We start from the raw sequence: 288,358 nt of genomic DNA on the forward strand, positions 1-288,358 counted from the left end.
TATTGATTAGAAGCAGACGCCACATCCAACCGCAGCATGCTGTCTGCACCTTTCACACTGTTGTAGAGAGCAATTAGTCATAACACATATAGGCTAATCAGTATTCATGAATCTTGCTGCATTTCCTTCGTTCATGATTAATAAACGTGTCAAATCGTGCCACCTCACACCTTATTTTTGTCCCAGAATTAGAATTTGAAGAATTTGTCCAATGAATGTGTTCACTTAAAAAAACAAAAAACAAAAATCAATCTAAATATTAACAAATAATAACTCTGTTTATCACGGTTTTACATGTTGCTCTGCATCTTGTTGTACTTTCATTCAGCATTTGTATGGGTGCTTGTTTTGTGATACCAAAGAAATGACGACTTCACTTATTACCTAAACAAATAAACAGTAATGATTTATCTTCTGTCATGTGGGAGATGACGATGAAAAGCTGACTGATGAAGGCAATGAATTAGTATCCTCAGAACTACAGACAGTGAGTGGATAAAACACACATTCTGTGATAAGAACTGAACTTCAAAACGCACATCGTAGATTACTCTGATCTTATCATAACCAACGTAGGACTGTAACCTTGTACACAATTCCGTAGCTTCTGACGTGTGTTCTCAACGTGGATAGGTGCTTGGCTGCACCTATATGATTAGCCTGCTTCTCACACGCTCACTGGCTAAATGGGCTGCAGAGGAGGAGCTGCTCTCAGTGTCCCAAGAAGAAACTTCCCTGTCACTAGTACTGTTTGATGTGAACAACGTGGAGCGCAGCTCATACAAGACAGAGCATCGTTGGCAAATCAAAAGCAACAGAGTGAACTACTTTCTCCTGTGGAATCTGCGCCTTTTCAGCCAGACATCTCCGGAATATAAAGTTTTAATTACATGCGTAAAATGGAAATTAGGAAAATTTGGATTTGCGCATTGTCGGAGAACTTGAGGAATGAACCGAAATGGAAAAGGTTACCACATCCGAACTGAGAGGAGGACATTTGCTTCGTTTAAAAGAGTGAAAGAAATAGCTGCAGGTATGAACGGCACGGTAACAACCGGCGGGTTTCAGCCGCCCACTATCCCGGTCATAATGTTCATATTCGGGGTAGCGGGAAATGTCATCGCCATAGTGGTTCTCCGAATATCAAGAAAGGAGCAGAAGGAGACGACTTTTTACACACTAGTGTGCGGTCTCGCAGTGACGGACCTCCTGGGCTCCCTGCTGGCCAGCCCCGTCACCATCGCCACCTACATGAAGGGCTCGTGGCCTGGGGGAGAGCCACTGTGCCAGTACTCTGGATTCATCCTCCTCTTCTTCTTCTTGGTCCAGCTCAGCATCGTATTTGCCATGTCAGTTGAAAGATACTTGGCCATAAACCATGCATATTTCTACAATGAGTACGTCAACCAAAGACTCGCTGCGCTGACTCTTTTGGCCATTTACATTTCCAACATTGTGTTTTGCGCGCTGCCCAGCATGGGGCTCGGACAGGTGAAGCTTCAGTACCCGGAGACCTGGTGCTTCATCGACTGGCAGAATAACGACACAACAGTCGCCACATTTAACTTGATGTATGCAGGTGTGAACTCGTTTATTGTGCTCGCCACAGTCATATGCAACGTGATGGTGTGCGGAGCTCTGATCCTGATGCACAAGCGCTTCATTCGCCGCACGTCTCTGGGCACGGACCAGAGGCGCATCGCGGATCTCAGGCGCAGACGGAGTTTCGGACGTTTGGCTGGAGCAGAGATCCAAATGGTCATCTTGCTCATAGCTACCTCTGCTGTGGTTCTCATCTGCTCCATACCTTTAGTGGTGAGTATTGGCAACAATAAACCTAACAGTCAGTCCAGTGCCTGTTTTGCACTGGGTGTTGCGCAATACCCCGGTCACCTGGTCGTAAAACTGTTACTATCAGAGGATAGAGTAGTTCTAACTACTAATTAAGTTTTCAGACTTTGTATCGATACGAATACATACAAATTAGAATACAATAGAATACAACAGAATGCAGTAGCAAATTGAAATGGAACCTCGTTAAAATTATCAGGAAGAGACGGTTGCGCGCCCTTACACCACATGCACTGTTTCACTTCATGAAGTAAATGAGAGACAGAGACTGAGAGGGAAGGCAGGTAATGATATGCCACCTGTGTGTGTGTGCATACATCCTCTCTTCCAGCCACGGCACTGGTGTTTTAGATCTTTCTAGTCTCGTTGATGTAGTGAGACTGTGCTGACTAATTAGTATGACATCACTTCAGCAGATTACAGGATCATCATGTGCACAGATAGTTTTAAAATAGCACAGTGGAGCTAATAGGAAACATAACACATAGGACTAACTGTATTGCATAAATTGATGGGTGTCTAATCTTATAAACTATTTGCAAACATCTTCTGACAACCTGGCTCTTTTGAGCTCTCATTACTAGTTTATTCATTGGAAGCAAGGTTCACTGGAGACTGTAGAGAGATTTCTCTGTGCTTGCTCATCCATCCCCATAGGAGAGACAATATACTGCAGAATGAAAAGCAGAAATTCTCGGATCTATGTGGCCAAAGTCAGTAATCCAAGAACCTCACTCCCATATTCCAGGAAAATATCCACCATCACCCACTGTGACCTCTCTGTCATCTCCCCTTTCGTGACTTCAAATTACTCTTCTTCTACTTACTCTACTTTGTGAGAAGACTGCTGTTGATTAGACCCTTGGGAAACCCAACAGCCAAAGGCCACCTTGTGATGGATGATTTTTAGGAGATGTAATACTGTTTTTGTTGGCCTCTTGCCATTGCCTCTGTGCTGTGGTTGCACAAAAGTTACAGTGCGGCCTAGTGTCTATTTAGATTTGAGCATTCCATGCCAACTATGTTTGAATAGGTAAAAAAACTGTAGATTTTACTGCTCTTATAATTCAAACGTAGTCAATACAAGTTCATGAACTCATATATGATCAATTGATAATTGAGAATTGTTGTTTTCTCTCCTTTGCTTTCAGTTGAGGATCTTTGTGAACCAGTTATACAGAAGCCAGGTAGCTGAGCCTATAGAGAGGAACCCAGACCTGCTGGCCATCCGCATGGCCTCTGTCAACCCCATCCTGGACCCGTGGATCTACATCCTGCTCAGAAAGACAGTGGTCCTTAAGCTGATGGAGAAAATCAAGTGTCTATTCTGCAAAATGGGTGGTCGAGGGCAAGGAAGCAGGGGGCAGTTTCGCTGTGCTGACGGTCGCCTCTCCTCCTCCATCGTGTCCCGGGACTCCCCGTCACTGGTCTCACGTGAGCTGAGGGAAATTGTGAGCACGTCACAGACTTTCCTGTACCAATCTGAGGGAAGCGACGGGAGGCTCGGATCATTCCAAGCAGGGGGAGCGGGCGGCTCCAGTCCACCAGCTGTAGAGAGATCTCTGCTGCAGGACCCCCAGGACGCAGAGGGCCCTCGGAGGGAGAACTCACGGGGCGTTTTAGAGGCCACAGCACCAGGCAGGACATGTGGCAGGGATCAAGCTTCACCACTGAAAGGGGTTCCACTGGGTCCCAAGGACCAGATTCTACATGTAACCTTCACAGATGAGACTGTGAACATACAGGAGAAATGCATTTAATAGATGGACTATACAAGACTGTGAGGAATCACATGAGAAAGCGTGAACTTCCATATTGAACTCATCAGAGAAGCGTTTGGACTGTCTCAGGACAGAAGATAGGACATGAGAACCCTGCAAAGACTTGATAATAGCAGGAGAGGGTCTGGAGACTGAAGAATTCATCAAGTTTGTAGATATCTAATCTGTGTGCCATAGTAGACTGCTGAAAAAATGACATTTGACAGATGTATTAGTGAACTAAATATCCATTATCAATGTATTACTCCTCAGTCATAGCCTGCCACAAAAACCACCATCACTAAACACACCGCAGTAGAATTACACTCAAATTTAGATGTTACGTTTATTTGCAATTATATCAACAAAAACAGAAAACAACATGACATTTTTGGAAGAGATCTTTTGTTGCACTTTTTGAATCATAAAACCACTGCAAGGCTGTTAGTAATGTTTGTGTTGTAGCATTTTGACTGTAAAGAGTTGATGTTAAAATGTGAACTGTGTCCACCATAATGTTAATTTATTTTAAGAATGAAAATACCTTTTATTGTCTTCTCTGTGAGAAGGTCCAGATAGTTTCTATCCATTTCAAATTGGTACAAGATGAATATGTTCATTGGTACTTTTCAACATTTGCAAACAATTTGATCATACTGGTGGAGTTAGCCGCTCTACCAAACTGCCTGAGGTTTAACAACAAAGCTACAACAATATCATCCCTTAAATTGCATTTAATAATGAAAGGCAGCTATACTGTGACTTATAAGATATTTCTCACAATACAGACACTGAACGACGTTAAGAGGCCTCAAAAAGCAATCTGTTATTATAAGTACAGGTTCATTTTCCAATTTAGCAAATTTACACAATTACCCCTTTAGGATCAATAAGCTGACCTTAATTTAATTCCCACTGCCTCTTGTCTAATCAGATTTTATTGGGAACCTTAAGATGGGGATTGAAAATTGAAGATACTCGTTTAAAGAATTAAATTAAATTTAGGGGTACATCATGAATGTTTTGCCTTTTCTTCTTGAAATGGATCTCATGGTTCAACATGGCATTATGAAAATGTTGCTGAAGATACAAATATGAAACTCGTTCATATTTCCGTGTTAAAGTCTGTCAACAACCAGTATCAGTACGTTTGTTACCGCTAAAACGTCTAGTGTTTTGTGAACAATCTTTGTGTTGTACCAAAATCATGAATAAAAATTCAAATAAAAGTGAGCCAATATTCACATTAAGCACATGTTTCTCTTCTTGAAACTGAGAGGCACAGCATTGCTAACCAGTCATGGCACAAACCTTGTTACAACCACTTTGCACAATCCAACACTGATTTAGAAAACATTAGAGATTACAGAGATTAAAAGAATAGTAATCTCATTTAAACCTGTTTGTGTTTAGACATCATATTCAGTTAAATATGCATGGTGAATATAATTTGTACAGTGTGCTATAAAAGGAAGAGGAGGGATATATCAGGAGTATGAGAGCATTTGCGCTCGGTCAGCGAGTGCGGGTGCTGCACTGTCTTGGGTCAGCAAAACCTATTTAACCTGAACGAGGCCGTTCTGAACGACCACCTGGGTGAGGCTTCGCTGCAGATGGAATATCGATCAGTCCAGAACAAAACCGCTTTGATGCTGGGAATGAAAATCAATACTGATTACTCGAGGTAAATGGATGGAAGTGAACTTATCATCAATCATAACAACTTAACTTGTTTGAGAGTAATATGCACAGAAATGATCTAAGATTTTTGGAATGCTTTTCATGAAATCTTTGCTAATTACCAGGAAAATAAATAACAAGCAGAGACAAAGGCATTAAGAAGTAACAGATATTGTGTCCAATTCATCTCAAACAAATTTTTATTTCCTAGTATTATCAAGGAAAATATTACTAAATGACAGTGAATGGGCGTATAATTCATACAATGTGGCATGCGGTAGTTGCAGTTTCCTTGTAAAAACAGATGTAGATCCTCAGATACCTGAAACAGAACCTAAGTGAAATTCAGGCATTCAGGCATTAAGTGCTCTGCAATAACAATTGCTCAGCCAACATGTCACTCTCAGTGCCATTTTGCTGCTGAGAAAAGACGGCACACTTTTGTCCTCCTCATCTCCGCCACTGTCTCTGCTAGTGCTGATGGCTAAAACACATTTCAGTTCAGATGGCATGGCACTGCTCACAGGGCTACAGATTTCTCTTGTAGCCAATCGTTTCTTCAAATCTAATCATTTCCAGCAACACGATGTGCCTGATGTCCAAAGCCTACTGTGCCAAAAACCCTTTCTCTGAGAGATCTCCCACTAAAGAGGGTCGTGACCTCAGACGAAGAGATCTGTTGCAGCTGTCCTCCTGGGGGACCAGCAGGAGTGAATGACTAAACAGTCGTGATACGGTTTTAATAGAGGGCAAAGAAAAAATGACTCGACTTGGAAACTTGTCTCCTCTTTCACCACCTCCGCAGCTAACGCCAACATTACACTATATCTGATAGCCTGTTTTAGCCATATGAACCGCTTCCACCAGCAGCCTGGGAAAACAATTGGTTATTAGATGCCACTCAAAAATCAATGAGTGTTCAAGCTGCTGCCTGTCAGCGTAGCCATGGAGTTAAGAGCATAGGGCTTTTAGCACAGGGAATCCAGAACAAGATGGATATAAAATAATAACTATATTTGTATTGTGCTTGTCTTAGTTACAAACATTTTAATAATCAGCTATAATAAAGGAAAAACTTGTAATGCTGGCTACATTAAGGCCTGTAGCTTAATAAAGATCTTTCTGCAAAATTCACCATCTTTTGTCTCTTTTGTCTGTAATCTAGATTTTGTAAGAGTTAACAGAACGTCAGATCTGCGACACTGCTTCTGTAGTGAGTTCAAAGCTCTGTAATATAAGCTGGGGTCAAGCCATTTATTGCTTATGAAAGTCTAAATTCAACTCTAAGCTAATGTAAGGTAGCTAAAATGGGAGATCTATGATCTCTCATCAGTTTTACTGCTGCATTCTGAAACAGGAAAAACAAAAAAAGAACCTTGCAGTCAAAGCAAAAATACAGTTACAATCATCATTTTGAGATGAAATGATACCAGAAAAAATACATAGAAATTACTTTATTTTGGAGATATGTATCAATTTTAGAAATAAAATCTAAATTTGACCAATCACATTGCTTGACCATTGTATAATATTCATTATGAACTCTACTCTGAAGGTGTAAGAAATAAAATTAATATTGTGCTTTTTTATATGGATAGTACACTCTGTTCTTGCTTTCCTTTGTCCTGGAAAGTGGAGTGTCTTTTGTCCTGCTTACTATAATGATGTAATCAGTGCTTGAATGCATGCATGATCACTATATATGGTTATGTGTGGTTTTGAGTGATTCTATAGGTGGACATGCAGTTAAAAGTCTGAACTAGTGGGTTGGTTTTGAGCCAAGTAGGTTTGGCTATGGGCCAAGATTTATAGTTTTGTTTACTTTAACCTATATAAGTGGATCCTGAACTCCGTTCTTTGTCACTTCTTTGTTGCTTGTTTGGAACACTGAACTGAACCATGCATGTCTGAATAAAGAATCCACAGAAGACTTTTGAACCTTGCTTAGTCATTTTGACCCACAACGGGTGAAGTAAATTTTTGCATTTACAGTTTGGCGACGAGGATGGGATGGACACAGCACTGAGCGACGCCTGGGGCTAGACTGAGGGTCAACTGCCGGCAGGAGTCTCTAGGAGACTCAGGGATAGTTCCGCTCCAGCAAAGGAGGTCTGGATCCCGCCCAAAGTCAGGCACGGGTGGCGTTCAGTGGGTCGTCCATCCGTTTAAAGAGAGCAAGTGGTGAGTTTCTGTGAATTTTTTTTCTCTTCCTCAGGGAGGGAGTAAAACATTTTTCCTCAGGGAGGTATTCTCATAGTTGCAACAAGTAAGAGAAAAGAAAAAACCTAGGTAGTTAATGGGGGCGTAAAATTTTAGCTCAGGGAGGATAGTTAGGCCTCAGGGAGGTTGCCGTTATTAGATAAGGAAGATTGTCAGGGACAAAGCCCAGGGGGTAGAAAGAGAAATAGCCCAGGGGGTAGAAAGGGATCCTAAGTGAAAAAAGAAAAGAAAAAAAAGGAGGAAAAAAAAAGTTTTTAAGGGGAGATATTGTTTGTGATATACTGTGAGTGGATGGGAATGAAGCGGTGATATCAGTGTCCTGTGGGTATTTATCCACACAAAGGGTACGTTGCTCTGAACGAAAGTGTCGTACAAACTACCTGGCTGATATCATGGTTCATTTCATTGGCATTGTGTGAATGAAGTTGTGAATGAGTGATGGGTGTGTAATAGAGTAGGGTGAAGTGGTTGTCAAGGTACCGAAATTAATAGTGTATGTTGGAATAATAATAGTAATAATAATAATGATATATGTTTATCATAGCGGGTATAGAGGAGTCATCGCCTATAAAATATAGAAAATAGATACTTATTGTGATATTTAGTGTAAAATACTTTTGACATAGTTATTTGTCAAGGGGGATTTTATTGTGTGGTCCGAGTGGTAAAAAGAAAGAAAAAAAAAAAAGAAAGTGAGTAAGGTTGCAGAGCAGAGAGAGCAAAGAGGGGAGGTAGCTTGTCGGTGCTGGACACCAGCATCATAAATTGTGTCTAGGGAAGAGGCCACACTGGCCTTCTAAAAACAAAAGAAAGCAACCACAACTGAGAGCGAGATGGAAAACACACTAGGAAAAGTAGAACTACTTTCAGACCCACTTGCAGGTCCTGTAAAAGTGATAGAAGAAAAATGGGGAAAAAGCGTGGTTGAGGATGTTCCGTTTTGGCACTACGTTACTGAAGGTGTTTTTCCCATAAGAGGCACTCTGAGCGTAAACTGTTTAACTAGATGTAGGGTTATGCTAGAAGAAAAAGAAGAGCAGGAAAAGATTGAAGAAATTGAGTGAGGAGAGTAAAAAGAAGGTAAATTGGAATGCGTTCCAAAAGTGGGAGCGAGAAGCAGAAGCTAAAGCAGTAAAGTTCATAGCTAATGTTATGCTTTCAAAAGGGACAGAAGAGATGACTAAGAGAGAAGAAGAAAGGGTTAGTAGAAGGGAAAAGAAGAAGAAAAGTAGGGACAGAGAGAGGGACCTGCTTCCCCCCTATGCTCTTTCTCGCACAACTCCACCATCAGGAATGTGTGACGACGAGAGTGATGATGAGGAAGATGACAACAAGGGGGCGGTCCTAAAGATGGCAGCTTCAGCCCCTCCTACATCTCAGGCTCCACCTCAACCATCTAATGTTTATCCATCACTACAAACTGTGGGAGGGTCTGAGCTCAAGGAGAAGGAGGCTTCATTGGGGTTTTTAACTCCTCCTTCAAATGTAGGTTTTGCCTCTGGTACTTCTGTTTCTCACTGCCCACAGACTCGTAGCATGGCAGCGAACCTACAGACAGAGACAGTGAACCAGATGCCTATGATGATGTATCCAAATCCACAATCAGATAACAGTCAAGGCCTCTGGCAATCGCATGTCCTGGTCCACAGGCCATGGCAACCTGATGAGCTGAAGGAAGTTTCCAAAGATCTGCTGGATCCCCACAAAACCGGAGGTGAGAAAAGGGAGGTTGCAATGAAACAGTTGTTGATAATGTATAATCCTACGTTGGCAGAGGTGGAAGCAGTATGTCGCAGGTGTTTTCTGTTAAGATGGCCGAACATCAAGCCAGCCAGCTGGGACACAATCTACGATCCAGGCTACCAGAAATACAGAGACCAGGTGGATGAGCTCTACTTTGCTGTGAAAACCGCGTTTTCCCTGCGTACCAGTTGGCCTGAAATCTACAGGACCAAGCAGAATGATGGTGAGTCTGCCATTGATTATCGTGCTAGAATGGAATCTGTGTTTGCTGCCCATTCTGGTGTTGACCAGGATAATGATGCCTACAACAACCTGCTGAAGACTGCGTTGATACAAGGCCTCCATCCAACTCTGAAGAATCAGACCATGACTACGTGCATCGCCTGGGAAACCAAACCCCTCAGCGAAGTCTGGGCTTATGTCCTCCATGCGGAAAGGAACCAGACTGACATCGAGCAAAGACACAGTAAGAAGATCCAATCTGCACAGTTAATGTTTTATCAACAGACGGGAACTTGGGGCAATGAAATGCGCAGAGGACGAGGAAGAGGACGAGGACGTGGAGGAAGAGACTATGGAAGAGGGCCACCCACACAGTTTTACAACCAGCAACGTCTAAGGTGTTTCAACTGTGGGGGGTATGGTCATATGGCTCGTGATTGTTCATCAGATCACAGGTCTGGCATACAAAGACGTGAGAATGCACCTGATGGATCCTGGCCACATGCAACCCTCAAGCCTGTCTGTGAATGCTCCAGGATTCCAGCCAGCTAACCCATAGGAGATAGCGGGGACAGGTCAGATAGGTGAACAGGATAGTTCAGATGGATAGGCAGACACTGACCCTATTATAACTCAAGGTCAGTATACTAAATTAGACCCAAGGAAACAGAAAGCAGCTAAAGTAAGTTTGAAAGTAGGAAATGTAGTGGTGCCCTTTTTTTTTTTTGGGTTGATTCTGGTGCTGATGTTTCCGTTGTGCAGTCCAAATTACTCCCAAATGCGCCCAAAATCAACAAAATTTCTTAAAACAGTTGGCTCATTAGGAGTCCCGGTGTTAGAACCGATTTCTGAACCACTTTCTGTCACTTATGGTGATTACTTAGGAGATCATCCTTTCTTGTTGACAGATTTTTGTCCAGTGAATTTGTTAGGGCGTGATCTCATGTGTGCTTTGGGAATAAATATGTACTGCAGTCCGGAAGGTATCATTCTTTCTTCTAAGATGCTAGGTATTTTTACTATGACAACATATGAGGGTTATTTTTAGGATCTCAAGAGCATGTAGATGAGGATGTTCTTCTTCACCAAGAACCAGACACCACCTCTTTTGTTCATATGCCTTTAACAACTGAAGAAGAAAATATGATTTCCATGATTCCGCCTATACTATGGGCTACTAGCGGTTTTGATTTTGGTTGTAGGAAACTGCAACACCTGTAGTGGTAAAACCTAAATCCTCTTTCAGACCATGTAAGAGGCAATATCCCCTCAGCCTAGAGGCTGTGGAGGGAATTGCTCCTGATATTGAGTCACTGAAAAAACAAGGTGCCATCGTGGAGCGTCCTCATTCTCTTTGTAATACCCCTCTTCTGCCCATTAGGAAGCCTAATGGTGGTTGGAGACCTGTTCAGGATTTGAGAGCTGTAAATGACGCTGTGCAACATCCAGCGCCCACAGTACCAAATGTGGTAACTTTAATGTCTCAGGTCCCATCTAATTCTTGTTGGTTTACTGTGATTGATTTGGCTAATGCTTTTTTCAGCATTCCTGTGCATCTTAACTTCCAGTTCTGGTTTGCTTTCACTTTCAATGGTAAACGCTACACATGGACTCGTATGCCTCAGGGTTTCTCAAGCAGCCCCACTTTGTTTGCTTTGGCTGTAGCTGAGAACCTCTCAGGTTGGGAGGTTCCTTGTGGTAGTACATTGATACAGCATGTGGATGATTTGTTGTTGTGTTCCATTTCTGAGCAGGCCTGCAAAACAGACACTGTCTCCATTCTCTGTTACTTAGCAGAGAACGGACACAAGGTCTCAAAACCAAAATCCAGCTGGTTTTACAGTCCGTACGTTATCTAGGACATATAGTCACACCTGAAGGTCGTAAACTCGGTCCCGAATGCGTTACAGCAATTTTGGAGGTACCAAAACCTCAAATAAAACAGCAAATTATGTTGTTTTGGGGTCTTGTAGGCTACTGCCGCCCATGGATACGTGACTATGCAGAGATATCTCAACCACTGTATGACATCGTGCACAGTGGTAAACATTTGGCCATGACTGACTTCCTGACTTGGACTACTGAAGCTGACAAAGCATTTACTAACTTGAAATTAGCTCTTTCTAATTTTCCCTGTTTAGGACTCCCTGACCATAGTAAACCCTTTAATCTGTTTGTCTCTGAACGAGATGGGTTTATGTCAGCTGTTTTGACTCAGTCCCATGGTGACAAGCAACGCCTTGTTGGTTATTTTTCTAAACATCTGTCTACAACTGAGAGAGCAATGGTCTCGTGCCTAAGGTCTGTTGCTGCAGCTACTGAAGCTGTCCTTGCAACTGCTGACCTTGTTGCTATGTGTCCCTTAACTGTACATGTTCCATATGCTGTTCATTCTCTCATCCTTTAGGCTAAGACTGCTTACCTGACTCCTGCGAAGATGCTGCATTGGGAGAATGTTCTACTTATTATGTCTTATGTTACTTTGAAGTGTTGTACTGTCCTTAACCCTTCCATACTTCTTCCTACAGCAGAGGAAAGTGAACCCCACTGCTGTTTGCAAGTGGTTGACATTGCTACCAAACTTTGTGATGCCTTGTTTAACATACCACTGACTAACCCTGACTTTGTTTTCTTTGTAGAGGGTTCAACAGGACATCTTTCTGCGCAAGCAGCAGAACTCTTTGCCTTAACTCGTGCTTTTATTCTAGGTGCTGGAGAAGATATCATGGTCTATGCAGACTCTCAGTATGCTTTCAATGTGTCATAATTTTCATGCTGTTTGTAATTGTCAGGCTCATACAAGTGGTGTTGATCCAGTTTCATAGGGAAATGCTGTTGCTGATGCTGCAGCTAAAGCTGCTGTTCTTTTTCCCTGTCTCTCCCATTTTGCAAAATGCATCTGTCTTCTAGGATGATAGTGACAACGACGAAGCAGCTCTTAGATGAACGAGGGGAAACCACTCTGCATCGAATGTGCTAGTAAACCTCTCCAGAGTGGTAGCCCTCTACTGAGTGTAAAGCTCATGGGTTGAAGACGAGGGTTTTTTTTATTCCTTTTTTGTTTTCCTTTATTTTGGGTTTTTATTCGTGTTGATTGAAGCTTGTTTGTAACTCTTAGAAGAGATGTTTTCCTCACTGTTTAAGTGAAGTATACATAGAGTAGGATGTATCTGGTGTTATTTTATTTTAATCTTAGTTGTCACCTTGTGACAAAAGGGAGGAATGTAAGAAATAAAATTAATATTGTGCTTTTTTATATGGATAGTACACTCTGTTCTTGCTTTCCTTTGTCCTGGAAAGTGGAGTGTCTTTTGTCCTGCTTACTATAATGATGTAATCAGTGCTTGAATGCATGCATGATCACTATATATGGTTATGTGTGGTTTTGAGTGATTCTATAGGTGGACATGCAGTTAAAAGTCTGAACTAGTGGGTTGGTTTTGAGCCAAGTAGGTTTGGCTATGGGCCAAGATTTATAGTTTTGTTTACTTTAACCTATATAAGTGGATCCTGAACTCCGTTCTTTGTCACTTCTTTGTTGCTTGTTTGGAACACTGAACTGAACCATGCATGTCTGAATAAAGAATCCACAGAAGACTTTTGAACCTTGCTTAGTCATTTTGACCCACAACGGGTGAAGTAAATTTTTGCATTTACAAAGGAAACTTCAGACTGTACACAGTGTTGTTGCCACTGTAGAATGATGATTGGTATTTAGTGATGCTGATGCAGCCAACGTCACCATTGTACTCACAATCATGGCTGTTTATGACCTATCTAATGATTTTGAGCTGAAAAATCAAGATAGCATTCATGCCAATGGAGGCTGTTTTTATCAAATACCTTTGATATAATGATGTGACAGTAATGTTTACACTTTACATATTACACAGACATCTTATCAGGACGGCCACTGTCAGGACACTTTTAGGGTTTTTGCCATTCAAAATTAAATCTTCGTACTTGCACTATAGCTGGTTTCCCTGGAAATCAGATGAAATGAGATGAGATAAACTTCATCACAGATTTCACACACTGAATTACTCTCAGAGGGAAATGACTTGTCCACCAAGCTCAGAGACTCTGAGAAATATCTTATCTGATCTGTCTAACATCTGGAATGACTAACATCACTCCTGTCCCACAATCAACATGAGATTCACTGTGAATCTCATAGTGAATATGTCCATTTCATGTGAATCATTCACATGAAATGAAAATGTTACTTCACTATAGCAAGGAGGATAAACCTTTGTAATGACCTGGCAGCAGAGGTTTTCAAATCCCTATGAGCCAGCAAGCTAATGTTAAGGTAGTAAACCTTACTGTCTTAACATTGCCTTAAGTTGTCAATTAATGAATATGAGAAGGAGGTCAGGTATTATCCCTTAATGAATGGACAGCCTCCAGCGAATCGTATTGTCTCAGGCCATGGTTAATGTTTTAATACCTCACCTTTCTTCTGACTCTTTCATAGCCTTTTCTAAACAGATTGTTATGAAGTACATTTTGTTCAGTCTTGCATCATTATGCAACTGAAAAGGTTTTTATCTTTACTGGCTATATCATGAGTAGGCTACAATTTGCTCTAGAGCAAGGAGTTTCCAGGAGACTTCCTCCGGTCATCTGCTCTTGAGCATGTGCTTTTGATGACTGACATATTCCAAACAGGTCAGGATATCCTCTTAAGCAGAAAAATGAACCGGTGTTGTCTGTTTATGTGACCTCTTAAGGGTGCTGACTGATCACATAATATGGACAGATCCGGTCTTTAGCCTTATTCACACAGAGCTAGCATAATGTTGGGACATCCAGAGCCCCTGTTACAGAAATCCAATTATTTCTATATTTATACTCTCATATAAAGCCAAAGAGCACCAACTGCTTGAGCAGTGAAGCTGTGAAAAATTACTATTTTTTTTTATCTCCTGTTCCACTAACACCAAAGTTGATATTAAAACAGATAGTATGTTTGATGCAGTATTTGAACTGGCCCACCCTCTGGACTCCCGCCACTCAGCGGATCTGAATCAATTACGATCCAGTGCTGTTCTGCATGTTAGCATTTATTCTTTAGATTCATTCGAATTCATTCGCTTTTTAACCGGCAAACTACCTACTGTATTTTTAAGATCATATTTAAAGGCCCTGATAACACTAATCCCATGCAACTGTACATTACAGTAATTTTGGGCAGAAAAATTGTCTGTGCAGTGTATATTTGCTTTGCCTCTCTCTTAATGAAAAATTGCCGCAGGTTGCAGACTGTAGCTCGACTGTCAAAGCAATTTGATGTGCAGAAAAATGTTTTGAAATGATATATCATTTTGTATTTGCTTAAGGCATTTGGTGTTTTGGATTTTTCCGAGGTGCCACTTGACAAATCAGCCACTAAGAACGTTAGAACATGTTTAATTTCTACACCATAATGGTCAAATCTGGGTGTGCCAGGTTCAATCTCAGGACAACAGGTAAAAACTAACAGGTACAAGATAACCATGGGACTCAAAAAGTCTGGAGGGAAAAATAAATTGTACAAAACACAAAGAATCTTGAAATGGATACATATTTTTCTTCACCTTTATTTATCCAGGGAAGATGAGCATACATGCCCTTATTTAGCAACATCCTGCTTCACATTTACACAGTTACACAACATTCATACAGATTCATACAGGCGGATACTCAATTCTGATTGGCCGGAGGATTCATTCATTTAAATTACACTGTAACCAAAGAGCTTCAACACAAACGTTTGATCACTATTCTGAATTAATGAGCTAGCAAGGTTTGACCGTTTCATTTAAGCCAAAACCTGGCATACAGTCCTTTACTTGGTCTTCACGCTGGCTTCCGAATAAGCAAGTTTTTAAGCACGGCTCACAAAAACAGCAGCTTCAGAAATGAGATCATTCAGCCCTGAAATTACAATGTAACCAGGAGTGACGACTCGTCCTCTGAGCCCAGTTCAAACTCCCCGTGCCTTGACGAGCTGCTCCTTTGACGAGGACGCCGTGTCCACTGACCCCTCCTCTTCGATCAGCACGTTTCTGATATTCCCATCGGCATCTACGACAACAGCCGTCCTCTTCAGCTCCTCGTAGCGCGTCTGTCGCTCGGCCACGGCCACGCAGGCGTCCAGCACCTCGTCGGACTCAAAGTCATAGTCCCGCTCCAGCTCGGGGGCGCGCAGTATCAGTTTTTGGGTCTCCTCCTCCTGCCGACTCTTCTCCTGGGCGGCCCACTGCTGCTGCTGCAACCTCCCTGCCCACGCCAAGTCCTCCTGCCACAGGGTTCGCTCCGAGGGGCACAGGTGGATCGCAACCTGGAAGGACCTCACCGCCTGCAGGCACGGCACACACACAGGATTCAAATGTTGATTCATTTATGACACACGATACATGAATTGATATAAAGAATGTAAAGCTATGAAAAAGTTTGTTATAGTTCCCAGGAAATCTCTACATTGAAATTTACCATATACTGACCTATGTTTCATCTGATTTTTATTGTTCTCCTGTGTGTGTTTTTTATTATTACAATACATGAGAACAACACAAAAGAGTCACAATTCTCTGGCAGGGCAAACCAAATGTTCCATGCTTCTCTTAGAAATCACTCAACCCTCTTATGAATGTTTAAATCACAGAGACAACTGTTGCTGTAGCTGTAATAGTTAAGAGGGTCATAAAAGAATCTGAGCACTCACTCAAACTGTAAGTGAGGAGAAGTTTATAACAGTATTCTCTTAACGGTTATAGCCCAAAGTTTGTGTATTCTCTGTAATTCTCACAGATGAATAGTATGACGCTGACACTGGTGCAGCTGAATGAGCTGCTGGGTCATGTCAACAAGCCTAACCTTATTCATGCCTCATTACAAGAGGATTTACCGTTTCATTAAGAAGACTTCAACGTCATTCAGCTGACTATGCATCTGTAGATCGAGTTTTACATTATTAGCTCACGGAATAGAAATACAATTTTCCTCCTCCGATCGGTAATGGGACCACATGTCAATCCTGAGCCATGACAATTTTCTGCCAGGGAAATTGTGAAATGAATCCTCCCTTAAGTGTTGCTCATAGTGACTGATGAGTTCATAAATCACCACTGATAGCGACCGAAAGGAGCTGCATGCTGTTAAAAATAGATGTCTGAAATCTCTCGAGCAAATTCCAAACTTTAGTGACTGAAAAATAAGTTCCTTGTAATGGGAGATGAATGTTCAAATGGTAAAGGAGCCGATCGATAAGTGATCACAAAGAGATATGTGAGCAGTTGACTTTACCTCCAAGGGTCAAGTCACAAAATAATCCAATTGGCCTTGGCTGGACTTTCAACACTAATTTTGATCAATACAGCCATGACATGACTGTTAGGCCTAGTCAATGAAATAACCATAATAGTGACGAAGGAGCCTCCAATGAAGACAAAACCTCGGGAAGCCTTGAAATAAACAAACCAACCACAAAGAACCTTGCAATTTCTCTAGATTGCAATTTCTCTAAAGACTCTAGATGCAGATGAGAGGATAAGTCCCTAATCTTTCTTTCACACTCTAATGGCATTGAGGAAAGCTTAGCTTCTCAGGAGTTGCACCTGTCCTCTGTGATGCAGTGAGCCACTCCTCATATGAAAAACCAGTCAAATGTCAGCCCAAGCCCTCTGGCCAGTCTGCAGCTGAAACCAGGCCAGGGAAGTGTCACGCATCAAACATGGAAGCATTTCATGAACAGTAAAAAGGAGCTGTGGTCATTTCCTTCCTCTTCTTCTACAATGGCTTTAACAGAGATAAGATTTTTACTACACTGCAAAAATGTCAATCTTAACAAGTCATTTAGTCTATTATCAAGTCTTAAGATGTGGTAAAATCAAGTGGAAAAAATCAGCCAATGGTGCAAGATAACATCACTTGTTTACAATTCAGTTTTCCATATTTTGAGATATTTCTTGTGAAAATATCTTGAAATAAAGTGAATCACACCACTGGTATCAGCGTCACAAAGTGTTTCTTCTTAAACATTTATGCAGTGTATCAACCATTAAAAGCCTCATTAAACGCAGCCAAAAATTTTAATGGTTGTTTCTATGTGAAAAACTGAGCCTTCCCATATGCTGTTTCTCTCTTTTATCACTTTCCATAAAACTCTTAATGGACACCTCACATCAAGCCAACATTCCTTTCAACTCGATGTGCGATGTGACCGGTTTTCCCAAACTGTAGCATAAATAAACAAAACCGAATGGGCACCAATTCATCCTTTTGAAAGCAATCCTTCAACAGACAAAAATGTCCCCTCAGGCTGATGCCTGCTTCTCTAAGAACATTGTGTGTAAAAATAATGAACAGATTTATTAATAATGATCGAGCCCTCATGCTGCAATGCTGTCAATGGCAGTTTCAAGTATTCTCACAACATTTAACAAGTGAGAAAAAACAAAAGAAATAAGTGACAAACAATAAAATAACAAGCTATGTGTCTGCTATATATTATTTAGGTACTTTCCACATCTCCCTAGAGTGAGGGAGCGAAGGGGAAATTAAAGAAGGGAGGGAAAAGAATACACACACTTATAAAAGAGAAAATGGGGAATCACTGCACTCACATTTGCACAAACAGGCTCTACTCAAACATGTTGATGCACACAGAGTACTGAGACTCGACTGAACAAGCCTTGCTAAAAATAGATGTGCATTTTTTTTCTTCCTTCCCCAATGCCTTCATTATATATGGAGGTGTGTCTATATTTGGCTTAGCTTTAGCTCAAGTAACTTTCAACACTTCCCATTGTTGTTTTGGGTAGGACAGCTCTCTAGCTCCGGGACATCTACACACAGTGCCATTAGCCATCGGGTTTCTGAGTTCAACCCTTTCTGCTCTGCTCTAAATGGGTGAGCAGTGTAGCTATGATCAGCAGGTTTCATACACGCACACGTCCTGGCCTGTTCTGGGGCACTTTAAGCAATCCGCCTTGCCCCGGGCCCCTGGGCGTGCTTTGAAAGAGGCACTTCATCTCAGAGGCAGGGAATCGGCAAAAAAGTCATAGATGAATAAGTTTCCATAGAAATGATTGACGCATCTTAATGGGTTTCAGGACAAAAAAACAATAACACCTTGCCACCTTACTGGTTTATAATCCACCACGGAAACAGGCAGAGTTCATTACAACTGCAAACACCTGAAAGAAGATGTGAACATCATGAGCGACTCGCTGTGCGACATGCCATCAACAGTCACGTAACATTACTGAGTCTCTGTTGGGACAGTCTGTTCAGGCGGTAGCAACCAAACTCACCAGGTCCACCTCTCCCAGGTTTAGCTGGGCACGGCCCAGAGTCTGCCAGCCCTCCCACCAGAGGGGGCGGAGCTTCACTGCCATCTCTGCTGCCTTCACAGCCGGGAACACTTCCTGGAGGGTGGTCAGCACCTGTAGGTCCGACACAGCACAAGGGGTAAAGGCTCTTTGTGTGTGCGTGTGTGTGTGTGTGTGTGTGTGTGTGACTGTATGTGCTCATGGTGAGTATGGAGTTACTTTCAAAAAGGACAAAAAAATGGGATTCCCAACATCAACCTTTTATGTGCACAATAAAGTATCACTATATCATATTTTGTAAGGACATTGAGATGCAGCTTCTGTAGCTGACCCTGACCTCTGACCTCCCTGGAAGGACACAAGCAAGAAGACATATTTTTCCTTACAGGAACAACAGAGTATCACAAGAAGACTTCTCCAGGTCAACTGCAGAAAATAATGATGGATAGCCTCACCAAGAAAACCCTCTCCAATCATTTCCCGCATCGTGCACATAACATATAATGTACTGTAAACCCCTTACACAAATCAAATTGGAAGATAGATCTCATAAAAAATAAGACGGCAAGATAAGATGACACTTTATCGATCCTTATGGGGAAATTAGGTCATTGTAAGGCCATAAAGGTTGTGAAGGGTCAAAATGGTAAATTCCTGGAACATTTTCTGAAAAAATTGGTGAATGTATTTGTACATGACAAATATATGATATTTCAGTTAACTAGCAAATAGCAGCCTAAAGCAAAGTATGTTTGAATAGTTTCTAACTTAACACCTTCTACGAGCTAGTTTTAGGTTGTAGCTTGATTTAGCATGCTGAGGAGTGTTAATTCACGTATTTTCATTCATTTTTATTGTAAAACGTTTTTTTTTTAAAAAGGACTAGTTTAATCAAAGTGCTTAGATAACTATTCATCTCTCTGTACACGGCGTGCATTAGTGCTTTTTACTAGCTTTTTGTTGTTCAATGAAAGAATCCCATGTAAAGAGTCAATTCTTTTAAAGTTCAACTCATAACTACATTGTGATTTTTAATTTCTATTAGAAGGGTTTGCATTTATGTCTGCTTATGATAAGGCAAAAGGTTCATGTTTCTGTCTGCATTTGACATGGTAAATACAGCCTGTGCAAATAACACCCACAATTTCCCTTTTATTCCCGTTAATTCCCAGGAATTTGTTTCTTCACATTTCCCTGACACATGTACACTTATCACCAGAGAGACCACCAAATACAAAAAGACCCTAGACTGTTCCGTGTCAGTGTCAAGGACACTTCAACAAGCAGCATCCTGGTAGAAGCTTTATCATGGCCTTGACAAGTACAGAGTATCTGTTTGTTTCAAATTGAAAGGATATTCAAAGACAAATGTCCCATATCACAACAGAAACGGGATAAGAAATGTATTATGAAACAGCTGGAGATCAATTTCTGAGAAAATGATGCCATGATACTTAAAAGTTGAACACGTAACTTTTCTTAGGGTAAATCTACAGCATCTCCAATGATCTCCTTGAGCTTGACATCATTCATATGGCTAGTAAGAGGTGATGAAAGCTTTGCAAATGGAGCTAATTTCTTCCAGAGCAGAGTGCAGTCTACACCCACTAACAGACAGACAGACAGGCAGGCAGGGGGCTGGGCGCATCACGCACAAGCTGATTGAGTTAAATAGGAAGAAAGTGATGACAGGAAGTAAACAGCCAATGTCAGCCTCGCCGTCCTCGTCATCTGGCCCAGTGATGGGAATCTGATGAGACCCGCCCCACTCCAGCCTAATGTATGTGAGTAGCATCCAACACTAGAGATCTGACTGACGACAGACAACAGGTGAGGCAGGCTATTCATGTGTAATGAAACACATTAGAACATAATCTAATAAGTAAAGAGGAAATGTAGTTTTGAACAGCCTACAAACAGAAGTCTGTGTTTCTGTCATTCTTCTAACTGAGTCAAGACATTGGGCAGTTGCAAAAATGAAGCGGCAGTGTTGATTTTCCAGGCCTGGTCCTATAATGATTTCCTTCTCCAATATCCTATAATGGATAATATCAGGCAGAAAAATGTCACGTGCGTGTTACGGCTATAAGGAGAGACTTAATTGTGCAACAGATAGTGAATGAATGAGAGACAATGTGGATCAGAGGGCTATCTAGCTGCCTCTCAATCTCCTACTTTTCCCAGCTGAAAATGGGATTATCCATGTTCTCAATGACGCCTGTGTTAGAGAAAACGGTAGAGGAGAGAATAGAAGGCAAGAAAGAGACAAGACAGACAGATATGGTAATACAAAGAGGAAGTGAAAGGAACAGACTAAGAGAAAGAGACAGACAGAGGGAAAGGAAGCAGAACAAATCCAAAGCTCCTAACTTGATGGGAACATGCCGAAGAGTTTCAGTGGAGTCAGCACCGCGCTACCTCACTTAAACACATACCGATGTGGCAGCTGGTAGAGGGTCTTGGTGACCATGATGGCCGACACAAAATCTCACACACACACACACACACACACACACACACACACACAGCACCCAAGGAGCAGGGATGGGTAGAGGTGCATAAATACACAGTATGGCCACAAAAAAAATGCTAATGTTCATTAACTTTCCCCGTCAGAAGACAGGAATGCAATGTCTATTCTTCACTTAGTTTCAGTGAAGAGTTTATCTTGAAATCTCCATCTGTAAACATTCTGCTCTCAAAACAAGTCGCCACAAGTGACTGATCTATGCTGGCGATGCTTTCCAGGGCACATCCTGAATACGCAAAACCCCTGACACATATATTCCCAGACCCAGACGCAAAACTATACACCCAAACTCTGACGGCAGCTTTTCGATTCTATCTGTAGGCATTTTTTTGACACACTGTACCAGGAAAAAGGAGAAACATGAGACACTATGTTCCAGTCATATGGTTAGAGGCAATTTTAACCATATTACGCCAGAACTGGGAGCTAAAGGAAGAGAAGAGGAGGAGTAGAGAGGATAAATAGTACAGTATTGTTCTGTAATGTACCTGAGACTTCATCTCGTACAGTAGCGGGTCGTCCGGAGTCAGCTGAATGGCCTCGTCCCACTTCTTGACGGCCTCCCAGTGCCTACAGAAAACACACACACACACACACACACATACACATACAGTACATAAACTGCGGTCCAGATGATAGATGAAGAATATGCTGGCAGCATTAACAAATCTGATTGTTGAGTTTTTTTTGTTTATGTGATCATGGGGCTCGTCTGCTTGCAACAGGTGTATTGTTCAGAGGGGGAGCTACAGGTGATAATAAATAACCGAGCATTGGGATGATTTAGTGTTTATTATCTGTTGTCGCTAAACCACTGACCCCAAAACTGACATACTGATTAAAACAAGGCCTAGCTTTGACCTTGAATCAGGCCCAATTTTGTTGACACTGCATGGATAATAAAGAGCATAACTTGGATGGTGACATTCTACATTAGCACCAATGAATAGCCTCCTCACTTACCATAACCATTTTATTAGTCTTATTGTTGCATGCAAACACTGTGAAGTATGAACAACTCATAAAAAGAATTGCATCAAATCATGAAATCAAGCACTCCCTGTCTCATGGTCTCTGTCTTGAGATCAATATATGTGTTCAGTGGATATTATATAGCCCAACCATGGTAATGTGTATTTGCTTGTTATAGAGGGGTCACTGCTGCTGCATTCTTTTCCATTGAGAAAAAGAGTGCTAATACAAGGCAATCAAAATCTAGACTGGTCTTTGTTCTATTGGCTGATCTTTGGGTGAGAAAAGGGAGAATTGGCTCCCAACACAATTCGCTCCATGGGCTTCCTGAGGCTATAAAGCTGCAAGTGTGCTCTACAATCCTCTCCAGCTCTCTGTCAGAGTGGCCGCACATGTGCACACAGCAAGTGAGGGCTACAGTATGAGTTCATCCAAACACAAGCAGGTCCACTTAGATGAATACACAGGTTGGGCAATCAAACCCATTTAGTCATTTGGTCTGTGACTTGCCTGAGAGCTGTAGCGACGCACTGAGATTGGCTACCAACTCCCGTTGAGTCAAGCACAGAGGTAAATAAACAGGATTTTGCATATATTTGGGCAGGAGTCACATGTGAATCACGCTGCAACCTCACTTGAAACACTTGTCACCAGTGAAGGCCGCTGACCTATCATGCAAACCTTTGTTTTGGATGGTTGAATATTCTTTGGGTTTGTGCCCAACAGACATATATGGTTTTTTTTAAACACACTGCGAGCACACAGTTATGCTCTGTTTCACTCTAACAACCATCTCCTCCTCAAGTCAATATTGACTGAAGACTCATTTCAACTAACTGATCTAGTCAGAGAGCTTGGAAAGATTATCTGATGAATCTTGTCAATGTGCAATCAATGTGCTTGTCATGTGTACATCCTAGTTTTATGGAGACGGATATCCTGAAGAACTGTAGAGCAATTAAAGCCAGGGGATGAGATCATTAACCAATAACACCAACACTGATTAGTTGTAAAACTATGCTCTGATTAAAAATAGACCCAGGATCAAGCTAGAGCAAACTGTACACCGTCCTTCTTGGACAAACAGACAAGTGAGGAAATGGAACTGGGGTAGTGTGGAAATCTTAACAACGACAGGCGAGGCAAAAGGCACTTTTTTAAAGCATGTCAGGAAATTAAGCAATGTACCGCTTGAAGCCTACGAGCTAAAAAAAGGGACTCTCCCCCTTGACATCACAAATCTACTGATCAGTAAGAGAAGGGACAGACAGCGAGACAGACAGGCTGACAGGTTCACAGGCACACAGAAAGAAAGAAAGAAAGAAAGAAAGACAGAAAGAAAGAAAGAAAGAAAGAAAGAAAGAAAGAAAGAAAGACAGAAAGAAGAAAGAAAGAAAGAGTTCTAAAAATAGGAGGCTGCAATCACTTGTATGTCATACAGGCAACGGAAAAAAACAAAAAAAAAAAGGAAATGAAGATATGTGCATTGTGGTCTAGTGTTGAAAGGTGTCCATATTGTGGTAATACCATTTGACAGTGTTATGCATAAGAAGTCAACATCCCCAATACATAGTTATGGTAACAACACTAAACCAGAGTAGAGTGATAAGCTAAATCTAAAACCTAAACAAACATTTTGACCTTTAGAAGATATTGGATATTACAAATATTATCCAAATCTATGTGAACTTTAACGGCTGATGTTGAGCTATATATGAATTAGATTCAAGAGTCAACTCTCATTCAATGGTGAGCACTAAGTAGGGCACACTAATATATAGGCTACCTACATCTGCAATCTATGCAAACCTATAAATTAAGCATTCCGTTTTTTTTGCTGTGGAAATGTTCTCTTCAATGACAGGGGGTCATTCCTCCCAGTTAACATTCCTCTCTGCATGACAGTGATAGATAGTTTCATGGTTTAAAGGCGAGAAGAAGAAATACAGTAGCTGTGCCAAAAAGATTTGTGTATCTGTAAATAGTGCTTATAAAATTGTCCCATACATGGGGCACAATTTTAGACAGGGTGGGAAATGAACACCAGCCAAATGTTACCAAAATGTTGACTGTAGCTGGTGAGACCACGGGCCTATGGAAAAATAGTGCACAAAAATAAAACTGTGACTCCTAATCCTAATAATTGTACATAAGATAATGTCCACTGACATGAGGACAGAAATGCAATAAAACAGGCGAAACATTACGGGAAATCGTAGTCTACCCTCATAGGCCACCTACCCAAGCGATGTGACTCAAGGGGGGAATCGGTTCACAAAACAGGTAATGGAGGAGATCTTCAATTACATCAGGAGCATCTAAACCTTGGTAATGATAGACTGACATCAGAGGTCAATGTAGTTAGAGCAGAAAAAGCCCTGGCTGACATCCTCGTCCAGACACCATCTCAAACCCCCGACCAGCCATTACGGACCAGCAAGACATCATTTCCGCAGCAGAATCCACTTTCTACTCGCAAACACAATTACAGGCAGTTACTGAGGGCAACAACATTACATCTACTGGACTAGGGTTTTCACAAAGTGATTGTGATTTGGCTAAAAAGGTCAATTATCATGGAAGAAATATCAAATAACAGTTCCTGAATGAGGCCTATTTCATTTTCCCAGTGTCTATAGAAAACAAAAGTCATATACAGGCAACTGGATGGTTTGTTCTGCCAATGTCTCACCATGTGAGACTCAACAGGTTGCTGCGAGTCTTTTTTTATTTTTAAATGCAGCTACATAGGCTACCACTTAAAATCATTTTATTTTTATCATCATTCATTCATAATGTTGGCTCTGCAGATCACGGATGGGCCAGAATAGTCAACAACCGACTATTGACTCGGCTTATTGATTTTTTATTTTCCTTTCTTGACATGGACCTATAATTTATTTTGATTACCAAAGTATGTCATGTCAAGTACATTTCACACTTTGTTACTCGTGTTTTAATGTCTACTAATTTGATACAAGCCAATAAGGCATCAATCTATAATCCAAACATGCGCACAGTGGCAGGCAGCGCTGCATGCTATAGCCTATTTTTTTTTGTGATGACACCAAAGTTGCCTCATTCCATCAATTTAATAAAGGTTGTGGAAAGCTATTTTAAATATTCCGTATTAAATCATTCATGCATCATTCATGTAGAATTTGTCATCATGCAGAAATTGCAAACCAGGCCATGGCTGCAACAGAAGAGAGAGACTAGAAAGATCTTTTATATTTCCCTTTGTCCTTTTTCTCAATTAATTTAAGAAGAAATTGATAAGCATTCTGCCTCAAAAAACGCACATTTCATGCTTTTTCATTATTAAAAAAGCCTAGAGATTTATTCTTAAGCCTATCCACAGTTCAGCCTAATTTAAATATAGGCCTTTCTTCACACCGACTAGTCAACTAATCATTCGGACAACCGACCAACTAGTCGACCTAGAAAAAATTGACTTTTGCACATCCCTCCTGCATATGAGTATACTTCAGTAGGTCCTAAAGACTACACTGTCTAGCCTAGATAGGATGAAGAGATGTGCAGGTTGCTATAGCCATATCCTTTTTAGCATCTTCTGCCTGAAAGGCTTACAGTATACTGTAACTTCATTATGTTCTTGCATGATGTTTTCAAAATGTCTTTCCTTAATGTTAAATAAAGGTTGACTGGACTGAAGGCCAGCCCCTCTCAGGGTCACAAGACATAATTGTTTTTATGCCATTGACACTCACAGCCCATCTAATCTTGAGGTATAAAGCTCTTCAGCTTTTGAAACGCACCTGTACCAAAGGGCACAGGAATATGGAGTCAAACGTCTCCCCTTGCAGTTTCATGCAAAAGCAGTACAACACTCAGTTAAATACAAAGGGGGAAACTCAAGCTCAGATGGCTTTCAGTTGTTAATGTCTTTAAAATATCAGTTCAAATAATTCTGGATTTCTTGAACGTTTCTCTCCATAACCCAGTCAGTGCAGCGTTACAGACAGAGCTGTGTGTTCTGTACAATGACGCCCTCCTCTGGAGGATTTCTGATGGTACATGTGCCTGTTTATAGCCAAAGCCAAGCTCCTTTTACTCCATTCTAACAGTCTGTCACATAATTAACAAAAGCACGGGTATAAAAGTGATTAAGAGCCGGAAGAAGGAAGGAAGGAGAAAAAACGGTAAGGAGGATAACTAAATTTCCTTGTCTTTTTGGCTGTCTTTACCAAATCCTTTCTCAGGAGACGAACAGCAGAGGCTTCACTGTAGAACAGAATCATTCACAGGCTCCGGCAAACAGTAAATGTCTCTGGACAATGTGTCTGGGCAACAGGCAAAGGTGAAAGTAAGCCCTTTCTGTCCGGTGCAGCAGACCACCAAAACAACTGATACCAGCTTGCGGTACATAGAATAGCTAGGATTCAAGTTATAATGCTGACTGCTGTAAACCTGGCACTGATTGTAACAGAAAAGTCTTGAAAAGTGAATAACAGCTTAGGCATGGTAAACGTTTATTCACTAAAGGTAAAAACAATAGCTGAACCAATATTCAGCATCTCAGGATATCAGTTCAACTTGAATATTACAGCAAATATGTATCCATTATCAACAAAAACCCTATAAACACACACACGTTTTACATACAGAGTCAATACTGCCATACAGAATTACAGTATACCTCTGCTTACAGGCATTTAAAAACTAATTTCAAAGAGAGAGCAGTGACTGAGATTTGTATGTCTGTGTGTGTGTGTTATCTGTGTGCTGTGAGAATTAGGATTACAGCGCTAAAGCTGTCACGGCCTTGTGCACGCCGAGCACGGAAAACAGCCGACTTAAATGTCTTCCCTTACCTGCCTTGCTCGGCCAGTGCTGCCCCCTCTTCCTTCAGCCTCTTGCTCTTGGCCGCACAGTCTTCCAGCAGGACCTCCCGGCGCCGCTTGACCGCATGCACCCAGTCCACCTCATCTTCCTTACATGCTACAGCGTCAGCCTTGTCTGCCTCAGCCTCAAACTGCTGCACCGTTGACTTTGAAACCTTCTCACCGACTTTCCTCTTCCAACCAAATGAAGCCATCCTGTAGGGAGCAGAGGGGGGGGGGGGGGGGGGGGGGAGAGAGAGAGAGAGAGAGAGAGAGAGAGAGAGAGAGAGAGAGAGAGAGAGAGAGAGTGAGAGAGAGAGAGAGAGAGAGAGATCACTGACTGTACTCACAACAACTCTGGACAATCAGTGGTAAGAGACTTTTAATGTCAAATATCAGAAAAGGGACACATATAGACCCCTAAATGAGCATTTATTTTATTTGTTGCTTAGCATGCTATCCAACTACATTCTATTCGACACCCAGATATAGCCTATGCCAGTGGTTCTCAACATGAGGTCTGGGGACCACCAGGGGTACTTGAGGGGGTTCCAGGGGGTCCCCAGCAAATTGATGAATTGTTAAACTTCACCATTATTTCATTTACAAGAAGTTAACACAATTAGAGAATGTAGAAGAATGACTATTTTGATCACAGTCTTCACTGTTATCTATCTAGCTACAATACAGATAGTGATGGAATTCTGGACAAAATCATTTTGAACAATAAAAGTATTCTCAGATTTGGGTCCGAGAGACAAGATCTCATCAAATGGGGGCCTGTGGCCCTAATGTAGACTAAATTAGGGGTTCTTGATATAAAAAAGGTTGAGAATCACTGGCCTATGCAACTAACGTTATGTATCAACCTGGCCTGCTAGCTTTACAGCAAGGTACATTTTGATTATGGCTGCTTTATGTGTACCTGTCAAGTACACGAAATAACCTAAAAACTATAACGTAACATTAACCCCTTCCTGACTAACTTCTCGACATCTCAGCCTCAATCGGTACAGCACGAAAATGCACTTGATAATGATGCTGCCTTTCATGACAATATAAAGATGCGCTGTTAATTTAAAGCAAAGGGATCATCGACTGCATGGAAAGAAATCCACGCTGAGCTGTAATCAACACTGGGCAATCAGTGATGAGACTTTTATTGTCAATTATCAGAAAACTGCATGCAACTATCCAACTGCATGCTATCAGACACCCAGATAGATTCACCAGTCTGTAATTCTAGCTTTACGGCACGTAACAGTTTGATTATGCCTTCCTTATATGCGTAAGTTACCCCTGTCAGCACGAAATAACGTAACAACTAGTTATAACGTCTCTGCTAACGTTAGCTAACCCAGGATGCTAGCCTTTACGTAACGTTAAGCTCCTTGACACCTCAGACACAATCGGTAACGAAAAACATTGCACTTGATAATGACACAGCTACTTTTAATGGCGATGAAGAGGCGTTAATTTAAAGTAGTAAAACACGGTCAGACAGGCAGGTATACGCACAGTCTTCTGCAGCTGTCCGTGTTGTAGCAAAACAGACGCCAGTAGCCATTTGGTGACCTTTCACCTTTCTGACCCGGAAGCCGTGGAAATGTTGACATCGTCTCTTAAAGAAACACGCTTTTGAACTATTAAAAGTACTTGTATGAATCTCCACCCCTGGCTTTTCTTTCTTTCTTGTTCTTATCTTTTTGTGTGATGAGCATACTGTATGCTATTTGAAACCGAAAATTCACGCGTTTTTAAACAAATCAATCAATCAAACAAAAAACGAATAGACAAGTAAACGGATAGATATTATAGTCACCTTAAACTCTTCCTCAGTTAAATGACCCTATCTTTTTTGATGTGGCACAATGCGATCTCAATCAGAAGTTCTTATGGCAGCGTAGCACACTAAAGGTTTTTATCATTTGCTGCTGTTTTTACATTCAGCTCACATTTCATAATATTATTACATATATATGTTAACAATCACAATCGTTTTCCACATAATAAAAACAAAGCACAGGGGGGTCTATAGATATCCTATATATTAAATAAACTGACAAAAAAAGAAGAATCAAATGAAACAAAATTTAGATAAAATACCAAATAACAGTGTAATTTCTTAATCGATTTAGCAATATTTTTGTAAACACTGAACTGGGACCGTTCATACTCACTTAAATCCACTGGATGTCGCCACAGCTGGAGTCGACCAGGCTCCTCCTGCTCTACATCAAGTCTCAGTTCAATTTCCAGTAACATGTCAGCTCACAGGCTGTTACTGTTTGAATCCTAAATTAACACAAGTTTAACCTAAATTGTTCAATTCTTTCTATCACTTTGACGTTGCAGACAAAACTGACCTATAAATATCCGATCTAAGTTATTGCAAAACTAAATAATCAATACCTTAGGCTATATCTCCTTGCATTATAGTTTCAGATACTAAGAACTTCTAAATTCTTGAGTAATTTCGGTGTATAATTTCAAAGTATCCAATCCTGTCTAAGTTTCTTTACAAGTAAACAGAAGTAATGACCAGTGAATGTGTCCTTAGTGTCATTTCAAATTACTGTCCTTTATATTAAGTCAGTGATACATTTCAAGTTAAAGAGCCGTAAGTTCCCCTCATGGCTGTCACAATACCAGAAACAAACAGGATGGCTTTGCTGGAAGTGTGTGCAATTTAGCTGTTTATTAGGCAGTTGTGTATACAAATGATTTCAACACTGTCCATTGAGATTTACATTGGTCATCCTGGTAGGGTCCCTTTACACACCAAACAAAAATAGAACAAGATTTCTTTGAAGCAGTTCTGACAGATACGACATTATTTTCCTGCAAACAGTCCACTCTTGGGACTCACCACTCATAACACCATAAGCTGTCCAAACATCATGGTTTCACACACACATTTTTCCCCACAAAACCCATGATATACCCTATGACAAAATTTGAATCATTACTTGCATCTGCCCTTCAAAACTAAAAATGTTTAGTTCTACAAATATTTCAAAGACCATAGCGTATGTCTTTACCATGATCACTATAATATTTCATAGACTATATCTTAAAACTGAGACATATCGGTCAAATATCAATACATAAGATTTCAGTCCAAACCTGCCCCACACACACAGAGGACAGCAAGAGAAACAGGCATGGCCACAATTGACATTCTTCGCAATTTTTGTAAAAGATTCATAATTTCTGTGAAATATAAAAACACTTTTGGTCTCCACGATGTCAAAAATAATGAAAAAAAAACACAAAACAAATTTACATGAACAACAATATTGGCAACCTTGACTTCTGCAACTGCTGACACCTCATAATAATCACAAAAACTAAAAGTGTAATTCTGTTAATTTTTAGTCTCTCATAACACTGTGAGCTTCATGCCAACAGATATTTGTAATCCCAGTTTAGTCCTGAAACACCAGGACCCACAACACATCCTGATGCACTTTCACTCCCTCAGCAGTTTCTGAGCAACAGGATGAGACAAACCTCTGAGGATGAAGTTCTGCCAGTGCTGTGAGACCAGTTCACATTTACAGAACTGCACTGTTTTCTTATCGCCACTATTAAGAGATTTTAGTAGTTACTGAGGTCTAGGTTGCCAATATTATAGAGATCATTTTTCAAATTTCACAGTTGATAGTCATACAGATGTTTTGTTCTGTAATGTTGACAATCAGAATAATCAGTGTATGAAAATCTGTTTTTTTTACTTCACAGAAACTGAATCGACAAAATTGCAAGAGGTGCCAATAATTCTGACCACAACTGTGTTCAACTTTTACTGATATAAAAACTGATTAACAGTACTGATAATGATAAGGCAGCCAAATGACAGACACTACTTAAGACTTAAAAAAGACTCTGGACAGGTAATGGAGGGGGACACATCATATTCATTATTAAAAGACATATCTAACACTTCTTTAAGGTTGTTTCAGGTTTAGACAAATATGTAAACCTTTCTCCAAAGTCACCCCTCAGGGGAATGTACTGTATGGGCCATCAAAAAATAAACTTAGCATATCTAACAATGACAATATTTTGGATGTATTCACCTGCCAATACACATTGTCCATGCACTGCATGTAATTGCTACTAATCATATTCAAATTGAGCCCTGAGCCCTATACATTTGTTATGGATTGGCATTTACAAACTGGATGTAGGCAAAAGGCATGTCACTCGGTAATTATCCTTAATCTGAAAAACAAGAAATAAAGAAAATACTACAACAAAAACATAATAATCCACTTGTCATTTCAATATGAGACACTGAAAATTATATATATCTAAATTTTGACTGTCATGGCAAATACCTCTTGCTTAAGTGGAGAAAGTAGGCTATGTTTATCTGGAAAGACAATCAAGTGTATCAGAATAACTGTGATTGAAGGAAACAAAACTGTGATATTGATTTGAAAACCAGTAAAAAAAAAGAATATATCATCATCCAGCAATAGATCTTAATGCAAGAAAAAAAAAAAAAGGTCATAATTCCATTTCTGATATAACCTACAATCCCCCCACTTAAAGCACTGATAAATATATTCAATTCTTTACATATAAAAATGTAGGGGACAGACAAATTCAAACAGAAATCTTTACAACAAGGACAAAACCATGAAAATTTAGTCTTTGAAAAAAAGTCAATCAAATTCACAAAAAAGAAAACCAAACATAATTGTGACGAAGCACTCTTTTGTCCCTGACACGAGAGAAATACAGGGGTCATTGCACTTCTTCAGAGTCCAATGAGCTTGATTGGCATGACAACCCTCGTTATAGCCAGTGCAGCGCCCCGAGACACCTGCACCACTTCTCTGATCTCCACTGAGAGAAAAACAGAGCAGCAGGAAAGAAAAGAAAACTGTGCAAAAGTGCTCCCTGCATCCTATACCTTCGCCACCCAAGTAACCAAACCTCAACTCGTGGCTTCCTTCTCTGCAGGCAAAAACTTGCTTTTGTTCTCCGTACTGAAAAGCAGTGCTCACTGGCTACAGTACAGAAAATTCAGTGTAATCACTCAGGACTTATGTGTGTAGGTGGGATGTGGTCATTTGCTAATAAAATTGATCAGGAAAATGTAGAACCATCTCTTAAATGTTATTCTGTCATAACTATTAAGTAGCTTGTCATTCATCCTTCCCTATAACCCCTAACATCCCCTGCCAGCTTGATATACAACCCATCAGCTTAGGGGATTTCCAACCTGCATCAGTGCCATGGAACAATCAGTTCATCCTCAGTGGGGATGAATTGAGCCATGAATCAGTTGCATGCTTATTGCTATAAAGACACTCGGAGAGGAAAAAAAGGCTAGCGATTGTTTTGCGAGCTATCGTGCAAGTAGTTTAATAAGGTTTGCGCACATCTCAAAGAACTCTATGGTGTGGCTTCCTGGTCGGGGGTAAGACGCGCTGTCCCCGCCTCCCGTCGAGTCGACGGACGACGTCAGCGACGACGCTAAGGAGCCCTCTGCGGCCTTGGCGGGGTGCACCGGGGTCGACGCCGCCGGCGTGTCCCCCTTTCCCTCTCCCCCGTCTACATCGTTCTTAATGGTCGTGCGGTAGTTCCCCACTGACCCGGAGCGGTGAGGGGTAGCAGTCCCAGATTTAGTTTCCAACATTTCATCTGAAAAAACACACAAAGAAACAATGACTATGATTACTTTTTGATCAATGATGATGAGTGTAAGTTAAAAATAAGCTATTGATTTTGATGATATAGAATAGTTAATTCAGTCAGCCCTCCCAGAGCATAAATATAAGGACTGAGCATAAATCAACTTCATCTAAAGTCAAAATGTTGTCTCATACACTTTACATTGTATGTCTGTGTGAAGTTAATGACCCATCTTATCTCATATCTTCCTTTGAAGTACTGGTGAGCGGCCCTGTGCAAAAGCTCAACCCCGAGTCAATCATTTATGTATTCCCCACTGAAACAGAGCACTATAGCACAGAATCCAAGTAAATACCGCTAAGATACGGGGGGGCTGAATTCAGGGCTTGCCAGAATGTCTGGTAATGTTAATGGGTCACAAACTTTATACAAACATTGTGTGTGAGTGGTATGTGACCACGTAATGACCTTGGGTGAATTTTTTCCGGTCCTTGTGTTCAGTTGAAAGAGTCGGGGTGGGAGGCCGCCACGACTGCTGTTTGTTTTCAGTATCTTTCAACATGTAACTTTCACCTATTAAATAGTAAAAAAAAAAAAAAAAACCCTAACAGTGTATTTTCACTCTAAAGCTTTGATTCAGAGTTGGTCGACTCAATTCATGGGCATTAAGTTCTTCGGAGAAGACCGGAGGTATGCGGGGAAAGTTATTAGTTTTCAGAATTGGCTGCACATTGAGAAGCACATCCAAAATAACTGAAATCAACCATGCAACCCTGCGTTACCAAGTTTTTCTCATCTGAAATTTGGGGGGATTTTCAACGCACCGTGGGCATCCTTTTTAAAGAAGTACTTGTTTAATTTTAATACTGGCTAGTCTGCACTGCTCAACTGAAGAGTATGAGACAAGCATACTGTCAGTTTATACAGACTAATACAACAAAGACACTGATTAATAGCCAAACGATTTTTAGCACTTTATTTCTCACCATCAGATTCTACCTGTCCCTGCCTACTACTTATGCCTATCATGACTATTATCAATACAAATATTTGTAGAAATGAGTTTGTAATGGTAGATCTAACCCACAGTGCTTAATACAAAGGATAAGTCTGAGGTCGCACGGATTTGGAATTAAATCCCCGCTATGCAGAGCTAACTCATCACTGAATCATTTTAGGTTTAGTCACCTTTCCATGAAAAATGCTAATTTTGTGAGCATACAGCTACGGTGCTTATTGGCGGACTCTCAGGCACTTTTGTTCTGGCTCTAAAAAACATAATTCCAAAATATTGTATTAATTATTTGGCAACAATCAAATGGATTGCAGGTGGATAGCTATTCTGTATCACAGTGCCATCACTACAGTGCCTTGGTCATTCAGTGGCAAATGCAGGTCATTCAGTCATGGGTCACTTCAATTCCTCCATTCCTGTGCACTACCAAACTTTGTCATGGTGTACCGCACTTGACAAAATCATTTTTTCCCCCATTCACGTCTGTTCTATGGAAAGAGATTAGTGCCAGCAGACATTGTATTTAAATTGCATGAATTTGAATTTCTCATGCTCATATTGAATTTCTGAATTCAAAATTTGCTGAATAAATGAATTCATTAATTTAATTTGTATGGTACAATTTGAAATTGAATGCAATAGCTTGAGATTATTACTGAATTTAAATTTTAATGTAAAATGCAGTTTTCTTCCTTCAGATTCAACTTCCTGAAACACACACACTTTTTGAAGAGGCTGGCTAATTGGGCGATGTGAAGGTCCTACAGTGACTGACTCTGGCCAAAGTGGCTAACATTAAAAATTTGTGAGGACCTCTGAAAAAACACCAACTGCCCCAACATCCTTTTCACTATTCGTGTGCAAATACTTCATGTGTCAACTGAAAGAATCTATCTTTGTGAGGTTTTCAGATACATACCATGTTAGAAAATGGAAATCATGATGCAGAATCAAGTGTGGTTTAAACTTACCGTCTATGCTACGGAAGTCAAGGAGGTAGGTTCTGCTGTCCACCTGGTAGAGCTGCAGGCTCATCTTGGTTTGCATCCCGGTGATCGGGTTCTTCCTTCTCACACGCAAATAATATGGATTCACAACCTGGAAGAGTTAAGAAGGGTGAAGAAACTGAGACTATATAAAGCCATTGTATCTTTATAGGGATGTTCCCGAAGCCGAGGACCGTATTCAAAACACGAATAATGCATTTGACCCGAATATTTTTTTCATTATTATTCGGGTGAGATAGAGGTGGAGGGAGGGAGAGGGAGAGTGAGAGTGAGAGTGAGAGTGAGAGTGAGAGTGAGAGTGAGAGTGAGAGTGAGAGTGAGAGTGAGTGAGTGAGAGAGAGAGATCACTGACTGTACTCACAGAAATTAACTCTGGACAATCAGTGGTAAGAGACTTTTACTGTCAAATGTCAGAAAAGGGACACATATAGACCCCTAACTGAGCATGTTAGAGAGAGATATTATGGCTGTGCTTATAAAGCCTATGTTTATGGTTACATAACATCTAGGTTGCTGTTTTTATACTTAAATATTATTGATAAGTCATTGTAAAACCATGAGTTTAAAGCTTTAATATCTCAACAATAACAATGGCAATGATTACAAGGGGAGCAAAAAACATACGAATTTGGGGGATTTTTAACATTTCAGTCTAAACGGCAACCATTTCCGGTTTAAGCTCCGCCCACATCCGGATTTATCCGAATACAAATCCAAATAAATTGGTTGGCTGATGAATACAGATACAAACACAAATAGTAGCATCTCTGAACATCCCTAATAAATACAATGGCTATAGATTCAAGTCTTGAAAAAGCAGCCTTTGTCAGGGAAAAATGTTTAAATGAATTATCAGACAGAGTGTGATAACATCAAGAACAAACTTTTATCAACAGCTTGACAAACAAAAGAAACAAGTCATGTGACCGCCGAGAAGCACTTTTATGTTTTTGGGCAAGCGTTCAGCTCACAGGGACGATTAAGCACAGTGAGTTTTCTTGTTCTGTGTAGTCTAATCTAAATTACCAGGCTTTACTACTGTGTATCCCCAAACACTAAAATAGCTGCTTCATATCAGAGCCAGAGCAAAAACAGGAAACACAGCATTTCCTTGGAAACTGCCTTGCATTTTCTCACAAGATAATTAAAAAGTGTGAGTCAACTGGTATATTCTAACAACCTATGTTTTTTATCTAAAAATAAATCAAGATAGGTCTAAAGACAACATTCCATTCTAGGTCAAGTAGAACTATACCTGCGAGAAAAAAATGAAGGGAATGTTTTTGAGTTCACATTTAGTGAGTCGTCTCTTGCGTTTCAGCTCCCTTATTGTACAACAACTGTACAACAACTGTTTTGTTTAATCCCAAGTTCATCCTCTAGTCTTCAGTATCTGACACTTGCTGGCACTTTGTTTCTAAATGGGCTAGATGAGTATTACAGTAGCCCTGCTCAGGTAGGCTATAAAGCAAAGAAAAGTACAGCCCATTTCATTTTTAACTATCTGACCCCCTTTCATTTTCATCGCCTTTCACAACATGAGAAATACCAGCTTAGGCCTATCTGTTTTCTCCCTTATGCCCCACTTATGAACTTTCTCCTTACCTTCCACTCATAATCCAGCTGTTTCATGGCACGGCACACCTCCGACATGATATCATTGGGTCGACTCTGACTGCGGATACCCAGGTGCCACTTGGCCCTTCTGACACCCTGGTGCTTGGACTTCTGGGGGTTCAGTTCGTCCAGCGTATGGCGAGGCCTGGGAGGGGTCTCCGCCACGAGGAAGGGCACGCGCTCGGGGTGGGGCTTGAGAGTGCCGGACACAGCCGCTCCAGAGGTGGTCAGGTGCTGGTCGTCTAGAAAGGAGTCAGGAGGGCTGGAGGCCAGGTAGAAGTCCTTGGCCTCACTCATGATGCGACGGTTGTCAATGATGAGATGGTAGGCAACGGCTAACGGATCCTGGTGGTTGCGACTGTATAGGCAGGTCAGGACCTCCTCCTCAGTGCACTCAAACTTCTCACAGACCTCCTTCAGAGCCTCATCGTCAATCATGTTGTTGCTGTAGGAGGGATCCTCGGGGAACAGGTACTTGGGTAGGTCCTCTTTGAACCATTCGTCCTCTCTGTGGGAAGAGAAAATGCATACACCAAGCAAATAAAGACACAGCAAACCACAGATCATGAGTGCAACAGTTTAAATAGGACTATAGTTTTACATCAATGGTCGTCCATAAGAAGATAATGCACTGTACAACGTAGCCACAAAGGACTGAATGATTGTAGCAGTAGTTTGACTCGATCTCCTCAAGCTCACCGGATTTCTTTGATGGTGGCTCTTTTCATGGGGTCTACCTGCAGCATATGTTTAAGGAGACTTATTACTGAGGGGTTCAGATACTGCGGTGTGAAGAAGATCCCATCGCAGATCTTCTTAAAGAGCGTTGGCACATGGTCGTCGTCGAAGGGAAGCGTCCCGCACAACAAGGCATAGAGAATCACCCCACTGCTCCAGATATCCACCTCTGGGCCAGCATATAACCTGAGGAAAATGTTCATGGGGCACAGACAGTAAAGAGAAATGGTCCTATTAAATCAACGTTATGCTTGGTTTTGTTTATTATGCAATACGTTTCCCCATCACGATGGGAGAATGCTTACAACTGTAGACCCTGTATTAACTAATAATGAGGACAGAACATGTTACCTTCCTGAGATGACCTCAGGAGCAGCATAGTTTGGAGAACCACAGCTTGTTCGCAGGAACTCTCCATCTGACATCATGTTTGATAAACCTGCACAACATTTTACAGTGTTATATTATGCAACATACACCTAAGCTCTGTTCAGTTCAAACAACCATAGCTTTAACATTCTCATACAGCTTAAGAACCACTTTTGTTCACCAATGTAGATTTATGAATAATTAACCATTCAGACTCTAATAAATCTTTTAAAAAAGCTGGATTTTAGCTCATCTTTTTCTATTAATATCACCTGTGAAGAGTTCATAACTGCAACATTTGTCTGTAGCTAAACCACATGAAGAAGAGGAAGTGTGTGGGTTTGGGGCTAAGAAGATGACTTACCAAAGTCTGCAATCTTGGCATTCATCTGGGCATCAAGCAAGACATTCTCTGGCTTGAGGTCTCGGTGCACCACCATGTGTCTGTGGCAGTAGTCTACTGCTGAGATAATTTGCTGGAACAGCCGACGGCTCTCCTTCTCATCCAACTGTCAAAACAGAGATGGTCCATTTAGGTGTGATCTTCTCTGTGACTCAGTCAGCACATCAGAGCTGACTAAACAGGACTGAGTGTTGTGTTCTTCATATAATTTCAAAACTTTGCTGGTTTTATGCCATCAAAACTGTTCAAAGATGATCTGCATCATAGGTAGGCAGCAAAACTGAGAACATTATGCACTTCTATGTTCAAGTCCCCTCACATAATAAACTGAGAGGCATATGACACATATGACAGAAAGAGTGAAAGAAAGGTGGGACATAATCATACTAGGGCATATAAGACTCTTTCAGGCCAAAGTATCATATTGTATTACCTTTCCGTTTTTGCAGATGTAGTCAAAGAGCTCTCCTCCTGAGACATACTCCATCACCATGAAGATATCTGTAGGGGTGCTGATAACCTGATACCTGTAGGAATAACAATCACAAGGTTTACATCACGTAACCCATCAATAATCAGCTGAGATCACACTACTCAAATATAGAGGGTTATGACTCATGATTTGAACTAAGAAAAAAAGTGATCATCAAAGGGGTGATGTGTGATTTCATTTTCCTGTATTACATATCTAATAGCAAAGTATTATGGAAACATCAAAAGTGCATCTCCAACTCCCCTATTAGCAAAGGGACTCGAGGTGGGCACTACAAGATGGTGACCACTTGAGGCCATTCTACAAACATTTTGAAAAGCTCTATGGAAAAACCACATCACAGTTTTCCATCATAGATGCGTTTGGAGCAACCTAGCAACTTAGGCTGCTTCATAAGTCTAAGAATTATTGTACTAAGCACCAACATTATAAACCAGTTTGCTCAACAAGCAGCAAAGAAAAATCTACAAAGTGCTTTAGAGCATTTACGAGCAACGATAAATTCAATACCAGACCAAACACACATAAACAAACCCTGACACATGCTGCCCAGTGTTTCGAATACAATGATAATATTTGGGTGGCTCACCCAAGTAAATTAACAGCCAGCCAAATACATTTTGGTTTTGGATTCATTCCGAGTGCTGTGCTACATAAAGCTGATGGTTCTCACCAATGTAGTTTTCAAATAATCAAGATTTATGGCTGACCAAGTGCCAAAAGCATGTTAGTTAACTATAATGACCACAATTCATTGCACCTATGACACAACACATCTGTGCTGACGCAAACAGAATGGAGAGACAGCTTGAAACCCAGCCTCAGTAATCAGATGGAATTATAATAGTCAGCTAATGTTGCAATTCCATTCATTTATACTAGATTGAGAGAATTTAGCCTAGTGCCTGAAAAAAATATGTGTCACTGCGCACACCAAATAAAACTCCAATAACAAGTCGCCAATAACCCCCTCTCTCAATGCTGCCAAAGTAAACTGTCAACCTGTGGGAAACACTGCTGCCTGTGCTACAAGTCCAAGGCTCAACAGGACACTCTCGCACCCCAGAACCACCCTCTCTTCACCATCTACACCCACTCAGCACCCATTATACCTACGTTCTTCCACACTACATTGGCACCGCACCTAGACCTGAACATATACCACATTTCTCCCTATGATTGTCATACTCAACATCAAGCTGAACAACAAGCTAAAGGGACAGCTGACCCTGCTGGCTTGAAATGCCTCTCTCTCGGCAGCACAGAAACCGTATTGTACAAACAAACAGAGACTAATTGGACAATTAACCCCTGCAGGCTTGAAGCCGCTCACTGTACCAACAACTGCATGCTAAAATAATGTCTGACCCTGAAAATTTTCAGGACAACAATTCAAAAACACCACTGTATCAGAGCTTCACTAGAGGGAAGATGAATGAATGTGTAGAAGCAGCAAACGTTTCAGTCCTCACACCATCATCGATGCTTCTGTTTGCTGCTTTTTAACATGTGTTTGTGCACCCAAGCACTTTTTTGTTTTTGGCACTTGTGTCAAAAAGAAGAATTTTGCATTTATCTCAGCATTTGTACCGATTCATTGTGGCTTTTTTGTCTAAGGTAGTTGGAGCGCAGATTGCTCTACTTTTGATTCCTTAGAGACCAAACAGCCAACATTGTTACTTCCAACATTGTTGCTTCCTAGAAAAAGCAAATATCCTATACTTATAGATTCAAAGTATAGCCTACATTTACAGTAGTAAAAATAGATTGAATGTATACATTTACAGTAATAAAAAATATTTCTATTTAATAGTCATATATTTGACTAGTTAAGGGTGTTACAGGCCGGGATGAGTTTCTGATTAGATTGTACATCTTGACTCCATGAGTGACTCTTGACCTATACAGGTCTGTAGTTTGCACTGTGCACTGTGTCTTTTGGCCAACTAGAGTTTTCTGTCTCTTTCATCAGCTATTACTCATCAAATGTGGCATGCACCAGTGTAATTGCTTAAGAATGTCATATGGTCTAGTGGTCTAAAACATAGTTTGTTGGGGAGTGAAAACCACAGAATTTAAGACTTCATGTTATTTCTGTTGTCTAGAACAGTCAAATCATTAAGTGAACGTTCTCTCTCTCTCAAAGTCAGAAACCAGAGAACTATGGCTTAAAGCTAGGACGTAATTAGCATGTTGCATGCACCGACAATGAACAAAGCACTCTTAATTTTGTAGACCCAAATGTTTTACTTTTTATACCCAAATGATCTTTACTGTGCAGTATTGCTGTTTTGGAACCAAAAAAATGTCCCCTTATCCCCGGGCCGGCCTCCCATTCACTCTGACAGTCACCTTTACCAGAGACCTGATGGTACGTTTCCACAGGATCCGTCATTTCCACGCTTCCCATTCATTTTCTATGTAAGCAGCCGTGCAATGCATTCTGGTAGCGCTGCGGTGCGTTTCGAGAGGTGGGGCGCCTCAAATGTTTTCAGAAACACATTTCGGTGAACTATTTTCGTAATATAAGAGAAAGTTTGCAAACGAGCCGCCATGTTTTTCCAGTTTGAAATCCGGGGGCAGACGGCCCAGCGAGTGACAGCGTTCGTCCAATCAGGTGCAGCAAGGAAGCACGGCTATCACTTGCGTGAAATGATGCCCCTGTGAAAACACACCATGAGACTTGAACCTGTACTGTTATCAAGACGGAACGTCTGCTCCATAGAGAATGAATTGGGAAAAATACCATGTCTTTCTCTTTGGAGCAAACTAATTCATTCACAAGTTTTAGTTCTCCATTTTCTGGCTTTAGGCAAGACGTTCATGTCCATAAATAGACTGTCCTGGATAATATAATATTAATTCTTAAATCTAGAGGTTTCCACTTTAAGTCAAACTATGAGGATATTTTTACCTGGCTACTGTGGTTACAGTATATTCTGCCTTACAGCTTATCATGCTTTGAATAGACCGCCAGTGTGACAAAGTCCATATTCCAAAAATCTACAGATTCCTTAGTTTACATGAGTTATGGAAAACCCTCCTGACTTTATAGTTGGCCTTTAATTAAGTTTCACTGCCTGTCCATGCAAATATTATTTCACAATCCCATCAACACGTTTGCAAACCCCAGGAAAAGCATCTATCGGAGGAGGATGCTGACTTTACAGATCTCCACCACTGTCCTACCAGCAGCAGCAACCACTGGTGAAAGATCACTCACAGAAATACAGTCTCAGTATCACAGATACAGTATAGGCCTGGACTACAGAGAGATAACACCAGTGTCAAACTGCTATTTGTCCCCATCTCTCTCCATTTTTCATCCCATAGAGTTCGTTTTTAAATACAGTGCAACAATCTCTGCAGTGTAGCAACAGCTAATGCTGGAAGCATTTTTAAGATACATAACAACACAAACACACACATACACACACACACTGTAATGGTTTGACTAGTGTGTCGGGGATGCCAGTCAGTCCTTGAGCCTAACAAATTTAATCAGAAGTTAGGGTCAAACCACATAAAGGACAAATGTTCCATAATGAGATTTCTAATTGCATCCACCCTAATAACAACATATGTTCCAGAAACAAGTCATAGCCACATGAAATAATCCACACAACAATTGCCAGTAAGTGGCGTAACTGAATAATAATTGGTTCAGTGTAAAGTGTGTAATAAGGGGGTGTCCGCTGGTGAGTAATCAGCCCAAAAAAACAGAAACAATAAGTATTTACAAGTTCTCAAAGTTAAAGTTGATAACTTTAACTTAACTTTAACTTACTCAAACTGCGCTCAAAAACACAGGCTAAACCTAAGCCTCGCCACACTTTTTAGTGACTAAAAACATGTTAGAAGTGAGGAGAACGCTGTGTGTGTGTGTGTGTGTGTGTGTGTGTGCACGCGCGCGCTGTAGGGCTGTGTGTGTCTCGTCTCTTTCCTCCACTGACTCAGCTGAGCATTGTTCTCATGCAACGTCACTTAGGCTATACAATGATTTTGCTGTTTTGACTAATGGCTACCTTGCAAAAGCAAAATGTTATTTTCAAATTATATTATATCGATAAAAAAACTCAACATCGCTACTTGAAAAAGTCACATCAGCACCATCATCATGTGCCGATGTACGATGTCCGATGACATCGTACATCGGCACAACCCTAGTGTCTAGTATCTATTGAAGAAACAGAAAATAAAAACATCTCTACCATATGAAATTCCTTTGCTCTTCAGATAGTCAACAAAATGCACTTGCATTCTACAAAATATACAAAATCCAAAAATGTTCACGCCATCTCAACTACAAATAGGCTACTGCTAGGAATGGGAACAACAAGTGGCCAATCCAAGGAGTTTCTTTACGTAACACTACTCATGATTCCTTGCAAAAATCAAGTACATGGACCAAAGATAACTCCTCTTTATTCTTATCATGAAATTATTCAAACAATACAGAAAACTTTTATTATCAAAAGACATTGTACAATCTATTACCATCTTAATACACCATGAAAGTGCTTCCTCTACAGAAAGCAATGTATATAAAGCTTGCACATCCCAATTACTTTCAGCACTTTGGGGCACTATCCAGGGTGGAAAATTATTATGTGTCTGGTAGATTCCTAAATTATATACTTTTTAAAATGTTAAAGGCTAGTATGACAAAAAAACCTTATGCCACAACATATTATAGGATATAGTTCATGTATTTATTAGGTGATCAGGAGGAGCGCCTAATAAATAAGAGCCAGGCTCTGTGTGTGCATTTGTGTGGAATGCTTTTTGCCATGCGAGGTGCTCTCCCTGCATAAGGGAAATACAGTGTGCACTCATACACCAGGCAGTACGGTAGAAGCCCCCCCCCCCCAGCACCTAAAAAACACTCGTTCTGGCCTCCGGACAGACGAGCTGAACTGACGTAGTGGGCGGTCGGGTGAGGCTGCCCTATTTAATGTTTTCTTTGGTAACGAGATTCATATCACAACGATTTGTTTTGAAACTACATTGCTAAGCCCGGTGCCGGGAGTGGTCATGGGAAGGAAAAAAAAAGGACATAGCAGCCGTAACCAGAGGGCAGTACATGAGGGTAGCACATGAGGGTCACTGTGGGAGCATGTTTTGTGAAGGGTCTGCTAACTGGTGATTACGTCCCGTTTGGGTAAACTTTGTTCACTCGCCAGTCGCCTCAGTGGCTGGTGAGCCTAATAAAATGTACCCACATTTCACCCACATTTGGCGGATGACGTGAGTTAATTTCCCACCCTGGTTCTCTCACTCAACAGTGGCTATATAATGCCCTAGTAGTCAATCGGCGTCATCTGTGGGCCAGCAGAGAAGCACCTCATAGTCTAGCAGAGTCAATTCAGGCCTGCAGTTCAACAATGACTCACTCAAAATCCTAGTCACTTAACTGACATCAGAACATGCAGATGCTTGGCAGCAGTGCCATAAAAAAAGTTAAACCTGGACAGGCAGCAAGTTTGGATTGTTAGTGGCAATTTTCTCCTGTTGTATTGCAATCGCGCCAAACCACAACCTCAAAATCGAGGCATATACCGATATACCGAACCATGAGTTTTGTAAGCTATGTCGTAAATATAGATTTGTACTGAATTCAATAAGAGCTCACACTGCAAGGCATGCAGGAAGACAAAGAACAACATTTATGGGTATGACGTTAAATCTGTAAAGCACTTGTGTAACTCACAAAGAAAGGTCAACAGAGGGGATAAACAACAACAAACAAAAGGCAAAAAGAGCAAAGGACTGAAGGGAAAGGAGACTGGGTCAGGCAGATATTGTCCTAGATGGATGTACTCTAAAACACATCATTAAAGCCTTGAAATAGCTCAGTGGGTGGCACTAATATGGCAGCAGGGGGATTATGGAGCAGCGAGCAGGGTGTAATCTAGGACTTACAGTTTAATTATGTGAGGGTGCCTAAAAAGCTTGAGGTTCTGGATCTCCCTGCGGATCTTTCCTACCACGTCCAAACTGCGGATCTTCTGTCTGTTCAGGATCTTTACTGCCACTTGGTGCTTGGTCAGCTCATGTTGACCCACTGCAGGAAAAAGAGAGAATGAGAGCACATGAGGAACAGCAATTAGAACACAATACATATGACAGACAGTAGCCTACATATGAAAAAAGATGAAAATAAAAGAAAAACACCATAAACAGAGAAAATATAGCACAAGAAAAATGCAAAAGTATTGTCGTCGTCAGGATCTCAAAAAATGTCACCTTTCCAGGAACTAATAAAAACGTCTTGTTTAGGCTACAGCTTGAGGACAATGCATTTTTCACATCATCCAATGGCTTTTGAAAGGGTTTCATAAGCCCAAGAGGCTGGCCCGTATGTAACCTTCAATTAAAGTGGAAAACACCACAATTGGAGTTACAAGGTTTTCACACGCAAACAGCGATATGCAATAGCAGCAGCCTGGGTTAACTTATGTAAGCATGGTCCTTCTCAAACATTATATTGGCACAAACTACCATGAAATAGAGTGAGAAACTGTCACATTACATCTGGATGGTGTAAGAAGACAGGAAGCTTGCATGAGGGAGTTAGCAAATAGCTGGTATCACTTTAACAGTTGTGTCGGTAGTGGAGTATTAACCAAGTCTCCAGTAATCAAGATCATAATGAATCACTGAGTTAAACTCCAATGCAGTGTGGTCCTGTTCCCCTTCAACAAAGAAAATTAGTGTGGAGAGATGACTCACTGGTCATTAACCGATTATAATAGGGCTAGTGGTTATACCAACCAGGCTGGCTGGTTCACTTTATTCAGATATGTTGGACCTTATCGTGTGTGTCAAGGAGGTAGATGACACTGCAGGGTGAAAAGCAGCCTACAAATAAAGCTGTAAGGGGTAAATGAGGTAAAGTATGTCAATGGCTAGTAAGGATATGTCTGAAAAAATGTGCAGCTAGGAAGGTCTTATATATGCACATTGTGAAATCGCATTTTAGACCAATACATCTAGTTACAGGCATTGCAATACGTTGACACATTGGTCGTACCGCCCTCTGGACCAACTACACTGGGCCGGGCGTCTGTCCGGTTTGCCGAACTCACTCCCTGAACCCACAAAACACACACACCTAGCACCGTTAGTGTTTCTCTCAATCGATTACCAATGGATGGGCAAACACAACCCCATGGTGCGAAGGAGTGATAGGATCGAGACCAAACGCAGTTCCCCGATTCGTACCGCTCTTCCTTTTTTTTCTGTGGGAGTCCCACTTGATTTGTAAAATAAAGAGAGAAAGAGGAAACGACACGAATCGGGCTACGGTCTTGCTAATCAGCCAGCTAACATCAGTCCAGAGGCTTTACTTCCCGGTGGCTGTCTTGCCAAGTGACTTCTAGCTCGCTGGCTAGCGCACAACGCAACTAACATTAGACGAGTATAAATACAAACTATCTACGTAAAAGGTCTTGTAGTCGCTGTCGTCTGCAGCTATAGTTGCATCCAAAAATCATACCGTGCAACGTTAACGTTAGCCGCAAACTAACGCCAGTTAAGCTAGCTATAGCCGGGACAACAAGTGTGTTAACGTTACCTATCGTTGCGACAAGTTAGCTTTATGCTTAGCAGGCTATATTAGCAGCGAGGCTAAAAGCTCTCATTCCCACCATCTCGGAGTTGGCACTATGCACAATCACAAAGATCCCGATACATACCTTTAACCTTTCCAAACGTCCCCACTCCGAGTGTGTCTCCGAGAATGTAATGACCAATTTTAACTCTTCCTTCATGTTTCGTTTTGTCCGTCGCCATCTTCCCGCAGTGGCCTTGCTGTGAGGCTAGCTAGCTGCGGGTAGAGATGGACCTGACTCCGCTGTCTGCGACTCTACAGCTGCTCGGTAGAGAGTGGGAGGCGCCGGCTCCGGTCTAGAAGGGATCCGCGTTTCGTCAAATGTTACGTCCCATGCTGCCTTCAGGTGCTCTTAATAAACTCCTAAATCAGTTATTTATGTCGTAAATACGAATTGTTGCGCTTTTAACTACCCTTTGTCTGAAATAACAGGATGGATCCCGAAACAAAAGTAGATTTTGGCGACTGTTTCCTTTTATTTATTTATCAAGAGGCACATAACTACATTGAAGTGGAGAAAAAGTGCCTCAGGCATGTAATTGACGTTTTATTCATTTAATTAAAAACAAAAATGCATGGCAAAATATTTGAACATATAGTGGAAATGGAGATATACAACAGTATGGATTATTTACACAAAATGCTGAACAATATATTTATATTTTTATTTTATATATATTTTATATAGGCCAAATTTATATATATAACACTCCGTCTCATCTCGGCAACTCGGGTAATTGCGATTTGCCAGTAGTATTGACTACTTTGGTGGGTTAATGTGCGCTCAATTCGTACTACGATGTTTCCGACAGCACATGAAGGCAGCAGTATTGCCATTATATTTGCGGTCTGTTGCCAGGTTACACGGAGTTGTTTATCCACAGCAATGAGGCCTAGAGGGCGTCCAAAACTTTAGTTTATCAAATATTTATACAAATTTGACGAGTAAGCATACCACTGAAGCCTTGAAATAGATCAGTGGCCCTAATGTGGCAACAAGGGGATTGCAGAGAAGCTGGTAGCCTGTGATCTAGGATGGTCTATTTTATCAAGTTTAGCAATAGACTTACATTCCTCATTAGCTTTTTTAATTTTTTTTTATTCCTTATTCCTCACTGACCTGGAAAAATGTGAAACAACCATTGTTGGACCAGGAGCCCCTGCTATATGAGACAATACAAATTGTAGGCTATTAAATCGTGCTGCAATGAAATAATAAATAGAAACTCATCTTATTTCAATTCAATTTATCATCTGTAGTTCATCAAGTTCTCATTAAGGCCCTTTAGCAACACTACATTGTTTGATATGGATTTGAAGATGTATTATATTATTATTATTATTATTATTATTATTATTGTTATTATTATTATTATTATGTATTATAGTAAAGACCCAGCCTACGGTGGGAAAAACATTTCAGACACAGGTGAAGTTCAAGTTCTGTAGGTGCTACTTCAATACTTTTGCTGTATGAATTGACACAGCGCGCAAACCCCTCGCGAGACTTGACCTGTTTGCCAGATTGTGAATACCTTCTAGCCCTGACCGCTGACCGAGTTACATGGTTACAGGAGAAAAAAAAGAAAGAAAAAGAACACTTCCGAAGTAATGACATCTGTTTTCAAAATAAAAGCGTACCCCTTTCCTGTCTTCTCTCCTCTTGACTCTGCTTTACGGACATTTTTAAATTTCCCTGGAGTTACAGGATCAGTGTATGTAAAATGACTAGTTACTAGTTATAGGCTACTTAATTCCCACCTATGTGGTAACATCAAAAACAGAAAAAAAGTGTATATTTTTGTTTGTAATATGAAAATGAACATTGTTTTCTATTTCCCAATTCTGGAATTACTATTCAAAATTATCTAGGCATTATGATGCGAAAATCTGATGAGGTCTACATAATAGGCTACAGACAATAAAATGTGTTTATGGCCGAAACCGCGGTCACAAAATGTTTTGGTGGGCGTGGAGAGGGACAGCGAGACACAGTCAAAGCAGCAGCACAGTAAAAGACATATCAAAACAAAAGCTCTCTGAAAACACTGAACATCAGCAGCCTGCTCTCAGCATGCTTTGGGATACGCTGCTGGGTGACACCCCCATTTCCCCCCATGGGGATTAATAAAGTACATCTGTATCTGTAGGATATTTACCATTTCACTGTCTGTTGTTCTGTCAATGGCCACTAGGCGTCAGTGTTTAATCTAGTCCACTTCAGGCACCTGGTGATAAGTACTGTGTCCATAACTGTGTTCACTTTTCACACCTGCCAATAATTGTAATCAACATAATTTTGTCACTAATTTTTTTCCTTCTAGCCCATAAATTTTGGTCCCTGTGCCCTGATCACCCTGACAGACAGCAGACTATTTGCAAATAATATACAATTTGGCACTTTTTGCATAACATTATATATCACCAGACCTGAAGTTGCCTCACAGCAAGTAGGACCTGGGTTTTTCCGTGAATTAATGAATGAATCCAGGTTAGCAACTGAAGCTGTCGCAGGTCATGTAGCCTAATGTTGGTGTTTTTCACAATATGGGACCTTTAAGGACCAATGTTCCCTCTAAACTGTGTGGCCCTCCCTGAGACATTCTGACATCCTGCTCTAATCAGTGTCAGATCGATGTGAAAACCCAGACCAAATCCTCCTGGAAAGAAGAGGTACAGAAGTGACATCTTGTGGTTGCTTATAGATGTTGCAGAGAGACTTGTCCCTGGGCCAGTGTTGGCCCGGTTCGTTCTGCTTGTGAGTTGTGAATAACAGAATGAGCTGGTCAGGATGTGAAGAGCTGCTCCACTGACAGTGAATAGAAGGTTTGTGGACATCAGGTGATTTTATTTCCTGTTTCCAGTCAGCACTACTATGAGGCTCATTTATAAAGGTGGTGTAAAGGTTCAAAACCAACATGGGTCCAAAAAGTCAGTGTCCCATTCTTGTCACTGCAGCGTGGCGATCTCAGATCTTGCCACACGCCTACTCAACTGTCCCCATGGACAAAAAAAATAGAATAGAATAGAAAAAAAATGTTTTTCAAAACACATTTCCTGCAATTGTAGCCGTTTTGCTCTTTTGGCCATAAAAATCGGAAAATAAATAATTCACACAGCAACTCAAGTTAAATTATGCAAAATGCCGCCTGACCTTGAATCATGAATTAAAAGTAAAACTAAGATGAATAGCCTACCAACATTTCATGTATATAAGAGTGTAGAAAACGAATTGAGCAAGTAAAAATAAAAAGGAAAAAAAAAAGAAACATTCATCAGTTTTATTTTGTAGAGTTGTGGCTCAGAGTCCCGCCTCTTCCTGATAGTCGTTCAATAGTACAACTTGGACAAAGGGAATAGACACTTGTCCCTAACAAGTGGCCAAAACCACGGCTGAATTTTGAAGCCAATAAGGAAGTGGCGGCAGGCGGCAATTCCTCTAACGTCCACTAGATGCCGGCTCCAAAAAGACTCCAAACCTGGCCCAACTCCATGTAAGTCAATGGGACCACAACCCAACTTCTTGTTCAAAATATAAAGTCGGTATTTTTTTTCGACAAGAGGTTATGGTCTCAAATTTCACTTCTTCTAATGTGCCTCCGATTTTCAAAATAAACAAATCAAAACTCATGATGTTTTCGAATGCAAAATCCAAGCCACTGAACCTCCCATCTATCACCACTTTTCAGGGCTTTGAGATTGAGTCTGTATCTCAATACAAGTATCTAGGAATTGTAATTGATGATTCTCTCTCATTTAAGCCTCACATTCAGCAACTGGTGAAAAAACTGAAGTTGAAATTGGGTTTTTATTTTAGAAACAAGTCTTGCTTTTCCTTCGAGGCCAAAAGGAGACTTGTTGCTGCCACCTTTATGTCTGTGCTGGACTATGGCGATGTTATATACATGCATGCATCTTCGCAATGCCTACACACGCTGGATACTGTCTACCATGGAGCACTGAGATTTATTACAAATTTTAAAGCCCTTACTCACCATTGCTCTTTGTATGCTCGGGTTGGATGGTCTGCCTTGTCCACCCGCAGACTTAACCATTGGCACATCCTTATTTATAAGGCTATTCTTGGTCTGCTTCCATCTTACCTACGGATCTACATCCTTCAAAAAAGTATGGGAAGTTATTGTCTTCGCTCCCAGGACTTATTCCTACTAACTGTCCCTAAAGTCCGTACTGAACTGGGAAAAAGGGCGTTTAGGTATGCTGCTCCCTCTGCTTGGAATCAGTTGCAAAATTACCTGAATCTTCGGGAGCTGGTCTCACTGGATGCATTTAAAGTGTTTCTAAATGACTTGGAAGCAAACACATCTGGCTGTAGATGTTTTGAATGTTGATGAAATGTGTTCTTTGTTTTCATTCTAAATTGTTATATGTTTGTTTTATGTCTGCAACCGTGTAACTGTGCTGCTGCCTGTCTTGGCCAGGACACTCTTGAAAAAGAGATTTCAATGAGACTCCACTCCTGGTTAAATAAAGGTTCAATAAAAAATAAATAAAAAAATTGTGTCACTAACGGGATATAACGGTTATAAAACGGGGTTGTTTTTCTAGTGATGGACAGGTCGGCGATTATGGGCCGAAAGTAGGCGACGCTGCGGCTCTGCGGACAACCCAAAAAATGTCAAGATGGTGGCAATCATAAACTCAATCTTTTGGCTTCAAAGCGGCCCTTCTGAAACCCATGGGTGACGTCACAGTCACTACGTCCATCTTTTTTAGAGTCTATGGCCGCTAAGCACTATGCATGTAATACTGAGTTTCATATGCTGCCTTCAAATGGAACTTGTGAGCTCATGGTTACGACATGGGAAGTCGTGTACACGACTTGTGAACTCGGAGCTTTCAGAAAATTTCCACTTTCGAAGTCGTGAATACCACAGGAGGGGGGCGTTCATATAGACTCTTCTTGTGAACACGGTAAACACGACCCCATTTGAAGGCAGCAATAGATAAGAATGGTGATGACGCAGCAAAAAGGCCACGCCTGCAAAGTGCGGAACAAGTGAAACCCTATTCAGTTTCTATGAGCAAAACAGTAAATCAACATTTTCTGTAGTTGTTTTTTTCTGTGTGCTAATAATTTATGTGAAATGTATATGGTGTACATAATTTGACGTTAACTTTTCATGGTTGTCAAACAGCATTAAAATGTTTTTTCTTTAAGTCTCGAAATGCTAACATGACTCCTCTCTTTAACGGAAGTTTACTAGCTTGTTAACATTTTGTGATACCAGTATTTTTATGGTGTATGACACTAGACATGAGATTTTACATTGGAAATACTATGGTCATCCTTCCATTATTTTTTCCCCAAATAATTGGGCTTTAAATGCCTGTGTAAAAAAACGAGGATTGTAAATACATTTTTTGCAATTTTCTTCCTGCAACATACCTCCAGCTTACGGGCGTTGATAGGTGAAGTCTCTCCCTCTCCTCCTCCTCCTCCTTCTTAACACTGATCAAGTCAGTGCCATCAAAACTCCACATAAAGTCATTTCACACATATCATGATTATTCACATGGATCAACAGTGCGATGAGGCGAACAGAGCTCCTGCACGTCTACTAGTCTATGTCTACATGGGACAGCCTGTCTGTGGATAAACTGAAAGCATTCATTGCACAATATTGCGCTTCTGTATTTCCTTGGAATATCCAAACATATATCGACAGCTAGTCGTCAGAAACACTATTTTTCACACAAACCATGCCAAGGAGCCGCTTAAGAGAAATCCTGTGAGTACTTGCCGCTATTGCCGACGCAGAGCCAGACACGATATTTTTTGAGCTGCTGGAGTTGGATGGGACCACAGCAAATGATATCACAGAGACATTGTGAGTGTTTTGTGTCCTTTGCATGCGATGGAGCATCAGTAATGCTTGGCAGAAGAGCAGGGGTTGCTACACAGCTTTGTGCTAAATTCCCAGACCTGTTTGTATGGCACTGTTCAAATCATCGTCTAGAACTGGCAGTTGGGGATGTTCTCAAGGAGGTCACTGGACTTAATCATTTTAAGATTTTCTTTGATAAACTGTACACCTTATATCATGCCTCACCCAAAAACAAAGGAGAATTGGTTCAGTGTGCACAGAGTGTGGAGCAGCGTCTTCTTATTATAGGACGTGTTTTGTTAATCCGCTGGGTGGCTTCAAGTGAGAGAACTGTCAAAGTTGTTTGGAAAAACTACAGGTTCACTTTTCTAGTGCTGCCAGTGATGCTACCAGGGATTCAACAGAGAGAGCAAAATACAAGGGACTTCATGATGTTCTCACCTCTGTGCCCTTTGCTTTTAATCTTGGAGTTATGTATGATGCCCTAACAGAACTCAGTGATCTGTCAAGGATGCTCCAAAAGAGAGGCATGACGCTGCCTGAAGCAGACAAGCTGCTGGCTCGACAGATTTGTGTCTTTGAGTCCATGGTTTCAACACCTGGCCTCTACACACAAACTGTTCTTCAAGCTCAAACAAAGACGTCTTTTAAGAGTCTTTCAAGAATGTAGCCCTGCATGATAATCAAAAGATAGTGAAAATCAATCCAGGACAGTTCTTTCGCAGCATGGCTGAAAATTTGAAATGCAGGATGGCTCCAACAACTTCCTGTCAGCACACAAGAAAGCTCCTCACATAGAGGTGGCAACCAACTGATGACAGACATGAAGGTTCTTCAACCAGACACTTGGCCTGAGGGACAATTGGACATACAGCATGGTGATGCAGAGGTGCTTCGTTTGTGTGACACACTAAAAGTAGAGAGAAGAGAAAGTATCCAGGGATTTCGGGAATACAAGGAAGTAATGGCATCCCGGACACCAGCTGCCCTGGAGCCTCTACTTAAAGCTGTCCACAACATTGCTGTCTCTACCAGTGAATGTGAGCGAGCAGCATGAATGACATTCTTACTGTAAAAAGGAACTCCCTTGCTATAAGCAGACTGTCCAACCTGGTTTTCCCCAAATGCAATGGGCCACCATTAGAGCAGTTCAATCCACAAAGTTATGTAAGGTCATGGCTGGCGAAGGGAAGAAGATCTGCAGATGAAAAAGCATGCGAAGCGCCTCGCCAGTCGAGCACATCTGACCCCAAGACCTGCTGGAGCCTTTTTTTTTTAAGTAGGTTAACATCTTATTTCTGATGGATATCATCACTATTGTCTTATAATATTTAGTGCATGCAGAATATTTTTTTTCTGAGCAAGATTTAATATTTCTGTTTAGGCTACTTTTTTGTTTACCTCTTCTGTCTTTGGCAATGAGTATTTGGTCAACCTTGCTGATGTGTTTCATTATTCCAAAGTACAATAGGTGACAAGTGATGCTGAATTAATTTACCATTTAATGTGATATCCTCACTGAATACATCACCACATTCATAGCTAACTCTCATTTTTTGTCTCTATCTCTCCATCTATCTTTCAGCCTCTGCCTGACAAAGGAAAGGAGAGATGCTGATGTACAGCAGTCAAAGTATGTTGTTTAAATAAACGCATGTTTTGAACATCAGCAATATCTCCTAGTATCTTTAATTCACTGTAGAAATTCAAAATGTAATACTTAATGATTTGCTGATACCGGCCGATACACATGGCAACATGTGAATAAGGGGAGTACCGGCACTTATTTTTTTCCACTTCAAGCACTGGCACTGACCTATACCCTGAAGACAAGAAAGAAAACATCTTAGACATCCAAAAGTCAGTTTTGTTTCAGTATGCAGATTGATGCTTTTTCCTTGCGGACCTGTATATCTGAATATATTGGCATACTACTATGAGAAACAACCTGGAAAAAAGAAAATCATGGACCTGAAAATGTATAAGTGCAATAAAAAGAAAGTTTAAGTATGCATTGTATCATTATCATACTCTTTCAGTTTCGTGATAAAGGATTTTTGTAGCGAAAACATTTCAGCTATGACATTGGATCAAGGTTGCTGAAGGTCAAACACTTCCTTACAACTCAAAGAATGCATTTATTATCGTTGCCAAAAATTAACACGCAAATCCAACGGGCAATTTAATGTGTTACATTGGCCCCCCCACTATGTGGTTTCATCATTTCATGTTGTGGTGCGCCGGCCCTTTAAGAGCATGTGTGTTTTTTCCCCAAGCCATACTACAACACCCGGCTTGACAATAATAACGCAACGTATATACACAAAAAGCCAGTACAGTACCTGTTGGTTCAAATCTAAAACGATTTTGTCATTATCATTATGGCGGGACCGCGTTAGTTTCAAGCATAGAAGTATTTTACTATCGAGCCCTGTTGTAGCTAACATCACACGTTACTGTTTCAACACGTCCTCCATTTACCTTTTTACTTTGGCAAAGCCGATACCACTATGACAGAGTGGGAGGGAGAGGAACGGAGTGTGAACGTGACAATACCATAGGAGAAGACCAAGACTAGAAGAGAAGGGGGGGGGGGCAAATGGTTGGTTACACAGTTGTCTGTCAATCACCCAGTTTCATGTCGATTGGCTCGTCTGCTTCCTCAGACCCGAACAGCAGTTAAAAAAAACAAACGCCTTGGTATAGTTTTAAGTAATAACTTGTAACAGCATAATTTGATGTCAAAATGTGGAGCTGCTACGCTAAATGCGTTCATGTTGGCAGGTCTGCATGTTGAATGCTGGCCCTGATGATTGCTTTAATCTATTTTGGACTAATTAATCATTTTTTCTTAACACTAGAACATGGATGAGGCCACAGAGAAGACCACCATGGGGATCTTTGTAATCAAAGACGCTGCCAGCAATGAACCCAACAATGTGGGGATTGCCCTTGAGTGTGTGAAAGTGCTTCAGGATCTCGAGAACGAGGCCTTTGCATCTGCAATGTTGTTTGGGCTCATTTATGCTATGAGCATGAGGTATCCCACAAAGCTGCGCTATACATTTGAGGTGCTTCAAAAGATAAATATGGAATTGGATGGTTGCCTCTATTGACCGCTGTTGATTTCGGTTAGTTGAAGATGTGAAACAACATTTTTGCTTACCTACAAAAGCATTTGATGGATTCTTTGTTCATTTCACTGTTTGTCTAGGTGTTATTTTGTATTCATACTGTACTTGTGATTATTTAAACAAGTCCCCTTCCACTAACTCAACCCGCAAAGCCTACCCTTACCCTCAACAAGCTCCTGGGGAATTCAGCAGACTTAATAATCCCCCCTGCCCGACATCCAAGAGGCGGATCCACAACTGGGTCTAACCCAGGCCAAGGAAACCCCCGGCAAGCCACTGTCAAAATCCTTAATATGGCAATAAGTCCTCTCTCCTGGACTCTCAAGGTGGTCAAGGTAGAAATCGATGTTGTTGGCTGTTTATTAAAAAAAAAATATTTTACCCATTCATATATAGTCAAGGCTATCAAAACATGACAAGAATTTAGCTAATGTGTAACATAGTTTCAAAATGAAAATGCTTGAGGTATGGCTAAATTTAAATTTCCAGGAAATAGTGCACATCTCTTACAAGCTAAATAATGCACTTGTGCTATTTATTATTTGCAAGAATTTTCAAACTACTTTTTTGTTCTGGTTTTCCCTATAAATTCAAATCAATAACACAGATGTTAAGTGTATGAATGGATGTCATGTATTGCTCTTGTTGCTGCACTGAGGCTAGTGTTGAAGTAAAACCTTATTTATCTGTTTTAAAAGGGAGGATGTTCACACAATTTTTCATTCTTGCTCTTTACATGTGATTGTAGGTGTTTTTCTACAAAACGGTGGTATATTGGGGGCAGTCATACATTTAATTCATTCGTGTGTCATGGAAATTATTAAACATATTTCTTTTTGACAAATGTACCATTGCCTTATTGTTGAATAATCCTGACCATTTTCCCATGCCATTTGATGGATCTTGTTCACTGTCTCTTAAAATCACAATACAAATTTTCAGGGGAAAAGGGAGGTGGAACAATGGTGTTTGGCAAAAGTCTCTGCAGCCGAATTCTCTCTCTCTCAGGTGTGCACAGTTACTACTAATGAAGCATAACGCACTTCCGATAGCGCTGTCCAAGGTGCTGAAACATCACTCAGAATTAAACTGCAACAGGAGGTGTTGCATCACACTGACGCCCAAATACATTGCATTAAGTGGTAGGGCATTGTCTGTTGGGTCAATCTGGTTGATGTTGTCGTGGAGAACATAGTCCCTGTCCATGAAAGACAAAAGGAGGTCCTCACATTTCATACATCTTGTTCCTCAGGGTTGTGATCACCACCTTCTCACTTTGAAAATGCTCCTTAAGGCTTGTGAACTTCGGCAGAACCCAATCCAAAAAGTAGAAATACAGTCTCAGTGATTCATCGTTCAGCGCACTGAATATGTTTTCTGCTGCATTTAATCTCGCTTCCAGCCACAGGTCGGTGAGGAAAAGCCTCAGAGCACCCCACTGTGTGCGTATACGCTTGACAACTTGGTGGAGAGAGAGACAACGGGTCTGAGATGGCTTCAGAATTTTATGAGGCTCAACATGACAGAATTCCTGAAATTCTTTTAGCTGTGCCATACGCTTGGTGCTATTTCTGAAATACATATACATCCCTGGCTAAATCCTCACACCTTCGGGGAAGGTGCTTGCAGGCCACACTAGCGCAGAGATGCAATGAGTGACAGATGCATCGTTGCACCGCTATCCCCGGTAGGTCATTTTTCAGTTGACTTGAGACGGAGTTGTTTTTCACCATCATTGTGTTGCGCCCATCCGAGGCAAAGCCCACAATGTTCTTCAGTGGGACATTGGCGTCTGTGAAGGACTTTATCATTTCAGTATATAGCTCTCTGCTGAAGCACCTTCAGTGACAAATTCCCTGTTCTCACCAGATAAATACCTGAGCCAATTTCCAGAAATGGGTCTGGACTGATTAGGATCCATCATCAAAGAAACAAACAACAATTCACTGTTTTGACTGTGCCAATATGGTGCCAATTTCCATATGTTTAGTCCCCGTGGCATGGTTCTTAAGAACCATGATTTCAGACACCATCTGGACATTGCAACAGTGACAGAAGGCCTTTGTCTCATTCTCAGCAACAGGTTTCAGCCATCCCTTGAAAATGGGGTCTAACTTCCACGCGGCGGTTAAACCTGCGCTCAGTCATTTGTCTTAGGGCTAGCCGTGTCAGTGCTGCCATTCCCTTTCCGTTTTTTGGTACTTTCTCCTCCGTACTCATATTTACACTTAACTAACAGAATTTATTTGACCTCCATTTGCCCAGGGTTGCCAGATGTACGATAATTATCGTATTTGTATGATAATTTTAACCACTGTATGATATACGATCAATAATTCCAAAAAAGCCCAAATGTATAACGATATGACGATAATTTTGCCATTTCAGTAAACCCACAATTAAACCTTGTTTGTGATTTGTTTGAGATCAATGGTGAATTTGCTTCCCAGTGCTGGTTCAAGATTAGTGTATTCACCTGTACCTTATGTTAGAATGCAGCACCTGATACTGAATCTACTGTGAACCCACCAATCAGTGTAATTACTACACCCAATCACATCAGTGCCACTGTATGATCACAAGCAGCTCTGCAGCCAGTAAAGTGGAAAAAAAATCCTCGATTTTAGGCATGTGAACTTGGGCTACAGCTACACACCTGCTTGGGTGTAGCAGTTCAAACTACTTTGGCAAACAGCATTTTGATAGTTATTTTGATAGTTGAGCATTAAGATAGTTAAAAGTAACTATCGTTAGCCAATGGCTAACGTTACTGTATAGTCAAACACTGCCCCAGATTTTAACGCTACAGCTAACTAAAATAAGGTTTTATTGTCGCGTTAATGGTTAGAATCAAGTAATATATTGAGCACCTTACCTTGTTTTACTGCTATGTCCTCGTCCGGAAAAAAAGATTCTGCTCTTGCTTTGTTTGAAAGTTGAAAGTTCAAGACGGGGGACAGGGGGAGGAATCACACACCTGCATTGGTGAGGTGCTGGCCAAGGAGAACTTGCTGCACACATAGTTCCAATGCGATGTGCAAAACGATGTGGTAACAGGTCTATTCAATTAACTTATTTTGCATCGGAACTGTGCAGCAACTAGGCTACTAAGTCTGAAAGTTGACAAGTTCTCCGCTCTTTTTCTGATGGTGGTCAACCAATAATTGAATTAAACTTCAGAATTTATGTAAATTGTGAATATAGAGCAATTTATATAAAAGAATGTCATTATTGACCACCTATTGATTTTGGTATCCAAAGGCTAGTAATTAGGCTAGTAAGTAAGTTACTGTTGTTATGAAAAAAGTATCCTACCACATTTTTAACATATACAGTAATTTCCTGTAATTTATAAGAACATTACCATGATGCAGTGCATGTTACAGTTTTCTACTGTATAGTGGTTTTAAGGTATTTCACTGGGCATTCTGAAGTAATTAACCATAGCTTTTACAGCAAGGGTAAACAGTGTGTAAAGTATCTCCACAAGTAGCTCCATGAGAGCAAATGAATGGTTGTCAATTCCATGCTGTGTTTCCAGGAGGTGCTCTCCAAGGTGGAAGATGTCCTGGAAGCCCAGCTCTTCCTTAACAGCTAGGAGGACCCAGGTTGGATGACGCATTTTCCTCACAGAGTGCATGCTCATCATTCTCCTAATGGTCCTTGCTGTGGCCATGACCACAGCCACACATCCAGGAGATGGGACCACTAAGCCTCCTCTGTTCTTCTTCTTCAGAAGACAGCATGATTCATCATATTGTGGGGCCTCTTTCGTGGTTAAAGACTCTCTACAGGTGTTACACGAGAGAAGAGGACCCGCCTTCCTGACAACCCATCCAGTGATGTATGTGGCACAGCTCTTTATCACAGCCGAGGACTCAGTGGGTATCCCGGCGTTCTCAAAGCCGAAAAGGCTGTTGTCGGGCTGGAATGCATCAGGATCAGCGGCAGGGATTAGATGGATGATGTTACACATAACTGATCCCCATTCTCCAAGGGAGAGGCATCCCCTCCCACATAGCAAAATTAGTTTGGCCCAGAACTGGCTCACATATTTTGCTTTCTTCTGGCCCACTATACGCCTGGGCCTGAGTCCAGCTGCAAGAACTCAGCCACAGGTCGACCTTACAAGGGCCAGATGTGGTCCAACATGTCAAGCATGTTATGGGCCAGATCTGGGTCAGACCAATTTACCAGATAACCATAACTAGCCCCTCCCCCACTCTAAAACCACTCTAAACAATGTTTATTAATTTAATAAAACAATTCTAAATTACAATACAAGACAATGACTGCTTTTACAATCCAACTCAGTTTATTTGAAACCGCTACTGTAATTAATTGATAAACAGAAAAGGTTACATTTTCTGAAGTGCCTGTTTCAGCTTGAAACTTCGGTTAGATTAGGGAACACTAACTATTAACTATGGGTTTTTCCTCAATAGTTTAATAATTTCTCTCAATAGTATGTGATACTAGCATCTTATAAGCTACCCATACTAAGCAAAGCATTCATGTGCAACAACTTCCTTACTGCTATATGCACTAATTAGAAGGCTATTGAGGGAAAACTCATAGTTTATGGGGTATAGTTGTACTCATGAAAGTGCTAATTAGTGGTTTGTAATGACTAATAATGAACCAATACACTGCTAATATGCATGTTAATAAGAAACGTATTAATAGTCAATATGTGTTCCCTAATCTAAAGTGTTATCGAAACTTCTGAAATGGAAGTTGCCTTCCATTGCATTTCTTTTTAGTTATATAAATCCTTATATAATACACTTCAGTTGTATGTACACTTCAAAGTATACTTCCAAGAGTCTCATTCTTAGGTCTATTCCTATGAATTATTTTAACTTCAGTAACAACTCTGGCCTCATACTGAGATGCAGATGAAATTTCTAAAAGAAAAATAATAAAATCTACCACCATCAACTGGAAAATCCCATATTTGATATCGGCTTCAGTGAGGAATGGGCTTGGCTATAGTTTGGCTATAGTTTCCTATAGATACACCTGTATCTATAGGAAACACCTGTAATACACCTGTACACCTGTAATATTTCGAGATATTTTAGAGATAGATAGGAACTAGAATATAAAATTTATAGTAGGAGTTGCAGAAGTGGAAGTACTAGCAACAGTAGTAGTAGCATTAGTAGTTGTAGTAGTGCTAGTTCTCATGTTAGTAGTAGTACCAGTAGTCGTAGTATTAGCAGTGGTGGTTTTTGCAATTGTAAATAGTAATTGCAGTCGTAGTAGTCCCATGTCGTGGAAAATAGGATTTCCCTTGCCTCTGATTATAAGAGTTGGATGGGAGTTGGATGGGAGTTTTTGGTACATGACACCACAAACGGTTTTTAATGGACCTCAAGACATATAGTAAATCACTGTAAAGTGTAGAATCTGAAAAATTAAACCAAAATGTAATGAATAATTTTACACTATGTTCCACGTTGTAAATACTTCACTTACCATTTTTACTGGGTTTGCAGGGGCCATGGATTGGCATGATCTACAGAAAAACAGGAAGTTAGCTTTCTTTTCTCCTTGCATAGCTTTCTTACATTGCTGTTTAACATTTCAGGGCAAAATTTTAAAATTGTAACTTACAGGCACCAACTTTTGCTGCAGGTGTCTCATTTTGAATTAAAGTTGCTGAGCAACCCTGAGGCCTTTGCAGGGGCCATGGATTGGTGGTTTTGAGTTACCTGGGCAGCTTAACACATGAGAAATATTATGATCTCACAATTCTTAGATTGATGACTGATTATCATAACCAAGTAAAAATATGTTTTCTTTCCCCTAAAGAAGTGGTGCCCCAACAAGTGTAAATGAATGATCTTTTAAGTAGTCATGCTACACTAAAATAAAACGGCAGTTACAAAAATAAAAAGCTATACAGACACAGGGAGGAGCAACGTATAGGTCTAAATCATTTAGATTTTCACAATGGCAGAACTTTATTTCTGAAAATAGGCCTATTGTCAGCATTGGACTTGGCATGACTTCCAAAAGTGTCACTGACGAGAAAAGAAATGAAGAGATAATTATTGTGATACTGTAGCCTGTGATTGAAAGGGTCTGTAAAGGATTTCAAAACTCAAGGGTTTGGATTAGAATGCTAGGTCTGGTGGCCGGTCACTATCTTCATAACAGCACTAGTCACAATTCCTTGAATGAGTTGAATGTCCAGATTTGTAGATACAGTGCTTTCTCGTGATTTATTTACACTATGCAATATCTGCAATCTTCAGGACGTGCTGGCTAAAGTGAGATAAATCTTTCATACACTGATACCTATATCAACTCTGAAGCATGGGGGGGGGACCCCATGATTTCTTAAATCCTACCAACATTTTATGTCTTGCCTTCCTTCCACCAAGCTCCTCAGCCTCTGACTGAAGGTCTGATCACTGCTCTGCTTCTCGCACCTTCCGTCTCCCTTCCTCATAACTATCTGTTCAAAACATACCGTATTTCCTCTAATATTGGCCCGGGCCTTTATTTACCTCAACTGCAGAGGTTACCAGGCCTTTATTGGAAGCAGGCTTATATTAGAGACAGGCCTTTATTTCTAATTCCCTCTGTTTGATAAGTATATTTGCTCATATTTTAGTACGAAGCCTCCTTGTTTTCTGATCTGCTTCTGTTGGGGTACGTTAGGTAGACGTTTTTTTGTTACTGCAATGCATTACGATAATTACGGTAATCGACGACGGCATGCTCCAGAGACTTCCGCCGGCCGAGCCATCTTGTGGCACTTGTACGTTACTACAAACTACAGTTACATTATATAACAGGCACCAGGAGTTTACCGGTATCCACCGTTGTTTGCATGTAAGCTGAAGCTAACTGAAGCTAACTGAAGCTAAAGTAGAATCTATACAATTATATCATATCACCGTTTATTTCGATGCATATGTGCGAGCTCAGTCCACCTGACAGCCCTCTATTCTGTTGGCGGAGAGAGAGACACAGACAAGCATGGAGGTTTCGGCGCACCGAGGGCTTACTGCCGACGCTTCCCGGAGTTTCCCGGGGGCACGGTTCTGGCCAGTGCTGATAGCTGGGCGCCGATTTGTTCCCGGTGATTCGGCCAAGATTTCGGCGGGGGGTCCCGACGCCGATGCGTCACCGGGTGTCCGGGGCTTGGATCGGGAGGATCAATGCAGGCCGGAGACGGACACGGTCCAGCCATATACTAGGTTTTGACCTAGTCTTGTTTCCTTTGTTTTTTTCCCCGGCCTGTATTTGGGGCCGGCCTTTATTTGTTCGTGTCGACCACGGCCCCGGCCATTATCGGAGACCCGGCTTTTAATTGACTACCAGCCACTATTAGAGGAAATACGCAATGACATGCAGGCCTACAACGAGTTTCAAAATTGAAGCATCGCATTAGTTCAAGCAGGACACGTTTGCGCAAAGGAGCGAGAGTCCGAACTCTCTTCGAGCTGACGGCCGTGCATAATATCCAGCCGCTTCAAGCCTGGAAACCAGTCTTTTCCTGCCAGCGTCAACGGCCATTAGACTCCGGCACGGACCAGGGCATTCCCATGGGATTTCATGCAAGTAATGGCATCACATCGCAGATAAGCTGAGTATTTGCACTGGATATTTGCTCTTATCATGGGCAAGCATGCATCATTATGGCTGGCTGGCTGAGCTCCAATTTCGATTCAGTGTATTTAAGCATGATGCTGACATGCTGCTGGTTAGCTGGGCTTGTAAGCTTGTAATTGGTTGTTGCTTTACATGGGTCAAAGATAATTAAATGCAGCTCATTTTAGTGAGAAGCAATTTTGTTTTGGGGGATTTATCCACAAAGAATTTCTCGCTAATATTCAACTGGAATATTGATATTGTGTCAGCTCAAAGCCATGAGTGCATATAGCCTAATTTATACATATTGCTGTTGTCAATTAATTGCATATGTATGGAAGCCCATTCCCGCCACTCAATAAAATAAAAAACGACTGAATTTTTACTCTTTATTTCTCAGAATTCTGACTTTATATCTCAGAATTCTGACTTTATATCTCACAATTCTGACTTTTTATCTCACAATTCTGACTTTATTTCTTAGAATTCTAACTTTGTATCTCGGAATTCTGACTTTATTTCTCAGAATTGGTTTTTTTTCGCGCCAAAAAAAAGTCAGAATTCCAAGATAAAAAGTCAGAATTCTGAGATATAAAGTCAGAATTCTGAGATATAAAGTCAGAATTGAGTCGTTTTTTATTTTATTGAGTGGCGAGAATGGGCTTCCATACATATGACATAAGAGATGCTGCATATGGTGGTTGACTGGGTTCACTTACACTGAGTCTGTTATATATTTCCCTTGTTTCTAGACTTTGCAGCTTGCATATTTCGCCTATGTTTCAATAACTATATTCATGGGAAATTGCACTGGATCAACCATATAGGTTCATGTAATTGTAGAATGACCTTTTACAGGATGCATGCTTGTATCTCTTCTCTGTAAGTCTGACTGACATCTTAGCAGAGGTCAGCAACAGGCTGTTGCTTCACATGGATTACTCACATTATGGCAAAATACCTGATTTGGTATCACTGATTGGGGTGTGGCCAGAGGTTTCAGGCCCATGTGATTTAGTATTGATTTATTTGTTAATGGAGAGCACTACAAAGTTCTATGAAGTGGTTAACACTGTCAATCACAGGCTGCAGTATCATAATACAATGCCTCTCATGTGGAAGATTGTAGGTTCAAATCCAGACTTGTCTGTCTCTTTGTATTTCTGCTTTGCCCTTTGTATTTTCTGCTTTGCGTATATGCACTCTCTATAAGCAAGGACACAAGTTTGATTCCCATACCAGGTCCTTTCTGTGTGGAGTTTGCATGTTCTCCCCATGTTTGTGTGGGTTTCCTCCGGGTACTCCGGTTTCCTCCCACAGTCCAAAGACATGCAGATCAGGGTGATTGGACACTCTAAATTGCCCATAGATCTAAATGCTGGGATAACCTCCAGCACCCTTTAAAGGACTACACTGAGTGTGTGGGACCATTATCAATATGTCAATATTAACCAATATCTGTCAAAATCGCTATCATCCTTTAACCCTGAAAAGGAATAAATGTAAAAGAAAATGAATGAATGAATGAGCTCTCCCTTCAAAAATACTAGCCTGGTAAGACCATCCTGATCACGTGACCTCACATTCTGTTTCGCTCCATGGATCAGTCTGGACTTCTAGCCGCCCACATCGATTTCCTGAAATTATAATGTAACCGGGCCAATCAGGGACTGTGTCGTAGTTGATGACGTAACCGGGCCAATCAGGGACTACGTCGTAGTTGATGACATGAAATACAGGCCGCCGCTGGCAAAACAGTAATGGCGTCTCCCGCAGCAACGAGCGGTAACGTTAACGTTAGTAGAGTAAACACAGCCATAAGTGCAGTTATTGCAGAAATAGACTCAATAACAACAATTAAACAAGAACAAGAGTATGCACTAGCGGAGTTTCTCGGCAGAAAAGACGTTTTCGCCGTTCTTCCGACTGGATTTGAATTTGGATTCGCTGATTGGCTGAAGGAGTTTGTCTGTCAAGGCAAGTACTCCCGGCCACTGAAATCGATGTGGGCGGCTGGAAGTCCAGACTGATCCGTGGAGCGAAACACAATGTGAGGTCACGTGATCAGGATGGTCTTACCAGGCAAATACACCCATTCATTCAAAAAAACAAATTCAGAGTTGCACTGTTGTCAGTATTATATGTTTTCACAGGAGAATGTATTCACTTCTACACTGCTAGTTTTACTTACAGAGGTGTACTGTTTCATTCAAACAGCACACAAAGAGACACACACACACACACACACACACACACACCTCTGACATTAAGCCAAAGACAGTTAACTTCTAAAGGTTTGTTCTCTTCTATTCTCTTTGAGTCTGGCTCCTAGTTTTAGGCGACTTATCAATTGATTGCTTCAGCGGCAACACTTAGAAGCATAAATTCATAATCAGAAGCCAAATGCAAATCACCAATCTATGCATCTTAGTTTTGCAAGGATCTCAGTTCAAATCAAACAGATCATCAATATTTTTAGACCTGCAGCAGCAAGTAGTAATAGGATACATCAAAGAAAAATAGGATTTAAAAAAACAATAGAGCAAGTGGGATCTATATATATGTCAATGGACAATTCCAACACTCAAACATAAAGAAATGTATGAATAAAAATGTGCAAGAAGTATGGATTCCAGCATTATCAGGATGTGAAAAATGGCATCAGTAGTATCAGACCTTACTGCAACAGAAAGACGTTAAACATTTTGAGAAAGGTGAATAACAAACAACTCACCAACTCACCTATCTACAGAAAAAGTGACATTAAGGCACATGAGAACATATTTTGTACATTAATACTGAAGACGTATAAACAGTGCAAGCAATACCGTATAAATATAAAGCATATGTTGGTATAGACAGTGCAGACTGCCTCAGTTTCTCCTAGTTGGCACAAGAGAGACTAAACCATTACTACTACTGCTACTGTTACTACTAAAGGCCCTGTGTTGCACCTTGGGGCGCTGGGGCGGAGGCTGAAGGTGTGCTGTAGCTGCAGTGGGGATGACAGGTATGTGGAAGCAGCAGTAGTGTAGAGTGTAGAAGAAGCAGAGCGTCAGGTATAACATGTTACTGAGCACGCCACATTCAAACGGCTGAGGAACAAGTCAGCCGTCATGCAGCCAGTGGACCACATGAAGATGACCTCAGAGAATGAGAGGCCCAAGAGGATTTCTGGGGACCCAACATGAGAAATATTATCACAGTGCCACTGTACTACCATGGTATAATGTACCATGGTAATGATAATGTACCATCATGGTAATGATAAAAAAAACATGCATATTTCAGGAAAAAACAAAAAACTGCTGGCAAGATTATTACACAGACTTTGCAATACCAGTGACACAATGTTATCCTGTCCAAGGTGAAAACATTGGAGTATTCTGTTGACTGGTTTATTCATGGCAACCATGGCAACAGGGATACAAATAAAGTTGACTTGACTGGCTTGACTTTGTGTGAACAGCTTAACCCAAATATGACCTTAACTGGAATATGGCCAGTTGGGTTACTCTGTGCATGTAAATGTATGTAGCCCCTGTCTCCAGCAGCTCAACAATCAAAACACAGTTTTAATGCTGCATCATCCCACTTGTGTGAGTGGTTGTCAGAGGATAAATTGTCTCAACTCATTTGCTTTTATATACTCAATTAACACACTAAAAAACTAAGGCTTGTTGTATGTTGAATTACACGTCATTTGCTGCTTTTACTTTTTTGTACCACTAGATGTCCTTGTATCTCAAAATGTAGAATATTTCAAGGAATATATTTTGTTTTCACCTGAGGTTTGGAAATGGGGCTCCACTATACGTGTGATATTTTCTGTAGTTTTCTGTACTTGAAAAGTTCTTGACTTTTTGGCTGAAACTTGTTGATTTTTGGTAAGCCTCCACAATACTACATCTCCATGTAGTATAGTGATCTACTGCTGCTGATCTTAATGAGGAGATGAGTCTCAAGGTGGAACAGGACTTATGCCTTTCACCCACCTGTTAACCAAGGCCTATGGCCTCTAGTTAACTCTCTCATCCCCGGCAATTATTGCTATTATTATTTTCTGTTCTTGTTTTATTTGTTTTGTCTGCCTCACTGTGTAAAGCGTCCTTGGGTCTCTTGAAAGGTGCTATATAAATCTAAGTTATTATTATTATTTATTATTATTATAACCAGTCAGATATTTAATTAGCAATGAGCTTTAGACACCTCTGACACACTTCTGACCTCCTGACTTTGGGTGACCAGTAGATGGCGACGTCTCTACAAGAGGCAGCTTATGGAAAGGCTGATGCACGCACACAAAGGCCACTGCTAAACAGATAAGCCCTAGGATGCACTGCAGTGGCTCATTCATTATGTCTATCTCAGCCAGGGGCCATTATCCAATACAGAATGCTATAGCCATCTGGAGTACTAGCCTTGGATTAGCAAAAAGTGCCTGATCAAGATAAAGAAACTGTGTATATCCTGAATCCACTGGGCACAACTGAACCCTAATTATCCCACACCACAGCGGTGCTGATGGTGGCTGTTTTAAGAGGAACTGATCAAGGATGAAAGATGCTGTGTAATTAAAAATGATGAGCAATTCACAGTATAAGAACTACTGCTTCCCTGCATACACACATGCCCCTTCAGTTGTTTTTCTAATTATGTTGAAGCTCATCAGCCTGTGTTAAGTTTGAATCACACAAACATACACAGAAGAAGAAAAGAGATATAAATAGAGTGAGATGGGAATGTGAGGGGGATGCTATGAGAAGCCTGAATGAGATGAGACCTGCTTTCAACTCACACAGCTGATATTTGAGATCTGTTTGAAATGTTCAGTCTGTTCCTCTAGGCTCCAGTCTGCACATAAGTGATTGAACACAAGCGTTTTAGCATCTTTGAACAGTGTTAGACATTGCATCAGTACGGCTTGTGCTAAAGATTTATCTGTTGGAGTCAGATATAAGACAAAGGGCAGGCTATACAATTAATTTGATCTTGATAAGTGTTTCGAAGGATGTCAGAGAGGTTGGATAAAAGGAAAACAGTGGGGAAAATAGACCTAACAAAGGCCCCAGGGTCAGGGTCCTCATCATAAGCTGGATGGGTTTTACAGGATCCCAGCGCTGCCTCTGAGAAACTCCCAGCTCCATATTTCTTCCACTGCATCTGCACAAGCCTCTGACAGTTTGTTGCATGGAAGAGTGATTATCATTTTAATTACAGAGGTGCTTATTATAATCCTGCTGGATCCGCTTGTTAGTGTGCTTGTTAAAGTATTGCTTACTACACTATTCCATACCCAAGCAGAGTTTCTCTCCTCTTCCCCACTGCAATGTGATATGAAGGGCAGTAAAGTAAAACATTCAAAACCGTATAAGGGATTTAACAGCTATTTGTTTTTTAGCAGAACGTGTTAGTGCTCAATAGCATAACTGTTGTCCTGTGAAAACCATGTAACTCCAGTTTTGGTGATTTTCATGTTTTCACTTCAGTTGAAGAATTACATGCTCCTCAGGGGGTTGAGAAAATTGGGCTTATGAAACCAAAAGAAAATCCACAGGATAAAGTTAAATATGCATTGTGATCAAGCTAAAACACGTTAGTTTTTTTTCTTAGTTCCTGAAAAGTTCCTTGACATTTTGGAGATGCAGGGTTTTCACCTGACGATGACATGCAGATGGCTGCATGTACACTAAGCAGTTTACATTTTCCAGTATGAAGTTAATGAGAAAACGCTAACAGGGAATGCAGACACTAATACACTGAAACCAACCAACTCAACTACTTCTCACAGTCAAAGAAAAGCCACAAACCTTTTATCTCTGTGCATGTGAAGGAACGGGCAACTGAGATGAGCATGCAGAGGTAAGACTGAGATTTGTTTGATTGCTAAATTGACCATGCATAGGTTTACATTGGCCCTGATTTAACTGAATCTGTTTTTGTTTAGCAGCTTTGTACCATTCCATTGATCAGTGCTGATGACAGGCTGTGGTCCAGTGTGATCTTTCACATGTATTCTCTTCAATGAAAATCTCCCTACTGTACTGGCCGAGACTGTGGAACTCTCTACGAGCCGAGGCCGTTCACACTTCATTGCACAAGACAGGGTGCCTGTGTTAAACGGCATTGCAGCATCTATGACTAAATTTCACTCAAGAAATTATTTAATCTCCTGTTATATCAAAAACTATGGGTGGAGTTAGAGTTTACTAGAGGACATTACCACAATAAACTATTCAAAAATAAAGAGGCCCGGTGTAAGAAGAACTTTATTTCCTTTGGTGTTTGCAAAACAATGTGCATCGTAATGATGGCTAAATAACACTAAAAGACCTCAAATCTTTATCAAACTAGCAACAAAATAACAAAATGGTTTAAAACATGTTAAGTGAATTAAAATACCATTTCATACTCCATATAGTGTGTGAGTTACAGGAAAAATTTAATTAAAGACAAACTCTGAGGCACAAATCACAGAATTCACAGGACAATGAACCCAGTTTGATAGAGGTGGATGGATGGATGGAGAAACAAATTACGGGGGAGAAAAGATGCAACTAAGACAGAGAAATTAAAGACAGACAATAAGAATAACAAGACAAACATAGGGTAACCTTAACAGTCAAATCACCAAATCAACAGTTAAGAGTTTGTGACATAAACAAGATGGTAAGACAAGGGGAAAAAATATCAACCACTTTTTTTTAAAAAACAACTCACCATTTGTCAACTCCACTTATTCAGAATATTGGGGACGAAACACCATATTAACATGATTCAACAAACACCATTAAAACTATCTTACCAAATACCAAAGAATATTATTTCATGTTAACTTGGAAATAGTAAAGTAAAAGGATTGCTTAAACTGAACACTTGTGTGCACTCCCTCCTTTCCCAATCAGTGAGTGTTTTTAGTTCTACAGTATCTGCATGTTTAGGCACTTGGAAAGAATATGATTGTATGTAGTATTATGTGAGTTTGAAATGCTCTTAAAAGATTTTTCATTTATCTGTGCGTCTTAAAATCACACTCCTTCCAAAATTATGTGCTGAACCCTACAGATTTAAAACTGCTTACTGTTGATCGACAAGCCACATACTGATACTGAGAGTCCCACCAACAACATGATCTCTCATTCTAATTAAATATTTCCACTCCAGGGTGGGCATATAACACGCATTACAGTGTCCTCATCTACAAAAAATGCCTTTCAGATCATGACAAATGAGGTGGTCACGATGACCTGCTTACTGATCCGAGATCAGTACTACTGCGCAGAGGGGCTGATGACTATGGACCCAGAGGAATTGGGGCAGGCCTTAAATCTCTGGCACCTGATCTAAAGTGAGACATCGACCAAGCTTAGCCTGGCAGGAGTCCTTGTGAGACAACTGAGTACAGTGTAAAAAATATACTGGAAAAACTGTGCTTTCTTTTTCTTGTGCTTCTCCAAAAGCATGCCACTCTCACACCATTAAAATGAAAGCGTCCCAAAAGCAAAATAAGGGCGACAGCGAGCGGCAGTGTGAAAAATAAGCTGTGAAGGATTTTGAGTTTCTCTCTAGCAGGTCAAAGCAGATAACAGTTTTCCCTTAAAACATAACCATGAAACCCTCACTACAAAATTCAATTCATCAAGCCGGTTACACGTACAACTACCAATGCTACATTTCAATTATGGAAAAAAACAAGATGAACAATATCATTCACAGTCAAACATCACTTAAGTGTGTTGTGGGCACGGTCTTCCAAACAACAGACTACACCTTGCACACACAGTCAGTAAATCACGAAATCACATCCTCGATCACTGGTCCCACGCTAATACAACACTGCACATTTTAAGAGAACGGCTCAATTCCACAGTTATCGCAAAGGTTACGAGTGTGAAGACTAAGTAAAAATATGCAGCTTCTCATTGTAGTCATCATCAATATAAATATATACATGTACTTGTCATAAAAAAAGCTAATCTGCCTCAACATTTGTCTTTTCACAGCAAATATATATATATAGTTAAACGAGTCTTCCTCCTCTTCCACACACCACAGAGGAGGCTGTATTTCTCAGACACCTATGGTTCTCTTGGTGTCCTGACGTTAGACACTTGGTAAGGCTATGTACACACGTCCCCCTGATGAGGGCTACGGCCCGGAAGCGAGGGCCCACCGATGGTCCCTATGCCCCAACAGTAGTCTGGAGGCTGACATCTGGGCTTATGGCAGGCTAGCAATGTCCCGCTTTGGAGGGGGCCCATCCGGCTTACAGCTGGACCCATTGGCCTTGTCCTCAAACATCAGCACTCTGGGGAGAGAGAGAAATAATGCAATATTACAAAAAGTTTATTGGCAATTCTCTTAAAATAAAGATATCAGTTCCAAAAATCCTGTATTTGCTGGGTCCCATTGAATAATACACAAAAGATGATCATGTAATTGAGAAAATCTGTTACAAGGAGAGTAAGAATCTAAATGATGGCACTGCAACGTTAGAAAATGTCTTCAGAATTAGCCTCTATCAGGGCAGTAGCTAATCTAAGTTTGTTGCCATCTCCATTCAGTGTCCAACAACAACAGGCATCCATAGAGGCTGAAGCGTTAACAAGGGGCTTATGGGTCCTGACTGGATACTGCTGCAGAGTGACAGAGAGAGGGATAAGGGATTTGGGCAGATGAAAGGGGGAGGGGCATGAAATAGATAGGAAAAAAGTAGATTAGGAAAACTGAACGTTGGGATAGCGTAAAAGAGAGTAGGGAATAAAAGACGGAGGAAAGTGTAAAGCCGTGAAAGGATGTGTGAGTGAGGAAGGATAAGCAGCTACTGAGAGATGCAGAGTGCCGGAGCTGCAGTCGGGGTATGAACTGGCCGCGCAGCGAGTGAAAGAACGAAGGAAAAACACAAAGGGACTGAGGGAGAATAGCGGTGTAGGTTGCACAGAGTAGAGTAAGGGATCGGACAAGAGCTATTCAGAGCGAATGCCCGTCTTTAATTTCCTTTTTTGGAAAACCTCTGCAAAGCTCCCCTAAGCCCATAAGGAGCACTGATCCCATGGATGAAACCGGCGCTCGGCAACTCAAACTCTGGCACATGTCTCCCTGGCAACCACTCCCATTCCCTGCCTACTCACACTACTGCTACTCCCTCTAGTACCCAACGCTGGAGCTCGTCAGCCGGTTCACCTCTGACAGCAATCAGCCGTACCATAGCTGACTCAGTTCAATCAATTCAATAGAAAAAGCTGAATAGACCTGGTTGTTAATTGACTTAATCTTGTTGCTCTGTGCATATTGGAATGCCTCTTCCTATATCTGCACAAAGGTAAGCACTGACTGATTCAAAATGCACACACACACATGTACATTATTTTGGACTACAAAAAACATACATTTGTGATTTCATCTATCATTCCTCAATTCTGATCAAATAATTTAATTAGATGGTTGTGGAAAAACTACAACAGAATGTTGACAAGTGGAAGACAATCATCAGCTAAGGTAGCCATCAGCACAAATGACTTGCCCTACATCTAACTTGTATCCTTACTCCATCTATGCTGAATGTAAACTATTCTGTAGGATGAAGTTTTTTAAGATCTGCGAGACCTAACTGTCAGATTAAAAGCGCAGTGAAACTGCTGTGACTGTATGTGTGTTCATGTGACTGTGTATTGGCCTAATAAGTGTGTTTAGTCAGTACAGGCGCTAAAATGGCAAACTAAAAAGGCCAGAGCTTGGCCTTTCACAGACCAAGCCCAGTTGTGGGACTGACCCAAATTATTTTCCTCTAATTGCTACTAAATCAATTGTTCCTCTGCCAAACAATCTGAATAACCCTGCTCCAGAGCTGGTCTGTACCCCCACCCTCTCTCTCTCTCCCATCTCTTCTCTCTCCCCACAGTAAACCGACAGAACACAAGAGATGTGTTGTAGACCTTTGCAGCCTCGTTATAAGGCGATGCATACATTAAAAGCTGCAGTGAGAATAGGCTAGGGAAAAGAAACAGTATCAAGCCTATATAAGTTACTCTAAAAAGGGTCATTTTTTCTGTTTTTAAACCTGTTTTTTTTCTTTTGCTTCTGTGGGAGATTCTTTTGTCACTGAAGCAAAAGAAAAGTGTGGTTAAGGTTATATCAGTTTGTGTCAACAGTCAATGCAAGGGCGTCGACATAATATTTCAATGAAAGAAACATTCCTTTCCTTATTTGAAAAGTGACTAATTCTATAACCATCTGTAGAGTGGGATTTTTTAAATTTATTTATTTTTTTAAAAAGGGAACAAGCTCTTCCATCAAGGTACTAATGAAAAATCTATCTCAGTCACCATTCCTTAGCTACAACAAGGCACATAATTCACCCAGATTAGATTTTCAGTTTCTGTTTAGATTAGAGAATCTTTACAGGGATACTGAAACAAAAACAAAATAAGAACACCGATGAACCCCTCTCCTCAGGCAGCATAGGCTAATGAGAATTACACACATCAGGTTCTTCTGGAATATGGTGACTGTTACTAGAATGCAAGCTATCAAGAAAAAAGGGGACGAGCGAGTCAGAGGGGAAGAGACAGATTAAGGAATATGAGAGATGGAATAATGGTTGAGGGGCAAAGGAGAAAAAGTTGGCGTTTTCTCCGCTGATTAGTGTATTTGGGATTATGAGGAGATTTGTCTAGCAAAGGGTCCAGTCAGCATAGTCCAGCAGAGCTGACATGCTACAACCAAAACACTGAGCACTGGCCAGCCCTATGGCTTCTACAGCCCGGCCCGGCCCTGGCTGCTTTAAAGGGCTTACACAGCTAACACACTAGCCTATTTCAAAACAGCAGACAGCAAAAATGTGTGCCTCTTTCCTCCAAGGACATCTGAATAAAGGTCGTAAAATATATATTTAGATTTATTTATTTTTTTATTTTTTTCGTGCGAAAGAGGAATTCCTTTAACAGAATCTGATGAGTTTTGGTCTTTTCACCATTCCTAAGTGATCGTCTGTGGTTAAATAATCAGCCTATTATCTTAATTAAGCACATGATCCCAACTAAGGATAAGGATGGGTCTGACTAAGGATAGGCTATATAAATGGGTTTTGTTGCCATGGTGACTAAAGGCTAAGGCTGCATATGGGTAGTGGTGACATCAGCGCTGGTCATCCCAGAACCCCTGCTGATGGATAACACAACTGGCTGACGCAGCACAAGGTGGATTCATATTCTCCCTCTCAAGCATGTGAGCACACACACACACACACACACACACACAGCTGAATACAAGGATAATGATGGAGTTCACTCTTACATGCACACGTATAAACAAAAGATGTCACACAAGCAATGACGCAGCAGATGTGTGACAGGTACAAAGTCAGCAATAAATAAAAATAAACACCCATATTACCCCCCCCCCCCCCCCCCCCCACACACACACGGAGGTTCACTTACAGTTTGAACACCGCTGAGCGCTTGCCCAGCATCATCTTGACAAAGTTCCGATAGTTGATGGTACCGCTGTTGTCGCTGTCCACCTCCGCGATCATCTTCTTCAGCTCCAAGTGAGTCTTGGGAACCCCCAGCTTCTCCATCATCCGCTTCAGACCCATGATATCTGACACAACGTATGACAATTACATCCATGCTCAGACCCGGGAATATGAATCATTACAAATAACCATTTCTTCTTCAGTGGAAAACACACAACGCAGACTGTTTTAATGTCAGAATAAAATATAAAAGACCAATTTTGCAGCTGACATGTGAATTGAAAACAACTGTAGATTTCTCAGAATATGAGTCTGCATAACTGGGCTGATTTCTTATCAGGCACTGCAACTTTATTAAGACTTTAAGTTAAGTTTAGATAATATAATTTAAGACACACTGCATCTGTTGTCTGATTTCCTCACTGCTGTTCGCCTCACATCTGCTTAAGGACCATGGAGCATTCACACTGCTGTAGAACATGGTCTCACCTTACATATGGGACACAACAGTGACACTCGAGCCTGTTCAGACCCTCTGCTCACACTAATCTGACAACACGCACAGTTTTAATTACCGTTCTCTCATATCGGTACTACACACACACACACACACAGGTCAACTGTTGTTTTGGCTGGGGTGTTGTTGTGCAGCTGGTGTTTCAGTGCTGGCTATTACTCACCAATCTCTCCTTGGTCATTCAGGTCAAACTCAGCGTATTTATCTGCAAAACAAACACACACAAGACACTGTCAGCATACTAAACAGTAGCAATTTATTATGAACTCGCCCTCCACATCCCTTCATACAATTTTTTCCGTCAACACCAAACCCCAGAGCTTGTATCTCATGTGTCAGCAAACTGTTAACACATACTGTATGGTGATCTCACCCTCACACACACACACACACACACTCAGACAGCTGACCTGGCAAGAGGAAACACACAAACAGCTGATAATGACAGGTGTGTGTGTGTGTGTGTGTGTGTGTCAGAGGAAAGCAGGCAATGAGCAGCTAAAGAGAGAGAATGGAGGGTAGGAGCCGGGGGGGGTGGGGTGGGTGGGGGAGAGTGTGAAAGATCAAACACAGCAATCAAGAAGAGGGGCAACAAAGACACTTGAGTTGGCGATTGTGATGCTCACTTATTTTTTTTTCCCCATCGGCACCTGGTCCGTTTCATAATCAAATCTGAACCCACTAAGCCTGGTGTCATGCAGACAATGCAATAATACTTGCCAAACCAAATCTGCAATTATTAAAACCAGTCAAATGGATACAAGCAATATTGCAAAGTTTCTTGTTGTCATATTTATTGGAATTTACAAAAAACTATACTTTGACAGTGTGTGTACCCTTGACCTATACTGTATAGCTTGATAATTTCAAGCTTATTTTTGATTCTTAGGTGTTAAATATTCAGCTCATTGAGGAGGAAGTTGGTATGACTTTTCTATGTGATCTGTTGTATAGTTTTTGAGATATTGAAGTTTTATTGTGAATTTCTGCCGTCGTTCACTTGAATGGAGGAACATAGTGAGCAGGGTAGCAGCAGGTGTTGGCATTAGCTCACAAATGTCTGCCGTAAACACTGATACTCACAGCTCTCTCCACCTCTCTGTCCGTCTACATCCCTCACCCACATGCCAGACTGTCGCTTCTTGCCTGGACTGATGGATGCGTGTCGACGTGTCCAAGTTGCAAAGACAAAGACAACTGTCGTCTCTACCGGTGATTTGGATTTTGTGTAACAAGTCGGCATTAGCTGTTATTATTAAAGTGATGCACCTAATGCATATTTGTTTTACCCTCTTCTGCTCATTCCTTTTGTTTTGAACTGTTCATCCATTGAACCAAAGTTATCCATGGAATGATTTTGCAGTGACCTCAACTTGACGTAGACAGATGGGCTTTTAAACACTAATTTTTCAAAATGCTCGCTCTTTGAGGAAGCATGCCCCCTAGCTATAATAGGTCTTTGGGTTTTTGTCACCTTTTTGACCCCTGAAATACAACACAATACACACAATACACACACACACAGAGTTGCTTTGTCAGCAAGCACACTCAGATTTTCTTCAGAAAATGTTTTTTCTGATTAGGTACATTTTCGCCAACCTTCTAGTTTTTGTTATGATGAATTACTTAAGTAAATTTAATTTGGAAAAACAATTAGCTCTTTTACTCTTTTGGGATTGAGACTAAATGTAATCTTTTTCAGAGTTAAATTTTACTAAATTGACTTTGTAATTTTTAGTGTATTAGTATTTTTTTGTGTGTCTGTGTTGTTATTTAATAAAAGTTTGATACATGTAACCACTCAGCCAAGACACACAAATGAAGTTGACTGTGAAGGTGCGCAAACCTAAACATTTAGCCCAATGCTCCAGCAATCAAACTTCACACATATTTGCAAGGGTTCCAAAGTGTGTCAGACCGCATTTGGTCGTGCTCTATAATGTTGCTGTGTCGCCAGATTGGCAATCTTGTAGTGATGGGACGATATATCGTAGTACGATAATTCACGATGTAAAATCATGACGATGTACATCGTGGCATATAACGATTTGCATCGGACGTACAGTTCACCCTGCGAGCTACATTGTCTGCCGCTTACTGTAATCTCTGCCTCTGCCCCTCCTTCTCCACCCATTACACAGTTTGACCAGCAGAGGGTGCAAACACTTTGCAATGCAAAACCGCTAAGCCAAGTGGCAGAGACGGCAGATAAGGAAGAGGATATTTGAGTAGAGCTGGGCCGGTGAGACGAGTGGCAGCGTTCTTTCACAGGAGCTCTACAGCGACCGCGGTGTTAGCTTCCAAACAGACCCTGATTCTCCGCAAGTGTTAACGTGAACGCTAAATAAGGATCGCATGGTTACATGCTCCACAGTACAGTAATCAATATAAAAGTTTCTGACATGCGCAAAATAGCCTACAGAATCATGGGCTTATGTTTTTAAAAGATGGACCTGCGTCGGACGTTTGGCACCGTTATTGCTTTACTGTTGTGCTTTCTGTTGAAGCAACAGCTTTATCAGAACATACGACTCCAAAAGTGTCAGAAAAAGATGTTTTGTTTTGCACCGCAATGATTGGGTGCACTGGCCCGGTTAGGCGGAGTCAGCACTTGATATTGTGACGACCCCACCCACTCTCTCTACTGGCCCTGCCTTCCTTGTATTTTTCCTTGTTCAGGAGGGGAGCTGGTGGACAGAGCTGGGTGGATCGTTAGCTGGATTTGCTGCACCTGGCTACGGGCTGACAGGACTTGAAAGGGCTTCTTCTTCTGGCAGTTGCTCTCTGCCTCCCCCCCATGAAGATGCCCTGGTTTTTGCTTGGTTCTGTCTTTTGATTTCCACACCACTCAACACCACACTTTCCACTCATCCATGCACCCCACTTCACCACTGATGCTGCTGAACTACACATCCCACTCTTTAGATGGTTGTGTCTAGTTATATTCTTTATAATAAATTGATTTGGGCATTCTGAAGCTGTGCTTGGTCTCCCTCATTGTTACCTCCTTGAGCCAGGATGTAACAATAAAAAAACCCTGAGCGCCCCGGGGTTAATATCAAGAAAAACATTGCTAAAAAGATTTACGGTTTTATCAAATAAATAATGGCAATGTTGTACAATCATACTTTGTATTCATCAAACTGTTATCACATCGAATCGTGGCTGAATCGTGAACCCCACATTGTGAATCGAATCGTGAGATTACCACATTGTCCCATCCCTACAATATTGCAAATAGTAATATCCCAGGCATCCGTGTGTGTTTGGCCCATGGGCTTGGATTCACAAATGGCCGCTTGCAGCTCTATTTTATTTGTCATCTTGAACTATCCAAAGTGTGTAAAGCCGTGGGTTGCAGGCTGATTGTCATTCTGTCACCAGAGCAACCCAAACACTTAAAAATGACATTGTCATTTAAGGCAGTGGTATCGTATGTAATATATCAGCCTGCTGGATTATCTTGAAGAGATGAGGCTATAATTTATAAGCTGCAAATAGGCTTTAAACAGCCATTCATAATTGTATCTAGTAACAACAGACAATGAAGCAGCTTGTCCAGCAGATTAGATGTATCTTGTCTTGTCAAGCTAACCTTACAAGCGGCAGAGAGCTTTGCATCTGAACAGTAACTGGACTTGGCAGCATTCATTTTCAGCAGTTGTATGCCATTCTGTTTCAGTGAAAAAAGGCACAGTCTCAACATGGTACTTGAGTGGCTTCTGAAGTGGCTGCTGAAGTGAAGAACCTGTGGCAGACATTTTCCCCTCTTCCCCAAATTTTACCACTCTCCTCTCTCTAGAAGATCACTTCAGTTAGTCACATTACGCTCGCTATTCCTCTCTCACAATGGAGCCTCTGTGTGTGTATTGGGAGGGAGGAAGAGAGGGGCTTTCGCTATGGAACTGTGTAACTGTGTGAACCCATGGGGGGTGGGAGGGGACAATGCTGACCCTGTTCGTAAACTCTGAGGAGTGGGCCTCCACACACACACGCGCACACACACGCGCACACACACACACACACACACACACACACACACACACACACACACACACACACAGGCAGCATATCTTGAGTGGGCCACTTGTCGCGGAGCTGCCTGCTGATCATCTAAAGTCACTGAAAATGGCTTAACACAGCAACACTGATGTCTTCTACCCTTCTCTCTGACCTACATTCCTTTATTAACTGATGCCCCAAAGTGCCATCGACTTAACAGCCCCCAAGCCAATTTTTCGTTTGGCTCTCTCACTTTCACAAGGAGCTCAGGGACAGAGATTCACAAAAGCACATAATCTGTGTTGGTTCTCAGTCTCCGCAGTCCATGGTCAGGAGTTAACTCTGACACATATCTGCAAGAAGGAAAATGAACACCACTCATTAGCCATTTGATGGTAAGTTTATCTACTCCACTATCCACTATGGCAGCTATCATTTGGAGGAGCTTTCCTGTTCTAAAACACAATCTGACTGATAACATAGTTTAATTGCATGATGAATTCCATGACTTCCCCTGCCACTATGGCCAGTGGACAAAAAAAGGGTAATTTTCCATCCTATTTGCAAGACACTGACCCTAAGGGTAGATGAGAGCTTTAGTTCAGGTTTCTGTCATTCATTTTTAAAACAACAACTTGACTTCTGTTCTCAATCCTATGTGTCTTGACAACTAAAACAGGCACTACTTGGCCTGTGTAACTTCTTATCCGCTCCATCTTATTTTTTTAAGATATGAGAACTCAATGAAGCTTTGAATTTTGAGCCGCTTGATTCATTTTTCTTTTTGTAACGACTAAATAATCGTCAGATTGGTTAATTGAAAAAATAGATGCCAGATTAATCATTTACCAAAATATCTGTTGCAGCCCGAATTTAAACATTGAAGTATGGCTCATCATTTTTTTGGTCCTCAGTAGTATTGATGTGATTTGTTTGGGAGAGTTTCGATACTGACCTCTAGGTCACTGGGACAACATGGAGCCTAGGGAAAGAAGAAAGCAGCTATCCTCTCAGGGCCTGACTATTGGGTCCCCTTTCTGTTTATATACCGCTGCTCCATTTCCTCTAGCAAGCAAGGACTGTAAGTAGGACACGGGAACTATGTTCCTCATTTCAAGACTTATGCCTCCTATTAAAATAAACATAGAGTTACTTTACTCTGCCTGGCAAATCACATACTCAAATATCCACAGAAATCCACAGAAACGACAAAGAAAAGAAATACTTCACACCCTGTACACACATGGTATGCAATAATATCAGAGGAATGGGGAAGAGTTCTTTGGTAAGTCATGCCATTATATTCCCTCAATCAGCTCCTGGTAGCTGTGTTTTTCTATTCCCTGAAACCACAAGTTCTCCCAAAGTTCTGCATTGTAACAACAAGCAGAGGAACGCCCCAGCACATTCCTCCAAGGCCACGGAGGACTTGGCCTTGCAAACCACTTAGGAATCAGAGCAGTCTGTCTTTCTCTCCCACACACAAAAAGAGAAAAACAAACTGCTGTAAACTTGTGTGTGTGTGTGTGCAGATTGCCAACTCACAAACAAATATTCAGTGTTGAAAGTAAAAAAAAGAAAAAAAGAAAAAGAAAACACAACACTCCCACAAATAGACACAACCACATACTGGTGGACATATGGTTGAGTATTGACTGTAGCGAGCTGCAGAGCTTCACTAACAACACACGACACCTGTGGATTTCCCTGATATGAGGGAGGACACTGATACATCTGAGAGGAGGATACTTCCTTACTTTTGAAAGCTTCCAGTTTTTCAGGCAGGTCGTCTTCGTCCCTGTATTTCTGGTCTTCCATGTACTCCTGGGAAGGAGGGAGAAGGGGAGAGAGTGAACAAACCTGAGGGCCTGAAACCCCTTTAACTAATAGATTACTCTGGCAGGAGGGGTCAAAGTGTTTGACCCCTGTGTTTGTTTCCTCATTCTTGATGATGAAAGAATTTGCTGACAGATTCGAGTATTGTTGTGTGCCTAAGCCTCAAATACAGCTGCTAGCAGCAATGAACAGGCTACGGCAGCATGGCAAAGAATGCACCGAGTTCCCTGATTGCCCCGCGCAGCATAGTGTGTTTGTTATTGTCACAACAAAACAGAACTTCAAATGGCTGTATTTTCTTCAAATCTCATGTCATTCTAATCTGCAGTTCATGAGCCAAAAGTTTTTTCAAAAAATCCAAAATGGAGGCCAAAATGTATGGTAGACATTAAGGGTCCTAGAGGCAAAAATGTTCAGCGTGTCCAGATAAATATCTGTACCATGTTTCACATCTCTATGACTAACGCCAAGGTAGGGCGGGGCCTCACCCCTTGTTCACACCAAAAGCATAACTGATGAGTTGGGGGATTTAAGCGCACATGTTGCAGCTTGGCTGTTTAGACCAGAAGCTACGCACTGTCCAGCAGCATCGGGGTACCCCATGAAAACAGGCTGTACTTACACTGACCCCCAACAGCAGAGGCAACAACATCCCAAGCCTCATCTGTTTTAATGTTGTCTTTGTAAAAACAATGCTGATGGCTCACTGTACTTTTCCACTTCAGGGATTCACTTTATATTGTCCATCTTCTTCATTTCCTCCACAGACTCTCGCATCAAAGTTTATTTGTTTAGGATCTTTCTCAGCCAGTGTCGTGACTTGTGACTGGGCAATCTTTGGGCAAGCCTACACATCTCTCTGTCTCTCTCTATTTAAATAGTTACATAAATAAACTATAAATTTATGGGACTGGGAGTAAACTGGGTGCTCTGGTTTACTGCCACAATTCCCCATGACATGAAAGTCAGGTGAATTGCCGACTCTAAAATTGCCTATAGGTGTGAATGTGAGCGTGAGTGTGTCTGTCTGTGTTTGTGTGTGTGTGTGTGTGTGTGTGTGTGTGTGTGTGTGTGTGTGTGTTAGCCCTGTGATGGACTGGACCTTCCAGAGTGTTTCCCTGCCTTCCGCCTAATAGCCTACATGCTGGGAGCGGCTCCAGCCCCCCGTGACCCTCAATAGAAATAAGTAGGTCTGGAAAATGAAAGAATGAATAAATAAATAAACCAAAACATCTGCTCTTATTTATTATTGTGACAATTCAATAACAGACCCAATTCTCAAACGGCAAGTGGCAATTCAAAAGCAGATAAGGTCATCATCCTACAATGACTGTTTCAAATTTACATCAGTGCACATGGATTAATCAATAATAACAATAGTAACGACATAGGTAGGTTGATCAATTATATATGTGCTTCTGTGGTGATACGACACAAATATGACCATCTACAGTGTATTTTCACTGTGCATTTCTGTGAAATCCGCATGCTGCAGGCAGAGAAAACAGATTAGATGTCATAACTGTCGCTGCAGGTCAGTGTGGCTCCGCTCCGAGGCCGGTGTGTTCACTCCCGTGAATAAAGATGGGTGCCGAAAGGAAGCGGGCTACGCTATACGCAGTCAATACGCGTCTGTTCCGCATCTGGTCTGAACAGGGCCTTAGACTTTGAGGGCTTACTACAGCTCCCCCTATGGGCCAATCAGTACAGTTCTTTGTGTCCAGGTTATGAGTCACCAGGACAATGTGGCAGAAAAAAAGAAAACAATCTATGCCTGAGTTATTGGACTGAATACATAATAATAATATAACAATAGCAATCCCTAGAAATGTAATAGATCACCAGCGCTGACGCTGTGGTAACCTAAAAAGGACATTAATCTCACACTATTCTGACAGAGGATTCAAAAACTCCAACTTCAGGATGATGAATCACAATCTTGAAATGTCCCTCCTCCCTGACTGTCAGTTCTTATGGCTCTGTTCATAAAGTGGAACACCTCACCAGGGTGGAGGGAAGACAGTGGAAAAACGCCTGAAGAGATGTAGGCTACTCCAATGAAATTATAATGGAGCAATCTGCCATGTGGGAGTCATAACTTCAATCTCAGGGGAAAGGAGAGAGAGAATAATGTATGTTCAGATGAGAGTGCATATGAGTTAAATGAGGCTGTTCTCAGCGTTGGCCTGTATGTGTCTGTGAAGCTTGTAATTAAGGATGAACATGATAAACGCCACTACTGGATGTTTGTCAAGGACGCCTGACTCAGCTGAGTCACTACCGCAACCTCCACACAAAGGAATGTCCTTTATCAAACATACTGTATCTTACAGTCTCTCGCCTTTCTCAACACTCAAGTATGCTTGAACAAATGCAGCTCTATTATTACTATGCAGGAAATCTGTCTGTCAGCATCTACAAACAAGGTCTCATCACACAGAGGTCAAACACAGTGTATACTTCATCTAATTGGAGATTCAAATTACTTTACTGTTTATCTGCTAAAGAAAGTAATTTTCACTGATTAAAAAACAACCCAATCCTGTCAAGTTCAATGGGTAAAACATGGCGCAAACACTGCCAGGATTAGGGGTTAGACTCCCACAGGACCCGCCCATGAAAAATGTATGCACTCATGTTAATGTAAGGCTCTTTGCATAAAAGCATCTTCCACATGCCATGGGGTTGTGTTGGTTATGTCACTGAATAGAAACTCTGCGTCTAGTGACATTGCACCTGCCATTACACCTATCTGCTTGAGAAGCCTTTTCTCTTTTCATTTCTCTAATGCCAAGTAAAGGATGTCAAAAAAAAAAAACTGCATAGCTGCATAAATGTCATCTCCATTTAGGGAACAGTGAGTACTTGCAACAGTGCACAAAAATGTCACTGGTGCTCCCGGCCGCCCTCTTGCCGCGACCTGATTATCTCCTCGCGGTATTCATGTGGCCGGAGCTGAGAGAGAGCTGATGACAGGCAGGCAGGCAGGCAGCCACCAGGACAGAGAGGACACAGGAATCTAGTTCATCTGTGGGAGCTACTACAGAGGGCAGCTAACGGTATGAGGCGCGCTACCCCAGCCCAGAAAGACAAAGAGCTCATTCAGACGTTACCGCCTCCCAGTCCCAGACACCTGTTTCCCGTCGAGACACAAGGGGATAACGGGACTAACAGAGGTACGTGGCCCCATCGCTACCGCCGAGCGGCTGCAGTCTGGGGAATACGTGCACGGAAAATACAGGAGGTTCACAGAAACGGCGTGGTTGCACATGCATTTAAGGAATGGGCAACAACGACCGATCGATGCGGTCGGGTCAGCCGGGAGTAGTCCCTCGGGCCACAGATGTGACAGCATGCAGCCACTCAACAAGTGCCACACAATTGCAGGTGGAAAGCCATAAAATGTGGGTCTATCAGTTGCATCACACGAAAATGCGATCCGTTGTATTACACTAGGGGAATTAATTATTCACGGCACAAGCAAGACACGTTCAGTTTCCCATATAGTTAACCTAAATCCCGCTGCCTTGTATCATCAATGTCACCACACTCTCAAAGACAGGGCCAATGCCAAGCCAAGTGCATGTGTGCTCATTAAATTCAAATGCCCGTGAGATACTATATCAAATGACAAAACAGGCGTACCTTGTTAATTTCTTCCAATTTTTCCCTTTGCTGGGCCTTTAATAGTCCAAAGGCTTTCCCTCCTGCAGAAAGAAAATCAGGTTATTCCAATAATATCATCATCATCAGTGTGGCCGGGCTTAGCTTGTGCGCTAGCCGGCCTACTGATGCTCCATTGTAAAGACTCTAAGCTTTAGCTAGCGACCGTTTACCGGGAGGCTGGCGTTACGCCGCTAGCGTGCCACAGAAAAAGCAAAATGCCCAGAAAAGACTCAGACCCGCCCGGCATTTTATACATACCTTGAGCAGTCATCGCGAATTCTGCCTGTGATCTAGAGATCCACAAAGTGAGAAATCTCCGGGGCGACTGGCTTCCGTGGCTGCCGGTCAAGGCGGTTGGTCCTCTTCTCTGAAGGGGGCTGGGCTCGGGGCTGAGCGGGATGAGCGAGCCGGCGCCGGCGTCAAGCCAGCCACAGGTAAGCGTAAGATTTCCCGTCACAACTTTCGAAATAAAACCCATTATCGCCCCTTTCACTTGACACCATCTCCTGACATTAAAATGTGTGTTTGCTCCTATCCGATTACAACGATCACCCAGGTTCCCCCAGTGTTGCAGTGTTATTTTAGTAATACAAAGAAGCAAAGTGGAAACAACAAAAAATCTGTCTCTCAGGAAGGCTTTCATATAGGCCTGTGCAAATGCACAAAGACATATGCCAAAAACACATAAAGAAACAACTAAACACAAAACATTGCAAAAAAGCCTATTTTAACCCGTATCTGTGCCACAACTGCTCCAAAAGGCTACAGATTAGAAGGTCCAGTAGCCTACTAGGCTAAGCGTTAAGTCATCCACCTGTTTTTTTCCAAAGTGAATTTTATGCTTTTATTTTGAAGGCAACATCGCCCAGGTTCCGGTATTATTCTGGTTCTCTCTGAGTGGCTTAACACAGCTCAGGCTGGCAGTAGAGCAGGCACCATCCTCATCAGTAAACGTGCTCATGGAGTAAACTAGGATGCTTCCAGCTCTCGCTTACCATCAAGTGGCGTATGAGAAAATTGCATGTACATGCATGTGTATGTGTAATAGACCTACCTCAAAAAGTAATTAGCAATAAATTACAAGCTTTTTTCAACATATTACAATACATTTCAAAACATTAGTGGCAAGAAAGCCAGATCTTATTTTCATATTTCAGATAATGAAAAATAGGGCAGACCCATCCCAAACAAAATGTCCACACAAGCAATTATTTTGCTCAATTATGGTTGAATTAATGTCCATTCTTAGAACAATTAACAATTTTAATTTTGGGGATAAAACTGTTAATAATAATAGATTTGAAAGTTAAAAAAAACAACAAAAAACAACATATGTATTTATATACAGTATAGTATACAAATGTCAGCATTTTGGAAAATTCAAATTCAAGGAGTTCTCTAGATCAAATGTCACCCTAAACAGAAAATCACACTTAGTATTTTTATAGGAAAAAAAACAATCTGCACACCTAAGTAGCCATTGTCGCATGTACTAAAAGGTGAAAGTATCATTTGGGAGCAAAAATATGAGCTCCGACTACAGCAACTGCAATGCACTACACTGTGAATTAATTCCCAATCTTTGGATTGGCCATCATCAATGTATACAAAAACAAAACACTTCAACCTTAATATATAAAGCCCCAAATGACTTACACACAGGTGGAAACAATTGGACAAACAAGGTGGCAGTGGCCCTACAAGAATAAGGAAAATCTGTATAATTCAAAGAAAAACTAATATTGTAAAAACAAACAAGCAAATAAATAATGAACACACTTACACACACACACACACACACACACACTCACACACACACACACACACACACACACACACACACACACACACACACACACACACACACACACACACAAATACACTCATTATAGCAACCACAGTACTGCAATACCAGCAAATGGCACAAGAAAACAGAGCACACAGAGCCCATACATTTATGACATGTTCAAAAATGTCCAAAATGCTTAACATTGTTGTAATATGGGCTATTCTTTATTTCTCTATTTGTAACTTTTACTTTTTCAGTGCCATTCAGCACCCATTGCACGCTTGACCGTCCTGGAAGGGGGATCTCTCTCCTTGAGGCCCTTCCCAAGGCTTCTTCCATTTTTTATCCCTAATAAGGATTTTGTGGGAATTCTAATTTGTTTTTCTTGAAGGTCTAAGGTTGGGGGGTGGGGGTGGGGGGGGGGGGGGGGGGGGGGGGGTGTCGTTTTCATTTATTTTTCATAATGTGGGCATTCTGAAGCCCTTTGAGACTGTAACTGTAATTAAGGGCTATACAAATAAACACTACTTGACTTGACTGGTAGTCACTATTACAGTATGAAATTTTAGCTTATATGTAGGCCTAAACATTTTGGAGGAACACAACTGTTTATTAGTAATCAGGAGAGATTACTATGGGTATGATGATTCAGGAAACATATTGGACCCGAAACAAACACATCACCACTATCACATAATAACAGCAATAACTAGCATCAGCTACAAGCAAGTTCAGAAACATTTTCAGTTGAATACTAAAAGAAGACAGAATTTACCTAAAACAAGTTGGTGTCAAGACAAATGCTTTATCCCCTTTTGTCTTTAATGTCGACTTTGGAACAGTCGAAAGAGCTTCATCAGGAGATCTCAGACTATGCTTCTGTACATAGGGAATAAAAAGCTGAGGCCAATCCCCTTAAAGCCAGAGCTGTAATTAGTAAATTCTTAAAATTAATTTTAATACCCAAAAAGAAGCATGACATTTTTTTTTTTTTTTAATGAAATAAAGCATGCCTGTCTTTAGAAAATAGAACAAGTATTGTAGGATCCACATTCATTCATTTGTTTTTGAAGACATTTTGTATTTGTTTGCTGCTCCTTCTACTTTGAAGCCAGTGGATTCAGTATGTAACCGGATGACTCATTTTATGGTCTTCATTTACAGTCCTACATTTACATCCTAAATAATTCAAATTGATATCTTCTTAACAAAAAACAAACAACAAATAAATTAACATTGTGATGAGCAAATGTAGAACCCATAGGCTCATATATTTTCGTCAAAACTTAAATTATTATATATCACAACAAAGGAAGCTTATTCTGTGATGACGTTTTTCCTTGGAGGGATCACAGTCAAAAAGGCTAATGGCAGAGCAATCAAAGCAGCTCCGATGTGGTGTGTTTGTATAAAGACTTGATGTAAAACATGACATAATGTCAATATTTGGAAGGTTATGAAGACAAGACAGATTGAATACAATCGAAACAGAGTTTAATAAATACAAGTCCACATAATGATCTTGAAGACAGCTGATGCCTTTGCTAATGGGTCTGATAGCCTTTTGTGTATCTTGGGAAGGATATGATTGGGCGAACTGGATTTAAACAATTAAAGAAATTATATAAGGTAAGCACACACTGTATTTTTGACAGCCATTTTCTTGTAGGATCTGGTATCACCAACTATCTTAGTAGTTTAACATTAGCTAACTTTAACAAAAAATGCATCAGTAACATCATGTTCTATACCAGTCTGCAAAAAGTTTCAAGAGGCTTTAGTGCTCATGGGATAAAGGGAACTTCTATGCAAAGGGGGTTGCAACAGTGTCATCTGAGTCAGCAGAAAGTGTGTTCATTAATGTATCAGCTTGGGACTTAAAAGGTTTTGCCTGCCACAGTTCTTTGCGAGACAGGTTCAATAACTGGCAGGATCCACATGCCCATCATTGTCGTGTTAAGATCCTCTGAAATCCCCAGGTCAACAAGGGCGGCAATGAACATCTAGTGGTTCAAAATGTCAAAGGTAACAGAGGATGAGGGCTGAGGAGAAAGAAAGAAAGAAAGAAAGCTCTAGCAGTGTGGAGTTCTTCAGTGACAGCAGAGTGCAGTTTCAGTGGAATGACCCGCTTTCAAGTCAGACTTATTGGGGTCCAACAGGCTATTGTGTGAGAAATAATGAGAAAGTCGGTTTTAGGCAGCACATTCAAGTGTTTGGAAAGAAATGGAAAGAGCAATCCTGGTCTACAATTTGTCTGTTGTTAGGTTTGGGACCATCAACCGTGATGGTCTGAAAGGGGGGATGGGACGGGGCTGAGAGGGCAGGTGGCAGGTCTGACGGTGGAAACGAGTTTGAGGCACCTGTGGAGAGACACACGTTAAGCCAGAATCAGTGGAAATAAAGGAGGAGTTTGAGAGTGAATTAGGGGGAGAGCTAGAGGCTAGTTGGGAGAAGGCGCCTCGAACGGTGCCAGTCTTCTTTTTAAAGTACGTGGCAAAGTCCTCGGTGGACGGAGGGGAGGGAGGAGTGGTTGCAGGGGGACTGAGGAGAGAGGAGAGGAGAGAGAAAAATTTCAACAAAATGTAGAAACTGATAGGAAGGTGTCTGATGGAGAACATAAGCAGAGAATGGAAGGGGAGAGGGATATGAGATTTGTCGGTTTGTGACAGTGTGAGGTGAGACAACACAAGGGCTGGTAGAGAGGGGAATGGAGACGGATACGAAGTGATGGCCTGAACTAGACTTTGCCAATTTAGATCAGACAATTTCAACTGAATCATTACAGATAAAAGAAAATACAGAACAATTCTTAGCAAAAACACTGTGAATTCATTCCTAATCTTTTGGTAATTATACCATAATCAGATCATACATAAACAAGCCACACCAACCACACATATCAAGTCTCAGTGACCCACAGGCAGATGGAAACAATTTGCAACAAAGACAACCATTTAAGCCAACCACATTTAGTGTTACTTTGATATTGAGAGACAAGCACACCACATGAGGGCAGCATTGACTCACACTGCTATTTGCCTCTCTGACGGTGGTGGCAATATATTTGGAAGGCAAGAACACAAGTAAATCTGTCACAAAAATTTTAAGGCTAGAAAAAATAACTCAAAAGTAATTCCAACAATATGGTCAATTAAATAATAAAGACAATAGCAATAACAAAATTATAATGGGCAATAAGAATCAGTGTTTCTCTGGAAATGATTTAGATGCTGATGTGTTGTTATAATTTACAGTGACATATGCATGTGTAGGGGGTGGTACTGGGATGCCAGAACTTGATGAGCTCCCTAGACGTGTTGTGAGCCTAGTCAATGAAGTTAAATGTCAAATGTGGGATGTACCCACTTGATAAACCCAATGACACCCAACCCTGTTTCCTCTTACATCCAAGCTAAGTCTCTAGGCACTCCTATATAGAATAAGAGATTGTTAAATATTGCTGCTGTCATATGGAAACCTCATAACTCCAATTTTGGTGATTTTCATGTTTTAACTTCAATTGAAGGATTATATGCTCCTCTATGGTTGAGAAAATTCGACCACAGGAAACCCTTTCAAACCATTGACCAAAGTCAAAAGTGCATGGCGGTCAAGTTAGAAACAAGCCTGTTTTTCCTGAGAAGTTGACATTTTGGAGATACATAGTTTTCATACAACAGCAGCAATATATGGAAAAGATTGAACAGAGAAATAAGAAATACTTTCAAACAGCCTTTACCCCATTGAAGTAACCTGTTGTAAAGCTGAGCATTGTAAACATTAGTTGCAACTTTAAGGGCCTATATAATGTTCATTTATGTTTTACAAACCACTTATTAACCATTTACTAAGTGCAATCATCAGTTGTACCTTTATAATAGCAGCCCATAATGCTTATTTATATTTATTGATCATTTACAAATACTTTTAAAGTGGGTTAACCCCAACTTTAGCCAGGGCTAGCTGGCCCTGGTCAGGAGCAGGTTAAGACCCGACTTTTCAGGGTTATACACAGTGTGCAGTGTGAAAAGGGGCCAAAATAACCTGGTGTCTATTCTTACCCTAGGGCTAAGCTAGAATGTGTAATGTGAGAAGCAATTAACTATGGCAATCAAAAATCATTGATTTCATTTCTTAACAGATGCAATACAATAAACAGAATATGATGTTACTATCCCTTGTGCCATAATCCAAGGTGAGCATTCATATAGAGGCCCAATTCAGACAGCTGTTTAAGGAAAAATAAGCAAAACTAGGTAATTTTGTTCACCTATCCAAAGGCGTTTAGTTTAGGCGTAAGAGAACATTGACTAACACTGGTTCTCAATTTTGGTCCTGCTGGTTTTCTATTCTACCAGGTAGTTAACTGGACCCAGGAAGTACAAGTACAGCTGGAAGGCGGGTGACACAGAGGTGCAGCTATGTGGGGCCACGACCGGGCAAGCTGCAGATGTGCGCTTGATGAAGGAACTAGCTACTCCTTCTCACAGTAAGGAAGGTGTCCGCACCAACCATTGAACTGATGAGTGAATGGGCTTGATTTGAGTTGGTATGCTATCTGAAAGCCTTTTTTCCTATCTACAGAGACAGCCAAGGCAGGTGAGTATAAGGGAGCGAGGATGGAAGTGTTCCAGACCTAACCATACTCTGCAGGTGGAGGCTGTGGGCAACAACACTACCAGATTGGATGAGAGACTGATTTTATAAAAGAAGGGAGTGAATGATTCCCTCCCTTTTTGTCTCTCCTTATTCCTCAGCAGTGGGGCCCGTTCCAGATTGGCTAGCTGAGTGGGTGGGGTCGGCATCTAGTATGCAGTGGTATACATTCACTGTGTAAAGGTTAAAGGTCCCATATTATACAACACTGCTTTCCTTGCCCTTGATTTGTAGCCCTTAGTGGCATCACTCAGTGCTGACAATCTGCATTTGACTGCCCCAAGGTGAATAACCACTCCCTCTCACAGAGTCTCATTTTCTAGCTTTTCTAGCCAATCAGAGCAGTGGTTCATTAGCATAAGATCAACATGCACAGAAAACAGCCTGTTCTTTTCAATGGAGACTCTGAGAGGCTGGAACACACACTACAAAAGCTGGATTTAAGTGGGAGTTTTTATGCTATACACTCTACAGACATTTTTTAAAAAGGCCACAGGGAACTGTGTTGGTAAAAAAAAAAAAAGAGTAAAATATGGGACTTTTAAGAGCATGCCAGTATTAGTGTGGTGTTTCTAGTGAGCCTTATCCTGTTTATTCACCTTGTATGTATCTTTTCTTTACTTGCCTACTGTGTCCAGACAGCTGGAGTGAGTGACACATCAGGTCAGAGCAGAGTGGGAGGAGGGAAGGTCGAGGGGAGGTGCAATCTGTTCATTCTGGCACCTGGGTTTTAAATGTGTGTTGAAATAAATAAATCATATTTTTCCTAAGTACAGTTGTTGTGTATTGTGTGAGAACTAGTGGAGGCGTTGTGTAAACTAAACCCCACAATGACAAAATTCCAGTTGCTGATATATGGTGATATATGGTATGGATTCCACAGACATTTTCATTATTATTATTTGGGGATAAAATTGGTCTTAAATCTTGGTCTTTGTTTGAACTGGCATTAAAGAGGTCTTAGAAAGTTTTACATTTATCTTATAGAAACGTGTAGTCATCCTGATTATGGTCATAAATGCAAAGATTTTTTCAGTCATAATTGTCTTCATTCAGATTTTTCTCAAAATATCATGATAGTATTGAACTGTGAACCCAGTATTGTGTATCGAACTGAATGATCTCAATGTCTCATTACATCCCTAGTAGCCAATTGTTAATGTTTCTGGCTTTCTTTAATCTGGAAACAAAATGGAGGTGTTGCCTAGCCAGCAGATTCTTTGTAATGTTCCTAAGTACTTGACCGAGGGCATGCATGCTTTTGTATTTATTTTGACTTGTGTCATATAGCCAAAATTTCACATTTAGCTACATTAAGATTTAAACTAGATCCATTAGAAAAAACATTAACCAGTTCAACTGCATTGAGAATCTGATGTTTATCTTCTAACAGAGTACAATTGTTTTGGAAATAAAGATATCCCTTTCACATCTGCATTGTTTAATACGCAGTGATAATAATTCAAAAAATTGTGATGTCTATATTTAGAATAATAGAACTATTAATATCTATGTATATAATTTTAATTACATTGATAAAGGCACTCAAAATTTGAATAATCTAAGTGATTAGGCCAGATAATCATCATAAATAGAGTTGATGGGAGATCTATAGAGCTAGGAGATCTATAGGAGATCTAAAGCTATCTTTTATCAGAACAGAATACAGAAGGCAATGTAAAACTACACCAAACATAAGTCCTTGATTCTTCATTTCTCAGCGTAGCATAGCAACAAACCAGAGCATTGGCCCTGTTAGCTCTGTATATGTGTATATATATATATATATATATATATATATGTATATGAATAGATAAGAGGTTCATCCTCCCACCATATATTTAGACCTACTGAGAAGATTATTGGCTAGATTAAAGTGAAAATCTTACATAGTTTACCTTTAATCGCAAATTCTCTGAATTCAAATTTGACAAAAATTCCCATGTCTCTCCATGTTTACATCACTATTTGTATAGATATCATCTACTAAGTGTTGTATGTTGTAAATTTATCTTTTGAAAGCAAATTGTTGAATTACCAGCATCCAGGACATCCAGATGTTTGCAGGCATAGGGGTACTAGTGTGTGGTCTGACAGAGGAGCAGATTCATGAGAAACCTTTAAGTGTAACTAAGAAATGAAGGAGAGACTAAAGCTTGGACTAATCTTGATTCCAAAAATTCAGAATTATGTTTGCATTACTGCATTTAGAGAAAGAGAAAAAAGGCCATTTCTTTTAGTGTTATCCATAATACCCCTTACATTTAACAAGGTAACCTTTAAAAAGCTAAAAATAAATGATTGAAAAAGAAAAAAGACATAAGAGAAAAAGGAGCAGTGATAAATGAGTAATATAGAGGTAATCAGCAAGGGCTGTTACCTAGAGAAATTGGATGAATTTGTTAATCCATTTTCATAATCCAATAAGAAGTTTACAATTTTGAGATTATTACATCTTAATGGTTTTAGACCACTGTTACCATAAAAACTGTTACTTATGAGTCATTTTGTAACTGCAATTAGATGAAGGACATTATTTAGAAGCATTACTGCATCTAAATACTGCTATCGATGGCTGCTTGAATTGCTACCTTGCCTTCATTAGCACTGTATGTGAATCAAATAACATGCTAAGTGCTTTTCCCAACAATCACGTTTGCTAAAAATGTACCTGCAGTGTACTTTGTTTGGCCATGTTGCTGTCCCAGAGATTTCATGACAAAAGCAGCTGGTTTGATTGGTCAGATGAATGTTATTTCTCCTCCTCCCTCTGTCCTCCCCTCACTTGTCGGTTCTCCCTTCCACAAGTTCTGACAGAAAACTCTGCTCACAACCTGTTAGGGATCCAGTGTCCTGCTCAAGGACACTTCAGCAGGGTAGATGCTTTCTGTGGCAGGGGCTTGAACTGGGTCCTTCAACAGTCTATATAATCACTACATTCCAGTTCCAGTTTATTTAAAGTCTCAATACACTTAATATCAAGAATCCGAAGTGACTAAAACTTCACAATAAAATGTACATAGAATGAAATAACACCAATGAGGAAAGCAATCACACACAGCAATCAAACCTGGGAAATAAAATGTAATCATCTCTGGAATAAACTTGCATGGCCAGTTAGGGCTGGTTGTACAAGAGCGAGAAAAGATTGGTCTTGAGTCTGGATTTGAAGATTTCAATGGAGCCTGCCTTTGTAATTGTAGGGAGGCGTTTATTCCTCCCTATATTTAAGAAGGTATGGAGCACAGTAAGAAATGTTCTGCTGCCTGCTGATTACTCCTTGGCTCTTGGAAGAGTCAGATATCTGGCACACCGAGAGCGTAGGACACACACCGGTGCATATAGAACAATAAGGTCTGCTAAATAGACAATGCACACTCATGTAGAATTCTATTTTTAACAGTGCCAATCAGCTCTGGCTTCAATTGGGAGCCAATGTCAGGACAAACGTGTTATATGGTCACATTTTTTTGTTTCGTTTTTTGTGATCAATTGTTTTTATTTTAATTCCCTAACATAAAACAGGGATCAGCACGGCACGGTACATCCACCCATAATGTACATTATGTGTTGCTAGCCTCAAGAGAATACATACATATATACATATAAAATAACAATGCCAAATGAGGAGTCTGTAGGCAATCAAAAAAGTGAGTAGTGCTGATCTATGATCTGTGCGAGACTATAACGATGAATGACAGCAGCCACTCTCGCTTGTACAATGTATGTGGAGGCTTCCATCTACATGCAATCCCCACTTCTGTGATATGGAAAGCTCCATGGTTGAGCTGTTAAGTAGCAGCACTTGTGGTATAAGGGAATGGATTTGCCAACAATAGAGGAGAGTGTCTCGGAAATCATCTTCCAGAAATCCATCACCTGAGGACATTCATATGTAAAGAGGTTCCCGGCTTCTCATGAGAACAAAAGGAAAAATTGGAAGACTGAAGAATTTTCATCTGGAAAAGTCCCCGAGGGGAAAGATAAAATCTACCGTATGTGCAAACGTGTAATGGATAGTTTGATGATCCGGATTCCTTGAAGACAGAATGGCATTTGACCACACTGACTGCCAGTTGAAATCTATTGTAAATGAAGTGAACTAAACCATGAATACTGCTGGTATGGTGTGGGCCCATCCCTTGTTTAGTGAAGTTTGTTGCATGGGGTTACAGATGTACAGAGCAAAGAATACATGAGTGCTTGATTGAAAATGGAACATGCAAATAATATATGGAAATGTGGAAGGAAGAAGAAATTTGACAAGTAAAACCAAATAACAAACATCGGGGTTCACTATGAGGACAAGAGATGGGAATGACCTGGTTGCTATTGGGAAATGTTTGGAGCATACAGAGTTACAGTTATGCAGTTGTGCAGAGCAATTTTTTTCAGGTGAAGTGTTAGATGAATGTTGACAAACCATGTATTGACTAATCTGTTTTCCATGTAAGATGTCTTGTAGGTGAGATTGAGAGGTGCAGGTGTTGATAAGCAGTCTGTTATTCTTTTGGCAGAGATCCATAGCACTTATGCAAAAGATGGTGAAATAGAAGTGCAGTGTGCAATGTTAACATGAGTCTTTAATTTAAAACAAGAATATGTAAGCTAGTTGTATAGGGTAGTTGTATGTGAGTATGTGGCTAGTTATAGTTGATTGAGAAGCATTTGGAGTCACAATGCACTGGAAGGGAAAATGCAGGGTATATGTACAGATTTTGAGGATGACATGAGACACTGAAAATGTCAAATGATATAGATATAAGCATTCACTGCACATATCACAATGTTAGGTTGACACAAACAAGATCCATCATGTTGAAATTGCTTTAAATCGTATTTTATCAACGCACCGACGCTCTGGTTTGATGTAAGCAGCATAGGTGGAGCTAATCCGAATTCCAGAAATTACAACAGGGTTTCACACTACTACTTATAATAATACTTACAGTAATGTAGCCTAATAGGAATAGGAATTCCAGCAATAAGCATATGGAGTTGTGCAATTTTTCAGCATACCAGAGGCATAGCTGAGCCCCTTCACATTAGGGATAATTCTCAGACCAATCCCTTGGCCAAAAATTCTAAAACATTTATCAAACAAACAGAATATGAAAACATATGGAACATATGACTAGGATTCCTGGAAAAGTGGAGTCATTGTTCAACAGATGTTACCTGTGTGCCAAATAGGACAAAACATTTCCAGTCCATGCACTGATGCTATCATTGCACCTGGCTATCAATGCTAGCTTCAATCACATCCGCATACAGAAAGCAAGCGTTTCTGCTTGCCTACCGAATATGCAAACACAATAATCATTGCATGTAACATTACAATACACAACAACCGATCAATAGCCACTTTATGTGCGGTTGGGAAGGGACAGGAAAAACCATGAACATCCCCATATTGTAGCTCTGCTAACTAGCTACCATTAACACTAGCCACTTTTAATAACCATAACCACAGCAATGATATATTACGTTGCTGGCCATATACTAACAGTGATAGGTTACAGAAATACTTACTCAGTAGCAGTTACTTTTTAGCCCCGCGACAGCAGGGGCTCTATGGATGGTATTGTCAGTCCGTTCGTCGGTCGCTCGCTCGCTCTGTTCACCACTTCGGACCACGTTAGACTGCAGACTCTCAAGCAGGAGACCCGAGTTCGATTCCCGGCAGAGACATTTCTATAAAATTAAATGTCGCGGGGCTGTTAGACTCTGTATTGTTAACAGTACTAAATTAGGCTACATTACCAGCGTTATCATGCAATACTAATCCCATGTGGAAAGAACATAGCCCTCCGGACGGGATAAAATTCTTGTGGTGCTGAGGTAGAAATTACCAGTCACCAGACCGCCCCTGGTAATACTTAAGCCATCTGGAGAAGTATATCTGGCCACCCTAAACTAGCATGGTGATGACTTTAAAAGTTCACTTATTAGTGTAGTAAGACAGTATCTAGCTCTTTGTCATTAGAAAACCCTTTCGAGCTTTTCAAGCACAGAGGGTTGTGGTGCAATGTCGATGAGGGACGCAATTCCATCAAACATGGATTGTACCTTTAAGATAAGGGATTGTAGTATGGTGAGAGCCTTAAGTGTTCTGTTTCATGCTATAATCAGTTGGTATGTTAACATTGTTTATACAGAGAAAATAACATTTCAGCACTAAAAAATGGCTTGTATTTCAATGTTTCCTAAATTTCATTAATTATGAATAGCAGCCTTTTGATGGAACCAGATGCATTAGAAACCTAGTGAGTAAAATAATTAAAAGAAAACTGAATGAAACCTCTACACACATCATACACATAATACACAGTAGAGACTAACCAGGTTTCTATTGACCCAAGCAATGTAGACACCTTCAATTCAACACTAGCAAGCGTAAGATAAGTGCATAGCCATTAGATTTGTCAAATAAAACTTTAGTGCAAGTGTCATTGATTGCCTGGTGTTCAAAAGAAGATGAATGACTACAAATGTTATAAAATGTTTTATTGGTGTAAAGCACTAAAATCAAGGGGTAACTTTAAAACCAGCGTCTGGCACTGTACTGTTGTATAGGTGTGCTATTGCAATTGCTGAGATAGAAACAAACACAGGGTTTGCCAATAAGAAAGTACACAGAACTACCTTGTTACCAAGAGCATATTACAAAAATGTGTCATTTAAATTCTCAGACATCTCTGCCGCTCTCCCCCCCTCTCTTTCTTGCACACACACACACACACACACACACACACACACACACACACACACACACAGAGCTATGCATTGACACACAACGGATATAAGTTCACAATGGTGTTCGCAAAGACTCCCAGATTAGGAGTGTTGATTTAGTGGATCAAACCACTTGTCTATATGATAATATTCATTGTTAGAGACTAACTCTGATCCCAGATCACTAATTCTACTTTGAGAGCTTTAATGAATACAGAAAACTATATAATTTGCATAATTTTGCCAAAGCCATTTCATGAGCTCCTTCCATGGAATATTTATATTTTCTTTCGTTCACCAGGAGCCGGGCAGTGTAGCCAACAGTGACCAAAGACAACAGGGTTTGATAGTGAGAGACAGGGGAGAGAGAAAGAAAAACAGAGAAACCACAAAAAACAGAGGTAGGCGCTGTAAGAATCCCTAACAGAGGTTGTGTGCTGTTGAAGCCTGACCTGAACCCCATTGAGGCCAAAAGGACTAATTGTTAATTAAGCCAGGCTGATGAAAAAGAGCTCAAGTGTAAATGAATGTGTCACTCTGGAGAAGCACTCAGACACACCTTCTACCCCCACAAAGGAAAATCAGCATTATTTTAAACTTGACAGCGCACTCCAGCAGCTCAGAATGACTAGTTATTATTCACGGTTAAATTAAACTTCTGATGATGTTGGTCAAAAGAGAGAGGGGGATGAAATGAATGAAAAAAAAATCTCCAAGAGGGGGAAGGAAGAGGACATAGTCTGTGGGAGACAGAGGCTAAGTCTGTAGCGCCAGATGAAACTGTGTGTGCAAATGTGTGTGTGTGTGTGTACGAGGGTGGTGGAATAAATTGTACCTTGGGGCAAAAGGTGGACAGAGGAATAACACTGAGGAATTTGAAAGGACATCACTGTTTTTTTCTAGAGAGGACAGAAATAAAAGATAACCGCAGTCCCTGTTATTATCAGAATCTCCCCAGACCTTTTTGATGCTCAGCTGTTTTATCGGTGGCTTCATCCCCCACTCCCGCCTAGCCCTTGCCTGCCCCTGTGGCCTGGGGGCAGGACTGAGGCAGGTTCAAGGTGATGTCCCTCAGACTGTCCCTCTCCTCCCTGATCTCCTGTAAGTCCAGTTCAATGTGGGACAGTCGGCTCTGCTGCTCCTTGGCTGCCGAATGCAACGTCTGGATCTTCCAACCCAGCGCCGGGCTCTCCACGCTGCCACGGAGCATGCTCAGACGGCGCGCCGTCTCGTTCAGGATGTGGTCAAAACGCTCCAGTGGCACTTTCCCATCTGGTCCAGACATGCAAGAGAGAAGACAGATGGAGGAAGGAGAAACCTTGGACAGAGACTTCAGAAGTTTCCCTTTTTCCCGCAGGGGGTTGTCTCGCTAAGGGCTAGGCGCTATACTTTCGCAGATTTGTGAGGTTTAATTGGAAATCTTGTGCCATTTTTCTAAATCCCTGGTCGTGTATTTGGTCTTGCATTATTATCAACTACTACCCTTGATCTGTGAGCGCTAAGCTGTAAGGAGGGTAAGGACAAACGTTTGGCTTGCTGTGTTTGAGGTCACTTTACCTCAGTTGCAGGGGCGGAAATCACGGGGGGGACAGGGGGGTCCGGACCCCCCCTTCCTGGGACTAACAGAGAGTTGTCCCCCTCAATATATCATTGTAAACATAACTATATAATTTTAAATAATATAATAATATGCATTGAAAGCACTTGTGCTAATTATAGACGCAAAACAATGCGTTTTTAAGTTTCGAAAGATTGAGTCCCTCTCTCATATGCCTCACAGTGGTTTGGTCCACTGCCTACCTGCCTCCCCGAACCCCCACACACACACATTAGCCCTCGGTACGAGTGTGTGTGGAGGATCTCTGGAAGTGTGTCAGTGGTGGCAGACCTCCAGTAAGTAGCTGAGGTTAACTTAAAACAAAGGATGTGTCAGACATTTTTCTTTACTTCTACCACTCAATAGAATAAAACACATTCACAATTGTAATCAGACTACATTTTGTTCCGTTACCTCGCGGTTGAATCTTGTGCGTCAGCGTGTTGGTACGGAGCCGCGTCTCCTAATGCATGTGTGTGTATGGAGGCAGGAGGTCTGTCCACAATTAAAATCCTCATAACTCGCTGAATTTTCGACCGATTTTCAAGCGGTTTGGTTTGTTACAAATGCCAGACATGTATTTATGATACAGGATAGTTGGTTAAATTAAAATGCGGGATTTCATACCAAAATACTTTATCTTTTGTAGATGGTAACAGTAATATTTCTATAATATAATATTTAAGATTAACTTACCCTATGTAATTAGGTTCTAAGTATATTATTTTTTTCTTACTGCATGTAAAATGGCTGCCACTATGTAATTTTGTTCATAATTTTGGAAATAAATGAAGACTTAATTAATAAAAAAGACATAATTACAACAAACATTATGTTAAATATAAGTAAGTTTCTGGCAGGCTTCATAGCGTTCTGGACTTTTACACATTGACAGCAAAACATTAGAGATCTGCTTTTTCGGGAAAACTAAATCTAATTAGGCATATATTAGCTTTAGTTCAGTTAATGGGTGTTGCATCTCACCTACTACTGTAAATAACCTGCATGCTGTGTGTGTGTGTGTGTGTGTGTGTGTGTCTATTTGTCAGCCAGTCAGTTAAAATGGCAGAGAAAAGAAAAACAGACATCCGATCATTTTTCAGTGCACCGAAACGCCAAGTAGAAAGACCCCAGTAATATCAAAGGCAATTTGATAAAATCTTCATAAGAAAGGAATGAAGTGCTTATGGAAATGTTTCATAATGGACCTCTATATACATTTAATACAACAGTACTTTTGGCGGCACCTTTGGTGTCCCCTTCAGGAATTGCTCTTGAGAAATTTTTCTGTTTATTGTCCCCCCCAACAGTGAAATGAAATATCCGCCCTTGCTCAGTTGTTGTCAACTTAACAACTACTGAAACTGCTGCTCTGAGGGTTGGAAATGGCATAAACGAGTCAGGCAGATTAACCAGTGACAGAGACTTTCAATCTTTTGAAATCCAAAATCTCGCTCTTGAAAACAGGCATATGCCTCCGTATTATACAACTTATGAATCATAGATAGGTCATGATTTCAGTTCAGGTCAGTTGATGGTAGTTTTGTGTTCAAGATTTGATGCAACTTCCGATCTTTCTTTCTTGCTTGCTTTCTTTCTTTGTTTCTCTCTATCTACACACTCCTGTAGTCACACATTTCTTATTCTGCCATCCTTTTCCCCTGTGATGTGCTGCAGAATGTGTGTCGCCTGACCTGTTACTACCGTCATTTCTTTTTTAGGGTGTAAGGCTTGAATGTTTTGAGTCGGCACGTGACGCATGCAGTGCTGCTTTATTAAACAGAATGAGGCATACTAAGGCACTGCAGTCTATCTTTATGTTAATTTGGTCTAGAAACATCATTTTCTAAAGTTCCAATCACAACACACAACAATAGCCCCCGTCTTCAACGTCTTCGCAATTCTTACCTTCTAACCCTTAGTCTCTCTCTCATATCTACTCACAATATCATTGAAAGGCCAACTTCCAAAAAATATCTCTGTTTCTATCTCAGACTTCAGTCACAATACCAATCTTTTACCAACTCCAACATCCCTAACAACACAAAGACAAACAATATACACCAAGAACCACATTAACAAAAATAAGCAGACTAACATAAACCTGTTGCGGTCTGTGTACTGAATTCAGCACTTGTTCAGATTATGGTTCTCAAGTTCCACAAGAGAACTGAGATAGAATGACAGAACAGATATGAGCCCAACAACAGTATTATGGTCAACAAGGTTCATGTTGTGCTCAATGTGGATGGAACCTCACATCAGTGATTCACATAGTGGATCAGCCAATAACCTGATCACATTGATTTGGTCATTATGCTCTCCAGCATGGTGACATGTTAACCACAACATGCCCCTGCCGTCCTATTCACTTATGTAAATTGTACAATACATTATAAATAGTTCTGGACTCAAATGAATGCGTCAGATAATTATATCCAGTTGAATCATTTTAACCCACTTGTATTTGACCCAAGCTAACTCTGCTGGGCCCTGTTAACAGAAGACATCCCCGCTGTTCATGCTGAAACTCTACCACGGGGATAAAAAATCTGGGAAATATTTCCATGTTTAATGAGGCATTAAAAAGTGCAGAACTCTTTAGTGATCTGACATTTAGGTTCTAACGATACTGTATGAGTTTCAAAGACATAGAGGACTAAAAACTGACCGCAATGAAAATCCTCCAGAGGTAAGATGATTGTAAACTGTGACTTACCAATATTACCGATGAGCTCAGTCAGTGTAACAGAATAGGCCTCTAACTGGAGCTTGGCTGCTTCTATGTCCTCCTTCACATTGGTTAGGGACACCTCAGGCTGGGAATGACATAGATCCTTTCAGATTCCTATAGCCTATCAAGCTGCAATACAGCAAGTGGAGATATTGGAGTATTAGAACATGCACATGGCTGAGTTGTGTACCTCTGAGGTGATCTGGGAGTGGGCAGCGGCAGTCAGAGTCTTCTTCTCAGCCAGCTGCTGTAGAGCAGTGTCTATATGGGAGGTAAGCTGGGCAGATGCAGTCCTGGTGATTTTGGCCTGGGTCAGCATGGCCTTGGATTCCTGCACACAAAACATTTAGGAGACTGAGGAAAGATGCAAAGCAGCCGACTCTGGAGCTGCGCTAATTATCTACAGAGACACACAGACCTTCGCCACAGCATTTGCCGTGTGCTCTGCCTCCTTAGCGGTGGCGGTGGAGAGGCTGGAGTTCTCCAGAGCCGGTTTCAGCATCTTCTCCACCTGTTTCACCTTCTTCCTGACGTCAGCTAGAACCTTTTCCTCCAGGGGCTTCTCCTTCCTCACCGCAGCCTTGGTCTGGGCCTCCCGACGGGGCCACTCCCTCTGCATGTCTAAGGGGGTGCATGACGGGTAGTGAGATTTAGAGGAATTCAGTATAAACCGGGTCGTATTGTATTGCAAAATGTATGATTCAAATGGTTCATTTTCTAGTGCCTGATTTTGTATGAGGAATTTGTCTTCTGCCTATCCTGTTTAATTTTATTATCAGTTCTGTGAGAATTCTGGGAACACAAAATGACTTGACATTCTCTGCACGGATCATAAACAGTCAACATTTCCTTCATCAACTTGAACCTGTAAAAATTGTCAGAGCATTTCACTTCATTACATTTCCCACATCATCGCTGCGTTCAATACATGACAAGTAGGGCAAAACACTAAAACTGTGATGACACATTTATTAGAGTAACAGTTTTGTCAATTGCTGTTTGTTTTCACTGTGTCAGTATTTGACATTTCAATTTGACTGGAATAATTCAGTTGGATGTTCACCCAAAAAATCATAAAAAAAATAATGCAAGAGCGACAGAGAAGAGACAGACAGAGAGAGAGAGAGAGAGAGAGAGAGAAAGAGAGGCTCACCTTCTAGCTCTCTGTGCAGGGTGATGGCTTCTGACTCCACCTCTTTCACTGCCACCACGGATGACAGAGCCATGACCTTTGCCCCCTCAGCATGAGCTTTCAGCTTCAGAGAGACACAAGGGATGGAGAGGATAAAGATACAACATGACCTCAGGGGAACCAATACAAAGCATGCAACACAAAGGGGTCGAAGACTCTCATGCAGTGTAAACCGGTGTCACATGTAATGTGTATAGGAGCATCACCTGTCAGACAGTAAGATAGCACATGATCAGTTAAAAACATTTGCAATAAATTCTGGAAAAATCCAATAAATACTCAGCATTTCAAGTCATAAAACCAAATGCTGTAGTAAATGTAATCACCTCATAGATGCCATCCACCATCTCCAGGTTCTTGCTGGCAGTCTCTATAAGAGGATCCATTTCCTCTCTAATCTTGCTGATGAGATCCTCTTTGGTCTGGACATGCAGGACCAGCTCTTCTGTCTTGTTTAGCAGTCCCACACCCTGCTACACAGGAAGAGGAAATGGCATAAGACCCATATGCAAATTTGACACACATTCTATTTTTTCAGCCATTTCTAGAAAAGCTTCATAGTGTTTTGTGTGCCAACAGATGGTGTAGTGGTAAAGTCACCCTCCTTCTCTCCTGTGCCTACTCTGCGTCCCTCTCTGTTTTCCAAATGTTAAAGAAAATACTTGAAGGGGAGTTAACTGCCCAACCGTCTTAAAAAGAAAGATTGTATCTGTATATGAACCTATTTAAACAAGCTCAAATGCTTTATTACATGATACATGCAGTTATCACTGTCACATTAATTTGACTATATGATTTACTCATGTCTCTACAATGAACCATCATAATGCTTCAAATTCAATTTGCACCGTGCAGGAGCTGTCCACACTGACCTCTGTTGTGTGGTTAGTTTGACGTGATAGATTGAGCTCTGTTTGGTCGGGGTCTGGTGATGGGCTGGCATCTGTCAGAGCCAGCTGACGCAAGGATGATGTGATGTTGCCCAGGGCAACATCGAACCCAGCGGATTTCTCCTGCAGGACCAGCTGCTTGGCTACAGTATCATTCACCTGGGCTGTCAGGTTCTCCTTCTGCTGCTGCATTTCTGATAGTCTGATAGACAAGGGAAGAGAGAGGCCGAGAGACAGAGGGTATGTAATATATTTGTGATGGACATTATTGTCTATGGGGTTGTTGTTTTTAAAATGTGTGTAATGTGGGTGTGAACTGATATATGCCCTATCTTAGATGTGTTCATTTGTTTATTTAACATGCTTGATTTGATATCATCTTAAACTACGAAGGCTGGCAATATAAATTTGAGAACAAGACAACATGGCTTGTTATCAGTGAGTTCAACAAGCATCCAATCCCTAGTATCATCAATAGATCTCTTTCCATTGGCTTTGTTCCCTTAGCTTTCAAAACTGCTATTGTTAAACCACTACTTAAGAAATCCAATCTCAACTTGGAAAAACTTGGCAAATATAGGCCAATCTCTAACCTTCCCTTCATGTCCAAATTGCTGGAAAGGTCTATTGCTAATGAATTTATAGCTCATCTATCCAGTAATAATCCTTCTGATCAATTTGTCCGGTTTTATGTCTCATCATTGTACTGAAACTGCAATGACCAAGCCAAGGTGATAAATGATTTGTTGATTGCTGGACTCTGACTTAACATCAGTTTTGTTGCTACTTGATTTTAGTGCTGCCTTTGATACTGTAGACCACAATATTATCTTGGACCGTCTAGAGGATTATATTGGTATTCAGGGGTCAGCACTCTCCTGGTTCCATTCATATCTATCACATAGAGGAACTTGAACACATGACCTTAAATCTTGACGGCTATGTAATATCAAGCAAACTGTCAAAATCTTGATGTTGTTTTCAACCCTTCTCTATCTTTTGACTCTCACATTAAGAATATTGCCAAATTGCCATTCTTCCATCTTCGTAATATATAGCTATGTCCACCTCATTCTAACAATGACAGATGCTGAAATCTTGGTGCATGCTTTTGTATCATCCAGACTTCATTATTGCACTGTGCTCTTCTCCGGCTTGACTAACGCAGCCACTAGAGGTCTTCAGTTAGTCCAGAATGCAGAATCCTGACAAGATCAAGAAAATGTGATCATATAACCTCATTGGCCTCATTGCACTGGCTGCTGATACAAGCTAGAGCGACTTTAAGGTTCTCCTCCTAGCATATAAAGCTTTGAGTGCATGGTTAACACGCACTCATGGTTATATTACTTGTTTTGTCTTATTTATTTAATTTTTCTATCTTGTTTTAATCTATCTTTTTAACTTGTGTATTGTCTTAACCTTGCTTTTTGTTAATTCTTTGGATTGTAACGTGTGCTGAGACCCTTGTTGGTGATAATGCACTAAAAATAAAATAAAAAGAAATAAATAAACAATGAAATGAAATTGTAAAAAGAAAGCATGACAAATTCATGAATGGTGATAACCGCAGTGTCGTGGAGGCTAATGTGGCATTCATATAATCTCCACGAGCCTGCATACCCTGCTTTATAAATATCTATCTGCTTTGCTTCAATAGAGCACATGCACAAACATAACAATACATGTGTTTTAATTGTGTGCGCACAACAATCAAGTTCATGAGGCTCATGAGGTTCAGTTCATTTAACTTGTTTGGAAGAACACTGGAACACTGGAATAGAGTGCTCCTAATAGTTTTCAGTGCTTCATAACAGGCCTATTCTTGTCATCAGCAGCGGTCTTCGCTGACGCCTTATAATAAAGACTTATTGTAGAGGATCTCTCGTCTTCGGATAGTCGTCATCGCTACAAAACACCACTGACAATGTACCAGGACATGGGGAAATACATTTGGGAAATGCAATGCCCATCTGTGCATACACTGCTCAACTCACATCCTATAAACAGAAAATGCCACACACACACACACACACACACACACAAACCCAGACACACAGAGATTGATGTACAGCAGTCGTCCAAAGATTAACAGTATTCTCCTGAACCAAGTTGACTGCTGTTGGTAGGGGGTAATCAATTTTGGGTTCCTCGCTTCTTGCTCCCATCATGGCCACCGGAGGGCTTTTTGCATCACTCTGTCTAGCATTCAGGATAATCCTCACAGCAATCTCACGCTAGGAGATGCAGCAAGTGTGCAGCTAGTCCAAGAAAGCAATAGGCTTAGAGTGGAGGGAAGCTGTCCCCCTGTGGCTAAATGTCTTATTTCTATAACTCCAGTGTGCTGTAAAGGAGAAGACGTTGTGCTGTAATACAGGGATAGCTCTACTTTGGGAGAAATATATTGAGAAAGCACACAACAATTCAGAAACTCACGTAGCATGTTGGGATATTGCAATAAAGCATGCTTTATGTGAATGGAAAAAATCTGGATTGTTTGTGCAGGTGTGTGTGTGTGTGTGTGTGTGTGTGTGTGTGTGTGTTTGGGTCCTTCCTGCACTCACTGGTCCGTTAGGTTCCTGATGTACTCCTCTGTGGAGTTGTCCTGCAGTAGATCCATCAGGAGACTGAAGGTCTGCTTTGAGGCATTCACTGCCCTGCTGGCTATGGCCTCGATGCGGCCTGCCGTTTCTCTGTGACTAGAGAGAGAGAGAGAGAAAGGAGGACAAATTGAAAGAGGAAGAAAGATAAAGAGAGAGAAACACAGAATAACAGACCATTGCAGTTGCCGGAGGAGCGATGAAATGGATTTCAGCATTGATGACTTCCCCACACTGACTCTCTAGTCCAGACTTTTGTAACTACCACATAATAGCGCTGCATACTCTGAGCAGCCGAGGGCATCGATTCACTGTGGCCTAACCACTATGTGAGTGACAGGCTAAAAGAAGAAAGCCAGGAGAGGTGAACTTCCAGAGAGATTACTACGGTGGCCTTTGCTCATAATTGGCCACTTAAAGTCCATTGACCAGACTTACCTTTTCATTAGGACCTGTGAGTCATTGACCACAATGTTCCATTTGTTAGGTCCCGACACCACCTCAAAAGGAATGATCTATAAAAAAGTTACAGAGAGAAAAGAACACGCTGAACAAGTCTGAGAAGTGAAAGTGAATAGGATAAAATAATGAAAAAACAAGACCATGAGAGTAACAGCCCCCCAACATTTAATTATGTGGAAGCGTTCCTGCAGGGAATCGAACACGGGTCTCCCGATTGAGCGTCTGCAATCTAACTCCCTGTGGCGCACTTTCACCCACGTGACCAAAAGGGATTCCCAAGGGAGCTATCTCATGAGCTCCAAGACCTACATATTTGCTGAGTGGCTACACAAGGGCCACAATTCAAAAAGGTTCAAAGTAGAGGTCTGCATGAACTGTTTTTTTAATCATGCTCCCACTCACTCCCGCATTAAACGGACTGAAAAGTTTCATCCTGTGACGTCATGTTGTAATCTTCTAGCCATTGAGATATTAAATTATATTGAGTCGTAAATTACAGCGATTTTATTCATTTTGTTTCTTTTAGTCCCGTGTAATAGGTAAACAGATTAATATTGGTTTATATAGATTTCTTTCTGTTTATTGTCTATTCATTTTACAACCTACTTCAGGGGAAAGGGGAATTGGAACAATGGATTCAGTTTCAAAGTATGACTCGGCCCTTTGGAGAGAGAGGAGAGAGAGAGACTGATCCGCCTACTCACTATCCATTTGCTGGTGCTGAACTGAAGCGCAGTTAAGTGCCGCTTCTCGATGCTGTTCCTGGCCGTGGTGCTGAAACTTTTAAGTATGGATTCAACATCGCGCAGCTGATTCTCGGACCACTCGTTCCCGCCCACAGCACTAAGAATTAGTAACTGCAAATTTGGGTGGGGTCCCATGGGTCCTGCGTGATTCCTGCAGGAACGCAGGCCTCTAGTTCAAAGCAAGGGCACCTTGAAAATAGTCCCTCAAAACGTAAATCCCCTGAACTAGACAAATTCCTTATGGTCAGTTTAAGTTTTGTTGTGGTAAAAGCAGGTGTAAATGTTGAATGTTTCTTCAAGTGATATTTAATTGGAGAAAATGCAAATAAAAATGAGAAAATTGAATCAACAATTGACACACAAGCATTTTCTCTTCATTTTGGGGGGCTGCTCTGCTTATGAATGGGAAATTGCATTGCTCTTGCTCCAGGCTTACCCAAGTGATAAGGGCATTGGAGGTATGTCTGAGCATTCACACACACAAACGCACACACACACGCACACACACATGCACACAGAAAGAGAGAGCTATGCATTGGCAACACAAGCTCTCTCATTTCCCCCAAACCAAATAACATGGCAGCAGTATCCATAATAGATTCCAAGCCGCCGCGAGCGCTGTGGAGAGACGGTGAAAAGCCTGAGCGGTGGGTGCAGAACAAATCATTCATTTTAGCGTCCGTCAGACAAACTGTACGCTTTCTTTTGGAGGCATGAGCTTGCCACTCAGAAGGAAGGGGGGGGGGGGGGGGGGGGGATAAGAAATACTGTTTTGCTCTGGGGAATCTTTGTGGATCTATACCGAGGAGCTTGACTAAGACCCATCTAATCAGTATACAGCACCATCCCACAATGAGGACAACAAATCAATCATCTTTCACAGGATATCAGCCTGCTTGTGGTATGGCTGAACACTTATGATACGGCTATCAAGGGCATTTTATGCAATGAAGGATAGCATGACATGGACGCTGCCTATGTGATTAACAAAGCGCTGAAGATAAGGTATGTTTGATTTGCCTACCATGTTGTCCAGGTCCAGGGTTGCCTGCTTTAGTTGTTTCTGAGATGCTCTGATCATGAGCACAGAATCCGTGAAGGCTCGACACACACCCCGGCTCACTTCATTCCTCCTTGCCCCCTTCTCTCTCCCCTCTTCCTCTGTCATGCTGATGCCGCAGTTCAAAGCCGTCGTAATGCCGTGCAGCTGGGCCGAGAGCGTGCGGGTAGAAGCTTCAAGCACGGAAAACTGTTTTATGAAGGCCTCCCGTGCTTCTGCCAAAACAAAGAGCACAATGCAAATAAAAACCCAAAGATGCCACACTATGTCTTTCATGGGCTATTGCACCTGTAATGTCATTCGGATGTGCTTCCAACTCTTTGTAGCCGGTATGCTGCGTTTCAACACGGCTCTCGCTCACTGCGTGAATTTTGACTTAACGCAGCTTTCATCCAGCCTTGTTCATCTGTTGGTGGACGGATCCAATCCATTCTGAATCATGCCCAGATGTTAACACTGCGGTTTTGTCACAGTCTGACATTGTGTCCTATGCTGCTTCGATTCTAACCAGCTGCATAGCCACTTCTAACCTGAGCACCACAAGTAGAATATGTATCTTCTCACCTTCTTTATTGTTTCAAAGGGGTTATTACTTTGCTTGTCGATGGGTTTTTGTGCGATGCAAAATGAGAGAGAACAGGTGTGTGTGTGTGTGTGTGTGTGTGTGTGTGAGAGAGAGTAATTAGAAAGGACAGAGAAGAAAAGGGAGAGAGGCACAAAGATAGAGAGAGTGTTCATGTAAATGTCCCAGTGTGTGTGCTGTTTTGCATCAGTGTGCCCACACAGTGAGCCTGTCCCTCCCACGCTGTCGTTAAATCATTATTGGACCACCCAGTGTCTTGAAGACCAGGGCTGTTAACTGAAAAATCTGTGTGTGTGTGTGTGTGTGTCCATGCATGTGGGTATTGGGAGGGGGACTGTTGGACAACTGTTATGCTGATTGCAACTATAATCATAATAAACCAGGGATTAGAGATGCACCGCCTGTCATATAAATAGGGATTAAGTTGGTCACACAGCGCCTTGTTCTATATTGTTATGATTTGTCTCCATTTGGCCTGTGCAGCTGAGCCTGTAAGCCCTTTCCCCTCCTAAGATAATGAGAATATATCAGCATTGTGTTAAAGTAATTGGGAGAGGTTTGTATTGTTGCCTGCTTCCTGATTTAATCGCTTTGTTGTGTTGTATCTGTAACAGCGTCAAGCTGAAGAGACATAAATAGCATTAGCCCATTTGTGGAATGCTAGGGGCGGTTCAGTGTCAACTGTCCTAGCCATATTCGCCAGTCTTGTATGTAATGATATGGCATCCTGTCATCTCACAGCATGAACAATGCCAAAATATGACAAAATGGGTACAATGACACATAACTGATGTGCCATAACATGTCATAAAGCAAAGGCAGCTGGATGTCTTTTTAGATGTCTTGACCACATAGGAAACATGAAAACATTGACAGATCTGATTGGCCAAGTGGAATGATCTGTCTTTTTGGTGATGTTACCTTGGAAGGCCAGGAAGTCCTCCAGAGCGTTGGGTAGGGTGTCCTCCCCCTGGTGCTGAGACGCATGATGTCTGTCCATGTGATACTTCAGCAGGTGATGCTGCCGCCCAAATCTACCTCGGCAATCAAACTGGGCCAGGAGCTTCTCCAAATCCTGCAGGCGAGCCCTCAGCTTCCCTGCCTGTAATAGCACCGGGATTTGGCACGGACAGTCTCAATGAGAATACGAATTTTGTAAGATCCCACTGTGACCAAAACACAGGATTGAACAACAAACAACACCAGAAAATATCTATCCATCCAGATCTGTATTTATCTTTTCAGACACAGGGATTGAGAAAGGACTCTCGTTCTTGGCGTTGTGAAGCACCATAACATGAAAATGTAGTATTGCGACAAAAGCAATGAATAAATGAATAAATGAATCAACGACAGGATTAGGATAGAATACAGTTTACATACCCACATCCACTTACACTTTTCTCTGCACAGCATGTGGCTAAAGAACATTTCATTAGATAATTAGAGTAGATTTCTTAGAGCATATAAGTGCCTGTCTTAAAAGGGAATGATGCTGTCACTCACTGGCACATATTTGTTGTCCCTTGCATTTAAATGGTCCTACTTTTAAATGAGCCTGTAATTTCTCTGTGATTATGCCACTTTACAAACCAGGAGGCCTGCTCCACATTGGTCCTGTGTAATGATTATCAGGTTTGTCCTGCTGTTAGCAGAGATACCTGTAATTGTTGAGGGCATTGTGTTTAGATGGTAGGCAACTAAGGTGTAACTACTCCCCTCCACTACCTAATGCCACATGCACTAAACCTACACACACACGCCCATCTTCAGTCGCGTCATTTTGCCACTCAGCAACAAAAACAATACCTGGCAAAAATACATTCTCTTCTCCTTTACTTTATGCAATTCTTTTTTCCCCATTTTCCAGTTTCCTTTTAATATCTTTCTTGATCATTGATCACACCTGTTTTTATTTTTCAACCTTTCTCTCTCTCTCTCTCTCTCTAATTGTTAGTCTTCCTCCTTTCTGTGTGTGAGCCAGAGGAAAATGTGAATAGCAGAAAGCTACTAAGAAAGAGAGTAGGAGAGAGAAAGGAGGGGGTGACTGGGTACAGTGAGAGTAATTGCAGGTGTTCGGAGCAGACAACGCTTGGGGTGTTCACTGAATCGCTAACACTGTGGAAATCACAGCATGCAGTCGCACAGCTACAAGCTGGTCCAGAGAGAACACACAACCACTTTAGCTGGAACAAGAATATGTACAGAGAGTGGAAAAGCACCTCAGTGGTACTGGATTGGCCTCGGAGAGCAAAACCAAGGACAGAGACCTTAGCATATGGACGTGGACTGATACTAATCTCGAGGGACAGAGAGGAGCTGCACAGGACATCATTAGGGCAAATGTCTGTTTCTGTTTCACTACACATCCACTATTTACTTGCGATGTAGAATTACAAAGGAGCCATATGGCTATCATGACAGTCTACAAAGGCGAGATGAGCTGGGGGACTGTGCTATTTTGAGAACAAATTGCATCACGTAATGGCTGGTGCCAAGACATGATGCATGCTTGATGCACGTGTTTGTGCAAGCATTTAAGAATACATGCAGCACACACATGTAAATAAGCATTCAGTACCTCTCCTTTTCTCCATCTCTTGTGCTCTCCCTCTCTCCCCCTCACACAAACACACACACACACACACACACACACACAAACTCACCTGCTCCTTGACAAGCCCATAGCAAACTGGACACTCCTCACATTGGTGTGTGGCTCTGTTGTGGTAGTAGTTCAACTCACACTTGTCACACTTGTAACCCATGAAGCCGTGGCGACAGTGGCAGGTACCGTTACCATGACACTGCATGGAAATGGAGCCCATAGGGTCACAGTTACAGGCTGGGAGGGGATAGGAGACAACAGGATGGTTGGGAGAACAGCGGAGAACCAGGCACAGACATTAAAAGAGAGTTAGAAGTTCTTCTGTATATGAGCGGTATTACAGGATTACGGTATATGGTGCAGTTGTGGTGCCTTAAGTACACCCCAGTACCTCTGCAGCCTCGTGAGGAGAATCCAAAGAAGCCCACACGGCAGGAATCACACAATCTCCCCTCCACTCCTGCACGACACATACACTGCCCTGTGATCGGATGACACGCCATGGACGATGAGCCAATTGGATTACAGTTGCACCTAAGGAGGGAAGAAAAATTCATATCAGGTTCGTCATATCAGGTACAGTTAGAAATTTCAGTTGTTCTATCGTTTGAACAAACGATCCAGAATTGTAGACCTCTTTACCTCTCACAGCCTACTCCGGGTTGGAGGTTGAAGAAACCAACCTCACAGTGGCTGCAATCCCGTCCGGTCACATGACTGAGGCACTGACAATCTCCTGTCTGGGGGTGGCATTCGTTTACCGGCCCAGAAGTCCCGGCAGGATTGCAGCTGCAAGCTAGAGGACACAACAAAACCAACAATCTGCTTGTTATATCAATTGTTAAAATGATAATGATATTAAATTGTCATTAACTTGTACATTTTCTGCCAATGAATCATTGCAATTTGAAAGGATTTGCCTTTTAGTCTTAATCACTAGACTTGATTCCTGAGTCCCTGAAAGAAAAATGGGAGGGAGCAAGACAGGAGAATGTCTGTGTGTCTGTCTGTGTGTCTGTCTGTCTAGCTCTCTGTCTGTCTGTCTGTCTGTCTCTCTTTCCACTGCTTGATCTGTTTTTGTTTCTCTTCCTTTGACTCTCCCTTCTTTGACTCTTTCATTCACTTTGACCTTTTTGATTCTCCCAACCCTATTATTCTCTATTTCTTTCTTTTGCCTTCTTTATGACGCACAGTCAGAGGACATTAGTTCAACTCATTCATCTACAGATGAATGAAGGCCCTCCCTTCTCTCATGACTCATCCCTGTTTTACTTTAACTCCTGCAGGCTCCATGAATGGAAACAAGTTGAGTTAAATCCACCATTTTCTTATTTCCTTTTATGTTTGAATGGCCAAAAGCTAAAGCCAAGGCTATCTAGACCTTTCAAGGAATTAGTCCCACATATTGTTCAGACCATTACTTGATTGTATCTATCCTGAGGAAAGAGTCTGGGTAAACAGAACAATCTGTGCCACCTCATACTTTCTATCGGAGCCACGAGGATCTGAAAGTACCTTTCCGCTTTAAAGGAGGGAGTTACATTTTCAGGATGTAAGGACTCAAATCTCAAATCTTACAATTGGCAGCCTGCTTGTATACAATCAGTGGCAGTCGTCTGCAACTCAACTCACATCCTACAAAACTAAATCCATACAGATAAACCTAGCCTAAGGAAGTTCTATTTTGATGAATTAATTGACCATCGCTCCATCCCAATCCCTCCTCTGTCACTCACGTTTACACTTCTGGCCAGCTGCCTGGTTCAGGGCGTCGCCGTAGAAACCCCGCTGGCAGCGCTCACAGTGGTCGCCCTCTGTATGTCCCAGGCATTTCAGACACCGTCCAGTCATGTGATCACATATACCCACCGCGTTGGGGTCCACATTACCATTGCAGTCGCATCTCGCGCATGGTCGAATTGGCCCAGATTGGCCCAGGGGGTCACCATGGTAACCATCCTCACACATCTGACAGCGCATCCCTGCCAGGGGGAGAAGGTGAAAGAGGTGGGCAGGAATTAGACAGGCGACTGGAAGCGGTGGGCTAGGACAAGGTTGGAGGTCAATCTCATCTCAACTCCACATCTATTCCAATGAAATTAACAAGGTCTGGAATCAATGTTGGCACTGAGAGGTGATCGCTTGGCTAGACACTCTCCAACTGAGCAGGGTTCTCACTATAAAGCCAAAGTCTTTTTAGCATCAATATATCTTGTGGAAATGTTCTTTATCATTTTATTCATTATATCAAGTCTATATATGCTGTCCAGTGGCATGAAAAATAGTTTCAGATTGCAGATGGTTCATCTCACCAGTCTGTCCGGTAGGGCAGTTGGTACAGACCACCTCCCCTGTCTCTGCAATTTGGGCACAGCTGGTACGATCCGGGCAAGGGCAAGGTCGGCAGTCACCAGAGGTGCCAATCAAAGCATTGCCATAGTAACCATCCAGGCAGTGCTCACAGGTCATCCCAGTGGTGAAGTCTGAGCACTCACACACTCCTGAAATAAAGAGAGGAGAAGACAATTACACTCTTACTCACTGCACACGCACACCTGCCTGTGCACAGCATTGTTTTTCTCACCTAGATTTGACACACAGCTGTAGACCAGGGAGAGCGATGTTCTCCCCATCACCAGCAGAGTGCGCTGTGTTTCTGGCCATAACCACAACCACTCCACAAATACACAAATACACAATCCAATTTGGTAAGAAAACATTCCCCACAGCCCACCATAGCGAGTACAAGACAACTAAATTCACCCCGACTATAATTGCTTTGGGAAATATAAGAGCCAAATCCAGTCTGAAAGACCTTCAAGAAGTAAAGCAATTCCCCCCAAGTGAGAGAGATTACCATTTTTATGATGTCCTAAAAACAAACTGTTGTTTCAACAGCCTTGGAAAAACGGCTCTTGGTGTTAAATCCCTTTTCACATACAACATATGTTACTTTTCCACATATATCGACATACACTCAATCCCTTATCAATTCAATTTACTTTACTGAACAGATTTTCACGAGCCTCCTCATTACGCCATACTTCAAATCCAGTATCCTACAGGCGATGGTGGATCATATAGATTGGTAACCCAAGCATGAAAATCTGAGAGGATATACAAACTAAACCTTCACACATAATTCCTAAGTGAACACTATGACTGTAAATTAGGATAGAATTCCCCATAAAAATCATTTCTGTTGACGTATGAACCGCTGGCACCATCCCCACCTCCTTTGTTCCTGCCAAACTTGCACAATAACAACTTGGAATAGTGGAAAATAGACAAAACCTAATGTGGCATTACAATTTGATAACTGCTTACAGAGACCCAACGAAGTAATAAGTATTCAATATCAAAGCCCATACCTTCCTGGCATCGCTAATGTATGACTGAGATGAGATGAGAGTTATTAGTAATTCATCATAAAATTGCTCAGCAATTGAGCAGACATTCCTTACATTCTGATAAACCTTTACAGCATGTTAAAATGTGACAAAATAATAGCTCTTTTTGTACTGTGTGTAATTACAGGAAGATATTCAGTGTTAGTAGTTGTTGCTACTTGACAGATTACTGTTTTTGGTATTTGTTGAATGTCTGGGCATGAGAGAATATAAAATCGTTATCTCAAATCACTTCAAAACGGGTCGGAAATCTGAATGATCAAGTGAGATGATTTTCTAGGGAACACCACCATGGTCTTGATGCATAGCAAATTATCTGAAGACATGCTAGTTTACAGAATACTCATTAAAATTTCCCATTACTGTCTCATAGCCTACAGTGTCATCCAGCGAGAATCTCTTAGCTGTGCATTATTAAATCAATTAGCTGAACGTCGGAGTAAAGAGATCCTCCTTGCCTCTAGTTATGGGGTCAGTGAAACTAGCGTCTTCCATCACTAGATAAAGCACTGTTAACTTCGGACCTGTAAGTCAAGTATATGAGATAGAATAACGGCTGCAAAGCTAAATTGATCACACAGCCATTAGGGGGAATAATTATCCTGTTGCCTGATGAAGTGTAGACTACTGGGTAAAAATCATTAGTTCTTTGGCGAGGTGAGGTGAATAATACATGACTTCCAAGCATGTAATACCAGTCATTTAAACAGAGTACTTAGTAATAATGATTGTTCCTAGCATAAAGGAGTGAGTCTTTCTTGAATTTCACAAAGCATTCCAATGACACTGATGGTGCGCGGTGTCAATCCCCAATGAGCCATAGTAAATTTAATGGTAGCAGAAATGTGCTGACTTTACTGACTGTGAAGATGACTGAGCATCATATGAGACACTAGAACCACTGAGGGCCTCCTAGACACTATTATCATTTCACTGGCTCCTCTGAAAAGCTAACTGCATGCATCAGAAACTCAAAACTGTAGATGAATGGCATGGTTCAGCATTCGCACGATATTCGTCATTGTCACCCTAATCGCGATTACTTCATAGCATCCCTGCAGAATCGTTCTTATCGATGAATCAGTCGCCATCCATTCGCTCTAAATTGGGATTCCGCCGAAGGTCCCTGTGGAACGGCACACACTGAATTCCGTGATTATCTGACAAATCCGCACAATCCGGCCTCGCTGCTCTGGCCTCCCCTTATTCTTCCTCCTCTCTCTGCTCTGCAGCATTATGCTTCAATGCTCTGCTCTCCACCTGAACCCTGCTTGTCTGCTCTCTGACGGCACAGCAATATTTTCTGTATGGGAAACACGCAGCCCGGACTTTCTGAAGAGGAGCACTTCATCATATGCACATCGCACTCCCAACCCTCCTTTCTCCCACCGCTCACACCACCTGTACCTCATCCCTCCACTCCGCCCCTCATTGTGCCCTCTCTCCAGAAATACGCAGACATTCAGGCCTAATGCACTCCATTGAGGAAGCCACTCCTGGAGGACGGGAATACATTGCTGCATCATAGCCAGAGGAGCACAGACAGGCCCTGCAGACTGCATTCATTACTGAATGAAACGCTAGCGGCCTTGCTTTCCATCTGCCTTGCTTTCCATCTGCCTTTTTGCGCATTCTCCCTTTCCATGCTTTTATATTTTGTGCCTCATTCAGTGTTCCCTCAAACAAACTGCTATGGGTAACTACTACAAACAACAACAACCAATAGCATAAAGACCAGATAGAGATAACAAGTAAAAAAGAACATTTAGGGAGACATTTAATTGTTGATGTTTATGAGAAGATCAGAGCATGCCGCTGCTTTTTTTCCTCCATTCTCACCCCTACAATCTCCAGATTTATTTACTGACCAAGCTGAGTTTCCAACCCATGTCATTCTCTACCATCTTGGGAGGTCTGTCTGAGAGCGAGGGATAACATGTGGGGTCTTTGATTATGTGCGAGCCCAGAAGTACTGTATATGTAAACTTTGGAGCAACATTTGCATGCCTGTGTTATGTTCATTTTGACTATAGTTTCTACTTTGTTATTCAGCCTCAAATGCCTCTCAAGCAATTACAATACAATTACAACAAAATAAGAAATTCTTGACTAAAACCTGACTTATTATTTCTCTGTTTCTTTTCATATAAGCACCAATTACAAAATAGATTAAATGTCATGAATATGAACCTATCAAGCCTCTCATATTTTCCAGGAGGGTTTGTCTCCGTAGCTCACTGGAACACCAAAAAGCTTCAGGCCAAAGAAATCTATTTTCTAATTCACGTGAGCACCCAGTCTTGGTGAAAGGGGAGAAAAAACAGAGAGAGGGGGAGAGAGAGAGAGAGAGAGAGATAGAGAGAGAGAGAGAGAGAAAATACAGCTTAAGGTCTTGGGGGTAGAAATTGGGGTAGTTCTCCTGGATCTACACGCTGCGGGGCTGTTTGATGCTAATGTCGCTCTCTAATTTAACACAGACTGCTGCTAGCGCCCGCTGCAGATGTGCCATGTCAGTGGGGCCTGGACGAGCTGACTGGTGCCGAGGAAAGAGAGAGAGGACGCTGAAGGAAAGGAAAGGAGGAGGGGTTCCGTTTTCCGTCCAAACCCCCCATACATGCCGTCTGCAATATGGATGACTGGGGAAATGCGTTTTGTCATACTGTAACTGTGGAAAATAAATACATCACTTCCTGTTTTGTGTGTAGAGGCTGTCAGCTAAATTGTTATGGTCAAAGTTATGGCGAGGCCCTGGGGTAGCGGCGGTGGTAACTCTAACAGCAACGGCTGTAGCTCATGTTGTCTCACATGCCAAATCACTGAATCACGTATATCAGCTTTATAGAGGATCTTGATAAACCATCTAGGATCTGTCTATCTAACTGGCTGATTTTTTTTTTTTCTAACATCCTAATTATCTGTCTAACGAACACATGAAGCCTGATAAAATGTCAATTCACTCATTAGATGCAACAAGCTGGGCTAAATAATTGCCATGGATTGCTTGTGCTTGAATGTAAGGTGTTCAAGCACAAGCAATCCATGGCAATTATTTAGCCCAGCTTGTTGCATTTTAGTAATAATAATAATGAAAGCATGGGGACTGGATCTACTGAGAAGTATGCAAATCATTTCCATACCCCCCTCCCAAAAACAAAACAAAAAATAAAGACAAACACACACACACACACACACACACACACACACACACACGCACGCACGCACACACACACACACACACACACACACATCAGATGTCCTCAATTCTGTGCCCAATTTACCTATGCCTGTCATGCAAATTAGGTCAATTTCGCTCTCTGGGACTTTAAATTCCACTTGTGACATGGCATCAGGTGGAAACAAAAAGAGGGGATAATGTTTTTTCTTTCTTTCTTTTTTTTTTCATTTTTCCTTACATCACTGTCAAAACAAAGAATGTGAATTTGGCCTCACCCTGTAAATTCAATACCCAGCTTAGGGAGAGGTCGATCATTCTTGTCATTTTGATCCTCCTCCTCCTCAACCAACTGTCTCATTGCCTTCCGTTGTCTTCAGCCATAGGCATTTTGCCATGTAATACAATATAATTATCATGCACAACACAACAGTGGGCTAATTTGTCAAAAAAAAAAGATTAGACTTCTCTAGGTTCAAAAACGACATACAATCAAAGATGAAATTGGTGCTTTCTGTTTTGGTAAATCAAACCAAGGCAGTCATGTGATTAATTTCCTCCATTGCATATTAATCAGGTTAAAAGCTCATAAAGTATGCATCCCACTTTCTTGGTTATTGCTCATCCACAAAATGCTTTTGTGCCTGGTTATCTTACAGTTTGATGTGCTCGATAGCATCTGTGCAAGAGTAAGGGCTTGGTTGATCTGGGTCTAAGTGTTTTTCCTCTGTGCCTGTAGATACACATTGTGGCGCGTGATTTGAGCAGGATTTGTACAATCATGTCCCTACAATGGAGTCATTTACCCAATGTATACACTACAAGTCAAACAGCATGTTTGACTTGGAGTTTATCTTGCATGTATTCAGTGTCATGTCAGCTATGTCACCTAACATATTTGGCTGTTAAATGAGAGGTAAGACAGTAGATCATTCTCAAGTCTTATGGCTATGAAGAAAGACTGGTTGCATTGCTAGCCAGTAAGCTGCACTCTGCTGACCACAAGTACCTGGATGTGCCATGTGTATCCGCTTTTACAAAAACCCAGAATAAATAAGGTCTTTCTGTTCCTTGTTCTGTTTCATAACAGCATATGCTTGTTTCTCACTTTGACATTTGTGCGGGGCCAAATTTTTGAATAATTCACAGTGGTTTTGCATAGCTAAATGTCACGCCCACCGCAGTCTGGTGGAGGAGGTTAGGAAGCGGAAGCTTTTTGGTCTTGGTCTGTGAAGGGGAACCAACCACCAGGGGCTCCTGCAGCGAAATACATTGAAGTCAGCCTAATAAAGGCCATCACCCAGAGTACCTGTCTCATCGCATCAATTAGGGTACAGATGAGGAAATGACCAAAAATGCTGCTCATTGCAATACTCATTAGAATGCTAGCTTAAAATGGAGGATATTGTGAGTCAGTGTTTGCCAACAAAGGGCCGCCTTAGAACGAGACAGAGGAGGCCAGGGCGTGCATTTCCCAAATGCCTGTTTAAATGCCATCTTCAGCTTTCTAAGGTCATTAGTTAGAAAATCTATGGGAGAAAGTTGAGGCAGACATACTGATAGAGAGTGAAGCTGGCTCTAGCCCAGGCTTATTCAGCTCCCTAATCTCTCTGGTGGGCCATATTTGTCACAGGCTAAGCCCTGAGATGCCTGGCCTGTATCAGTATGAAGGGATATGAGGAGAGACAGTGAGAAGAAGAGAGTGAGATAGAGAGAGAAAGACAGATGTAGTCAGTTGGAATGAGTCTTACCATGTAATTTCCCTTGTTGATCCTAGTCAAAATGCTTTACTCATCTCTTCACAAGCAGCACATTTATTTTGGACACACCAACCAAAACACAAACAATAACGCTAACAACGCGCACGCTGTCGGCTTGCCTTTGCTTGTCAGCTGCACTGTCAGGGATCTCTGCTTTGAAAGGGTTTGAGCCTTTCCCTTGACGGAATTAGTTTGGACACGGAAAACTTAGCACAACCAATCCGGTGCATCTGCAAAATGAACAGCACGCTACATTTCCAGGAGAGATAGAACAACACAGAGGACATTTCCCCTGCCTAAAAACAGCATGTCTCCCAACACGAATAAAATATTCTACCACTCTGCTTGACCTCCAGAAAATAACAAAACAGGCGAGGCACTGTATCTAAAACAGCCTCAAGGAAAATTTAGCACAGAACTCCAACTCTTGCAATAAATGAAAAACAACAGCAACAAAAAAAAAAAACATATTCAGTTTGTCAAATCATTTTGCATGTTACATGGACATTAGTGTTTATGGATCAGAAGCATCCGTGATTACTGGAGTTTGGCAGTACAATGTGCTGCTATACATTTCTTTATCACCTATACATTGGCGAAAAGAGACATTCTCCATTTAATTCGTTTTCAGTGTGATATCAGGTGAATGTTGAGTCATTCCTGTTCAGACACAGATGACCTCTTCAGATGGCATTTTACTCTGCAGATAACTAGTGGTGATATAAGGTGATCCGCCATAGTGGACTACACCGGCCTATTAGGGACCTCGGATAACAGTGGAGCTCTAAAACAGTAGCCGGAAAAGCTCTGTATACAGCAGAGACTGCAGAGTTGGTAGCATCATGTGTTTCATTTGTTTAGGTGATTAATGAGCGCTCCCGTACAGTGTGGGCTGCTGAGAAAATGGAGTGTCTCCATTTATTTATCTATATATTAGAATCATCTCTCTCCTTCCTCGCCACCCTCTCTTGAGCTTATAAATTATGGCCTCTGCCCAATTTTATGGATGGCATGTATCCAATTAACACACAGAGACATGGAGGAGCGCACACATACAAGGGAGTGTGTGTGTGCACATACAGAAACACATAAGCACATTGAAATGAAATTATTCCCAGAATTGTAGAAACACACACACAAGTAAGCAGACAAGGGCTATGGTTTTGTGTATCTGAAGGACATATGCTTGACTTCATTAGCCCTGCAGCACCAGCGCTCTGCAGAAATCACAATTTGCTCGTTCCACCACAAATATTAACATTTCCAATCTGTTGTGTTGCGCTACAGCAAATAGAAACGACACGATTCAGAGAGTGTTAATAAATCATGATTATGAAGCACCATTGGCTGCAGCTTCCCCCGGCAGCCAGTGAATAAACTCCATCCCTATTCTGTCTGTGGGCACACCCTGCATGATGATACAAGTCGTTAGGTAATTATACAGCAATTAAGATTCTGATAGAAGAAACAGCAGGTTGGCCCGCCTTCCTGGTGACAAATGATGAAGAGGGTGTCCGTAATCGACTCACTTTGATAGTTCCCCTTGACCTGAACCTATGGATTTATAGATGGCTTCAGCTGTTTTGTATGAAAGAAAAGCCACTAGGCCTTCAGTAGTTGGTGTGCCATCATCAGCCATTTGAACTACAAAGGCTAATAGCGTTCTTTGCTGATATTCCATAGATGCAATTCAACCCAAGAGCTTTGTGCCCAAGGACACGACACTAGGGATCCGTGACACACAGGACACCTCTAGTTCCTTATTCAACTCCCATCCAACTTTCATCACTATGTATATGTTCGCATGGTACTCAGACCATGAAAAACATTTTTGAACATATTGAAAGGGATATTTGTGTGTGTGTGTACTATAATAAATGATCTCCCCAATGTGTCTGTGGGGACTTGTCAGGGGCTAACTCTATTTACAAACCTTGGGAGGCACTAAGATATGCTAAACGGTGCTACGCTCAACCTGCTGAGTGAAAACCAAATCCACTTTGATGTTAAACAGATCCATTAATAAATGATGGAGTTTTCCTCCCAACAACTGCAGATTTGCGTGTAGACCTACAACCTGCCCCACCAACGCCCTCCCTTTTCTAATTTTTCCATTCTCTTTTCATTCTCTCTCCTCTTCAACAGACAAAACAAAACTACATCTTGTCTCTTTTTAATCTAGTTCTCACCACTTTTCTCCTCACTCCCGCTTTCCGTCTGTACAGGGAGAGACAAACAGGGTGAAATAATGGTTGGCATTGGCAATGTTAAATCTGATAATGCCTAAATGCACTTCCAAATTGCACACCTCGTGAAAGTAATGTATGTTGGATATTACATACAAATAAAAAGGGAAGATGTATTAAAGAGTAGGACATAGAGGAAGTGCAGAAGCGCAGAGGAAATGAGAACAGAGGGGGGTGACATGTGAGGAGTAAGCACAGGAGGGAGTCAAGGACACTAAATACACAGCCAAGGTGAATGAGTAGAAGAGTAGAGCTGAGCTGATGGAGGAAGGAGGAAGCAAAAGATAATCTGAGGTTGATGGGGAAGCAAGAGAGTTTGGGGAGCAAAGAGAGGCAGATCGGGAGATAGAAGTGAGAGAAGGAGAGAGGGAGAGAGAGAGAGAGAGAGAGAGAGAGAGAGAGAGACAGAGAGAAATCCAGATTGAGAAGAGGCAGAAGAGACACAGGAAATCTGCAAGCAAATTAGACGTCATTAGCCAAGAGGCGGCTAACAAGCCTAATTAGGGGGGAGGCAGGCAGGCAGTGATACCAGCCCTGCCTCCGGACCTCAGACACACACACAGTCATATAAACACACACACACACACACACGCACACACACACACACACACACACACACACACACACACACACACAAATACACATAAAGCTTCAGGCATCTCCTAACTAGGTCAGATCTCTGTCTGAGACTTAAGTCTGAGGGTGGGAGGGAGAGATGGAGAGGAGAGAGAGAGGAAGAGAAAGATTAAGGAAAAATAAAAGATGGAGGGTGGGAACTTGGATGGGATAGTAGTCCGCTGCTTTTGGTGAGATGGAGAGAGTCGACAAGATATTACTATTATCATGTCCCGCCACCATGGTGCATGCTCTGCGGGACATTATGTCGACATGGTGGCGTCTGTCTTGAGAACACAATGGGCTTTATTTTCGTGACGGCACACGGCGCATGGCAGGGCCCCGCGGCAGTGAAGTGGCATTTTCGTCGGGCGCACGCAGGCTTTTTTCTCGCCAGCGCCTGTTTATTGGTATTTTGGTGACTCACCGTGAACTTGACTGCACCTAAGTGGGAGGAGAGCTGCAATAGTAGGGGGTGTGTCAGTACCAATCAAGCAGGGCAGTGCAATTTTGGTGTCAAGGATTACCAGGATTTACGCTTGCGTCGCCCGCCTGCTCAGACCAGGTCAAAAGCACAGTCGTGTTCTGTGCTATTTTGGTGGCTTTACCGAGTGATGCACACACGAACAGATGCTATTCAAAAGCTTACTAGTTCTTTTTGTGGATGATATGTTGGCCAATTTCACTTTTTTGTAAATCCCTTAAGCAGGAAAAAATAAGATAGGCTTCAACATTTTTCATTCTAACTATATACATGTGGCTGTGGTGTGAATGACTGTCATCCAACACAGAACTGTCAGTATGCGCCAGGATGCACAGAGTGGGGTTTGCAGAGGCGGCTGCATCCTCTACAGATGTCAGGAACTGGCTGGTGGACGGTTCCCTCCCGTAGTCAAACCGTCCCTGCGGTTCACTACCAACTTCTGTCTCTGCCTACTCCTCGCCTAATATCATTGAACCATTTCTTACATTGGGCAACGGTTCTCCAATACGGTGACCAAATGTGTTATCTCCTCTCAAGCTAATTTAGTTTAAAGTGCTGTATATTTGCTCGTGGCGATTCTGCACCTCCCACACAAGGACATCAGTTTCCTCTAGGGAGAAGCTTTTGTGGCGGAACCGCTCTGGACTGTTCTCTCCATCGCTAAATGGTCAGAGCGCTGTGGCGCAGAGCACACTGCTTTTAAAGGAAAGGAAAAGAAGTGAGTTGATTGGTCCTGACGATGCCAGCCCCCACCACACCTACGGCTCATATATTCCTCCTACTTCCACGCCATTTCCAAATGGACCGCACTTAACTAATTACCAAAAATCAGTCGCCATGCCCTGTGCACTCACGACTTTGACTGTGGTTTGTGCCAGGCGCTGTTGGTTTTCTCATGTGAGTTTTTTGTATGGAATGCTTTGTTTTGTTTTCTTGCAAACAACAGCCCAGACCTGCAAAAAAGTCACCATGTCTTCCTGGAAATTGACAGATTTACCATTTGAACACAATTGTATGTATGCCAAATGTAACTGTTTTACTTATTCATGTAATACAACTCAGACCTACAGCTTATGCCCTGTTGAGGTTTTGTTTTTTCCAATTGTGAATTTTTTTTGATGAGATGAGTCACAGCATGATCAGCTCATGTCTAGCATTTTTACTCAAATTTGGGGCATTTCCAAGACAAAAAAACAATAATAATGGGTTTATTCACTTCAGAATCGAACTGTGTTTGCTGGATGTATTATTGTAATAGTCTCATTTTGACATGTGTTGATATTGAACTTTTATGGAAGTGTTACTGTCTGAACAGGGCAAAAATGTTGACTCTAACTTGCACATGACCCCAAGAAACTTTGACACATTTATGGAAAAGGCTGCATGTATGAAAGGATGTAACACTCACACATGCAGTCATACATGAAAACACACATAGTTAGAGTGACAGTGTTTATGTTAACCTGTCTCTGGGTGGCAGGATCCATGCTGATGGCAATTGCATGGCACGCATGTTGAGAGGGGCCCTCCGCCTGGGACTTCCCTGGTGAATCCTGGGGCACACCGCTCACAAAACTGGCCTGCAAAACCTGGGGGACAGGAACAAAATTCTACCCATGGGGCAGGAGGGCTGGCTGGACCGGAGGAGAAGAAAGCCGAGGCCAGGGTTACCCCCGTGAGCTGGGATGTGTCTGGAGAGAGAGGAAAAGAGGGGAAGAGCACACTTTGTCAGTATCACAAAACTGATGTGGTTGCAAAGGTCAGTAGTAAATTGATAATTGTTGCCTCAGAGGCCTGTTGGAGTGTTAGAGGCACCTGCTTTTCTCTGGTCGAATGATGTGTGTGTGTGTGTGTGTGTGTGTGTGTATGTGTGTGCGTGTGTGCGTGTGTGTGTGTGTGTGTGTGTGTGTGTTGGGGTGGCCACTGCTTGTTGTTAAGCAGCGGGTTATTAGCATTTGCTGCAGTGCTGTCCCTCCCTCCCTGCCTCATTACAGATAGCTGGCCTGGGTTTATAGTTTACAATCTCTCTCTCACTCTCTCTCTCTCACACACACACACACACACACACAAAATAACAATCAGATTCATCCACCCACACACCCGTAAATGCCACACTTAATGCTCACTTGCACACACGTGCCCATGCATGCTCCCACACACACACACACACACACACACACACACACACACACACACACACACACACACACGTCACCTAGGGAATCTTTGATATAACAAATGAATAAATCACTGCAGCAAAGCAAGATGAGGAGAAGAGAGGACAGGAGACACGGTGGAGGTATGGCAGAAGTGTGGGTCCTGTGGGGATTCGAGATCCCTCTCTCCTCTCATGAATAGTGATGGAGGATAGACCTTTCTGAACTGAATCCTTCTCACCCTTTACTCCCGACCGCAGCCACAGAACACAAAACTACCTTTACTCAAGGTCCGGTGCAACATCTGCTCTCACTGAGGACACACGGTTCAGTGATATGCAACTAGAGCAGACAGACAGGCAGACAGACAGATAGATACTATAGATAGATAGATAGATAGATAGATAGATAGATAGATAGATAGATAGATAGATGTACGCGTGAGTATGTAGCTTTGTCAGATCAGAAATAAAACAAATGCATAATGAGGGAAATCTGAGACAAGTGGAAAAACAGTGAGAGGCGACAGAAAGGAAGAACCAGAGGATAGGAGGGACCTTGACTTCTAACAGTTGTGATCCAGCCAGTCCTTCAGTAGTGATGAAACACAGTTCATTTGCACCTCTGAGGGATAATCAGTACGCACACCTATCCTCGTCCATGACTCGCCTTAGCCTCTGCCCTTTACTCTCATCTGCCTGAATACTAATAGCTTATTCAATGGGGAATATGTGCAATTAAAAATTGTTTTTAGCCATTGAACTTTGTATTTGAATTCATTAAACAATTTTTTAAGTCTCAGTGTGGGCGCGCTCTCCATCAGTTCATACTCCAAACAACTCGTCTGACCAATCAAGGTTTTAATTTCCCCAAAAGGCTTCACTGCAGCCCCCCAGACCGTGACAATTTAGGCCTGTACCTGTACATTATAGGTGATTGCACATCAAGCCATTGATTTCTCATAAACTTCCAATGGTCAGGTTGTCTGTTCAAAACTCCATTTTTATGGTGGAGAAACTGAAAGGCCCTTGCTGCGACTGCTGTCAAAGCCTGTAGTCAATCCTTCATGTGGCACTGATAGCCTAAAGACAATGCCGTCATTAAAATAATACGGGGCCTGTTATGAGAAGCTCTCTCTGGTGCAGGGAGAAAGAGGAATTTAAAGAGCAAGGGAGAAGGAGAGAGAGTGAGAGAGGATAGAGAGGGGAAAGAGGAGAGGACAGCTTTATGGGATTTTGATATTAACGTCTGCTGTGCAGCCTGCAGCGATAAGGCACTTCTAACACTGTTTGAGAACTAATTTGAGACCTAACACAAATCATTAGCAGAGCTTCTCCCCTGTGATGTGCAAAGGAGGCAGTGTAAATTGTGTGCTTGAGTTTGTTTGTGTGTTGGTGTGGGTGGATGGTTGCATGGAATGGCTTGATGGAATGAACACGACTGCGCCTCTATTTCTGCGCGCATGCAGTTGTGCACAAGTTCTTGTGCATGTGCAAGTGCATGTGGAATTTTACATCAGAAAATGTGACTCAATGCCTGCACTGAGCCCCTAATTAAAATAGTGTAAGTGAGAGTGAGAGAGCTGGTTATTTTGGCCAGCTGTTCTGTCTTCTTGGAGCTGTAATCCGCCGTAATGCCTCTCAGATCCTGCCTCTACTTTACAATACAGAGTATCAGATAGAAGGAGAGAAGGGACATGATAAAAATGAGAGGAGGATTTGAAGCACTAGTTGGTAGCGTCTGGGAATAAATGTCCCATTTTTTGCAGAGCCACATTTGGAACAGTTGAACTATTCCCTGAATACAGTAACTGACAGGGTTTTAGCAAACATCTGTGGTTCAACTTGAACAATAAATGCTAGTGTGTGATGAAAATGTATGTCTTTTTAGTGAATAAAAATTTGGAAGTTTTGGAATCTTTCTGTGGCAGTTGTAATTTAGTCGGTATTACACAGTAATACACACAGTAATAATATTATATAATGTTTATTATGTACTGTCATTAATGCATCAATGCACTCACACACCGTGCACCATGGGACAGGTACATAAGTAAGGTAGGTGTAATGATGTCCAACCAGGAACCTGTCAAGTTCAACTTTAAATTTGAAGTAACTAAATGACAATTACAAAAGCAGCTACAGCAGTATGTGCCACCTTTAAAAGAGGTCTGACAATCACCACTTTTATATGAGTTTTCAAAGCAACATGCAGCATGAGGCAACTGCCAGAGTTCCAAAGAGCCCAAATACTCAGTTGCTGCACGAGCATCAGTCACAAAACCTACACAAATAGTTCATGTGCCAAATGGAACAGTCTGAAAAAACAAGACAACATATTCCAAATACAAACTGCAATGGCAAAGCTCACCAACAGGAATAGAGAATAGAATAGAATAGAAAATGTACCACTATTGCATCCAAGGCCAAGGCACAAAGACACATAAACTGGTGTAAGGAGCACAAAACCGGGACCCCTGAGCAATGGAAAAAAGTAATATGGTCTGATGATTCATTTTTCATAGGTCCAATTAGAATGTGAGGCCATTTTACAGGACCAGGTGCACCCTACAGTGAAAACACTCTTCCCTCATAATGTTCCCATATTCCAAGATAACGCCGTAAAACACACTGCTAAACAAATCCAAGAGAGGTTTCATGAAAACCAGGATGAAGCCAAACACCTTCCATGGCCTCCTGTATCACCACATCTAAAACTCACTGAATCTTTATGAGAAGTTCTGGAGCAAAGAGTGCGAAGTAAATTTCCGCCTCTTTCATCCCTCAACAAACAGGAGGCCTTTCTTCTTGAAGAATGGTCCAGTGACCCACGACCTGCCACACAATGTACGACTTGTGTGGCAGGAGGATTGAAGCTGTTCTGAATGCAAAAGGTGGCCCTACTCCTTAGTGGGTGTGCCTGGGATTTTATCTACTGTAAGAGCAAGAAACTTCCAGTGCAATGACATGGTCGCCATTCGAGCAAGGTAAACAGGGTTTCCACAGTGATTCTTTTTGAGAAAGAGACTAGAGCTAATTATGGGCCATATAGGAAGCAGGGCAATTAATGAACTGCTATAGTAAGCCCTGGCATGACTGTAATGGAACAAATATGAAGTAAGACAGAGATCACATCGCCAAGTGAAAAGGGGTCAAACGTGCTTAATCTGACAAGTGAATTGAAGATACAAACTAGCGAGCCAGTTGAGTTCTATGGAGCTCAAACTGAGTAAATTACATGCACAAGTGGCATTGTGGATTCTCAGCGTACACATTAGCCAGACAAATAGACACTAGCCAGACAAATAGACACATGTACACACACACACACACACACACACTCACACACACACACACACACACACACAGAGACTTACAGTTGTGTCCTCCTGCGTTGCTGATTCTGAGGGCTGTCAGGTTGTAAAGGAGATGTTGGAACTCAAAGGCAGACAGCGAAGGTTTAAATCTCTTCTCCTCTTCATGAAGCCTGTGAAAACAGTAGGCAGAAAACACACACCATTCATTTTTGTGCAGCACACACACCAGTGTTTTCTTCAGTTTATTTATATACTGTATATGTTAACACAAATCACAACACATTTCAGTGATCCCGTGGGCCCATTTGAGACCTTGACTTGAGTTAACACGTTTTTTACACATCCACCCCACTGTGCCGATATGCAGCCTCCTGCAAGATGTGACCTTGAGGTGATGAATATGTTAAACGACGCATATCCACCTTCATATTATGATACACGGATTGTGACTCTAACTTAAGTCCAATTGTACGCTCCCTCCCTCACATACTCAAAACCCTTCAATATGTTTAGTGCTCCCATTGGTTTCATGATGTGAAACAAGAAATCTGCATACTAAAAGATGTCAAATAGAATATAATAGATAATGGAACTCAACAGAATAGGTCTGTTGAGTTAAAAAAAAAACTTGAATGACATGAATTAGGTTATGCAACACTTTATTGGTCCCTGAACAATTTAAATGGCTTTTAAAACAATTTGACAATTCTCCACAACTAAGCAAATAACATGTGTCTTGCCACTTATGTGCTCGAGTTTTTAAGGTATCATCAAAGGAGACGGCACTACTAGAAATCATTTAAATGTGCTGACTTCAACAGATACCCAGTGCAGGACCTTGATCATTGAGCTTTGCCATCTTTTGAAGGATGATCTGGAAAGCCAGATTGCACAGCCGACATCCCTCCCACGTGACTTCGAGTAACATGTACCATTTCCATTCTGGTGACAGGTTCTGTGTTAGCATGACACGATATCTGGGGAATGTTGTGGTAATGCCGCAGGACACTTTCTCCCATTACTGGCAGAAGGTCTTAATGGCAATGAGGAGACACACCAAAGAATATCCAAAGGTCACAGGTGACTATTGACTGTTTGCATGTGAACATAGGGGCACCAAGTGCACAAGAATACTAGAATTTATAGGAACAGGAAAGGACACCACTCCATGAATAATCAATTGGTAGGCCGACAGTATATCATACACATACGTGACATACTGTAAGTGTTTGTGCAGTTTCAATGCAATTAGCAAAGTGAGTGGAGAGTGGCTTGTGGGTGAGTTGAGTAGAAAGCAGTTGTCATTAAGAAACCCAACGTATTGTAAAACGTATTAATGCAAAAAATAATTTCAGTGATGTCTGAAATTTGGAATAGTGTAAATCATTTCAGATTTTGTATTCTGTATTTATATACTATGTTTTTATCCAATTAATGTCCCAAAAGCATGTTTCCAATTCAATCTTTGTGTGCAGTCATGCTACATAAAACTGAATTAGAGGTGCATGGAATTTACAGGCAATGACTCAGACGGATGACATGAAAAGGCAAAAACTTGATGGCCCAATTTTACACTATACCAATTTAAATCAGGCCCTACATGTACAACCTGATCTGAATGCTAAGAACAAATGTTTGATGGCCACTATTTTAATGAGTTTTTTTTTTACCAAGACTGTAACTGTAGCTTTAAAAATGCTTTAGTGGCCTCTGTGTCAGTGTTCATGTGAGAGAGAGAGAGAGAGTGTGTGTGTGTGTGTGTGTGTGTGTGTGTGCATTCCTAGTCCTGGCGGGCTCGGCGGACTCTCCTCTGATGTGCGGAGGGTCCTTGTTCCCTGGCCTGACATGTAGGCACAATAATAAAGGGAGGCAATTACAAACTGGGCCTCAAAGCCATGGTAATGGAGCTGGTCGGACAGCGATAAGCAGAGTGTGCATGAAAGTGAACAAACTCCCAGTCATGCCTTCCCTATGGAGTGTCAGTGTCCCTTTTAATCAGCACCAAGCAGAGCAAGGAGAGGCACAGTGTAATTAAGCCTGCTCCGCTGAGGATGAGAGGAGATCATCAGGGGAGAAAAGCCCAGCAGAGCACTGGACACACACACACACACACACACACCTACACACACACACATACCCATAGTGAGAGAACAGAGATAGAGATACAAAGCAAGACAGAAAGAGAGAGACAGCAGGAGGGAGAGAGAGAGAGAGAGAGACAGAGAGAAAGAGAGAGAGAGAGAAAGAAAGAGAGAGAGAGAGCAATGAAAAGCCATGAGAAGCATGTATATGGTTTTTCATTAAAAAGATGTAAAACATAAATAAGTTTCATTAAATAAAATATCTACAGGGATGCACCTATTTGCCACTGGTAGCGCATGAAAAGTTTTTCATTGTGGCAGCATAGGCTCTAATATATGATCATAGGCTGTGAAATTCAAAACACAACATCAAAATTGGACTGTCAATGCCAGATGGATGACATGCCTACGCTACTAATGTGCTAACTGCAGACTTTGTACACCATATGTTCGACTGCTTTCCTGATTCAGTAATTGAAACTTTTTTTTTTTTTTGATCGGGCAGTTGAAATGTTGATCAGCCGATCACCAATGACCTATTTAGAATATTTTTGGTCGATTATAATTGGTGGCAGATTGATCGGTGCACCCCTATAGCATATATACTATTCCTACATACCGCAGACATACAACTACAAACACAGCAATAAAACCTTCCCACCTACTGTAGGAACCAATAAAAATTTGGAAAAATCCACAGAATATGCATAGAAAGGTAATCAAAGGAAATCCCAAAAAATAGTATAAGGCACTCTATCTCTTTCCAAAAGTTAATAAGGCTTTATTGGTTACATGGCTAGGAATATTAAAAACGGCCAAAACCACAGGTGAATTTTGAAGCCAATAAGTAGTGGCGGGCAGCATTCGTGAACCCAATATTTTGGCTTCAAAGCGGCCCTTCAGAAACCTATGGGTGACGTCACGCTCGCTACGGCCATCTGTTTCTACAGTCTATGGGTGGAACCCAAACAACTAACAGGCCATGTGGCCCATGGTATCGATACCAAACATGTATAATATGAGAGTCACCACCAGGTGGTACCACAACATGTACAGGTGACCCACTGCACTTCAAACACTCAAGCATAAACATAACTGTGAACACCAAAATTATTAAAGAAATAAAGCTAACATACAGAAACAAAATCGCCAACAACACTGGACATGCAATTGTATAATAATAAAGTATAAGCAATCACAATAACATGATTTCACAAAATCAAAAAAGCAACCAAGCACCACACTGAGGACCCATTGCAGCGCTCCTCACCTTCTGTATTTGCCCTTCCCACCTGCTGGTTTGAAGGGAACAGAGAGAGAACAGAGGGAACATCAGAGAGAGGAGAAAATGCCGTCCAATATAAACCATTCACCTTCTCCTCTCACACACCGTCAATCCCCTCTGCCCAGATCCCTGTACTCCCATATTTTACTCCTTCATCTGAGATTGAAATGATCTTTGCACCAGGTGGGAACACACAGCCACTTAACTGGTTTAACATATTCACCAGCTACGATAGCAGATGCTGTCAGTCAAGAGACACAACAAGGGGATGTGCAGTATGTGTGTTTCTGCTCATGTTTATTTATGCTTCTCACATGCGCTTGACAAGCACTTGGAAACACGACCATTTTGACTATTTCCTATTGGATCTCATTGTCACAAATCATATTATGAATGGCAGATGGTCACATAAACGATGGTTAGGGTTCTCTCTGAAGTGCTTGAGTCTCAATTGGAACCTGACCCAATTCTAATCATATTGGGAGTGTCTGAAATATCAGGGACACTGCGGATAAGCCCAACAAAGCTTTCTGTCATATGGTCTTATCACGGCAAAAGAAATAATTCTAATGTTTTGGAAGAAGAAAGAGGCCACAACAACCTTTGGCTTAGCGAACTAACAGAACACCTTGCACTTACAAAAGATAAGGTTTTTATTGAAAGACAAACTAACGGAATTCGATAAGATTTGGAACCCTTTTACTTGCTTTCTTGGTAAGATAGATGAGTGACAGTTCATGCATTTAGTTGGATACTACCCTGAGCAGCTGTGGGGTGGGGTGGGGTGGGAATTCTATACGTTTTGTCCTGTTTTGAATGTATGCCTATTCCTTTAATTTATCTTGATCATATCTTTTTTCTGTCCAATGTGATTAATGTTAATATTTGTAAAAACTGAGCTTTCCTATAACACACGTACATTTTCTGTATGTGAATGCTCTTGAATAAAAACACTTTTGACACATAAACAATGGCATGCTTTATGTAATTCTCACTTCAGCGAGTTCAAATTTGCACAGATGAATCATAAATAAAGATATATCACACATGCACCTACAACAACCACGCTCGCATCTCGCATCTCGCATGTCACAACACACACAGACGCACACACATGCACAGGCACATGCACACATGCTCACACACATCAAGCATATCAACATGTGATTCATTTGGTACCGTTCTCCATCAAACAAGGAGAGATGGTGATTTGGATGCAATGAAAAATTATTCATACTGTTTTTTTTAGCACAGGATCGTAACAGCCTGGCAAACTTGCTTGACACATTTGCGCGTGTGTGTGTGTGTAAGTAAGAGAGAGAGAGTGTGTTGAGGTGTATGTGTGTATGTGTCTGAGAAGTGGGATGATCTGTGGCTTCCTAATGACATCTGTAGAGTTCCTCTCCAGAGAGGACCTCTTAATGACAGCCCTTGTCCCCAAGCCCCAGTGCACTTAGGAGGGGGAACCAAGGGCCCTTTCACCCAGGGTCCCTGGTGCTGCGGGGAACTCATTATTGGTGCGCAGTCACCAGAGAGGACAGGAGGACAGGGTGCCACTAGGCAGTTTCCAAATAACTACATTTGCACATGGGTCATCACCATTACCGATAGCCTGACAACGTTGTATCCTACTGTACATGTGAAATATATATCATTTTGAGACAGGATCGAAGGCTTTGTAGTTTTGATGCATCATTCATGTCATACAGGATAATGTTCCGACCACGTTTGCTGTGTGTGGCATTGCATTACTAGCAGTCGTATTATATTACCGCCAGTGATATACTAGTAAAAAATGAGTTAGAGAGACTATAAACAATAAATTATAGGGTATAAACATGAAAGCATGTAACTTACATCGGTCCTATACTGTTTATTATATACGTTTATATCAGATATAGGCATTTATATCAGATTAAAAGGCTGGCGAAACAGTTTCATGAATATGGAATATAGTAGCTTGAGGTACAAAACCAGAGAGCCATGTATTTTATATTGATACAGAGAGAAAGGTGGGGACATAGAATGAGAAGAGGGCTATTACTAGCATAGTACTATTGCCTTGCCAAAAACACTCAACTCTACCTCCATCCTCTGATGCTCAGGTTGAAGTGTGCATCTTGATTGCCTCCCTGACATGTCCGGTTGGATGTCTAACTACCACACTAAAACCAATTTCAACAAGACCGAGCTGCTCTTTGTCAATTTTTGCCCTCGAAAAGATCTCTCCATCACTTTTGACAACACTATAGTGACTCCTGCCCAAACTGCCAAAAATATTGCTGTGATTCTAGACAACCAGCTGCCATGTGAGGCCCACATTGCAGCCACGACCTCATCCTGCATGTTTACACTCTACAACATCCATCAAATAAGACCCTGTAACTGGGGACTCTGGCCAGCTATTTCGTCAAGCTTTAAGCATCTCCCATCTGAACTACTGCAGCTCCCTCCTAGCCTGCAAGTACTCTGTTCAGCCCCTACAACTCATCCAGAATGCTGCAACCCGCCTGGTCTTCACCTTCCCCCAAATTTAGCATATTACCTCCCTCTTGCACTCCCACCAGCAGGACTGTTTTGAGCTAACGGACTGGAACCTGCTCTGTGGGGCACAGTGAGGACAATAAAGGGCTCTTCCACTGCATAACATGTCCATTCCAACGTGCACACTTTGATTCTAGTGAACAGTTTGCTGTTTCCATCACAACAAACCACGGATAACAAACAAAATTAAATCCCTCCTCAGTAGGAAGGAGAGGGCTTTCAGGGCTGGAGACAGGGAGGAATTTAAATCTGTCTGAGGGAGCTGAGGAGGAGAATTAATGGCGGAAAGAACACCTACTGAGACAAGATTGAAGACAAACTGTAGCAAAACATTGTGACGGAGGTGTGGAGCGTGATGAAAAGGATCACTGGCTGCAGGCAGAGTGACACAGAGACAAAGTGAACGAGTTAAACCTGTTTTTCAACCGGTTTGACTTGGTGACCCCAGGCCAGCTGTCCCCATTCCCCAGCTCGACAGGCCTAATGAGACCACACCACCCATCCCACCCACACCGCTCACCTCTCCACCTCCCTTACTGCCTAGTGAACCACGTTGGCATCTGCAGCCCCACGCTTTCATGGCTTAAGTCCTACTTATCTGATAGAACTCATAGTGTTTCACAACAATATTATCTCCAAATGCTCTAGAGATAACTTCGGTGTACCACAAGTTTCAGTGCTAGGCCCTTTGCTTTTCTGAGGGAGAGGGAGAGAGAGAGACAGAGAGACAGAGAGAGAGAGAGAGAGAGAGAGAGAGAGAGAGAGAGAGAGAGAGAGCCTAATCACAAGTCAAAATTAATCCAAAACAAATCCATGTGACTGCTTTGATGCGCAAGAGAGTCTGTGTAGAGAGTGAAGATTCACAGAAATGGAAAATACAGGGAGCTACAGTATATGGCCGTCAGCATTGTTTCTATAAAGACAGCATTAAAATAGGCTTGGGATGATGCTGTAAGTACAGCGAGTACAGGACATTTCTCCTCTGTGTTGTGTGTACTCATGTAGGACCGTGTAGAAATACACTTCTGGTCTGAAGATATTTTCTACAATATTGCTGTCACTGCAACTTGCAGACGAACTTCAGAGCGAATCATATGAAGACTAGAGATGGTAAATTATGGCCATAGGCCAAAGTCCATTAAATTACAGGAACTGGATTCAACTGATGCTACAGCAACCAAATTTCACATACATATGTATTTGGGATGGGCCCAGAAGTGTGTCATACCCCATTTACACCACTTCATGTGTCTTGAGCTGTCAGATAGCTATCCCATCACAAAAAAGCCAAGTGTAAATGCAACCAAGACGAATTGGAGAAGTATTTCTATCCGATTGCTCAAACCACCTTCGGAGGTGGTCTGACATGCATTGTATCCTCAAGTTAGCCAAATGTTAATCTCACGTAGCCACACCTCTGTCTCAGACTAACGGAGGTCTGGAGAACTTTTTGTCAGAAAAAGATAACGAGACCTTGTAGAGCCAGAGGCAGCCATTCGGTTGGCTCTGAATTTGAAAACACACAGCCTGGAAATGTTGTTATTCTCTCCGGGTCCTTTTTTAGTTTAGTTATGCTAACAATAAATATGGATGAAAACTTCGCCTTAAGACTTTAAGACTTAAGGCTTCTGTTTTGCAGTATGCTCTCTACATCAAATTAAGTCAATGGATTTCTTAGCTTAAAGATTCTGCTCCAAAACAGGGATGTAAAGGCGTTTTTATCAGCAGGCTACCTTAAAAGTATGACAACACACAGGTGAGCACCAGTGCTATGCTCCGCCCTATTTTATTGGTTTGAAGCATGACAACAGCCACAGCGTCTCCACCCATTTCTAACAAACGGTTCTGCTTGAATTTCTCCAGACCCTCATTAGTTTGAGATGGAGGTGTGGCTACATGAGATTAACCAAGTGTAAATGCATCGGTCTTGTCAAGCCGCATACGTCAACCCTTAATTCCTCCCAAATGGAAAAACTTCTCTCAACGTGCAGCATAACTCCTCCTCAGGGGGCTAAAACTGTGCGTAGATTCCACACTAAAAGGTTACGTCAACTACGACGCAGTCCCTGATTGGCCCGGTTACATTGTAATTTCAGGAAATCGATGTGGGCGGCTAGAAGTCCAGACTGATCCGTGGAGTGAAACAGAATGTGAGGTCACGTGATCAGGATGGTCTTACCAGGCTAGGCCTAGACATGAACTGAATGTAAAGTCTATTTTTGCTTTATTTCACTACTTTGCCAATCAAAGTCGCCAATCAATATGCAGAAATGCATACAAACAGACGCTCTAACAGGAAGGGCATATTTCCTAAATGCTTGATGCTAGACCATCAAAACTTCACATACCTGTTTACGAGGGGCTCCACAGTGTGTCAGACCATATTTGGTCATGCTGATTAGCACCACTATAGGACAAATTGGCAAATTTTCAAATGGCAATATGTCAGGCACCATTTCACCTGCAGTTGCAATGTTCTATCTTTGAGATGTAGCTTCCAAAATTATGAATAAAGTCTATATTCTCACCGTCAAATTATTTGCCCCATGGGCTTGAATGCCACTAATGGCCACTTGCGGCTATATTTCATATTCTATTTTTCTTTGCTGTATCCTATTACTATTAGCTGCTGTAACAGCACCAATTTCCCCATGGGGATCATTAATGTTAATCTTATCTTATCCACTGGCTGTCTGTGGCTGCTCACTTCGAATTCAAAACCCTGGCATTGGCATATAGGCCTGCTAAGGGGGCCGTGCCCCCATAACTCCAGGCCATGGTCCCTTACACTGCATCCAGTGCTCTGTGTGCTGTCACTATCAGCCACTTAGCTCTCCATTCCCTGCTGCGACTTGGTCATCACTCCACCTGGACTCACCTCTTCTCCCTCCTGGAGCCTAATGGTGGAGTGACCATCCCACTCCAGTGAGAACAGCAGAGTCACGCCCCATCTTTTGTAGCTGGAAAACTCATCTCTTCAAGTACCTCATGTCTTACTTGCTCTAATGTGCTCTTTCTTACAATAAATGATCATTCTAGCATCATAGGAATCCCGTCATTGGAGTATAACTTTGACCTTCCTCTCGTTAGTATCAGTTGCTTGCAATATTGGTGACCTAGGAATGTATTCATATTCTACTGTTGCACTCATTATAAGTCACTCTGGATAAGAGCATCAACTAAAGGCATAAAATGTAAAAATGGAAATGTAATGCTGCTGCTCTGTACCTGTCAGATCTACATGACAGCCAGCACATGGGGGAGCTGGCCCATCACTACATTCATATCCCGGCATTCTGCTGGGACCTTGACAGCACAGTCAAAGTGGATGAGCTGTAATCTGCACACGAGTATGGTACAGACTCTGGAGGTGATGCAGGCATGTACGACATTGTAACATGGAACAAGTCAGGGAACAGGGAGATACATAGATGCACAGATACACAAATGCTCTGACACACATTCATGCACAGATGCAGGCAAGCGCACACACACACACACACACACACACCTGACAGAGAAGGTGTGCAGGGGTGTGAGTCCAGGCTCATGGTGAAACAACGGTTGGGGTGAGAGGTCAGCAGACAGGGCGATTCCAGCACCTTCAAGGAGCAGGGTGACGTGGTTGGGGAGCAGCTCTGGGGTCTCAGAGGTGAAGGTGATAGAGAGGAGTTGTCCGTAGCTGTAGACCTGGAGCCCCAGGAACTTCTCTAGAGGGAGACAGAGGATAGATGTTAGCCAGGTGAGTGGAGCTGGCTCTCCTGTAAAGCGCTCAGCTGTTCTCTGCCATCAATATAGTGTACACTGTGATGGATTTGTGTGTGAATTAGCAAATACACTGCAAAAAAAAAAGAAGTCCATCTTAACAAGTCATTTAGTCTCATATTTAGCCTTCAGATCTTATTTTTCTTAAACCAAGAGAAATACAGTGTGTTCATTTAAGAAAATGCTGGAGTGAAAAGGAAGGTCTTTAGTTTGGTTTTGAAAGAACACAGTGTTGGAGCAAGTCTAAGATCAGTAGGCAAACTGTTCCATTCTTTAGGTGCATAAATACTGAATGCCATCTCACCAGACTTTGAAAGTGCTCTAGGCACATGGAGGAGATTTCCACCTTGTGACCGGAGAGATCTGCTGGGGTTATAAACTGACAGCATGTCTGAGATATACTGTGGAGCCAGACCAGCAAGTGCTTTGTAAACCAACAGAAGGATTTTGAATTGTATTCTGAAAACAACAGGTAGCCAGTGAAGGTTCCGGAGGACTGGAGTTATACGGTCTGGTCTTTTTGTCCTGGTAAAAACTCGTGCGGCTGAGTTCTGGATAAATTGTAATCTATGGATTGCTTTGTTTGAAAGACCGATAAACAGAGGATTGCAATAATCCAGCCTGCTCATGACAAATGCATGCATGAGTTTCTCTGAGTCAGATTGGGAAAGAAAGCCTCTGCTTCTGGAAATGAAACAAGCCAGAATAAGGCAGATTACTGTACTACTATCAAGAAAGTGACACTTGATTCTACAAAATTCTTGAAACAAGTTGATTTGCATTGGAAACAAGTAAAATTATCTAACCCCACTGGCAGATTTTTTAAGTTATTTTAAGAAAAGTACGATTTTAGGACTCAATAATAGATTAAATGACTTGTTGAGATTAATATTTTTTACAGTGTATTTGTGTGTGTTTTTTTCTATAAAATTGTGTACATTCGGAAGCATTTGAGACTGTCTGTTCATTTCTCTCTTTCTCTCAGTGTGTGTGTGTATGTGCATGTGCACACACGTTGGTGTGTGTGTATAGGGCAGACGGGTCCAGGCTTTTTGAGCCCACAGAGAGCACCGTGGGAGTCTATGTGTAATTACCCACCCTCTCATCTCTGGCTCATTACAGCACATTAACAGGACTTCAAAGAGCCTAGCCACCCCCCCAGCCCCCAACCCCCAAATACAACCCCACACCACCACCACCCCCCCACACACACACACCCCTGAACCCAACAAAGGGAAGAAAACACATACATATATATATATATTGTATATTTTTGTATGTATGTATATTTTTGATATAAAAATATAAGCACAATTTTTGGAGGATTACCATAAAACCATAAACCATAACAAACCTACACCATGCATAAGTTTGACTATAAGACTCCCAAAACACTCCTTCAAACAAATCCAAACAGTTTTTTTTTTTTAATCAAAACAGCTACGCTGCCATTTTCTCCCAGACCGTGAGTGAGCGGGTGGGCAAAACTGACAGGCTGCACGCTTGGTTGCCACCTTGTTTTTGAGCGTAATCGTGTGTGAAGTACATCCTGAGCTCTTCTGGTGGCTGGAGGGCTGCGGACGTGAGGGGGTGATTGCGCTTGTGAGATGCCTCTGGTGTCATTCTGAGCAATTCAACTGTCTGCTCAGCGAACATCCCCTCCACCAGCAGCCCCTTTTTATCATCTCCGCTGCGCCCCTCTGACGTCTACAGCCACACACTCACAGTGGGAAGATTTGACATTTTTACTTGACCTGCAACAGTTTCACAGAGCCCCACTTTTTTGATTCCCTGAATTGATATTTTTGGCTGCTATTAGAAGGTAACACATTACTTAGTAACATGTTATAGTAATGTTATTGCTTTTCTAAGTAACAAGGAGTGTAATGATTTACAGTTTCAATTTGAGCAATAATATAAAAAGTCTAAAAGCTAAAGCTGTTATTGATTACTTTTGTTTTTCCTCCATCGGAAATTGATGATCCAATAAACTCTGCAATTTGCTCAATCACCTGCTTGATTTTGTTATATTCTTTTGACCACAAACTGCAGTGGCACTTACTTTTTGAGTCTGAAGAACCATCACTCTTGTGAGAGTTTGGGTTCAATAGAAATAAACGATTAGACATCTCAATGCAACTTTGGGATGAATAGATATAGACAATAAAAAAACAGCTGATTAGGAAAAGGGCAGAAGCATAAATGACATCAACACAAAACTCCTGAGACCAACAAACCGTCATTCATGCTATGCAATTTTGGGATCAACAGATAAGCAATCAAACATCTCAAAACGACATTCATATCATTGATTTTGGGATCAATAGATACAGACAATGAAAAGCAGCATACATTGTTTTTCAAATTTCTGGAACAGACTGATGAATGATCAAAAAACAGCGAATTGGGAAAGAGGAAGGCGCTTAAACAACATCACTAATCAATGGAAAAGTGCTCTGAGTCCAATGAGATATCGCTCATGTCAATGGAACTTCGGGATCAATAGATATAGTTGATCAAAAATCAGCCAATCTGGAAGGGGCATAAATGACATCACAAATCGATAGGACACTTTCTCCAGTCCGACGAGCCATAACAAATCTCAATGCAGCTTCAGGATTGCTCTCCTGAGGTCGACGAGATGTCACTCATGTAAAAGAGACAGATATAGACAATCACATATCAGAATGCGAGTTTGGGATCAATACAACCAATCAGGAAAAGGGCAGAGGCTTACAGTAAATGACATCACTAATTGCTAGAAAAGTACTCTGAGTCTAATGAAGTACCACTCATGTCAGTACGAGTTCGGGATCAATAGATATAGCCTAGATGATGAAAACTAGCACAAATTCGTTTTTTTAATTTTTGGGACAGAAAGACAGACCAATCTATACTAGCTGCTGGTCACAGCTAAAAATCTATCAAAAAACAATGAGCATACCAACAAATAGATTATTTCATTAGTACTATTCAGCAATGGGGTCTTGGTGTTGAAAAGAGGGATAAAGTTTTTCTGTCTATGCCTATATTTCTTAATTGAACAGTTTGACTTGAAAAAAGGATTATGTATCCATAGTTTTTCAAAGGCTAACATCATTTGTGGTATTTTAGCCCAGTAGATCTCAAACCTAGGCTTAGGCTTGTTACATAGTAAACACAAGGAAGCGATGAGATGATGAGAGAAATGAGTAGCACTTCTTATATTTATTACAAACAGTAAACTCCTTAATTGTGCAAAATATGTGTGGACAAAATGTAAAACAGGAAATTCAGAAATCTTTGCCCCCTTTTAACTGTGCTGCTGTATGCCAGCCATGATGCATCATTTGGTCTCTCCGATCAGTCGCTCAGACACACACGGCTCAACCTGCGCTCAACTGATCAGCATCCACCAGCAGATGATCAGCCTTGCAGAAAGTTTATAAATGAGAATATTCTCAATGGGGAAAAACAAGCAAACTTCTTCTGTGTCTTTGTTCATTCTTAAGTGAGGACAGAGGTACCAAGCCATAATTACTCACAACCCTAATAGAGCAATAGAACAATGGAAAGATTATTCATGTGTAAGTGTGATCTGCTGTCCATTCATTACCATGGATTTCTATTCATTGTTTTATCTTGGATGACAAAAAGGAGAGAATGAAAAAGTTTAGCCGTCTTTAAATACCACACTGCACATCAGGGTGCTTGTAGGTGTGAATCAGTCACTTTTCACAATACTGAGAGAGAGAGTCACCCTTTCTATGCAGCCTTTGTTGCGTAAGTTTGCGTGTGTGTGTGTGTGTGTGTGTGTGTGTGTGTGTGTGTGCATATGACTGTATGTGTATGTGAGAGCATTCCACTCCAAATAAACATGTATTTTGAGCAACAACAAAAAAAAAAAAGAGAAGGAAAAGAGAGAAAAACTTTGTTCCTATGAGTCTGTCAGAGTGATCTGATGTGCACTGGCTGTGCCACCGCTGACCCCCTGCCAGGGACACATAAAGTCACTGTCACAACAACTGATAGATGCCCCGATGACTTTTGGTGAACGGTGGAGGAGCCGACGATCAATCAGGGGTTTAGACTTGCTCCAACCCAATTAAATCAACTCCATTTCAATTAAATCACTGCCGCCTCACACAAACACAACTCCCACTGAGGCTCTAACTGACATCGACCGCCGCGCAGACAGTCTGAGAGGAAAGGCTGGACGGACAAACTTTAACTTTTAAAATCAGAGTCCAGCGCTGTACTACACTACACCACACGGTCTGCGGGTCCGATGGGTTACCAAAGACGTGATTACACAGACGCAAGACAGAAATACCACCTGTTTCACATTCAAACGCTATATTAAACTACTACACATGTGCATACGGGGACTGAGGCATAAGCAGAGCAAGAGTGAAGCGGTGCGGGCTGTGAGCAGAGATCAGCTCAGACGACTGGTCAGAGTCCTGAAGGTTTGTGTCCAGCCCACAGACAGGCTGTCTAGGAGGTTTGACACAAATGTCAGTGCAGAGGGCATGAGCTGAGAGAAAAGGCACTACTGAGCCCATCTCTCATCCTCCCTTCCTTATCCCTTACCTTTTTTGCCCATTCCATTTTTCCCACTCATCAGTATCCCCCCCCCCCCCCCCCCCCCCCCCCTGTCCATCACTCTTCCTATCTCCCTCCGTTCAATTTTCTCTTTTGCTACATCTCCTTTCTATTTGCTCCTTTCTGCATTGTCCACCCTGGTTAGACGTGAAGGCTGCCAGGCTGGATTGCTCGCAGACCTGGTTGCAGGTAGCGCTCATGTTGAGTGAGGCTCTTAACTGCCACTGCAGCTTGAATCAGAGTGACAGGTGGCCTGGAGCTGCTCTCCTGGATCTCTGCTCTCCTCTCTCTCTCCTCCAACCCTCCACTGAATACAGGACCAGCCACACGCTCGCTCCATTGCCTTGTGCTAAGGAGATATTGTATTGAATTGAATTGAATTGAATTGAATTGAATTGAATTTTCTTTCTTTCTTTCTTCCTTATGTTCCTATTTCTCATTCTTCCTGTTTCTCAGTCCCCCTGCTGCTTCAGGCTCAGCAGATTGGACTCTGCTCCAGATATGGAAAGGATCAGTGTCAAGGGCTTCTGGACAGGTGGCTGAGATGAAGGATGTTAGACGATGTCCCCCTTTAGCATGAGGTCCCGCTCCGCCGGGAAGACCCTCGGTTAACGTCCAGTGGATTGAAGTGGGGGCCGTGCTTGTTGGAGGCGGGTCAAAGCAACTGTTTAGAGAGGTGCTTCATGTTCATCCATGATAGACTCTGGCAGCTGCGCTCAAGTGTTCAGTCTGCTGTTTACCCCTGTGCCACCACGGGGACTTGAACCTTCCTTGTGTCAACTGTCAAACAGATGTCCAAGACCAGGAGGAGGATAAGTGGGGGAGCACACGATTCAGAGAGAGGAGCGTGTGTCCCCGAGTACACACACACACACACGACACACACACCATACAAATGCCTACATGCATACATCGATGCATTGGACAACGGCACGCTAAGATGGCTTGTACACATCGAGAAATAAGGACACAGTCACAAACACATTTGCTTGCACAGGCATGCACAGACAAATATTTACATCTACATTTTAGGCATTTAGTCATCCAGTGCAACCGTAGAATAAACTTACATTTCTAGATCACCAATATTGCAAGCTTCCAATCCAGCCCAATAGTAAACAGTGCAAGGTTCAAAGCCGCAGCGCCTAGATAATACACTGAACAAATATCCCTGTGATACTGTGTGATGGAGAGGTGTTAGGTAAAGAAATACAATCCAGGGGGAAAGCTACAAAAACATTTTTAAACAAGACAGGAGCACGTAGAGAGGGAAGATATGGCAGATGAGGATATTATTTAGTGGAGAGAGCAAGGCAGATGAGAGGGAGACATGAGGTGTTTGTTGAATAGAAGCATTTTCAGTTCAGGTTACGACAAAAGAGAAGGAGTGACTCTGATGTCCTGACTGTGTTGGCAAGGTCATTTAACAATCGGGGTGAAGAGTCGAAGAGGAAGAAAGAGTTAAGGCCGGCTGGCTAGATTGGGAAGGGAGAAACTGACAGGTGCATTTCTTTCTTGACTTCACTTGACTTGACTTGACTTGACTCTTGACTTCTCTCTCATGCTATTTTGATCTCTCCCTGCCTACAGCACTTTCATTTGCCCTGGTCCAAAAACTCCTTCTCAGAAACCACTGAGGCTTTTAAGAATACATCCTGGACTTCTGCTTAATGTTATGAGAGCTGATTTGAGTTTCTTCAAATATGTGCTAAGGATTGTGCATGGGCTCAATCTGCAGCATCGCCTGATATTTCTGGAGCTGGGTGGAGCACACAGATCCTGAGCACTCCTCTCTCTCCACCAATTCAATAAAAAAAAAGCAGCTGATTTGATTCTGTCCCCTACATGACAGATGAAACCCAAGACAAACTGTTGTGACAAATACATTCATGGGAATCATATAAATTGCATTCTGTGTGATGTTCAATGTGGCGTTGTCACTCAGAATTATTGTCTGCTTTGGTGAGGAACACAGTGGGGGGATTACAGCGCAAAAATACAAATTAAAAGTAAAAAGAAAAGAGACAGTGGCAGAGACAGAATTCCAGGGCTGAGTCTGCTTCCAAAGCTGCTGCCGCTCCAGTCTAATCTTTAAAGTAACTGTACACACATGCAACGCTAAGAAAAAAAGGCAAGAGAAAATGAGATCATTAATAGGGATGGCAAGGCAATAGATTTCTGCATTTTATTATGTGGAGAAACAACACAAACAAGCACTGCGCGAAGGAGATAAGCGGGCTGCCACAAAGCAGCTCTTGGCCAGTTGGGCCACTAATCTCTGTGGTGTGGCCTGCAGAGACGCTAGACTTGTGGACCATGTGAAAAACAGTGACAAAAAAAAACACCAACTTAACACCAACTATTATGTATATTAATACATAAACATCCATATGCAGGCAAGGCATAAATGCACTCATGAGCACGTGTACAAACAGACACGCACGCAAACACACTCCAACTTGCACATCCACGACTTAACAATGCAAGAAATTCTAAAAATTACGCCTGACCACCAGGCTTTATCACATCCTCTTTCAGCTGTGAGCTTTTCATCCTTCTAAAAAAAGATGCCTCCAAATGGAGTCGTTTTCTGTGATCACGCATTTTGGGCATTAAACCTCCAGGACGTGGAGTTAATGGGATTGCTCCTGTTTCGCTGCTGGCTGGGGACTGGTGGCTGGAGGGCTGTGAGCTGATGCCTGGAACCGACTTAGCGGAGACAAGAAGAAACCAAGCCAATTTTCACTTTGTTGCTTCTCCAGCATGGCCAAGACATCCAATTCCATCAGGCCTTTGCTGCTGGGGCGGCTGATAGAGAGGGGGCCTAAGTCCTGTAGCTGGGCCAGCTTATTCCCTTATCTTCTAATGGCCCTGATAAGGGATTGGAGGAAATGGTGTCAGAATAACCGCTGTATGACCCATTGCCAAAGACCCTGATTAATCTCACCGAGGAACAACAGGAACAAGCTACGCGTATTATAGATGGTGTACTTACACTAATATCATTTACATATTTACAAGAATAGCAAGGTTTGGGGGTTTCTCTGAGCTTTATAATCAAATAAAGCAACGCTCAACAACAGCAAAAAAAAAAAAAGAAAAATCTCCCTGGTGATAGAAACCCACCCATTTGACCCAACCTAGACTAATGATCCGTCTCCAGGGATCATCTCAAATCTCTATCCTCCTTTCTGACTCACCAGGGGCTTTGTAGAAGCCGATGTCTTCCTCAGTGAGAGGCAGCAGGTAGACCTCACCTTCCTTCCACAGCAGGGGGTACTCCTGCCCGCCAGAGAATTCTCCTGACCAGCCATCCTGATCTAGAGGGAAGGGGAAATTAATTTAACACACTAGTCATTGCTATTCTGCTCTGTACATAAGTTGAGATAAAGAGATAAAGTGCGAAAGATGAAGATAAGGACATCTGCGGTAAATATTGGGGTCTCAAAGCTTGAATGCTTATTATTCATCTCATTAAATTTAGTTGGGTAATAAATTTGGTTCCAACTTTAGCTGCATGTTGGAGATAAAAAAAAAAAAAAAAGACAGTGATAGGGGAGGGAACATAGGTGAGTCTATTGAGAGACGATACCTTCGAGGAAGTCAGAAGTGATGTTGACAGCAGCATAGTGATGGGACGAGGAGCAGGCCAGGGAGTGGCCAAAGCAGAAACATGACTGGCAGCCTGCTGGGTTTTCTTGTTGTAGGTTGAAGGTGCCTGGCTTGCATCTGTAGGTACGTATGTAGACGCACACACACACATACACACACACACACAAAATCATTAACGTGCAGACACAGCACACACATTCCACCGCTGCCAATTACCACATTTTGTCCTAAGTTGTCCTTGCAGCCGTCTTATTCTGACTAATCTCTTCAAGTTGTTCTCAGAGCAGCAGGACATGCCGGTCACTGCAGACAGTGCTGTCTGCCAGCTGAAGTTGATATGTTATGAGTCTTTGCTGCAGTGTTGAGGAAGGAGAGACCCAATGGAGCTCAGCTGCTTGGACTATGAGCTCTGACCTACAGACACTGGCTGATGCATAGGTGGGACAGGAGCACTGTTAAAAATCAGCCGCTACACTAGTCACATCACACAGGAGAGGGGGCCTGCTCAACGAGCCGTGAAATCAGCAAAAAAAGTCAACAAACAGGGAGTACAGAATTATTCAATAGTTTGGGACCTGGGGCTGTGTGTTTTGCTAATGTCACACTGAGTTTATCTGTTTGATCCTTTTTCCCAGAGGAACAAGATGGAAACAGACATAGGAAAAATAGGGGCTTGGTTATTGACATATTGCAAGAGTCATGTTCACTGTCCTATTAGTCAGACTGACAGATTGCCCCAAAACATGAACCAATCATCATTTTAAAACCTTAACTATAGAAAATGGTCCAAGTGGATGCAAGATCTGTTTCATATTATGCTATTCTTTTAAAGTCTTGTGACTTGTCTGCTGGCTGTAAAATGTGGTTATTGTCTACAAAAAACAAAAAACAACAAAACATAATGTAAGCACATTGCAATGCTGCTTATATTACATTACATTTTCTGGAGTGTTACAACAGATCTAAATGTTGTTTTTTCTAAAGGTAGGATTTAAAATACAGAGACTTGACATTAACCAAATATTATGTTCTGTACATGAACTGATGTCATTGCTAATGGCTTCAATTGTTCTGATCCACAAGACTTCAACGATTGCCCTGGTAACCAGAGGGTTACCAGGGCATTTGTGCGTACAATGAATGTTACGGGAGCAACAAGCCTCACCTGTCGCAGCCCTGGCCCTCCATGTTTGGCTTGCAGTAACAACGTCCATCCTGCGGAGAGCAGTCTCCCACACTCCCCCTGGGGTCACACTCACATGGCCTGCAGACAACAAGTGATGCTGAAGTTAAAGATTTACAGCTACCATGCACAACTAACACTTTTCTGTGGGGGTTCTTAGGGCACCCCGAACCCCTGTTCACATGTGATAAATGTGTTGAGCCTGGTGGCAGAGGGGGGCTATATTAAAGAAGAGGGCACTGAAAGACAGAATAATAATGTGATGTGATACTTTATTGATCCCCACAGCGAAATTCTCTTTTCGTTTGACCCCCTCCAGTTCAGAGCAAAGGGTCAGCTACAGGACAGCGCCCCTGGAAAGCGCCTTTAGTGCCTTGCTCAAGGACACTTCAGCAGGGCGGTTGCTTGCTGACACGGGCATAAACCTGGGTCTCTTTAACCACAAGACCGCCCTGCCTGGGTGTATCTGCCATCACAGTCATTGTCAGCGTCATCACTACACACTTCACTTCAATAATTAAAAAAGTGTGCATGTATAATGAGTACTTTTGTGACAAAATATAAACAAACAAGCTGCTAGATTTAGTACACAAACACACATTACAAGCAAAGGGCTGTCTACATAACCTTGATCACGCAAGTGAGTAGCTGTACGGGTCACATACCTGTTCATCAGTGACTTGGATTATGTCGAAATTTGTTTGATCGCCTTCATTGATTGATTACTTTCCTGTGGTACTGTAACATAGAATCTATTTTTTAATGAGGTGCTATTACAAATAATTCAATTATCCCCAAGGCAAGCAGTCTTTACTTGGTTCTGCTCCACTGGTCTGGGTAATTCACACCTCACCTCCACTCAACAGCCTGCTTGTGCTGCGTGAGTGAGAGGAAGAGGTGTGTGTGTGTGTGGGGTGGGGTGGGGTGGGGGTGTGTTGGGTAATTCACCTTATCTCCATGCAATTTGATAATTTGTAAATTTTTGGCAGTCGAATCCTCACTAAAGTAAAGGCCTTCTCCAATATGAATATACACAGTGCCTTTCCATTGCAGGGCACCAATGACTTCTGATTTAAAAAATTAAATAGTGCCAAAACGTGGGGTGCTCAAAAAGGAGACAGCTAGAAGGGTTGAGTTAAGCGTAAGGAACTGTGTCACTAATGTTTTTCAATGCAGCCTCCTACATCTTGGGCCCTGTCCCACTTTTGAGTCACTGGAAATGTCTCATGAAAAGATATAGCATCACTAAATATCAACTAAATATCCACATTTTTTGTTTGCTGAGGCTAAGATGGAATGACAGCATTGTAGTCTTTTGTGTAATAGCCAAGATGGTAGAAATAATACTAACACCCAAGAGTCATTGATATGCGATTCAACACCATCACAACTTAGCATTCCATCAGCAGGTGGAGTGGGGTCAGGGAGAGCTAGGATAGGCTTCTTATGAATATAAATACTGCAACATGCTTCACACTCAGACACACACGCACACAGACACACACAGCCATATAGACACACACACAGAGACACACACACACACACACACACACACACACACACACATTTACATGCACACATGCATGCAGGCTCACATGTTCGCACAGCCTTAGCAAAAGAGATCTCAGGTCAGAGAAAGTTGGGATGTGCTTTTCATCATCAAAATCTATGCAGCGGGTCAGTGTATCATTAAGCTGCAACTAATTTGCATGCAAACATGCACACATACACTGAGTGTGTGTGAGTGCAATGCCTCATAGGTGAGGCATTTTCATATCTTATCCTGGGATTTAGGAACGAACTCTGCCTTTCTTAAAATCTATTTGCCCCCCTAAGCTCATTGGTTAGACATTTGTTTATTTCTCTTCCCCTTTCTGCAATTTAAATGTGCATTTAGTTCCCCTTCCCTCTTTACTTTTTACATTTTTATGTGTGTGTCTGTCTGTGTGTCTATGTTCGTGCGTCTGTGTTTGTGACTATACAGTATGTGTTGCTCACCTGCAGCCACCAGGGCCAAGCGAGTGAAAGCCAGCCTGACATGTGTCACACTTCTCCCCGGTCACACTGGCTCGACACGCACACCTTCCCTCTACATCACACTGCAGACTGACTGAGCCTGGGAGGGACAGTCGATGGATAGCGCACGGGGGGGGGGAAGAGGAAGAAAAATCAAAGAGAATGCAAAGAGTTGACAGCGAGAAGATTCATATAATAAGAAAGAGGGAAAGAAAACAATGGGCGAAAGTAAAAGAGAAGGGCCTAGAGATGCAAAGAAATAGAAAAAAGGATAATTTTCAAAGAACACGGCAAAAACCCAGTCTGATGCATCTGGGTGGTAAAGTACGTTGAGTAGATCAATATATCATTAATAACCGGTCCTGGCATGGACATCTGAACACCTATTACTGCATTCCTGTTCAAAAACCCCAGAGATGAGCTTGGAAGGGCTGGATAACCTTGGAGGCATACAGTATTGTACTGTAGCTAACTTATTGTAGGTGTAGTTAATGGAGAAAAAAGACCAGCTGGGACATTGTGGACATGAGAGAGAAGGAGGCAGGATGGAATCTGCTATAGCCTTTGATCAGCGTAATGGACTGCAACAGCTCTATGCAATCACCTCTCACTATATAGGAAACACAGTGGAAACACTAGTGATGGTTCATGTGTGTGCATGTCTGTAGATAGATAGATAGATAGATGGACAGTTAGATAGATAGATGATGATGATGATGATGATGATGATGATGAAGATGATGATGATGATGGTGAAGGTGAAGGTGCTGTAAAAAGCAGCACAGATATTCAATGTCCGTCCACCTAAAATTAGTATGTGTTTAATGAGCACTGAGTCTCTTAATGAGTCATAATGAGATCAGTGAACAATAGCAAGGCAGAGTAAAGTCATACATTTCTTTAATGGTCATTTAGGAATCTAAGGCTAGGATGGATCTGATCAGTTGTGTGAGACATGAGATGAATGTGATTGTATAAATTATGAATTCTAAAAAGCTCCAGTTTTTTTCATGTGACAGTTTGGCCTATGAGTAGTCTATGGCCCAGAGGAAATATTAATGCAGCGTTTTTAATAATTTAGAATTTAAAATTTGAAACATGCCACAATTAATCCTATATGAGTCCTTTTCATCTTGCTAAATATTGCTCATGTCTGTGCGGTGCCAGTGCGCCAATGCATGCAGTCCAACTCCACCATGACAATTTAATTCTCTCAAAAAAGGGAAAAGAAAATATCCCTGTTTTGGTGGGGGTAATGATGATGACATGGATGATGGTAATTATAATAATGAAGACAACGATTTTCACTGTGATTTTATGGCCACTTTAGTCGTTATCAAAGCAATTTGGAGTGGTACATCTTTACTTTACCATTACTGTTGCAGTGGCAGGGTAGGCAGGGCTCTTGCGGTGATCTCCTGTAGTGGTTCTCTCTGCAGCGCTCACAGTGGGGCCCATCTGTGTTGTCTCTGCAGCTCACACAGCGCCCCCCACTGCCGGTGCTCCGGTACTGCTCCACATCAAACACACACTCGTCTGATCTTCCGCTGCAGTCACACTCTGAGAGAGAGAGAGAGACATGAAGAGAGACAAAGAGAAAGACATATAGGTCGAGTGAGGAGAGGTGGGAAGAGAGAGGAGCGAGCCGCCACGGGGAAGAAGTAGGGAGAGAGGCCAACAGGTAAAAAAGAGAGAGACATAAATAGACAGAGGGAAGAGAGAGAGAGGGAGGGTGTATGTGTGAGAGATTATGTGTTCTGGGATTGGATCATAATTTAGAGGCTCGTTGCTAATCTCATTTCACACAGGCCTAATGAGGAGCCAATCGGCTGTCAGGGGGCACTTAGATAACAGTAATACATGTTTATACAAGAGCAAATTACTCAGCCGATAACACACAATCACAGCCCTCATACCCCTCACATCAAATCCCTCCTTAGTTTACCAGTTACCCTAAGGGGGGATTTAGGGGAAATTGCCCATTTTATTATGAATCAAGCTCTCTCTTGAGTTGGCAATAACCATACGATTATTCCTCCCTGTTATTAAGGAGTCTCAGCAGGGTTCATCTTATTTCATAGGAAAAGAATAGTTGCTTTTGGATCTAAACAGGCAGAAAGTACAGCCTCTAGATTAGTGGTGCTAAGCATACAATGCTCAAATTAAAGAAGTTTTATAAAGAATGGTATATTTCAGTTTTTTTCTTTTGCCTCTAACCAACTCACATTTAATGACAAAATGTAATGGGAAGCATGTTGGCTGATTTAGACCATGAACAGGTTCAATGTGTATGTGTGATGCATGTCACCCTTTATATATCACTTGCTTGAGCACAACATTCAGTATCAGTACACAAAGTACAAACATTAATCCCTATGCGAGAGGTAAGAACTTCAGAGGTCCATCCCAGAATAGTGAGAGTAGAACTGAGTCAAAAAACTCATTTTTATTGCTTAAAATATTACACTTGGATCAGGTGGTTAAGCCAAATGAAGGGGGCCTGAGAGATACTGTATGTGCTGAGGAAATGTTTAGTGTTCAAAGTAGACACTAATGGTAATTGTGAGTTACTGAATTATTTCGCCAGGATGTTGTTCAGTCAACAAAACCATTTCATCAAATGTATGAACAGTAAATATGCACATGTATCTAATTATGGTCTTTGCTTCCAGTGTGCCAACCACTTACTCTCTATGGGGACGTGAGGTGTTTGCTGGAGTTATATCCTATCAAAAACACATTTTTAATGAGTATGACTTTCATCCCAATCATTTTGATATTTCAGAGAACTATAGCTGATAAATGTTGCATAGATGCTGTAATTATGAATGACTGTGAGTTTCACGCAGCCTAGAAAAGCCCACACCCTTTACATTTCCTCTCCTCTCACATTTATGAGATATTTTAATTTTGACTGTTAACATGTTGATGTCAACTAGGGCTTGTCGCTTCCCACTGATGTCACTTCCCACCTCGCATTTGCTTGCATCATTACTGGATAACCCTGGGTGTCTTTTCTGAAAGAAGCTTACTCTGATGGAATGAAAAGGAATGAAAAGATACTGCAGTAACCAGTATCCTTGTAATGATTGTATAGTGGCCTGTTGTATGTCTTTTAGCAAATGTTTATCAATGAGAGATTTCCTGTAAAAGGCCCGGTCCAGAAATTGTATATATGCTAAATGTAGTGTTTTATTTACTTATGTATCTTCACCCTGAATACACACTAAGATTTATAGCCTATATAGCCTACTGAGCAGCTTTGTTTTTTCCAACTACAAACATTCTCAGACCGTGAGAGCCACCACTCCTGTAATGGATACAAGGCCAAATTTGAGTCAGCTTAACTGTACTGTAATGAGTTCATTTTTTTAAGATACACTGTAGCATGATTTTGCTAGCATTAAGAAGGCCAACAATAAAAGTGTGCAGTCGTTGGGCAGTACCAGGTAGCTCAACTGTGTTTGCATTATAGGATCCGGCACTGGCCTTCACAATCCATTGGAAGAGATATTGCTTCGATATGGTTTTAGTCTCGGCTAGACTGGCAAAACAACTACATATACCGAAAGGTCTGAGTATGTGTCAAACATTTGCACAAAGGTCACGGGGCCCAGAGCATGTAATCTTTGTTACTCTGACATGAATGGAGGAAGAGAAAAAGCATTTAAATCAAAGGCCAGTGCATCATAAGACAAGACAGGCACCTTAGCTAGGAGTATGTGCCAAGTTGAAATGGAAAGTTTCATTAGACCTGCCTGGAGCATACATAATACAGGAAGAGTGTACCAATGGTGCATGAATGTCACTAACTCTTTTGGTTGAGAATAGGACCAAATTCAGCGCAGTTTTATAAGATTACATATCCCCGCTCAGCTGTAGCCAGACCAAAATGTAGTGGGAGGTCTGGGGGTCCTCCCCGAGAAATTGTCCCATTTAATAACATTTAGTTTCAATTTTACCATAGATTTGCATGTAGGTGTATGGAGTAAATGTATGGTCATTTTGTTGCCCCAGAAAAAAAGATAATTGTTGATTTAACACCTACAACATCAGCAGTTCAACATATGCACTTATATGTGAAGGTAATGCCTAGTATTATTGTCGTCTATCTCAAACAACACCTGGATAGCAGTTAACATCTCAAATAACATGTTTTCGTGTTTCTGATCCCTTTAAATTGACACCTGCAGGCACTGCAGTGCAGTTGAATATTGGAAACACATTACATAAGCATTCATTAAGCATATTACATTGTTGCCATTTGTTTTCCATCTAGGGAGAGAATGGAACACAAACTATAGCAGAACAGTGTGAAGGCCATGTATAGTGGATACCATACCACTATACATGGCCTTCACACTGTTCTATTAGTTAGTAGATCACTCCCTACAAGCAGTGAGGACTGATGGCAGAGTGGAACTGAGAAATAACAAATGAGCTAAACCTGTTTTTCAACAGGTTTGACACAGAGACCCCTGGACGGCTACCTCTATCCGCCTGTTTGGCAAGCCTGACCACACTTGACTCTGCCCACACCCACCTCCTCCCCATGCTGCTTTCCCCAATCCTTTCCTGAGGGCAATGTGGCTGACTCCCCAACCTGTCCATCACTGCCACTGGGGAGGCTCCCCACAAGCAAGGCAGCAGCACATGATGGTATTAGCACCAGGGTGCACACGGGACTGATGACTACCTCATTATTTAGCATTCTTTAGGGTGTTTTGAAACTAGCTACTAGTTCTATATGTATGTCTACATGCATAATCACTAACATTGACATTTTTAGAAGAAATCATGTAAATTATCACTTTTTTGCAACATTTAGCTGCCCAGCAAGCTAGTTCGCTATTAGCTAGCAGATAACTAGACCACATTTTTACCTTAATTTTACCTTAATTTATCAAGTTGATATAATATTCCCAACACAATTTATTCACTAACAAAAAACAAATGACACGATTTGTGGCTATCTATTTACATGAAAAAAATACCATTCAAATGTGCAACTTTTTCACCAAGTGGGGAGAAAAACGCTGGATCATTGGCTGAGAAAAGTTGGTGGCTGCCTTTCAGTATCAGTCAGGGAACTAAGTCCCTTGTGCTACCAGCATGTGCCACGCAGTTAGAAGATCTACAGCATATGTTCAACCTTTTCTTGAGCCTGAAGGGGCTTCCTCCACTATGGAAAAACTCCTATATTATGCCAGTGCCCAAAGAAGGGATGCCCTAGTGTGCCATCAGTGACTACAGGCCAGTGCCTCTGAGCTCTCACATAATGAAGAACTTTGAGAAGCTGGCCTTGCAGCACTTCAGACCCCTGCTGAAGGATTCTGTGGACTCCCTCCACTTTGCATCCCAGGCCCACATAGGAATGGACGTCGCTATCATAAATCTGCTCCTCAGAACTTACCCCCATCGAGATAAGCCTGGAAACATGGTGAGAATCATGTTCTTTGATTTCTCCAGTGCTTTTAACACCATGCAGCCCCGTAAGCTCAGGGATAATCTCAGAGTGATGCAAGTGAACAACACCATGGTATCCTGAATTACACATTCCCTTACCTGCAGGTAAGGGAATGTTTGTTTGCCAGAGCAATTTGCCTGACATAGGAGAGAGCAACACAGTGACGCCACAGGGAACTATACTGTCACCTTTCTTGTTAACACTCTAAACCTCAGACTTCAGATTCAACTCTGGCTATAATGCCACCTCTTGAAGTTCTCTCATGACTCCTCAATTGTGGAATGCATTAGTGTGAGCAATACGGAGGAAAAGAGAAATCTGTGTCCACCAGACACTCTCCACCAGGAGGAGCTGGTAGCTGACCTCCGACCGAACAAGAACCCACTGACACCTGACACCATCCAGGGAGATGATGTGGGGGTGATACATTCTTACAAGTTCTTGGGGTGTATATCAACAACAAATTGTAATTGTCAGACAGTACAGATGCACACCAATCGGTACTGGACAGTGCACTGTTCTTTGCTTTTGTGTGCTGAGGAGACAACATCGAGGTGGAGAATGCCACCAGACTCAACAAACTAGTAAAAAGAGCTAGCTCTGTCACAGGGCTGAGCCCAGACACCCTGGAGGCAGTGGCAGAGAGGAGGATGAGGTCCAAATTGAACCATGGAGCGCTTCAAATGCTAATTTGTGCCGACAGCCAGCCAACTACTCGACGGTTCCTGCCACAATGGCCCCGGCCTCAATCAACTAGTCCTCTTATTATGTCATGGATCCATTTGATCCATTACAGTTTTTGTGAAGTACTTGTTAACCTAACCACCTATTGAATGCTCAGCCGTCCTGGTGGGGGATCCCTCTTTGACTTGGCCCGCCCAAGATTTCGTCTTTCCTAGATTTTTCGTTTTTCCTAACACATTTTTTTTTCTTTCTTGGAGTTCTTCCTTGTATGCATTAAGGGTCTAAGGCTGGTGGTGCCGGGTAGGTTAGCCTATGGAGAATAGATAGGCTGTTATGTCTTGCTAAAATCTGTTTCTTCCTGAGGTTTATATCATTCTCTTCTATGGTTGATTTTTGATCAGTTAGATCTAGTTAGGCTCGTGCTCTGTAAAGTCCTTTGAGCCATGCTTGTGATAAAGGGCTATATAAATAAACAAACTTGAACGTGAACTTGGATGTGGCCCACAGTGGCAGTTTGATTGCCTCGGGATAACCAGTAGGTAATGTGCTTACATCAGATGTAAACCGCATGTAGAGTTACAACCGCTTCCATGTCAAGTTGAGGTTTTGTAAATAACTACTTTGTTGTGATTTCCTGTGTACGCCACAGGGTAAAGCTGATTTTGATTGCTAGACTTTTCTATAAATGAGGCCCCAGAAGTGGGTGTCCCTCCACTTAGGCAAGACCTGCATGCTGCCATTGCTCTGAGTAACTTGAACCTAATGGCTGCACAAATAGTTGCTAAATTAAAGCAAACTGTGTGCCAAATTTCATGAAATTTCATCAACCACTTTAATCAACGTGATTATCTTGTTGTTGGGAGCCTTTGTTATTGGAAGCCTTAGCTTGCATACAGGTTTATTCAAGACCTTGGTTTCGGGCAATGAACTTGTTATCTTTTCATGTCTTTCTGCTCAGGCTGCCTTTAAATACTATGTGCTTTTAATTCACTGAGTTGCCATTGGGACATTAATCAGATAGACTAAATACAGAAATATACTTTACAAAATCTAAAAACTAAACTCAAATTAAACTCAAATAAACTAACCTTTCTACTAAATTCACCAAGAGGTCGGTGAGTTCCACTCACCTTGCTCATTACATTAAAACTATGTGCAAACACTTCTGTATGTCTGCATGACATCCCAATGAATGTCCATGGAATGTTGCCTTCTGTTGTTCCTATAAGTTTGTTCTTGTGCCCTCTGTGCCCTGATGGTCACATACCTACATTTAATGGCACCTATGGTGTTTGGGAAGCCTGAGACACATTGGATTCTGTCCTTGATCACTAGTATCATGGCCAAAATATGCACTGTGTATTATTTGGTGCATCTGCCCATTGCCATTAAGAAATGTGCCAGGTGGCAGGAGACCGAGACCTGAAATATCCCACAACATCCCTCCAACACCCTTTGAAAGGAAACTGTTGCCAAGATCGCAAGCTACCTGGTAACATGGGAGGGATGTCAGCTATGTGACCTGGCTCAGCAAGTCCTCATTGAAAAGATGGCGTACCTCACTGATTGAGGCCCTTTCCATGAGGAAAAACTGGATGCACTTGGTGTTAAAATCTGCACATAAAACAATTTTCTGGAATCATGTAATTCCAGAAAGCATGTAAAGTCAACATTCCACTATAACATTCCACTATATGTGGGTGTTACTGTGTTGAAAGGACGTGTTTTAATTGCTTTTTGGATTAAACTTTTGGGGCTTGCTTTGGCCCTTGAGTGTGTACTGAAGAGGAGCGCTCCTGGCGAACTGGAGGAACGTAAAGCTCTACAGTGAAGCAAGTGATGAAATTTTGAACACACACCAATCGTGATGGCAAAAGCTAGGACAATAAAGGACAGGTTGAGAGAAGAAAATAGAAAAAATAATGAGGCTACGGTGTGAAAGGGAGCAATGGACATTTAGGGTTCAAGCTGTTCAAGGGAATAATGGACATTTCATGAGCCTAGGTATTTCCATACAAATAAAGTGATTTACATATCTGTGTTTAAAAATATAAATCAATGTCACTGAATACCTGGATCAGGGATGGTTGTAACACTTTGCTCCTCTATCTGCAGCAATGCTACCTCACATGAAGTAGTTTGACATTTGCCAGTGTGACATAGATGTCTATATTCACCTGTCAAAACAGAGATTCTAACAATACTCTAACAATACTTTGGATTCCTATAGACATTAGAACTAGTATCCAAGGAATACATCTGGTAGATTAGTTATAATTTTCTCAGGGAATTTGAGATATGGCTTATTTTTTGAAAGCAGGAAGACAGCGTGCTTGTCATCACTCTAGCTTGTCTCTCATTGGAGGAATTAAAGGTTTTACGAGGTTTTCAAGGTTTTTCAAGGTTTTTTTGCAGCTGTCCTCCCCTACCCTGTAAGCCAAGTCAAGTCTTTTCTCTGGAAGGAACATACCTGTTTGTATTTCACTTTAAGGAGAGCATCATCCAACCATGAATTTGGACATTGTGTATCAAGAAACTATCTGTCTGAGATTCAATATCAAGTTACCTTTCACTAAAGCAGATTTTCCATTTTTGTTTTTGGAATAGCAAAGAATGCCCTTTGCTAGTTATTCATGATGAAAGCTCTTTGCATGTGAGATATTGCTACTGTCATTTGTTATTTTGTAAAGTGATATGTGGAGACTGTTCTCTATGATGGTAAACTTGTAAGTACCATACCTGTCATTGCTACCAAAACCTCTGGGAAGACTAGATAATTTATCTGGCAAAATAGTAACATATTTCTGTCAACCCCCTGAATGTGTATTATTCCTGTACAAATTTTCCACATCAACAGTCACCAGCAGAGCTTCTTAATCCAACTTGGATTGTTTAATGCTGTAATTTTTAGGCATTTTGCTGATGCTTTTATCCAAAGCAATTTACAATTAGTGAACAGATTTATGTTCAGGGTCTTGCTCAAGGACACATAGCTACTGATGGACTCATTTGCTAAAAAATGGATCCGTTAAGCTCTTCTGTGTTTGTACAGATAAGTGTATGTTAAGAAAATGTTATATCCACAATGTGAGAAGATGTTAATCAGTCATACCTGTGGCACAAGTGCACTTATCCTCCTTTAATTTAAATTTGGAAGGGACCCATTTGCTCAGTAAGACAGAAAACAAGAATGCTTGGAGGGAAAATCCACCCTGTGTTGTTGTTATTATGATCTTGCACAGTTCAGCCAATATTTGTGAGCATGAACAAATCTCTCCCATAACTAGGAAGTAGAGAGGTGAGACAATCCTGATGATGTCATCAAAATAGTCTTACCCATTGACAGTGACATTGTGGACACAGTGACAATATCCAGATGACTTTATTAGGTTATGTTCACTTTCTGTGCATTTTTTGGTTTATAATGTAAGCAATACAATGAAATAACGCTCATTTCTATAAAAGCTAAAAACAACAACAAAGCATTTATTTTGAAATGCAATATGCATTTTGAGTATAATTTTATCTTTGTCATTTCAAAAATATATATGATTCCACCCTAAAAATGTAATCATTTTGTAGGCAAATGTCTTGAAATACCTACTAACTTGTGCTAATGTCTATCGGTTTCTCATCTTTGTTCTCACGTCTTTCCAAGGTGTTTTTTTTTTTTAAGGTGGGTGTCAAACAGTCATTATGGTGACTGTTCCAACACCTGACTCACAAATGTAAAAGGTTGAGAAAGAACTGAGAAGAACTGAAGAAATGTGAAATGACTTTTGTGCCAGATAGAGATGTGAAATTACATTGCGCATTCATTTTTACTCTTCCACATCCTGTGTCTATTTTTATATGGTCTGTGTGTTTATTTATTAATATACTGCATTGATTAGGTTGGGTGCGGTAGTCTATTTAAGACACCATCTGCTTGGATCCAAGAGTAAGAGTAATTAAAACAAGCTTGTTGCTTAATAGAATCCTGCATAAAAACAATTAATGAACCACTCTCCTTTATGGTTTTTATCCCTCAGCCAATTACAATTCATCCTCAACAGCATTCAATAAAAGTGCACAGTGCGATAAGCCAAACCTGATAATATTCATGGTAATTCATACATACAGAACTATTGAAGTGTGCATGCATGCACTCGTGCGTACACACACACACACACACACACAGACAAAATATCTACAAAAACATGGACGCTTATGTGAATATATGCACATCTTCCAAGAAGATGTTATTACCACTACTTGTGATGTGTTGACTTTACCATGCAGGAATTGTTCAATCATTCTGTAATGAAGCCTCAAAACTCATTTCACTGCTTTTTGTAGTTAGTCAAAAAGTTATAACTTTGATGTGGTGCCAGCCAAATAGTCAGTAAATGCTGTGTGAAGTGGAGATCGACATTTTTAATTGCTATGGAAAGCATAATGAAAATTGATGATGTTCAATTTCTCTCAACACAAATCTTGACAGCCATACATTTTTCCCATACTGATGGAGTAGGTACTTGCTTTAGCCCTTGTACAGTAGCAAAACCTGAAAACCTGAAGTGTACAGCATAGGTGGACATAACATTCTGGGACCTTTGATAGTTCGAGCTTGTCACTTCGGGAAAAATTGTACTATGGATTTGTGCACCCAGTTGTAGTACTCACTCAAACACTCGTTGGCGGAGTCCCCAGTGGCCCTGGCCCAGGGTCTGTCCTGGTAAAAGGGGTGACATTTCTGGCAGTCCACCCCCACTGTGTGATGTTGGCAGGCGCAGACCAGGCCCCCTTGCTCCCCTTCAACGCACTCACTGCCGTGGCCATTACACTTACATCTGAGGGAAACACAGATGGATGAGTGTGTGTGTGAAGGATGTGAGCACAAATTTACCTATACTCTCTCTTTCTCCTTACTGACACATAAACAAGCGTAGACATGCATATGCACACACACACAGGGAAATGAATAGAGGGTAAGGGAAGGCAGGGGAGAGGGGGAAGTGAGAAGGTATTTTCACCGTGAGAAGTTGTCACTTTCCATTACCTTTCACTGGCATAAACATAGGCTGAGATGAGGTGGAGTTTCATCCCCTTCAGTGACTGCACAAGTTAACTCCACTGTGCACTCAATACTAGTATGCTCAAGCTGTCCCAGAGCGTAAGTAACAGCAAACAGTATACGTTTCTGGGAGTGTTAGTGTGTGCATGTGTGCGTTTAATGTATGCACGTGCTTAATGTGTGCTCATGTGCGTGTCTGATTTATTGTGTGTTTGCTTGTATAAAATTAAGTGCATGCACACCATGTTTATATTGATGTATGGTATACAATTTTCCCAAAAACCTGAGAAAGGTAATATCCATAGACTAAAAGTGTAATCTATCAATCAAGTACAACCAGATAGTTAATATCTGCTAATTACTTCCCTTCCCTCTGCATTTGGAAAGCCTATCTCCTCTGAAGCACACAGAAAGCGGAGGTGGCTGCTTCTCCTGGTTCTCTGTACTATTTACTGGCGCTGTTGCTGGGTTCTGTTGAGTGGCTGTGATGGGGGACAGGGACTTGTCACTGAGAGGCAGGCTCTGTCAAAATTAGCCAGCTGTCCCGGATCCAGACGTATGCTTGCCTGAGGCTCAGACCCAGTTATTTCTGTTGTCGCTGAGGCGACAACAACCTAGTAACTCCAAAGTGCCTCCAACCCATATATCAGATCTCTCTGCTAGAGCAGACTGCAAAGTAGACCTGAGCTCCAAACTAAATATGTTATGAGAGAGATGACTTGAACTGTACAGGCTGTGAATGTGCTATTCAAGAAATCATGAGCAAAATAGCTGAGATTGTTTATGCTATGTCAGAATGAAAACCACCCACTGCAATTTTAGCACACTCATTTTGTAGCAGACCATCTAAGCCACTACAGGTTGTGATGACAAGGCTACTTTGTGGGAATATTTTGGGAGTCTTTCAGGACAACTGGTTTAGTGTAGGACTGGCCAACTTACAAGTAGTGAGCTGTAAAGGTGAATGTAGTCATACAGAAGCCATTGGTACAAGGCTAACATGCTGTCATGTGGCTCTCTCTCCCCCAGGTGTTGTGACATTGGTGGGTCATTTGTCATGCTGCTGCCATGATCCTAAGTGCTTCTGACAGGTGTCAGATCAAGTTTATATTCTTTGTGAAGGCTTCATCTCAACTACTTAATCGTCCACTTCTTTCTGCAGTGCCAAGGTACACCCTGGTCCTTGGCGCCATGTCCTCTCTCATTACTGTGAGTAATAAACCCAGAGAACTGGAAGGAGGATGGAGGATTATCTTGGTCTATTCCCGTCTGATGGCAACTTGGCAGACAACAAGATGTTCTATTAGTCTTACAATCTGCTGTCCGGGATAAAGCCAGTGGTAAGTTTGCTTGTCTGTTATGTAAACAGGAAAGGAAGTGTGCGTGCGTCTGTTTGTGTCTATGAGTGTAGACGTGTCTGTCTTTACGAGTAGAGTAAAATAACATTATAACACAAAGGAAATAAACTGCCACGGTTTTTTGCTCACATTAGGTTTTTTTGTTCAGCCACAGTTTCCTTGGAGGAAGCACAAGGTTAAACTCTGAGGTCCCTCTCAACATGTGTGAGGGAATGATGGGTATGCAGGGTGACACGGTCCTGGAGGGCAATTTTTCAGGTGTCTCTTACCTGCCACCGACAGAGAAATCAGAGATGGCGTAGAAGTAGGAGCGCAACACTTTGGCGTCCTTGAAGAACTCATCTCCAAAGGTGTTGAGCCTGTCCAAAGAGATGAGCAGGTCTGTGGCTGTCACCCATTCCTGGAAAAAAAGAAAGGTGGGGAGGAGGTGGGAAAGAAGTTAGGACCAAGAGGGTGAGGTAGATGTTAGAAAATGCCTTTGGATGTCACCCACTTTGAAAAGTGGAACGAAGGGGAATGGGAGGGTGCAGTCTGTTGGCTGCTATCACTCTCGGAGGGACAACGAAGCAGGACAGACAAAGTATGTAAGAAGGAGAAGAATAGAAAGATGGAAGAAAATGTGATATTAGTTAAGACAGGCAGGGAGAGGGAGGATGATGTAAGATAGCAGAAGTTGAGAGAGCAAAAAAGAGAGAAAGTTGGAATGGAGGGTTGGCGGATCAAGGGAAGGAGACAGGGGTGGCTGGTGTTACGGCAGAGCGGATGTAATGGGGAGATAATGAGTATGGTGTAGGAAATTGAGTTAATGTCGGAGAGAGAGGTGAAGAAAGAAGGGGATTAATGGAGGCAAAAGCAGAATTGTGAAAAAAAACATGAGAAAAGAGACAACACTGCGGCACTACTTCAGTATAATGGATGGCACTTGGCAACACGCAAAGCTCCCATCCCTGATATGATTTAAGCTACTGTGTTTGAGCGCGCTGCAAAGGAACAGGTAGACAGAACGAAGCGAGGCTGGGGGAGGGAGAGTGAAGAGGGAGAACACAAACAGAAGAAAAGTAAACGGAAGAGCAACGGAGGGGTGGAAGATAAAAATGGGGTCAGGTAAGGGGAGAACAAATGACATGAGGAATCTCTTCCCCCCCTGAACAGAGGCAACTTTAAAACAAATAGCTGGAGAGAAACTTTCTGTCTGTTTCTTGGCTGGTTTGGGACTCAGTGGCAGTCCTGAAAAAGCCTGCTGTAATGTTGTACTTTTGAAGCTTCTCCCCTGAGGCATGTTTGAAGTGTGGGAATGGGGGAATGGGAGATTGGAACGGATGGGCCTCAGACTAAAAACATGTGCGATGGGTTCATACACTATGTGTGTCTCCTACGCTACAGTGTGTCTGTGCCGTGCTGAAGCCCATGGGAGTCAGAAAACACCTTCAGCTACAGTACCTTGCCTGAATCCGATTGCTCTTACAGTACAGTGTACAGTAGCTAGGCAGTGAGAGACAAATGCAATAACATTTCACATTCCTTAGCTTCATACAGCGTTACCATACAAAACAATACAGTTAAACATTCTTCTATGTTCAGCAAGTGAATAGAAAGTGCCTCAATTTGTTAGCAGTGTGAAATGTAACATAGAATGACACTGAACTCTCCGAGTCTCTCTCCACAGGAACCTAGTTTGTGTGATCTATCACAGCTTAAAAAAAGCCCTAGCACTGCAGTAAAACTTTATAACCAATTAATCTTTTAAAGGGCTGCTTCTTAGGGGCTTCTTATTCTTTCAGCCAGACCATCATCTTCCTGTTGCAAAGGAGAGGGTCTTGGGATGGGCCACCTGTGTGCTCCGCGCTCGCAGCTCCAAGACACGGACTGGTGGGGCGTCAAGAGGTCGCGGCCCCTTATTGGAACATCTGGTGTGAATACGCTACACATGTGTTCCTGATTGGTTTAACCCCTTCCAGGGTTAGGGTGAGCAGGAATGCCGGACCTCAGTGCCGTCTGTGGGTCAGCTTGGTCAGACACACATAAACACTTTTTAGAGGGGATTTATGTGCAGTCAGCAATGTGTGATCAGTGGCACAGGGAATATCATAGAATGTATAGAAATGGCTAATTAACATGCTCTTTCTAAGAAGTACAGAGAAAAGAGGATTTTCCAGTGTTAATAAGGCTCCTGTAGGCTCCTTTTCCACCAAAATTCAGCTTTTTGCTACAGTAACTCGTCCCATCTCTAGTGCACTCTCCTTAAATGCCCTTTTTTACCTTTATACTTTACCTCTTTTTTTCCTTTCTCTCCCTCTATCAGACTTATCTCCCCGCTCCCCTCCCTAACTGGAGTGCTCCTCAGGGTTTCCGGACAGCTTTGCACCTTAGCAGTCCATCGCCGGTTATGGAGCTGCCTATTTGTAGTAACAGTAACTCCAGCGTTGCAGAGCCGAGTGTGGTTGGCACGCTACTGTTCGGGCCCTTGCTTATCGACTTTGCCCCTGCTTGACATAGCTGCGCTCTGGCTAATGGGGTTTGGCCGATGCCGAATGACCCTGACGCACGCCAGCTGCCAGGGAAAGCAGATGCTCATTCTTCATATGGTCCTAGACTACCTGGACATGGCAGGATTTTCATTCAAAAAAGGGCAACAAATGAGGGAGTAGGCTAGGGGCTGGGGAGTTTGAGATGGGAAACTTAGCTGCAAGGTAACAAATTAAGATAAAATGAGGGGCAGAAAGGTTGAGAAAATGGGGAGGAAGGAGACCAAGGAAGTTATGCCAGTGGTTCCACTTCTCACTCAAGACGAGTAGTCAGAACAGAGCGAGCAAGAGAATACACAGAGGAAACTGATGATTATTCTCATTCTGGGCCAGGCGTTACTTATGAAAACAAAAGAAAAAACACAATTTCTCTCCACATCCCCCCGTCTTTCTCTACCTTTCAAAACTTGCTCTACATAATTTCTTATGCCTGCTTTACTCTCTCTTACTCTTACTCTCTCTGTCTTTCAGTCTTGTGTTATCTTGGAGCCCGGTCTCCTGAAATTTCACGAGCTCGATGTCTTAAAATGCAAATACATGCTAAGTGTATGAAAAGTGATAGAAATACAGTTTCCATCCACAAAAGCATTACGTAAAGGAGACGCAGCTATAAAGAGGTAGCAGTCTGACATTAAAATAGTGCAGTGGAGAGTGAGAGCATTGTGGTCTGGGTTCTGGGCCAGAAAATCACCATAAATACTATCTCAATGTTCACAATGTCAACCCCTATACAGGGTAAAGGAGCAGTCCACAAAGTGTTGCTTGATGACAAAGCAGACTGGATTCTAGGTTCATTTCTTTTTAACTATAGATAAACGTGAGTGATCCAGTCACCTATAAATAGTATGAATACATAAATTAGAGACAAAGAAGAAAGCCAAATATGTAAAAATCACAATGGCTAACATTATGAGTGGCTAACAAAATACAAAATAGTTGTTTAGATTTTGCTTACTGATGATCTAAAAATACATGGCTTGGATGTGAATCTATGAATGGGGGATTAGTATGCACCCCACTCATTTTTTTATGCTTAGATCTGCCTGTCAGTGTAGAGTTACGGCATATTTAATATGCGGAAATCTGTGTATGTTCCAATGTTCATAAATATAACAGAATGGAAATTAAAATGACATTTTATTTCCAATTAAAAATAAATTATTAGTATAGCCTGGGGATCATTAATATAAAAAGGCTTGAGATTTATGCCTTTATTAACAAGGAACCATTTTGAACATTGGGATTGCTTTGCTATTGTTTCCAACAACTAGCTCTCATGCTTTAAAGCAATGTTCCACTTAGTTTTAACATGGGGGTTGTTTGGCACTTGACCGCCGTGAAAACCAGAATATATACAAGACATATCACCAAGATCGGATGCAGCTGGACGAGTTTGTAGCATTCTTTTTTTTTTTTAACTTCCCATTCATTTGAATGAAGCCACGAAAATAGCCTGAAAACGTACATTTAACATGTTTGTTAACAAATTCAACAACAGATCCCACAACCAATGTTTTAGAACATAATTTCGCCAAATAGCATTATTATTGATAGGACTATTTTTCTTCTCACCAGCATTTGGGATTGCTGTAGAGATGATTTTGAACCAATGGGATCAATACCCAATGGTGCATGCACTAATAAGAAACTATCTCATTGGTCCAACTTCTGAGAACATAGCGGAGGGATACCATTTAGGAGAGATACTTCCTGTTTGGAAGACCAGATCTAATTTTATTTTTAAATACTAGTTTTATTGTAAACCAAGAATAGAAATGCTAAATGACGAAGGACCCAGTACTGCTTTATTGTCTTAAAAGCAGGATCTGTTGTTGAATCTGTACACAAACGTGTTAAATGTTTTCAGGCAATTTTTTCGTGGCCTCATTCAAATGAATGGGAAGTAAAAATCAACAGTCTTCCAGCTGCATCCGATCTTGGTGAGTAGTTTATATTCTGTTTTTTATGGTGGTGAAGTGCTGAATAACCCCCATGTTAAAACTAAGTGGAATATTACTTTAACACAGACACATGCTAAAATGTTTTAAATGCATTGTTAGCGTTTCATAATACTTATACACTGTAAAAGCAAATACTCTCCCCCATACATCATAGGCGACCATTATCATATGGTGGAGCTATTAGTTATGCATGGTAGAACAGTGCTAATTATGTACGGCAAGGCAGAAGTAGTTCTAAATATCACTTACTGCACTGAAAGGAAGCAGTTTTTTAAGGTTAATTAGTAGTCAGCCCATTACTTGTTATTTGTGCAAACCACAGCAAAAGCTTAATTAACTTTGATTCTCACTCCCTTGGAATTTGGGCTCACAATGCTACTACGATGCTGACTTAGGGATAGGCTTAGGCATTGAGAATGGCAATGAGCCAGTCCTTTGCTAAAGACAATAACGGTGTGATGATCTAATGAGCAGGTGTGCATGCACATAGATGCATAGCCGATACATGCACACATGTATAGGCTATGTACACAGACACAAGTTAAAATTTCAGGAGAGTAGAATCATCATCTTCATCCTATTTCCCAATATCAAAAGTGAGAACAAAAAATGTTGTTAAGATACCTCTGCTAAGGCCCTGACCTTCACTATCACCTCTGCAGATTTATTTTGTCTCTCTGTCTGTCTGTCTGTCTCTACCTCTTTCTCTCCATATGTCTGTCTGTCTCCTTCCTTTCTCCTCAATTCCCTTTCTGTGTGTTTCCTTGAACTTTGAAGCCTCTGGCTGGAGGCAGTGACGGCAAAGAGAGCAGTGTCCCTCATTCCAAAGTTAATAACTTTTTAATTTAATTGCTTAAGTTCACTGTGCCCTCAATATGTATTTTTCCCCTTTTACTCATTGTCATTCAACGCTGGAGTTCCAATTTGCCACACAGCTTTCTAGAGAGAGAGAGAGAGAGGAGGAAGGGTTGGGGGGGGTGTAGAGAGAGAGAAAGAGAGGGGGGGTGGAAGGGTGGCAGGGGAGACAGACAAACCGTTTTAATGGATGACTGAACAAATTAAATTTGAATTCATACAGCAGCTTTCATCTTCTGCGTGGATATTGAAAAAAGAGTGCTTTACAAACTTGACAACAGAGCCCCCTTTGAAGTAAGCCATTACTTCGGAGGAAACATCTAAACACTGTGTTACAAGGTGAGTGGTGCTCATTCCAGATAATTTGTTTGGCAATGACAATTCAGGAAAACAGAACAAATTAGATTAATGATACAACATACGCTGTCATGCAGATATGCATCGGAACTACAGCACAGAATTAGATGTGATTATTATTTTTTAAGCGTTTTTGTTTACTTTAAGAGACGATTGATGAGAGGCCAGAGACAAAGCCTATGCATAAAGATACCTATGCTTTTTTCCATGTATTATTGATATGACCTCTCCAAAATGTCAAGGTGATATGTTTTAAACGCAGGAGATGAAGTGTGTTAAGTCTCTATATGGAAACTAGCCGCTCCTCACACTGAAGCATAGACGGCAAATCTGCAGAGGGATTAAAATGCTAATAAAACAGACAGGATGCAATTCCTGTTTTAAGCCTTATGAAATATGCATGAATCTGTATGAGCCATATGCAGAGCAAATGGCACAGTGACATACCATACAGGGGAACAGGGATCATTTTATGCTCTGTTGACAATCTGAATGTAAAGAGTATGGTTTTAACCCCCGCCACAGATACCCCGGCAAGAGCTCATTGAGAAATCACATTTCTATGAATACAATTCATTTCTGAAGTGACCTGCTCTCACTATTTTCAGCCACCAAGGAATTTCCAAAAGGATTTTAACAGAGTTTGGTTTGTCTATCAGAGGTCATTTTCATATTCCTAATACATTGTCCTGATGTTATGTATGAGAAACTTTACACAGCATCAAGATCTTTTCATTAATGTTGATGCTGAATTTAATCTACATCCCTTTTATAACTTGGCTTGGAAACTACCACTGTTTCTGACTTTCCTGGTTTTGACAGATAGAGATACAGCATGGCCTCTTATAGCTCTCAGGTATAATTTTACTGCCGTAGCTGGATCACCGCTCATCTCTATTGAAGTACTATACTGTTACACACAATGGTGCATAAACTGCATTAGGCCCTACCAATCCTGGGCAGTAAATGATTAGGGGCATTTACTCTGATAACTCTATGAAAAGCACTTTGGAGATGAAGGATTGCTTCAGGAAACAACTTCTTCTGTGCCATTTAGCAAGAGAGCTCATCAAGAAATCCTCCTTGAACCCAGACAACAGATGTACACAGATCACTTGGTATGTAGTTTGACATATTCTCCCGGGGCAACAGGATTTACAAAATCATACTGAGGCAAAGGCATGTTTTACAGTTAAATTATGTGTTTTCATAGAGGCAAATCACTGATTCCTGACAAAATCATGACACTGAGATAGAGTGGTTCTTGTGCCTCTTCCCCTTTGTGCTAAGATATGCATGCTAAGAAATAAAAAAAAAGTTAAATCAGAGTCACCTAACCACCCCCTCTTCAGCTCTTCTACCTCTGTATGACTGGTGAAAAGGTCAACTCATCACTGTGACAATGTGAGGTCATCAGATGTGCTTCACTGACAGTACAAATGACTCATAAAGGTGTTGAAAAAAGTGACACCTTTCCTCTGTCCTCCAGTTATTACCCTTATCCTACCTGAGTCAGAAGCAAAACCTTCAAATTTCCCACTCCAGTTTAATCTGCCCAGGCGTATTCACTCTGATAAGGGCGACTTTATATAAAGGCATCTGGAGATGAAGGACTGCTTCAGGGAGCATGACTACTGCCAATGTGCCATTTAGCAAGCTCATCAGGAGATCCTCCTTGAACCAGACCACCGAAGCACACAGATCACTTGGAATACAGACTGACCTGCTCTCCCTCAGCAACAGGGTTCACAAAATCATACCAAGACAGTGGCATGTTTTACAGATTCATGATGTGTTTTCTTAGAGGCCCACCACTGAATCCAGACACAACCCCAAAACAAGTTGTTGTGTATTCTGTACTTGCCTTTTACACGCAGGTTTTTGTTTCGCTATTTATACATTCAAAGAAAGAGTTTCTCAGATAGGTGAGCGACTGTATTTATCGTTTAAAAGAAATGCCTTTCATATGTTTGCATATAGTCGCTTTCCATCCCTGCTTCTCTGTGCCCTCTCCTCCCTCCCTTTTAACTCCCTTTATCGTGTATTCAATAAATAGTGCTGTTCTGAGTGCTCCCCTCACCCCCACCCCCTTTTTATTGAGCTGGCTATTTTCTTTTTCCCTTTTCCATGTATTTGTAGCTCAAGCGGGAACCACTATTGCACCATTAAATAAGACACAAAAGCAAGGGTGTGTGTGCGCCTCCCTCCTTTATTTCTATGATTCACTGTGTGGAAACCGAACACCCTTTTGCACTCCACTGGCTTTGTTTTTGCTTCAAAAAAGATACCTAATTTATTTTCTTTGCTCACTACACCCATCAGTCACATCACCCTTAAAATAGAGAGGGGGAATGAGCGATTGTAATGAAAGAAATGGTGCAATTGATCTGCCTTTTATTCTAATGGGGGAACAGATCACAGTCAATTATGGGTCTTCTCATCTTGTCATTTAAGAGGAAAGCAGAGAGGGAGAGTTGGAGTGAAGGAGAGAGGGTGTTTAGCAGGTCTGTTGAGAGATTTGCCACCCAATCTATGTACCCCTGCCTCTTATTGATCCTCCTCTGCTTTATAATCAGCGGGTCGATGTCATCCAAACCACACTGAAATACAGCCAGCAGACCCATCAGTAGTCAGGTTTTAGTGTAACTACAGCCTCCGCACTGATCACCCACCCACAGGGCTTACACCTCTCTTTACAATGTTTTCATCATGAAAACAATTACGTTGAGGCCAAAAGATAGATTAATGGGAAATTGCAATTTTCACTATGTTGTTATGAAAGGATAGTTGTTTTCATAGCTTTGAAACTGAATTGTAAATGTTTCCATATATAGACCTCCTACCGGGATGAAATGAGCATAATCACATGACTTGGCTGGTGTGTCTCTGTAGTGTAATTATGTTTGCAACAGCAGTAATCAGAGGTTTTATGATTTAATTGCAACAAATGCTGCACACCTGCAGAGAGTTTTTTTAATGACTTAACACTAAACAAATGAAGTATTCCCCATTGCCAAAGCAACATAGAATGTATAGAGGAACCTACATTGTACAAAGTGTGCAAAATACAAGTGCGCTAGTGCCTTCTAGGTGTGCAGGTGGAGGGAAGGGGTGGGGGGGGGATGATTGGAGTGAGTGAAACTATGTACATTGACTTTAAAAACACCCCCTGTTAAACCAAAGTGCTTTGGTAGCACAGTGTTGTTGGACCAAAGAGAATTGCTGAATAAAATATTTAATTCACAAGCTACTTCCTGGTATGTGGATGTACAGCCACCAGCCTCCAGCCTCCAGTTGGTTGATGCAACTTCTACCGTACTGCCTGGTGTATGAGAGCACGCACCCTATTTTCCTTATGTAGGGCTCTTGGGGCGATGTATTGCCAAAACAGTGCATACTGTAATTCTGCTGAACAGTGCGCAATGCAAAGTGTTAAGTGTTAACCAAGTTGTTTTAGTTGCTTAAACTTAACCGTTAGGCCACCTTTAGCTGAAAATGCAGTGGCCAATTTGTGCTGATGCCACAGAATCCAATTTGTGGTGGAGGAACACAATTTTCACATAAGTCGTGTCCACAGCACGGAAATCTGCGTTTCAGAGTTTGTGCTCGTTTCCCAACTTTTTATGAGATCATGTTGATATTGCATTATATATATTAGTTTCGTAATAATTTGTCTAGGGTTAGGGTTATTTTATTTTTTTAAATTTTTTGGCCTATATTGGCCAAAAAAATCACGTGTTTTTCAAGCACGCGCAGGATGTATAAGGACGCCATGGAGGTAATGTAGTACACAGTATTGTGTGGAGAGGGAGGACTTTGGCGCACACCGTTCCAGGTTGTTTTTCCTCACTGCTCACTCAGTGAACATATTGGCAGAAGAAAGACACACAGATAAAAGGACACACCATATTAATAAAAAAGTGAAGTTAGAGAAAGCATTTCGTACAGATGTGGACGTAAATCAAATGAAGAGGCGGGACCTTCCTGTCCAAGCTGCTGCATTGAGATGTAAACATTGTAGCCTTGTAAACATTAAAAACTAAGACTTTCCCAATGTCTTTTAAGGTAATAGAATTTATTCAACACTCACTGGGGTCTAACAACACACTCTGTACGAGTGAAATTAATGTAAACAAATCCACGTTGTTTACATTGAAGTTCCACCCCTGGTTGAGTCATTGGTATTGATCAATGCACCTTAACTTTGTTTCTGATTTTGTAATATGGCATTGTTATTTAATCTGTGGCTGTGTTGTGTGTGTGATGTGTTTTTCAGTTTGGGATATTGCAAAATCATGCAATACATCAAAAAGCTATCTGAAGTTAGATGTCTTCATGACACTGTTAGGGATATATCTTCAACCAATGAGTTTGACTGAAGTGCAGATCTATGTGTGTTAGATTTTAGTGCTGAGGAAGTTAAAGGCTTTTAGAGGTTTAAGGCTAAACTAACTAATTAGTTTGTTGCTGATCAGGTTGCATTGTGACATTTACACTCTTAAGCCTCCCTAAGATGTGAGATATTAAAAAGAAACCAGTGTGATGTGGCTGACAGGCCCTAAGGGCTACATATGGTACCTCACACACACAACACACACAGCTTTCTGTGACGGATGCTGTATCCTCATAAAACCTCCCTTCTCATCAACTATATGGCAGTTTGAATATATGACATCTCTGTAGCCTCTTATAGAGTAGAAAGAGGCAGCCTTCCTCAAGAGTGCTCCCGTTTCAAAAGGGAAAAAGATGGCGGGAAAGACAGATAGAAGAAAGTGGTGACGGCACATCAGCTTTCTAGCATACACTAAGCTGCACTGAGCAGCAGGATAAAGACATTTTTTCTCATCTCGGCTGTGTGAGGTCCCCAGGGGTCTGCAGCAAGAGAAAATAGAAATGAAATACACTATTGGATTAGCTTTAGTGTTGCTAGAGGTTGGGCGCATTGTGTGGCAGGCTAGTCAGTAAGAAGAGGAACAGCCACATGAAAGAGGGAATCTGCACGCAGGACTGGATTTGACTCCTGAGCTGGAAGTCAAAAAGCCAGGGTTCCACTCCTTCTGTCTTGCCCGGACAACAAAGAAGGGAGGAGAGAGGGAAAGAAAAAACTGTGATTTCTGCGGTTTAACAATAACCACTTAACCCACAGGCAAAAAAGGCCTTTCTGGAAGCTTCCGCAGCAAACCCCAAGGAGGAGGATCGTCTCTCTCCACCCCCTTCCCTCCTTCATCCTCTTACGTCCTACTCAGCGCTGCCCTGTGTTTTACTTTGCTACAACTCCTGTAGTGTAGCACTACATTTTTGCATGAGGGTGGTTATAAAGAGCTTACAGCGAGGGTAGTTGGAGCCCGGCCTTCCAGTTCAGAAATAGAGATTAGAGCTGTTCTGTTCTGATTAATCCCTCCATACTAGCCTTCTACCACTCTGCTATTTCTGTTTTTCTATCTCTGTCCCACAATCCTAGAATCCAGCTTGCCTTTGTGCTGGCCTGCTGGAGTCCCAAGCGGATAGTCTTGCAATTGAGCCTGGTCTCCCGAAATTTTGTGAAATGAGCACAGTGTCTTTAATTGTAAATACGTGCTCCATGTATGATAAGTAAGAGAAATGTTTTTTGTCCACCACAGAAGGATTATGTGAAGGAGGTATGACGAGAAACAGGTAGTAGCCTGGCTGTGAAGTAGTATGTTGGAAAGTAAGGGCGTTGTGGTCGGGGTGGTGAAGAGGCGTATATCTGCCTTAAATTCCAACGACCCGAGTCCAATTTCCAACTAATGCTAATGAGGTTTTCTACTGTGAGTGAAGTTTTCATTTTTGGCTAAAGTTTTTGTTATTTAACCATGACCTGACCCTTACTCTAACCTGAAAACTGAAGTTTTAGTTGCCTAAACCTAACTCTAACCTTAACCAAAGTTGTTTTACTTGCCTAAAATAACTATTGGCTAACATTTTCACATGACAAGCAGGAGAAAATGCCATGTCCAATTGTGCTATTGTCACATAATCCAATGTGTGGTGGAGGAACATAATCATCATATTATTGATGTTGTGCAGTCTGTATGAATATGAAACACTTTGTGTCTGTGTGATGCACAATACAGTTTGTTCTGAACTGTAATATTGACTGATTAATATTGACTGCACACTGACAGAAGGTGGAAAATACAGAGGAGGATATTTTTGTTTTTGGGCATGCTGAGCAGAGAGTTGCACAGTGTCATGAAGATGAATTACTTTTCGAGGTGCAGTGGTTTTGCTGTGCATTGTGAGAAGGAAGTAACATACAGTACCTTGTAGGTGTAACACAAAACAATTCAAAATAAAGCGACTTATCACTTGATAATAGAGTGTACAAAACTTTAGGAGCAGATTCAAAATATGGAGTCGAATCTACTTTTGCCTTCACAACAGCCTCAATGGGGCATTGACTGTATTAAATGTTTAAAGAATTCCACAGGGATACTGGCCCATGCTGACTCCAACATGGTAGTGGTAGCAGATCTGTATAGGATGTCCCATCTCTTCATCCAGATGCTCAATGGACTGAGAACATTAGACTGGGCAGGCCATTAGAGTAAGCTGAATTCACTGTTGTATTTGCGGACCTCTTCCTAGACAATCTTCCATACAACAATGATGTTCAGATATCTACTGGCATTCATGTTATCTGACTTTCTTCAAGGGTTGCAATTTGTGCCATGAAATCCCTTCACTCTATTTATTACATGACACCCGCCAGCCTTCGCCCAACGTGGTGAATGTGGTTTTCTCCATAACTCACTCCTCCCACCAGTGGAAAGGTAAGAACTGGGATTCATCAGACTAGTGTCAAGTGTTTTCATTCCCTACCCTGCAGTTTCTTATTTTATATTGAAAGGAGTGGACCTCTGTCACATCATCAGATAGATGCAATAGCTTATTTGTGTCAAGATACAAGTTGTTTTTCTGCACCGGTGTTGTGCTGGACTGTCAGCTGAGTAACCCATATCTTGCTCTGCACAGGTCATGTTAGCCTCCTTTGGAATCTTTTTTTTCAATGGGCCATTTTTAACCACTGGACTGCGATTTTGCTGAATGTTCCTTTTGAGTGATGGACCATTTATCTTACAGACAGGAAACTGTTGAATGTGAAACAACGGCAGCATTTCAGTTCCTTCAGTTACACACTCAAATCAGTGTATGAAGGACCGATGTCTCAGGTGCTTCAAGGCTTGAAAATCCTTCTGTAATGTGTTTCCTCTCCATTTACCAGATGAAATCAGTGGATCACACTTTCACTTGGCTTCAGCTCTTACTAGGTGCCCAGGAGGAGCACCTCTACAAAAGCCTGTGTTCATTCGTTTGTGCGTTTGTGTGTTAAGGTTACAGTTAGGCAACTAAAACAGCAAGGCTTCGGTCATGGTTAAATCTGAAAAACTTAGATTATAAATTTCCTTTATACAAGCTGGGGATTGAACCCCAGACACCGGCATTGAAGGCCAACGCATACGTCCATGCACCACCCCGACCACAACACCCTTACTTTCCATTGCCTACTTTTCATGCTGGGAACACGCAATTTTAACACTTTATGTGCCACCAACACGTAATTCGATGTTAACAAGTCATGTTCATTTCACGTATTTGTGTGAGATCAGGTTGTGTAATATTCAAGTTTAACAAGGCAGATCATGCACTAGAATTATATAAATGCATAAAAATGTTTATGTTCTTTTGTAAATTTCATATTTTTTTCTTATTACTAGCTCAGTTTACACATTGTATTGTTCAAGTTTAACAAAGTAAGTGATGCTTTAAAATTCTATACATTATATTACGGTCTGTTACACATTATATTACAATTACACCCTTATACCCTCTGCCATCTCCCTCCTAAACTCTAGGAGGAAAAGGTAGTTATTTGCATAATGTTGTATCTTTTTAATTGACTGAGTATTTTTACTGTGTATTTATGTCTTTTTGTATTTATGTGCCCTGTGTTTTATGTGTGCTAAATGTATGCATCCCACTGCTGCACAACCAATTGCCCCACCGGGGACAAATAAAGCTATTGAACTTACAGTGGCAGGCTGAACACCAAATAGTGAATTTATCTGTACATAGCCAGTAGTTACTGGTCTTTCAGCACTCCACAAACACTCTATTTTCTTCATAATTTTTGGAGGATGATTTGTTTTTTGGGGTTGATGGCAGTGATGGTATATTTGCAAAATATCATTACATTTGGGTTTTGGTTGAGGTTTGTAGTGCTGCTGCTGTATTGGGCACCAACTGTTACCTTGTGAATTTTGTGCATGAATAGCATTTTCATAAAATAAAATCCAAAAACACCTTGTTTAATTTTGCCCACTAAATGCAGAAACAACACTTCATTTTGTGCACGAAATTTAGTTTGCGACTGTTGATTTTGTGGATGAAAGTGAAGAGCTACTTTTCACTTTGTGGATGACATAAGCTTTTATTTGAATTTAATGATTTTTTTTGTATGTAGATGTATTTATTTGTACTAACATTACCAAACATTACCAAACATTACCAAAGTTTATTTCATGGTACAAAATCCATTTCGTAGTAGATGATGCACAGGTGCTGCGGAGAGCTTGGCACACTCTGTAAAAAGTGTTTATCACATTTCACATTGTGTTATAATACCACTAGTAATAGTACTAATTACAGCATCATTTTTTGCTGTTTATTATTTAACTGCTTAGTTGTTTTTGCCTCTTTTTTTTGGCATCGTACTAAAGCACTTTTGCCAGTATCCTTGTCCATGTTAAATGATCAAGTAAACGCTATGCCTCTAATTTCTCCCTGAATATATTATTGTGAATACAGCATTACGTTTTATTTCCTTTGTATATTCCTGATTAGACTGCTGTGGATGCCGACATCAGCTGTAACGCTGAGTGGTCTATTGGTGACGGGGGTCAAAAGTCCAGCTGATTGGTTCTGACTGGTTTCTTTTCCACGTTCCTTTTGGTTTTCAATTGTTCATATTCATCATGGACTAACATTTAATTACATTTCTGTGGTAGCTTTTGCATTTTCATTTTTTCTATACATAACTAACTTTAAAAAAAATCACTGATATAAGTGATTCCTTAAGTAAAAGAAATAATCATTTTTTATTAATGCAAGGCTATGCAGCTCTATGAGAGTTTCAGTCTTTCAAGTTCAAGTTTAATTAAGCATTCAATGAATATAGTGTTGATAATACCACTTTGTCAAGCCTGGATTATCGACCAGGCAGACCAGGCAAATGCCCCGGAGCCCCAGACCACCAGGGGCCCCCAGGTTCACGTGTAGATTAATTTGAAAAAAAAAAAAATGTATCACTAGTTTTGTTTGGTATGTGCCAAGGCAAGCACAAATAAACTGAAAAGTACGCCAAGCCCAGTAACAAACACAGCTGAGCTTAATTTCATGTCCCGGACTCGATGATCACAGGCACTGAGATTTCTGGCTTTCAAAAAATACTCACTTTCTGGCCCATAATCTCTGTTTTCGAGCCCTCACACCACCTCACAAATGGAGGCCATTAGACCTCTACAGCGCATCCAGAGCACTGCAGCCCGTCTGGTGTTCAACCAACCAAAATTCTCATGTCACTCCTCTCTTCCGGTCACTTCACCGGCTTCCCATCTCTGCTTGCATCAAATTTAAGACACTGGTCCTCCCCTACAGGCCAGTACATCAGACTGCCCCCCCCTATCTACAATCACTGGTCAGGTTCCAAACCCCGCCTCATTCACTCCGCTCCTCCACACTTGCAGGTCGCCTCGCCCCCCCATCGCTACGTGGCCTCAGAAGTCGCTCATCCCAGTCGCGACTCTTCTCATCTCTGCCGCCACAATGGTGGAACGAGCTGAATCGTTACCCATCTTTCACCGGAGACTGAAGACTCATCTCTTCAGGTTACACCTGGACCCACTTGAGCTAACCTATCATCCCTTCCATTCTTAAAAAAAACAAAACTCTCTGATTCTACAAATGCTACTTATTCCTATTGAAGGCTTAGCTGATAAAGACTGATATACTGTCGGTTTGACTACTGTTGACAAAATGTAATTATTGTAAGTCGCTTTGGACAAAAGCGTCTGCTAAATAACATGTGATGTAATGTAATGAGGATGGTGCTACTAGCGAATGATCCACACCAAAGCACATACCGTGCTGAAGTCAAAAAAGCAAATGACAAAGCAGTATTATTTAGCATCATGATATATTACCTTCTACCTGTTTTACCTATTTCTGTTGGATCTCTGCTCTAATTAACTACCTTAGTCGTTCTGTTGTAAAAAGGTTGCTTTATATTTCTGTCCATTACAGGCTACCATAAGCTGTGCCATGTCCTTGGTTGCCAATAGAGGTAGATAAAAGTCATAAATTATTTAATGCCCCTTTAAGGCAGATATAGGCACTGATACTGTATGCACGCACATTATAGCATAGATCTTTCTGATGATAAGAGTGCTTCACTGAGGTGTAGCAATACAGTGCAGTCTACTAGTTATTTACTGAACATGACACTGTCTTCACAGCTAATGCACACAGCCAATCAAAACATGCATGGATGGATGCGCGCACATACTGACTACAGCTCTGTCAAAGGAAAAGGAGTGGCTGCATTCAGGTGCTTTATTTCCTCATCTTTAGTCACGCTTTACTGTGTCCATTTCCTCTTAGACTCTTCCCTCAATAGGCTGCCACAAGCCTCTCAAGGCATCATCAATGTTTATCAGAGCTAAACATAATATTAAATTCCCTTCAGCCACTTTTCAAAAGGCTTGAAGGCATGCTTGTATGTGTGTGTGTGTGTGTGTGTGTGTCCAGCGTATGTTTATATGTGGAGTGTGTGTTGGGGGATAGTGGGTGGGGGTGGGGTGGGGCGTGTAGGGGTTTTGATGATCCGATCCACGCTTGAGGTGGTTGCTGTCACTGTCAGATGTGTTCAGCTTTGTGATGACAGTAGTCCCTGTTTGTGTCTGCAGGGTGATAATTAAGCTCTGTTGAAGAAGGTTGGTAGCAGTATATTCAAACACATTCATTTCCTAGAAGTTCCAGGAAAAAAAAAAGTTTTGGCCAAGGTCAACGCCAGCGAGATCTGAAATCCATAGTTGATAACAATGAATCAGACAGATTTGATCTTAAAGTGTACTTACAAACATTTCCCGATCAAAATGTCATGTTTGGAAGAATGTGTGAGGGCAGATAAGCTGCAGGGGTTTATACTTAGAAAGTTTTATTCTTTATGCAAAGTCACTTTAAGTACATGATGCATTTTAGGCTACCAAGGGCAATTCTCCTGGGTCTCTGCAACAACCTGGAGCCACAGCTGAGCAGGTGCCTTTCCCTCCACAGGTTCATGCGCTGTCTGCTCTCTTCCCTTTCTGGCCACCAGGATGGTCCAGCGGGAGACAGGCGACCGGTATATCACAGTCATCCATCAGCCACCCGCTTCCAAATGTGGTGGATGGTATCATTAGCTGGTACCATAATATATAAAATTACCATATTTTACAGTAGAAAAGCTATTGCTGGCCTGCCAAACACCATCAGAGCAGCAGACTGCACATGTGTGTATCAAAGCCCCGTCTCCAAAAGCCTTTCCTTATTTAAATCGCATAACAATAACACTCCATAAATATACAATTAATCAGTGATGCCAACCTAAACCTCCTAAATGTGTTTTTCTGCTCGCCAGGAGTCCCATTTACTATGCAAATCCAACATACGCTAATGACGTTGCTTGTGCGCAGTTTATTGACACACTGAAGCAAAAGGGTGGTGACAGAGTGTGAAATAGTGTATGGCCACATCGTTGAAAAGGGGAGACCTTCCAACATTGTCATTGGCCCTGTCAAAGTTGAGCATGCCCATGCGAAAATGTGCGGACCAGCTTGACAAGACAATAGCTACGGGAGCAGATGGTGCTGCTCTTCATCTAGGGCACAGAGGGGCTGATGTTGCTCCTGCAAGCAGAGACTGGACCTTTCATTGTCCCATTTCACTGCATGCACACAGGTAGACTGTAGACTAATGTAGGTCATGTCTGCCAAAATGTTTCTTATTCATTCTCCCAAATCAAATGATCTATTCTATTCTATTCTATTCTATTCTATTCTATCTACAGATTGGATCTGGGCTTGCTGTCTGTCCAGCAGGACACCTCTATGTTTGAGCAAGTATATAATTTGTTCCACGTCATCTGGAAGGTGTACCATTTCAGCCCCAAATCTAGGAGGGAGCTCAAGGCCCTTGGAGGTGAAATAGGGGTCACAGTTAATGCTTCCAGTGGGGTGAAAGGGACAAGGTGGTTGCCCCATGTATCCAGGGGTCACATTCCTAAAACCAGGGAAGGAGCTCACCCCCGAAAGCCATGGACAGTTCACAGCAGTTTATATGCATATGGGCCACTTGGCAGGTGCCTCGGCCAATGCAGACATAGCTGGCAGACCTAAAAATGTTACTGTTTTCTCACTGTTGTGGTTGGACAGTATTACAGTATAGTATTACTATACTGATGCATCTGAGTTGTGGATGGGAACAGTGTTGCTCTGTGGGTTTACATAACTTTGCAGATCAAACACACCATGGCGGATGGGACGCCCTGGCAGAGCTTTTCTCTTCAGTCTGTTCAGCCTACTGCTGCAGAGGAACAATATAATCCTGCCTCGGGTAAGAGGAGGGGGTGAAATTGTTATTTACTATTTTCCTCTTTATCAGTATTTTTCTTAGATTGCTGGTAACAACGCTATTATTATTGTGTCTTAATAGGCTGTTAGTGGTATTGAAAATCTCCTCACATGACAGCTAGACCCAAACCTGGGGTAGACTCCAGGCAGCCATGGTGGATCAGCACCAACAGAGGGAAGGAGAAATGAGAGAGGAAATGAGACAGGAATTCAAGTATCAGGTAAATATCTGATTTAATATTTATCTTGTGTTTAATATGCAAAATGAAGTGTCAATTACTGAGTATTCTCATATTTCATATTGTACTTTAACACCCCCCTACCACCACCACCGTCTTGCAGCGCTGGCAGAAGGTGAACCGATCAGCCAGTGTGTCCCCAGACTGCACAGAGCCGTTGAGCTCACCTCCTGAAGACCAGATTTAGCAGCCTACTGAGTGAGTTGTTTTTTACATACTACAGTATTATTGCATATCCAAAATACTGTACTATTGCCATTTTTCATTCTTTTTTTCTTTCAGTGTCCTTTGCTGATAGAAAAGAACACAAAGAAAACACCAACATTCAAGGCAGTGAGGTATCTCAATCGGGGCAGGACATTAAGCTTGCCTGCTCGGCCGAGGCGAGTAACTTAGAAGAGAGCACTAGCCATGTGAGTGGTGAATTAAAATCAAATATGAATGCATGTATTTCCAACTAACACCGAGTTAAGTTGTCACTAAAATTTCAATGCCTCTAATGTCATTGTATGTCAACATATTGTGTTCCATCTCTGATTATGCGTCTCTTCCACTCTTGTGATAACACCCAAGGGCACGAAAAGCTGAGGTGACAGACAAGCAGACAGCTCTTTAGCACTTTATGCTCACTGACAGAAGTAGACAACGTAAACAACAGCTGCAGCAGCATTACGAACCAACCTCATCCAAAAAAGGGGGAGTATAAATAATTTTAAAGCACGGTTACCTCCGCCAAAGAAGTTGGAGGGAGATTTTGTTTTTCATCTCTGCCTGTTTGTCTGTTTTGTTAGCAAGATATCTCAGAAAGTTGCCAATGGATTTAGTTGAAATCTGGTGGAGAGATTGCCCTTGACCCTGGAATCAGTTAATTAGATTTTGGTGGGGATCCGGATCTGGGATTCCCGTCATTAGACGAATATCGCTTTTTAGCCAGAACAATTATGCTGCGTTCAAGTACTGGTGGGAAGGGTCGACATCCAGGACTTCCAAGTCGGCTGCTAAACATTATTGCACTCAAGTGCTATTTCCAAGTGCTCTGGGTAAACCGAACCCGGAAGAGATCAGTTCAGGATGCAACTTTGCAAGTTGGAGAATTGTTCAGCGTTGGCGGATGTTTGCACTCTACTGAGTGCCTTGTAGTTTACCTTGTTAAACTTGAGCATTATATTACTTATACTGATCTAGTAATAATAAAATATGAAATATACAAAATAACACAAAGTTGTGATTTTTATGCATATAACTTTAGAGCATGATCTGTCATGACAAACTTGAATATTACATGACCTATACTGTAATAATAATAATTTGTCCAGGCTAGCAGAAGTTTCACCCTACTAGCCCGGTGGCTAGTGCCCGAAATCATTAAGTTCCACCCCTGGTCTCAATCATGTGTTCGACCACAACTCCTGCTCAGATGATTCTTATCATATCATCATACATCGTATCATCAGTGTCACTGTTGATTTGATCAATTGGTCAAAACCAACAGATGATTTTCTGTTTAATTTTTATTTGATTGTATTTTTGTTATTATGCACTTTGTTTTCTACTGAAAGTCACAGTCAGTCTTTTCAAATCAATGTAAGAACAAGAGATCCTAGATTAAAAGATGGGTAGTCATCAGCATGTTCAGTATGGAATGCAAGTGTATAATGGGACACAAAGGTCAGGTCAGTGGCAAAAAACATGGTGCGACCAAATTATGTGTTGGTGCCACCAACTGAAAAAGTTAGTAGCTTGATACCAGCAGCCTAAGACATCTCAGGGATTGTCTAACTGACATAAAATGCTGGATGTCTCAAAATGTTCTCAAACTCTTCTTCTTTAATTTGTCCCTTTAATTTGTCCCTCAAAATGCCATCAGCCAGCTTCAGCATCCCCTTAGCAGTCTCTCAGCTAAAGTCACATCGACTGTTCTGTTTGATCCAGATCTACGTCAAGAAAGCTGTTCAGGCTTGCATCCTCCAGTTGAGAACTATCTCTAAAATAATGTTTTGCACACCTTGAGAAGGTGATTCATGCTTTTATTTCAAACCACTTAGACTATTGCAGTTCCCTCTACTCCGGTCTAAGCCAGCGCTCTCTCGCCCATCTGTAGCTGGTGCAGAACGCAGGCGCAAGAATTTTAACCGGATCCAGGCAGAGCGATCACATCACCCATATCCTGGTCTCACTACATTGGCTTCCAGTGAACTTTAGAATAGATTTAAAATTTTTACTGATCACCTTCAAGGCACTCACTTAATCAGCACTGAGCTATATCTTAAACCTTTTAATTCCCCACAAGCCAAACCGCTGCCTCACATCGTCAGGCAGGAGTCTCCTAGTCGTTCCACAGTCCAAATTGAAAAATGCGACTGTGCCGCCTTAGTTAGAGCACCTGTACTGTGGAACAATCTGCTTGAGGATATCAGATCTGCTACCAGTGTCCTCTTTTAAAGAGGCACTTTTGTACGATTGCCTTTTCTTAACCCTAATCCCACCTATGCTAATCAGCATCAACAGGCAATTGGCATTCATCATCAGATACGCCTAAGGGTTCGCACAAAAGGTTGCACGTTTCATTCATCCGACATTGGTTTTTCACAGGCACTTTTCTCAAGAACAAAAGCAAGAAGAATTTAAGAAAAGTTTTCTGAATGAGGCCCATTGATTATTTTGTTTGCTTTTGTGTGTGCATATATACTGTGTGGATATATACTTGTCTGTCTAAAATTGTGACTAATGCTATAATGCTTTTCGCTATTTCCTCTGTCTCACACACACACACACACACACACACACACACACACACATACAAAATGTAGACTCACCTGCAACACTACGCTCTGGTCAAAGTTGTAGGCGCTGGGCCGTCCCTCCAGGGTGGAGAAAGCCACGTTGCCTCCAGTCAGAGGAGAGATGTCACTGAACTCATCCGTACATACAGCTGTCCTCTCATCCTCGCCTGGTCGAACGTAACCCTTGGCATCCTTCCCATAGGTCTTCCTACAAGAAGCGCTGTAATACTGGTAGGGCATCCAGGGCGCGCCCTCCGCCGTACGCTTGTAGATGGCGAAGCTCTCCGGCCGACTGGTGTAGAATTTCAATCGCACGTAGGTTATCTCGAAGGCCTTCCCTGTGGAAAACAGATATTCTTAGCTTAGTGCTACAGAAAAGAATAACAGAAACAATTACTCTTAGAATTAGATAGAATGTAGTTACGCAGTTAGATCAGGACTGGCTAATATACAAGACAAATACGGTATGATGATAGCTTAGGGCCCAGAGGGGAAGGAAAAAACAGACATAATTGCATTAAAGAAAAAAAAAGAAAACAATGGAGGATCAGCTTAATTTCCCTTGCCTCTGTGCAGGGTAAATGAATGTCATTCCTGCTGGAGTAGAAGAATACCCAGGATTATTTTCTCATTATGCAGAGCATAATGGGCCCCAGAAGTGAAACATAGGTCAAAAGGAAAGAGAGAAAAGAGAGAGAAAAAATGTCTATATTGTTATATTAACAGCAGGGCAGTAAAGACCAGAGTAACCCATGCCATGAGTACAGAATTCACATAAGGGAAAAGTGTTTGTATTGCTCAGTCGCTGATTAAAATAGTCTGGTGTGGCTTCAGAGTTTCAGGATTTTCAAACAGGCAAACAACAGACACCTCAGTGTAGTCCTGTTTCATGAGTACACCTCTGTGTGCCACCTTGCAAATAAACAAATCAACTGACCAACAGACAGACGATCAAACATATGAACCACTGGTTGGGCTTCATGCGGGACTGAGTATGGCTTAGAATTATACATGTCATTGATCGATTGATGTATCTCCGGTGTCTTATTAGTGGCACATGGGCCCTGGGACAGGGAGACGGGGAAAAACAGAGAGTGAGAGAGGGGGGGACTTGAGGGATTTACGCAGATTTCTATCACCGCGAATCAGTGATTCTACCTCAGTCTCAGAAAAGGGAAAATGGCTGTGAAAACAGAAGCAGCCTGCGTGGAAGACCCTGAGCTAAAGAGGAGATATACTCAGATCTTCATTTGAGTGGGTGAGAGGGGATTTAGCAGATTCTGGTAACTTGTTCTGTAACTGGATTTTTTCGGAGGTGCATAATAAGTGGAGGTATCAGTCTCACAAGTCTGGGTTCAATTAAATGACAAGGAATTTTAGGAAAGCATATATTTCTGCATACTGTACAATTTTTCAGCATCGCCACTTGAGGCTGCAAGATTCTTGTGCTTCAGCAGACGGCTAGAATTAGAGTGTGATTTTCCTCACATTTCTCTCTATATGGATAGGTGTGTTGAGTGGAAAGGTTATTGGTTATTGAGAGGACAGCTGTCTTTTTTTGGTTATGTATCAAAGACATCGGACACTTTAACAATCTCAACCCAAACAATGAGTCCATGATTTTCCTCCCATTACTGATTAACTGTGGACAATTCAAATGCTAATCTTGGAGGCATACCAGAGACACTTGCAGATGTATACTTCCTGGGCATGGACACATACAGTATCCACTTGTTGCCAAATCTGTTGGGCAACTTGAAAAGGGATTAACTGAGCAGGCACAAATTAGAGTCAGACTGAGACCAGAGTGAGAAGTAACACTTAAAAACTCAACATAGACCTGATCGTCTGCCATAAACATTCTTAACAGGCTTCACCGATGCTCTCTTCAGGCCTTTTCTACATCATTACTAAGTCTTAGCCATGGTGCTGCGCGTTCATAGAGGGATGCCATCCACTGGTGCAGCGGTAATGACGTCTGTTGCTCTACTCTGCCAGGCCAGAGCTAGGCGGCTCTGCCTCTCTTGTCTCTCCAGCTCACTAATGGCATCTTTCCTTTAGCAGCCCTGAGATCATTTAACTTTCATTTACTCCCCGCATGAGGTGAGCTTAGTCCTGCTGGCACTGACACAAAAAACATGAAAGAGAGGCAGAAGATGAAACATTTGTTGGATGTCCCCTGTGATGAAATGCAGACTAATTGCAAAATATATTTGTATGTTTTCCTGCATAGTGTTTGATGACTTGTGATGGAGAGTAGGTATTTCAAGTTATTGGATTTTAATTGTGGAATTAAAGTGTGGAACAAAAACATATTAATTAAGCATATCAAATTATTGAGTTTTCAATTAAATGCTCCCATAGCTGCTTGAAAAATATTGCAACATCAATCAATTTAAATATCTATCTTTTATAAAACTATTTGTATTCAATTGGCATTAAATGGTAGATCTTTAGTCCAACCCAACTTGGAGCAGACCAAAGGGTTAAAGAGAAAATCTACCCTAAAACAAAATTCACACTTTTCACATTCATTATGTGTTTGGACAGCTCAGTCTAGACTTCTCTAAAGGAACACATTCCAAAATCTGAAATAAGAGACCAAGACTGTCTTTCTTCATTAGCTGACAAATCCTTGAGCAGCTCTACTGAAAATGAATGGTAGGCCAACTTTGGAAACCGCGTAGGAGAGCCCAGGGTGACTATACAAGGCTTTGGGTACTTTTTATGTTTCATAACCTTGCAGCGTCACAATTCAAACCAGATCTGTTCATGGTGTTCAAAATATTGGCATAACATGACTATTTGGACACTACAGCTCCAGATGTTGAGCAGACTTGGGTAATAGAATCTCATTTGATGGGGAAAACCATTGCCTGTAGATGTGTACTTTGAGTGTGTTCAAAAACAAAGAGTCACAGAAAGAGAGAAATGGAAGAAGAACAGAGAGAGACAGACAAAGAGGTAGTGTGGACAGAGGCATTTGGATGCTGTATATTTATGACGCCAGAGGGATTTACTGCCAAGTCTCTCCCACTGACTATTTGGAGTAAATTGTATCTTCAAGAATAAAAGCTGCTAGCTGCAGTGTGAACGAGATCTGCTTGGAGTCATCCATCTGGACTTAACACAGCTGTCTCCTAGTCTGCCCCTACAAGACAGACTGAGACTAAACTCACCAGCAGCACGCTAGACTCAATATTTACAACCCTGTTTACAGCAAGCTGAGATTCTTCTGATCAGCAAATTTCTAAGTGCTTTCATCATCTAATCTTGCTGTATCAAAATTTAATATAATATAATATAAGAAAATACAACACACATATAATACAAAAACAAACATGATAAATTATTGCTCCTTCCAAATCTCTGGAGGTGGTAACTGGAGCAAATGTTTTTGAAATCATCTTTAACAACGCAGCATTGTTTCTCATCTGCAGGCCAATAATGTTGCTGTGAGAGAGCCATGCCAACTGTGGCAGACTTTTATCATTGTTTTACATCTGAGGCAGGATGTTGCTTTCCTTTGACAGCCCTGAATGAGAACCAGCTGCAGACATCAGAGTGTGTTGCTAGTGTGCGTGCACGTGTGTGTGTGTCTATGTGTGTATGCACATGTGCATGTGTGTGTGTGTGTGTTCCTCTCAGTCTTTGTGGGAAAAATCTGACCCCAATTCCATACCAGCAAACCGCCCAGCGCTTTTTTTTTTTTTTTTTTTATATTTTCCTTCTTCCTCATTATGTTTTGTTTACTCCCCTTGAAGCAGCCCAGCTCCCCCTTTTCTTTCCCCCCCTGCGCAGACACATTCTGACCTGGCTGCAATATGTGTCCCCGCGTCCTACTGCTGTGTTTATCATCCCAGCATTTGCCCCCATTCCCCTCAGAGAGAGCTTTGCTTTGTTTGGAGAGGCAAAAGAAAACAGTAAAGTTGAAGACAGCCCCCTGCAGGACCCCAGATGGACCATAGATCTTTAATATGGACCGAAGAGATGCCACAGACACAAGACTGGGGATATCCAGTTACATAAAATTGCGTGTTATATAAACATAAACATCCTCCCTTCAGGCAGAGCGGGTGCAGGAGCAAACCAAAGGCATCAGGTGGAGCAACGTATGTGTGTGGTGGGTAGTACGGACGGGGCAAAGGCCGGTTTAGTCTGAGGGAGGCAGACTTGTGGGTGTTGGGATAGGTTTAAGAATAACAAACCCTCCAGACAATGCAGGACATACCTCTGCAGCGGCAGCAATGGTCCCTTCCTCCCAAAGAGAACTAGCCAGAGATTACGGACAACAAAGCCTCAAAGCGCAGCCAGGCCTCTGCTCGCCAGTGGAAATCGATATCCTCCAACTGACGGAGGCACTTCCTGCTCCCGGACCATGTGATTTAAACAGTTCCTCTCTGGTCGCAGCTCTGACATTTTCAACTTCTGTCATCATTTTCTCCCTCTCTCTTGCTCCTTTGAAGCAGAGCTCTTTTATGGGGGAGGATGGTATTTTTGTTCCACCTACAGAGGAGGGGAGTGGGTGCTCTGACCTGTCAAGAGAATTCCCAGTTCTGAACTGGAACTGTCCTCCCTGACTGAGGGGCTGGGAGCGTGCACACACACACACACACGCACACACACACACACACGCATGCACACACACACACACACACACACACACACACAGACTGACAGACACAAACATATATTCACGCGCAGAAGAAATGGAAAAGGGAAATGGAAGGGGAAATGGTAATCTTTACAGAGAGATTTGTACAAATGCTTTGTAATATTAATGGTTAGAATGGAATTCAGTATTGACAAATGAGTTCATATGTCAGTTTATTTCATAAGCGCGGTTATGGGATAATGATGCTAATGGTGGTTCCTGTTCTTTTCCCCAAATCATTATGCTCTCCTTCCAACATATTTGAAAGCATTTCCATCATTATTAAAAAACGTACCTTTACCCATTCACAGAGAATGGCTGCCTCTGCTATCAGGAGTTGTATCAAGTAAAAGCATTGCAAATAGAAAGGACATGTAGTGAGTCATTGTAAGTTGAATATGTGCACACTTTTCCCACATTCTGAGAAACTGCGGCCTACTAACGATGTTGGATGCAACTGAATCTTTGGAGAAGAGATTCTTCCTTACGCACTTTTAATCCCACCAAATTCCCAGACATGCCCTCTCGGCTATGTGCTTGCAATTACTCCAGCAACGTGACTCTAAGCCACGTCTGGGGCAAAGTGGGTTTTCTGAAGACAGCTCAGAGTCGTTACTGAGGAATACAAATCGTGTGTTCTAAAGGACAGCTGTTCTGTATTAAAGATTCCCTCTCCAATTGACTGGCAGTTCACAGAATTATGTATCAAGCTATTGAGTCTGACAGAAAGGAAAATGCGAAAATACTGACAATACTCAAACTCAATGGGTGTGAGAAAAACTAACATGCATTACCTTGAAATCCCAGCACCAGACTAATAGGCTCTTAACATTGGAAACCGTCTGCTTCCAGTAGAGCGCTAAATCTATTACTGATATTCAGATTCTATTCCTAGACACAGCAGATGCAGTGCACATGAAAAGCTGTTTGTATTAAATTCTCCAGAGACTTCGAGCAAATTGAAATTGAAAGGACATTATACACAAGATGAATACATTATATGAACACTGCCCACAAGTGAACCCTCAGAACATGCTTACTTTACTGTGATCCTTCAGCCTGAGCACAAGTCTAGATCACTGGCTGCAGTAAGTCATATTTAAGAGTTCTGAGGGCCTGACAGTGAACGGGGATGTGGTGCTGTGGTCTTACCCAGGTGAAGGGTGAGGTTGACGGAGTTGGGGTGCTGAATACCATAGTACATGGACTGGCTCTGCCACCAGGTGGGCTCCTCGTCCGTGTGGAAGTCTGTCAGGAGGCTGGCGTTGTGGCCGAGGCCCGGGTCTGACATGTCACAGTGGTGGCACGACCGCGTCGAGCCCGTCTGCATGCAGTAGTCCTCAGGTGGGGAACCGCACACGTTGGATACCATGGCAGTGCGATTGAAGGCAGCATTCTCAAACTTGGGCATGCAACGGCTTGGGGTGCCCTCCTCATCATAGCAAGAGTCCATGGCGCCCCGGACGAGGTGGTGGCAGTGGAGGTGAAAAGAAACAAGAATGGCCAGGAGAAGAGGGCTCACCACAAATGTTGTCTCCATGTCTACAAGTAATTACAACCACATTTACAATTGAGCACAAACTTTCGCACTCATATGCTTTGATACAAAGACATAAACACATTCAGACCCTGACACGCGAGAAGTAATCCAACAATAGAAAATAAGACTCCAGTGTTAGGCTTTTGTTTCCCCCTCTCACTCTGTTCCCCTCTCCCCTGTTCTTCCTTTCTAACGCTCCAGCATGTGTTGTCCCTCTGTAGACTGGAATGAAGTTAGAGAGAGGGAACCCCTCTCATCAGGGATAGCATGAGAGAGACAGAGGAGGGACAGGGGTGGGGGATGGAGGCGGTGGAACGGGGAGAGAAGACATGGGCCTTGAAAACTTCTCCACCTGCTGGTCACAACAAGCACTGCACCACCATCAGCTCCAGACGCAGAGCAGACTTGGGTAGCCTAATAGAATCTCATTTCATGGGGAAAACCATTGTATAACACCTTTGAATAATGCAGCAGACTAGATTGAGGTTGTTACACCTCTGGGCATTGTGCGAGTGAGTGAGTACCAAGGAGCCTGCATTCAACCACTTATGGGAAAATGCAATATCATCGTTATGGTGATAAATGTACATGGCGGTTGGCACCACAGCAGGAAGTTCTGGTAAACACTGGCTGCAATGCATCGTGGAAGACTACAGGTGCTAAAAGTATCTGGAGCATTCCTTCAGCAGACACAGGCCATCTCCATAAAGGGATGGGAAATGTTGCTTAGGGGAGTTCTGTAACCCAAAGGACCAATTTACTTAGAAATAGAGAGGAATTAAATAATTTTGCTGCATTTTTATGGAGATGCACTTAAGGCCCAAAGTGAGGGTTGGTTCGCACATCCCTGTATTTCATGTTTACAGCTTCAGGTCATATGTATTCATCCATCCATCGTTACTTGATTATAGTAACCAGATACTGGCAGAAGAGAGAGTTTTATTTTATAATTTACAGTATGTTCTGTAAACACATCACACTACATTTCCATTGGTGTCTCACTTAGATGTTACACTTACTTGCAGGGACATGTCACCTGTGCTGGTGCGTACAGGTAGGGACTCAAGTGATGAAAAACTATAGCAGAGAGACAGTGTCAACAGTTTTTAGTTTTTTTGTCTTCATGTGCTAATCTCGTTACTGACTTTTGATTAAGTCACAACCTCCCTAACACGTTGGCACATGCATCCAGAAAACCAGTAGAGGTAATAAGTGATAGAGGGGAACACAGAAAAATCCACGTGATAAATAATGAGAGGATCAGATGTGTACTTGTATATGTGAGGGTGTTCAAATATAACGAGAGATAAAGTGACAGAGAGAGAGATGGAACAAGAAGAAGAAGCGAGACAGACAGGATGGAGACAGAGAGAGAGAGAGACAACGAGGCAGTGTGGACAGAGGCATTTAGATGCTGTACATTTATGATTCCAGAGGGATTTACTGCCGAGTCTCTCCCATATCTCCTTGTGATTGCTTTGATTTATTGGGGCTCTGTCAGTGCTCAGGCAGGGACATTGTAAAAGGGACCACATCAATTTGCAGTGAAATCCTCTGCTGACTTCGGGTGAGAGCAGGCCTGGCTTAAATTCTGTTTGGCTGTCTGTGGATCTCCCATTATGATGAAAGAGACTAATGCCTCTGCAAGCAGACTTTCATTCAACAGGGGGCTTTATTATTACACCACCTGTATTCTCTGTGCATATGTGTGCATGCATGTGGATGTGTGTTTATACAGTATATGTATGCATGTATGCTTGTGTGTGAGAACACCTAGGCCTAATAATTATTAATGCATGGGTCAATGACGTGTTTGCATAATAGAGCAGATAGAGTATACGCTAATGTGAGCACTGACAAAGACAACACTTTGAACGAGGTGAGACTTGGGAATTGAGGACAGCAGTTTACCTGTCCAGATCTATGAAACTGGAATAATACTGCAAATTCATTCGTGGAGAATACTGTTTGTAACTTTACTTGTGACACAACTGACAAGCTGGAGAATCAAAAAACAGCTTCAAAATACGCATTGACTCAAAAACTGTGGCCAATATTTGAATGGGCTAAATGAGCTCAGCATGGGGCCTTACTGAAATGAGGGGTAATGTGTGCGAGGCACCCAAGGGTAAACCTATTGCTTGGGGCCCCCTACTGTTTTGTTACCATACAGACAATTCAACCACACACCTGAAGAGAGGCAGGAAAGAAGATAGACCACACACTCAGAACATGAGACTCAGCTGGCCAAAATCCAGCACTGCTGACTTTATGCAGATACATATTTTAAAAACCCACCTACACTCACAAATGTGCATATGCATGCACATGAATGATTTATGTCCACATAAATACAAGCATACAAAGGACACACACATGGGCACACATACACACACACACACACACATATCTCGTAGACCATATTATACAGTTTGACATTGTTTAAATCAATGTCACAGTTGTATCAGCAAGGCCTTGCCTTGCTCGGAGAAATAAATGCCAGCCTCTGTCAGGCTGCTAGATTCAGATTTCTACATTCCTTACCCATCTGTCTTCTCTGCTTTACCCCCTTCCGTCTTTGTCCTCCTCCCTGTGCCAGTGCTCCTTTCTGACCTTTGTTTTCCTTTTCCCTCTTCCCTCTCTCCCCCTACCTCGGTGTGATGCTGCAAACTCTACTTTTTCCCCTCCTGCCTTCTCTGCTCTCATTCCCTCTGCTTCATCCCTCCCATTCTCCTCCTGTTTCCTCCCTCTCTCCCAGTGCCAGAGATCCTTTAGCCCCCACCTGCCACCTTCCCCTTCCATGCTGCAGATAGCTGGTGCAGCTGGCTGTCGCGATGTGAGGCTTGTTGCACTCAGACTAGCGGGTATGGCCTCCTTTTTATGATGACACAATGTCGTAGCGATGAGTTACGCTTTCAAACAGTGATTTGATGTCATGGCTGTCAGCGCTTCACTTAGCAATGCAGGAGGCGGCTGCCACATCCCCGCAGGGAACACGCTATCTGACAAACTAATGAGCGCTGCACAACCACCACATCATAACAAAAATTCCTTGCCATCACACACTATTATGAAAGTCCTCTCTATAGAACTGTGTTACACGTTTGTATAACCCGTCTGTTTACATGATCTGACTTCATGGTCACACCATCCACAAGATTGTTGCAGAGCTCAAAAGTTCACATCACTGTTATAAAAATACAAGAATGACTAAGAATCTTGTGGTGAGGTAAATATTACATATACAGTACATACACATCTATTAAGTAGACTGGTCAAGTATTTTGGATGTCTGTCTCTGTAAATTTCAATGCCTTGTGTTTTCTTTACAGGTGTCATATTCCTGGTGGTATGTCTATGACGTATTTAGGATTTGGTGATGATAAGTGACAAGTATGACTGTGTTTGTGTGTACAGAAGCAGTTTACGCTGAAGCGTGGTGGCAGTGATTTGGGTGCCTGGATAGTTGCAAATTGCTAACAAGGTATTATTTGCAGCTGTCTGTATTCGCTTCTTTTGAGGTTGAAAGACTGTGAATGTTTATAAACAGAAATTGGCAGCATTTTACTTACATGTACCTACTTAAAGCTACACTAAGCGATTTTTTCTGACCACTAGAGGATGACAGAAACTGCAACACAATTTGTAAACACACAGCAAAGCTACTGGGCGACGGAAGCCCTTAAGGACAAACCGTGCATAAAGGCTAATGGCTAAAACAAACGTACCTACAGAGAAATATCGCCCGTTACCAGTCTCGCTTTGCCAGATCTTTCTCCCGCTGAAGGCTACATGTCCCATAATGACAAGTGAAGAGGTAGGTAGCACGTTTACTAGTTGAAAACGTTTACTCGCTCGCTTTATCGATTCGCCTTTTCTCGGGCCGACTTTGACAACACGCTCTAGGAAAGAGGTGAAAACAACAACAGAGCTGGCCCGCATATGTGGCTATTTGTTTATATATTTACGTCTCACGGAAATCTCCACGTAGCACACGTTAGTTTCAGGATTGGTTACAGGGTCTGTAATCGCTTATTGCAGGTTTAAGCTAAAGCCAAATAAGCAGTATTTATACATGAAGGAGAAAACCTGGCATTATCTAGAGGCAGCTTGTCTGTCTCTTTTGCCCCCTTGGTCGACTCTGGCTGCAGCCTGGATGCTCCCGCCCCTCATCCTTCAGCCAAGTCAGCAGCCTCTTCCAAAGCCGTAACAAATGTGTTAGCCAGCTTGGCACGCTAGCTTTAAAAAAAGCCTTTGTTAACCAGCAAGCTAACCCTATCTAACACAACTGCAAAGGCAATTCTGCACATGATTTTTAGCATATCTGGGAATCCATCCATTTTCCATACCCACTTATTCCTATTCAGAGGGTCACAGGGGGCAGGAGCCTTTCCCTGCAAGCATTGGGCAGAAGACAGGAATACACCCTGGACAGGTTGCCAGTCTATCACGGGGCTAACACATTGATAGACAAACACTCTCACGCTCACATTCAAACCTAGAGGCAATTTTCTTAGAGTCTCCAATCCACCTGACCTGCATGTCTTGTGTGGGACTGTTGGAGGAAACCCATACAACTCCACATGGAAAGGACCAGGGCCAAGATTCAAACCCAGGATCTCCTTGCTGTGAGATGACAGTGCTAAACACTGAGCCACCGTGCCGCCACATATCTGGGAATGTCTTCATTTTCCATCAATAATTTATTGGCTAACTTTCTTTGATGCCATCTAAAGCCCAACAAGCTAACAAGCTAGTTAGTTGGCTGCCTAGCATCTCTACTACTAGCTTGCTAGCTATCTTAATTTTAGAGCCTCAAACAATGCACACAGATCATAAAGAGAGGGTGCATATTGTTTCTGTGCATATTTGTCAAATTATAGCATGCTAGCTCCATGCTGGTTTACAGTGTGTTCATGTTTTCCAGCCTCCTTACAGGCTGATAAGTGGTCTTTAGTGCCTCCAAGGCTGGTTTGTCAGATGTGAAACAATAATACTTACCATGCTAGTTCACACTGCATCTTCCTTCCAGGCTGGTTTGTCAGCCTCAGAGGCTGATATGAAATGATTCTACTTACTATTATTGCATTGGAAACTCATTTCCACAAACTTTTCAAGGTCAAAAAGTTTCCAAAATTTCACGTGACTTGCAGGCACGGTCATGTGAGACCCTTGGATCCCTCAGATATTTTGCTGTTACTGTGGTATCAAAACATGCAATTTTAGAATGGACAGGAGGGCACATTCCTCTCATCTCTTTTTCCTCCCATCTTCCTGGACCCATCCTGACGCTTTGTTCCCAACATCCCCGGGTTTAGTAATTAGTTGACTGTTGATTAAAAAAGGGCTTTAGAGAGAAAGAAGAGATCCAGCAATTACCCTGCATATTAATCCCATTCAATGGCTTCATTAGAATGCTCCATGCTCCCCTGCTTCAAGTTTTACATTTAAATTTGACTCTGAGATTTTTTACACTGCAATTTGCACTTTTAATTTGGCCCTCCCATAATTGGGCATAGCGGCTTTGTGTTTTGAGCCGGTTGATAAGTGGAACCAATGTTCTGCCCTCCCATATGTCTGATTGGCTGTGACGCCCCATAGGTTTGTGAAAGAGGAAGGAACTTTTACTCTTTCCTCCTTGTCCCTGTAGATGTATGTTGTGACAGCTATAAGCACTGTGCTCTACTACATCTTAGGGGTTCCCAGGAGACAGAGCAAAGTACAGGAAACTGATTATGGTCCAGTCACTCACACACCCATGACTAATGGGTTAGGTCTATTATGACAAATAAGCATGATTCATACATGCTTAAAAGCTAACAAACTAGACCTAGGGCAGTTTTGAGGTGTCCTATAAATCATATGCATCATATTTTTTTCAGGTGGGCTTGTCTCTGTTAATCTGTTATTCTTTCCTCCCTGCTCCTCCCTTGTGTGGTAATGCAGATTATTTGAGGTCCTTGTTACCTCTTACCCACATGCATTATTCACACACTTAGAAACACACACATATGCATCACGCACACATATACACACACGCACGTGCGTTTTCTCTGTCTCACACTATGTGAAAAATGTGAGAGGAAGAGCAGGTAATTAATTTAATGGCTATTCCACCTTAGATGAATGGTGAAGGGGAATGTGTGTGCTTATTTTCAATCTTTGCAAATTAGACCTCAGTGGTGTGTGACTGCAACCCACCCACACATCCCGTTAATCCACACACACCATTGCACACCCTTAACCTCCATTCTTCGCCCCTTTCCTCCCTCTCGCTCTTACACACACATACAGTACATGCACACACATCCATGTACACAAGAATGCATGCACATACACGTGCACAAACACACACAAACGCATATACACACACGCGCACACACACAGCTCACCATACTGCACCCTACGGCTAATAATGTCTGCTTAATGGAGTTAGTGATATATCCATAGGCTGCTCTGCTCATTTAAGAGGCAGTGGAGGAAGGAAAGGAAGCAGGCTGGGAGGAGGGGCGGATACTGGAGCACAGGGAAGGCTAGGAGCTACTGAGGAAACTGGGAGAGGAGGGGAAGAGGGGATGTGGATCGGAGGAGAGTGAAGAGGAAGAGGTGGAGGGAGTGGGAGCAATGGGTGTGAGGGCCAACATTAATCCCAAGTCAGGGCTGTCACTGAAGGGGGGGAATGTGTAAACAAGGCCATGGAGGGGCCCTGACTAATGTGCCCAGAAAGAAATAGAGTGGGTGGGAGAGAGAGAGAAAGAGGAAAAGAGTAACAGGAATTTTGCCATTTGAGGTTATGGGTATGATTTTTTTAAAATGTTTTTTGTACAGTGTGTGTGTGTGTGTGTGAGTGTGTATCTGTGATTGCTCACGCATTCGTTAACTAACAAAGACAACGCCTCAACAGTATGCAGTTCAACAGTTTATTGCACTGTAATCCAGATGTAAAGGTCAAGAGGAGGATTGTGGTCGAGAGGTTGAGTGGATCGTTGAAGACAAACAAAGGAGGAAAGGGTTAGGCAGGTGTGTAGGGAGGAACAGGTAATTGAGGAGGAGTTAGGCGTGGTCTTTGTTCCTTAACCTGGTTAAGGTGTTAACTTCATTATGTTTATGTCTGGGCATGCGTGAAGACAGGTGTGATGTGCATGATGTGTCTATTGCAGTCTGCTGGAGAAGGACTGCAACCGTGCATCCTGCATGCTTTGCCGTTGAGCGAGTCTCGCTTGGCCAGACATTTCCCCACAATGCTGTGCCAGCATAGGAGAAAGGTCTGGCAGAACCCATCATCGTTGTGGGATAACAGGTGAGTGTGAAAATGGACTATCACTGCGGAAAAAAAACTCAGTGGGAGTTTTGCTATATAGACAACATACATCTGTATGTTGTCTATATAGCAAAAGTTTTAAAGATGAACACAACAAAAACAATTTGATAATTGGTGCCCCTAAATTGAAGTCTGGCTATACTTCGGCTCTGGAAGGATAGGAGCTCACCAGACTTATTAAGACCAACAACATTTTTCTAGTCATATGTGGTTGCTGCAGAACGTTGTTAACCCGGTATCACAGAGGCAAGGTTGAAGTGGAGAGGACTGGTATGTTGTTATGTCACTGGAGCATGCTGTTGCCAGAATTAAATGATGTGCTAACTGAACCCTGACTGGCTGTGGCTAGCTTGCTAAATTGACAGGGACAGACAGGGTTAAAAACAGCAGCACACGAGGTGGAAGGGGAGGAGCATATGCCAACATATAGGAGGCCTTATGCCAATGGCCAACTTCCTGTAAATCAGACTACTGTTGAGCCTGAGCTGTATTAAATCTTAAAGCATTTTAGTGACATAAATAAAAGCATTGAAATAGCTGAAAGATGTCTCATTTACATCTGAGTGGTAACCTTGCAAACATTTCACAGAACAAAGTAAGGGATTAAGAAGCATTAGCAGATTATGGCTCAGTTTGAATGTCTAGGCACTCGCCATTCATATTCATGTGTTGATATGCACTTCAGTTGCTGTCTCCTAGGCCTAGTTTCTAATGACATTGTAGCTGTGGCCATTTGTCAGCTAATGGTTGTCCTTATCGACCTCTCCAGGGCTTATCTCAGTGTGGTGGCTGTGATCGCTCTCAAGGCCAAGTGCCGTTTTGTCCAGCAGCTAATTTTCCTCTTTCCTCACACAACTGGGCTCTATTTCTCACTCTTTCCACCTGAAATGTAATTCTATATGGTAGACCTGACAGGGCTTGGTCAGGGCAAATATCTAGTCCTGCCTACCAACCCCTTCCTCCAGTTTAAACAGGGAAAAGGAGAGGGATACAGAGAGAGAGAGAACAAGAGAGAGAGAGGGATCAGTGAGAGAATATGTGTGTGCATATGTATATGTGCTGTGTATGTGTGTGTGCGATAGAAAGTGTGTGTGTGTGTGTGTGTGTGTGTGTTAGAAATTGAGGCTGCTTTGGAGGTGCCCTAGGTGTGATTAATAGCTCCAAGGTGCTAATGCATGCAGATGTTCCTGCATTCTGCTGTAATCACACTACACATGTCTGCTTTCCTCTCCTGCAGTCGAAGTAGTTTGTATGTATGTTTATGGGTACGTGTGTAAAACGTGTGTGTGCTTAATGTTTGCTGCCTGTATGTGTGATAATTGGCTCACTTTGGATTAAACTGAGATAAAATAGGAGATTAATTTGTGGAACCATCCCATCCAGCAGAACAATCACAGCTCCCAATATTATCCTGAATATATCTTATTATTTCCATCTTCTCATCTCATCTATTCTTTCTACCTCAAAACATAATCTACATCTCATACCGCCTGAGAGAAATAAATCAAACTACAGTAAATAGAACAAAAAGTGTAATTTGAATGCTTAAACGGACAATCCATCCTGAAACAGAATTTATCTATGCGATGACCTTGGAAAACTATAAGGAAACAAAGCTAGAACCCTGGTCCATGTACTAAGTATAATTCATTGTTCAATATTCATCTTGTATTTGATGATGCCTTGTATGTTGTATTTTCATGTTCAGTTGTTTGAACTTGTGCTGCACACATTTCCCAAATTCAGACTTGAACATTGGCACAGGAAGATGTGATTCGTCAACAGGAAGAGGCGGGACTCCGACTGAACTGACCAAAATACAACACACACATAGTCAGCTAGTTTACATGAAGCTATATAATTGTTTTTTTACGGGCTATATGAAGATTTTCCAGTCTTGTAAAATAACTAATTGCAATTTTACACTAGGTTTTACATTAGACCGCTGGCTGAAATATTAGGTTAGTGTTTGCTAACTTCTGTAGAAAGTTAGCATTAGCTTGATAGCTCACTGTGAGTGAGGGTGTGAGTGTACGTGTACTTGAGTGAAGATGACCTGTTTAGCACAGGTAAGTACTCTCTTTTCAATGGGTATCAAACTAGCATGGACACTTTACAGTTTCCTGTTTCTTTCCAAATAAATGGAGATGACCTCTCTATTACAGACCTAGCTATGGTTAATATTTGTCACCTACTTGGTGGAAGAGGAAATGTGTTGACCAAAATATTGCTCTTCCATGCTTGAAAACATCAGACAGGCAGGCAGTGTAGTGGTTAAAGCAGTTCTTCTTCCAAACCATCATAACCTGTTGAGAGACACAGTTTAAAGGATAATTTTGGCAATTTGGTACCTATATATAATTTGTCTCTTACATACCTGTAGTACTTCGACCCACAGAGAATATCGACTCCAGAATCATCAGTTGAAACAGCGAGCTCCTGTTGCCGCTTGCTGCTAACAATCAGTCTAAACAGGGTTTGTCAAAATATCTCCAAAACAGCCAGTCTGTGAAAACGATGTAGAGACCAACTGACGTATTTATATTCACAGCCCGGAAAGCAGCGGCACCGCACCATTTCTACTCTTAGCATAGTCTTCTACCAAACTCTACCTGCCTCCATGTGCAATTTTTTACAATGTGACCTCACCGTCCACAAAACTAGATCATGCCGCCAGTAACTCTTTCACCCCACAGCAGTTTGTGCTGCAGCAGAGAAAAATAGTTCGGTGACTTCCTGATTAATGAAAGTGTGCGTAATGGCAGAATTGTGTCATGAAATCAGAGCTAATTTTAATATATGTACTTTGAAACTTTTCTGTTTACTCTCAACTCCCCTGTGGAGCCTACAAATGGCTTTTTTTTTTTTTTATGATTTTGACAAACCCCATTTGAACTGCTTGTCAGCAACAAGAGGCTGGCAACGGAGCTTGCTGTTTCAACCGACAGCTTACTCCAGATATTCTCTGCGGGTCCAAGCACTACAGGTATGTAAGAGACAAATGATACTGTATATAGGGCCAAAATCGCCAAACTTATCCTTTAAGGGACCAGTCTTTCCAGTGGTAATGGACCCATCATGTACAATACTGTCTCCTACTTAAAGGAAAGTTCCAGGAACAGGTGATTGGCAGGATGTGTAATGTGAGAAGCAATGTTCTCTGCTGTCCTCCTCAAACTGGCATTGGACAGGACCTCTATGGAGGCATAGGCGGAGTTTGACTTTTATTCTTGGGGGGGCAGCAAAAAAAAAAAAAAAGACTATATCCCTGTTAGTTCTCAACTATGCTGTACCACGCCACACACATGCCAAAATAGATCACTTGTAGCCAACAGACCATACAACACAAATTAAAAAGTTGACACCAACCAACGAACACGAATCCAAACCCAGGCTTGCATAATTCAATACCGTACAGCGCAAAGTGGCCTAATTAAGTAGTGGGAAAATAGACAACTTGCCAGAAGACCAAAGGACAGAGCATGAAAAAGTTATAACCAATACCTCAAGATACATTCCAACTGAACACACACACAAACATAAAACTAGAAGGGCACTCGGAGAGCGCAGACTTCCGCCAAGGTTCGTGCTATTAGTAGTTTTTCCGTAATCCTGCTAACAGACAAACAAACAGACAAACAAACAAACAAACAAACGGCACCGGAAACATAACCTCCTTGGCGGAGGTAATAAACAGCCGTCTTACCTAATACAGCAGTAAACAGCAGTAATGTGCAGCATCTGCACATCGAATTTCCAGCTCAATATTCCAGTTTTCCTAGTAATTGACAGGTCGCCTGTCCAGTGATCGACAGGTCGGCGTTTACGGGCCAATAGCAGGCAACGCTACGGCTCTGTGGACGACCCTCAGCCTCGCTTTGTCTGCACTGGCTCCAAAAAATGTCAACATGGCGTTGATCGTAAACAAAAAATAACAGACTGCTTATCAATCAAAATGCCTTTAATTACTTAGTTAACATGAATAAATGTATTCATGCCTTAGTTAAGCATTTGTTCACCATTAATTAATGCATTAACTCATGTTAGTTAATACAACTTTATTATAAAGTGTTACCATACAAATTGCTAGATTGCCTGCGATGCTTAGATGTTCAACACTAGCAGGTGGAACTTGTCTGTGACCCAGTGTTAAATAATATATCTATGTAGAATTGCAAAATGTACATGATTTGGGTATTAATGTGTCAGGTTATGTATAGCTTAGAGAGGTCAAAGTACAACGTTATTACACTGAGGACATTCACAGTTCATTCAATGGTGAAATTCTGTGGTGAAAACTCAACGTAATTAGATCTTATATCCTATATTCACAATGCTCCGAGTTCAAAGAATTGAACAAGAATATATAACACACATGGCATTATTGTTTATACAAGATGAACATTGAATTATACTTAATATACAGACCAATCTTGAATGTAATCTGTGATATAATTAAAATAAACTCTCTAGAGCTGCTCCAAAGAAAATGAATGGTAGGCTAATTTTATGCGTTTTTATAGGTGGATATGTCGACTCTGAAACGTTATCAGAATTTGCTTTACTTCAGAGTATTGCTCAGGCCCCCCATGAATCTGCAGTAAAAAGATATAAAATTATGCAGTCAATTTTTAAAATTCTACAATTGTGAATCAGCAATTTCTGCAATATTCTGCGGCCATTAAAAACACACACACAACTAGATTTAAGTTGCTTTGAAAAAAAAAAAAAAAAAAAGCACAAGGGGACTGTCAGATCTCAAGAGTGGTGTATTGGCAACGGTACAGGCCTTTACCCACTCAAAGCAAATATGTATATGAAAAAAAAGTAAATATTTATTCATTTATTCATCTAATTGTGTAGATTGACTTAATTATTCATACTGATATTAAACATCCACATGGACAATATGCATTACTTTTGTACTTTACACTGTGGTGCAATTTTGGCACCACAGTACTTTTCTGCATGATTCCGCAGCTTCTCTATTTTCCCGTGATTGTCTCAGTTTTCCGCAAAAAAAATCCACGTCATCTTGGAATTGCAGTATCCTGAGCTGCCTGATTGCTAACAGTTCTGAACCAGAAAATGAAGGGCTTCTAAAATGATACATATTTATTCATTCTCTTTATTCCTGCTCAGGGTTATGGGAGGCTGGAGCCTATCAGAACACTGGGCGGAAGGCAGGATAACACCTTGATAACACCCACAGATCGCCAGTCCAGACATTAACAGACAACTACATTCACACCTATGGACAATTTCTTTATTTCTTTGAAGACATGAAAGTCTTCAAAATAGACTTGTTTGTCTTTGGACTCTAGGTCTAGCTCTTTTGAAACCCAGAGCATGCGGTGTATGGGAGGCATAACCATTCAAAAGCTTTGCCAAACTAAACACCACCTATTCAGCTAGCTAGGCGCAGAGCACCCCAACTTGACATTGCGTGCGACCCAAGTAGCAACTCGACAACTAGGTAGTGATCATTTTAGGTTGAAATGTACAAAAACATTTTATTTTTAGATAGATTTAGTTAGATGAGTTATACATTGTAAGTTGTATCTGGTGGTTACACTTCCTTTTATCAGTTATATTAGACCCAGTTTCTCTCTTCTCTCCATGGAGGGGTGGTTCCATGGAGAGAAGAAGTGGGCCTAATATGTTTTGTTTAATGAAAACTAAAATATCTGAAGCCTCACCCAGTGTTTATGTCGTGAGTATTAAATAAATTGTTCAGTCCATTTCATGTACTGTAAAGTGCAATCCATATTATATATATAAATGTCTGGAGAATACAGAAAAAATATACAATTTTCTTTGGCCCAATACTTATGGGGGCACTATCTGTTTATCGGCTGTTTTTCTTACTATTTTATGAAAGCAGAGATACTATGAACCTATACACGTGTTCATAAGACTTACTACACTTGCCTAGATGTTCTTTTATGTACTTCATCATTTATTCTGGTTTCTGTAGCAGTAGTCCTAAGATAAATAGTTGATGGTGGTGGTGGTGATGAGAATGATGATGATGATGATGATGATAGCTCTATGTCTATTGATGTTAAGATGTTTTATTTATTTAGGATCCTCTCAATAATTCTTCTAGCCATTCCTGACATTTCAGCAAACTTGTGCCCATCCAAATGGATAGCACGCAATGTCCACTGGTTGGCGCAGCTTGACTGGATGTGGTGTCTTGTTAACTGGACATATCTCGCTACATAACTGGGTAGTGCATTACAGCTGGATAGGTGGTGTCTAGTTTGGCCAAGCTTTTGAATGGTTTGGCTCGCCATACGCGGTGGAGACCCACGCGAACACAATGAGAACATGCAAACTCCACACAGAAAGAACCAGGGCCAGGAATCAAACCCAGGACCCTCTTGCTGCGAGGTGACAGTGCTGTCCACTATGCTGCCCTAAAATTTTAGCCTATATATCTAGTTACAGTAATAAAATCAGTCAATATTTCAGTTTTCTGTTTTTACTTTTACTTTGTAAAATTAAGTATAACTATTTTTCAAATAATGTACGTCATGCTGTGGCATATTTTATTGCATATTATATTTGCTTTAAGATTGGTTGCTGTAATTTATACCTGAGTTTATTTTTTGAGTTGCAGTTACATTATTGAGTTTTGTAGTTCTGTTTGGGTTATGAGTTGGCCACAGCAGGCAGCTAATCAACCCCCAGATTCATAAACAGCTGCGAGAGTCTAATCAACCAACAGAGCGGGGGCAAGGACTTTTTAATGGACTATCAGAGTGCAGCAGGGGAGCAGCCGGAAAGCAGGTGAACGGGAGACGCTGGACGGAGCGGAGTGAACTTTGTGGAGCGCCAGAGCCTGACTACAGACAGCCAGCATCGCACATGAGCTACATACCCACCAAGGCGAATCACGCACTGTCTGGGTTACACTGCCCAGACCAAGCGTAAGTGTGGGCCGACTAGCTGCTCTCATGGACCCTCCACTCCCAGTGTCTTTGTTTTCTCTCCAGGGCTTTTTTAAAAAATTACTTATTGTATTTTTCCAGTAAATAGTTTTATTTGCTCCAGCTTCTTGCTTCCTCTTGGGTTTTTAAGGTTCTGCTACTTGATGTCAGTTGCAGCAGCTCCAGAAATTGTTGTTTACATGCTAGTCACTGCTGTTTTGTTGAGAGAGTTGTTGAGGTCCACTACATAAATCTAGACTGAGATGTACAAGTTCTAAAAAGAATATATGCAAATTTTGTTTTAGGGGGGATTTTTGCTTTAAGATTATTCACTTCATATTGAGTTACATTTCACAGCCAAGCTTAAATGGGATCTTTGCTAAACCAGTATGTCGGTGTTATGTTGACTGATGTAGTCTGTGGATCTGTTGTGGGTGTTTTTAGCTAGGGCAGATTTTGGGATACTGTTTTGTGTGACAGCGCACTGGTAATGATCTAAGCACTTCTCTAGCTTTAATCATTAGGGATGCTTAAGTGTACCTTAGGAAAAAGCCTCCCTAAACTACAGAAGACAATACATGCCTTAGCATACATCAGTGTGCATCCTCTCGTCATTTCACACTGTAAAGAGGAAGAAAATAAGAATACATTGCTTTATATTCATGGCCATCCCATTTATTGTTATTCCATGCTACTGTATTCTACTCTCCTCCTCTCCCTGTACCTGTCACTCCATCTGTCTCGTTCTGTCTGTTGTATACTACTCCCAACCCCTTGTATTATTCAGGACTAAACCTATGGATGTAGCCATTTCTAATTGCTCCCTCATTTTTCTCAGATTGCACTGGGGGTCTTAGGATGAGCCATGTTACTGCATTATCTCTCCTCCTAAGTCCACAACTGGGCAACCAGGTATAGGGAAGTAAGCACTTCCCCAGGGTGGGACTCCTGAGTCGTGTTTAACCCATTTGTGCCATTGTTTTTTTTTCTTGGAATCATGATTTAAATGCTTGGTCACTATGACCTATGACCAGTGGGCACATACCTTGTCTTTCCATTCAAGGTTTTGTTTGTTTTTTTGTTTTTTTTACCACAAGATGACGTCACCTACCGTAAGTGTGTAGGGCAGCGAAGACGAGTTACTGTCTGCAAATCCCCATTTACTTAAGTTTCACTTTTGTTTTCACACCGGGAGACTCTGTGGATTGAGTTCAGTACTGCTGGTCTGCTGTCCGACATGACATGATGCGCACATCAGGTGCATTAGAGATCGATTTAGATCAATTTCTACACCGTGACCAACTTTTGATTTTGTGCCTTTTTATGGGAAACACTGCATCTCACAGTCAAACACGCCCTCTAGAGGCCATCTGACGAAGCGCATCATCTCACTAAGCGTTACCTGACTGACTGACTGACTGACTGACTGACCTGAATTTGCCTTGTGATGCCCTCGGTTGCGCCGTGGGAAAAAGTGCAATGTAGGCTATATATAATGGTAAAACAAGTAGTGAACTTTAAAATTACTAGCTTAGATATCAAAGACATCTCTTGTAAATATAGATTTTGATTGTAAGGCGGAGCATTCAAGTATATAAAGAACATTTCATAAAAACTACAAACTACTAAACTACATTCAACCATTGCCTGACATTTCCAGTCATTTGAACAAGTACTAGTGCAGTGCCCGTTCAAAACATGCCTGTTCGGAACGGGCCGATTTCTTGGTCTCCAGTATTGCTGCTTGCAGCTTTCTTGAGAACTGCTCATCCAAACAACTTCACACTCGACACTGCACGTCCTTGGATCCCCAGCAATACACCCGCCAAGTGTGAAGTAGATTGGACGAACGGTTCTCGAGATATGTGAAGGACACACATACAGACAGAGATTCCTTGCTTTATAGTATGATATTCAATCATTATCATTTGAACATTTAAATTATATAAGAACACTTACAGCTTGCATGATCATCTTGGTCAAAGGGGACTAGTACTTCTTGGAAGGAGAACATGAAAGTAAGTAGTGACTGCAATACATGTTATTAATGATAATAATAATGATAATCATGATAATTAGTAATAACAAATATTATTTATGAATATTTCACATATGTAAGCTATGGATTTATGGTATAACATGAATGTGTTTTTATTTGTGTGTGCTTATGTGAGTACATATCTTATGTGTGTGCCTGCCATGCGTGTGTGTGTGCGTGTGCACATATGGGCAAGGGTATATACGAGCATAAGCATGCTTCCTTTGCATGCTTATGCAAAAAAGATGTAGACAAAAAAAAAAAAAAAATGAAAGGCATTGAATCTGACAACAATTGTTGCCTGTGGGCTTAAATGGGCAGGGGACTATAACTTTCTGTGAAACTAATAACTCCTAGGGAATAGTCCTATTGTATTGTCTTATTGCCTGTATTAAATCTTGTTGCAGTATATTTTTGGTGTAATGGCATCTACTGCAGTCACATAGACACACTTGATGACATCCTGCATGCATTACCATAGTGTTGAATATTTGTACAGTGGCAAAGTAAATATACAGTAAATTTGCATGCGAAATTTCAACAGGGGGCAACTCCCTGAATGGTATACTGTAAGATAAACACAACCATTAATCATGTTCATGATATTCATCCCTCCCTCTCTTTCTTTCTTTCCCTATCCCGCCATCTAAGAGGTTGAGTATGAGGGGGTAGGGGAGTGGAAGGACCGAACATTTACCCAGGATTAAAACAGCTCTGTATAATCCTTACTGACTCTCTCTCTCTCACGCAAACACTGTGTCCTTCTGTTCTGTCGCTGCTCTCCCTCCAATGATCCCAATCCTATCGTCCCTCTCTGCTTCACTACCAAGGCCTTATTTTGTCTCAGCCCGACAATCTCTGCCTTCCTTTCACTACAAACTCTCCCTGTGCCATCCTTCATGTTTTTCTTTCCTAACCCCCTTCCGTTCTTCACCCCCCTCCCTTTCCTGCCTCCCTCACCTCTTCTATTCTCTCATCCCCCGCTGCAGCCCCCTACTGCTCCTCCTCTCTCAGGTTGTCAGATAAAGGTGAAGATTTTCTTTAGGGTGCTTGGCTCTGCTTTTCTCCTTCTTCCTCCGTTCTTTCACCTCTTTCTCCTAACTATAGAATTTTCTCTTTGAGCTCTGGTGGTGGCATTTCTGATTGGGCTGGAGTGAGGAGGGAGATCTCTGCAGTGAGTGACCTTTGTGGATTTCTAAAGCTCATTATTCCTCATTGGGCTCGGCCAAGGCTCTGTGGGGAGTGGCACAAGTCTAGTGCAGGCTGCTGCTGGGCCAGCAGAGAGCCTGGTGGATCTCTTTCTTCCTTTTTTTTTTTCCCCCCTCTCATTCACTCTTGTTCTCATTCTCTGCTTCTCCTTCTGACCTTTTTCAGTTATCCCCCTCTTTCGGTCGATTTCCATCTCTGAACCCTTTCATTGTCTTTGCTCCATTCTTTCCCACCACTCCTTTTATCCTGAACAACTTAGTCAGCATGTTCCAACATTAGATAGAAATCATGTGATATGAGGTGAGAGTAACCACCATACCTGAATCGTTAGTAAAGGAGATTGTCACACAGCTTTGGTTGTATGAAAATGGATTTCAAGTCCCCATGAAATGAACTCCTATTACTTCTACTTCCTGGAAAACAGAGTATCTTTAATGGTGACCTCATGCTGCACCAGTAGGCGTAAATATACATTTCAACCAATAACACTCCTCCCATCAAATAAAACGAGAGTTATGGATGTAACTACAGTTCTACAAAATCTGGATCTGCCAGAAAAAGTGGTGCTTTTGCACTGGATCTTCTCCATCTTGCGCATGTGCAGGTCCAGTCATTATACCAGCAAAGTCACCTGTGACCTAGGATGATGCAGGGCTGATGCCCCAGTATGAAAACCCCCGTCATCCCATAATCTGCTCCAACAGAATCTTCTCGCTAAGATTCCGAGTGACATGGAACTCTGGCGGTCATCCAGAATTCACAGAACCGTAGTTACATCCGTAACTCTCGTTCTATTTCATTCTTCCTGACCGCCAGAAGCGGTAAGTATATGAAGAGCTCATTTACAAAAACAGATAACTTAGATGTTGTTTTTTTTATTGTGCACTCCAGGTAATATCAATCAAACTGAAGTTGGGTTGCTTTAAGTAAAAATAACATAGCAAAATAGAAGCATCTCATAAAATTAAACTTAATTTAAAAATGTATTTTATTTTTATTTAACCTTTATCATAAAGCAAGGGTTTAAAACTGCAAACAGAAATCGGAAAAACAAACAGAAATAGCCGACCATGGACTACACTAAGCTGGAAAAAACTGCTATTTTGCAGTATTCCACATATTCAATATTCAGTGTTTCTCAGTATTCAGTAGTATTCAGTATTACTCAGTATTCAGTATTGCACAGTATTCAGTATTGCTCATTCAGTATTACTCAGTATACAGTGTTACTCAGTATTCAGTATTACTCCTCTCATTCTGTATTACTCAATATTCAGTATTACTCAGGCTTCAGCATTACTCAGTATTACTCCATTCAGTATTCCACTAATAGTGGAGAAAAGGCATTCAAGCACAAAAGAGATTTATCAGTTCATCACAGTCAGATCTTACATCTTACTCCCCCTCATCAGTGCTTTCCTCAAAGTCCTGAGTGTTTCAGATTGGTGTCTGAATATATTTCTGCCCAGTTCCTTTTACCACCTGGTTACATCTATTTACCTAACCTTTATCTAATTAAGCATTCCATTTGGCCAAAATGCGTCTCATCCTGTCCTTGACAGAGGATGAGTCGGCAGTCGGTGAGTTGGAGTCTGTCCTCGCTGACTCGCCATCCAAAAATTAGCTGCCCTCATTAAAGAGTAACTAAACCCCACCTAAATCTGTGGTGAAGCCTGACACCTAATGGTGAAAAGTAGGGTACTGAACTGGTCATCTGCTATTGGCTGGTCTCTGTACCCTGTGATGTCACCCTCTATAGAGTACAACAGGTGGTGACATCACCTGGCACAAAGACCAGCCAATAGGAGAAGGCCAGTGCAGTACCCCAGTTTTCACCATTAGGTGTCAGGCTTCACCAAAGATTTGGGTTCGGGGTTTAGTTACTCTTTAACGATGTTCCAAATAGTTAAAAGACGCATTAAGGAGCCTTCACATCTCCTTGCCTCTGCATTGAGGAATCACAGGTGTCTCAGTGCAGAATAATGAAGATAATTGACATGCCTATACAAGCCCACCTCCATACTGTCAGAAATGTGTAGAAAAAAATCCAAAGACAACAAAAATCCACAGTTGTAAGTAGCCCAAACTATTATATTCTAATAGGTTTAAAATATTTGCCTAACATTTGTTAGGCCTAAGCGTTATGTACGAAATGTCCATATGATGACAGTTCTGTTTGAGTTGTAGGACTTTGCCCCTGTAGGCAGAAGTAACAGAGCTGTCACATAAGGCTTGAATGTGATTATAGGGACAGAGGAGGAGATGCGGCAGCTGATTAATTTCCGCATTGAAAATCTTCACGGGGAATTTCTGTGTCTTCTCTGTTTGTTTGCTGTGTTAGAAAACCTGTGTCTCTCATTCTGTGTTAATCTTTCTTGTGAATTGTGGTAGTGTGGGTTGCCATGGAATTCCCCTTCGGGGATAATACATTTTTACTAAACCTCATTAATAGCCTTTCATTGTCTATTTTGCACATTATGTTCTTACAGCTAGATCTATATGGTAATTTAGGGGATTTGGTTCATTGCTAGTGAGATGTCAAATAGCCTGCATTATCACTGCCTAACTCAAGTCGCAAAAAAGATAAAAGTTCGACAACAACGCACAGACACACATTAGCTTAACACATTTATTTTAGGTGTTAGAAATGTATTTTAGGTGTTCAAGATCATTAGGGGTTGACATAGTTTATCACATTGTTATTTACATAGGTTTAGTAAGACTAACAAGGGACTACCGACTACCGAATTACTCAATATGACGTGACAGAGTGCCGTTTGACTGATTGACCAACCTAATCTCACAGAAAAACGTGAAATGAACACAACAAAACGGTTACATGAAGGAGACATGACTATAAACAGTAAGTAGTGTCACATTTAAGTAGCACAGTGGACGGTAATGGTGTTGCGTTTGGGGTGGTGGATGGGCGTACGTTTGCCTTCAATGCCGGTGACCGGGGTTCAATTCTCAGTGTTTAAAAAGGACATTTCTACCGTAAGTCCCATTTTCATTTTTAACAAATGTTTTTTCTTATTTAACCATGACCAAACCATTTCTCTAACCTTAACCAAATTGTTTTAGTTGCCTAAACTTAACCAAAGTCGTTTTACTTGCCTAAAGTTAACTGTTAGCCAACCTTTGGAATGTAATTCAATTTGTGGTGGAGGAACGGATTTAAATTTGTGGCGGAGGAATGCATTTCATTTGGGCAGAGGAACGTAATTCAATTTGTGGTGGATTTTCACATAATACATGTCCACAGCACATAAATCGGCATTTCAGAGTTCGTGTTCATTTCACGTATGTGTGTGAGATCATGTTGGATAAACTGACAGACCTGAATTTGGCTCCTGATGAACGCGTCTTGTGTGGTGGGAAAAATAACTTGCCTTCTTAATCAAGTTTATTCCAGTTCCATTATTCAGTTTGCCTTATGGCATTTTCATGTCACCTCTCCTGTATACATACTTGTCCTCACTCTGCAGTCTGCAGAGGAAAATATACCGTCCAGCCGTCGCCTAACCTTAAACCTTATAACCATTCCTGAGACTAATGTGTGCTATGCAGACTTTTCATTGAGAAAATGGAGAAAGGCATGGAGAAAGGCCTGGCAAACTGAGACTGGTAACCGACCAGACTTCTCCGTAGGTACGTTTAGCTTAGCTGTTAGCCTTTATGTGCTTTGCAATGTTTGTCCTTAGTAGGCCTCCGTAGTGCAGATGCTTTGCTGTGTCTTATTTAAAAATGTCTTGCGGTTTCTGTCACCCTCTAGTGGTCAGAACATTTTGCTTATTGCAGCTTTAACCAAAGTTGTTTTGTTTGCTAAACCTCACCTCAACCTAAGTTCTCTTTCAAACATTTGTTTCAGTATCTCATTATGGGACACGCTCCCCTCCTTCCCAGAAGCATCTCCCACTACGCCAGTCTTGACTGGCTGGCAGAGGTGATGTCCGCGTCCCCAGAGGTTGTAATATTGATAGTGTCTTTAGTATGGAGAAGCCTGCAATATTCAAATCTCGCAGCTCTGTTATCTCTTTTTTACTGTCAGCCTACAAATGAGGTGACTGACACAGTGTTGGTTGTAATTTCGATAAGCAAAGTGGAGAGGTAACCTAAGCTATCTAAATGACATCTAAATGTGCATATAAAAGTGCATCTCTGCTCAAATGTTGCCCTCACCCTAAAATTGGAAATATTGCATACACTGCTTACTTTTTGTGAAGATGCTCTACGTTTAGTCTCTCTTCCTTTCCATGTACATCAATTTCCTCCTTTCCACTTCCCTGTTTGTTTTTCTTTTCTTGCCTCCAGCTTCAGCCATTTCAGACACTAATTCAACAATGATTGGATTCTACCCACTGAGCGCTAGGTGTGATTTCAACATTGCATCTTTAGCTCTTATATAGCCCAGAATCTTTTTGGCTATGCATAGCCCAGTTTTATACCAAGCAGTAAATACATTATTACATATTTAAACTATGCTTAAATAGCTGTGAACACCAAAAATATGCATTAGAAGTCCATGTGTGTAGATATTGCTTTATTTTTGACATATACTCCAGAATCTGTTTGTCTCGGTTTGACTACGCAGACCCCACTTTTAGACCATGCTGTTAATTATATTTATATATATCTATATATCTATATATAGATATAGATATATATATGCATGTATACATATATGTAATATATTTATGTATATATGGGGGGGTTACAGTTTGTTTACACAGTTTCTCAACTTGGTTGTCTCTCCATATCGTTGCTATTCCTGAATAAACATGAACATAAAGTACATAAACATGTACTGAATTTTAACTTACTGGAGCTCCTGGTAGAATTTTTTTTGACAAATCAACAGAGATGGCTCTCTCTGGCTGCAAGCTTATCATCCAGTTAACACTGTTTTTGCAGGGGAAAGTCTATCTCAAATGAGAGATTTTACATGATTTTACATCTCAATATTTAAGACTTTAGTTTCTGAATCACTTATTTACAGTAGCCCTACATTTTAGCGGCCAAAACTACGGGTGAATTTTGAAGCCAACAAGGAAGTGGCGGCAGCAGCAATTCCTCTAACTCCGCTAGAGGCTGGCTCCAAAAAGACTCCAAACCTGGCCCAACTCCATGCAAGTCAATGGGACCACAACCCAACTTCTCACTCAAAATATAAAGTCAATACATTTTTTTTCCACAAGAGGTTATGGCCTCAGAAGTTAATTTCACTTCTAATGTGCCCTTATGGCAATTTTCAAAATAATTTAACAGGATATAACATGGAGTTGCTTTCTTAGTGATCGACAGGTTGACAATTATTGGCCAATAGTAGGCGGAGCTGCAGCTCTGGCTCCAAAAAATGTCAACATCGCAGTGGCCGGAAACCCAATCTCCAGACGGCCCTTCAGAAGCCTATGGGTGACGTCACACTCACTACGTCTATCTTTTTCCACAGTCTATGGTTACACCACTATTCCGTTTTTTTTTTGTTTTTTTTAACAATTAACAAATATGAAACTTGAACAGTGAAGCAGACTGAACAAGGCAGGAAACAAAATATACTAGTAAAAGACATTCATTCTATTTTTCATCATTAGGCAAAATAAAATTGAGGGTCTGTATGTCTTTAAGCACTTCTTGAGAGAATTGTAAATTTTATCTCACTTTAGAGAAATGTTCTACATTTATAATTGTGTTTTTTTGTTTTTTTTTTTGCTTACCACAAAACAACTGACACTGAGTTGTTCATCATCCATTGTATCTGACTCACTGGACTTCAGAAAAAGATGGAGATTTTCCTCCTCCAGCAATTCATGAGGAATAATATCTACCAAACAGGTAAAGGAAACAAAACATAATGCATTAAAGTTAGACCAGTAATAAAAATGAGGATCATTTAATTGACCCCAATCACTGTTAAAAATATTAAAATCTATTATCTAAACGATAAATAACCTAACCCTAACCCCACTATAATGCCACGACAACAAGGCCAACAATATCATGCAGGACATTTAAGCAAACCAATTATCCACAGCAATACCAATAATTCCAGACTAGGCATGCAGGTAATCAAGCCCCTTCAAGCAGTAGCAAGCAAAACAGAAAGCAGTAGCAGCACGTGTGGGGCTGGTGACTGATCGAGAGCAGGGAGATTACATAAAACAAACAAACAAAAAAAAAAAGAAAAAAAAAGAATGATTCAAATCAGTTAACCAGCACCCGATCCTATTAACCAGAGCAGGCCACACTATGAGCGAAAGCACACTCATCCACGCTAGCCGGCTAGCTGATCTGCAACATGACATGCAAGACAAAACAAGAAGGGAACAGTGGCTAATTTACAAAACAGTGTTTACTGCCATTAATCTGCAAAGCAAAGCATCAGCATCAAACAAATGCATTTAATACTTCAAATAAATCATGCACCAGAATATGCACAAAATAATTTTACATTGCCCACTACTCAGCATCTGTACGTTAAAAAGACACATTGTCTTCAACAAATCAACAAACAACAAATTTCATTTCAGTTCATATTAATCCAAAATGGGTTTTGTGAAATAATTGTCATGCTGTTCAAATAGTTTGTGGTAATGTGGTTAAAAAAACTTTATATGCAAATGCTTGTTTGTTACAGACTCAAAATGTACTTCTTTTGAGGTTTTGATATAGTCACCAGTAAGACTACAATGATGATTGGTCAAGTTCGGAGGTCAGAGGTCAGTTACACTAATCAGTCATCAATCTGAAAATTGTGAGATCTTTTCAGTTCAGGGATTACTTTTCACTGCAGAGAAGGAAACACAGAACGATGACTTCGAAATAAATGAAAATATTGAACTACCTATTAGATAAATAATGTGATCAGTGAAATGAAAGAAATATGGGACAAATAAATACATGATAAACCAGAACAAAACTGAATCTATAGGCTGAATAATGAAATGAAAATGAAAATTAGGAATAATAATTGGCAACAGTAAATGGAGTTATGTCAGTTTGGATCAACAAACCAGAGAAATGAGGTGGAATGCTATAGGGGATAAGTTAGAATATACTAACTTTTCCAATTGAATTGGGTGATAATTTTAGTAAAGTTTGCATCAACTCTCAGCAGAAAGACATGGAAGATGTTTCAGCCTACATGTTGGTGTCCGTCAGGAGATTTTCCCGTGTAGAACCACCAAAGTTTCCTTGGAAGTCTTTCCTTGTTTGCTTTGAAGGTCTAAGGCTGGTGGTTCCAGTAGGTTAGGCCATGTAGAATAGGCAGGCTGTTATGTCTCGCTAAAATCTGCTTTTGTGTGTCTTGTTCCTCCTGATGTTTGTCCCATATCATTCTGGTCTATGGTTGATTGTTGATCAGTTAGATCTAGTTAGGCTCATTCTCTGTAAAGTCCTTTGAGACATGCCTGTGATAAAGGGCTACATAAATAAACTTGACTTGGCCAGGAAAAGGTCCCACACATACCTGAAGGCTGCCATGTGGTCTGTTTCCTGTCAGAAAGCTCTGGTCCTCTTGTCATCAAACCGCATGAGTCAGTGAATATCCTCATATCTGTTGATCCCCATGGTGGCCTTGTCAATTGGATTTTGCAGTGGATCCAGAAACAGCTCCCGCATGGATACATCCCAGCTCTTTTCCCCACCAGCATGGAGGGACAAACCAATATAGGCCATGATTTCCTCTTTGTTGTTGTCTCTCCACTCTTTGCTCTTTGCTGCTCCTGTTCTCCACCCCTCTGAATTGGTGCATTTGAGCACCTCCTCGATGCTATCAATAAAAAACGTCTCCCAGGCATCCTTTGGGGATATAGTTGTTGGCCCTGGTGCGGGTCCTGGGCAGAACCTCAGGATGTTGTGGGTTCTTACTCTGCCCTCAGATGGAGGATGTTTGCTCCAACAAGTACAGATCCTGTACAGACCCATGGCGCGTGTGTTCAATTCAATGTACTGAAGCATTACGACACGGTTGTCGGTTAAATAATTCCACTAACGTAACTTAGATACCACAGGTAATAACGTTACCTAACGTTAAAGTTTATAGTGCAACGGAAGACGTGGATGTATGTAAATTAACAGCAGAGTGGGGCTCAGTGTGGGAACAATGCTCAGCTAGCGCGACGCGTTTATCGGTTAAATTACCTATTCCACCAACGTCACATCCCACAGGTAATAATGTTACCTACTGTTAAGGTTTGCTGGACAGCAGAAGATGTGGATGTCTGTAAATTGATGGCAAAGAGTGTGGCTCTGTGTGTGAGATCCAATATGGCATTATCAGTATGGGACTGAATGTATTATTTAGCCCATAGGCGAGAGGCCATCTCTTATTCAGAGACGTCCTCTAGAGGCCATCTCATGAAGTGACATCTCACTAAGCGTTACCTGACTGACTGACTGACTGACTGACTGACCTGAATTTGCCTTGTGATGCCCTCGGCAGCAGCGTGGGAAAAGAGCCACACGAAAAAATAAATTAAAAAACAAACCTTGAATCAATGTACAGTTTTTGACTGCATTAGAGTAGGGACTAAGCTAGCACTTTGAGGGTGACAACAGCAAAATAATTTGAAACAATACCCAACCCTAGTTGGGAACTGAACCCTGGTCATCAGAATTGAAGGGAAATGTGTACATCCATCGACCATCCCAACCACAACGTCCTTACTTTCCACCACACTACTTCAGTGTCAGAATAGTACATGTTTCCAATTGTGCCTCCTCATCCTTTTGTGGTGGAAAAACGTATTTCTCTCACTTTTCGTGCACAGAGCCCGTGTTTGCATTTTAAGACGTTGTGCTCATTTCATGAAATTACAGGAGAACAGGCTGTTAATATCCCACTACCAACTTGATTGGTAGTGGAATTAGCTCTACTGATTTCATACAATGTCGGAATACTGACTGCAATTTCATATTTGGAACATGTGGACATCATCTGGTGCTCTTGTTGCTCTGTGGAAAAAAGTGGCAGCACTTTAAAATATGCATTTACTGTGCTGTAATTGTGATTGTTCCTTATTAAACACAGATCACTAATCACCTCCCACATTTGCGATAATGTATACATGAATGGAGTCTTAATTGCATTGCCAAGGCGCCTCTCTCTCTCTCTGTCTCTCTGTCTCTCTCTCTCTCTCTCTCTCTCTCTCTCTCGCTCTCTCTCTCTCTGTGTGTGTGTACATCTTAACTAGATGCACAACATACATGAGACTGAGTACTTTCAAAATGTGTAGCCATTTCAACAATGCCATTAGTATACAGGTCACTTTGTCTACTCTCAGTAGCATTTAATAAACACAGAAGTAGACTAGGCTGTGTAAGGTTGTCAATATTATACCATACATAAATGCAGTTATTTAAATACTCAAGGTATTTTTGCATTTACTTGCACTTCAGACAGCAGTATGCTGACTCACAATGCACCATGCATTAATGATTAAGATGTAAACATGTCTAAGCACAGGGATGCAAACTCATCAGGGGTGAAAAAGGTGACAAAGATGCCCCCCCGGGAAGATTTTTTTTTAAATATCAGCTTTAAAATGTGGATTTACAGTCGGGTAAGGGGGATCAGTTCAGGGCACTTAAAACAAACAAAAAAAACAGTCAAGAGAGTGCAGAGCCAGGTCCAAAATTGTATTAAAGTGCAAACAAAACAAAAACATAATAGAGAGAGACTGTCCTTATTTCTTCTTTTTGTCCTGTACTAGAGTCTCAAGTGCCTGCTTTCTTAGTTTTGCAGCGTGCTTGAGCCTGGCCCTTTTTTCCTCCTCGGCTGTAGCCCTCTTGCTCTCCTGAGCATTGCCTGAACGATGGCAGCCATACTCAAGGCGCCTTCTTTCCTCTTGCAGAAGATTCCTCTGCCGCTGGGTCTTGTCGGTGGTTCCTGCAGACTGGATGTTTCGGCAGAGCCTGCGGTCCACCTCCCCAAACTTCACATCTGTTCGTCCAAACATCTCTACTGCCGTCTTCTGCCTCAACTGTAGTTGATACTTCACAGTCTGAACAGCACTGAAGGTTGACATGTTCATGGTGGTTCTTCTGGTGTTGATTATACTGTTCATTAAGCTAAATGATGACTCCACTACAGGACCGTGGAAGATTGAGAGTGCAGCTTTCACCACTTGGTTGAGGGCTGGGTACCTCCCTGTTTTCATCACATGGGTCCACCACTCCACCACATCTTCTCCCTCCTTGTAAGTGGCCAGACAGGGATCCACATTGTACTTGATGATTTCCATGTGCAAATCGCTCTCTGCTGGTATAAGGTGTTTCATCATGGTGGCCAGTTTCTTGAGGCAATTACCAGTCAGTGAGTGACCCCTTACAGTGGGATCCAGGGAAGACAGACTCTGAAGCGTTGGACTTCGAATCGGTAGCTTCTTCTGTAGGTACTTGGCAGTGGTGGTAAATGTGCTGATCACTTTCTCAAGGAAAACCTTCAGCAGCTGCAATACAGTGAGCTACATTAGTTTTTGGACAGTGACACAATGTTGTTTTGGTTTCATACTCATTACTTCGGATGTAAAATAGCACAATGCCTATGAGTTTAAAGTGCAGACTGTCAACTTTGGTTTGAAAATACAAGTATGGTGCTAAAACATCAGTGTGTTGCTATCCAAATATTTATGGAGCTCACTGTACATAATAAAACAAACAATTACTACATGTATTACTACATGAACAAACAATTACTACAAAGAAAAATTGTAGTTCATCATGGAAGGACTGAATCCTGGTCTGTGCTTTCTCACTCACTCTGTGGACAGAGTACAGCTCCTTCAGCAGATCTTTGTAAAGCTCCTTGTCACCCTTATCCATGAAGCCCAAATACAGAACCTTGTATGCAGGAAGCAGCCTGTGTGTACTGATAGCCACATCATATACTGAGAGCCAGCGGTGAAACAGAAATCTCTGTGGGTTGGAGGCAGGGATGTCCATGTAGGTACATATTTCTTTGAGGTACATAGCCTGACAATAAAAATGAAAAAAAAAAACAGGAAAATTAAACATTTGCAAAATTATTACTAATTCACAAAGAAATGTAGTGTGTGTGTGTGTGTGTGTGTGTGTGTGTGTGTGTGTGTGTGTGTGCTCCATTTGGACAATGTCAACAACAACTGTTAACCTTGTCTGGAGACCATTGATGGTCGGTATGAAGATCCATGAAGAGTCCCTCAAGGTGGTTTGCAAAGGGCTCCACAAACACTTTGGCAGCATTGTGAATGTGATGGCAGGAATCTCCATCCACATCGAGGAGGGCTGGGCAGTAGGACTGACGGATCCTGGTTTCAAGGCCGGCCTTGCTTCCTCTCATGACATTACATGAGTCCATCATCATACTCATCATGTTTGACCAGGGAATGTTATTGTCTTGGAAAAATTGGCAGAACACACGTTCCAAGTTGGCAGCACTGACCTTCATCACCTCAGTAGACCCCAGGTGTTCCACCACAACCTTCTCCAGATCTTCATGGTAGTAGCTCACCAGCATAGAGAGGACCTTCTTGTTGCTGTTACTGGTGGACTCATCTATGTTAATAGAAAATGGCCACTTCCTTATGTTGGTAAACGTTCACTCTGAAAAGGTCCTTCCCAAGCCATAGACCATCTTGTATGTTGCAGCTGTGCGTGATAGCTTCATGCCACTAAGACCAACCTTGTCAGTGGCAAGATTTCGGGCAAGCTCCACAAGGACTGGTGCCATAGTGAGAGGGAGGGAGTGCTCTGCTATGGTGCCCAGGACCATTGCCTAAACACAATAATAAAGTTAACTAAAGAAATCATGTCAGTTTCACTTTACATTGACAGTATGGAGAGAAACTTGCTTTCACAAGAATTTGTCAACTCATTGGTCTTGAAGTGCTAATTTTTTAATTCAATATGCAGAACAGTGTTACACTGACTTGACCAACTATACCTACCTCTGCATTTGTCACACGGTCAATGGGAGGCACTGGCATTTTTCTTTTCTCCCTTATCTTTTCAGGTGCTGGTGTCTCTTTTGCTCCTGCTGTTGGTGTCTCACTTACTGAAACCTGTAGCACACTAATACTGTGAGTTGATAAAATGTTGCAGACTCTCTGCTTGTGGCACTCTGTTTGACAGTGAGCCAAAATGGCATGTGAGCCCTTACTACCGTAGTTGATAGCTTTAAAACAAAGAATGCATTTAGCATGTCCTGGTGTGTCAACCTTCTTAAAGAAATCTGACAATGGAAATGTGTGTGCTGCACCCTTAATGTCCATAGCTGCCTCAAGCTTCAGCCAGCTCCAGCTCCACTTGCATCTCACACCTGCCTCAATCTGCTTTACCAGCAGTCCCTCGCTCTGCCCTAATTCTCTCATTCTGAAATGGAATCAGATAATGAACATTCGATTCACATACCGTAGTTAAAGTTAAGTAAATTATCACAAACGTTGCCACCCATCTTGCATTTACTCACACAATTTTGTCATTATGACGTTGCTATATAAACAGAACATCTTGTGTTTGGTCAATTAAAAGACAGGGCTTAGATATGATGTTTATAAATTGATTTCACAACCACTACAACTACAAGAAAAACTGTCACAAGGTAATTTCAGTTCAGCTTCTGTCGTTTTCAGTGAGCTTGGCATTGCCCCCCTTCTCAAGTGACATAATTAGGCTACTGTAACAAGCGTTCCGTTTAACTACACCATAAGTAATGTAGGTCCATTTTAGCTAAATGTCTACACGGTTGTCTAATGAATTAGTCTCATGTTCCAAAACAAATCCAAAAGCAAATTGTTTAATTACCTCGTGGTTATGACAGTATTAGTCTTGCTAATATTATCTTAGCATAAAGAAAATGGAACCATCAGGGGCTAACGTTAACGTTAAATTGGCACTTTGGCTGAGGAGCTCAACTTATGTTGTAATCGTCGGCAAAATGGTAATGTTAGTAACGTTAAACGAGTAGTCCCAGAGCCCTAACGTCAGTAACGTTATACAAGTGGAATTTGGAATAACAAGTAAGTTACGCTAGCTAACGTTAGACTCCATGGAAATAACGTTAATACCACATCCAAATTGTGATAGCTAGCGTTCACTAAATCAAAACTACTCAACCTTATCAGGCTAATTAACAGTCCCAAGCTTGACATATCGTCGTATAAGTCAATTAAGGATATCATAACGCTACTGTAAGAGATTCTTACCTTAAGGCATGCAGGCAGTCAAAAACTGACCTCCCAGAGACGGCCCTCTTCAGTCTTCACTCTTCGCACGTCACGTGCCAAGCACAGAGGCCAGGAGCTTTTTTTTTTGACAACTCAGAAGGCGTGGTTCTCATTTAATTCCCCGTGACTCTGTCCTTGCAGACCCAGACCCCACCCCCCCAATTTCAAAAACTCATCGGATCTACACGAATCACACAAATGACCTATTTTGGATTCAAAACGGTGATTTTCGTCGAAAGGTGACAAGTTTGCATCCCTGTAAGCAGTTTTGCACCATGCTGAACTGCACCATAATATGCTTCAACATTTCCCACTTTGCTATGCATGGGCCATAATAATGCATAGAATTAGCTATAGGCTATTTGGTTTCTGACACATTTCTCTATAACTATGACAACTGTGTAGTTTATATAGTAGTATAGTTTATTTTTGGGGGATGGAGGTTGTGAGATCCTTGTCTGGTCAGTTTGCATATTCCATAGATCTGATGTATGGTTCTTCTACTGTAGATTACAGTATGTTTTTGAAGCTTTAAAGTTATTGGTATCAATCAGTATTAAAATATTTTTGCTATTAGTGTGCTATAATGTTAAGGAAAGTTACTGAATGTAGTTAAAGTGATACTGAATGAATGGCACTGGGTTGGGTTTAATGCGTTTGTCAAGCCTCTTATTGGGGAATCACTATATTAGTTGCTAATTATAGATAAAATGACTGTCAGCATATACTCCCCCTTCCATCACGTACATTGTTCATGTCTGGAATAGACCTTCAAGTGTTGCAGTAAAGTAAAGCACAAGGGAGCATAATTTTCCATCCTGTTGTCATCTTTCTCTTCTTTGTTCATCAACCAAAGGTTCATAAGCAAAGTGATGGATAGCAAGAGTCTTGATAATAACAGGTATGAACACCATAGCAGGAAGCGAAAACAATGAGGGCAGCTGACTGCAGGGTTTTTAATTAGATCCCATTAGCTAAGTAATTGCATCAGGAATGCTCATAATGAACTGTAATTACTTGTGGAGGTCTAAATGAGAAAATCAGTGGCGGGCAGCGGTGGGCAAGGGAGAGTTCAGGCATGCCGCAGGTGACTCTCCTTGGGGAAATTCATGAGACTAATGACTCCATGTTCATGTTCAGTTATCCATACTCCAACAGGGAGTAGGTACTGCACAACCCCTGTCTGAAACCATGTAGCATGGTACCTGTTGTTTTTCATGTTTATATTCTAGCCTACTGCCTGTTGTTTGGATGGAATGGTAGCTCATCCTAACATTCCATTGTCTCCTCCCTGTATATTGTCAATTATTTTATTAATTCTCAAGTTCTCTGCCCCCACCCCACCCCCCAGCATACACACACACACACACACACACACACACACACACGCTCACACTCACACACCCGCCCCTCCGTCCCTCTCTCTCTCTGTCTATAGCCCTGAGGCTAAATGCCCTGCAGTGTTCCCAGGTTGGCCGGCTCCTTCCATCTCCTCAGGCTCTGTGTCTTTGTGTACTCTCAGCCTTGTTATGCTGTCAGAACAGGAGATTAGTCATTCAATCAGGCTGAAGAGGAGTCGTTCTGCAGATAAGGCCCGCGCTGAAGGAGCTCCTTCTCCACGCTGCTCCATATGTCGCCCGAGATTGTCTCCCTGCTTATCGCCGCAAGACATTTGCATCTTTCCCACTCTCTTTCTTTCCCTTTCTCTCCCTGTCGCTTTGCACCCTCCCTCAAACTCACCCTATCTCTTAGTCCCTGCTCTGAATTCGCAATCACATACTCATTTTCTCCCTTTCCCCAACTGCTTCTCATTCTGTTCCCATTCCCCAATCCTGATATCTTCAACAAATGTCCGTCGAGTTTTACTTTTATCTCACAAGGCTGGAGATGTAAATGCATGTTCTCTTCTCTTTATTTGCTGCCAGTACAGTCAATTAGATCGGTTTTATATTCAGACATTCAAAAGACATGAGACCGTCTTTGTTGAGCCTACAGTCATGCTTGGCCACCCACTGTGTATCACAGGCAGCCATGTCTTGCCTAAGTGACTGCTCTGCATGCCTTAGTTATGCATGAGAGAGGAGACAGACAGATGCCAGTGGCAGGGAATGCACTGTGCACCTTCTGTGAAACAATCATTTTAAACAGCAAAAAATAAGAGGATTTTTTTTAAGGCATTGCTACGGCACCATACATGTGTTGTTGATTTATGTTGTGTGTGTGTGTGTGTGTGTGTGTGTGTGTGTGCCTCAGTAAGTATGCATGTATACAGGTGCATACATGTATGTGTATGTGTGTGTCAGATGAATGTTTGTCCGCCAGTATCTGTGCCCAGTCAGCTTGTTCTTTGCATCAGAATAAGTAAGTCTACATTAATTAAAGTCATTCAAGTCTGACCATTCTCTTTTAAAGCAACATCTGCTTGGCTGATGTGCCACCACCAAACTGCTGAGATTGAGGCCCCGGGAGCTTTCAAGCAATCAGTTTTAGTTTTTCACATTTTTGTTATCAACACACTGCTTGATGATTTTCTCCAGCACGGGTGAGCCGACTAGCTCATTTTGTTTGCTGATGAAAACAAAATTGGGGGCTCTGTCAGTAGAACATAAATTGGATGGTTTTATTGGTGATTATAAATAGCAGTTGATAGCAGACGTGCCTCCATCATCCCACACCAAATGAAGCCATCTTGCAAATAAAAGGCAATGGAGCCACAGTTTGTCTGTTCATATCTACGCCTAATACTCACCCACTCAAGAACATTCACCGAGCTTCAATTCTAGCAAGAATATCATTGAATGTAAAAGAACAGTGGCGTTAGATGTATGGTTTTAGTACTCATACACACATACTAGTGCTTCAAAGTGTCTCTGAAGATAATTGTCCACAGGGGACCATGTAGAGCATCATGAGGACCGGGTGCATATGTGTGTTGACGTCTGCCTGCATTAGGCACTTGTGGGGCATACAAGCCACAGTCGGAGGCAGGAATCCATGGCTCAGGAGGGACGTCAGGCCAAGGATATAGCCCCCGAGGCAAGATGCCTGCAGCTACACTATACTTGGCCTAAGTCCTAAAATCCTCACTCCAGCAGGAACACAAGTGCTCAACATCCTATATGTGAATGATTCCTCCCCCTCATCCTGTTCCATATTCTCTTCCTCATCTTCTCCTTCTCTTATTCCTTTAAAACCTATATCTCCTCCCTTGCCTCCCAGCCAACATCTCTCCTTCCCGGGCTGTGTGGTGTGAAATGTTATTCAGTGTACAGAGAAAGGCCCAAATAATGCCATTTATCAGAGTTAGAGAGAGACATACGAGAGCGAGGCACAGGGAGCACAGGCTAAACAGACTCCTGAATGGGCCTGGTAATCAGTGGCAGCCCCATCTCACTTCTGTTTGCTCGCCTCAATCTCACAATGACTCCTCTCCATTAGAGAAATGTGCAGAGTGATGCATACAATAAAGGAATACAGATACATGTGTGCATAAATCCAAGGTCTGCCCTCTCTCTCTCTCTCTCTCTCTCTCTCTCTCTCTCTCTCTCTCCTGTACTTACTATTCACTTCTCTCTCATTGCTTCTTCCTCACTTCCTCTCCCAATCGATCTTTGTTTAATTTCCCAGCCTGCCCTGTCCATCTCCCAAACCCTTTCTATTTTCCTTTATAAGTCTCTGTCCCACTAATCTCTCTCTCCCTGGAATCCACTCTCTGTGCTGCCAATCCAGAGAACACAAACAAACCAATCTGCTAAAAGAAAAGCATAAGTAAAGACCCACTGGTTTACTGTAGCCCCCATCCAACCACCCCCCCACCCCACCCACCCACCATGTGCTTTAGCACTCATGTCTGAGTGATACAAAGCTGTCTCTATATTCTCCCCACTCACACCACAACAAGCCTCTAGCTAGTATGAGAGTGAGAGGCCAAAGTGGGCCGTTTGTGCATATGCTCTTTGTTTGTCAATCGCTTTGCATAACCTTTTTGTGTCTAGTACACAGAATACTAAATGGGGTGGAACAGCTGAATGGATGTGCCGCTGCTTTGGGCTATGAGGCGTCGCTGTGTAGCATGATGAGGAATGGTTGATAAAACGATAAAATTATAGATAAAGCAAGTCTCTGTCTTAGGAGGAGAGTGATCACACTTGATTTGAGATGACTGGAAATGGGTCTTCAGAAACTGAATGCTATTACGCATTACACAATATCAGATTAATTTTCTTTAAAGGAGAGTGGGCAGTCCTCCCTAAGTGTTTTTTTTTTTTTTTTGGTGACATTTAGAGGTAGTCGCTAGTTTGTAGTATGCGGTAAGAACACTTGTCGCCACCAAGGTACTCAATTGAAATGGCCTTGAACATAAACTGATATCCAGTCAAGCATGTCTTCATCTTCTAATATTCATGACATCAAGTATGAAGGACTTCATCTGTGGCTCTGGGGTTACAAGTCAAACATGTAAACCTGTTATGTCAAATAGAATAACTTGATCTCAAATATTAATATATTTGATTTTATTATTTGATATTATAAAGTTTTTTTATACAATCAACGTACTATCAATAATGTAATGGTATGTAGTTGTTTTTTGAAGCAATACAGAAAAGACATTACACCCCTCACCACCATTATCTTCCAGACACACACTTCGATGCAAGCTTGCACACTCACACCCAAAGCCCACAGATCACACCCTTGTCACAGTGGATCGTTAGCATTTCGTCAGTGAACTTTATATCTGCACTAACTCCTAATCCGCATTGATTCGCCTGGTTGTAATCAAGACAACTTAACAGGTAAAGGGAATAGGTGGTCATGAATATCATTACCCATTTACGTCAATAGCTCCTCCCTGTTAATTGTGTTGTTTTTACCACAATGTCTCACTTGTCTCTACCTCTGGCTATGCCCTTGGGTGCTTCACTATCTATCCAATCAGAGTCTCTTATTTGACTGTGTTATGTTCAACAAAGTGTCAACTGGCCATTCATTTCCTGCAACAGGACAGCCGGAAGCATTTCATGTGTGAACCCTACCCAAACATATTCATCCATCAAAGTCATTTGGGGAAAAGGCACAATCACCAAAAGGGCATTTTTGTATGGATTTTGCACTGTTGCGGAAGGAACCTGGCTAATGAATCTGGATGACTCGCAATTATAGCTGCTGTAGTTACATGCCAGAATCTGCCGAGCATGGCGAGGAGCGAGGGAGGCTGCTGTGGTTGCGGTGGGACTTCCTTCCCCAGGAGCAGGACTGTGTTGTGTGGAAAGAGGCTGTTATTGATTCCAATGAAACAGCTTCTCAGTTAAAACCCGCACCTCACCATCTGTGTTAAGCAACCTAGACGCGTCTGAACAAACTAAGTGAAAATTCAATCAGTGGTACAGTATCTGGTAGTCAAATCGATTGCATTTTGCCTCTGAATTTCCTTATTCAGGCATGCCACACCAAAGATGTCCTGTTGACCTTTGAATTGCCAGCTATAGGGTCCCCATACACCCCCCACCCCACCCTCCACACACATATTTGCATGTGATTGTATACATGCACATACATGCAGAGTACACAAAAATGTACTGTCCATGGGATATACATATGGCATGGGATTTATGGCACAACCCCAGAGAAGCAGTACCTGGAACGCCTACAGCGCCTACACTACAATTGACACATGCTCATGCTTTTACGCATTACAGGATGTCGCTACATTCATAGTTAATCACCTTAGTAATGTCTGCACGTCTACATGTGTAACTGCCTGTCTGAAGAAATAGCCATACCCAGGCTAAATCAGTGGTGAAGGCAGAAACTGCCATTTGACCAGCCAAGATTAAAGTGAATGGGCCAACATTTCACAGTAAAAACACAGCAAAAACACTTAATTGTATTTAAGCAAGAATGAGTGCTTTCATATTTCATCCTTAAAATATAATGCAGGATAATTGTGCCCAAAAACACAAAAATCCCATTCTCATTGTAAACAAGCCCCTTAAATGTCAAGTGCAACAATACAAAAACAAGAGAAGACAAGTGCTATAATAAAACAAAAAAATATATAACATTTTTCATGCATCAATGCATCCCACTGTCACCATCGGCACTGACCACAAGAAAAAACGGAGACTGTGGTGGACAACAGCACAAACTATGTAAAAATATATAGCAACAAAATAAATAAATGTGTAAAAAAGGCCATCACTTTGAGCGGACTTACCCTTTTCCTGACCAGGATAACCTCTCTCTCCCTCTAGTACCGTGACAAAACCAGCACAATGGCCAATCAAAACCAGCCCAAAACCAGCCCAACGGCCAATAAAACCAGCCCAATACCAGAACTCAAAACATGCCTCTGCCAAACCATATACACTGCTTTTAAAGTCCAACAGCATTGCTATCATTGCCAAATGTATTGTAATATCTACAAAGTAACACCATAAATGTTTAGTGTGCCAGCATTAAAAGCAGTTTTCCCTAAACAGTTCTTTCACCTAGGTCCTAAAATGGCCTTGTGTAATTAGATACAGTATATTATCATAAATTAAATATAGCTTTGTGGTGTAGACCAGTGGTTCTCAACCTTTTTGTAGTCTCAGGGATCCCATCTGATAAGATTTAGTTATTCCATAACTGTCTATACTGTAGATTGGCAGATTAACAGTGAAGAGTGTGAAACCTATGAACAGAATAGTCATTATTATACATTCTCTCATTGGGCTAACTTCTAGTCAATTAAATAACAGTGAAATTAAAATATTCCCCATTTTTCTGGGGACCCCCTGCAACCCCCTCAAGGACCCCTGGGGGTCCCCGGACCCCAGGTTGAGAACCGCTGGTGTAGACCAATTCACTGACGCACAAACTTACCTGTTGCTTTGTCTTTTCGCTTTCTCTTCCCTTTTCCCTCTTCCTCCCTGCCTGGACAACATGAATGTACTGTTTTTACTTCATATGCATTTACTGTAGTTAATGCAATACCTTATTTCAACTGAAACACCTTATCATGTTGCTTCACTATATTTTAATCATATACTTATAGTAAATACATGTGTAAATAGGCTATGTATTTACTGTTAGGATTTTTGTTTACCTTATTTCAACTGATACACCTTATCCTGTTAATTCACAACATTTTAATATACTTCGCTAACCAGCAGAGTTGGGATGGAGAGGCGGGCGCGGGGCGGCGGAGATCATTACAGCACGTGTGTGTGCGCTGTGTGTGTGTGTGTGTGTGTGTGTACGTGGGTGGCGTGTTGGCGTGTGTGTACGTGCTGATCTGGAGTCAGTTTGGTAGGATTTGGGTATAAATAAATTATTTCATTTAAAATATGGATTTTTATTTATAGATATTATTAATGTAATTTGCATGAAAAATAGGTCTACCCAACCAGCGGACAAAAAATTCAACCCGCGGCAACACTTCAAAAGTAGCCAAATTCCGCAGGAAAACCGCGGACCTGGCAACCCTGTTTGCGAGTTAAAATCTGCACGGCGACGTCACTTCATTATGTCTTTCAACCTTGGATAATACAACTCTGAAGTCCCGACCGGGACAGCTGACGGTATTGCCTAGCAACGGTAAACTTTTTTGCACTTTTAGCACTAGGCTAGCAATAGCGTACCAACGTTATAACAAACAGATATTAAAACTGATAGTTTTAAATTGTCACCTCCGGTTCTCCAGAACGGACAGCCCGCTTTGCCTATGTCTGTCTCTCCGGCCATTTCCTCATCCAAACTCGCCTTTCGCTATTCTTTGGTAAACTACTGAACACACCAAAGCAGCTGTTCCGCCTCCATGTTTGTAAACATCTGCCTCCTGCCTCTCCATGGTCACGTGAGTTGTTGCGTACAGCAGCTCCGTCGGGCAAGATAATCTAAATAATATCTTGTAGTGTGTGATGCACGTGATAGCAACAGTATTTTACTGTCTCATAACACGTGGCAGGCTAGCGTGTTTGTTTCGTTCATGTAAATTGTTATGGAGTTATATTGGTTTTACTACTGTTGTGTATATGGCTTAACATATTACAGGTCTTGGTCAGGATAAGTAGTTAACTTATATGTGTAGAGCTAATTACTGCTAAGTTATGAAGGTCAAGGCTGATGTAATGCTTATAGGCTATCGCTATTAGCATTGATAGGCTACGATAGCCACGGAACCTTCTACTATGTGCGTACTCGCGCATGCGCACTTAAATATAGACCTTGTGGCACCGATTCTTGTCAGGATTGTAAGTAGGTCAAATTGCACTTTCACCAATAGATGGCAGTAGACTCATTTGTAATTTCTTAATTTCCCCTAAAGGGAGGCTGAATGTATGTTGAGCTATTACCTCATAAGTAAAAGGTTAATTATGAATGACATTGATACTGCAATATCCACTACTGGCCACCATGTGTTTTTCTGTATGTAAACTGGCAATTTGAGCGTTATAGCCAAGTAATTGTAACAAACATTCAATTCTGTTTTGTTTATATTGTCTTTCAGAACCACACACCCCATCCTTGTATGTACCAGTTTGAAATAAGTAAAAGGAAGAGAAATGAGCGTGTGTTGATTGTGTGGTAGTGTATAAAGAACACTGAGAAACATATTGGCATCCGGTTAATTTCTTATCGGACACCCTGCAGCGGACCTGGGTCTATACAACAACCAGTCAGAGTAATCAGTACAACGAGTTAGGGCTGCACGATTCTGGATAAAATGAGAATCTCGATTTTCTTGCTTAGAATTGAGATCACGATTCTTAAGCAAAACAATTTTTAAAATCATTTTTTACTGCACTCTTTTACCTGATACAGACAAAAACAACAAAAAATATGATAATGACTATATGGGACTGTCACATCAACTTTGCGGGTCAAATGGACTACACACAGTACACACCCAATGTAATTATAGACTAAATTCCAATGCAATTTAATTTTAATTAACGGTATTAAACTTCTCCAATCTCCAGCTGGTTTATCCCGCCATCCATACATTACATTCTGCACACACTGCACAGTGCAGCATTAAGTATATCCTTAGTTACACGAGTGTTTGGAAAATTACCTGGCTTCCTGAATCTTTTTTTGGGGTTGCGGATCGTTTTCGGGTCGTTGTTTTATGTGTATGAAAATGGGTCGGACGGATACATGTGTCGGATCGGGTGGTCGCGGATTGAAAAAAGCCTGACCCACGCATCACTAATGTAAACCGTAACCAGAAAACTCGTAATCTGCTGCCCTACAAACGTTAACGGTAGGTAGCATCACTACCTTGTACTGATAACCGTGTGGCAATGCATTGAATTGAGCTCAACACGTGCTGTCGGCCTGTCAAAGATATGCGCTTGTTTTTTAACAGACAAACTAGCTTAATTCAAATGCTTGATGAATCCAAAAACAATCCACTTACATCTCTCTTCTTCTCTTATTTAGAACAACTGTTTTCCGTGTGTGTCTACTGAGTTGTTTTCCTTTCTGCCGGTTTCTGCCCGCTCTGCGTGTGCTCATTTGGTCACGTGGTGAAACGCAGTGTTGACATTTGTTGGGAGCGCTTGGTTTGCTGCCACGGATGTCCCTAATGAGCATGCAGCAGAATCGTTGTCATTTAGGAATGAGATCGCATAGAGGTATGAATCGAGATTGCGATTTTAATACGATTAATCGTGCAGCCCTACAACGAGTGCAGGCTTTCTGAGGCCACCGTTTTTACAAAATGTGTACATTTGTGTGTAGCACTTATTTTTCTGTTATTATATCAATGTGAAACTCAGGGAAAAACAACCCGACAAGCAGCCTCCACTGCCAACGACGAACGCACTCCGACTAAACAACGGAAGCTGGATTTCAGAGCAGCACGCTGATGGACAGCTACTCAGCAGGTCAGAAAAAAATAGTAATTTAAAACAAAATAGTAATTTAAAACAAATTTCCTGCATTTCTACACCACCTTACCTCTTGGATTAAGTCAAGAAACAGCAACCCTGTATAATGTTAACCAAAAATGTAAAATTATGTTATATTACTAGATTTCAGCATTGAGGTGCTTACATTCATGATTTTGCATAGGCATACTAACCTAAAAACCTATTATTGGGAATCGCGAGAAAGTTTCAGAGCGACAGACACAGAGCGTCCCCGTAACCATAGTAACTCACTCTCACTCCTGCCTGCATGCGCACGGCGCGAGAGGAGAGGGAGAGACGCAGAAGAGCCGCGGACTGAGATTACTCTGAGCACCATGCATGGGAATAAATTACAATATAATAGATTTGTGTATATTTCTCGCTATTCAGATGGTCTGAATAACTCTCTGCTGCACGGTGCTGCTCTGTCTCGTCTCGTGCGCTGTCAGTGTCTCTTTTCGCGCCGCGACATTATCAGTTATGAATTTGTTTTTCACTGCGTGAGAAAATGGACTTGTGGCGTGAGAGCGTGTGAAAAATGTCAATTGCGTGAATCTCACGGTCAATGCGTGAGAGTTGGCAGCCCTGTGAACTCGCTTGACATTATTATGAAACTGCCAATCAGATTTATTTACTTATTAATCGAAGGTGCCGGAAACCCCGTTCCGGATTGTTCCGGCCCACTTTAACCCCTGGGGGTAACGGAAAGTAATGTCACAAGTAATGTAACTGATTACTGCTCCTGTAGAGTAATAAGTAAAGTAATGTGATTATGTGATTACTTTTTAAAGAAGTAAAGAGTAATTGATTACATTCCAAGTAACTTGCCCAACACTGTTGAACACATTACTAAAGATATTGAAGCTATTAAATTACATTACAATTACATTACATTACATTACTAAAGATGTCAGATTTAAAGCTGATAGGGTTGTGATCAAGTTCTGAGGTGTTACACAGATACTAGTGCAGCCGGTGTAAATTCTTACTTGTAGCTGTGATATAGGAAGCTGAACAGTTCCTGCCTCTTCGTTTTCCTCATAGTCTCTGGTCTTTTGACAGGATTCATGCTGGGACACATTCACATATGATACAATCTCAATTAATATGTCAGTCTAGATGTCAGTCTGTCAGTCTTTCAACTTCCTTCCCTCAATCTCCTTCGTACCCCTGTCTCTTTTTCACCTCTTGCATCAGGTCCATTAACTTCAATCTTCAGTCTTTACTCCTCATGCTTGACTTTCTCATCACTGCTCCCATCTCTACCTCTTATATACCCTTCTCAAAAACTCTTGCTAGCACTTGTTTTCTATTCTTATCTCACCTCGCACTTTATCGCCTCCCCTCTACTTCTCTCTGCCCCCCTTCCCTCTTCCTTCCTCTCTCATGTTTTCCATTGCCTCTCTTTAATATTTCAGCCCATTTCATGTTGAAAATGAAGTGTGTGCCCATTGATCTGGGAGATCAGAGGGTTGAATGTTCTTGCTTTTCCTCTACAGACAGCTGAAAACATCTTTTGATCAGGGCCACGATGTGTCTTTGCTGCTGCCCAGCACTTAAACTCTTCTGACCTGAGATCAGTCACACTGAGACAGACTCAGATCCCCACCACTGTTTGGCACTTGAACTCCAGTGACCCCCAGACCAGCCTCTCCAACTCCAATTGACATTTTCCTGGGGCTCAATGGGGGTCAAAAGAAAACATCATTGAACATGAGAGATTGAAGTTAATATCCTACACTTTGAGCCTCTTATTTTAATTGTATTTTTTTTTTACTCTTTATGTGATTGCATACATATAAGAAATAATGGTTAGGTTAAATGTTTCTTACAGTAGTTTAGCACAAAATACTCCCTTTTCACTAAGTAAATACTAACATAGCTGTAAGGACGTAGGTGAAAGTCTCTGGATATCTACCCAAAAAAGGTCAGAGACTTTCACCTGCCGAGTTGTCCTGTTCTGAGAGAACTGGTCTTCAGGCTGAAGTGTGAGATACAGTGCTGTGTAAATCACTGAACCTTCATTCAGTGATAGTTTTCAGAATGTAGTTACAGTATTTCCCCAGATGTCAAATTGCAGATCTATTACTTAGGTTTTACCAAATCTCAGCTGTGGCCATGTGTGTATGATACACCAGTCTGAGTCCCTTTTTGACTGCTGCCTGGTGTCCCGACATTGTGTGAAATGATCAAAGCAGGCAAATACGTGCTCCATGCACAAAATGCGAGAGAAACATGTTTTCCAACCACAAAGGGATTAAATGAAGGACAAGACTAAAAACAGACACTAGTTTGACATTGAACTTGTGCAGTGGAAAGTACGGGCATTGTAGTGTTGGTGGTGGATGGGTCTATATGTTTACCTTGAACTCCAGCGACCCAGGTTCAATTCCCAACTCACTACTGTGAGTGAAGTCGTTTGAGTAGTTTTCTCAAATGTAGTGCCTGAAGCATGGCATTTTGTAATTGCAAGAGATAGGCCTAGGCCTACAGCTGTGATCGACAACATGATGTAGTGGTGCAAAATCATGGCTGTAATTATTTTGATAAAAATTTGGTAGTTGCGGGACAGGAAATAAGTTAGGTTTTGAGGAAAAAACTCTGATTTCCACAATTCTTTCTGGATAATCGAAATAAGTACTTCAGTCATGTAAACAGGATTATTATGGGGAGCTATTAGTTTATGTAATCATGTAAATGGCTCAATTGGACTCCTTGCCTTACTTGCAGTATTGGTAGTAGTCGTATTATTATTGTGCACATGTAAATGTAGCCACAGTGGTCAATTGAGATCTGATTGCAGCGTATTTGCAGCTACACATGTTCCAAGGACCCCATAATCTTTACAGCGTTGTCTCTAGAGTGTTAGAGTCGCTGCCTCTACTACCCATAAATCGTAGGTTGGAACATGTCCCAGACTTTTGCAGTGGAAACAAGACCTAAATGACTTCTTAATGAATTTGTATTCAACCAAAGCTGGTATCAACACAACAATAGCGCCATAAAGCAGTACTGCTGGGCTTTGTTTGGGTCACTGCACATAATAGGTTTACACAGAAGCTACCTCTGCTTTGTCCCGCTCTCCTCTGTCTCTCTCTTTCTTTATCATGATAAGCACTGGGACTCTGAGACTGAAACAAGAGTTTCGATTTAATGTAGTTGTAACTGAAAGGAAAAACATGCAGGTCAGCATGTAGCGTGTAAATATGAGTGGTACCCTACAAATCACTGGTTAAGAAGTATGATAAAGAACTTTACTTTAAATTACCAGCGACATAGTATTGACACAGCTGAATACAAAATGAACAAACTGAGTTCTTTACACTACCAAATTCAACTATAAACACAAGATGAGTGACGTACAAGAGGACTGTGACTATGCACTTACATCATGTTGCTCCTAGATCCCGAAACATAAGAGCCATGTTTCATCTCGGGCTTTAGCTATTCCCCGAGGAGAGATGAGAAAAGGAGCCATGTGGTGATACATGTTTATAACCTTTGATTTGAGCATATTCACATTCAGGAGCATCGCTACAAAGCCAGCCATGCACAGCCCATTGACTTTCTGTGCAGGCCATACAGCTCTTTGATATAACCAGACATGAATCATAAAGGGACTATTGATTTCTGCAAAGGAGCAACATTAAAAGATCATAAAAAGTTTTAATATGCCACTCATGGAAAGGATGGATGAAGCCAGTATGTTTTTAGGCATTCTCTTTCCGCATTGTCTCTTTTTTGTCTCACACCTGAAAAATCTGTGTGATGATGCAGACCTGTTACTGCTCTACTGTATAATACTACGGAATCCAAAGGTATTGAAAAGAATTTACAAATCCCTAAAATAAAAAAAATGACGCTATGTTGAGTCAGCTTTCATTTGAAGGTCCTGTATGACCTTTACTTTAACCATTTTGCTGAATAAAAAGACAGAAAAGAGCTTTTAAGTACCTATGCGTGTTATCGCTGATATCTCTTAGATCTGCAGACCAGGTTAGTCATCACACGCGTCGTCAGCCTCTCAACTCTGCCCAGGGTCTTCAGAAAATCCAATCCGCGATTTAATTCACTTTATTAAATTGATTTCATAAGAGAATTGTAAAGCAGAAAAGCCCTCCATATTTCCAAGATTACAGTAATCACATAATAAATGTCTAATCACACTCTCTCTCTCTCACACATACACACACACACACGCACGCACAGAGTGCAATGAAGAGGACAATTGGACTGAACAAATGTACCATCAGACACAGTGATATAACTTCCTCCAAACAAGTGCCATACACTCAAAATAAAAGGAGTGCGAGAAGAGACCATTCTAGGCTCTCACATAGCCAAAAAATCTTGATGCCATATTTTGTGGGTTTGTTCGGCATGTACTGGAGAAACCTGCACCGTCCCCGGAATGGCACAAGTTGCTCATCCACACAAAGATTCACTAGGAATGCATCTTGTTCGGCAGTTTCTCATGAAAAGATCCCACATATCTAAATGCAGTCATGTGGTCAGTTTGGAGATGAAAAACTTTTACGTATCGTTGAAGCACAGAACACGGCGAATATCTCTGAATTTGTTCACACTCTTTGTTGCATGGTACATCGGATTCTGTAAAGGATCTCCGAAAAGCTCCTTGGTGAATACATCTCAATTTTGGGCCCAATGAATGACAAAAAAATCCTCTTTAGTGATCTCTCTCCATTCATTTCCCTTTGTAGCTGCTGTTCTTCCAAATTGGTGCATTCAAGGACCTCCTCAATTGTCTGTCAGGAATAAGTCAAAGGCATCTTTAGGTGACACTGGCCCTGGAGCAGGCCCAAAATGGCATCTGAAAGTGTGTTGGTGTTTTGCACAACACAGGTGGGTCCTCACTCCAGTTGGTGCCATTGCGGCTCATTCTGTTGTCATCATGGATTTCACACACATTTTCATGACACCTTAATTGAGAACTTTTACATTTTGAAAGATGTAAAAGTGTCATATTAATGCACTCATTCTGGAACGCTGCAAGAGCCGAGACGGGGCAGAGATAGGACGGGGCATCTTACTTCCGCTTTGCGCTTCTCTGATTTCCGTGTTTTCCTCACCAAAATAAAACTTTGAACAAATAGCTTACATTCTCTGTGGTTATGTTAGGACCCGACTTCTGTCAATCATAACCCAGTCAAGCTAACAGACAAACCAAAGCAAGATGCTTCCACCAGCTATATGGGAAAATAAAGCTTGATTTTACACAATTATGGCTTAAAATTGGCATCCTCTTCTTAACTGGGAGTACCTCGTAATATTTAGACTGTGTTCATTTTAAATATTTACTTTGAAAAACAACTAAGACAAGGGAAAAATAGCAAATATCTCAAAATGTGATAAAAGCACAGGAAACAATCTGCAGTGATGTAAAACAGTGAGGCAATGCAGGAAATGAGCAAAAACTCTAATCACGCTGGAATTGTGCTTTGAACTTGCTGAGGTTTTAAAGAATTTAATGCATTATCTATACTTAAGCTGAGATCTCCTTAAAGGAAAATTCTACCCTCAGGTACTATTACACTTATAATCAATCTATGAAGTTCAATGCATTTCAGGTGTTATGACCAGAGTAAAGTTAATTTGATATTGGATATTCTGTGGATTTATTTTCTCAAATGTTGACACCAGTGGTTGTAAATTGTTAACAAGTTATTGAAGGTGAAAAAACAAATACTTAAAGGATAAGGCTGGTGTTTTTTAATGCATTGCTTACCGTCAACAAATCCTATGAAAATACTCATAATAACACTCATTAATAACAAAATCAGCAATGATTTTGTTTTGCCAACAAGTCTCGTCCATGTAGCCGGTGCCCAATGCAGCCATGTCTCAGTAGACATAGAACTCCATTGTATTAAAAAAACGATTAAAAACACGTCACAGAGCCATGCCGTTGCTCTGGGCAACATATTTCATCATCACGATGCACCAGGCCAGCCGACTTTTTCCTCAAACAACTTAATAAGCCGGCTGTAAACATGTTTGTGATCTCAGGAAAGTAGTTCCGTAGCACCGAAAATAGTCCCCGGCGTAATGAAGAATTTGTTCCCATTTGAATTTGATTTGATAATAACTATAACAGCCTGACTTTTCGTGGTTACAGTTAACGATTTTTAAAATAGAAACTATGTCTTTGTGAGCTGTATTTCAAGGTTTTTAGCTTACAATTGGAGCCAGTGACTTCTGGGTTGACGGCTAAAAACGGTACGTGGGAAGTCAGAAAGTAACGGGAGTAGAGCAAACGCATTGTTGATTTTGTTATTTTCATAGGATTTGTTGACAGTAAGCAATGCATTAAAAAACACCAGCCTTATCCTTTAATATCTAATATCAAGCTAACTTGATATTCTTTACATGTAGGTGGAGAAAAAATGAGTGACTAAGAGGAATCACAAAGGAATGTAGTGTGTGTGTGTGTGTGTGTGTGTGCGTGTGTGTGTGTGTGTGTGTGTTTCTGGTGTGATAAGATGCAAATATGACCACGTACAGTGTATCTCTACAGTGTACTTCTGAAAAATATGCACACCGTGTGCAAGACATTTTAGGTTTTGGCACAGCAGTATTCATTTTCAGTCCCAAAAGAGCAAGACTGGACTTGCAAAACTTTGAAATCCAGTTTCTGCTGAAACTAAACAAGATACTGTGGTGGTCACAGTAAATTGGAGAGTTTGTTGGAAACAAAGATCTGTATGGTGCAGGAAAAAGAGAGACAATTAAAATCTTTTAACAGTTGTTTTAACATTTCTGATGTTTAAAGTTGACTTGAAATTAAAGTTAAATAGACAATAGAGTAAAAGATACACATTGGAGTTGTGTATTGTTGGTATTATCTAGCCTCCTATTTTTGCAATTCTTCAGAATTGATGAGATGTCACACTGTTTTCTCTTTACTGAATCTTTACTGAATTGTTAGTTTGTGTAGAAAATTAAAGATGTGGTGCTAGTCCAACTTGTCTGTAGCTACCTTTGTCTAAAACAGAAACTTCCTACAAAAAGTGTGGCGCTAAGCATCATGGGTAATGTAGTCCCATCACATCTAGCTCAATGAACATAGTTCTTATTACCAATCAAATGAATGTGCAAATCAAATATGTAATTGTTTTAACCTTTAGTATGAACTCTAGTATGAACTTTAGTATGATCTCTTTTATTGTCTTTATGAAATTATATAAAGTCATAAATTTTGCTCTGTACGATTACATCTGGAATAGTTATTAAAGGATAAGGCTGGTGTTTTTTAATGCATTTCTTACCGTCAACAAATCCTATGAAAATAACAAAATCAGGAATGAATTTGCTAACAAGTCTTGTCCGTATAGCCGATGCCCAATGCAGCCATGTCTCAGTAGACATAGAAATCCATTGTATTAAAAAAACTATTAAAAACACATCACAGAGCCATGCTGTTGCTCTGGGCAACATATTTCATCATCACGATGCACCGGGCCAGCCGACTTTTTCCTCAAACAACTTAATAAGCCGGCTGTAAACACGTTTGTGATCTCAGGAAAGTAGTCCCGTAGCACTGAAAATAGTCCTCGTCGTAATGAAGAATTTGTTCCCATTTGAATTTGATTTGGTAATAACTACAACAACCTGACTTTTCATGGTAACAGTTAGCGATTTTTAAAATTGAAACTATGTCTTTGTGAGCTGTATTTCAAGGCTTTTAGCTTACAAGTGGAGCCAATGACTTCTGGTTTGAAGGCTAAAACGGTACGTGGGAAGTCAGAAAGTAATAGGAGTAGAGCAAACGCATTGTTGATTTTGTTATTTTCATAGGATTTGTTGTTGGTAAGAAATGTATTTAAAAACACCAGCCTTATCCTTTAAGGGTTAGAAATAGGAATGCACCGATATATCAGCAGACAATCGGTAACGGTCCAATATTATTTTTACTGCCAATATTTGGCTAATTGTGAAATTAGCATTTTTGTGACTTTATTTTTTGAGAAGTTTGTCACTTAATGCCATTGTGAAATTAATAGCAGAATAAAACTATGGTCTTTTGTTTAAAAACCACTGAATTGTGTTACAATAGGCATGTATGAAAAGCTTAACCTGTTTTGCACTCGCATTTGTACTAAGATTCTTATAAAAATACATATCAGTATCAGTATAGGCTGATATGGGTGGGAAAATATTGCATATTGGAATCGGCCTCAAAAAAGCATATTGGTGCATCCCTAGTTAGAAATGGGGCCTATATGAATCTAATGACAGACATCTAAGTGACTACTACTAATTGCTCAGCCATGATCATTAGGTCATCAACCTTAAATACAGATCACTGCACCATCCACATTGTTTTATTTTCAGATGGTAACTGCGATACACGAGTATTTCAGTATCCCTGGAAATGTTTCAGCTCAGATGAATACTTTTACTTTTGATATTTTGGGTACACTTAAGAGCAAGTACTTACATGATAATAATAAACTTTATTTATATAGCACCTTTCCAAAATAAAGTTTACAAAGCACTTTACAAAATAAAAGAAGCAGTACACAACAGTACAAAAAACAGAGACTGTGAGACAAAAAGGTTAATAAAAACAAGTTAAAAACAAGGCAGGCAAAGGAAATCACTCATTACCTTAAGAGGGGCAGTTTCAGTTCTGTAATTGGCTCTAAAACCTGACTGACGTTTAGAGATTGGTCTAAAATTGTTAAATTCAGATTGGGGTTGAGTGCTGGGGGTGGAGTGCTGGTTTCTTTAACAGAGGTTGAAGGACATTTTTGAAATAGATGGGGACAGTACCTAAAGACAACTTTCAGATTAAGTGGACTAATTGTGATAAAACATCTTTAAAAAAAAAATGAAAGAGGAGAATGTTCAAAGGAGAAGAGTGAGAGTGAATTGGTAGCAGCTAAACAAACTAAAGGTGAACCTTCTGGCAACATGATGCTCTGTCTGATAAGAGTAGAAAAGCTTAAAACTCTCAGGGCTAGCATCAGCAATTGGGCCAGGAGGAGCATCAGTAGCATGGCTCACAATGCTAAACAGGTTCTCGGTAAAGTATGCAAAATAGGGATGTCTAGAGTTTCTAACCTCTGCATTAAAAAACCTCATCGATGTCTTGAGGTTGTTCAGATGGATGGAGAGCTTAGACACCTTCCACTGACGACATTTATGCTTTAATGCACAAATATTTAGGTTTATCCACGGCAAAGTTTTGACTTTCTGGGCTTAAGAGGTGCTATTTCATCTAGGATGGAATTGCAGATATTATGAAAGTTATTTAGCAACTCATCCACTGATAGTAAGAGCTCTAAATCACAAAACATACTGTTAATACTGGAATAGTTCACCCAAAAATGAATGCTGTGAATAAAACTATTCTTCTTCAGATATTCTTCTTTAGATGATTCTCAAATGAAACTGTGTGTTAGTAATCTATTGATTGTTATTTCCATTGTCTCGTATTCTATTGGTTGATTTTAGTGTGCCTCATGTATTTATATAGGCTTTTAGATTATTCTTCATCAAAGTTCCTTGTGTGAATGAGTCCTTTGTCACCACACTTCTATTCAAGTTTTATGCAGGAGTCCTGATCTCAAGGCTGCCTTAGGTGGCTTTCCTGTTGGCTAAACGAATAATTTACCAGCCCTGTATGTTAATCCTGAGAATATCACACAAAATAAGATTCTCTGTCAGTCACACTATCTTTTTTGAAGTCTTTTCATTGTTTTTTTTTTCTGTTGAATATTATATTGGGCTAGACGTTAGTCCATTCTTCATGTCTCCTTTTGTTAGTACAGCAAGTGTGTCTGCCTCCTTGGTAAATAGATTGTGCTCCAATAATGTGTGCTGGGCCATTCATCATCTGAGAGCAGGAAAACAGAGTTTGAGTCACATTTCTCAAATTGCACATCCCTGTTAACAGTGGATGGGGCCTGCTGTGTGATGAATACACTGGCAGTGGAGACGGAGATACGGGGTGCACTTGATAATGAGGCATTGCATTAGACAGCTACAGGCATGGTGTACTTTAAAATGAAGTGTAGGGAAGAGGAGGGTGGTAGGGGAGTATAAAATGGAACATGACAAGACTGTTGGATCTCCGCTTATTCTCTCCAACTGAGCTGTAGTTTGATCGCAGCACTGGGACTAATTTCTTGGCAGTTTTCAGGCAGCCTGCCTTTGTAGGCGGGCAAAGGTTTAGCTGGAATAACTTGAGCATATTTCCCTACAGTCCCCAGGCTGGTGAATTGGGGCAGTGAGGGTTGCTAATTGAGTCTAATTATAAGGCTATGTGTGAAGGACAGCTGAATGTATAGCTCATGTTTAACATATGAAACAGCAACACATCATTTTCTGTGTATGTATGTCTGTTGAAGCACTCTCTGGCTGCCAGGTTCTTAACCCACCAGTTCTTGCATAATTATCTCTCTCTCTCTCTCTCTCACACACACACACACACACACACACACACACACACACACACACACACACACACACACACACATACACACAGGTGCACTTAACTTTATCCATCCACATTTCAATCAGTATACTTTATGACTTGTAACTCTTTCCATCTATCCCTCTGTCTGGTCCACCTATTCATCAGATTATGCTTTGTGCAGTCTGGTGACACTGCTCCCATAGCTCCACCAGCAGCAGCAGCAACAGAGCACATCAGGCTTTCTTCTGTGTCTGAGGGTAACCAGCATCTCACTGAGGTATGAGATGAGAGATGTTTTCCTCCGGCCCTACAGGGAACCCTAAGACCCTCACTAATGGATTATAATGAGCTTAATTTGCTCCAGGATGAGTGATAAGGCTCTGGGAGCACCGAGGCATATCTTAAGCCTCCAGTTCACTCATATTTAACACTGAGGAAGTAAAGATGGAGGAGAGAGCCAGTAGATTAAAGTCACTTCAATAGAAGTGGGCTGACAAAGACAAGTTGACAAACATGAGTGCAACATAAAAATCCATAGTAAATATTGTATTTGCCCTTTCCCCACTCATTTATGTTGACATGCAGTATATGTACTTATGCAAGCATGCAGTCCTATGTATAAATACACCTCCACTGACAGATCAACTTGTTTCTGTACTGTACGTATAATGATATATGGATTCAGGTGCCACCAATACATACAGTGGCGCAGCTACACACTCACCCAAGTTCCATACTATATGAAGCTGAGAGAACCATAATGTGGTGGTAAAAAGTTCTCCATGCATATAAGTGTAGGTTACTTCTGGATATTCAATACTATAGCAGACAGTCTAAACCATTACACCTTCTAGACAAACCTTGCCGTATCCAAGTGGTCTCCTCTCTTGAAATACTGCACCATAAAATCAGTTTTGCCAACAGTTGAGAATCCCCATTCACTCATTTCAGTCAAAACAATTTAACAAATAAAGCATCACATTCTGTCTCTGCATTTATACTTTTCAACCTTGATTGTTCTTTTGACTTCTCCATAAGGGAAAGTTCAAAGACAGCTCTCAGTGCCTAATCACAAAGCTGAGTATCACACCATTGGTGTTGCTTGACACTTCAACCCCCTAAAATATTGTCTTAAAATTTTCAACAAAGCAACACTGCTCTGTGACTTAAACATTAATAGTCCACCAGTTTTTTGGATTGCTAGGATTGCACCATACAAACTGAAGTCATTATTTATCCAGAGATACCAAGACTTATGAAACTTGATGAACAGAAGTTGGTGAAAAATGACTTGCCTACTACTATACTTTTGTCCATTAATGTCTAATTACAAATGCAGGGAAAATAGATGAATCACTATCTTTATTCCATCAGCCTAATATGTGTCAAATCAACTATTAATCAGCACATTGATTAGCTTTTGTCGAAAGTGACCCCAACTAATGAGGTTTTTCCTATTCCCAGTATTAAGTATTTGAGTCAGTAGACTGAATAAAGCTTGTGTGAATATACCTGGCGGGAAATGTCCGTGCAAAGGAAGTGAAGAATCAAAACAAAGCAAAATACAATACTTCCTCAAAAACAGCAGCAAGTGAGTGCTCCATCCAGAGAAAGCTGGACTCCGCAGAAATGGCTAATGCTGCTGAGAAACGATTTTCTTAACCACCTCCACCACCACCAGCCACTAACAAGAAATTTAGGTCCAAGGAGTGTGTTGTTGTTGTTGTTTTCTGATGTCATGTCACATGATCCCACTTCTATGGCCCTGGTGCATTTACAGGGCAGAATATCTAGAGCTCTTGACAACAAAGAATTCACTATTGGTGATTTTATTGATTTGTTAAAAACCTGCGATACTTTGGATGATTGTATATTATATATAAGGAATATGCTGGAGGGAACACTGGAGCATATTGGCTATTTTTGTGGTGTCTACTCTCTGCGATTACTTGCTGCAGTTATCTACTTTTTTGTGTTTTCCATTTTAAGGCGAGTGTGTGTTATAGTTTACTTTTGATCGTCTCCCAGCTTTCTCCAGCCTTCTCAATACGGAGGTTCCACAGCCTGATGCAGACCGGCTCCATGCCCACTGACTCTGGATTCAGTGATTTTTTTCCCCATCGTCTGTGATTTGATTCGTCTGACTTTGGGTTTATTCATTGACTCAGTTTTCATTGCTTGGACTTTCTGTGTGCTTTTGGACATTAGCCAACGCTATCCAGCCTGTGTCTGACACAGTCACTCAGCACACACACATTGCGGAGCTGTAAGTAAAGAAGCTCTGACTTGCTGTCGTTTACTTGGGATTTTAAGGATCAGACTCTGTCCCCCCCCTGCCTCTGCCTGAACTGTCCTCCTTTAAATGCCTTGCACTTACATGCAAACCCTCCTAGTCCATGACACTACTTCTCATTTACCACCCACCTAAACTAAGCTCAGCTTTATCCCAAAGATGTAAAACTTCTCCCTTCACTCTGTAGCACTTCTACCAACACTGTCATTCTTGGAGACTTCAACATTCAAGTCGACACGCCTCATGCCACTCTACAGCCGAGCTTCTGCAACTATTGGAATATCTTCACCTAAAACAACATGTTGATGTCCCTACACACACCACGCCTGACCTGGTCATCACTGACTCTGCCCCTATTAGCAGTCTGCTGGTCTATGATCTGGGTGTCTGATCATAAGGTCATTTCAATGAAGCTGTCATTTCTGTCTCCATACCAAGCGCCAAATGTGTTTCAGAAACCTGAAAAACATCAACCCAGACATCATGACATTGGACCTCCAGTACATCTCCTCTCCAATCTCTCAGTGTCCTCGATCTCCATGCCCCTGTGAAAACTCGAGTAGTCACCTTCTCACGTTCAGCCCTCGGTTCACCTGCGAACTGCGGAAAATGAAATCAGCTAGGCGCATACTTGAGTAACGTCTCTGAATCTCTGGACTCACTCAATTAATGACCTTATGGAAAACTTGAATTGTAAAATTAGGAAAGCCACTGATGACATTGCACCTGTTAAGCTGAAAATCTCTGGTAAGCAAAAAGCACCGTGGAGAAATGTATGTCTGTAAAACAATGGACAAGAGAATGCCGAAAGGCCGAACTTAAATGGCGAAAAACAAAACTCCAGGTTCACTATGATAGCTATAAAGGGGAGCTTCAAAACTACAACACAGAATTGAGAAATGCCACACAATCCTTTTTTGCCAACGTCATTAGTGGAAACACAAACTATGTATTTTTTCGTGTTTTAGTGTTTTATGTGAAGCACGTTAAATTTGCCTTGTGTATGAAATGTGCTATATAAATAAAGTTTGCCTTGACTTGCTTGCCTATTATTGCTTCACAAAAATTACAAGCTTATGGTGTCCATAGTAACAAACTCAATTGGTTTAGAAGTTACTTGTCTAATAGAAAACAATTTGTTACTTGGAATGTATTCTGCAAGGTTCCATACTCGGCCCACTATTATTCCTTATCTAAATCAATGACTTACATTTAGTATCTAAAGAAGCATTTTTATATTTGCTGATGATACCAATATTTTCCTAACTGATAAAGATGAGCAAATGTAATAATAACCCACATGAATGCTGCTTTAGACAAAGTTGATATTTGGTTTAGAGGTTAAAAGTGCTTACATGATTTTCAAACCTATAGAGAAATCACATTTGCACAGCCCTGTTGTTATAACTGATAATGCTCTTGAACATGTTTCTTATGTTAAGTTCTTAAGGTATAATCATCGATCAGCTGAACTGGAAAAGACACATTTCTTATGTTTCCAACAAAGTTGCTGAGAATTGTCAAAGAAAATTTTGCTGGATTTGTATTATTCTATGGTCTATCCTTTTATTTCTGGTAATATAGTTTGGGCTATGTACCATTTAGCTGTGGGTTGTACTTGACTAGTGTAAAGTTATCTTGATATTGGATATTGGATATTCTGGGAATATATTTTCTTGCTTTACAAGTTATTGAAGGTAGAAAAAACAAATATCCACTATCCAATATCAAGACTAAACTAGTCTTGTTTTTACATGTAGGTGGAGAGCGCAATAGCGATAGTGCTAGCTGTCCAAGTGAACTTGAACCAACACGTTGCACATTGATTCATGGGAATAGGGCCCTGAGTCTTAGTCATAATCATAAAAAACACTTTACCTGGCCTCCAGCAAGTTTTGTTTGGCCCCTTCAGATTAAGGCCAAGTCAGAAACATCTAGAGCAGGTCTCCTCTTTCTTCTATCAGGGAATGGAGTCTCCCATATTAACAGACAGTTCAGAAAGGCAGACGTAGATCTGTTTGCCTCCAAAGAACATGCACGCTGTCTTTTTGTTCATTTCTGTAAGATTGCTGACAATGGCAAGAGGGGAAATTTAGTTCCCCAAGTTGCAGCTTTGGAGCCTGTGGAATTTGCCCCTCAATGGAAATACCAAGTTAACTAAATGACATCACTACAGTGTTTTGACAGTGTAAAGGTGCGTTCAGACCTGTTAGTGCCATTAGTAATTTTGTGCTTTTGTAAGCAATGCAGTCATGACTGCATATTATAAATACAAACAAGCCTATGTTATTGATTAATGCATATATTTATGTTGTGGAGTTATATTTTCCCTAATAATTTGCTCTTGCTCTACTATTACCATGCTACCTCTGATGTTGGTTGTTTTTCATCATCTCTTGTTTTGTTTAAGTAAAGGGTGTAAACATACAGCAAAAAATAGGGTGTAAGCATGCAGCTAAAAATAATGGTTGAGTCGCATGAACGTTGGGATACAGTCACGTTGCATTTTCACTCATACTGCGATTCGATAGAGTTCTACAAAGGACGGGTTGGGAGAATTCATTAGTTCACTGCAGTGACGGAGCTGCTGCTGAGGAACTGATGACAGAAGTCCAGAGGACCCCGGCGCTATTTACAAAGACCATCGCCTCTAAAAATGTTGAAAAGAAACGTGACATACCGGTCGGAATCGGAAGAGCTCTTGGGATTAGCGGTAAGGCAGTTTACTGACCTGGAAGCTAGTTAACTCGCTAACTTTTGCTAGCTAAACAAAATAGCACCATGTCTTGGCCAACCTGACCGCAAATGCGCTATTATCCTATGTTTTTATAATATGACCGGGAGGGAACAACATGTGTCCCTCCAGTAGCCTGTTGAAACGCGTTTAGCCACGGTGAAGTTACAGGTGTTTCTCTCAACATGGGCTACAAGGGACTTTACTCTTTGATCCACAGTCGATGTGGTGTGCGGAGTCTCCTACTGGTAAAAAAATGAATAGCTTCACTTGGTGGCCATTAGTACAATTAGCTCTCATATAAACAAAGCACAATAATGTAATGAAAGCTCTGTATAAGAGCATTATGATTCTGCTGGCTCCTCTCTTTTGCGGCAATTCATGAACCCAAATCCATCGGCTCTATCGTTATTTACTTTAGAGAGCGAGTAAAATAAAAGAACGTTGATAAAGCTCCATTGTTTTCTCTGAATATTTGGCACCAATATCGTTGTAGTGTGAACGCTTGAGCAACAGCATATCGTTATAGTTTATAGTTATCTTTATAGTTGGCACTCTTTGTGTAAATGGGCCTGCTACAAATGCATTCCAGATAGTGGCTTGTGCTTCGTTGAGAGACGTCCGCAGTATCACGTAGTGTGTGCGCGCGCGCTTATGTTTGCGTCTCATCTCACACATATTGGGATGGGGGTGTGTTTAGCAGCATCTGCCAAAGCAGGGGGGAGGGACAGCCCCTTGAGAGGAGACTGAGTTTTATGAAGGCAAAGACCGCAAAAACAATAGTAAAACTACTAATAACAACAGCAACATTTTATTTTTATTAAACTGTGGCGGTGCGCCACAGTTTAATACATTAATGGGAAACCCTGGGGTGGAGTGCTTAGGCTGCACACTTGGCGAGTTGGGCAGAGTGGTGTGTGGGTCTCTCAACACTGACCCACTCTGGAGGTTCTGGACGTGTCATGCATGGGTCTCTCAAGGCAATTGCTGACCCAGCGAATCCGATGGTCATTCAGTTGAATTCAGCAGGCTAGCTGAATGGTGGTGTTGAAGCAGGTAGGGGACACAGACACACTGAACTGGGGCGTGTGTGTGTATGTGTGTGTGTGTGTGTGTGTGTGTGTGTGTTTGTCAGGCAGATGCGGCAGGCACACTTCACCAGTTTCAAGATGAAGCAGATTCTCTACTTGGCTTGCGGAGCTGATGCTGATGAGGCAAGTCTCAGACACAAAGTCTTAGAGACAAAGTTGTGTAGACTCACTGCAATGTGTTCATGTCCACGTAGGTTATCAATGATATGAAAGTCGCACTGCATTGTAGATACTATCCCTTGAACCTGTTCTGTAAAAGGGATTGAGCTACCCCATATGGTTGGGGCCATGGGATGGGCAACATTTAACTCACTTGCTGTAAACAGTCCCACAGATCAAATTTGATCTCCTCCGATGGAAAATTCATGGTGTATTTAACAATCCCTGCAGGAGTGGGGCCAAGGAGAGCCTATTCATTACCTTGGGTTTTTTAATTTACATTTTTCATCAGAAATATTTAACAGTAGATAAAATATATATTCATAATCTGATAACTTGTTTATTCATTTGAGTAGAATATTTATGCAGGCCTTCAGGGACAGCTATAGCATAACAGTAAGCCAGCATATTGCTTACCGTCTACAATTTACCATGCCATGTCCCAACAGTGCCCAACAAATAAGTGATTCATGTTGTCAAGATGTTTAAAGTGAACTGTTGGTGGTTAAAGTTTTAGGTGTTCCACTATAATCTTTGTACTAGAGGAAAATGTACAGCAATAAGTGATAGCAAAATTATCTAACTCACTAAAAACGCCTCTGAAGCGAGCATTAAAGCTGGGGTAGGCAACTTTGGAAAAATGAGCAAGAATTTGAAAGGACACAACAAAAAAAATCCCCCCTCCTCCCTCTCTGCTCCCTCCCTCCCTCCTGTAACTCCTCACTCCAAACAAGGCTGCATGAGAGCGAGGGCAAACTTAATAAATTCCAAATATTTTATGCAAAACACATCTGCTGGCTCAATCTAGTTGTAACTAGTCAAAGCCATAGCTACAGTGGGCTACCTAACACCAGTTGACTGACCTGAATGTGGCTCCTTGCTGATGAACAGTCTTGTGCAGTGGGAAAAATAACTGGTTTCCTTACTCAACAAGTTTATTCCAGTCCCAGTATTCAGTTTGGATTATGGCTGTTTCACCTCATCTCTTCTGTGGATATATTAGTTTTCTCTCTGCAGTTTGCAGGCTGGTCAGGACTAGACTGTCTGTGAGCATGTGATTGACAGGTAGGGCCAGGACACCTCCTTGCAGAAGAGCTGTCCTGATGGGTTGTTAAGATCTGGGCGTCCTGAGATTTTGGAGTGGCTGATTACAGGGCCTGGGACAGCCACAGAGACCAGATTTTTTCTCAGAGCATTTGATGTATTGATAGCTGTCGGGATGTAAAGAGAATTTCACCAAATACCAAAATGGTTCTAAAAATAAATTGCCTACCGTAGCTTTAAGACCTCCACCAAACTTGGTGGAAATTGAGGATGTCTAGTCTACTGAGTCTTGTGATCTTCTGCTCTTTTGTCTGAGGTACAGTAGACTTACACAAATATGACATTGCACCTAACACAACTTTAGTGTTTAAATTATGATAATATACTTCAGCAGATTACACATCTGGAAATGTTATAATCTGAGAAAACGCAAATAAGAATACCTGTATTTGTATGCTTACATGCCAATATAATTTTCTAATCATCAAAAATAAAATGATTCCCTCCTCAATTCAAACCCTTATTTTGTTTGCATTATGCAAATGGGAACATTATGAGGCAAAATTAAAATACAAACCTAAAGATTTTGCTGAACACCTCTAAATTCTAATGAAGTTTTTAAAAATATTTAAACCTGTTTGTGTTGAGGATGAAAAGCTTATGTAACAGTGAAATGATTTTTTGTCATTGAAGAACAGCTACCTATTTGACTGAAACAATCAAGTTGTAAAATAGAAGCCATTCCCTCAACTTCACAGGAGGTCTAACGAAATATAAGTAGTGTCTCTTTTCCGGCACCAGGGAACAGTGGTTATATTTATAACCTATACATTTTTTGCCGGGCCCCTGGGACCGGCCTAGAAGAGTGAAAGTAGCTCAAGCATTCACACTACAACGATATCGTCGGCGCCGAATATTCAGAGAAAATATGGAGCATGATGACTCTACCGACGTGTTTTTATTTTACTCGCTCTCGAACGTAAATAACGACATAACCGAAGGATTTGGGTTCATGAATTGCAGCAAAAGAGAGAGGAGCTGGCAATCACTAAGGGGGCGTGTCCACCAGGTGACCTCTTGAGTGCTTGAAGCGCTGGTGCTGAGCGCTTTGGCAGCATCAGGTGAGCGCTGGAGCGGGGAGCTGAGACGACATCTCCGGGTGTTGCTATGATAAACGTTAGCCTAGCTAAGGTTAGCTACAAAACGGCAGGATGCCGGCTCTTGGTCCCGCCCCTGCTTCATCCTCATTGGTTGGTAGAACTCTGAAGTGACTTTGATGAGCGGTGCGCTTCAGACAAAATTGAAATTATTTCAACTTGAGAACAGGTCCAGCACTCAGCGTGCTAAAAAGAGGTGAGGTACCTGTTTTTACTGTCTTTTACGGCGCTTTCATGACATGATGGTGCTTTGTTTGTATGAGAGCTAGTGGTAGTCACCAAGTGAAGCTGTTCATGTCTTTACCAGTAGGTGACTCTGAACACCACATCTACTGTGGATCAAAGAGGCTAGTCGCCATGTTGAGAGACACACCTGTAACTTCACCGTGGCAAAACAGGTTTTCAATACACGTTACCTATAGTCGAGAACACGTATTATACTAGGGTGCGAAAGCCAAGAGGAGGCGAGACATTAAGGGCCCGGCTTGCACTAGGTCAACCTAGTCTTGTTTTAAATGACCTGTCTTGATTCTATACAGTAGGATATGTACAACTAATGTGAAATTGTCACCTGTGGGACCTGTGGATGGGTGGAACCTGTGGATTATGCAGACCTTTCTTTCACTCTACACCCCCTCACCCACCCTACGCCCACTCCTCCACCCCCCTTGAAATTATCATTATTTTCCTCTTATCCTTCATATAAAATGCAGACACACACACTCATAAGATGCTTCAACAGTGTCAAGCTTTCAAGTGGGCAAACACAATGTGCTTTTCTGATCTAATTAATGCACCAATTAAGAAAAAGGAAAACTGGCTTCCCAAGGGCAGCTTTACCCAGACTCTGCTAATTAAATCTAGGAAACATGAGTGATATGCTTCCTGATCAAATGTGACAGCTAGTTCCTGGGTGCAGACAGCTACAAGAGGTAGGGCCACACACACACGTGCGCGTGCACACACACACACACACACACACACACGTACACATGTACAACAGTACCAGGGAATACTTGGTGTATGGGCTTAAACGAATACATTAACATCGTATGTCTACAAAGTGTTAAAGTCCCTGACATATGTATAATGTAAATCTGTGTTATGTTTGTATATCTTGTGCAGAAATCCAACCAAAAAATAAATATGCATGGAAACACAAGGAACACTTGATTTATCTTATTTTGCAAGTGTTGTGGCACTTCTGAGGAAGTTTATGTGCTATTTATGAAACTTGGGACCAATTCAAAAGTATTTTAGTCCAGGTCAGCAGCTAAGTTAGAATTTTTTGAAAAATATGCAAACCTGTTTGCATATTTTTCTGTACATCTTCTGTACATCTTAACAGAATTACAAAAATGAGTGCTTAATGCAATGGACGGTTACTGTAAAAGACCACATTTGGCAAGTGTGAAAGTAATTAAAACAAACTTTTAACAGTGCATGGAGGAAATTTTCCTATTCACTCTAACATTTATTCACACCAGTAGCAATGTGTTATCACCATCTGTTACTGTATATTTAACCTTCATCTCGTAAAGTTTTGGATATAATCTCAGCAACATCAGCAGAATCTGCTAATGTGTGTATCCACTTTACTTATTGAGGAGTTGACTTGATAAAGTCTTTTGATTCCCATATAACTTCTAATTAAATGCCACAGCAACAGCCAAAAGGACAATTAATGAATTATCAATGCTGGAGAGCGGCAACAAAAGAGCAATCCATTACAATGCAAAGACAATCTAATTAAAATTCTGTACTTCCCGTTAAGCATTTCACATTAGCATTTCAAAGGGACTTTGTTATATGAATTTCTCTGGCTTATGTTGTCTTGTATGTGGCTGATGGGCTGGAAATGTGAACTATGTTAGACACGTCTGATCCTCCTTTACGGTACATGTCTGATTTCTACACACGTTCACTCCGGCCCATATCCCTGCAGACATAGATACCAGGTGTAAAAAGCAGAGGCAGAGCAGTGCTAGGGTCTGAAAACTAATATGCAGCTTTGAAAAGAAGAGAGAATATGAATTAGGGGAAGATAAAAAGAGCTTGGCTGCAGGGTTTGTTTTGAAAATAGTGGTCTTTGGTAGGGTCAAAAGTGATCATTTATCTTCCTAGTGGCAATTGTGGAGACCACATGAGAATACTTAAGTATTCACTGCTAGCAGCCATTGATAGCTAATATTAAAAAGGGTTTGGCAATGACAAATGTTTGTCAATGAGAAAGATTACTCTGGTCTTTCATAATGCAGGACCTGTGATCTGTAGAGAGAGAGAAAGCTCCTTCAGTACTTCAGCAAACTGTCATTTTAACTCTGGTCAGTTGATGTGAACTTAGCTATTATATCAAAAGAATTCAAACATATAGTGTATGGATTCCTTTTATAGACATTTGCAGTCAAAAGGACAAGATTGGCAGTGCCTACTATGTACTGACTTTTTAGTCACACTAGGGGTTTTAAATACACATTCAATCACATAACTACATTAGTTATTGCCTTGGCAAAGGTAAAATACATAATTATGTAACTAACCCTCATGGACATTTCCACACTTTTTTTTTAGTAAATGGTTAAAGATCATGGCTTTGTGTATCTATCTGATATTGCTTTGTTGTGGCAAAATCTTTTGACCTTCCATTAAATTTTACTTGGGTTAGGGTTAGGTTAGTTCATAAACACTCATAAACTACTTATACTCATAAACACTTGTCATAAAGTTCAAGCCATTTGTAACAACAAATGATTATACAAGAATATAGTTATATTTGGTGTGTGGTATATTTGGTGAGGATGCTCCCCACACAAATCTAAACAAGCATGCTAAAGATTTGACAGGGAGCACTATAAACACCCATGGGTGCATACAGAACAGAATCAAGTGCACGCGCATCATCCTCATGATATGACAATCAATATCACCAGTGCTTAATTTGTAAATGATGAGGTCCCGGAACACCAAGGGGTCGGTGTTCCCGCGAGTCGGTGTGGAGGGAAAAGGTTCCGGAACATATCAAGACAATTGTGCATTGGAGGCACGGTGGTGCTCAGTACAGCCATATAGCTTACTGTAGACCTAACAGCCTAAACGTTACTAAATGACCGACTATATGACCTTAGAGCTCCGACTACTGGGGACCTATAACAATATTTGATTATTGCATAGGCTACATAATGTTCATTTTTACAAACCTGCCCTTCAAGTAGTAGACTAAAGATATAACTGCACTGTGCACAACAAAAAAATGACCACATAGGCTACTATGAGACATCCTAATCATACATAAAGGAAACTGCAATGGCTTCAACCATTTACCAGAGAAATTCTGGTTTGAGTAGTTACGCATCAATATTCAGTACAAATACTTTCATAGGATATCGATTTTGAATGTAGCAAACAATGTCAGCGAATAATGCAATAAAACGTGTCGTGGTGCAGCTAGAAGTCGACCTAAATGCGACACTCAGCTGGACCGCGCTGGTTTTGAAATGCCCACAGTGATGTGGCTTACAGCCCTTCACGTCAACCAATCTCATGTTATTACCAATTATTTCTGGACACTCAACATAACGTGCAATTGCCCGCATATTTAACTGTGGGACTTACAGGTCTGCACTCCAAAAAAATTCTGTTTCGCAGTCATCTATGCAAATATGAATTTCGATTGTCCCAGGAGAGACCTAATAGATTACAGAATATGCTAATATGTTTACAAACAAAAAAAATCATGCTTACCTTGTCTAATTTTCCAAAATAGTCCACACAGCGGACATATGGACAGCAAATTCAACTTTTAGCCATGACGCTGTCTGAAGTTTACCATAACACACTCTGCAGAGCAGCTCACTCATGTGTGACATGATTACTATGCGCTTGTTGTTACTTTCTAATAGGGTAATCACCTGTCTTCATATAGAAATGAGACAGTTAGGTTTTTGGAAGGGAGGGGAAAGGAAAGAAGAGTCAACTATTGTACATTGTACATGGCAGACAAAAAAAAAAAAAACCTTTCATGCCACCAGGTGCCGGGTCCACGCAAACAGGTACCGGAATGCAGGTAGTCCAAAACCGCGAGGTGCTGGATCCTTTTCCGGCAGGATCCGGTACAAATTAAGCACTGAATATCACTGTCAAAAGACATCATAAGCCCACTTATCAGTAAGACTTATCAGTAAAAAGGATATATAGTGAATGGACTACCAGAGAGCAGTGGATTGCAGCAGATCATAGATTTTGAATACTCCATATTTGCAATGAATAGGGATTTCTACAGAGATGACAAACTGGTGGCAGAGAGCCCTAGTAGCTAAAGAGACTGTCCCATAGGCTGCAGGTTCAATTCCTGCAACAGCCAATTTATCCATCAATAGCCTCATTTCCTGTCAAAGTATCCTTGAGCGAACCCCTACCAACTAGCTCACTGAACGTCACTCTGGATGAGAGTATCAGCTAAATACCTCGTTTATAATTTGTACCATGCTGAGTACATAGTAGATTAAGGATATTCCCCAGGTTGCGTCTTTGGCATGTGAGGCTAAAGACAGAGAATGCAGTCGTCATTTTCATACAGATGCATGAACAACTCTTCTCTTGGGGTTTTAATGAACACAATACAAAAGAGATTACAGCAGAGGTGATGAATATCACCAGACCATTGCAAGTATATCAGATGCTTCATGCACATCCACATAGAACTGGCCATTAGAATGCATTCCTGATTGAGTTTGTCTTCCCTTCTCTCTCTCTCTCTCTCTCTCTCTCTCTCTCTCTCTCTCTCTCTCTCTCTCTCTCTCTCTCTCTCTCCTCCCTTGTCTGTCTCTGTCGCAAGCCTCTGTCTCCCCTTCATTACTATTCCTTGCTGGCACTCTGGTTCTCAGCAAATTACCAAGTCAATTTGGAATCACTTAACGAAAGCCTGAATGTCTTTAAAACGCAAATATGGAGGAACGAAGGGAGAAGAATCAACATTTAACTGATTTGTCCTTGCCCCTTAGCCTCTACATGTAGTCCTGTTGATACATCTTTCCAATGCTACAGGGTAGGAGCGTATACGAGGCCAAGGCTTCACAGGAAGTATTTTCCTTACAGCCTTCAGCTACTGAATGCAGTAGATGTGCATGATAACAAGGTAGTTTATCCTTGACCCATGGCCCTTATATAATGATACATTTAAACCTTTACTTTGTAGCAATACCGGTTTCACGTTGTGATGGCTTTCCTCTTTCACCCCTTTATGGAATAAGGTCAAGTGATTAGGGGACCAATATCGCAAACATGTTTATGCATAATATATAGAATACACACAAACACACACACACACACACACAAGCTGCCTCTGCTAAACGTGTAGATACATGAAAGTAGTCAACACCATCACATGTCAACACTGTCAGGTTTTCTGCCTGATGGTGGTGACGCATTATTTAATGGTGTTGACAAATATCACCAAAGCACCACTTATGGTGCCTTGACACTTAATCCTAATCTTGACATGTTCAATTAACATGTGAATTTAAAGTAAAGTAAATATAGGCCTACTTTCCTCACCAGTTTGTTTTTTTTATACATTTACAGAACAGATAAACCTTATTGTGGCCAGACTGGCTAGGGGCAATGGGGAACCAAGTAGCCCAACAACACCACCTTGGGAGTTACACCCAAGGAAATAGGTTCACCACACACAGGTGCATTTATAAGGAATGTGGCTTCAAATTCAAATGACCATGATAACGTTGGGATCAAAAGAGAGGATCAAAAATCCTGCAAAGGATAAATCACACATAAATATTTAAGAAATCCAGTATTTATTGACCATAATTTGTTAAAAAAACAAGCACAGATCCTGTACAGACCCATGGCGCGTGTTTCAGTTCAATTCAGTTCAATTCAATACAATACAATGCACTGAAGCACTGCGACACGGTTAATAATAAATAATTCCACTAACGTTAAATACCACAAGGTGGGCTATACGTTACCTGCTGTTAATATTTGAAGGGCAGCAGAAGACATGTTATCGGGTTACTGTTTACAAATCACGTTACTGACACAGGCGAGTTCAGCAAATGGTGGAATGTTAAGTTTCACTTTTGTTTTCACACCGGGAGACTCTGTGGATTGAGTTCAATGCTGCTGGTCTGCTGTCTGTACATCTCCAAATATCAGACATGGCGTGATGCGACATCAGGCGCATTAGAGATCGATTTAGATCAATTTCTCTACATTGACCAACTTTTGTTTTGGGCCTCTGTATGGGAAACACTGCATCTCTAAGCCACAGACGCCCTCTAGAGGCCATGTGACGAAGCGCATCATCTCACTAAGCGTTACCTGACAGACTGACTGACTGACTGACTGACCTGAATTTGGCTCGTGATGCCCTCAGCTGCACCGTGGGGAAAAAAAGGGGTGCAGGTGAAAGGGAGGGGAAAGGTCCGAGCTAGCAGCCCAGGCAGCACAGTCACACCCTAGCTCCACAGTCTGCCTACTGAAAGATCACCAAAACAGAGTTAAAAAGTCCAATACAGTTGGTTTGTCAAAAATAAAATAGGCCTACAGGAATTACAGTGTGCGATGATGATAAACAAATCATGAATCTGTCAAAGCAATGTCTCCGTTACAAAGAGTGTTAAAATGCATGCTAGATCATTGAAAGTATGACAGAAACTAGGCTCACTACTAACAGCAGAAACAGGCTGTTTAAAAATACAAAGTTCAGAAGACAAAACATTAACAAACTTCCCCTGAAATAAAAACAACAATTTCCAATTGTTATCAAAATCTCCCTATTTACATTGTGGCAGTGGGCAGTTGTGAGTGTGGGCAGTGGACAAAGAAACGCAGAGCGCACTGAGTTTAAATCCTACCTCAGCTATGGTGGACGCACGCCAGAAGACCCAGCCAAGTCTGAAACCTATGGCATTTAAACAACGGCAACATTTATCTCTTAAACAGCGTCTACTGAGATGACTCAAGTTCATCTGGCTATGTGAATAGGAACTGAATAGGATGATTGCCAGACTACAGAAGTAAAGTTATACCTTCCTTAGGTTTATAATCTACCTCTTCCCACAAATCAACTTCACAACCAGGACAAGTAGCCTACCTATTACATAGACATTAATTTGCCAATATAAGTGTAATTAGTAGTTTACCCAACCAAACCAGAAGGTTGTTTCTAAATGTCACAAAATGCAACAGTCCTAACCCCAACCCTATCAAACAACTGGCATGGATTGGCACCTCAAAGAAGGAGAATTAACTCTGGATAACATTGCATAAACCAGGAATGACCACACCTGCTAACTCCGCCGCTGAGCTATTTATAACACACAATGAGAGAGATATACCAATTACTGGGAAACACCTCTTCCGCTACATTACAGTAGGATCTTATAACGATTTGTGCAAATCAGGCAAATTCATGTTAATAGAGTGGGAAGTGGCCGTAGCCCTGCCACATATGTTTCCTTATTAGGACTGTAGGTCAAAACCTTGTTAATTGCAGTTTTGGTGATTTTCCAGTTTTCACTTAATTTGAGGGTTTATGTAATACTTGGATTTAACAAGTATCAGCTGAGTGGTTAAAATAATGAAAATACCGGTTGTAAAATCCCATTATTACCACCATCAGATCTCTGTCACCTCTGTGAAATTGACTTTTTGTTGAGTTTTAAATAAATGTGCTTATATATTCTTTGGCCAATAGTGTTGATCTGTTAAAGCATTTGTCTCTTTAAACTTCAAAATATGCTTTAAAAAAAAACAAAAAAAATCTTATATCTTCAATACTAAAGATAAAGTCACATAAGGTAAGGTAAAGGAATATATTTGGGGTAGTATAATAAATGAGCAAAAATCTACATTTAATTGCTTTAATTGCTTGATAGCTGAGAACTTGTGCTATGAACATATCTGATTACATTTTTTAACATGTTACATTATTTTCTTTTCTTAAAAATTAAGACATGTTTTGTCCAAATTCTCAAGAATTGGGATAGTACAGTAAAAGCTATTGCATTCTTTCTTTCAAGCTAAACTGACCAGCAGTTTACATGAGTGAGAAGTTTAATGCAGATCTTACTGAGCTATAATGTTAACAGTGAGACCTTGGACAAAGCAGGCACAGAGATGTCACATTACATCTATGAAATCCCACTGACAGCATAAAATCTCTTTCATCCTTCATTTCCACAATGATTTGGAGAGTCCATTTGTGTACAGGATTCATCTGTTTCGCTCTACAGTTACTTACGCATTGCTAATCACATCACAATGTTTGGTGAGTGGGTACATAGCCCATTCAGAGCCCTTTTTGTCCGAATAAAGTGCCCTTGTCTTTGTTAAGCAATGGTTTCAGATTGAAAACATTTTTCATAATTTCTTGAACCCATGCACGGTAAGGCACACTCTTTTATAGAATCCTTTCACTAATTTCTAAGGACTCCATCCCTAATCATACATTTCAGTAACTATACAAAGGTTTCTGTGTGTGTGTATCTTTTAGGTACAGCTGCTGTACTAAAATATGTATCCCTGAAAAAAATGTGTTTCCTCTAGCGGTGTGTCCTTGTTTTGTCCTCAGTGTGAGTTGTTGTGTTGCCACCGCACAAGGAAATTATCGTGGGAGAAATGTGCTTAATAAATGACAAGTACACTAATGTTAAGTCTGTCAACGTCCTTGTAGAATCAATGGATGCTTCTGGTTTGAGAGAATAAAAACACTAACAAGCATAATCTTTGTTCATTATAAGGCAATTAGACAGGTTACCTTCAGTAGGCTACTTCATTCTTTGTAATCCTGTGAAATGTTTTTAAAATGTCTTACCGTTTGAAAAACCAGCGGCAAGAAAAATCCACAAACATTGAAATTATTTACATATATTTTCTTCCATGTCGGGAAAGGAAATCAACGTGAAGACACACTGGCAGTGGAAATGTGGTGTAAAAATTTTTGGCCCATTAAGGTTTCTTATACAAGGACAGAATGATGCTATATTTTTTTAAAATGCACACTAGCATTATGTTTTCAGTCTAAACTCCTCAAAAGTTACATTTTCTACACACCATGTGTTGGTTGTTGTTTAGGGGCATGCTTCTGTATAAGTATGTGTGTGTGTGTGTGTGTGTGTGTGTGTGTGTGTGTGTGCGCGCGCGCGTGGGCTGTCAGTAGCCTATATGCAGGTGTGTAGAACAAAATCTGTTTTGTGTGTCTTATATTATGTGTCTTATACTTATAATGAGCTGAGTCCTGTGACACAGTGGTAGGTAGATTTACAGATGGAAAAAAGCAGGATGTTTGGGACTTTGTCATTCCTCATATTCAAAATCTCACCTCACCTCCCTCTGGAACAAGCTTTCTGCCAAGACCCATCTATGTAGTACAGCTGATAATCTACCCAATAGTTCTAGCCTAATATCTCTAAATTTGTAATGTGTCTGTTCTCTCTTGTTCTGTCTGTTCTCACTTGTTCTGTTCTCTCTTGTCTTCATGGCCTTTGTCACTCCATAAAGCAGAAGGGGGGAGAGGGAGAGCAAGGGAAAGACTGTGTTACACACATGGTCTAAATGAGGGAGTTCCAGGCATGTAAAGGTTTAACATAAAGTGTATTCCTCCTGGGTGCTCTCTCTACAAATCACATGCACACTGGCACAGTGCTCTGCAGAGCTTTAGATTGCAAGCTCTGGGTCCACTGGGTAGAGCATGTACATCTGCAAAGTCTTCTTTTAAATTTTAGTGGATAAAAAATACATACAAAATGGCCTATGGTCTATCAATTAAATTAACTTGATGATTGACATACACCTCACATTTGTATTTTCAAATCACACAATCATCTCCAAAGTCATTGGACAACTGTGTCACTACTTTTATACACTTGAGACAGCTTTGTTCACCTGCAGACCATGAACACACCAGCATATCAGTACTATACATAGCTATACATCGCAAGCTCTGGGTCCAGTAAATCGAGCACAAGCGCTCCTACCAAGGAGGTTTTACACTAGATACTCCTACACAATCTGCCCCACAGTGCCTACATGTGCATCACTTCAAACCCATCCATTAGCCAACTTATTCATTCATTACAGATCTATACAGATATATTATGTACACTAAAAAGAATAGATAAAATACAATTATTAAAGCAAAATAATAAAGGAGGATGGGGGAGTGTCCATTGATAAGCCCAATATGACTTAGTCTCCTCCAAAATGAATGTTGTCCCGACATTACAAATTTCCCAGACTGTTGTCTTCAACAGATGAGCTATGGTAGTAGTTAGAGTCAATGTCTGTTTTGGGATGCTCTTCTTTATATTAACAGTCATTAACATGGCACGTATCTACGTCTTTATGCCATGTCTCTGTAACAGGCATCACTGGCATCTACAAAAAAGTTTTGAGAAAGTAATTTTGAGAGTTTGAGGAAGTCCACCAACTACTCCTCAGGATCATTTTTGTGTGGATTTCTATGTTGCTAATTAATGCAATGCCAAATCAGTAAGCTTGGTCCATTTGACAGCCCCAGCGTCAAGGACGGGCATGGACGGGCTTAGCCCGCCTCAAGATGACCCCAAGCCCCCCCATCCCTACCCCGACCCCCACCTCCCCCCCCCCACACACACACACACACACCCTGTGTGTTGTGCCTAATGTAGAGAATGAGAGAAAACTACACATTACTGTGTGTAGTGTTTTGCAAAAAGTGTGATAGAGAATTGCAAACTGAGTGAAAAGCTGAAAATGTGCTTGCAGGTTTGCAGACTTGGTTTAGGGATTTGATACATGAGTTTCAGGTTTTAGTGATTGTGTCCCAAGTTCCAGTTTTAGTGTGTAAACAATTGTGAAAAACTGTATTTATTTATTTTTTTTACAGAAAAGCCATTTTTCTGTTTTTATCCTACTGCATTGTGTTTTGTATGTAGAGCACTTCACATATCCAACACATTCAAGTGTTGAAATAAAGTATTTGTGATTGAAATAAAGTATTTGTGTGTTACTATATTACTGTATACTGTAACAGTCTTTTACAACAGGCTACTGTGCATAAGTCTAACTCTGAAAATGCAAAAGGCATAAGCCTACTGATGAGATATTCATAATAGTGTTTTCCGTTGAGCATATCAGTGTGTATTCGGTTGTTAGAAAGATGTATTCATTTGATGGTTGTGTGTCATTTTACTGCAAAATAGCATTTTGAAAAGAGATAAAATGGTTTTGAATGCAGTGCTTCATTTTGCCAGTGATTTGTGGAGTTTTGCATTTTGTGTTAGTGGTTTTGTGTTTTGTGTTTAGAATTTTGAGAAAATGAGCCCTAGTTTCAGAAAATGTGTGTACGCAATTATGAAAAATTGTAACACAAATAACATCTGACCCTGTAACAAACCATAACATCCTCCTGAGGCTTGCATCATCCAGTCCTCTGATGTACTGTTGCAGAAATCGAAAGCTCTGGTTCGCTTGAGTTGTAAGAGATGCATCCAACAACTTTAAAAGCTTCCTTGTTGTTGGTTTTTTATCCTCATACATTCTCTGAACATCTTGTGGCCCGACAAAAGTTTGTTTTAGGATGTGGCTAGCAATTGACATTTTTTCCACTGCATATCTTGGTTTTTGGATTAACTGCTTGTGTGCCACTTTTAGCAGAATGTCTTTCAGATTCTCTTGTGTTGGAATCGTTGTTACAACCATGCGATCCAAAAGATCAAGTAGCTCATCCCTGTCCTCACCTAAAATATCTTCTTTTAAGGCGGTGGTTACCGGATCCCTCTCTGACTGACTCATGTACAGGAGAAGAGATTCAAACAACATATCAGTCAAGACTTCATGCTCCCCAAAAATTAGTGCCACTGTACAAACTGGGGCAAGGCGAGAGGGGAAGTATCCATGGTCTTGAAATCCCTTGACCAGAATTCGGCCGATGGATTTCCACTCTTCTTCCTGCCATTTGGGCGACAGTGATGGAACTCTCAGTTCTTCCCCTTCAGCTGCATGGTCCATGAACTCTGTCCAGAATGCAGCATACACATCTCTTGATACGCCATCTGCATCAGCTCCTTTTTCATCTATGTAAGTGTATTTCAAAGGATGTTTGAGTAGTGCTGGATCCTTGAACTGGCTAATCATCTCATCCAGGAGATTGACCCTGTGAAGTTTTATGATGACACATACAACATCATATGAAGCAGTAGCGCTGTTTGCTTCATCACCTGCAGATGCTGTGTCTGTGTCTGTTGGGGGATTGGTGACGGATGTGATGATCAGCTCATCCTCTTCAAACCAAAAGCAGGCTGGGTTGATATATCAAGGTGTCATCCAGTTGACTGGCCAAAGGTTCTCCAAAAAAGGGACCTAACCTCACCTCAGATGTGTCAGATAATAAATCATCATCAACCCCCTTCCCATCTGTTGACACGATGACAACAGTTTCAGTGAGTTGCTCATCTCCTTCATTTGTTTCTCTGTGTTGTGCATTATTGTTCACATCTGATTCTTCATCATCATCTGTCAGGCACTTAGTGCACAGATACAATCTTAACACTCCCATTAGTACCATGTACAGTTCCCCAATTGTGATATCTTCATCAAGTACAGCTTCCTCCTAATAGTCTAATACAGGGCTTTTCAATTACAAATTCAATTGGGCCAGATTTTAAAACCAGGAAATGTAGATGGGCCAGACATTTTCAGCAGCCTATTTAAAACCTTTTTTTAGCTTTTGGTAACGACAAATTTTAAACAAATGCAAATGAATGTAGTAAAAAATAGCAATGTTTATTCTTTCACTTTTGAAATAAAAAAAATATTTTTGGTCACATATCTGACCCAGGCACATCACAAAGTGCAGAAACAATAAAAAAGAGCTATCAATGCACAGAATCATAACAAGTGGCAATAACAGTAACCAATAACACACTCTATCTCTCTCTACCAGTATCTCCCTCCCTCTCCCCTCTCTCTCCCACACACACACACACACACGCACACACACACACACAAAACAATGTTTATTGTTTCACTTTTGAAATAAAAAAACATATTTTTGGTCACATCTGACCCAGGCACATCACAGAGTGGATACACGAAGGGAAGCTGCTGCTCTCTCTTGGTCTGTGCATGACCGCACCATACGGCTCCGATCGTAAGATGCAATCAAACTCTGCACTTTAGCGTCCCTCTCCTGTGATCCCTCGGGAAAGTTTGTCCAGAAAGTTTGGTGTTTCTCAATGTGGTGCCTCCGAATATTATATTCTTTAACTACCGCAACGCACTCATTGCAAATTAAACACATTGGTTTGGCGTTTGGAGATGGCGGTAAAATAAACAAGTATTTGCCAGTCCAGGCAGGGTTAAACCGACGGTTTTCATTGTCAATTCTACGTTTCAGGGTTGACAGAGACATATTTTCAGAAAAAGTGGGGGTCGTCTTATATTCGAGGACTAGACAAACGTGTTCACAACATCAGATATTCTTTTTGAATGGATAAAGTACCGGTGTAAAACCGACTCCTACACGGAGTGTTGCATTATGGGTTGTTTGTAGCCTTAATGTTGCTAGGCTAGCGAGTGTCTTAAAGTCTGTTTATAGTGAGTCTGTTAGAGTCAGTCAACCCCAAAAGTGTTTCGTTAGTCCACTTTAACCTGCAGGAGTTTCTGAAGGCTCGGGTAACGTGTTTTTCTGCCACGGAGGAAATAAATTCATGACGAGTGAAAACGAGTCCAAATTTGTATAAAATAATATTACAATTAAAATATTAAAATTGCTATTAAAATAGCCTATAATTCAAGCTCGCTGGGCCACTCGGAGGTTGCTTCTGGGCCGGATGTGGCCAGCGGGCCGCCAATTGAATAGGCCTGGTCTAATATATCATGACTAAATGTCTCAAACCTTCCAAATTTAGATTTTCCATTTGGGAAGAAAAGCTCTTTAGCATACTGTAATATGTCCATTTTCTTTGATTCTTTAGGTACATCAAGGGTCCTTGTTCCCCCTCCCCGGCGTTTTCTCACTTGTTTGCCTTCGTGAATCCACCCCAACTCAACTTTTCCAGTTTTTTTTTCAGCACCTTTGTTGTGTCTCAGATGGCTTCTTGTTCGCTTTGAAGCAGGAGTCTCCTCATGGTCAGAATTCTCATTATCTTTCCCACCGATGCCCATCTTTTTCTTTAGTTTTTCAAGCAGTGAATGTTTTTTGGGTTCTTTTGCACCTTTGTCTTTGTCCAAACAGAAGCGCCTTGCTGCAATCCGATCTCCATATGTTGGGATGTAGCCAGCCAGAGTGTCATCATCCATAAATTCAATGATTGTTGCATCAATCTGTGAATGAGAGATATAACTATTACCACTTATGGACAAGACCAGAAGCACCCCACCCGCCCCCCAACCTTACCCCAACACACACACACACATACAGGAAAGAGAAAGACAGATGGGTGGGTGGGGAGGTATGTCCTGGGGGGTTGGGTGTGGAGGGAGCCTAGCCCTTACCACAGTATTGGGGCTTATAGGAGGTGGGGTAGCCTAGTCCTCACCATAATATAGGAGGAGCAAGCTACTACGCTAGGTGTGTGTGTGTGTGTGTGTAGGAGAGAGATATAGGAGAGACAGACAGAGAGAGAGAGAGAGAGAGATGTGGGAGGTATATAAATAAAGACATATTAAGCAATAAATGGCCCCTGGCCTTAATACTGCTAGTCTGGAAAACAATTGCCCTGCTTCATGTCTGTGCTTGGTTTTATAGTTTTTGATTATTTTATTATTTTGCATTGGATTACTTTTTATTTTGTCAGCAAATACTGGCTGGAGTAACAAGACTTTTACACCACCAACATCACAATCAAAGCTACTTTCAATTGTTAGGTCGGGTTGATTTTTTACCCCATTTTAGTTAGGAGAACCTATGAATGTTAAAAAGTTAAAACACACACAGTTAAAGTTAAAAAGAGAAATGATCTGTGCCAAAATAACATAGACTTAGGTTCTGACAACACTGGGCAAAGCAGCAAACACCTCCTCTTCCTCTGTTTGAAACGTCAGTGACGTTAGCAAACTATGGTAGCGTAGCCTATATTATTATCCTGCTCGGCATGATCTGATACCGCTGGTAGAGTTGGGACCTTGTCTACTTGGTTCTACTCAACCACATATGTTTTGAAGTGTAATTTACTCTCCACTAGTTCGTCGAAATGACGCAGCATAACCTGCTAGCGAAATAGGCTAATGTTGATAAACATGCTAGCACAAGCTCGCGTGTTGGCCATCATTTGTCCAAAAACAACTACATGTTCTTGTTCCATTCGTGAGAGACACTCTTCAGGTACACCGTGATTTCGTAAAAATATCAACAGTGGGGTATCCGTGTTTTGGGCCATGGTGATGTCTCAGACCATTCCGGTGAGCCAAGTGTCAGTTCATGGGGAATCCACCACCGATCAGGATCATGGAAGGTGGCACCTGAAACCTTGTAATGACATACCAACTTTTCTCGTTATAACGAGATAAGTTGACATCTCGTTATAACGAGAAAAGTTGGTATGTCATAACGAGAAAAGTTTCTCGTTCTAATGAGATAAGTTGGTATGTCATAATAATGAGAAAAGATGTCATTATAACGTGAAAAATCTTGTTATAACAAGAAAAAGATCTCGTTATAACGAGAAAAAGATCTCGTTATAACGAGAAAGGTTTCTCGTTATAACGAGATACTGAGCCGATTTTTTTTGCCGCTGTGGCATCAACACGCTTCCGTAAATGACAACAGACCAGAGAGTTTAAAAGAAATAAAAGCAGGACAACTGGAGTATGTTGGAAATATAGAGCCTGTGTGTATTGGAATGTTTTTTTCTGAAAAATATTCAACCGAAAACTGAAAACAATTGGTATAATTCACAGCATTGATGGTATGTCTTTTAAGGCCTATAGTGCACCCATCAGAGCCTAGCAGGTAAGTATCTATGGATCAAATTCAAGTTCACAGGAAAATCATTTATCACAAACCATGCACATATGACTACACCAAACTCAAATGGCACCTGTGTGGAGTGATGAAATGATGAATGATGAAACTACTATTTCACTCAAGGTACAAAAGCACTGGAAACATACATTGCTGAGGATGAAAAGTGTGAAAGTGTGAAGTTGGGTTGTGCATATTGTGTTTTCAGAAAGCATTCAATCCCCTTGACATTCTGTCTAGGGGAGACTAAAGGCCTAAAGCCTGAATTCCAAATTGATTAAATTGGGATTTGTGTTACTGATCTACACATAAAAACCCTTCGATGCAAATTCTTTGCATCGAAGCTTCGTTTAATCCATATAACTATATACACGCTCAGTGTTTCACACGGATGATTATTACTGTTGCACAACGCGCTGGAGAAAGAGAGAGAAAATAGCGAGGGGCGAAGAGAAGAGACAGGCCAGAGAAAACGACAGAAAGTGTCCAAAGTTTCGGATCCAGTGTTGCCAACTTGGCGACTTTGTCGCTAGATTTAGCGACTTTTCAGACCCCCCTGGCGACTTTATTTCTCAAAAGCGACTAGCGACAAATCTGCCGACTTTTTCTGACCATGGGAAGCAATGTTAATGTGTTGAATCCCAAAGCATTTGGCAATAAATTGGTTCGGCTGATGCCGGTTTTCTCTACTTGCTTGTCTAATCCAGAGAGGTCTGACGGTCACAGCGCTTCCCACACACAGCGTAGCTCCCTCCCTCCGCTGAGAGCAGGGACTGTAGGATAGGGTCCACTTGTAATTGCTACCGGCGTACGCCAAAACTGGCCGGGTGGGCGGAGTCAGCACTTAATATTAAAACGGGATGAGATGAAGGCTAGTAAAGAATGCACGTTAATTATGGCTATATGTAATGGCTAGTTAAGAACGTAAATCAATATGGTGGCTAGTTATGATGTCCCTAAGTTAGCTAAGTTTTGCTCAAGAAAATAACCACAGAAAATAAAATGCTGCAGTCAATTTGTGAAAGCCTGAGCTTCATTCATGTTATTATTATGATAGTCACACACACACACACACACACACACACACCTACTCCCCTCACAGTGATGCATAAAATACCCCAGAAAGCAAAATATCAGGTGGTGTAAGTGGCAATTGGAGCCTAAAATGCACCAGTCCAATACAGCAGGTATATTCAGTTTAGTTTGATTGCAGTGAGTAGGGTCAGCAGGTGTAGGGCAACCCTTCAACATAGCAAATAAATGTACATTAGCCAGTCTTATGAACTTGTATGATATTTAGGCCTAGTAATAAATATCAATAATAATAATTATTTCACCTCGTTTTCAGTAAATCACAGTGTCGTATGGACAGCTTCGTGCGGACAGCTTTTCTCTTTTGTATATTTACTATTGCTCTTTAATAAAGCAAAAGTATTTCTTATCCGATTACTCGATTAATCGATGGAATAATCGGTAGAATACTCGATTACTAAAATAATCGATAGCTGCAGCCCTAAATGAAACACATACTGTATGTCTATATGCCAGGGCATGTCATCTTCAGGGCAGACGTTCTGAGGAGGCAGAAGGGAATAAAACAATTTCTTCAGTCTAGCAAGTTCACAAGAGCACAGTGGCTCCATCATTGAGAAAGTATGCAGCTATCCAGACTCCTGCAAGAGCTGGTCATCCAACCAAACTGAGCGAGAAGGACCTTGGTGCAGGAGGAGACCAAGAACCCAAGGGCCACTCTGACAGATCTACAGATTTACTTGGCTACTATGGGAAATCTTGCCAGAAGGACAACAGTCAGTGCAGCACTTCACAAATCTGGGCTGTTGGGCAAAATGGCCAGAAGGAAGATACTCTTGGGGGAAAAAAGCACATGACAGCAGCCTTGTAAAAAGCATCTGAAACATTGTGAGAGCATGAAGCAAAATATTCTGTGGTCTGATGAAATGAAAATTGAACTGCCTCAGCCACAATACAAAGTACTATCTCTGGCGGAAACTGGACTGAGCTCATTACCCATTTTACACCTACCAAGAAGCAATGGTGGTAGCAGCATCATGCTGTGGGGGACTTTTCATTGGCAGGGACTGGGAGGCTTGTAAGGATAGTGAACAAAGAATGGAGTCAGGCAAACAAAGGCGCAATCTTGAACCTTTTGTGTCAAAGACCTGGATTGGCACGACACTTAATGTTCCAACTGGACAATGACTCACAACATTTGAGAATTGAAAACAATAAAAAAAAAATTAAAAAAAACTTAGGTCTCAGCATTAATGACTGCATATAACATGTGGAGGCATACATTTCATTCTGCTCATGTTCAGTAATTGACATGAACAAAGAGTTAAAAATCACAGTGAAAGAACAGCTTTGCGGTAACAGGAGAGGAGTGGAAGCAGTGACCCTGTGTTTTGTCTGAACATGATAAGCAGCACAGACTTATGAAATAATGTGTCACTCCATCAGCTGCTGGCGACTGTGCCGGCACTCAATGGCATCCAGTTTGTTCCCTGGCAACAATTTGTCCTTGTTACATATGCATTTGAGCTCTTGATCATTCAATTCATGTATGGGTATGAGTGCAGTTCATCTACAATCTAGCTTGATCTTGTGACAAGTTCAAACAGTGTTTTTACGTATTCATGGTAATCTTGATTTCCATGAACAGAAAAAATAAAATCAGTACTAATAGGCACAATGTTTGGCCTAAAAAAAAATTGAGAGAATCCTATATTGCAGACACGTATACTGATACGTTTTTTTTTTTCAGTCCCTACTTCCAGCCTGCATCTTATGGAATAGTTTCAAGGTTTCAAGGTCTTTATAGAGGGACACTGTCTTATTTACCCCCAATTGGAAAAAAAGGAATTACTGAGTACTATCACTCAAGAAAAGCAAATGTTCAACAGTCCATGTAGACCCATTACTTAAAGGATTTGTAATATTTAGAATCTTCCACTATGGAACCGAGATGTATACAGCATAAATATTTTCAAGGCTGGCTGATTAATATTAATCTCTCTCTCTCTCTCTCTCTCTCTCTCTCTCTCTCTCTCTCTCTCTCTCTCTCTCTCTCTCTCTCCCCACCTCTGTTTCTCTCTTTCTTGTTTCAGAAAGTTTAATGCTAAATGAATAACTAATGCTGTGCTATGGATAAAGTGGAGGTATTTATATTTCATGATTGCTAACAAATGTAATCTGTAAGATAGAAGTGGTGGTGTGAGGCAAGCTTGCCTGAAAAACAAATCAATATGAGATGAAGGTGGCCCATAATATAGGATCTCAGTGTTATGCTCAGGTAATAGTTGGTAGGAAATGCAATTTCAATTGAACTGTTGTACGAAAGTTGTGCATTTCGAGGTATGCAGAGAATGGAAGGGAATGCAGTGTATTAAATCATGGAAACTTCAGACATGATGTGTCTGACCCTAAATGGTTACCTGTGATGTGTGTGAAAAGTTCAGGTCAAAACATGCCCGATGATACCAAACTTGGGACCTGTAGTCCCAATTTGGTGGAGTAATCGTGTTTGTTCATTAGCTTACTAAATCATAACTTTATGAGCTCACCAATAGGACAAGACACTGACTATCACATCCACACAGTAAGACAACATAAAATAACTATGTTTCTATGGAGGAGAAGTTAAGAATATTGCATTTCAGTCTGTATAAACCATAGTCCTTTGTTGTAGTGGCAGGAATTCCTCCTATTTGTGGAGTTATGCTGCATTCCGTTGTACTTGGAACTCTGAGAAAAACGTCTTCCGACGTTGAAAAGTGCAACAGAACAGTCGTTCAAGTCGGACTTCCCAGTCAGAAACACCACAACCAAAAGGTACAATAAATTTAAGTTAAAATAACTGAAGAGAATGATTGCATGCATTGTTCTGGTTGATGGTTCCGAAATGATGCTAGCAAAAAAAAACAGCTAGTCAAGTCAGGGATAATGTACAGTGATTCAGTCATTATTGCAAAATTATGGGTCTTATTGTGCAACAATGACCAGCTCCCTGTACATTAATTATCCCACTTATTACATGGCTGCTTACATTAAAGGCCCATTCCACTGAAAACTCCAATGCAATTTTCCAGCTTTCTGCTTGTTTATAAGGCATTTGGGCTGTAGATTGGTGTGAATGACGATTGAAAATCAGGGTTTGTGATATTGTAAATAAACACTGTACTAGTCCATACCCGGGGATGCGTGCGCCACAACTACGTGCAGACTTCCGGGGATGCGCGTGCCACAACTCTGCGCAGATAACCGGGGATACGCGCGCCACAACTACGTGCAGACTTCTGGGGATGCGCGTGCCACAACTCCGCGCAGATAACCGGGGATGCGCGCGCCACAACTCCGCGCAGACTTGCCAAAAAGGCACATAAACAGCGTAAATTTGAAAAATCAGCTCCGTCAGTCCCTGCCTATGCCAATGCTCAATGCCCATGTGCAGTTTGAGATTGATTGGCCAACCCGTTGAGGAGCAAAATGGATGCGGACAGACGGACGGACGGACGGACAGAGTGTTCCTCATTTTATAGTAGGATGACCAAACACTCATCTTACTTACTTACTTAAAAATCGGCTTAGAATTGGGTGAAATTTGTTGCATTTTTTTGTCCCACCTTTTCTAATCCCAGCAAACACACCACCCTCCTTCTCACCACACAAGTGTAACCATCTGTTGTGATTGCAAGCTAGATGTTATTGAGAATGTAATGATTTTGCGTACTGCCAAAATCACTAATCAAACATGGCAGCTAGTCATTGCTGTATAATAGCAGGGTGTCAACCTGCACAGAGGAAACTTTATGGTGAGCTTGGCTATTTCATTTGCAAGTAACGGATGGCTCTGTTTACATTCAGTGGCCCTATGCGGTGGACTGCATTCTGAATTTGACTCAACACTTGTGGGTTCTTCAAGTTTGCTAGGTTGACACCTGATTCTACAACCCCAAATCAGAAAAAGTTGGGACGGTATGTTAAATTAAAATTAAAACTGAAAACAGTGATTTGTAAATTATCTTTGACCTGTATTACATTGAAAACAATACAACAGCACATTATTTGATGTTTTACCTCATGAATTTTATTGTTTTTTCAAAATAAAGACTTTGATTCTTGCAACATATTTCAAAAAAAGTTGGGACAGTAAAGCATTTACCACTTTGTAATGTTGCCATTCCTTTTCACAACACTTAAAAGACATTTGGGGACTGAAGACACCAAGTGATGAAGCGTTTCAGGTGTAATTTTGTCCCATTCTTCCTGCAAACAAGTCTTAAGGTGTGCAACAGTACGGGGTCTTCGTTGTCGCATTTTGCGTTTCAAAATGCGCCACACATTCTCTATTGGGGACAGGTCGGGACTGCAGGCAGGCCAGTCCAGCACCCGCACCCTCTTCTTCCGCAGCCATGCCTTTGTAATGTGTGCAGAGTGTGGTTTTGCATTGTCTTGTTGAAATATCCCTGGAAAAGATGTCGTCTTGAAGGCAGCATATGTTGCTCCAAAATCGCTGTGTACTTTTCGGCATTAATGGTGCCATCACAGAAGTGTAAGTTACCTTTGCCAAGGGCACTGACACAACCCCATACCATGACAGACCCTGGCTTTTGGACTTGTTGCTGGTAACAGTCTGGATGGTCCTTTTCTTCTTTGGTCCGGAGCACACGGCGTCCATTTCTTCCAAAAAAGACCTGAAATACTGATTCGTCTGACCACAATACACGTTTCCACTGTGTGATGGAATCCCAGATGCCTCCGAGCCCAGAGAAGTCGATGGCGCTTCTGGACACGGTTAACATAAGGCTTCCTTTTGGCACAGTAAAGTTTTAACTGGCATTTGTGGATGTAACTACGTATTGCAGTGCTTGACAAAGGTTTGCCAAAGTAATCCTGAGCCCATGTGGTTATATCGCTTATAGATGAATGACGGTTCTTGATGCAGTGCCGTCTGAGGGATCGGAGAGCACAGTTATTCAGCTTAGGCTTGCGCCCTTGCCCTTTACGCACTGAAATTCCTCCAGATTCCTTGAATCTTTTAATTATGTTATGCACCGTAGAGGGTGAAATATCCAAATCCCTTCCTATCTTTCTTTGAGGAACATTGTTTTTAAACATTTCAATAATTTTCTCACGCATTTGTTGGCAAACTGGCGATCCTCGGCCCATCTTTGCTCCTAAAGGACTAGGCCTTTCCTGGATGCTACTTTTGTACCAAATCATGATTACAATCACCTGTTGACATCACCTGCTTCAAATCACATCATTATTTAATTATTTTACCTCATTACTAGCCCTAAATTGCCCCCGTCCCAACTTTTTTTGGAATGTGTTGCAGGCCTGAATGGCAGGAATGGATGTATATTTACAAATGAAATGAAGTTGACCAGACAAAACATGAAATATCTTGTGTTCATACTGTCTGCAATGAAATACAAGTCAAAGTACATTTAGAAATCACTGCTTTCTTTTTTTATTTGCATTTTCTATACCGTCCCAACTTTTTCTGAGGGGTTGTATTCCTTCAATCAATTCAAATAAACAACACTCTGCAAGAAGGCACAACTCTTTTTTTCACAGGTGATGTTAGCTGTCATATGCTAGTGTCTTCTTTGCTAGCATCTGTCCAACACTGTTTATAGTTTATATGGGTGGTCACCTCAAGTGTGTGATTGGCTGTCAACTTGTCAATCAAAGCTCTGTTGTGAACAGAAATGATACAACCACAGTTATCGAGACGGGTGCTAGATGTAGTGAATATGTGGGTTCATAAAATCAGTATTTTTTGTGACGGAAGCAAGTTGAATTTAAAATCACCAAGGTAGGCCTTTAATCATTTGGCACAAAAAAATTGATTTAAAGTGGTTTTATTAAACACTAATTTACAAGCTTGTGCCAAAAAATAATCCAGCAGGACTGTGTACAGTAACCAATGAGTAATGTTAATGTTAATTTGATTACAAATAATCAAAATTGACTACACTTCTTGACTGCTGATGAATATGGTTAGATGTGAAACAGTGGTCCGCTTTGCGTCAGGGTCTTGATTAACCCCAAGCTTATTTTGCCATAATGACCGGTTCCCTGTACAATAACCCTTACTTAACAACCGTATTACCTGGACTGATGGCAATGTCAGTATAAGGCTTGAGTAAATACATAGGTTCATCCCACTTCTTCAATGGTTCACATTCCTTCTCTTTAGCCACCTTGTCCATCTGCTTAGGCACTTCTTCTATAATGGAAAAGTAACGTAATTAAAACGAATATGAAGCATATATTTATGTGATGCATGTATTGCTGCGCTGAAATTATGTCACATCATTCTATATGTAAACAAGCATTTGAAGGGTGCGGTTATGGTACTGCCTATTTTCATAAAACAGGATAGCAAAGAAGAATGGCATACTTTTTTGCCCATGCTACACACATTATAAAGCTGTTTGATGTTCAGGTCCTAGGGACTTCTGTAGATGATGAATACAAAGTCACACCACTTGCCTTCAGTAGTGCAGGGAATCTTTTCAGGCCCTCTTTTTCATGGTGGTAGCTCTCACCAGCTTCATTGCTTGTTTACAAACAAGTGAAACTACCTTAGTGCTAGTTTCTAGCTCGCCACCTGTTTCGTCTGTGAAGCGGAAATTTCAAAATCAAAAATAGTCCAGTATAGGAATGACCCTCTATGCCAGTGATAACAGCAATTCTAAAATGATCAACTCATAAAATGACAAGCATACAATAAAACAGAAGAATAAAAACACTGTAAAGGGTAAAAGACAATGTTAATTAAAAGCTACGTTAAAAAAATGAGCTGGCATTTGAAGGGGCTCACTGAACTCGCCTGTTTGATATCTGTTGGTAGAGTATTCCACAGTTTGGGGGCATAATTGAAGAATCTTATGACTATTGTTGAATCTGTATGACTATGGTTGTGATAGGTCAACAAGCCAACATTTGAGGACCTGAGGGCTCGTGCATGGACGTAAGGTAGTAAAGAATCTGCAATATAGGCTGGGCGTAAGCCGTTAAGGGCTTTGTAAACAAGTAAAAAGACTTTAAAACTGATCCTAAAAGCTACAGGGAGCCAGTGGAGTGTAGCTAGAACTGCTCTCTCTTCTTTGTTTTAGTTAAGAGCCTAGCAGCAGAGTTCTGGATTAGCTGTAGTCTGTCAATTTACTTTTTAGGAAGCCCACTAAAAAGAGCATTGCAGTAATCTACTCTGCTTGATATAAAGGCATGGATATGTTTTTCAGCATCTTACCGGGTTAGGAATGACCGTACCCTGGCAATATTTCTGAGATAACATCCAGCTTTGTTACTTCCGGCTTGACCTGGTAAGTCAAATTTCCAAGTCTGCTGAATAGTACATCCCTCTTGGCCTTAGGGCCAAGTAGGAGTAGTTTGGTCTTATCTTCATTTAGTTTCAAGAAGATATTACTCATCCACAGTGTAATCAGAGGAGTAATCAGATTACTTTGTAGTGGTAACGACTAACGTTAGTTTTCGTTAGTTCAATTAATGCAATCAGTTATTAGTTACTTTCTCAAACTTACATTTCGCTACTTTTATTTTTCTTTCAAATGGTTAAATGTTAAGTTAGTGCAATTTTTTTTTATGATCAACATTTTATTTGGTTTTTAAACAGACATAAGTTAGTGCAAATTTTAAAAAAAGTATTTTGCTACATGTTATTCAAAGCAGACTATACTGTAGGCTGGTGGTGCGCGGTGGAGGCTTATAGGTTACGACTCGCTTTCAGAATGAACACAACAATAAACTGCAGAACTTGGAAATATTCGCATTACTTTGAACTGATCAAAGAAAAGGGGAAGAACATTATTGTTAACTGTAAGTTTAGCTTTCACTATCATACCTAAGATTTGAATTGAAAACGCTTGCGAGTGCTGTCTGCCGTTTATTTTGAGACCAGACAGGATCAGTTAACGCTTCCATGGTCTGATTACTTACTGTGGAACCTGGTAACGTTAAATGAAAGCTACCTTGACGTTTTCTTTAGACAACAGTAGATTGTTACGTAAGGCTGTGTCCCAAACGTGATGATTACTGATGATTTCAGTACAATAATAGTGATCAGCAGAAGACGTATTTTAAAGGCATGTTTTTAAGTGGGTAACGTGAAAGTGCTCTTAATGAGTTACTTTTCATAAAGACTAACTTAATAAAGTAACTAGTTACTAATTAGGGCAAGTAACGAAGTAAAGTAACTAGTTAGTTTCAAAAGTAACTTTCCCCAACACTGCTCATCCATTTATTGATTGCAAATAGGCAGACAGTCAGGGAACTTAAATCATTTGCATCTGAGGGCTCAACACTCAGCATAGCTATGTAAATTAACATTATACTCTCTGATGATGTCACCTAAGGAAAGCATATATAGTGAGAAGATTAGCAGACCAAGGCAGCTTCTTTGCGCAACACCGAAAGATATGTCATACCTGTCTGATGCATGATCCCCAAGACTAAAATAATTTCCTCCCAGTAATATATGAACAAAACTAATTCAGAACACAATCAGAAAAACCTACCCAGTTCTTTAGGTGATTTATGAGAATATTGTGATTGATTGTGTCAAAGGCTGCACTAAGATCTAGAAGAACTAGAACTGAGACTTTATTTAGTCTCCTTGCTATGATTGGCTCTAAAACCTGACTGAAACTTCTCTAGTATAGCATTTTCATTTAGAAAGTTGCTAATTTGGGTGAAAACTACTTTTTCAAGTATCTTACTTATAAAGGCCATATTAGATATGGACCTGTAGTTACTCAGAACTCTACTGTCTAAATTAGATTTCTTCAGTAGAGGCTTCACAACAGCAGCTTTGAATGCGTCAGGGAATAATCCAGTCTCTAGAGGATGTGTTTATAATTTTAAAGTACAGTAGGAATGGGATCAAGATGGCAGGTGGAGGAATTGCTCTAAGCTACTATCTTACAAAGTTCTTGAACAGAGATACTGGTGTAGTTATTACAGTAGCCTGACTTTTGGAGGATTGACAGAAGAGGTCAGTTGAGTCTCTAACAATACCAGCTGTGATAGTAAATTTAGCAAATTCTTCACATTTTTCAGTAGAGTCTTGGCTCTAAAATCAGGGGCAGGGACAGGATTTAGCAGTTGGTTAAAAGGTGAAAACAATATTCCATTCTCTGTAATAATCTTTGAGAAATGAGTCCTCCTGGCTCCTTAGCCTTTCTAAGGGAACAATTTTGAAAATTTCACAATACCACTGGTTTACTGTTGGTGGCTTTTATCCAATGCCCAAGAATACATTTCCAAGCTATAAATAGTGTTTTCTTCAGAAAGTTAAAGGGTAACTTCGGTATTTTTCAACCTGGACCCTATTTTCCCATCTTTTTGTGTCTACGTGACAAAAGGGGACTATCTTTGTTCCAATATCAGTTGTTGGTAGTTGAGCGAGATCGCTTCAGCCGGCAGCCGCGAAATGAGCTGCAATGTAATCCGACCAGGCAAATTGCACCGTCAATGTACGTCCACTAAAAGTGTTTGTTTTTGCCACTGACATGTACTGACATTACACTGTAACCATGTCTCACTCAAGTCTCGCGAGAGTTGAGTTGTTTTAGGAAGTCAACTGTGGAAACGTGAGTAAGAGTTGGAGAGAGGAGTGCCGGGAGGAGTTGTCAGACGCTTATAATAACAATTGATTATATGGGTAAGTTAACATTTGTTACGATAGCAAGCTGGCTAAATAGCATATCAAGCTAGCAAATGCTACATAACGTTAATCTTACGCATTACTACAGTGATGTTGTTGACAACAAAGGCTGTCCTACTTAAGTTGCAGTCAACTTTTTGTTTATTCACTAATCCCCATTTACATTAGCTATTGTAAATTAGCAACCATCCAGTCCTAAAGGGGAACATTTAATGAATTTTATTGTGTGACAATTCAAATGTTTTTTTTTAGTTTTTTTTTAGGGATGATTGTAATGCTATATCATTTAATAACTGTGATTACAGGTGGCACTAGCTTCGGAGGGGGAGGACTTTGCAGTCCCCAAGTTCACAGCTGGGACAACATTAAAAGATAATTTTGTGCTCAGCTGAGGACTTTTGTCCAGGCTGCCCTGAACTGCAAGAGAAGAAATTACTCCCCCTAAAAGCCAAATTTATACAATAATTATATAATAATTATCATAATTAACACAATATACATATACAGTATATATATATATATGTATGTGATTTTCTGTTAAACTGTATTTACAACCTTATACTTACCCTATAATTACTGTGAACAAGAGGGGAACAAGCATTGCTTTATTTTACAGCCCACACTTTTTGTACTTACTCCATAACTGCAGGGAACAAGCAACGAATAACATTTGTTTTGTCCTCCCTAATTAGGTTATTGTACCCTGTAATTATTTTTTAAGTATGCAGTAATTATGAAAATAGTTACACCATAACTACCTTATAAATCTCTCATAATTACATTGTTACCCCTTAATTCCCGGACTTCTTGTTTTGTTACCCTGTAACTACGGCTTTGTTATTTTATTAGTACCCCATAATTATAAACTAGTTACACCGTAATTAGCGGGCTGTAAAATACAGTGTTACCGTGTAATATAATAGAGGAGTAATCAATACAATACGTTTTTTTATTTTTTATTTCATTCAATATTTAGCACAGGCAGACTGAGATGCAGAGTGATGAGGGGGAGAATGAAGAGGAGGACAATGAGACAGAAAGACAGGAAGTTGAGATGGAAAGGGAGGTAATGGAAGCAAATATAACAGATGAGTAAAGTAAAGGGATATAACAACACTGCATTGCTGTGCTACTAAGAAACAGATTATTCCACAGACTGTGTGACACCGTAGATGCCCCTTTTTTTTTCATTTGAGCACCTGCCCCTGAAGAACTCTGCACGTCTCTGCCTTGCATGGTAGTGCCGTCATTAGCATTAGCAGTCATTAGATCCGGTTCACTAAGCATTTTGTACCTACCTAACTCCAGTTGCAATCCTGCCGGGGGAGTGTATTGGGATGTCCTCTTGTTTTTGTTGTTTTTCCCTCTACCCCTACGGCGGACAACGTCTGACCACAGCTCACTAGGAATGGAGACTTTTGGTCTAGCACCTTTGCTGTGCCAGTATAGGCCATATCTGTGGGAGTACCGGTGGGGATGCCTCCAGGGCCAGGAGAGGGTGTCGGCCAGGTCTGTAGTGAGTGCCGGTGGGGACGCCTGTGGAGTCAGCCCATTTGTGTTTGGGTCAAGCCAGGGGAGGGTGTCGGCCAGGTCTATAGCATGGGTTGCAGTCTCGGAATCTGCAATTTTGACTGGTGCTTCTGATTCTGATGTTTTGATATTAGGAATCCGGGTTGATAATTCAAACAGTGTGTCAATGGGCTGCTCATCTTGGTTTATTTGGTAAAGTGTGGAAATCCTTCCTTCCAGTTTAGCAATTTGCTGTGATAGCTGAAGGCAGCCAACGCAGTCAGAAGAAGAGGAGGATGACATTCTAACTTTAACCATTGGCATTTTTCTCACAATCACAAGAAAAAAGAGCAAAAATAATGCCCAACATCTATGGGCTAAGCTGATGACAGCATCACATTAACAACAAATATCAAGAAGACCCAAGGCAACCTGCTTAAGTCTATCTATAATTTTAGTCTCAGACGGGGTGAATCTTGAGGTTCATGACATCCACATTGCAACCCCCTTCCCTCCAAAAAAAAACACACTCTGAGACACACACAGCTCACAGTATTTCAAGTGTAACCGCCACTATAAATGGCTTGCTTATGTAATGGTGAGATATTCCGGCAAACTTTAAGCCCCTCTTTAGTAACTGAATGGGTGTGCTGGTCATGTGTAAATAAGAGGACGGCTATCATTGGATCACAGAAGAAGGGATGGGACAAGGTTTTGTCATTTTAATTTTAATTTATTTTGCATATTTTTTTTTACATAATGTAAACCATTTCAGTACTCTTCAGTAAGAAAGAAGAATATGTTTCCTTTGAGAAAAGAAAACGTATTATTAAGTGGTTGCTACGTCACTTTGTTTCTGTTGGATACAGGCGCGCGCAGCCATTTTTCTCTCAGATGGAGTTGGAAATGAGAGAGAGAGGTAAGTTGACAGAATGTCATTCAATAAAGTTTGTTTTGCATGTACCAAGAAGCTACAAGGTTGACATTTTGAAACAGAAATACTGTAAAATGTGAAGTTTATCCTTTTTTTGGTCAGTCTCCCAAGTTAAAAAATTGCATTCTTTGAGCAAGTTCGCTTTGAAGCTGCCACTGTTCCCTCGAGCGCAGTGTCTAGCGGCTAAGAGCGTCACTTTGTGTTGAAAAGTGGTGGGGACATAAGGGCTCAGATGAAAAAACATTTTTCAAACGGTCTTCAACATATGCGATTTTAGGCAATGTAATGGGGGGATCGGTATGAGGTCAGAGTAGATAATTATGGCGAGAAAAAAATTGCATAACGGCGCATCAAAAGGGCATAGCCTAGGCTACTACAGAGTCGACAATATGAAAATACTCAGCATAAAACGCACAACAACGTCGACCGCACAAGTACAGTCATCCATATGCATCACATCCACAGCTGCAACACCATGTCAATCGAACAATGCAAATATCACATCTACTGTAGAAAGCACCAGTGCATGAAGACCTGGCTTCGCTCTTCAATGTCACAAACCCGACTCAACAGCGTGGCTGTTTGTCATGTTCACAGAGAGAGAGCGGAAAACTTGGACAAGAAGAAACTGTCAAGAATTTGTTAAAGTTACTGATCGGCGCATGCACGTTTTTGGGTCATTTTAGAATCAGTGTCCCCAGCGTCCCCAGTGTAAATGACACCTATGCCCTCTCCTGCTCTTCAATCTCCTTTTTTCCTCCAGTGGCTCTCTCCCTCTTCCTCTTCCCTGTAAAAACTGTTCACCTCAACAAATAATTTCATCTCTAAGTAAAGTGTCCACCACACGTGAGCGGAATGAAATGCTGGTATGTTTAATAGAGACTTTGCAATTGCAGCCACAGCAGGTGCTATTGAGGTCCATATCGAGAACTGGCTGTGCGCAAATAATGTGAAATATAGAACAAACTACATGGATTTTTTTTTTTTTAGCTTACGTTACTTTTTTTGCACAATGCGCATTTGTTTCTTCTATATTTACATTGCATTGTATGTTTTCTTCTTGTGCAAATAAACCTTTCTCAAAGCGTTCTCATTTGTTAGTTAACATTTCTTGGTGCAAGCTATTTTTCAGAACATTTTTAACAAATTATGCTTTTAAAAAGTGATGGGGACAAAATCGGCCATTTCAAAAAGTGGTGGGGACATGTCCCCGGCGTCCCCAGTGTAAATGACACCTATGTTTAGCACTTTACTTACCTTGTAGTGTGTGGGCGTAGTGGGGCATGGGTTCATTTTATTTTATGCACCCTCCAGAAAAGAAAGACCTGTAGTGTATGACTGAGTGTGTGTTGACATCCGCTGTCCCTGTCACACTTTATGTCACTGCAGACTGCCCAGTAAAGGAACCCAACAGAGAGCTGTGGTGTCGCTGTGTCTTTGTAGTGTCACCTGGAATTTATTACTCTTGAGATGAGAAGACGTGCATGGATGGACCTCAGGTGTGGGCATTAACGGCTCTGTGGCAGTCACGGCACGTTCAAGTTGCGGATGTAATGTCCACCAGCAGCATTTACAGCACAGTGCAGCATAGCAGTGACAGCCAGACTTGGTTGAGCAATGCATCAGCCGGAATGTAGGTTTCTTTTAAATATTTTAATATGGTCTTCCCACTCACATTTTGTTTCAGTCAGCAGCGATGCCATTTTAAACAAATTTTTGTTCCTATTTTTTCAATATCATTCAGATGTTGTAATAGTATGCATAATAGTATTGTGGAGAAAACATATTCAAAAAACAAAAAGGATTTGACTGGCTTTTCTCATTGAACTCAGAAGACAAGGGGGCGGTGTTTGCTTGTGTTCCCCAGTCAGTCTGCTGGTGTCTGCTACACACACACAGATAGCAGCAAAGAGAGAGAGAGTTGCTTGTTGATAAACTTTTTATTTTTTATGGGAATAGTTCAAATATTTTGATTACCAATTTAGCATTATTGAGGTCAATCAGATTGTTATTATAAGTGTCTGACAACATTATGGAAAGGACCCTACAGAGAAATGAAACGTTTTTCTTTACCTTTCGCTTGATCCGGTCTGTGTGTAACCAAGTCTCGCTCAAGTCTCGCGAGAGTTGAGTTGTTGCAGGAAGTTACACACAGACCGGATCAAGCGAAAGGTAAAGAAAAACGTTTCATTTCTCTGTAGGGTCCTTTCCATAATGTTGTCAGACACTTATAATAACAATCTGAGCCTGTCAGTGGCAAAAACAAGTACTTTTAGTGGATGTACATTGCAGCCCGTTTTGCGGCTGCCGGCTGAAGCGATCTCGCTCAATACTGGACCAATTTCAAAAATTGTTGTCCCCTTTTGTCACTTAGACACAAAAAGATGGGAAAATAGGGTCCAGGTTGAAAAATACCGAAGTTACCCTTTAACATATATTAAGTAAATTGACATCTATCAATTATGTCAAAAATCAACACAGACATTGCAAACCAATAGAAATTCGACATTTTGCACATGATGAGTCAGCTCTCATGTTACCTGTCATTAACATTACCTAAGTCACAGGTCTATGTTACCAACAACTGTGCCATCATATAAAAGTGATCCCCATCTCCTAACTCATACCCTTTTACACAATATCATTCAATTAATAAGCAAGTCTCAACATGGTGCATTCATTTAGAGCAGTGATAAGGACTATTGTGTTAAAGCCATGTGGTTATCTGAAATTAATCAACACCCTTTCAGCCAATCAAAATCAAGTATTCATCCAGGCCATGTATAGTAAATATTAATGTATGATATTTTGAGAGCTGACTTTTTTGTCATGTCATGTTTCCTCTAGCACGTGCACACACACACACAAACACACACACACGCACTTGCGCGCGTGCGCACACACACACACACACACACACACACACACAGCATCCTGAGTAACATCACATTAACTGCTTCATATTATGCAGTTTTCTCTCCTTTCTCATGGTATGGTGATGACAGCTCAAGTAGAAACAGTAAAGAATGCACGCAAAGGGAGCAGGAAACAGAATGCAGCTAAGAGATATGCAATGGTTAAAGGGAGAGATAGAGACAAACAAGAAAGTGATTGCAAAATAAGGAATAATAAATAGGAAAGGTGAGAGCGAAAGACAGAGAATGAAACATGGAGAGATATATGACAGAGTCTGCTGAGCTCTCACCCTGTCTCCAGACGGCATCTGTTCCACAAGAAGCCTCTGCCTCATCTCCTTACATCTGTCTGCAGCAATCAACCAGCTGCCACACTTCTACCCCCTGTTCCTTTTCTCACCCCTCCCTTTTTTCTTCACTTAACTGCAAAAGATTTCACTCTCAAACAACTCTCAAGCCCTTTAAAGAAAAAAATCTCATATTCACTGAAGCAGATTTTTCAGCTTTTCTTTTGTTCATTACATATCTCATTCCTTGAAATGTATTTACTGGCATCTTATTACAACTCTCTCTGCTTGTCTGTCTGTCTGTCTGTCTGTCTGTCCGTCTGTCTGTCTGTGTGTGTCTCTCTCTCTGTCTCTCTGTTTCCACTCACTCTTCTCATTGCCACTTCATCATTAAATAATTTCTAGGATTTTTACTGCTTGAACTACAGGTGCCCTCACAGACCCTCTTACCTGTAGCCATTTTGAGCTTAAGGCCTCTAAATCGTTAGCTGTCCATTTAAAATTATCGTTATTTTTTAAAAATAAATTTTCAAGTTCAAAAATTGAATTCCTATATACTGCATCATTACAGTTCTAATTGGTTTTAGAAAGTAGTAATACAAACGAGGGACAGTCAAAAAGATTCAGACTTTCAAGTACTGCACACAAATTGGTTGATGTGCTTCAAGCAGTTGTCCAGACTTGTGAAATCAGCACAAGAATATTATGTGAAGGCTGTTCAGGATTTGCACATTACCTCTCTTTTCCAGCAGCTCTTAGGTCGTCTAAGGCCATGCGCGCGCACGCACACACACACACACAAGTTAACACATAAACTTACACTTACAAAATCTTACCACAAGTGTCGTGAAACTGTGTGTGTCTGTGTTGCAGAGCAGCCCGTACGATTGAGGCTGTAGGATGTTAAAGGGTCTGTGGCATTTTCAAGGGTAATTACTGGGCTGAGTAATGGCTGCACATATGCTGACATTTCCCCCTTGTTAAGGTTGGACACATAGAACAACATGGCTCCACATAAACAAACAGCCCTCTCTCCAGTCACTTTCCAAAACATGTTATCACACACTCTCTGCAATGGGATCAGTGGGTACCTTCCAGATTTATTTTCTGGGAAAAGGCCTCAGATGGATAAAATAGCTCTGACATCTTTGCTTCCGCCTGAAGCTTTAGGCTCTTTCTGTGTTTCAGTGACCCTTTTGTTCAGTAGTAGCCCAGAGGGAGAACATGCTATGAGGTTATGGAGTGGATCTTTATGGACAATGTCAATTTCCAACAGTTGTTCTTTATTTGTCACATTAAATAAGACTGAGGTGTAACCATACTCGCATCAGTAAGGTGTAGTAAATAAATAATTGTGTTTATGGTGTATGAATGAGAGTCCTTGGCAGCAGTCACTCTCGGATGGAATAAAAGGATGGAATAAAAGCAAGTGGTCTCGCACTGCCTATACCACACCACACACACCCCACACACAGTACAGAGATCTGTGTCAGCCCCTTGCAAGATATTTTGGATGAAAACAGCAGACTCACCTTGGGCTACCATTGATTGATAAGGTAATGATTTTGCAGAGGTGAGGGATCGTTAAAGAGTATTCCAGGGTTTTGAAGCCCTGTTTGCTTAAGATGATTATTCTTAGTCTGGAAGCTGGTGGTATCCAGTAAACAGAGCTCCCATGACAGTGCTGCTTATTCATCACAGCTTGGTCACTAGTTGATTTTGACTCTGTAGAGAAGGGCCAAACTATTAGAGGTCAAATGCAACATTTCTTATTAGGTTACATCAGGACAGATTGTTAAACCTTGAATGTCGCAATCTCACATGTATGCCTTTAAGGGGCCATTACAACCTCATGTTTGGGATTTTTACCATAATTTCTGAATTTATTTATTACCCCCAGAATGAATTTAAACATGTGGTCTTATATCATAATAGTCCTACCAAAAATATATGAGACAATGTTATACATGTCACACACCACTAGCATGATCACCACATCCTCCAACCAATTCAAAGGAGAATCACAGGAGATATTGAAGGAGACATATAGCTTGTTAGCCTGCATTTGTCACTCAACCTGGAATGTCTATGATCTAAAGCCCCATTAGTGTTCTATCTGTAATAAAATCAACCAGGCAGTATAGGAAACACCAGCTAGGTGTGCCACCATTTGCTTGTGTCTTTTCAGTGTGACACTAGTACATTTTATTTGTATTCATGTGCATGTGAATTCAAGTATGGGTGCCAGCTATTTACAGCATCTCCATGAGATTACTCTCATTAAAGACAAAATGCTGACCTTGGTAAGACACAAATGGATCTTTAAGAGACAGGCTCCTCCATCACAGTGAAATGGAGCGCTCCCCATCTCACAATACTGCTATTAAGTTTCATCAAGGCTCATTACATGCTGACTCTATGTCATCTGTTGTGCACTATAAAATCCCTCCTTGCAAACACACAATACCACAATAGATATCTAATCACACATACTCCCCATTGTTGTTAGTGGGTGGTGCCTATTACAATAGAAATTAATTCTTTTGAGGTTTTCAGTGGATAAAGGAACAAGAAAATAGCTTATGTCAGGATGTATGACCCTCTCATTGAAATCGGATAAATGCTTTTCAGTGTCTCATCGGGAATGCATTTGTTACAAACATGAGTCTCCCTCGTTGGTTTATAGACAATAGTCAAAGAATATGGTGTTCACAACACAATAAGACAATCACAAAAGCAACATGAAAAAATATGAAATTCAATCTCTCACTGACAATTAAATGTGATCTAAAAAAACCCAACCTAGAATCATATCCCATTTGCCCTCTGATTGATGCAAAAACTGTATTATATTTATTGACTGGCACATAGTAGCTGAATAGCACACCAGAAAAGGACAGAAACTGAGAAAACAGAGACAGAGAGGGAGAAAGAGAGGGCAACAGAGAGAGAGACAGGCAGGATGGTGGGCAGACATAGCAGCATGCTTATATGATCCTGACCCAGCAGTCGATAGGGAAGGGCGGTGAAACTTGATTACAGACAGCCCACATCCCAGCCTGGTGATTTTGTTTCCCTACCTCTGCTCATCGGGGCAAAAGACAGAGGTGTGGTGTTCTGCAAGACAACACTGCCTTGGCTAAATTAAACTCAAAGTCCGTTTTGCCCAGGTGTGAGGTGATGTACACATTTGTTCTATTGGCAATTACCATCTGAATTTGCGTTTCTGAAACATAAACTAAACTCGTGTTTGTGTTCCTCAGAGAAAGAATACAATGTGCTGCATACAGTATGTCCAAATGTTTGTGAGACAGTGAAACCCGTGCCCAGTGGCTTAGTAATCACAGCCAGGCTGCCACAGCCCTCTTCTCCATCCACTTGAATAGACCTGCAAGAAACAAGTGGAACTCCAGTGTGCGAGGGCGGTTGTCCATCCGGCTGCCTGATGAGATTGTAATTAAGGCCCATCACACCTCATCAAGTACATTCTCCAAGTCTGAACTGTCTGTAGTGTCACACAATTGGTTTACCTCCAGCTCTTTTTTCCCCTCGGCTGCACACACGAGTTCCATTTGTCTGGGCAGCTTGTCACTGGCTGGTGGAGTGTCTGCGTCCTCTTTGTTTCCAGCCTCCTTGGCCCCTCCTCGCTGCAAGAGAGAACGTGGAAAATCATTCATCTTCACTTCCTTTCAGGCAGTCAATATTTGTTTATTATTATTTATCCTTCTCTCTGCAGAAAAGCACATTGCAGTCAAGGTGGATAATGAGCTATGATGCAGTCAAGTGGAAATCAAACGTCCTTTTTTTTTTCCACAGACCTTTTCATGAAGCTGCATGTTTTAAAATTTCTTGTGCTGATCAACAGAATATCACTGAAGGTGGTGCCTTCTGGACAGGTATATTTCGGACAGGTATATATTTCAGTGATAGAACGCTGTAATTCAAATGAAAACACAAACTGCAGTAAGGAGCATTTCAGCACCATGGAGAGTGACCATTTGTGCACTACACATTCAATCAGAGGGACACAATCTAATCCATGTTCATGTTTTAGACAGTAACATAAATTGTATCCCATTTTTTTATGGGCAGACTACAAAATGAATGAGTTCATTAATTATTAATTAATTTTAGACACAAGACCTCTTAATTTTATATGCGTGCCCAAAAATTATTCAGCCCATGGTCCCTATTTTCGTGAATCCAGGCACAGGTGCAGGAGGTGGCGCAAGATCACAGCGCAAGCTCACATGGACATGACCAACACATTTTTTGTAATTTCTAAATTACCAAATTTTTAATCCTTGACAATGATTCACACAATAACCGCATGTGCATTTACAACTAACTTATGGATGTGCTATCTAAACATTGTGAAAGTATCAAAACGCACGGTCACCAACTAAATCCACACAATCCATATTAGAAAAGCGAGCCTCTAAACGAGCCGTTTGGACTTCCGTAACTTTGTGGCGTCACAAAGGTTCGCTCATTAGCCTTTTTTTAAGAAATAATAGACTAACAAAGTGTTTTTTTCAAAGCGGTTGAGCGGTTGTCATTGTTTATTACCGGAGAGTTTTCCCTGCCTGTCACTGTCTGTAGCTGCTGGCTCTGCAGTGTCTCATGTTTCACTCTTGAAACGGTTAGCCAAACAGAACAGAGGGGTCATTAATATTAATGAGCCTTAAAGACACAGCAACAGAAACAGTCTGTTCTTGGTAAGGCTCAGAGAGATGCTGGAAAATGAACGTGTAAAAATGGATTGAGAGTGTTTTTGTGACACCACACAAACCTCAATGGACCTCAAGACAGAAAATAAAACACTGGAAAGTGGAGAATATGGGACCTTTAAATTACATTATTTCCATTATGTTGTCGGTTCCCTGTAGTTTGTTTTACTTAAGTGATTAATAAGGTTGCATACAGTTAGTAATTGGTCTCGTAAACGCGTACAATAATGCCAGACAATAGTCTGATTAAGCCGTTTACATAATTGCATAAACTCTCGATAATAATCCTATTTACAGGAGAATTGTGGAGTTGTTTACTCAAAAATACACACATACATTTGTTTTGTGTCCCGCCACTCTCAAATTAAACCAGAACAACTACAGCCATGATTCTGCTCTACCACATGGTCATCGCAGCCACAGGCCTATTGCCTATTCCCTTCACCTTGCTGCTCCCTCCCTGGAATCTGTTTGCTCCACTACCAGTTTCCTATTTTCTGATGGTGTTGCTTTTTTGATGGTATGGTTTCTTGGCACAGGTTTGCTTGTGCCAAGACCAAGGCCTCCACAACCATTTTGCAGATATAATATATGTAATATATATTATATATTATGGATACTTTCCAAGGAACAATTTCTACATTTGCAGAGGCAAATCATTGACTTAACCTTTGGTAATGGCATCATATTTTAGGTGCGAATGCCATTACCAGTACAGATAGGTTTCATTTTTCTCTACTCTAAGGTGTCACTTGAAGTTTAATGGGCTCGAACAAAACAAAGGACTTAATGAGCTTGCTCCTGTAGTCAAACTGAGAGGTTTCAGTGTTGTATCCTACATGTCCTCAGGTGCCTCTTGGGGAAACGACTGCTGAGTACAGCTGATTGCATTTCTAAACTTGACTTGGCATTCTCAACAGTATGGAATTGACACTGACAACAATTGTCAACAATTTCTGTGCTATTTTTGGCTGAGGACTAATCATTTCTTAACTGACATATTGTACATATTTGTGTTATCTGATATATTTTGTGTTTAGATTATGTCAGCTTGTTAGCTAGCTAACCATAGTATTTTGTAATAACTGTTGTTAACACACCTGATTAGAACTTATTAGTAGCTAGTATTTGCATAATATTTACATTAGTTGCATTGGTAAGTTAGCTTGCTGGCTAGTTAGTGAGCTGGAGTAAAGGTTAGGGCTAAAATTCAACACAGTTTACTAGGTTTACCAGGCCACAGTAATCTAAATTTGGAAACAAATCTACATTATCAGATCATTCACACTTATCTAATACATTATTGTATGGATCCCCACCCACAACTTGTATCTTTGCAACTTGTAATTCTAGATACTGATCTTTTTCTAGCTTGATTGTTACATTTAGCCGTTATTGACCAGTTCCGCAATAGATACAATCACCAACATCGGGAACGCCCACCAAAACATCATATTCTCTCCCTCGGCTATGCCCATGGAGGCAAACAATGCATTGCTTACATAGGTGGCCATATTAAAACCCCAGAAGCATTCATAATTTATTCACCTTTTATAATGGGTTTGATTAAACATTTGGCTAACAAAATATGCTGAAATGTTGC

The 288,358-nt window shown here is 41.3% G+C and overlaps 5 protein-coding genes across 5 annotated transcripts; 1 reads left to right on the top strand and 4 right to left on the bottom strand.

Annotated features, from left to right (window-relative positions):
- Window positions 1-692: 692 nt before the first annotated feature.
- ptger4b (prostaglandin E receptor 4 (subtype EP4) b) lies at window positions 693-4,401 on the top strand. The gene is made up of 2 exons (XM_071911968.2): window positions 693-1,815; window positions 3,003-4,401. The coding sequence occupies exons 1-2, from the start codon at window positions 949-951 to the stop codon at window positions 3,609-3,611; spliced, it is 1,476 nt and encodes a 491-aa protein (XP_071768069.1). The 5' UTR covers window positions 693-948; the 3' UTR covers window positions 3,612-4,401.
- Window positions 4,402-15,040: 10,639 nt separating this feature from the next.
- ttc33 (tetratricopeptide repeat domain 33) lies at window positions 15,041-28,720 on the bottom strand. Its single transcript, XM_071911985.2, has 5 exons — window positions 28,658-28,720; window positions 27,131-27,355; window positions 21,812-21,893; window positions 18,776-18,907; window positions 15,041-15,819 (listed from the first exon to the last, which is right to left on the bottom strand). The coding sequence occupies exons 2-5, from the start codon at window positions 27,352-27,354 to the stop codon at window positions 15,445-15,447; spliced, it is 813 nt and encodes a 270-aa protein (XP_071768086.1). The 5' UTR covers window position 27,355; window positions 28,658-28,720; the 3' UTR covers window positions 15,041-15,444.
- A 1,097-nt stretch (window positions 28,721-29,817) lies between these two features.
- Window positions 29,818-46,290, bottom strand: prkaa1 (protein kinase, AMP-activated, alpha 1 catalytic subunit). The gene is made up of 9 exons (XM_071911969.2): window positions 46,128-46,290; window positions 44,353-44,494; window positions 38,371-38,464; window positions 37,899-38,043; window positions 37,517-37,604; window positions 37,127-37,351; window positions 36,416-36,935; window positions 34,775-34,901; window positions 29,818-32,797 (listed from the first exon to the last, which is right to left on the bottom strand). Exons 1-9 carry the CDS (start codon window positions 46,222-46,224, stop codon window positions 32,502-32,504), a joined length of 1,734 nt encoding a protein of 577 aa, XP_071768070.1. The 5' UTR covers window positions 46,225-46,290; the 3' UTR covers window positions 29,818-32,501.
- A 22,601-nt stretch (window positions 46,291-68,891) lies between these two features.
- On the bottom strand, window positions 68,892-84,174 carry aif1l (allograft inflammatory factor 1-like). The gene is made up of 5 exons (XM_071911973.2): window positions 84,110-84,174; window positions 80,386-80,452; window positions 74,790-74,831; window positions 74,072-74,234; window positions 68,892-70,941 (listed from the first exon to the last, which is right to left on the bottom strand). The coding sequence occupies exons 2-5, from the start codon at window positions 80,444-80,446 to the stop codon at window positions 70,854-70,856; spliced, it is 354 nt and encodes a 117-aa protein (XP_071768074.1). The 5' UTR covers window positions 80,447-80,452; window positions 84,110-84,174; the 3' UTR covers window positions 68,892-70,853.
- A 12,893-nt stretch (window positions 84,175-97,067) lies between these two features.
- lamc3 (laminin, gamma 3) lies at window positions 97,068-190,365 on the bottom strand. The gene is made up of 28 exons (XM_078286729.1): window positions 189,792-190,365; window positions 184,019-184,323; window positions 162,846-162,976; window positions 160,828-160,994; window positions 151,383-151,571; window positions 149,994-150,111; window positions 147,978-148,076; window positions 146,793-146,929; window positions 146,401-146,520; window positions 138,363-138,561; window positions 129,002-129,111; window positions 124,933-125,160; window positions 114,095-114,283; window positions 113,519-113,764; window positions 112,425-112,578; window positions 112,174-112,316; window positions 111,841-112,019; window positions 110,096-110,276; window positions 108,556-108,806; window positions 106,762-106,838; window positions 106,288-106,422; window positions 103,706-103,925; window positions 103,160-103,303; window positions 102,795-102,897; window positions 102,060-102,262; window positions 101,832-101,972; window positions 101,627-101,726; window positions 97,068-98,582 (listed from the first exon to the last, which is right to left on the bottom strand). The coding sequence occupies exons 1-28, from the start codon at window positions 190,177-190,179 to the stop codon at window positions 98,320-98,322; spliced, it is 4,920 nt and encodes a 1,639-aa protein (XP_078142855.1). The 5' UTR covers window positions 190,180-190,365; the 3' UTR covers window positions 97,068-98,319.
- Window positions 190,366-288,358: the final 97,993 nt, after the last annotated feature.

The sequence above is a fragment of the Centroberyx gerrardi genome, chromosome 2, assembly GCF_048128805.1.
Source record: "Centroberyx gerrardi isolate f3 chromosome 2, fCenGer3.hap1.cur.20231027, whole genome shotgun sequence".
NCBI lineage: Eukaryota > Metazoa > Chordata > Actinopteri > Beryciformes > Berycidae > Centroberyx > Centroberyx gerrardi.

Bases quoted from the DNA above. Each gene is read 5' to 3' on its own strand.
- ptger4b (XM_071911968.2), top strand. From the start codon at position 949: ATGAACCGAAATGGAAAAGGTTACCACATCCGAACTGAGAGGAGGACA. The intron at 1,816-3,002 runs GTGAGTATTGGC...CTTTGCTTTCAG, and splicing joins TCTGCTCCATACCTTTAGTG to TTGAGGATCTTTGTGAACCA.
- ttc33 (XM_071911985.2), bottom strand. From the start codon at position 27,354: ATGGCTTCATTTGGTTGGAAGAGGAAAGTCGGTGAGAAGGTTTCAAAG. The intron at 21,894-27,130 runs GTAAGGGAAGAC...TGTTTTCTGTAG, and splicing joins GCACTGGCCGAGCAAGGCAG to GCACTGGGAGGCCGTCAAGA. The intron at 18,908-21,811 runs GTACATTACAGA...TCGGACCTACAG, and splicing joins TGTACGAGATGAAGTCTCAG to GTGCTGACCACCCTCCAGGA.
- prkaa1 (XM_071911969.2), bottom strand. From the start codon at position 46,224: ATGGCGACGGACAAAACGAAACATGAAGGAAGAGTTAAAATTGGTCAT. The intron at 38,465-44,352 runs GTAAGTCCTAGA...TTATTCCTACAG, and splicing joins CACCCTCACATAATTAAACT to GTATCAGGTTATCAGCACCC. The intron at 32,798-34,774 runs GTAAGTTTAAAC...GTGTTTTTTCAG, and splicing joins TGACTTCCGTAGCATAGACG to ATGAAATGTTGGAAACTAAA.
- aif1l (XM_071911973.2), bottom strand. From the start codon at position 80,446: ATGGAAGACCAGAAATACAGGGACGAAGACGACCTGCCTGAAAAACTG. The intron at 74,832-80,385 runs GTAAGGAAGTAT...TTTGTTTTGCAG, and splicing joins AAAACTGGAAGCTTTCAAAA to ATAAATACGCTGAGTTTGAC. The intron at 74,235-74,789 runs GTGAGTAATAGC...ACGTTGTGTCAG, and splicing joins GAATGACCAAGGAGAGATTG to ATATCATGGGTCTGAAGCGG.
- lamc3 (XM_078286729.1), bottom strand. From the start codon at position 190,179: ATGGAGACAACATTTGTGGTGAGCCCTCTTCTCCTGGCCATTCTTGTT. The intron at 112,579-113,518 runs GTGAGTGACAGA...TGTGTCCTCTAG, and splicing joins AGCTGGCCAGAAGTGTAAAC to CTTGCAGCTGCAATCCTGCC. The intron at 112,317-112,424 runs GTAAAGAGGTCT...TTCCCTCCTTAG, and splicing joins CCCGGAGTAGGCTGTGAGAG to GTGCAACTGTAATCCAATTG.